This window comes from Schistocerca americana, chromosome 10 (assembly GCF_021461395.2).
Source record: "Schistocerca americana isolate TAMUIC-IGC-003095 chromosome 10, iqSchAmer2.1, whole genome shotgun sequence".
NCBI classification, from domain to species: Eukaryota; Metazoa; Arthropoda; class Insecta; order Orthoptera; family Acrididae; genus Schistocerca; species Schistocerca americana.
In genome coordinates, this window is record NC_060128.1 from 162,450,914 (window position 1) to 162,701,970 (window position 251,057).

Here is a 251,057-nt window from a genome sequence, read left to right on the forward strand (position 1 = left end):
CATACCTCTTACGATCATGGACCATTCTGTAATTAAATACAGTGTCCAATCACCATTCCTGACATTTATTAAAATTAGTAGTCAGAAAGACTGCCATACTTTTTTTAAGAAAAAATTAATGTGTCCATTAGCCCCCACGGACTAGCGTCCGTCCGCCCCCCAACCCCTCCACCACCACCACCACCATCCAAGAAAATCCACCTCATCCTAGAAACTGGCGCCAAGTTTGAATTTTGGTGGTAAAGAAAGGTCAACTCGCATATCTCTATTAAGCTAAGAAAATGGTGTGAAAGGACACTTGGACTACCTCCACTAACCTAAGTCATACAACTACCACATCATATTAGGAACTGGCGCCAAGTTTGAATTTTGGCATGAAGATATGACAATTTGGCTACCTCTGCTACCCTGAAAAATGGCGTGAAAGAAGGGACACTTGAATTACCTCCACTAACTTAAGTCACCCAACCGCCATCTCCTCCTAGGGATTCGTGAGAGAAGGACTCAGCATGCACTGGGCTGGTGGAGAGAGGAACGAGTGTCCTTCATTTATTTTGGAACAATTTATTTAGGGATGGAGTATATTTATTGCACTGATACAAAACACATGCTCTGACTTACTTGGGGTCACGTCACACAGCCTACACACATGCGAACCACTAAAAGACTCTGTAAACATGCTTCCTAATCGTCAACTGTCGAAATCATGCTGCTGTCTTTTATTTAAACAATTTGAGCCACTCCCACAATCCAGTGGGTTCGCCACGAGGTCCAGAGCCCAGCTGACCTAGAGCACAGCACCACTACCAGAGCGCGCTATCATCCCTCTCATCTGTTTGACCGCTTTCTCTCTATCGTCATTCTAATGGGACACCACTGATGCATGGATACCAACATCACAGATTGTGCTGTTCCACCGCTCTTGACGTGTGTGTGATGCCCATACTGATGTTACAGATTGTGCTGTTCCACTGCTCGTGACATGTGTGTGCGTGACGTGCATATGGCGATTATCGATGGGCTGAGTCTATACGTCCCTCATGACAGGACACACAGTCATTCTCATCATGCCACAACATAAAGTATAGTAACTTTACAATGCAATATATATATATATATATATATATATATATATATATATATATATATACATTTTACACAATGTAAGCCATTGTTAATTTTACAATACACTATGCACACATTTTACACAAACAGTGCAGTGCAGTATCTTTTATATCTGTACAGCACCTGAAAAAATTATGGTATGCCTACACTCACACCAGCTATACATCTCGATGATCCTCAGTCCTAAGGAAGCACGGTCAGCCTGTTCTTTCTTTCTACAGACGTGACATTCAACGGCAATAAACTATTTTACACTGTTCACCGTATTGAACCAACAACCAAACCTCGTGAAGTGCCATACATATCGCCAGATATGGAAAGATTCTTACTCAATTACAGTGCTCTAACACTGAGGACAGGAGCTTGAACATTAGAGCATGAAACCGATATCCAACCCAGCAACATATTACTGCGTACTGTGTCGATGTAGTAAACATACAATTCATATTCTCCCCCATACAGAATCATCCCTTTTACATCAGAGCACCCTAAGCGCACTGAAGTCGCTCTCAGAACTGCTCTACAAATTCGGGATCGTTTCCCCTCGGCACAAATGAGTTACTGTTCCTGCTCTGAACCTGATTCCTTGCTTTTCACTTTTCTACGCACATGTCCAGACTCGGGGATTACAAGAACACACGTATTTTCACATAGTTCGCCACAATAAGAGACCATTTTCGTGGTACTTCTCGATATCAAGCACTAGGCAGATATCCTACCGACCGCTGGCGCAACATAATTCCCAACATATAGACTGGAAATTAATTCTCTACAAACCCCAAACTTTAGCGATGTTCAGCGTGCTATAGACCACTGAGTAACTTGAAACAAATAGAGGAATCTGACATTTCCACTCTCGAATACCGATGCTGGTGATGTGACACATTCCAAATCATCCCTATAATTTACAAGCCAACTAAGGTCTTTCCCATGTCTACATAACAAACGTGTCTTCCACATGCTAGATGCATACTCCACAATCGATCTTCTCTCAACTAGATAAAGGTGCGAAATGTGCAGAACCAGTCAACTGAACAATTTACATGGGAGCGAATAATGGTCCAGCACAAACGCACCTCCATACACAATCTCCTCAAATTTCCACTTGATCACAAAACCGCCCAACACATATTAAGTATTAGTTCGCTATTTGGTCGTCTAGACGATGGCAAAGTTAATTCAGATACATTCTTACACTCCAACAGGCATCTGGATTCGGACAGCTGCTGCCGTTAATGAGAAACGTGAATCATTGCCTCCATAGTCCATGCCTACACTTAATCATTCTCGAAAACCGATCATATATATGTTTTATAATTATACTTAGAATTAAATGTTATGATTGTGGTCTCAATTGAATGGTATTCGACAATGACTGAAGTGTTGGAAATATACCCCGTTGAAGGCTGTGGCTCTGGAAGTGGAAATATCTGTACATTCCTTACGACTGACCGTAGTCGTCTCCTTTACATATAACAGAACACAAACATATACATTATAAACCTGATGCTCAATTGCGAACATATCACGTACTGTACACTACCACTAAGTGTAATAATACTTGCCCAATAAATGATTCCACACAATGCAAACTAATACTGATGGAAAATCAATGATGGGTGGACATGTCTCTAAGGTTTTTCTTGCGAGTGCTATGAAAGAGAGACGTAATCGGCCAGATGCTTAAAAAAAACTATCTCAACAACCACAGTACGTTATTGTCATAAGCAGTCTTGGTTCTACATCTGCAGGCAAGTATCCATGTTAAAGGCTATACCCCCTTTACAAATCGAGGTACTACATTACCTCTGAAAGAGATGTTTTTCCAGACAAATACCATGACAGTGGATGGTAGGAATGCGTATTATCAGACCAACATGTAGCCCACGATGCAACCTCGTGATAAAATTAAGGCTTTTTGAAAGCAATTCGGCTAAGGAACGTGGAAGTCATTAGTCCCCTAGAACTTAGAACTAGTTAAACCTTACTAACCTAAGGACATCACAAACATCCATGCCCGAGGCAGGATTCGAACCTGCGACCGTAGCGGTCTTGCGGTTCCAGACTGCAGCGCCTTTAACCGCACGGCCACGTCGGCCGGCATATTTGGGACTCCGTCACACCGTACAGCTAGATAATTCTATAGTATTTGTAGTGCATTCTTTCTCGATACTATATCAGAGCTTCTGCGATATATCGACCGAGTTATATGCGCCGACTGATTGAGAACGAACACAACAGTAGTAGTAGATGATGTGCTGATTGAGATTGTAAGAAAATGTACACTATGTTCTCAGATCTCTAGTGTTACACTATCCACTAGAAATGATGTCCATGATTTTGAATCAGGTATATCCATTCAAGCACTTACCTGCATCAGATCACATCCACTAGTGAATAATATTTCTGGCACTCTCATATCTTGCAAAAAGTCACCTTCCTCGAACCTGTCTGCTACAGTAAAATTACAATCTTGTTTTAGCCAGTCCCTACACATCCTGCAGCTGCACTCATTTCTACAGCTCCGTGCATGTTATCATTCCATTTTAAGTCGGAACTGAGCAGATGTCAGAGAAAACCATACCCACCACCTTCTGCAACATGTGTAGAAACAGAGCGACCTGAGTTAGTGCGACAGGAGTATGTTTTGACCCTTCCATGGAAATGTGCACATTGTGCAAACTACATACAAGTACTATAGATCCACCACGTCCATTCAAATCTATCACCCCAACATGCTATCAGCGTTATTCTCTACCATCAAACAGAGAAAAATTAAGAACTATAGAAGTTCCACTAACTTCTATCAATATAGAACTCACCTAGGCACCATTGCTCGCATGATGATGCATAGCTGTGCTGCGGCTCCAATGCGGAGAAAGAGTTTTCGCAATTGTTCCCCAGAATAGCGCAGCATGCAGCCCTCCAAGCATTCCTAACGGTATACACAGTCACTCACTGAATTTACACCTCAAACTGCTGGTGCTACTACCGCTTGTGTGGCACAATCCTATTAAGTATACAGGCACTGCAGAGGCCACTTTAAAGTTTGATCACCTATGCTCTAGACGAATGATCGTATCCCACAGACTATACTAAATCACATGAGACTCTCCCTCTGGTCCTGTTCAGTCCTTTGAAACGATGTTTTCTAACACGCTTTTGTACAATGCCAAACATTTCGTTTTTCTGCCACGACTCCTCCCTGGATTCTTCCGCAAGGCATGCATATACACAGACATACAGAAAACAGAGCAAACGCTCTCTGAATGTGAGGGTGACTGGATACAGTAGAGTACAGTGCTATATTACACCTCCCGATCAGTACATCTCCCGATCAGTGCATTTGGGCTAGGTGTTGGCAGCTGTGCTACATTTACAAGCAATTTTAAAACACAGAACAAGAGGTTATGTCATGATTGCATGGATAGATCTGCCATAAAATCGATAGAATTGTGAAAAATGATGAGGGAATATGTATAAACTGACCAAATATACACAAAAATGTGGGGAAATTGAGAATGTACTTGCATATATTCTGGTTCGTGCTGAACAATTTATACATGGGAACAAGAATGCGGCAACAAGAGGAATCCGAGAAAACGTCGACATCAAAACGAAGGATATCAGGGAGGAAGTAAATTTTTTCCCGTTGAGGCAGCATTATACTGTATGTCTATTGTGGTGCCAGTGATACACGTGAGTTGACTACTGTATTTGATGCTTTTCATGAGGACAGAGAACCATCCACCTGTAAACTTACTTGCAGCTGCGTTAAAGGATAACAGAGAGTGGACAGGGTGATCAATTGAGAGGAAGTTGTAATGAGGTACAATTTAATGGTTGACTGATGCATTCTAGAGAAGGAAACGTTGCTGCGGATCAATTTTTCCATTGTTCTGTCCAGATGCATCAGTCATATGATATAGATCTAGTCATATAAAACCACGTGTTCTGTATGTGGTTTAAAGCACTATCTACTTTTAATGGTGAACGGTAAACCTGTCGGTCATCAAAGGACTTCCATACTTCCATCTCATGTGTGATGAAACTTGACACATTCCTCTAAACGAACTTTGATTTATGCGATGTACTCCATCCCCCCTGTCGCCTCTTGGGTGTAAAATCGTGACTTCAGCGTCATAACTAACATAGCGATAGGTGCTTAGGAGGTGCTGTAATCCCCGTGTACACATTTGACGGACAGATGTGCTGTTTACCAAGTTAGTGACGGAACGACTTGTAATTTTCACATGTCTGATGCTGCTGTTAGGTTTTTATCTGTTTCCTTGTAGGAGATATCCCCCACTACTAACGATCATTTTATATAGGACTGATGAAGGCATCGTATAATTTCTAAAACGTGATCGGATGTGAACAGAGGACAATTTACATCTCCAGAAAGCTATATTCCCCTCGTATCACACAGAGCAAGTGTTTTAGAGAAGTAGCTTTTTTTCATTTTACGGTTCGATAACATAGTTTATCGTAGAGAAACCGGGCAGAAGAATGTATGTCATGCACTTGAAATATATTTCTCACAGTGAAAACAATGCTACATTCCATACCACTGATAGGAGGTCAGAAACACATGTGATCTAACATTATAGCCCGTTTTCAGTGCAGAACATTGTAGCCAATAACTTCCAGGTACCGATCCTAGACTCTAAAACAATACTATAGAGTTGACAGCTTGGTTGATTTACATAACAATATGTCTAACTCCATCCATCCGGAGGTCCATCATGCATAAAAATCATCCTCATCTTGTTCTTCTTCACTAACTATCTGCTATTACATCACGACACTTTGAAATCTGTTACTATACATCGATATGGAGTGCTAAACTCCTCGACATGGGCGCCGCTCCAGATGGGTGACGACTCGGAAAGGACGTACTGCACAGTCATCTATCCATATTCGCAATGATACTCGCAGAGTGGAGAAGGGATGGTTTAGCTGTGATACTGAAATTGGAGAAACATGCTGTCACATCATTGGCCTGTGCTGAAGTTACTGTGAAACTTCTTAAATTGTTCACGCTATCAACTGTGATGCTTATTATTAGAATACATCGATAGTGTCTTTTCCATCCCATCTGTTCACTGGTACGCTGTTGGTTACCACATAATGATTGACTGATATCGCTTGGTTGAGATGAGGAAAGAGTCTTGCTGGATGGAAAGCACCTTCTGGGGTGGATAACGCCAAAACACTGATCGCGTACATGAGTCGCAAAGGAAACGCAGAGCCATCAGCTATTCCTTCACTGTGAGAGACAAGTAGAGCTTGTGAATCACCTTCGGACTGTAGTTTGGAAACCTACGCCAACGCTGTAAGACTCTTCCGATTTCCTTATGTTGTAAGTATCTTTTATTTAATATCAGCCGATGTGTGGCGTGTTATGCTATCCGCCGTAAGAACATGATTTACACCGTGCAACATCTACGTTCCAGCAAAATCCTTGGCTCAGAACTTCTTAATGTCAGGTTAGAACCAGGCACAGGCCTCGAAGTCGTGGCAGAAAAACGAAATGTTTAAGCATTGCCCAAAAGCGTATTAGAAAACAGTGTTTCAAACAACTAAACAGAACCAGACGGAGAGTCTCATACAATAGTCTGTCCGATATGATCGTTCGCCTAGTTCGGTGATCAAACTTTAAAGTGGCCTCTGCAGTGCCTGTATTTTAATTGGATCGTGCCACACAGGCGATAGTAGCAGCAGCAGTTTGAGGTGTAAATTCGGTGTGGGACTGCGTATACCATTAGGAATGCTTGGAGGGCTGCATGCTGCGCTATTCTGGGGAACAATTGCGAAAACTCCCTGACCGCGCTGGAGCCACAGCACAGGTATGCGTCATAGTGCGAGCAATGGTGCCTAGGTGAGTTCTATGTTGAACGAAGTTAGTGTAACTTCTATAGTCCTTAATTTTTCTCTGTTTGGGTGTAGAGAATAATGTTGATAGGATGTTGGGGTGACAGATTTGAATGGACGTGGCTCTGTAGTACTTGTATGAAGTTTACACAATGCGCGCATTTCCATCGAATGGTCAAAACATGCTCTTGCCGCACTAACTCAGGTCGCTCTGTTTCTACACGGCTTGCAGAAGGTGATGGGTATGGTTTTCTCTGGCTTCTGCTCAGTTCCGACTTAAAATGGAACAGTAACATGCACGGAGCTGTAGAAATGGGCTCAGCTGCAAGACACATAGGGACTGGCTACAAGCAGATTGTAATTTTACTGTAGCAGACAGGTTCAAGGAAGGTGACTCATTGCGAGATATAAGTGTGCCAGAAATATTATTCATATGTGGGTGTAATCCGATGCAGGTAAATGCTTCAATGGAAATACCTGATTCGAAATCATGGAGATCATTTCTAGCGGATAGTGTGACACTAATCTGACAACATAGTGTACATTTTCTTACAACCGCAATCAGCACATCATCTACTACTACTGTTGTGTTCCTTCTCAATCAGTCATCGCCTATAACTCAGTGGATAAATCGTAGAACCTCTGATAGAGTATCGGGACAGAATGCGCTACAAATATTAAAGAATTATCTAGCTGTATGGTGTGAGGGAGTCGCAAATCCTGCTTACATACCACGTTCCTTAGCCGAATCACTTTCAAAATGCGTTAATTTTATCACGAGGTTGCATTGTGGGCTACATGTTGGTCTGAATATACACATTCCTACCATCACTGTCATGGTATTTGTCTGAAAAAAACACCTCTTTCAGAGGAAATGTCGTACCTTGATTTGTAAAGGGGGTATAGCCTTTAACATGGATAATTGCTGCAGATGTAGAACCAAGACTGCTTATGACAATAACATACAGTGGTTTTTTAAGCATCTGGCCGATTACGTCTCTCTTTCATAGCACTCGCAAGAAAAACCTAAGAGACATGCCCACCCATCACTGATTTTCCATCAGTATTAGTTTGCATTGTGTGGAATCATTTATTGGGCAAGTATTATTACACTTAGTGGTAGTGTACAGTACGTGATATGTTCGCAATTGAGCATCAGGTTTATAATGTATATGTTTGTGTTCCAATGTATGTAAAGGAGATGACTATGGTCAGTCGTAAGGAATGTACAGATATTTCCATTTCCAGAGCCACAGCCTTCAACAGGGTGTATTTCCAATACTTCACTCATTGTCGAATACCATTCAATTGAGACCACAATCATAACATTTAATTCTAAGTATAATTATAAAACATATATATGATCGGTTTTCGAGAATGATTAAGTGTATGCATAGACTATGGAGGCAATGATTCACGTTTCTCGTTAACAGCAGCAGCTGTCCGAATGCAGATGCCTGTTGGAGTGTAAGAATGTATCTTAGTTAACTTTGCCATTGTCTAGACGACCAAATAGCGAACTAATACTTAATATGTGTTGGGCGGTTTTGTGATCAAGTGGAAATTTGAGAAGATTGTGTATGGAGATGCGTTTGTTCTGGACCATTATTCCCTCCCATGTAAATTGTTCAGTTGACTGGTTCTGCACATTTCGCGCCTTTATCTAGTTGAGAGAAGATCGATTGTAGAGTATGCATCTAGCATCTAGGCATGGGAAAGACTTTAGTCGGCTTGTAAATTATAGGGATGATTTGGAATGTGTCACATCACCGAGCGGTATTCGAGAGTGGAAATATCAGATTCCTCTATTTGTTTCAAGTTACTCAGTGGTCTATAGCACACTGAACATCGCTAAAGTTTGGGGTTTGTAGAGAAATAATTTCCAGTCTATATGTTGGGAATTATGCTGCACCAGCAATCGGTAGGATGCTGCCTAGTGCTTGATATCAAGAAGTACCGCGAAAATGGTCTCTTATTATGGCGAACTATGTGAAAATACGTGTGTTCTTGTAATCCCCAAGTCCTGATATGTGCGTGGAAAAGCGAAAAGCAAGGAATCAGGTTCAGATCAGGAACAGTAACGCGTTTATGCCGAGGGGAAACGATCGCGAATTTGTAGAGCAGTTCTGAGAGCGACTTCGGTTCGCTTAGGGTGCTCTGATGTAAAAGGAATGATATTGTATGGCAGAGGATATGAATTGTACGTTTACTACAACGACACAGTACACAGTAATATATTGCTGGGTTGGATATCGGTTTCATGCTCTAATATTCAAGCTCCTGTCCTCAGTGTTAGAGCACCGTAATTGAGTAAGAATCTTTCCGTATTTGACAACATGTAAGGCACTTTGCGAGATTGAGTTGTCGGTGCAATATGGTGATCAGCGTAAAATAGTTTATTGCCGTTGAGTGTCATGTCTGTAGAAAGAAAGAAAAGGCTGACAGTGCTTCCCTAGAACTGAGGAGCGTCGTGACATATAACTGGTGTGAGTGTCGGCATACCATAATTTTTTCAGGTGCTGTACAGGTATAAAAGATACTGCACTGTTTGTGTAAAATGTGTATATATTTTTTTGTAAAGTTAGTGTGGCTTACATTGTGTAAAATGTGTATATATTGCATTGATGTATAGATTCAGCACATCGATAACTGCCAGGGTATGAGAGAGATGTTTTACGTGGAAAATTATGTGCACTACAGATACTGAGATTCGATCCAAAAGCACAACCGTCAAGAGCAGAAATTATGTGTACATCGATCGGTGTCGGACTACTGCGGCAATTGTAATAATATTTAATTGTAGTTAGACTGGTAAATATGTTCCTGGCTTCCAATATTCTTGTGAGTCTCGTATGTATTTGACGATCTGTAGAACACTTTGCGGGTTTAACTGTGAATGCAATTTAGCGATCTGTGCAAAATAATTTTACTGATGAAAGTACCATCTGCAAAATAAAAGAAAAGGTGGATCGTGCTTTGATACCGGCGACATCAGTAATTTGGCGGGTAAATTCGGTGAGAGCCAATTATAATGCTCAGGTCATTCACATCCTTTGTGCTGTGATATACATATCCCAGAGACCATTTGTGTGTGTTGAAAGCAGGAAGGGTAACATGTGATGGAGTGGGTACCACGTTAGGTCTGCGACGAAGACTGCATTCGACGTTTATTATGCGTTATTTTCGTAAACAGGTCCTGTTAGGGCAAAAGTTTTCCTGCATACAAGCTGAGACATCAGGAAAGCGAGCGTTAACTATTTCTGGGACACCATACAATTTCCGCGGTTCTTATTTTTTACATAGTCACGTGACATGAGTATAAGATTGAGGACCTTGTTAGATGCGTTTGTGAAGGTTTGTAGCTACTCTGTCATCAATGGTACGAACACGTGCTGCCCGGAAGTGTCTCGCATTTGGAGGCTGTCTGAGTGCGCCTTGTAGTTCTGTGACGTCAGTATAACAGTGACTGTATACTTGAAATAGAGGCAACTTTCACCTGAGTTCAACAGCGGCACACGGCTGTGACGATGCATGTGTCCGGTGTCTAGGTGGTGAAGTATTTCGCAAGGAATTTCTAAAGTGTCTAGTATGAAAGGGGCGCCACCACCTCATGCGTGTGGGACATTAATGGGTACATGTGTGTGATTTGACTGCTCATGGCCGCGACACTTTGCAGGGGCAAACGTTAACCTCTTGAGCTGTCTAGTGGACACGGGGTGGCGAAGGGAGCTTGCACATGTCTGTTGGATTATTCTGCAAGCAGTCTGTAGGCTGTGCTATGCGTTATTTAGACATTTTACAATTTCGTGTCTGCACATCAGTGTACTGAATTATTTAGAAGTGGTGGAACAGTTTTTGTTTAGCAAGATCTGTGACATCCGTATCTCCTTACACATACAAGCACATCATGAGTGTTGGGACAGCATGATCTGTAGCATCAGTATGGGCGTCACACACGTCACGAGCGGTGGAACAGCACAAACTGTGACATTGGCATCAGAGGTGTCCCGTTAGACTGACGATAGAGAGAAAGCGGTCAAACATATGAGGGGGATGATAGCAAGCTCTGGTGGTGGTGCTGTGCTTTAGGTCAGTTGGGTTCTGGACCTTGTGGCAAACACACTGGATGGCGGTAGTGGCTCAAATTGTTTAAATAAAAGACAGCAGCATGATTTTGACAGTTGACGATTAGCAAGCATGTTTGCAGAGTCTTTTAGTGGTCTGCATGTCTGTAGGCTGTGTGACGTGACCCCAAGCATGTCAGAGCGTGTGTTTTGTATCAGTGTAATAAATATACTACATACGTAAATAAATTGTTCCAAAATAAATGAAGTACACTCGTTCCTCTCTCCACCAGCCCACTGCAGACTCAGTCCTTCTCCCACGAATCCCTAGGAGGAGGTGGCGGTCTGGTGACTTAGGTTAGTGGAGATAGTCCAAGTGTCCTTTCTTTTGCGACAATTTCTTATGGTAGCAGAGGTAGCCCAATTGACATATCTTCCTGTGAAAATTCAAACTTGGCGCCAGTTCCTAGGATGAGGTGGCGGTTGGATGACTTAGGTTAGTGGAGGTAGTCAAAGTGTCCTTTCTTTCACTCCATGTTCTTAGCTTAGTAGAGATATGCGAATTGACTTTTCGTTACCACCAAAATTCAAACTCGGCGCCAGTTCCAAGGAAGAGGTGGTGGTCTGGTGAGTTAGGATAGTGGTGGTAGCCCAAATGACATATTTTCCCTCGATTTTTTTAGGTTAGTAGACATAACAGTGGTGTGATGCATTATCCCATTGGAATTTGAACTTCCTGCTAATTTTCTGTGGGAGGGAAGGGGGGTTAGGTTAGTTGAAGTAGCCCAGTTGACCTATCTTCCCACAAAAATTCAAACTTCTCACCAGGGGGGTGTCACACTTGCATCATCAACTGACGTCATGGCCGCCATCTTGGATGACGTCATTCACTGTTAGTACACGTTAGCCCACCAACATGGGTTGGTAAGGGGACAAGGTGGTCAGTTGAGGATTGTGGTGGAGACTTTAACTATTTCCTTCTAAGTCCAGGTGGATGTGACACTCGTGAAAATCTGTGAAAATTGGAATTTCCCACCTGGGTGGGGGATGTGGCAATTTTTTAATTTCCCACCGCCGCCATCTTGGATTTGGGGTGGGAACCTTATCAGTGTGTCTGGTACATCACAGGTCTAATGGTACTTGTATCTTTTCCTGACATCATGGTCGCCATCTTGGACCATAGCGCCCTCTGGTGGTGGCGCTGTGTACTAGGTCAGTTTGAGTCAGGACCTCATGGCCAACACACTGTTTCCCACCATCTTGGATTACATCACAGATGAGAGCGCCCTCTGGCTGCAGTACTGTTTACTAAGTCAGTTGGAGTCTGGAACTCGTGGTGAACACACTGGATGGCTGTACTGCATGAAATTGTTGAAATAAAGACTTATATCCAGCACTGGTTGAGTTCTTTTCCCACAAATCGTTAGGAGGAGGTGGTGCTCAGGTGACTTAGGTTAGTGGAGGTAACCTTTCTTTCACGCCATTTTCTCAGCTTAGTCGAGATACGAGAATTGACCTTTCTTTACCACCAAAATTCAAACTTGGCGCCAGTTACTAGGAAGAGGTGGCAGTCAGGTGACTTAGTGGATGTAGCCCAAGTCACCTATCTTCCTTCGATTTTCTTAGGTTAGAAGAGATAACTGTGGCGTGATGCATTATCCTCTTGAAATTTGAATTTCCCGCCATTTTCTGGGGGAGGTGGTTAGGTTAATGGGGGTAGCCCAATTGACCTATCTCCCGCCAAAATTCAAATTTCCCACCAAATTCAGCCATCTTATATGACGTCACAGCCGCCATCTTGGTTGACGTCATGTGCTGCTGCCAAGTCTACATGCCGCCATCTTGGATGACGTCATCGCCGCCATCTTGCACACATCTGGCAACAATGCAGAGAGGGGTGGTGCCCCTTTTGCTCCAATACTATTGCCAACGTCAACAAGATGATACCAGGCATTTTCTTACATTTTGTCTGTTTGCCTCAACTTTACCATGTGGGATCATCTCGGACGTCATCTTCGTTCCAGTGCCACTATCCGAGGTTATCAGGGACAGATACGACAGTTGTGGGCTAGCCTGACGCAGGAGAGGATACAATGGCTTTATCAAACCCTTCTCAACTGAATAAGTGCATGCATCCAGCTGAGATGGGGTGCAACGGTATACTGATTAGCGGGTTCGTACTGTCAACTTCTTTGTAAATTTGACTCGATTTTGTAATCACTGTCACTTACCTCCCAACGTTTGGTGTGCTATTTCATTTCCTCTTCCCCTTCTGGATGCTTCACTTCCTTTGTCCGGCTGTTGTGGTTTTTCAACCTGCAAATCACATCAAAAAGACGGTATGCTAAACTGTATTGTGACTCAGAATACTAATTGTTCTGAGGCGGAATAAATCACAATGGCTGCAGTAGGATTGAAAATGATCTTGTCTAGTTTGCAGTTAAGATAGGATCCAAACAAAACCCCTCGCTGAAACTGATTCACCGCATTGTTACCATTATTTTTTCTGTTATAATGAAGTGAGGTGCAGAGATCGCTGTAGGAGAGCAGTAAGTTGTGTGATGGTTGACCATGTTCACATGCAACACAATGCGACAAAACATATCGCAGTGCACAGTGAGAACAATTAGACTTCGTATGACGAACAATTTAGGCTGCAGGTTTTATGAGAAAGGATGTAAACATGCATATGATGGCACGCAGACAGTGTATAATCGTCACATCATCAAACTCTCGCTTCCCGGCGGAATTAAACTGGTAAAGCACGTATTAAACTTATACACAGAATTAGTGACATTTACGGTACCGTAGTTAGTAAACAGTAAGTCATACCTAGGTTACTATTCATAATTAACTTAAAGCTACAAACATTACATGCATCTAGACAGATTAAATGCTGTGAAGTAAGTAGGACAAAATTAATCCACTAGCACATCAAGTTCAAGGATACACGTATCTCTGCATAGTACATAAACGACAAACGTTAACTTCTTATAAATCGTAGTTCTAAGGTTGGGAAAAGGAATTAGGATACTACTTGCACTATGACGATCCCTCGTAAAGCGCAGTGGTGTTCAAACAAATCTTCAGATTGAAGATGCGAAAATCCAACCGTCTAGAAAGGCAACATACCTTCAGACCTCAAGGAGAATGTAATCATTACTTCTGCAAAGAAGGCACTGCTAACACGCGTGAATATTACTGAACTATAAGTTTAAGAAGTCACGGTTGCAAAACACTGACAAGAATAACTGGTAGAAGACGACCTCATGGAACATCAGATTTGATTCCAGAAAAGGAACAAGGCAATACTGACATTACGACGTACCTAACATGATAGACTGAAAAAAAGTAGATCTAAATTTACAGCATTTATATGGAAGCTTTCGACAGTTGTGACTGTAGTACATTCTTTGAAATTCTGTGGCGCGGGTAAAATACAAGCAACGAAAAACTGTTTAGAACTTTGTGTAAACACAGAAAGTCGAAGGCCATGAAAGGGAAGCAATAATTGAGAAAGGGAAGAGACAGGGTTGTAGCCAATCCCTGATATTATTCAATCTGACACTGAGCAATGGACTGCGGCTGACTGGAAACGAGTGATTTGGAGTAGTGAATCATGCTATACCCTGCGGCAATCGGATGGAAAGATTTGGGTTCGGCGAATCCCTGGAGAATGTTATCTGCCGTGACGTGCAGAGCCAACAGGAAAGTTGAGAGGAGGCGGTGTTACGGTATGGCGGTATTTTTCGTGGTTAGGGTCAGGCCCACTAACTGCGCGTAAGAAACCGCTAAATGTGAAAGTATATCAACACGTTTTGCACCACTGTCTACTGCGTACAGCACAGGAACAATTCGGAGACGATAGCTGTTTGTATCTGCATGGTGATGCACCTTGGTGTGCTGGGGACTGCAAAAGAAAAGACCTTTAACTTAAAATATAGGACATATTTGTAACTCACGTATATTTTGAATGGTGGTCCATTTTCTATATTCTAAGTACGTTGTGAATATTGGAGGGCAACTGAAGTTTAAAAGTGCGAGCGCATGGTCACTCCGGGTCATTATGAGTCAAGCGGTCGTTCAGGGATTCTGCGTCAGGTGATCAGTATGTATGGACTGAGGTTGTGTTGGGAAGCTGGTACTGAGGTTTCAGACTGGTAGTAAAAAGATGCATTTTGCCCGGCCTCCGCGAATACTTTAATGTTCATTTACACTTACGAAAATTCCGATCCAAGTGGAACTCGTACTCTGAGAGCTGGCTGGAAGTGGAACGTATTGCAAGCATTACTTGTTAACCATCAACATGGTTTTGTTGGGAAAAACCCTTTCCGGTAAAGCCAGTGCTAAATAAATTTAGGTTTCAACTGTTGCAGCATAATTGTTTAAATTTCAAAAAATGGTTCAAATGGCTCTGAGCACTATCGGACTTAACTTCTGTGGTCATCAGTCCCCTAGAACTTAGAACTACTTAAACCTAACTAACCTAAGGACATCACACACATCCATGCCCGAGGCAGGATTCGAACCTGCGACCGTAGCGGTCGCGCGGTTCCGGACTGAGCGCCTTAACCGCGAGACCACCGCGGCCGGCGTTTAAATTTCATTTGATATCACAGCTGTAGGTTGGCCATTCTTAGTGAGGTTGATTATTGTGCTGAACTTGGCCATTGTTGCTGTGGGTGTGAATAACTCCTGTTACTTCCCATAAAATACACTGATGGAAGAAAAAATCGCAAGACCAAGAAGGAGTTGTGCGGCATAAACGAAAGTTCAAATGGTTCAAATGGCTCTGAAAACTATGGGACTTAACATCTGAGGTCATCAGTCCCCTAGACTTAGAACTACTTAAACCTAACTAACCTAAGGACAGCACACACATCCATGCCCCAGGCAGGATTCGAACCTGCGACTGCAGCAGCAGCGCGATTCCGGACTGAAGTGCCTAGAACCGTTCGGCCACAACGGCCCGCCAAACGAAAGTTGGTAGGTGTGTTTCTACAAGTGAAAGGTGATGTCTATACAAATTTCGTGCCAGTCGTGTAAGAGTGGTGCAAGTAGCCCCACTATGGGGATGCAAATCAGGTTTGTTCTAAATACACACTGGAGCGGTCGTGACAGTTAGTTACCTCTGAGATTGGACGTGCTGAGCTGATGTTATTCAAGAATGAATTTAAGGCAACAAAGGCGTCATTATCAACACCTCACTGAGTTTGAACAAAATTGTGTAAATAGAGCTACGAGAAGCTGGATGTTCCTTCTGCGATACTGCAGAACCACTTGGGAGGAATGTAGCCACTGTACGCAACTGGTAGTAGCCGTGCTCTCGAGAATGTACGGTCGCAAGAAGAGCGGACTCCGGACGGCCACGAGGTACTATCAAGAGGGAAGACCATTGTGCTCAGATCATGGCTCTGGCGCATCGTACTACATCTATAGCAGAAATCTGAGCATCAGTTGTCACCACAGTGACACAACGAACTGTCAAAAATCGGTTACTTCAAGGACAACAAAAACAAATGGCTCTGAGCACTATGGGACTTAACATCTATGCTCATCAGTCCCCTAGAACTTAGAACTACTTAAACCTAACTAACCTAAGGACATCACACAACACCCAGCCATCACGAGGCAGAGAAAATCCCTGACCCCGCCGGGAATCGAACCCGGGAACCCGGGCATGGGAAGCGAGAACGCTACCGCACGACCACGAGATGCGGGCTACTTCGAGGATAGGTCTGAGCCAGTAGCCCTGTAGCGTGCACTCCACTGCACCCAAATCACAGCTATTTTCGACTTCGGTGATGTCAAGCAAGAGATCACTGGAGGGCATGGTGGAGGTTTGTTGTGTTTCTGATGAAATCAGGCTCTGTCTCGGTGCCAGTGATGCCCATGTGTTGATTCGAAGGAGACCAGGTAAGCGCCGAGACGCACTGGACCTACACCTGGAGTTATGGTCCGGGGTGTAATTTCGTATGACAGCAGGAGCACTCTCGTGGTTGTCGCACGCATTCTGACTGCACATCTGTACGTCAATCTGGTGATTCGACCTATTGTGCTGCCATTCATGAACAGCATTCGAGGGGGTGTTTTCCAACAGGATAACACTCGCCCATATACCACTGTTCTAACCCAACATGTTTCACAGGGTTCGGACATGTTGACTTCGCCTACTCGACGACCAGATCTGTCTCCAATCTAGCACATGTGGGACGTTATCGGACAACAACTCCAGCGTCATCCACAAACAGCATTAACCGTCCCATGCATTGACCGACAAAGTGCAACAGGCATGGAACTCCGGTCCACAAACTGACATCCGACATCTGTACAACACAATGCATGCACCGGTTATTAATGTACCAGCAGGTAGGTAACATTTGCATTGCATTCTCTCGCGTTTACATAAACCTCTGACCTTGTAATGTTAATCACTGAACAATGTTACCTAGACAAATGTATTCCCGAAATTTCATTATTCTACATTAATTATTTTTTGGAGTTGCGAGTTTTTTCCGTCAGTGTATATTTTAATATTTATTGACCATTGTTGACTTCTGATTAAACAGAATCTTACAATCCTTTTCAAGAAGAGAAAAAAGTCTAATGTATTAAAAACACAGATAAAAATGGGAGGACAGGTGCTTAAACATGGAATGGAAGGGAAAACGTGCAAAATGTAGTAATCTCACAAAAAATGCAACCATTCTTCATTCCATGCCTCCAAATAACTATACTGATCTGTCGATTTGAAAATGACTATATTATTGGAAATGTGCTGCACCTAAAAATCCCTTCTGTAATGATAATGTGCACGTCCCCCCTGAGTAGCAAGGTCGTTTCTGTGCGTGGACCAACACGACGTAAGCCACGTCTGGCGTGCTTAACGATGAGAAACATGGTCGTGTGAGGACAGCTTTAGGTCTGGTGGTCTCCAGTTCCGCAAGAGCGCGGAGTGAAGGTGGTGACCCACGAGGCGGGCTATTTTGAACGGCGGTGGCGTCTTGTCAGGAGCTTCGCGTCGCAACGCCTGCACTGTAGCGTGGCTGGGGTACGGAGGGGGGGAGAGGTGTTTACCGCCTCCGCAGCCTGCGCTGTTTCCTCAGCCTAGTGGCCTGATCTGCTCCCTTCATATCTCCGTCGGCCTCCGTGCACGTCGGAGCCAGCCAGCCATGAAGCTCGGGTGAGTACCACCGCAACGCCAGCGCCTTTACACGCGACACGTTTTGCGGAAAACGAAAACCGAATTTTCTTTGCCGTATTTCCGTGTTACACTTGAATCGATTTTGCTTGTGTTATCAAAAAACAGTTCTACAAACATTAATCGTTTTTCACGAATGGTGTTCGTAAATTTTTGTCAGAACGGTGAAGTGAGGTTACAGTACCTTGGTAATTCATAAACAGAGAGAACTATTTCCTTACAAATTGTAGCAAACTCTTAAGGGCGAAGAGGATATAAAAAATCAACCTTTAACAGCTTACATTTTACGGCGCGAGGTAAAAAAACATGATTTATTTATTTATTTTGACAGAATTTTACTTAACCGGCATTCGTCTTCGTCAGTGATCTATACTGTGGCCCGTACCAGGTATTCGTGCGGCCGTTGTTCGCAGCCGTATTTGAGGATAATAGACTCTTACAAGGGAAACTTCCCATTCCGTCAAAAACTGAACACAAATAAACATGAAAACAGGAAGAAGGCGTGCTGAACTGTGAAGAAACAGGCAAAATAGAAACAGAAAAAGGGCCATGAAAAGCCACGGTGACGGTGTTGGATCGCTTTCAAATCTCCCTCGCGCCTCATATAAAATTACGAACTTTGCGACCGGGCACTGGCGTGTCTCTCCGCTGTATTCAAATCTGTCGTGTCGTCGTGTAAAGTCGGTTTGTAACAGTACGGTGTAAGGATGGGCCCCCAGACGTACGTGCCTCCTTTCTGTTCTACGAATGTACCAAGTTCATGACTCTTGCGTTCAGTTTTGGAAGTTTTGACTCTTGAATTTCCTTGTTGTAACCTAGTTCACACCCGTCTATTTGTTGTTTTCGTTTCTGTGAGAGGTCTATGCGGCATCTCGCATGCTCTCACTAATCATCACATTTACTTGCGACGGTAATATATTTTTACCACTTGACCCATATTCTATAACCAATGTATAGTATGACAGTTGCCGAGAATACAGAAGAAAAACAGACACGTCAATGATCGAATGGAAAGTTCATAATATTGTGAAAAAAAAATTTAGGGCAGGAGAGTGATTTAACACGGATCTTCTACTTTGCGGTCCAACATAGTGACCACACAACCACGACGCCGTGGTTCTGACCGTTCACTGTTTCTATTGTGCTTCTTTTTTCGCAGTTCAGTACACCTTCCTCCTGTGTTCAGTTTTCGACGGGCTGTCCACTGGGCCATTTTACCAACAAATCTGCGGGGACTACGATGGGGAGTTTCCATTATTAGCAAGTAACAATCGAATTCAGAAACGCGAACTAACGATAAAAGTTTCAAAGCGAACAGCTGAGAGGAGGAATGCTTTATTGTTTGTCTTGCAGAACTGACAACTCACGCACAGGTCCTACCGATCAGCTGTTACGGCATAAATTTTGATACAGAAGTAACATGGATTCACGTCTATGAATTGCAAAGACGGCCATCTTAAAATGGGATACTTATTTGAAGCACGGAATATGAAATTAAGTTAATACTATTGTAGTGCAACACAATGAGCATAGAAAAAGAAAAAATACGTGTAAAACATTTGTGAACGTGTCTCTTATTGTATAATGTATTTAAAAATTAGTCCAGTTACTGTTAAAAATGAATTAATCATCAACTCACAGAGACAGCACAACAGAAATTCCTCAGGTAATTACAGAGTCATGTCTTTGGCGTCGCTGAGGGTGGCAGCAAACTGAAATAGAGAATAGTCGACACGAAGTGCTCTGAATGGTGCCAAGACTTATCCATTAGTACGTAGTTTGGGATAGGCGGACAACAGGTCCTACGACTGCTCGTCTACACCAGAGTTATATCCCTTCAAACCAGTCGCCACAAGATATTACACACTAATGCCAGCGTTTTTTTCAAAATTTGGCCACAAATTGACGAACAAGCACCGAGTGAGAGCAGGTGCATTATCGTGGGATGAACTGTTTCGATACGAATCCAGGCGCTTGTTTCGAACCGTTTCACGCAAACAGCGTTGAACTTTAAGTAATTCTCCTCATTTATCATTCGACTTGTGCTAAAGCCTCATGGTGGACTACGCCGCTAATCTGACCGCAACTTTCTTCGGTCTTGGCGACCCAGAATGCTTCCAGTGGGACGACTGAGCTTTAATATCGACACCATGTCCGTAAACCCCATATGACACCTCCTGTTATGACCTGCTTCAGAAGTTCTGCATCGTTGTTAACTTTACCTGTCGAGTACTGAGTGACTTACATTCGCCGCTTTTTTTGCTCGAAATTGAACAATCTTTTAACAGATTTCGTTTTAGGAAACTTCAAGCCCAAAATATCCGAAAATATTTCAAGGCACGAGACAATATGCCAACATCATTGGCACCTTCTCTGACTGCGATTGGGTGATCGCTTATAACAATTTCTTTCACTTTTTCCAAGTGTTTCATCGGCTGTTGATGTGTTGGTGCGTCGTATTCAGAACGCTTATAGCACTCGTAAACCCTTGATTTTCTCACAGAAGACTCATCGAAACCTTTCTTTAACATTTTTAAAACATATGCGCTTCTTTACTCCGTTTTTATACCTATATTTAATATAAATTTGTTGATGCATTTTTATGCTATTGTTGTGGTCTTCAGTCCGAAAACTAGTTTGCGGCAGCTCTCCATGCTACTCTACCCTGTGCAAGCATCTTCATCTCCAAATAATTATTGCAACCTATATCCTTCCGAATCTGCTTACTGTATTCATGTCATGGGTTCTCTCTACAATTTGTACGCCCATCACTTCCCTCTAATACTAAATTAGTGATCCGTTGATGGCTCAGAATGTATCCTACGAAACGATCACTTCTTCTAGTCAGGTTGTGCCACAAATTTCCTTTCTCCCCAATTCTGCTCAATGTATCATCATTAGTTACGTGATCTATCCATCTAATCTTCAGCAGTCTTCCATATAACCATACTTCAAAAGCTTCTATTTTCTTCTTGTCTGAACTGTTTATCGTCCATCTTTCACTTCCATACATGGCTACACCCCATACGAATACTTACAGCAAAGACTTCTTAACAGATAAATCTATGTTCGATGTTAACAAATTTCTCTTCTTCAGAAACACTTTTCTTCCCGTTGCCACTCCACTCTTCATATCCCCTCTACTTCGGCTATCATCAGTTATTTTGCTATCCAATTAACAAAACTCATCTACTGTTTTAAGTGTCTCATTTCCTAATCTGATTACCTCAACGTCACCTGATTTAATTCTACTACGTTCCATTATCCTTGTTTTACTTTTGCTGAGTTTCATCTTATGTCATCGTTTCGATACACTGTCCATTCAGTTCAGTTGCTCTTCCAAGTCATTTGCTAACTCTGACGGAATTAAAATGTCATCGGCAAACCTCAAAGTTTTTATTTCCTCTCCCTGAACTTTAATTCCTACGCCAAATTTTTCTATGGTTTCCATTACTGCTTACTCAATGTAAAGATTGTATAACATCGGCATAGGCTACAATCCTGTCTCACTCCCTTCTCAACCACTGCTTCCTCTTTTTATACAAAACAAATAATCGCCGTCACTATAAAAAAAAAAACATGTAAACTTTCTGACAGCTGACAATAGGCTAAATATCCGATATGGCTAACGATGTAAGATACTTTTCATTAATGCCTATCAACACTGCAACGAAAAACTCGTACGATCCAGACTAATACAAAATGCGAAATTACATAATCTGCATTAATTTTTCAATACATGTCGTACACATACATCGTGAACTTGTGCGCTCTCTGTGCTAACGATGCATGCCATCATTCTGGTATCAGACTGTTTTGAACACCACAGTACTTTACTAGGCATTGACATGATCCTGCTGGAGGTGGTATGCTGTTGCCTTCCTCCGACCTTAGAACTGACTCTCCCAGCAGGTTATAGGAGGACTGCTTAACGTGGATTCCGAACCAATGAGCAGTTCGTAACTTTTTACGCCAAAAAACATTGCCAGAGGTGAAGGAATTGCTAACTGAAAGTACAGGGAGTTGAAAAAGTATTCTATTTTTTAGAGGTGGCAGTGTGGACAAAACAAGAAAAAATGTCGAATAAACATGGGCACCAAAACGTATATCTTACGATCTATGAGCACTTGTTCATCTTCAGTACTGTACTCTTCTACTACAGTACTGTACAGTACAGTACTGTACTCTTCTACTGAAAGCTCTTTGCTGATACGGACAATCAAGAAAATGTAGTTTTAAACAACTGAATTATGCGATTACTGTAAATCAGCAGAGCTTCTAATGTAACCTGTTCGCTGTTACATACGACCTGCACTTGTGAGCCATCGCTAAAGGAAGTGCTCAATGTGATATTCTCTCACTGTAAGACATGCTTCCTCTGTCCAACGTCTTAGGGAATCACGCACTTTCAGAAAACTCCAGGATGTCCGAGGATGCGCTGGCAGGGATAGATGACGTGCTCCTGAAGTGTTTGTACATCATTAATGGGGCTTGCATACACCAAACAATCCAAGTATCCCCATAACCAAAATTATAAGGGATGATCAGGGGAACGTGCTGGCCAATGTATTGGGAGTACCCGACCACTACATTGTCTACTAAACGTCTACATCTATATCTATATTCTGCAAGCCACCTTGCGGTGTTTTGCGGAGGGTACTTTCTGTATGAGTGTCACTTCCCCCCTTCCGTGTTCCAATAGCGAATGGTTCGCTGGAAGAACGACAGCCTACAAGCCTACGTTTGAGCTCGATACGGATGCCCACATGGATGTTTCCCAAAGCATAATGGAGCCGCCGCCAGTTTGTCTCTGCCCTGTGGTACAGATGTCAAGGAGCTGTTTCCCTGGAAGGCGATGAATTCGCGCTCTCCCATCGGCATGATGAAGAAGGTATCGGGATTCATCAGACCATGCAACGCTCTGGCACTGCTGGAGCACATTCAGACCTCTAGAAATATGAAGTCCCTTTAGAAGTTATAATATGGTAGCGGTCGTTCACCGCCCAGAATCAATCACCTACATGACTCAATCATGCATTGCCATAGGCAGGTCTGCTTCTTCCAGTACTCCACATAAAGTGCCCGGAATCACTCCCTTCAGTTCGTCACTCGACAAGCCCCTATCTCCACTTGACTCCTGTAGTCTTCTGCTATTGTCTGTTTTTCCATTTGCTGAAGGCAGTTGCCACCAAAAATACATCGTCTTTAAGCTCTACTCAAGTTGACCACTTCCAGGACTAAACTAATGTATTACAAGAATATTTAAAAAAGTAATCTCATAAACATTTGTTTACACTCGTATCATTTACAATAAATATCAATAATAGTTAGTTCATAAATAAATGAGCCAGAATTCTTGTGCAAGTGTGCTAATGATAAATGACAGCAGATTGTCCTTAAATATACTTTAAACAATTAATTCTGCGTATATGACAGAAGCTTCTTTTGGTTCTCTTTTCAACTGTGGTGTCCGCTAACAACTTTCACTATGTGCTAAGTTCAAAGATAAAACTACAATGTAAAAGCATACCACAAACTTATCAAAACACATATTGGTTCCATTAGAACTAAAGTACGTGCTGCAGTTACCCAGAACTGTGAATGCGGTTTAAAGTGAAAACACTAACAGGTGTTTACTGCATTCTGTACGTGTGCACAAAAACAGCGGAATGTGCCCTCATTTGTTTACTGTAGTCTGTAGGTCTTTTGTAATAGCAAAGAGCTTGCAGTAGACGAATACACTGATCACCCAGAACATTATGACCACCTACCTAATATCTGGTATGTCCACCTGCGACACGGATAACAGCGGCGACTCATCATGGCTTGGAAGTAATGATGCCTTGGTAGGTCGCAAGAGGGAGTTGGCACATCTGTACACACAAGTCACCTAATTCCCGTAAACTCCAGGGAGGGGGGCGATGAGCTCTGACGCCATGTTCAATCACATCCCAGATGTGCTTGTTCAGGTTCAGACCTGGTGAGTTGGAAGCCACCACATCAATTGGAACACGCCACTATGTTCCTCCAACCACTCTACCACACTTCGGACCTTGTGGCATGGCGCATTATCTTGTTGAAAAATGCTATTACCGTCAAGAACATGATCGTCATGAAGGGGTGTACGTGGTCTGCAAACAGTGTACAACACTTCTTGGCCACCATGGTGCCTTGCACCAGCTCCACTGGACCCACAGATGCCCACATGAATGTTCCCCAAAGCATAATGGAGCCGCCGCCAGTTTGTCTCTGTCCTGTGGTACAGGTGTCAAGGAGCTGTTTCCCTGGAAGGCGACGGATTCACGCTCTCCCATCGGCATGATCGAAGAAGGTATCGGAATTCATCAGACCATGCAACGCTCTGGCACTGCGCAAACGTCCAGTGTCAATGGTCATGTGCCCATATCAGTTGTAGCTATTGATATCGTGGTGTTAACATTGGCTGTGGAAGCCCATCGCCAGGAGTGTTCTGTGCACTGTGTGTTCAGACTCACTTGTACTCAGCCCAGCATTAAAGCCGGCCCTGTTTTAACAGCCTACGACGTCCGATATCTGTAATGAGGGGTTGCCGCCCAACCGAATGACGTCTGGTCGTGGTTTCACTTTAGTTTCGCCATGTATTGGACACACTCAGTACAGGACTCCTCGAACACCCGGTAAGGCGTACAGTTTCCGAAACGCTTGTGTCGAGCCTCCGGGCCATCACAATCTGCCCTAGGTCAAACTCAGATGATCGTGTGCCTTCGTCATTCTGCACACGGACAGCACGCTCACTGATACTATATGTACCTTGCGTGAGTCTTGAGTAGCAGCCATTCCTCGCCAGGTGACGGTGCTATCCCCTGGATGGGTTTAGTCGATAGTAGGTCGATGGTCATACAGTTCTGGCTAATCAGTGTATGTTTTACAACATCGAAGATGAATACGTGCTCATAGCTCTTAAGCCCATGTTTACTGGACATTTTTTGGTCGAGAATACCACTTCTCAAAGTATGGAACAGTTCTTTTCTGACATCCCGTATACATGGCAGAAGCCAAATAGTGCCATCACGGCAAATGTCTGATTTATCAGTTTCGAAGTTTTAACGCAAGATGATCACACGACTGGTGCCTAAAGCGATTCTTGATGTCGTTACTTACTGAAATAATTACAGAACCTATGGTTATACAGATATGGCTTTTATACTAGTTCTCTTTCACTTTGGCGGAATTGTCGCGCAGGGGCGAGTTATAAAGCAGTCTGAAGATGTTCATGCGCAGTTTATCAAACGTGGCAATTAAAAGGTTGCTTATGAATTGTGATAGTGACTTACTTAGACTTAGTTCCTCCAGTGGTAGACAACATATCGAGCTGCAAGTTTCCCCCAGCGCAATCGATCAGCTGCCAAGCTTCCTCCCAGTTGACGTAAATACAAAATGGTTCAAATGGCTCTGAGCACTATGGGACTTAACATCTGAGGTCATCAGTCCCCTAGAACTTAGAACTACTTAAACCTAACTAACCTAAGGACATCACACACATCCGTGCCCGAGGCAGGATTCGAACCTGCGACCGTAGCGGTCGCGCGGTTCCAGACTGAAGCGCCTTTAACCGCGTGGCCACACTGGCCGGCGACGTAAATACACTGAAGAGCTTTTGCAACCTATATTAAAGAGAAAGGGGAAAATATAAAAATGCTGCAAATGTAGCAGGCGAAAGGTAACACCAACATCTAAAAACTGAGATTGACAGAGTGAAAAATGACTAAGCAGGAATGGCGAAGGGAGAAATGCAAGGCTGTAGAAACAAAACTAAGGAAACACAGACGCCGACTGTGGGAAAATTAAAGAGATGTTTAGACAAAAGGGAAGCACTTGTTTGGATACCAAGAGTTCGAATGAGAAGAAACTACTAAGCAAAGAAAGCTGAAAGCTAGAAGGGATATATACTATTCGGCACGACAAAATTAAAGGATCACTTTCTCGAAATCCCCTGATTGTCTCCCATTGCGACGCATAAGTTTGAAAACTAGCTCAAAAGAGCCTTCAACCTTCCTCTGTAATGACGCAAAAGCGTGGTGCCCTCCGACATCATCCTCGGGCTCGGCAACGCTTCCAACAGCAAGGTGTCGACATATGCGAAGAAAAGACCATCGGTCAGAAGTTCATATGAGTTGTAAGGTGTTAATAACGTCATACCGTAACCAAATTTCTACACAATTCTGCCAAACGCCGCCGTGAACGTGTCGCGTGATGGGGAGATCACCACGCCCCATCTTACTCACATTCCACCCCTTCTTTTGACGCCTCTGCGACTGAGGTCAGAACAGCGACACCAAGCGTTGAAATCACGCGTTTTTTTTTTGTTTTTTTTTTTTTTTTATCGCCGAGGAGAACATTTCACACACATCGTCGCTGAGAAGCGACACGAAAGCACCTCAGGGGCTGGCATGAAAGGCATCAATGAAACCACCTCTTCACTTGGGGCGTTGTATCCCACACATTCCGCAGTTGAAAACGACAGTTCACAGTGCAAGACCAACAGCACGACATTCTCGACACTGCTGCCACTCCCTAACTCTAAGGACATCGTGGGGTTGCAACCCTACTAAACGTGACCTGGTCCTTTGGAGTGTAATGCGACCTCAATTTTTGCTCTGGTATATAGAGTGGAAGCACTAGGGACCGTTCTGAACCATTCGACCAAATATGAACATGATCCGTAGCAGCAAAGAGTATTATGCTTTTTCAGCCCTCATTTTCCGACGCCCTGAAGTGGAGTAATCACGCGGCAGTGCAACATTAACGTGTGGCTAAAAGCAAACGGCAAAGCGTCCCTTTAAAAGACCCTAGTTCGGGAACACTCGCAGCGCACCCAGGCTTCTTTGTTGACAACGTTACAAAAGTACCTGTCAGAAACTCGCGGCTGCTCTAGGTCTGTAGTGAGGCGAACTCCACCTAATGGGTGTCGAAGGGCTACCTAATTAATGTCAAAATTTCAGTTATATACATTTGTAACGTGCTCAACAAAGGTGCATGGGTGACTCCGAGGATGTTGCCTGACTTGGAGGTCTCAGAGGGACTCTTTGCCGTTTCATTCAAGCACAAATCAATGTTGCACTCACCTGATATTAGGGCACAGGAGCGTCCAAGACAGATGAGCTGAAAAAGTGTAAGTACCCTTTGCTGCCTTGCATCACGTTTAAATTTCGTCGTACGGTTCAGAATGGGCCCTAGTCTTCCAATCTTTATACGAGAGCAACAGCTGTAGTCACGCTGCGCTACAAAGGGGTGCCATCACTTACAATGGGATGCAGCCCCACAATGTGATATGAGAAGGGTTGAAACGCCCGAGGGTGTCAGCAGAGTCATACCTTCCCTGTCTGAAGCGGCGTCGAGTCCTAAGGTGATGTCGCAGTATGCCACGTTTTTGCAACATTACAGAGGAATGTTGTACGCTGATTTCAGGCGAATTTCACACTAACGCGTCGCAATGAGAGGCAATTTCGGTGTTTCGAGAAAGTAATACTTTAATTCTGTTGTGCAGTGTGGAACGGTTAAACAAAGGAGACAAGTTTGAAGATAATACGTAGTACAAAAAGGGAAGAAGTAGTAAATGAAGACAAGATAGGTCATATGATACTGCGAGAAGAATTACACAGAGCACTGAAAGACGTAAATGGAAACAATATGAGGGCGTCGGAGTATGGTGTTACCCACGTGACAATACAATATGTGCGTAACTTTTTTTGTAGTTCAGTTTCAGTAAGTTCATAAGTTTTAACTGAATCACTGCTGGTTAACAAATTTATAACCGCAGTAACTATCTTTTGCTTCAAGTCATTATGTTTCTTGTTACTGCCTCTGCATGTATTTTATGTTTCTTTACGATTGTTTTTGTGCTACTGCACACCCTTTTTTTTTACTTTTAAGTAATTAACTTATCTGAGGATGTCCTAAAAAGGGTCTACACTAGTTGTCCAATGAAATAAGTGATCTTGAAAGTGTGTGCATTTCTACATTTGGAACAGAGATCAACATAAACATCATATCCGCCCTATTTACTGCGCATGAAAACCACACATTGCATGTTGTACCACCTTCAGAAGTGGTGGTCCAGACTGCTGTACACACCGATACCTCTAATACACAGTAGCACGTCCTCTTGCATTGATGCATGCCTGTATTCGTCGTGACATACTATTCACAAGTTCATCAAGAGACTGTTGGTCCAGATGCTCCCAATCCTCAGACTGGTTGGTGGCTCACGTCGTCCATAAACAGCACTTTTCAATCTATACCAAGCATCTTTGATAAGGTTCATATTTGGAGAACATGCTGGCCACTCTAGTCGAGCGACGTCGTAATCCTGAAGGAAGTCATTCACAAGATGTGCACGATTGGAGCACGACTTGTCGTCCATGAAGACGAATGTCTCGCCAATAATCTGCCCATATGGTAGTACTATCGGCATATCGTACAGCCTTCACGGCGCCTTCCATGACCACCAGTGACATACGTCAGCCCCACATAATGCCACCCCAAAACAGCAGGGAACCTCCACCTTGCTGCACTCGCTGGACGGTGTGTCTATGACGTTCAGCCTTACCGGGTTGCCTCCAAACAAATGTCCGACGATTGTCTGGCTGAAGACATACGAGGTGCGGCTGGAAAAAAACCGGACTGATGCTGGAAAAAACATTTATTTACAATTATTTACAATTTCATGTTATCTCCTTCAATGTACTCTCCTCCTCGGTCTCTACACCGCTCCATACGAATTTTCCACTGTTCATAGCAATGCTGCAGATCATTTTCGGTAAGTCCATACATTACTTCCGTCGCTTTTTCTTTTACTGCTTCAACAGTCGCAAATCTAGTTCCTTTCAAAGCTGACTTGACTTTAGGGAAAAGAAAAAAGTCACAGGGGGCCAAATCAGGTGAGTAGGGTGGATGATCTAAGATGGGAATGTTGTGTTTTGCCAAAAACGTCTTCACTGACAACGCACTGTGAGCTGGGGCATTGTCTTGGTGAAGGATCCATGACTTTTTTCTCCACAAATCGTTCCGTTTTCTCCGTACTCGCTTACGTAGGGTAGCCAGGACGCTAATGTAGTAATGCTGATTCACTGTTTGTCCCTATCGTACCCAATCAATGTGCAAAATCCCTTTGATGTCAAAAAAAAAAAACAATCATCATTGCCTTGAATTTCGATTTTGACATTCGTGCTTTTTTTTGTCGTGGAGAACCAGGAGTTTTCCAATGCATCGATTGGCGTTTAGTTTCGGGATCGTAAGTAAAAAACCACGATTCATCGCAAGTAATAACATTTTGTAAGAAGGTGGGATCACTTTCAATGTTTTCCAGGATGTCAGAACAAATCATTCTTCGGCGTTCCTTCTGTTCAATTGTGAGACACTTTGGAACCATTTTTGAACACACTTTGTTCATGTTGAAACTTTCATGAAGAATCTGCCTAACACTTTCCTTGTCAACTCCTGTTAACTCAGACACTGCTCTGATTGTTAAACGGCGATCTTGTCAAACAAGTTTACCGATTTTTTCAATGTTTGCATCAGTTTTTGCTGACAATGGTCTGCCAGTGCGAGTGTCATCACTGGTGTCTTCGCGGCCATCTTTAAATAGTTTAAACCACTCAAACACTTGTGTTCGAGATAAACAATCATCGCCGTACACTTGTTGTAACATTACAAACGTTTCACTTGCAGATTTTCCTAGTTTGAAACAAAATTTGATGTTAACACGCTGTTCTTTCTGTACACTCAACATTTTCCGACGCACAGACAAAACGTCAACTAATTAAAACAGACGCCACGGGCAGACTGAGTGCAGGAGGCAGATGAAACTCGAGCAGTAGGCGGAGCGAGAGTCACGTGACAGGCCACGCGACTTTCAGCCTTATTGCATTCGTTTTATTGTTTCACCAGTACTAGTCCGGTTTTTTTCTAGCCACACCTCGTATGCGACACTCATCGGTGAAGCAACCACGATGCAATCCTGAACGGTCCATTCGGCATGTTGTTGAGCCCATCTGTATCGCGCTGTATGATGTCGTGGTTGCAAATATGGACCTCGCCATGGACGTCGGGAGTGAAGTTGTGCATCATGCAGCCTATTGCACACAGTTTGAGTCGTAACACGACGTCCTGTGGCTGCACGAAAAGCATTATTCAACATGGTGGCGTTGCTGTCAGGGTTCCTCCGAGCCATGATCTGTAGGTAGCAGTCATCCACTGCAGTAGTAGCCATTTTGCGGCCTGAGTGAGGCATGTCATCGACAGTTACTATCTCTCTGTGTTTCCTCCATGTACGAACAACATCGCTTTGGTTCACGCCGAGACGCTTGGACACTTCCCTTGTTGAGAGCCCTTCCTGACACAAAGTAACAATGCGGACGCGATCGAACAGCGGTATTGACCGTCTAGGCATGATTGAACTACAGACAATTCCTGGTGGAATGACTGGAACTGACCGGCTGTCGAAACCCCTCCGTCTAATAGGCACTGCTCATGCATGGTTGTTCAAATCTTTGGGAGGGGTTTAGTGACATGTCTGAACAGTCAAAGGGACTATGTCTGTGATACAACATTCACAGTCAACGTCTATCTTCAGGAGTTCTGGGAACCGGGATGACGCAAAACTTTTTTGGTGTGTGTATAAAACGTCTCTACTTCTGAACTGGAGAAATAATAACCTGTGCAGCACTATCTGCAACGAAGTGGGAGCCGATAACGTCAGTACAGCTTCATTTGGTGTATTGCCTGCACGAGAAGTCCAGACCGCTAGCTGTCAAATGCCAGCTAACTCCGACTATAAACTAGAGACCGAGCTCAGCAGCCACATTGTCTTCACAGTCCCTACATGAGTGATATATAGGGAGCTGGAGACAATTTCTCCATATTTCACTTGATACTGGTTCTTGAAACTTCACAAGTAGGCTTTTGCGGGCATATATGGCCCCTTTTTTCTAAAGTCTGCTGATTTAGGTTTTACAGCATTTCTTACGTAGTTCTTCCGTGCATCAAACAAACCTGCGACCATTCATGGCACCCTTCTTTTGATACATTCAACATTCTCTGTAAGTTCTGCCCGGTTTAAATCCCACTCACTTGTGCAATATTTTAAAACGGGACGCACGAGTGGTTTGCAGGCAGTCTCATATGTAGACTGACCATCGCATCCTGCCATTGAACTGAATAATAATAATAATCATCATCATCATTTAAGACTGATTATGCCTTTCAGCGTTCAGTCTGGAGCATAGTCCCCCTTATCAAATTCCTCCATGATCCCCAATTCAGTGCTAACATTGGTGCCTCTTCTGATGTTAAGCCTATTACTTCAAAATCATTCTTAACCGAATCCAGGTACCTTCTCCTTGGTCTACCCCGACTCCTCCTACCCTCTACTGCTGAACCCATTAGTCTCTTGGGTAACCTTGCTTCTCCCATGCGTGTAAGCCTGTTCGCCCTGACTGCTACATCTATAGAGTTCATTCCCAGTTTTTCTTTGATTTCCTCATTGTGGACACCCTCCTGCCATTGTTCCCATCTACTAGCACCTGCAATCATCCTAGCTATTTTCATATCCGTAACCTCAACCTTATTAATAAGGTAACCTGAATCCACCCAGCTTTCGCTTCCATACAACAAAGTTGGTCGAAAGATTGAACGGTGCACAGATAACTTAGTCTTGGTACTGACTTCCTTCTTGCAGAAGAGAGTAGATCGTAGCTGAGCGCTCACTGCATTAGCTTTGCTACACCTCGCTTCCAGTTCTTTCACTATGTTGCCATCCTGTGAGAATATGCATCCTAAGTCCTTGAAACCGTCCACCTGTTCTAACTTCGTTCCTTCTATTTGACAGTCAATCCGTTTATATCTCTTTCCCACTGACATTACTTTCATTCTGGAGATGCTAATCTTCATACCATAGTCCTTACATTTCTGATCTAGCTCTGAAATATTACTTTGCAAACTTTCAATCGAATCTGCCATCACAACTAAGTCACCCGCATATGCGAGACTGCTTATTTTTTGCTCACTTATCTTAATCTCACCCAGCCAGTCTATTGTTTTCAACATATGATCCATAAATAATATGAACAACAGTGGAGACAGATTGCGGCCTTGTCTTACCCCTGAAACTACTCTGACCCATGATATCAATTTACCGTCAACTCTAACTGCTGCCTGACTATCTATGTAAAGACCTTTAATTGCTTGCAAAAGTTTTCCTCCCATTCCATCATCTCGTAGAACAGACAATAACTTCCTCCTAGGAACCCGGTCATATGCCTTTTCTAGATCTATAAAGCATAGATACAATTCCCTGTTCCACTCGTAACACTTCTCCATTATTTGCCGTAAGCTAAAGATCTGGTCCTAAACCCACATTAATTTTCATACAATTTGTCCTCAACTAATACTCGCACTTTTCTTTCAACAATACCTGAGAAGATTTTACCCACAACGCTGATTAAAGAGATACCTCTGTAGTTGTTACAATCTTTTCTGTTTCTATGTTTAAAGATTGGTGTGATTACTGCTTTCGTCCAGTCTGATGGAACCTGTCCCGACTCCCACGCCATTTCAACTATCCTGTGTAGCCATTTAAGACCTGACATTCCACTGTCTTTGATGAGTCCCGACTTAATTTCATCCACCCCAGCCGCTTTATTGCACTGCACTCTATTGACCATTTTCTCCACTTCCTCAAATGTGATCCTATTTCCATCATCATTCCTATCCCATTGTACATCGAAATCTGAAACATTACTGATCGTATTTTCACCTACATTGAGCAACTCTTTAAAATATTCCCTCCACCTGCCCAAGGCATCAACAGGATTCACCAGCAGTTTTCCTGACCTGTCCAAAATACTTGTCATTTCCTTCTTACCTCCAGAATGGTTTTCCAGCAGCTTGACCCAAAGTCTCCAACCTGTTTCCAAAGTCTTTCCAAGATTTCTTCTTGGATGCTGCAATTATCTGTTTGGCTTTGTTTCTTTCTTCAACATAACTTTCTCTGTCTACCTGAGTTCTAGTATGTAGCCATTATTGCTACGCCTTCTCTTTCCTTTTACAGGCTGCCTTGACTGTGTCATTCCACCAAGCTGTTTGCTTCATCCTACCTTTACACACTACTGTTCCAAGACATTCTTTAGCCACTTCTAGTACTGTGTCCCTGTACCTTGTTCATTCCTTTTCCAATGACTGTAATTGACTACATTCAACTAACTGGTGCCTTTCTGAGATCGCTGTTATGTACTTGTGCCTGATTTCCTTATCCTGAAGTTTCTCCACTCTTATCCTCCTACATATGGACCTGACCTCCTGCACTTTCGGCCTCGCAATCCCAATTTCACTGCAGATTAAATAATGATCAGTGACATCAAAGAATCCCCTGAATACACATGTGTCCCTCAGAGCCTTCCTGAATTCCTGATCTGTTATGATACAGTCAATGACAGATGTGGTTCCCCTGCCTTCCCAAGTATACCGGTGAATGTTCTTATGTTTAAAAATGTTTAAAAAAGAAGTTTGTGATTACTAAGCCCATACTGGCACAGAAATCCAAGAGTTGTTTCCCATTCCTGTTGGGCTCCATATCCTCTCCAATTTTACCCACACCCTTTTCATACCCTTCTGTTCGATTTCCATTCCTGGCATTAAAATCACCCATGAGCAGAACACTATCCTTGTCCTTTACTCTAACAACTACATCACTGAGTGCGTCATAAAAACTATCCATCTTATCTTGATCTGTCCCTTCACAATGCGAACTGAATAATTAAAATTATAATTTGAATGTGTAGCTTTCTTAGCCCTCCCTAAAATGATTTGATAATGCGTGAAAACAAAGCAGTTGAGTGTCACCACGACCCACTCCAGCACTTGCTGACCATACGGAAAATCTGAGAGGTGTTGCAAAGGTTGCCTAACCCACGGTAGGAATGGCAGCTATCCCTGAAACAACCAGTTTTCGGCTGTATCTTTTTCTTCAACATCAAACCCGACTGCTAAAACCACTCACAATAACCGGTTCCTGAAATAACCGATTTTCAGTTTTTATTCCTATTAAGTCGAACAAAGACTTAAAAACTGTGTTCCCCTCAGTTTCAAGAAACATAGAACCAAAATATTAAATTAAATAGGCAATTAAAATAAAACTTAGTCCGTTTGCTGCATTTCTCGAAAAATGATAAGTAGACTTCTACAAAAAAACATCAGTGTTCTTTTATTCACTCTAATTTTTTGAAACTCTGCTCAAAAATCATGTTTTAATCGACTAATATACCACCACATTTAGGCATTACGATAACTCTGTGTTAAAGAGTGAAAACTGAGGCTGAAGAACTCTAGTTTTTGTTTTAATTTATCAATTTTCAAGAGCTACAAGCATATAAAGGCATATTACGTAGACACAGGCAACGGATCAGCTACTTTCTGTTTTTATTGTAAACTATAAAAGAACTGATAATGTTTTCACCTTATAGGATGTCGGAAGCCTGTTGTGGCTCCTCCCGTTTTGTATCTTTTAATGCAAATGGAGCATTGTACTTCGCTGATTCCACACGTCGTGAAATACTTCCTGACTATGGATGTTCAAATTCTGTAATGCACCTGATATCTGACGACAACAGCGAGAAAGTACCATACATACCAGATGTGGCAAGTCTTCTATACCACCAAGCGAGGTGGTGTACTGGTTATCACACTGGATACGAACTAGGGAGGACGACGGTTCAAACACGAGTTTGGCCACGCTGAATTTAGGTTTTTCGCAAATTTCCTAAATCGCCTCAAGCAAATGACGGAATGGTTTGCTTCGAAAGGGCACGACCGACTTCCTTCCCCGTCCTTCCCCACCGTTCCCTAAGCCGATGAGACCGATGACCTCGCTGTTTGGGGCTGACCCAAATCAGCCAACCAACCAATCTTACACACTGCATGTACATGCGTACCATTTCGTAAGTCATGCCACATAGTAAGAGATACATTATTGTCTCAGCAATGCTGTACCAATTTTTATGTCGTGAGTTTATTGCTCGTTTCTGCCGGCATTGTTATTAAAATACCTCTGATCGCTTGTACTATTTTCTATAATAACACAATGTTTCAAATCAACGGAAAACATATGAATAAAAATTACTTGTTTTAAAAAAGGTTTATTAGAAACCAAAAATTTTAGCACTGCTGCTAATGCTAATGTTAAAATTTCGTCGAACAGGTTGAACGGTCTTTAGTGGTTCCACCTCGTGTAACAGACCGAAAAAGAGGCAACAACCGAAAAAGAGGCAACACTATATTCCAAATGGATGAAATTACAATCAGTTGGGTTCCAGCTCCGCGATGTCCTTAGAGAAGGGTTGAATCATCTGAGAGGGTTTGAGCAGTGTCAAAGATCGTCCCATTTATGACACACGCTGAGGCCTTTCCGTGTCGATCCTAAGTAACGGTGTGTCCGAAATGTTTTCGTGACCCAACCATTAGAGAACCGTGTGATTTCAACACTGGATGTTGCTATTCTGGCCTCTGTCTCACACAAGTCAAGAGTGATGGCGGAGGGGGAGGGGGGGGGGGGGAGAAGAAGGGGAGGGTGACGTGGAGAATGGCGGTGCCAATGTGACATCATTAAGCCACCTTACACATCACATGACTGCCGAGCTCTGGATCCCTGCCTCCCCCCCCTTCCCCCTCCCCCCTCCACACACAGGTCGACATCCTGCAATTTGAGACATAGCAAAGCTATAGGGTGATGTCGCAGGGCGTCAGGCTTTTGAACCATTACAAAGGAAGATTTTCGACACCTCTGAGCGACATTTCTAGCTTCTGCGTCGCACTAAGGGAAACTGACGGCGTTTCAAAAACTGTCCCTTAAAATTTATTATACAGTCTATTTAAAATTATGCCTGTAAAGGAGAAAAAGTTTAGAAAAGCTTGGCAGTCGCTAAATGCACTCATTATGAAACAGTGGATGTGAATAATCTGGGTAATTTGTGTTCCGTTTTAAGCAAAAACTAGTTTGTCAAGTATTTCAATTTTATGACGTTATATCTCGTGAACTGTGTGTCGCACAGTGATATAATTTTGCAGGTTCATTCAGTGGTATACATGTATCCCGTCTGCAAAATATGTTGCAAATACAGTTACTCGTACAGAAATAAAAAATTAAAAGGTCGCTGAAGTTTTACTGCACGAACAGCGTAAATGCAGTGAGTGACAAAACTTTTTTTCTTTCATTATTGTTTCAGGGGAGAGTGGGGAGGGGGGGGCGGTGACAGCGAGAATAAGTTTCGCAAAGGTTTGCAATTATGAGTAAAGTCTGCTCTGAAAGCCGCTAAGTGCTCTTTTTCTCAATTACATGAATGTAGATTCAGTAATTTGCGTACTGTGAGTTATGCTACCTTAAAACATACACAGTTTCTAAATCTCTAATATACGATTACCAGAATGAAACAATGCTCCTATCGTAGCACAAAAAGACGAATATGTCCTGGACATAATTATGCAAGTAAAAGAAGGAACTAGCTTTTCGACTTATCTGACAGCAGCTTCAAAGACATTTAAATCAAAACATCTCGACATATTCGCGCTGTTTTAGTTGTTAGTATTAGTACTCATGTCATGTAATATAATGCATCATGTCACGTAAACTAACATGATACATGATGTCATGCCATACAACATGACACACGCCATCGTGTCTTCGAACATGGCATATGTCATTTCGTGCAATGTGACACAACGTGTCACTAAGAATTATCATGCATGCATCCACGCTCTGGGATACATCCTATTATACATGCACCCGCACTCTCGCGCAATTCCTATTGTAGATGCATCCCACTTCCTAGAGGCAAATAAATTTGGGTCTACTTGTTCTTACGCCCCTTACCATACATGTAACAGGTGGTGGGCCTAGGAGCGCTCACTCCGTTGGGGAAATAGGGTAAACTCGGAAAAAGGGCGAATATGTCAAGATGTTTTGATTTAAATGTCTTTCAAGCTAACAGAGAAGTGGAAGAGCTAATTCCCTTCTTTAACAGACTTAACTCTGCCCAGGACATATTCACCTTCATTGTGCAACGATAGGAGAATTTTTCATTCTGGTTCCCAACTTTTTCTCTATCACAGTTTTGATATTAGGCAGCCATAGCTTGGAAACCCATTCGATTTTTGTTGACTCGGGTAACGACTGTTCAGGTATAGGTATTTTCGAACCACGTTGCTCATATTGCAGCAATGGATAAAGCTTCCACAAAACAGCAGGATACCATTTATTACATCTATCTGTCTCCCTTGTTACAAAGTCTGAACCGGGTGGCAAAGGTTTGAAACATAGAAGTGGTACGCATCAAAAACCTCCCACAAAAACGTGTTGTTTGAACGTAAAACCCAAAAGAATCAATAATTTTTTGAAACACTTACAATCCATCTTAGAGTAAGGTGCGATACCCCGATGTACCATCAGTCTCACTCCAATCCGGAGTTATTTAAGGGTTATTGTTCTTGCACTAAAATCCGAACGGTACACTTACAAATGAGGCCATCAGCTGAGCGTCAATTTCAGCCCAATCAAAATCTTTTGCAAAAGGAATTAATCGATTCGCACAATTTGCCTGTGCGTCGCTTGTTTAACATACTGTAACACACTACAGAACGACGGATGTTCGAATGGCTTTACAAATGGACCCTGGTCCGGGTTAAACCAGAAACTTCTTGCTCCATGATCCTAGCTCAGATAGGAACCAAGCACAAGAGCTCCCCATCCCTCAAATCGCGAGTCTGCCGCCCGCGGCCTTTTCAGACAAACATGTCAGAGCGCTTCCGCACCGTAACGATACCTCCTATGGGTACATTATGATGAAATTTTAAATTTTGTCAATGATTATAGAAAACTAGCGAACGCGGCAGTGCTTCGTAATTGCTAAATAGGTGCGGGAATTGCATATACATCCTAAATTTCTTGCCCCACCCCCATCCCATCTCTCTGTCCGTCTTGTCATCCCTCCCCTCTCTCCAACCATTACCTCCTCCTCCCCCGTCTCTCCGTACATAACCGCGTCCCCTCCCCCTCTCTCTGTCCATCTCCTCCTTCCCCCCTCTCTATGTCCATCTGAATGTTCAGTAGACTATCTTGTAAAAATTTGAAGCAAATCCATCAGATCGAGATTGACAGTAACAACGGTTCCCTTTTTATATATTACAGAAATATATAGCCTATGTCCGTCCGGATGACCTTTAGAGTGTCTCGTAAAAATTGTAGTAAATCGGCCAAGAACTTATCGAGATTTTCGGTAACGTTTCCTCTTTATACACACATCAAAAAAAGTTTTTCATCACACCCGCTTCCCAGAACTCCTGAAGATAGACGTTGACTGTGGTTATTGAATCACAGACACAGTCCCTTTGACTGTTAACAGATGTCACTAAACTCGCATGTGCAGCGCCTATTAGACGGAGGGGTTCCGACAGCCGATCAGTTCCAGTCATTCCACCAGGAAGGAGGTACACGGCTCTTGTTGTCTGTAGTTCAACCATGTCTAGACGGTCAATACCGCGGTTCGATCGCGTCCGCATTGTTACTTTGTGCCAGGAAGGGCTCTCAAAAAGGGAAGTGTCCAGGCGCCTCGGAGTGAACCAAAGCGATGTTGTTCGGACATGGAGGAGACACAGAGAGATAGGAACTAGCGATGACATGCTTCGCTCAGGCCACCCAACCGCTACTACTGCAGTGGATGACCGCTACCTACAGATCATGGCTCGGAGGAACCCTGGCAGCAACGCTACCATGTTGAACAATGCTTTTCGTGCAGCCACAGGACGTCGTGTTACGACTCAAACTGTGCAGAATAGACTGCACGACGTCCATGGCGAGGTGCATCTTGCAACCACGACAAATGCACCGAGCTACAGATGGGCCCAAAAACATGCCGAATGGATCGTTCAGGATTGGCATTACATTCTCTTCACCGATGAGTGTCGCATATGCCTTCAAACATACAATCCTCAGAGACGTGTTTGAAGGCAACCCAGTTAGGCTGAACGCCTTAGACACACTCTCCAGCGAGTGCAGCAAGGTGGAGGTTCCCTGCTGTTTGGGAGTGGCATTGTGTTGGACCGACTTACGCCGCTGTTGGTCATGGAAGGCGCCGTAACGGCTGTACGATGCGTGAATGCCAGCCTCCGACCGATAGTGCAACCACATCGGCAGCATATTGGCGAGTCATTCGTCCTCATGGACGGCAATTCGCGCCCCCATTGTGTACATCTTGTGAATGACTTCCTTCAGGATTACGACGTCGCTCGACTAGAGTGGCCAGCATGTTCCCCAGACATGAACCCTATCGAACATGCCTGGGATAGCTTGAAAAGGCCTGTTTATGGACGATGTGAGCCACCAACCACTCTGAGGGATCTATGCCGAATTGCCGTTGAGGAGTGGGACAGTCTGGACCAACAGTGTCTTGATGAACTTGTGGATAGTATGCCACGACGAATACAGGCATGCATCAGTGAAAGAGGGCGTGCTACTGGGTATTAGAGGTACCGGTGTGTACAGCAATATGAACCATCACCTCTGAAGGTCTTGCTGTATGGTGGTACAACATGCAATGTGTAACTTCCTGGCAGATTAAAACTGTGTGCCCGACCGAGACTCGAACTCATGATCTTTGCCTTTCGCGGGCAAGTGCTCTACCAACTGAGCTATCGAAGCACGACTCACGCCCGGTACTCACAGCTTTACTTCTGCCAGTACCTCGTCTCCTACCTTCCAAACTTTACAGAAGCTCAGTTGGTAGAGCACTTGCCCGCGAAAGGCAAAGATCATGAGTTCGAGTCTCGGTAGGGCACACAGTTTTAATCTGCCAGGAAGTTTCATATCAGCGCACACTCCGCTGCAGAGTGAAAATCTCATTCTGGAAACATCCCCCAGGCTGTGGCTAAGCCATGTCTCCGCAATATCCTTTCTTTCAGGAGTGCTAGTTCTGCATGGTTCGCAGGAGAGCTTCTGTAAAGTTTGGAAGGTAGGAGACGAGGTACTGGCAGAAGTAAAGCTGTGAGTACCGGGCGTGAGTCGTGCTTCGATAGCTCAGTTGGTAGAGCACTTGCCCGCGAAAGGCAAAGATCATGAGTTCGAGTCTCGGTCGCGCACACAGTTTTAATCTGCCAGGAAGTTTCATATCAGCGCACACTCCGCTGCAGAGTGAAAATCTCATTATGCGATGTGTAGTTTTCACGCGCAATAAAAAGGGCGGAAATGATGTTTATGTTGATCTCTATTCCAATTTTCTGTACAGGTTACAGAACTCTCGGAACGGAGGTGAGGCAAAACTTTTTTTGATGTGTGTATATAACATATGTACTTATATGTTACGTCCAATCGATTTTTTTGTTATTAAAACATGTGACAGCAAAAGTGTCAAACTTACTGCAAATCCTTTATTTTCTTTTTCATATCAAAAATACCATTATCATCCACAATTAAGAACACGCAAAAAAGTAATAAAAATAAAATAAATCAATCAAATCTGTCGAGCCGTTCTTAATTGATGATATTTCACACATGAGGCAACTGTTGTTAAGTTCCAACTTTTCCATTAGATTTTCCGAAAATTTTATTTCTTACAAACCTTCTCCTGACAATAACGAACATACAATCAAAAACAAAAGTCAACCACATCGGTTAAGCAGTTCTCAGGTGATGGTCTTTCATACATGTGGCAACTGATTTTTATTTATACAGATATGGAAAATAAAAATTTTATTGCCTCCCGAGGTTACTTGACAGGCACTTTGAAATTGGTGTAATGCACCTTGAACCTCTTAGGTGGTTAGTAATATAGATGTGTGGAACGAAAACTAAACGCAAAGTTGTTAACATGTTTACCGTAATGTTTTACTGCCATATCTCACATCCAGGGGGCCTCCCCCCCTATGGACCTATAGAACGAAGTATGTGTCTAAACTAATCTGTGGCTGTTGGCGTTGTCCCTATGGTGCTATTAAATATTTTCCAGTCACGAAGAATCCAATAAGAAATTTCTTTATTCTATCGCCCACTACTTCAGCTGATTGGCTTTCAAATGGTTCAAATGGCTCTGAGCACTATGCGACTTAACTTGAGGTCATCAGTCGCCTAGAACTTAGAACTAATTAAACCTGACTAACCTAAGGACATGACACACATCCATGCCCGAGGCAGGATTCGAACCTGCGATCGTAGCGGTCGCTCGGTTCCAGACTGTAGCGCCTAGAAACGCACGGCCACACCGGCCAGCACTTCAGCTGATCTCCAGGTTCATGACGACATCTCTCATCTGTTCGAGTATCAATTGTTGTGCCTCCTCGTCGTACTCAGTCGTTTATTCCCGAATCCTACGGGCCGATATCAGTTTATGGATGGGCTGTGCATTTAATGTCCATATCTCTTTGCCGTACATACGGACAAGAGGATGATTTGTTCCTGCTTGTTAAAAAAAATGCTTACACGTGTACAGTAGTGTGCAAATAAATTGGGACAAGAGGAACAAAGAGTAACTGTGCACATCTATAACTATGAATAATACGGTTAGTAGCTTACTCAAAGCAATAAGCAAAGCGCCCTCCTTTTGTTTTAATATGCTTCCGAACACGTTGTGGCATACATTCGAGCAGGTTAGAGCAAATGTTTCGAGTTCGTAGGCAAGAAACCACACTTTTTACCTTATTTACTAACTGCTTCAGTCCGTTTTACCAGGACGACTTTTCACAATACTCCACAAATTCTCAAAGGGATTTAAGTCCGGCGAATTACCAGATCTCTGAAGTACAATAATATTGTTTTCTTCCACGTACTTCTTGACTGCTTTAGAAGTGTAATTGGACCAGATCACGTTCGGATTTCCCCTACCATCTTCAGAGGTCTATAGGAATGGAAAAATCCAATGGCTAAGGTTTCCATGTATTTGGTTGAGTTCATCCTGCACCAAGGCCACTTGCAGTGAAAAAAACCCAAAACAATTTTTGGGAGGGTTTTTACAGTGTGTTTAAGATGACCAGCTCTCACTGCCTCCTGGGTGCTTCGCCTGACTACTGTTGTTCTGTAATCTTGAACAATAAAATGTGACTCATCAGTGAAAATTACACGTTTCCAGTCACTGAAGGTCCAATGTTTATATATTTTGGTCCATGCAAACCGCTTTTTCTTCATGACAGGTGCTTCTTTATTGGCTTTCGTGCCTTCCGCCCAAATCAAGAAGTCTACGCCGTACCCTTAAGGAGTCAGTCTCAAACCTAGTAGCCAATAAATCTCTTCGGACATCCTCATTTGTGAGGATTAATTCTACAGTTTCTAAGTAGTGATTTGTCAGTTCTACAAGTGGTTTTTCGTTTTCGTCCACATCTGCCTTTTCTCTTCCGAGACGATGTGGCAGTGTTAGTAAGAGCACTAATAAGCCTTGAAAGACTACATTTTCCGCACACCAACAACAGAGGCATTATCTCTTATACTCATGGACGTGTGTTTATGAAGAAACAACTATTTATGTCCGCTTCTTACGTGAAATTCGCATTTTAAGACAAAGACAAAGTTTTCCTACGAGAACATAGACGTAACACACTCTGTTGGTACACATACAAGCACCCAGCTGAAATGAAGAGAATCTGTAATTGTTGTTCATAATCACGCCAACAACAGTCCATAAAGAGTCCTACAATTGGGCTGATAAAATTGGTTACAGATACCCGACCTCAATTCCTTGCAAAATATGAGCTTGACCCAATTAATTTGCACACTACTATATGCTTGTCAAGCTTGTAGTCATGGGCGTAGAACTATTATTGTGACAGATGCGTAAATGATCCGGCGGATAACATCGTAAGGTGCATGAGGCTCTCTGTGGATGCTCCAGTGCCTGCGGAATGGACATTGAAGAGAATATGGCAGGTAAAAACGTCATTACTATTCACAGTGTATTTCAGTTGTAGTATACAGTAACGATTGATAGACTAGAAGCTGGTTGTAATGGAACAGTTGTGGTAGATAGTAAGATGTGGTAGTGCGTGTAGTCTTCATTAGTAGAAGAAATAGTTACTTTAATGGAATGCAGCATTACATTAGCTGTAATAGCACATGTAGTATCATTAGTTGCCGAAGGAAAGAAGAAAATAGCAGGATCTGATCTTGAGGTTGAAGCTCTTTTGTCCGTGTTTGCTTTAACAATACATACGTCTTTGGATGGGGTCCGACTTTAGCAAAACACAATTTTGTTTTTTTATCCCAAACATGTTTCACTGCGGTTGCAGCATCATCAGTGGCCTTTTATTTTAGGGCTGTTAATGTTCATTACTGTTTGTACACATGTAAATATGTACAGACAAAGAATAAACAATAAAGAATTAATATTTACATGTGTACAAACAATAAAAGCCCACTGATGAAGCTGCAACTGCAGCGAAACACGTTTGGGATAAAAAACAAAACTGCTTTTTGCTAAAGGCGGATTCCATCCATAAACATATGAATAGTAGTAATCTGATTAATAGTTACACTCTAAGAAGGAAACAAGACACACCACGAAGGAATTATCAGACTGGGACGGAAATCGGTAGATATTACATTCATGTGTAGATAAATGATTACAATTTCTGAAAAATTGGATGATTTATTTAAGAGAAAGAGCTACACAAACTGAGCAAGTCAATAAAACATTGGTCCGCCTTTACTCCATATGCAAGCAGTTATTCGGCATGGCACTGATTGACGCAGTTGCTGGATGTCCTGTTAAGGGAATCGTGTCAATTTTGTCCGATTGGCGGGTTAGATCGTCGAAATCGCAACCTGATAAGAGGGTCATGCCCATAATACTCCAGACGTTCTCAATTGGAGAGAGATCTGGTGACGTTGCTGGCCAAGGTAGGGTTTGGCAAACACGAAGACAAGCAGTAGGAACTCTAGCCTTGGGTAGATGGGATTCTCTTGCTGAAATATAAGCTCACGATGGCTAGCCATGAAGGGCACCAAACCGTGGTGCAGAATATTGTCGACGTACCGCTGTGGTTTAAGGGTACCGCGGATGACAACCAAAGGGATCCCACTATGCAAAGAAATGGCAGCCGAGACCGTCACCCCTCGGTGTCGAGTCGTACAGCAGGTAACAGTCAGTGATGAGCTCTTGATGAGAGACAGTGATGAATTCCCCTTCGAACTGAGCCGCAATGACCAGTCTGGAGATGCCTCGGACAGCAGTGTGATCCCAACCTGACTGACATCCGCTATACGACCCAACACTCAGGGGTGGTGGTCTCCAGTGCCATTCCTTTTCATAGCAGGCTCCCGCTGGTTGTCATCCGCGGTATCGTTACAGCACATCGGTACCTTCACGATTTTCTACGTCACGGTTTGGTGCCCTTCATGGCAAACTATCCTGGGCTTAAATTTCAGCAAGATAACGTCCGCTGCACACGGCGAGAGTTTCTACTGTTTGTCTTCGCGGTTGCCAGATCCCGCCTTGGCCAGCAAGGTCACCAAGATCTATCTTCAATTGAGAATGTTCGGAGCATTACAGGCAGTGCCCTCCAGCACGCTCGAGATTTGGACAGAATCTAGCACGATATCCCCCAAGATTGCGTTTGGCCCAGAGATGGACCGCGTTCCAATGCGTTTCTCAAATTGTTACCATTCGTTTGTACATGCACGTAATATCTACCATTGACTTCCGTCCCATTCGCACAATTCCTTCGTGGTGCATTCTTCTTCTTCTCTTTTTAGAAAGCAATGGGAAAGTCGAAATTGTACGAAAATTAAAGCAAACTGCCGAGGATCAATACTTCATACAGAAACAGGCAGTTGACCATCAGTGTAAATTAATGTCTCTTACTGCGCAAAAAAAAGTCGGAAAGTCATGTCATTCTCTGATTACGCAACTGACAATTAACGTAAATAGTTACATGCACGAAATTTCTCAGAGTATGCGTCTGGAGTGATTTAAAATGGGAAGACAGCAATAAATTAGTTATAAAAAAACCCTAAATTACGGCTGCGATTCACCGGAAAAATCAGATAGAAATTACATTCGTCCACAAATGTGGCTACTTACAAAATAGTTACATGCACGAAATTTCTCAGAGTATGCGTCTGGAGTGATTTAAAATGGGAAGACAGCAATAAATTAGTTATAAAAAACCCTAAATTACGGCTGCGATTCACCGGAAAAATCAGATAGAAATTACATTCGTCCACAAATGTGGCTACTTACAATAAAATTCGCTCCATGAATCTTTGAATGAGAGCTTGGGATGGCGAGCCATCTGTTGCCAGACAGCTTATGGAAGAACTTGCGCACCAGTGTTTGGTCGGAACAGGATGCGGTCTGACAGTACAACCAAATTACAGTCGCGTTCGTCAATTCGCGTCTGAGACCAAAACAAACGCAGCCGGTGAAACCAACTGTCCATTACAGAATCCACCTGTTCCACATCCATAGTGCGTCTGCCGAAACATCCTGACTGCACCTCTAAAGCAAGCACCGTTTGCACTCGGATAATCTTTGCTCACTTCTGAAAAGCATTTGACTCAGTAACACACCTACGTTTATAAACGAAAGTACGGTCATATGGGGTGTCAAACGAAGTATGTGACCGAACTGAGGAGTTCTTGTTAGGGAGGACGCAGCGTGTTATCTTGGATGGAAAGTCATCGACAGATATAGAAGTAACTTCAGATGTGTTCCAGGGAAGTGTGATGGGACCACTGCTGTTCGTGTTGTATGCCAAAGACCTAGTAGATAATATTAAAAGAAATCGCAAATTTTTCGTAAACTATACAGTTACCCATAACGAAGAACTACTTCAAAAATGTTGGACAATTAGCTAGTCAGAACTTTATAAGACTTCAAAGTTGTGCAAAGATCGGCAACTTATTTTAAATGTTCGGAAATGCAGAATGATTCCTTTCGCAAAATGCGAAAACGTAGTACTCATGACAAAAATATCAATGAGTCAAAATTGGAACCGGTCAACTCATGCGAATACCTGGTTGTAACAATTTGTACTGAAATGAAATGGATCTATCACACAACTCAGTTGTATTTTAGGCAGGTGGCAGACTTCGGTTTATTGGTAGTGTACTAGGCAAATGTAGTCAGCCTAAAAGGAGAGTGCTTACAAAACATAAGTGTGACCCATCCTAAAACACTGTCAAAGTGTATGGGACCCACAGCAAATAGGACTAACAGGATGTACTGAATCTGTATTAGAAGAACAGCACGAATGGTCACTCGGGAGTTCGAGTCTCGGTCCGGCACACAGTTTTAATCTGCCAGGAAGTTTCACTAAATTCGGTCTTCACAAACTGTTCACTGCAGAAGATCTTAATACGCTTTATCTTTGCACTCGTATTCGATAGAGTGTGAGATAAGTGATCGCGGAGGAATAGAAAATCAACTAAAATTTCTCAATAGAGGAAAGCCATCTGAACCCGGTGAAATGCCTGTACGATTCTTTACAGATTAAGCGAGAAAAATTTGCTCTTTTTCTAGCAACGCTTCATCATCTTTTCTGGATATACGCAGGGTTCCAAGCTATTAGTAAAAGGCACAGGTCTAATCAAAAGCGAGAGCTCCAGTGCGCCATGCGAGGTGAGATCGTATTTCCTAGGAAGTGGAAACATTTCATGATCTACCATTTGCGTGATCGGAGGACGAGAAATATAATAAAAGAGATGTGGATAAACGTAAGTTAATGAGGGTGGTTAGCAGATCTCTAATACTAATCGACAAACCCGGAACCTCGGTCGCGGTATCCAGGTTCGTTTGCAGGGTGCCTATCTATCAGCTACAAAGTGCAACAAAAATTTGATTTTCAGTATTTTCATTCAATTACTGACCGAATTTAAAATGTTGTCGTTATGTATTCATTAAGAAATATAATCTTACGTTGAAAGTTCAACACGATAAGACAAGTATTACAGTTAGAAACTGTGTGTTTGCCTCGAGGCAACGTCACTGAGGGCGCGGAGGTGCTGAGATTTTATTCATCCACTATATGCAAATGAAAGCACGTCGCAGCGCTAATTACCCTGTTTATATTGAAGCAGCGTCGCACTTAGCGACTTCCAACGAATTTACACACAATTTCAAACCTTTTAGAATTTTTTTCCGGCTGACATCCATCACAAAATGAAAGGAAAAAAAAAACCGCTTAGCTCATTTACGGTGTTCATCCAGTAAAACTGCAGAATCGGGCGTGATGTTTTTATGCATTGTTTCTCTAGTGTTAACTCTATTTGCAACACACTTTGTAGTGAATATTTACTTACATCACTGACTGTACGTCGCGGTACATCGCATAGTTCAGGGAATACGACGTCATAAAAACTCAGACGCCCGAAAAGTCAGCTTTTGCTTGAAATGGAATACAAATTACCCTGTTTATATTCAAGCAGCGTCGCACTTCGGGACTCCCAACGAATTTTTTAGCATAATTTCAAATCTTTTTCAAAATTTTTCTCGCTTATATGCTTAAAGCCAAACATTTAATACATTTTGTAAAGTGATCAGACATTCGAAGCGTTTGTTTCCCCCGCGACTCGCAGCTTCTGTGACGCCACGCCTAGTCAGCAACCGCGGCCAGATTCCACGCGCTCTTGGCGTCGCGCTGTGCGAGAGGCAAATTACGCGAAGAACTGCTATAGAGATATGATTTTGAACAAGGAGAACGGGTATCACAAGAGCTCTGGGATCCCACTGACTGGAGTAGAATTGTCTTCAGTGATCAGTCCCGCTTCGAAATGAGCTCCGATTACCAGGAAAGACGCCTATGGAGACGTCCGGGACGGTGGTGGGATATCAACCTGACTGTCATCCGCCATATGGCCCGATAGCAAGGAGCATATGTCTGTGTTGTAACCCGCGGCACCGTTACAGCAAAGCAGTAAGTCGACGATATTTTACGCCGAGTTTGGTTGCCCTTCATGGCAAGCCGTCCTGGGCTTACGTTTCAGAAGGGCAATGCCCATCTGCACACGGCAAGAGTTCCTACCGCTTGTCTTTGTGCTCGCCCAACCCTACCTTGCCCAGCAAAGTCGCCGGATCTCTCCCAAATTGAGAACATTTGGAGAATTATGGGCAGGGCCTGCCAACCAGCTCGTGATTTTCACGATCCAACGCACCAATTGGACAGAATTTGGCAGGAGGACATCCAACAAGTCTATCCGTCAATACCAAGCGAATGATTGCTTGCATAAGTGCTCGAAGTGAACCAGGCCTTATCGAATTGCTCAATTTGAATGAATATTTCGGTCCTAAAAGAGACGCCATTTATGAGGCTGCCATTGTAGATAAATACATATAAATCAGTTTCTGCATCAGTCACTTGTTTATTTCGCCACTACACGTTTCGATGCTTCAGACAATCACTTTCAGACGGAGAACTGTCTCTTTACATAGCTGGCGTTATGAAGAGTAAAGACGTCTTTTCACAGTAGCAGACCAGAGGCAATGTAGGTTATTTTGCGTCTTTTGCTAATGATAAAAATTGTTTTCTTAGAAAAGTCTTTTTCTAAATAACTGTCCCTAGTCTGCTGCCGTCAAAAGACGTCTGCGCTAATCACCAACACAAGCCATGCAAATACACCATTCTATATCTGAAGATGATGATGTGAACCATCTAAAAACTGTCTGACGCAGAAACTGTTTTATTTGTATCAATTTGCGAAGCTTTTTCTCTTGCATATTTATTTTTCTGAAATTGTAATCATTTATTTGTCTGTAAATGTATATCATATATACCGGTTTCCGTCCCATTCGGACAGTTCCTTCGTGGTGTGCCTTTTTTTTCTTTTTTTCATGTGTTTCTTACAAGTGTATTTGAAGTAGAGCATGTGAGCAAGAGAAAGTTTAGAATTTGTTTGAAGTTATGTTTAAAGTTTATTGGAAGTTTCTTAGTGCTGTCATCATCAAACAGTGGATGGGTGTAGTCTACGCAGTTTGCACTCTTTTTTAAGCCAAAGCTAGTTTTTCAAGCGTTACCATGTTTATGGCGTCATATCTCCTAGTCCATGTGTCGTACAATGGTATAATTTTGCCAGTACGTTGACTAGCATATATGGATACTGTCTGCAAAATGTTTTGCGAACAGAGTAAGCAGTGAAAAAGTAATAAAAAGAGCTGCCTGCTAATGAAGTTTGATTGCATGAACAACGAAAACGTATTAAGCGAGAAACCTTTTCCCTTTCATTATTTTGTAGGGAGCGTCAGCGAAAAAACTTTCTAAAAGGTTTGAAATTATGTGCAAAGTTTATTGGATGTCGCAAACTGCTGTCATTTTCAAATACTGGATGAATATAGATTAGGTAATTTCTGTGCTGAGTATTACGGTGTCTCAATGAGATTACTCGTACATTTCGTAAACAGTTGATTATGAAACTATTTTAAATTTTTTAATTCGACCAACAACTATATGAAATATTGAAAATCAAACTTTTCCTTCCCTTGAAAGGCGTTAGACAGGCAATCTGCAACTAAGGATGTGTGACCGTTTCAGCTGTTCAGTAATATAGATCCTTGGAGGGAAGACAGCGATTTGTCTGCGAAACTCAATGAGGGAGCTCGAAGAACCAGCATTGGCAATGGCCTTCAAAATGGTTCTTTCGCGTCTAACGTTTACCTCGCGCAAGAACTGCAAAGACAAATTAGCCCTTTCAGACCTGAATTTGTTCTAGAGAAAGAAAAATTTTTCTTTATGTGGTAATGCTCCTAGGCGATTTTTTAAAAAATTTTCAGATGCAAGCTTGATACAAAAATATGTACCCTCTTTCAAAACATACTTCGTGTACTTGTTTTCATTTTATTGACTAAAATAACTAATCATGAAAAATTATCTATTTAAATAAATAGTAACATGATCATTCAATAATTATAATTCAAAATAACAATAAAAATATTGAATTATACGGCAGAATATAGCGAACCAATCTGGTGGTCATCAGCTGCTGCACACTGCTACATTGACTTGCTGATATTCTCATGATGTCCAACAGTTGGCAGCACTTGCACATGATGACAAGATTGAACATTCACGAATGTGTACCTCTGGTTTCTATTGGGAAAAATACTTCTGCTGCAGTAAAGACACAGTAAAAGTTAATGTACACAATTGTAGCCAGAAGGTCTGAAAGCGTTAAGGCACAATTATGGCTCGTACATTGGCCTTTGCGAGTGGAATACGAAGAGGAATGACAAGCAGTAGTAAAAAGTACTCTCCGCCCAACATTGCACAGTGGGCTACAGAGCACGTAGACGTGGATGTGGATGTAGATGTAGATACGATCCTCCCTGAAGGCAAGTGCCTTACCAGTTGGCGAAGAGAGGAGGCCGGGTGTCTGCGATGTGTCTGAGTGTCGGCGTTTTCTGCAGACTGCTCGACGTTTGTTTGCGGCATTTCGCACAGTTTACCGCCCGCCCACGTCTCTGGCTGAGCGGGCGGCAGCCTATTTATATCCCCTCCTGTCGCGAGACCTCCGTCCAGCGAAGTCCAGTCGAGCTGCATGAACCGGTACTCTGAGCTGCAGATCTGCTCCCGGCACTGCATATCACAAGCAGAGACAAAGGGAATGCGACAATGAGGTGACAAAAGTAATGGGGCAGCGATATGCACTTATGCAGACGGCGGTAGTATCGCGTACACAAGGTATAAAAAGGTATTCAATATTTTCAAGAGTGTGACGAGGATACCAAATTTCCGGCATTACTTCTCACTAGGGACAATACAGTGACCGACGGTCTTCATTTAACGACCGAGAACAGCTGCGTTTACGTGGGCTATGGCGGCAGATGACCGACGCTAGTGACACGACATCGACTGCAGCGCCTCTCTCTCTTTGGTTCGTGACCATATTTGTTGGACCCTACACGTCTGGAAACACGTGACGTTGTCAGACTAGTCCGTATTGCAGTTGAAAAGAGCTGATGGTAGGATTTAAGTGTGGCGCAGACTCCACGAAGCCATGGACCCAAGTTGCCAAAATGCACTGTGCAAGCTGGCGGCTGCTCCATAATGGTGTGGGCTGTGTTCACATGGAATGGACTGGATCATCTGGTCCAACTGAACCAATCATTGACTGGATTAGACCATTTGCAGCCGTTCATGGTCTTCATATTCCAAACAACGACGGAATTTTTATGGATAACACTGCGCCATGTCATCGGGCCACAATTGTTGGTGATTGAAGAACATTCTGGACAATTCGAGCGAATGATTTGGCCATCAAATCGCCCGACATGAATCCCATCGAACTATTATGGGACATAATCGAGAAGTCACTTCATGCACAAAATCGAGCACCAGCAACAGCTTCGCAGTTGTGGGCAGTTACAGAAGCAGCATAGATCAGTATTTCAGCAGGGGACTTTTTATGCCACGTCGACCTGCTGCATTACGCTGGCCATAACGAGGTTCGACACGATATTGAATTGTATCCCATGACTTCTGTCACCTCAGTGGGTTTGGGGTGTTCCTCAATAGAAGCTAGCAGTCAGAGGACTCTAAATAATGGTCTACCCCAGGGATCAGTTCTGGCCCCAATGTGTTTAACCAGTACATTCTGATGTACCAGACACGGGCTCCATGAAAGTCCAGTATGCAGAAGACCTAGCATTATTCTTCCAGAGTAAAGTTCTTATTCACTGTGAGAAATCTCATAATTACAATCTAATATGTCTAGGAATCAGTATTGGTACGGTCTTTCACACGACAGTGCATCAAGTCATCTAACAAACTTGGTTCAAGAGTAAATCTGCTTCGCAAGATTGTCTGAAACAGTTGGGGTGGAAACTCTCTGCTGCACTCACTCTTGTGAATTCTGCTGTCGAATATTTCGCTCCTGTGTGGAAAAACAGCGCTCACACAACAAATATTGACGTGCAGCTTAATGAAACCACGATAGTTATCACTGGTATTAGATCTACTTCCATGCAGTGGCTATTTGTCCTAGCTAATACTGCTCCTCAATATCTGAGGAGGAAGGCGTCTGCGGTAAACTTGTTCAAGAAGACCATTTCTCATAAGAACTCTCCCTTGTGTGATGCCCTAAGGATCTACATCTACGTCTGCGTGATTACTTTGATACTCACAAGAAAGTGCCTGGCAGAGGGTTCGATGAACCACCTTCAACCTGTCTCTTTACTGTTCCACTCTCGAACGGCGCGTGGGAAAAACGAGCACTTAAATTTTTCTGTGCGATGCCTGATTTCTCTTATTTTATAGTGATGATCATTCTCCCTATATATGTGAGTGCCAACAGAATATCTCTGCAATCGGAGGAGAAAAATGGTGATTGAAATTTCATGAGAAGATCCCGTCGCAATGAAAAATGCCTTTGTTTTAATGATTGCTGTGGTGTCACCGCCAGACACCACACTTGCTAGGTGGTAGCTTTAAATCGGCCGCGGTCCATTAGTACATGTCGGACCCGCGTGTCGCCACTGTGTGATCGCAGACCGAGCGCCACCACAAGGCAGGTCTCGAGATACGGACTAGCACTCGCCCGAGTTGTACGGACGACGTAGCTAGCGATGCACACTGACGAAGCCTCGCTCATTTGCAGAGCAGATAGTTAGAATAGCCTTCAGCTAAGTCAATGGCTACGACCTAGCAAGGCGCCATTAGTAACATTGCATGTATCTAAAGAGTCTCACTTGTATCACCACAATCTCCAGATGTACCAAAAGGATGGATTAAAGTTAAATATTCCAGAAGCTACGTACTTTTCTTTATAGCATTCATTACGTATCCTGTTTCAGACCTCACGCCATCCAGCTTTAACTTAGCGCGTGCCTTTCGGCTTCCTCTCATTGTGTCTAGGCTGTCTTGTCTAGACACAACAATTGCCACTCCAATTCACGTATCATATCTGTGGCACGACCTCCCCTATTTCACGATAATACAAAACGAGCTGCCCTTCTTTGAACTTTTTCGATGTCATCCGTCAGTCCCACCTAATGCGGATCCCACACCGCACAGCAGCACTCCAGAATAGGGCGGAGAAGCGTGGTGTAAGCAGTGTCTTTAGTAGACCTGCTGCACCTTCTAAGTGTTCTGCCAATGAATCGCAGTCTTTGGTTTGCTCTACCCACAACATTATCTAAGTCATCATTCCAATTTAGGTTATTTGTAATTGTAATCCCTAAGTATTTAGTTGAATTTACAGCCTTCAGATTTGTGTGACTTGTCGCGTAATCGAAATTTAGCGAATTTCTTTGAGTTCTCGTGTGAATAACTTCACACTTTTCTTTATTCAGGGTCAATTGCCACTATTCGCCCCAAACAGATATCTTTATTTACATCTACATCTACATCTATACTCCGCGAGCCACCTTACGGTGTGTGGCGGAGGGTACTTATTGTACCACTATCTGATCCCCCCTTCCCTGTTCCATTCACGAATTGTGCGTGGGAAGAACGACTGCTTGTAAGTCTCCGTATTTGCTCTAATTTCTCGGATCTTTTCGTTGTGATCATTACGCGAGATATATGTGGGCGGTAGTAATATGTTGCCCATCTCTTCCCGGAATGTGCTCTCTCGTAATTTCGATAATAAACCTCTCCGTATTGCGTAACGCCTTTCTTGAAGTGTCCGCCACTGGAGCTTGTTCAGCATCTCCGTAACGCTCTCGCGCTGACTAAATGTCCCCATGACGAATCGCGCTGCTTTTCGCTGGATCATGTCTATCTCTTCTATTAATCCAACCTGGTAAGGGTCCCATACTGATGAGCAATACTCAAGAATCGGACGAACAAGCGTTTTGTAAGCTACTTCTTTCGTCGATGAGTCACATTTTCTTAGAATTCTTCCTATGAATCTCAACCTGGCGCCTGCTTTTCCCACTATTTGTTTTATGTGATCATTCCACTTCAGATCGCTCCGGATAGTAACTCCTAAGTATTTTACGGTCGTTACCGCTTCCAATGATTTACCACCTATGGCATAATCGTACTGGAATGGATTTCTGCCCCTATGTATGCGCATTATATTACATTTATCTACGTTTAGGGAAAGCTGCCAGCTGTCGCACCATGCATTAATCCTCTGCAGGTCCTCCTGGAGTACGTACGAGTCTTCTGATGTTGCTACTTTCTTGTAGACAACCGTGTCATCTGCAAATAGCCTTACGGAGCTACCGATGTTGTCAACTAAGTCATTTATGTATATTGTAAACAATAAAGGTCCTATCACGCTTCCCTGCGGTACTCCCGAAATTACCTCTACATCTGCAGATTTTGAACCGTTAAGAATGACATGTCGTGTTCTTTCTTCTAGGAAATCCTGAATCCAATCACAAACCTGGTCCGATATTCCGTAAGCTCGTATTTTTTTCACTAAACGTAAGTGCGGAACCGTATCAAATGCCTTCCTGAAGTCCAGGAATACGGCATCAATCTGCTCGCCAGTGTCTACGGCACTGTGAATTTCTTGGGCAAATAGGGCGAGCTGAGTTTCACATGATCTCTGTTTGCGGAATCCATGTTGGTTATGATGAAGGAGATTTGTATTATCTAAGAACGTCATAATACGAGAACACAAAACATGTTCCATTATTCTACAACAGATTGACGTAAGCGAAATAGGCCTATAATTATTCGCATCTGATTTATGACCCTTCTTGAAAATGGGAACGACCTGCGCTTTCTTCCAGTCGCTAGGTACTTTACGTTCTTCCAGCGATCTACGATAAATTGCTGATAGAAAGGGGGCAAGTTCTTTAGCATAATCACTGTAGAATCTTAAGGGTATCTCGTCTGGTCCGGATGCTTTTCCGCTACTAAGTGATAGCAGTTGTTTTTCAATTCCGATATCGTTTATTTCAATATTTTCCATTTTGGCGTCCGTGCGACGGCTGAAGTCAGGGACCGTGTTACGATTTTCCGCAGTGAAACAGTTTCGGAACACTGAATTCAGTATTTCTGCCTTTCTTCGGTCGTCCTCTGTTTCGGTGCCATCGTGGTCAACGAGTGACTGAATAGGGGATTTAGATCCGCTTACCGATTTTACATATGACCAAAACTTTTTAGGGTTCTTGTTTAGATTGTTTGCCAATGTTTTATGTTCGAATTCGTTGAATGCTTCTCTCATTGCTCTCTTTACGCTCTTTTTCGCTTCGTTCAGCTTTTCCTTATCAGCTATGATTCGACTACTCTTAAACCTATGATGAAGCTTTCTTTGTTTCCGTAGTACCTTTCGTACATTGAAACGTCCCCTTTGAACAATTCTACAGGACTGTGCTTAACCTGACACACAATATTTTTAGCGCAACGCAATCTGACTTTCAAAATTTCCTACTAAAGAATGGCCCTGACAAACATTAAACTATACCTTTCACAAATCACTTACCTCACAAAAATCTTCGCTGCTCAAGCTACTGCAATACAGCAAGCGCCACTACTGCCAGCTAAATAAAAGATTTAAACTACTAAAGGCACTAACTACTGATAGGGATAGTTAGCAAATGAAAGATATTAATAGAGAACAAACAATGTATTTACCTTGATATCATCATATATAAATGTATCAGTTCATGAAAAATTACAAAACTCCGCCATCTCTCTCCCCACATCCACCACTGCTGGCGGCTCACCTCCAACTGCGCAACGCTACGCGCTGTTCACAGCCAGCTGCCTAACACTACAATGGCGAGTATTACAACAATGCAAACTAGCCACAGACTGCACACAGCACAGCCAGTGATTTTCATATTGAGCGCTACGTAACGTTGCCAATAAGAAAACATAAACAGCCTACTTACATAGATCAGAGTCCCTAATCACAGCCGAGGATACCTCACTGGAATCTTCTGATTTTTTGTTGTAGTTTGTGTAATTAGTGTAGATTTTGTTTATTGCTAGCGCGTAATTGTAGAGAAAATCTCCTTTGTAGTTGCAGTCTTTCATTGTTGTACAGTAAAACAGTTGTGGCATGCATGTAGATTTGCACCAAGTATTTCGCAGCTGCGCTTGCAGTTAACTAGATATTATTTTCAGTGCTATGTTAATGTGTTCTCTTATTTTTGATCTTCAAATTGTGTTTTTCTGTGTTGTCGTGTGAAATACTGTGACAATAATGGCGTGTGAAAAACGTAACACTAGGCTCCAAAGTAAACTGAGAAATGACAGTGAAAATGAAAGCAGTGTGTTAGCGCCACCGAGTAATGAATTAACTGATGTTCAAAGTAGTAATTTGGTAATTGCGCATAGGGAAATGGAGCGGGCGGCAAACAATGGCGTAGACAGTGAAACAGGTAGTGAACAGGGAAGCATTTTCGATCGATCGGTCGGCAACAGCTCGCCTCAGGAATCCGAAATGACAGGACACAATTTCGCAAATACTGTAGATTCAGGTTTTGGGTCATCACCGTTTTCTCAAATAAGTCAAGACACATTTTCTGCTTGTCAAAATGTGAATGTTGCCGGTGCAAATGCACTGCCGAAAAGCGTAGAGAAACAGATTCCAGACACTAATACATTATTATTGCAATTAATGCAACAAATGGAACAAAATCAGAGACAAACACAGCAAAAGCTTGAAAAGTTAGACACAATGGAACAACACCAGAGACAAACACAGCAACAGTTAGACACAGTGGAACAAAATCTCAAAAAGTTAGACACAGTGGAACAAAATCTTAAAAAGTTAGACTCATTGGAACAAACACTTGAACAAACACGTGAAGATTTAACTACTGAGTTGCATAAAATCGAATCGAAATGTCAAAAAGTCTGTAACGACGTAAAAACACAAATTTGTGAGCATTTTCAACCTATTTTTTCGCGGCATGAAAATGCATTACAGAATCACGAAGCAGCCATAAAAGAGCTGCAAACCATTGTTCATGAAAATCATGAGACCTTGTGGGCTAAATTTGACTCAGTTGCATCTACCGATTCGGTTACGCAACTTGCAAAAACTCAGGAAAACTTTAAGGACACAGTAGATACTCTGAAACTTGGTTCAGAAAAACACACTGAAGAAATAAGTACACTATCGGAGAAAGTAGCCGAACTTTCGGATCAGGTCGCTAACTTATCTACAAAGGTAGATGATGATCTGAATGACACAAGACCCGTAGCCTTCACTGACACAGAAGAGTATGAACAAATAAGAAAATTCAAACAAAATCAGAATCAAATTAATACACAACACCAAAGAGAAATCCGGGAAGTACAAGATCAGCTGACACAGGTAATACAAGAATTACGTATTTCGGAGGACACTCGCGCCCCAATAAGGGAAGAGGGACATAGAAATACGGAACAGCCGCAAAATAATAACACAGGGCATTTCGGTAATTATGAAAGAAATTGGCAAGGTACACCGAATTTTGAGATGGAACCGCCGACACGACGTAACAATGACCGATATGCTACTCGCCGACATGATGATTTTGACTATAAGCTGTTCATTACTACACGTAAATTCAAAACATTTAAGAATTCTGGCAACGACATTCATCCACAAGCATGGCTCCATCAATTCTCTCATTGTTTTCCTCCCAACTGGTCGTTGGAACACAGATTAGAATTTATGTGTGGCTACTTGGAGAATGAACCAGCTGTAAGAATGCGATCGGTAATTCACGATTGCCACAGTGAAGGAGAGTTTTACCATGCCTTCCTCTCAGCATATTGGTCTCAAGCCACACAAGACCGTGTAAAACATAGCATCATAATGATGAAACGTTTCGAACAATCTGAATTTTCCAGTCTTATGAAATATTTTGAAGACATGTTGCATAAGAATCAGTATCTTTCAAACCCATACAGCCCCTCAGAACTCATCCGCATTTGCTTAATCAAACTGCCTGAACATTTACGACATATTATTTTAGCAGGACGTTGCAAAGACGACATTGAAGCATTTCAGGGACTGTTACAAGAACTAGAAATTGACACTGACAATCGCGGAACGCGAAACCAGGAACACAACAATTACAGGTCACATCCGTCACAATTCCGTGACGACAGAAACAATAACCGGACACGACTGGTCTATTCTTACAACGCAAATCGTGACCAAAACAGACACCACCCATATGACAACCGTTGGCAGAGTAGTAATAACTACAAAGAAAGATCACATTTCCGTAGTAATGAATATGACAGAGACAATCATAGAAACAGACAATATGGTAATCAGAACTATTATTATCAAGGGAGACAGAATAGCTTTAGACGCAACGGTCCAGCGCACAGTTACGATTCAGGGAGAAATTCTCCACCACTTAACCGACAAGAAAGAAACTACACGAACTACCGACATGACGACAGACGATGTGATCGTAACGACAGACCTGAATTGCATCAGAACTGGCGGGATTCTAACAGAGCTGGGCCCTCTCGGCAAGGCGAATTTGTAGAAGTTAGGTCTCCGAACCCGAATAACGGCGCGCGCCAACAAAGAGACAGACAATGACTCGCACAGCAGGCAGCCACGTGCGCCGGCTGGCTCCGAGAAAAATAACATTATACTGGTACTGCTAATGAGATTTTAATGCAACATTTTGGTTTACTTGAAAATACATTCGGAATTAAAGCACTTTCTGTGAGATACCAGATGACACAGTGGTTAGTTTATGTGGCAGCTACACGATTTTTATCACGACGCTACTAATGAGTGACAATTTACAATGTTGCTTTTGCGGTGTATCTGTTTTATATCTGCACAGTTTTTCTGAATTCTTCTGGAAAGTAAAACAGGTTTTAGTAGTAACTTTTGTGGTATAGCAACAATGAGACAGCCTTTTTTGTGGCACAACAATACGTTACTGTACAGTACTTTCTTCATCACGCCAATAACCATAATAACTATGATATCTATACGCAAAGCATTTCACTTTTGTTTATCATGAGGTAAGTACATTGACTTCTGCAGAACTTAGCTTTCGGAGGACGATAACTACGACACTTCCACAGAGATTATGTTACAAGACGCACAGTTTCGCGCTACAGTACACGCATTTGAGTGATTAACCTTATACTTAAAACACTTATTTTTAAATATTTTTTGCATTACAAAGAAAGTTTTGCGTGATACATTTCATTCCATTGCTGTAATCTGTAACACCTGAGGGTATAATTACATTAATCCTCAGGGGGGTACACGCTTACTTTGTGTACCATGTGTGTGGCAACCACAAGGAACCCTAGCTAATATGGTATTTGCTTATACAACTTTACACATCGGTACCATATTTCTCTAACACAGAATTACACAGCTATCTGATTATTTGACAGAGAAACAAACATTCTTTTTACTACATCAGTGACACATGTTTACGCAATACACAGTTGGGTAACTTCACACTTATGAAACTGTATTTTGTCTGTACTTTGAGAAACGCTCATATTTTTCGGAATCATTGTGATACTATGAGAGCTTTGAATGACGTATTTCGTAAGGGAGCATGATTTTAAAGTACGTTTGAGGTAGATGACACTATTGAAATGAGCAGAGAATTTTTTTAGGCTCAGAAATTATTGGAGGAAGTTACGACGATTTTGAGATTTGACTGAGGTGTAATGATGTTATTTTTACGACGACGATGTGCACTATGCTGTTGAGGTATGTTTATGGTCACTAAGCTGATGTTATATGAGGAATCTGATTATGCTATGTAGTTATTATGTGTTGATGATTACGAATATGTATATGTGTAATAAGGTAAGGAATAAGGAGTAGGGGTTAGGGACTCTGATTTATGAAAAGGTTGTTGGAAACCAAGAATCGTACTTTAAGAGTTATGACAGGTGTGAATCATATGTGAATGTATCACAATGCCACTGAACATTTTTTTGGACATTTATATTTATAGGATTTTGTTTCTACAGATTTGCAACGCTAATTCTTGACCTGTGACATATTTTTAAATGAGACTGCAACGGTAGCAGAATCTCCTGTCGTAAATATTTCCGTACGAAAGTTAAGTGACCACCTGCACGTAATGCGTCGCGGGCACCCAGCTGTGTCAGACGCCTGGAGAAAAAGCCATTATTGCGAGCCCTTTTCAGCGGCACAGGTAGAAAAAAAAAAGGGGACGTGGGACGTGTCAAACACCTGGAGAACAAGCCATTAGGGTGTGCCTTTCATCGCTAATGCGACACCCTCGTTACTTGAAAACATATGATTACTCGCACTTTGTGCTAATTACTGAAATGCTTATGAATTGATGGGAAATATTCGTACATCTGCACACCTGATTATGACAAGCGTCTTTCTATGAGAGTTGAGAGAATTTCTACTAACTTATGAAATGTCACATGACTACTGAATGATATTTTTATGCTTTGCTTTTCATAGTTGCTTATTTCATTTGATATCTGGTTTCCAGCTGTGTTGCAGCATTGCTTTTATAAAATGAAATGCATTTGCTAATGTGAACACTTTCTGTCAACAGATCTATTAAATAATTATTTTATGATCCACATTCTTTAAAAAAGGAGCACTTGGAATGGAGAGAACAATAAGAAGGAACTAGTAACTGCATTCATAATTTTCTTTTCAAGTAATAGGTAACTTTTTGGTAGAATAACTTCTTGTGGTGCACCACTTTAATTACATAGACATTAAGATGTGAATATACATTTCCCTTATCTGCATTGTTGTTTACTGTAATATTTTTTCTGCTTGCGCTATGTCATGTTTAGGTATAAGTTGCTGCTGTTTGCCAGGCATAGTGTTATTGAATTTGACTTTTGCTCATTTATGCTGCTAGCTTTGCCAATTTGCATTTTTTTTGCATTGCTGTTTGTGTTGATTTGTTATGTGATGCTGCATTGCCTCGTCCCTTAGTTTAGCATCTGAGCTCAGTAGATTTAAGTTAGCTTAAGAGGGGGTAGCCTCTAAGAGAATGAGTTGCGATGAATTGGAAGAAATGCATTGAGAAAACAGGTTTAGGTAGGATTTTCTTGGAAATAAATGTTGAGGTAAGAAATGTGTGAACATATAAATACAGAAAGCATGCTTAGATAGAATTTTTTTTGGTGGAAACAGAGGATGAAATAAGAGGAAAGATATATGAAGTTTTGGGTTGGACTGCAGTACCAAATGTTACACTGAAAACGAACCCTGTCCTTTCCTATTGGTGTTATCCCACTATGTGTTTGTGTACCCTTGAGTATTTGTTTTCTTCCTGTCTCTGTGTACTGTTTCATAGAATTTTTTTCTTTTAATATTAAGCTACATTCACTATGAGGAGGAATACTGTTATCCTCAAATATAAGTTGCATTAATAATATGTTATTTTCTTTGTAAAGTTGTTTACAATTCTGTTCTGTTTCAATGTTCATGTGTGAAATTAATGTTTCGAAAACTATTCTCATTATTTTATGTATGTACTTATGTCACTATTTTTGTAACACTGACGTACATGTCTATTTCTATTCTTTTGTAAAGCCTGTGTTACTGCAATTGTTATCTATATTGCTATGTTTTTAATGATGTATTTTGTACCTTTGTTATTGTATTCTTCTGTTATAAAATTGTAATTGTCACCAGTTCATGATATTATTAACTTGTTAGTTACATTTCACTGCACACGTTTCTGTTGGTCATAGTATATGGACAATATGTGAGAAGTAGGGACTGATAGTGTTTGCATGTGTGTTAATGATTCAGCAAGGGACTGGATAACAACATTGCTCGTTCTAAGGACAATTCCAAAAACTTTGTGAGTGCACAAGTGGTGGTTTATGGACTTGCTATATTCTCCGCAAGACTCTTCAATGGTGAATGTGCACCTGCACAATCGCAACAGATGGCTGCTGGCCATCTCTACAAGGACTACAGTGGGTCTGCACCTCTGGTGGCCCACCAATACCATTATCTCTACAAGGACTACAGTGGGTCTACATCTTTGATGATCCATCAATACCATTATTTCTACAGGGACTGCAGTGGGTCTGCACCTCTGGTGGCCCACCAATACCGTAATCTCTACCAGGACTACAGTGGGTCTGCTCTGTGATGACCTACCAATGTTCTTCAAAACGTCGAATGACTCTGCTGTGGGTTTGCTATGTTGTGGCCCATTATCAGTCAGCATATCAAGAGTCAGCACTGTCTTTCCATTGGAAGGACAACACTACTTCTTCAAGACTGCATGGAAATCCACTACTTCTATGTGCATTTTCTTTTACTGCTTGGACTTTGAGAAAAACTCTGCATTTTTACTGTGATGAACAATGTGGACTGTCTTTATGGACTGTGAGAAATTTTGATCTTTTGACCAACATAATATTAATAAGTGTGTGCATTTTATATCTTTGTTACTGTAATTGTGAAAAATTTTTGTCAAATCTGTATTGGCCAGTGCCCAACACCATTTGTAAAAATTTTTGTGGGGAGCATGGGGGCTATGTAAGTAGGCTGTTTATGTTTTCTTATTGGCAACGTTACGTAGCGCTCAATATGAAAATCACTGGCTGTGCTGTGTGCAGTCTGTGGCTAGTTTGCATTGTTGTAATACTCGCCATTGTAGTGTTAGGCAGCTGGCTGTGAACAGCGCGTAGCGTTGCGCAGTTGGAGGTGAGCCGCCAGCAGTGGTGGATGTGGGGAGAGAGATGGCGGAGTTTTGTAATTTTTCATGAACTGATACATTTATATATGATGATATCAAGGTAAATACATTGTTTGTTCTCTATTAATATCTTTCATTTGCTAACTATCCCTATCAGTAGTTAGTGCCTTTAGTAGTTTAAATCTTTTATTTAGCTGGCAGTAGTGGCGCTTGCTGTATTGCAGTAGCTTGAGCAGCGAAGATTTTTGTGAGGTAAGTGATTTGTGAAAGGTATAGTTTAATGCCTTTGAACAATTTATACAAGACTGTGCTTAACCTGACACACAATATTTTTAGCGCAACGCAATCTGACTTTCAAAATTTCCTACTAAAGAATGGCCCTGACAAACATTAAACTATACCTTTCACAAATCACTTACCTCACAAAAATCTTCGCTGCTCAAGCTACTGCAATACAGCAAGCGCCACTACTGCCAGCTAAATAAAAGATTTAAACTACTAAAGGCACTAACTACTGATAGGGATAGTTAGCAAATGAAAGATATTAATAGAGAACAAACAATGTATTTACCTTGATATCATCATATATAAATGTATCAGTTCATGAAAAATTACAAAACTCCGCCATCTCTCTCCCCACATCCACCACTGCTGGCGGCTCACCTCCAACTGCGCAACGCTACGCGCTGTTCACAGCCAGCTGCCTAACACTACAATGGCGAGTATTACAACAATGCAAACTAGCCACAGACTGCACACAGCACAGCCAGTGATTTTCATATTGAGCGCTACGTAACGTTGCCAATAAGAAAACATAAACAGCCTACTTACAACATGATTGTTATACCACGGTGGATCTTTCCCCTCGCTTTGGACCTTAGTCGGTACGAACTTATCTAAGGCGTACTGGACGATGTTTCTGAATTTTTTCCATTTTTGTTCCACATCCTCTTCCTCAGAAATGAACGTTTGATGGTGGTCACTCAGATATTCTGCGATTTGTGCCCTATCACTCTTGTTAAGCAAATATATTTTCCTTCCTTTCTTGGCATTTCTTATTACACTTGTAGTCATTGATGCAACCACTGACTTATGATCACTGATACCCTCTTCTACATTCACGGAGTCGAAAAGTTCCGGTCTATTTGTTGCTATGAGGTCTAAAACGTTAGCTTCACGAGTTGGTTCTCTAACTATCTGCTCGAAGTAATTCTCGGACAAGGCAGTCAGGATAATGTCACAAGAGTCTCTGTCCCTGGCTCCAGTTCTGATTGTGTGACTATCCCATTCTATACCTGGTAGATTGAAGTCTCCCCCTATTACAATAGTATGATCACGAAACTTCTTCACGACGTTCTGCAGGTTCTCTCTGAGGCGCTCAACTACTACGGTTGCTGATGCAGGTGGTCTATAGAAGCATCCGACTATCATATCTGACCCACCTTTGATACTTAACTTAACCCAGATTATTTCACATTCGCATTCGCTAATAACTTCACTGGATATTATTGAATTCTTTACTGCTATAAATACTCCTCCACCATTGGCGTTTATCCTATCCTTGCGGTATATATTCCATTCTGTGTCTAGGATTTCGTTACTGTTCACTTCCGGTTTTAACCAACTTTCCGTTCCTAATACTATATGCGCACTATTTCCTTCAATAAGAGATACTAATTCAGGAACCTTGCCCTGGATACTCCTGCAGTTTACCAATATTACGTTAACTTTTCCTGTTTTTGGTCTCTGAGGACGGACGTTCTTTATCAACGATGATAATGTCCTCTCTGGTAAGCCGTCAGGTATTTTATCGTTTCGCCCAAGGGGGGGTCCCTCTAACCTAAAAAAACCCCGTGTGCACGCCACACGTACTCTGCTACCCTAGTAGCTGCTTCCGGTGTGTAGTGCACGCCTGACCTGTCTAGGGGGGCCCTACAGTTCTCCACCCAATAACGGAGGTCGATGAATTTGCAACCATTATAGTCGCAGAGTCGTCTGAGCCTCTGGTTTAGACCCTCCACACGGCTCCAAACCAGAGGACCGCGATCGACTCTGGGCACTATGCTGCAGATATTAAGCTCAGCTTGCACTCCGCGTGCGATGCTGGTTGTCTTCACCAAATCAGCCAGCCGCCGGAAGGAACCAAGGATGGCCTCAGAACCCAAGCGGCAGGCGTCATTCGTTCCGACATGTGCTACTATCTGCAACCGGTCACACCCAGTGCGTTCAATAGCTGCCGGAAGGGCCTCCTCCACATTACGGACGAGACCCCCCGGCAAGCACACCGAGTGCACACTGGCATTCTTCCCCGACCTACCCGCTATTTTCCTGAGGGGCTCCATAACCCGCCTAACGTTGGAGCTCCCTATAACTAATAGGCCCGCCCTCTGTGACTGTCGGGACCTTGCCCGAGAATCGGCCACTGGCCCAACAGGCGAGGCATCCTGTGGTGGCTCGGAAACGATGTCATCACCACTAGGAAGCACCCCGTACCTGTTGGAAAGGGGTAAGGCAGCTGCCACGCGGCCAGATCCCACCTTCGCCTTTCGGCCAGGCACGCGCGAGCCCACCACTGTCCGCCATTCACCCTGGAGTGATGGCTGACCGGTAAGATGCTCACTGCCGGAAGACGCAGCGACATCAGGGGTTCCATGTGATTCCAAGGCCACCGAAGTAGGCATAGGTCTCACCACAGTTGCCCCAACGCCACTACAAGCCGACGCCTGCGCCTCGAGCTCGATGAGCCTAACAGACAAAGCCTCCACCTGCCCCCGAAGAGTGGCCAATTCTCCTTGCGTCCGCTCACAACAACCACAGTCCCTACACATGACTATGTTTACCCTACTCTATACGGTGACAAATTCCCAAGATAATCTTCTGATGAGCTACTCTGATAATCAAGAAACACTCACTGAAATACGAGGCGCGAAAACTACGCTAGGTTTTCCCAGAAAAACTATTTAAAAGCTAAGCGCAGCAAATAAGTACAAAAACGCTTTATACAAACAGTACTCGCTGCTGCTGGTGCTCTCGCTCTGGCTGTCACAAGACAATCATATCGCAAATCGTTTAGGTCATCTGATGACTTTCCAAGACGGTAAATGACAGCATCATCAGCAAACAATCTAAGACGGCTACTCAGATTGTCTCCCATGTCGTTAATATATATGAGGAACAACAAAGGGCCTATAATACTTTCTTGGGGAACGCCGGAAATCACGCAAAGCACCATATGTGTATTCAGAAAGTATTAGTTCTTTTGATGTGACCTCTAAGTGGCAACAACGCTGGAACGAACATCCATCCAACACTGTTCACCTGGTTCAAAATCCAAGGTTGAGAGATTCTGTCTACAAAGTCAGAACTGGTCGCAACTGAACTGTACTAGGACGGTTCAAGGGAGGCGTGATTACACCTTGAGGAAGTTGGGTTTCCGCTCATCCGGTGACTGTGATCGTGCAGCCTAGGAACAGAGGGCCCATTTCGAGTATTTGACAATGATCTCAGGACTCTACACCACGTGGTTCTGAATGCTCCAGACTGATTGTCGCCGGCCGGTGTGGCCGTGCGGTTCTAGGCGCTTCAGTCTGGAACCGCGTGACCGCTACGGTCGCAGGTTCGAATCCTGACTCGGGCATGGATGTGTGTGATGTCCTTAGGGTAGTTAGGTTTAAGTAGTTCTAAGTTCTAGGGGACTGATGACCACATATGTTAAGTCCCATAGTGCTCAGAGCCACTGATTGTCAAATTTCGGATTTCCATTTGTCTGTAGATACCTTCGAGTACTTGCAAACCCATAATAGTTATATATCTACGTCTGTTCACTGCAAAATCACTGAAAAATGCCTGGCAGGAAGCACTTCTCACTGTACCAACTATAAGAGCTTCTTCCCATTCCATTCAGGTATGGTGTGCGGGAAGAAGATTGTTTAAACGCCTCTGTGCGCGGTGTAATTAGTCTAAACTTGTCTTCCCGAATCCCTACGGGTGCGATGCGTAGGAGACGACGTATTCCCAGATTCAACATTTATTACTGGTACTTCAAACTTTTGCGGAGTAGTTGGGGTTTATCTTCAAGCGTTTTCCATTTCAGTTTTCATTTGTGACCACTAGTACCTTTGTTCTTTGTATGCGTTCAACATCTACAGTTAGTCCTCTATGGTACGGGACCCACACACTTGAGAAACATCGCACGGATATTTTGTAGGCTGTATTTCCCAGTATACTACCGATCAACTGAAGTCTGACATCTGCTTTACCAACGTCTTAGTTATGGGATTGTCCTATATCATATTCCTACAAATTGTTACACCTACGTATTTCTATGTATTGACTCACTGGTGTTGTAGTTTAAATATATGCAGGGACTTCAGAAAGTAAGCCACACAGTCGACCATTGCGCAACGTGAATGGCGCGTTGTGACGTGAGAACTCGTCTCCCGGCTTTCCTGCAGAGACAGTTCTACTACTGTACGAATAATAGGTGAACCAGTGTCAAGAGTGAAATGGTGTGGCGGTAGGAAACGTACTTCAAAGCTGAAGTGCGCGAGACAGTGCGATTCTTGAGGAGAATACATCTAAATTGCACACAGATTCATGGTGAAATTCTGGTGGTATATGGATCAAATGCAATGTCTCGTCCAGCCATTGTGAAATGGTGCCCACAGTTTGACCAAGGCAGCATAGACGTGGGTGATGCTAATCGGGAAATTCAGATCGTGCACCGTGCGATTTCCGTCTTCTCGGGAAGCTGAAAGTATATCTGAAGCTAAAGTGATATTCAAAAGATGAGGACGTTCACACAGTCGTCCTCGAATGGCTCCGTGACTAAGGAGCAGATTTCTATCGTCTACGAATTTAAATATCACAAAATTGTTAAGGGTTCGTGGCCACTTGTTGACAAATTTGCCTGTTGTCTTCTGTCTGTTTCTTTGGCTGACTTTTGTTTGACGATTTTTCTGAAATTTCGCCAGCCATTCGTGCTGACGAAATGATAGAAAAATCGTCAAACAAACGGTAGCCGAAGAACCTGTGGCTGAAGGCAACAAGCTAATTCGTCAGTTTAGCGATTGGTGGAACGTTGTTTACAGACTTGATGACTATATTCAAAAATAGTGTCATATATCTGAGTCCCTTTGAAGTGTAGTGCAGCATGCGAGTAAAAATTTCTTGGCCTGCCACAATAATGTGTAACTTACTGTTTGAAGACTGCCCGTACTATGTGCAAAGTTTTACATTTAAATATTTTAAGGAAAGTTACTAATCTCTGAAATCTTATCAGCATCTGATAGAATAAATGCAGCTTTTTTCAGGTAAAACTCTATTATAGGTAACTGCCAACATGAATAACTAGGAATCGAAGTTACTTCCCTAGGATACTCCCAAAGTTACCTTGACTTCTCGATGAAGCTTCACGCACCATGTTAGGCTACGTACTACCTACCAAGTAATCCTAAACCCAGTCACAAAATTCGTTTGCTGTCCCGAGTGTTCGTACTGCTTAATTACATGTTGGTGTGATACTGAATCAAATGTTCTTCGGAAATAACAAAATACTGCATCCTTGATCCATGTCAATAGAAGTGTATACCATTATCCGTCACGGATAATGGTATATACGAGTACTTGGATGTAACTGCAGATCCTAATACGCTATTCAATACCATTGTTAATTCTCATTCATCAGATGATTCTAAATCTCAAACCGGCCAAACAGTACTACGTTTTCCATGGTTCTATCAACCGGGGGAAGTCCAATGTCGGGCTAATTCCTTTCCAAAGGGCACGATCGATTTTCTTCTTCATCCACGTCCGATCTCAGGATATTTTTTGTTTACAGTGTCCTCCTCATCGACGGGACACTAAACAATTACGTGTACGACTTCTTTCCGTGCTGTCTCTTGAGAGACCTCACGACTGCCTATCTCCCATAAGGGGATGAAATCGGAAAACTGTTTATATATGAAGGGTGGAAATGTCAAACGAGGAGACAATTTGCATTTACAAAATTGTAAAAAAAAGATCGGAGAAGTTAACAGACAAAACAATGTTCTGGAAAGTGTAGTGAAAATAGAAAGACAAACAGGCACCGTACAATGAAGTTAGTAAGTCGTATTAGTGATTCAGTAACATAAGCCTGTCGTGAATGCAGACATTTAAGATCTCCAAACGCAGAATGATAAAAGTGTCTCATACTTATCCATTTCAAATAGCTATTAAAAATTCCTAGTCTGAAACAGTAGAATAAGAAAATGTAAATGTATTGAAAAGAGGAAAGACCATGGCTGCTGTATGCCATGCTCTACTTCACCTGAAAGACCAGCCATATTTATCAGCTGCAAAACAGAAACACCTATTGACCAACACTGCTATTTCTTCCTCAACAACGCAGAGAGTTCTACAATAATCTTAGCGACATCTAATTCCAAGAATGGAGTTGTGTACGTAACAGAAGTCAATCCTAACTTCTTTACTCGAATTTAGTTTTGTTATTCTCCTGTAAAATAATTAAAAGAAATGCTAAACGGTTTTTCTTGACTACAGTTGTAGTAGTTAACACATTACTCCTATATTTCTGCCCTTTTAATATCACAAATGAAACGTAATACCTCAGTATTAATGACACGTGAAACAAAAACCTTCTTACAGACACACAGAACCAGTCAGTTACTTTGTAGGGCACCAACAACGTTTTACTAAATTATTTATTTTCTAATTCTTTTTTGCAGTGATGATGTGAGCAGTATAATTCTGTGGTATCAGAATACGTTCTCAGTTTTTTAGCTACAAGTAAGTTATGTACAAAAGAATTTTTTTAAAATTCTCCTAACAATTGTGAGATTTGTTATTTGGCACATTTGGCATTTCCATTCTTTATACGATTCAATTTATAATCTGACCAGACAACATATTATTCACTCAGGTAGAAGGACAGACTGGTCCCTTTCCAAGGCCCTAGATGGTGCAGAACCGATATCACGCAGTCATGTGACCCTCAACAAGTGATGTAGGTAATGACAGTGAAGTGGTGTGTACGGAATCAGTGGAATAAAAAGGGTCCGATATGGACTTGTGACAGAATGGTAGAAAGTAGCTGTCCTGTTTAGACATGTCTATGACAACACCATGATTGAAGTTTCCCGATCTATTGTTCAACTACCTTTTTGCCCACAGACTCACGTATACTGAACACACTTCCTCTTCCCCCGCTCTGTGTCCCCCTCTTCCTCGCTCTGTCCACCACATCCTCCAACCTCTCTGTTTATCTCCTCCTCCACACTCTCTCTCTCTCTGTCTCTTCATTTCCTCCTCCTCCTCTTTATCCATTCCCCTCACACCCCTCTCTCTGACTGTATATTCCTCTATTCTTCCCCCTCCCTCTGACCGTATGCTCCTACCACTCTCTCTTTCCACCTCCACCTGCCTCTCTTCCTTATCAACCTGCCCACTGTCCCTCTAGATCTTCCACCTCCCTCATACATCTCCCCCTCCTCCTCTATTTCCTCCACCCCCTTCATCTCCTCCTCTGGAGTAGCATCACTTCATGCAGTCTCCTGGTCGTTGTTCTCGGATTGTGTCCACAAGACGTCGCAGTCGTTAATAAATGTCAGCAGTAATAATTACACCTCGGGGTAGAAATTAATAGTACACCACAAAGTCACTGTTCCACCGGATGCATAACATTATTCTTTGTGGATGCGCGCAGGCCTTAGTATGGGGAGGAGCTGCCGCTTTGTTTGGGCTCAACCATTGCTTTTCCTTGTGTTAGCGTTAACACACTGATTTTTGTGATTGTGGCTCAGAGCTTTCGGTATCCGTTCGCCCGATTTTTTAACCTTTCTCACTGCATGCAAATGTCGCACGATGGTGGAATGACCACAATTCATTACATATGCCAGTTCTTGAGTGTATTGACGTGTATCATTGTCGATTAATGCGTTTAAACGATCTTCGTCAAAATGCGAAAGTCTTCCTGGAGAGTCACCAATGTCAAAACGATCTTCCTGAAAACGATAAAACCATTTTCTTGCGGTGCTCTTCTGTCAAACAGTATTACCTCCAAATATGGCGCAAATATGTCTGGCTGCCTCCGCTGCTGTCACCCCTCTACTGAAACCAGGCAGAAGACTATGTCGGAAATGCTCTGATTTCTCCACTTAGCACTCCATTTTCTAGCGTCCGCAGCTCAACTCACGATTTCCAAACGACAAAATGACAATATCTAAACTCAAATAACAACAGTGAACTACAAATAACAAATGACAATCGATAAATAAACCCGTAGCAACCTGAATACCAACATGCAAAACACAAAGGCAACAAACTTATGCACCATCCTAATATTTGTGTACATTCTTAGAAAGAAAATGAGGCATTGCAACACGTGCCGGGCACAGCTAGCTGAGTTTACAAAATTCTACCAAACTAATTGAGCTCACAGTTCTCAGACTAATTCCAGCTGTTACAGCACAAAGTACGCTCCACAATGCACTGCGTAGTGGCTTGCGAAGTGAGCGAGCATAAATGTCTACTAACATGGCGTTGCGCCCAGCCATGCTGCATTTCAAGATGGAATCTGGACAGTGAGGAGAAGAGATAGATGAAAGAGTCGCCAATTGTCGTAGCCAGAAGCTGACGTTCTGCTAGTACTGCCGGGTCTGAGACAAATGGTGAGCAGGTGCCTTGTAGCCCGACGACGTACATGCGTAGCGTCTGGCGTCCCATGTAGGCAGGGGTGCTGGTTTACGTCCGCGACTTGCGTCACGTCCGGTAGTAAGCAGAGTTTACGTGTGCGCTGGACTAACCACCGTAGTCAAACCGCGGCGGGAACCACTACATCCCAACTCACTGAATCAATTCCCCATCTTCGCCAAATCTGGTTACTGTCTAGGTTTCCACAGTGTTTGCGCTGTCTGCCGATGTGGAAGCCAGGATGTGCTTTTTTTTCACATGTCGTCCTGAAAGCCACGGGTCGAGGAAATCAGGCAGATGCAGTATTCCTTGAAGTTCAAAAAGCGCCAGATTCAGTATCACACATACGTTTATTTAACAAAAGTACAATTATTATGATATCAAACAATATTTTTCACTGGGTTGAGGATTTCATGGTAGACAGAAGCAACACGGATGACGAGTCATCGATAGATGTGAAAGCAGCTTCAAGTGTGTCCCAGTGAAGTGTGTTAGGGCCCTTGTAGCTCCTGTTGTACATTAATCACCCGGTAGATTTCAAAGTGGTGTATAGATTTACAACCTGCTTTAAATGTTAAAAAATGTAAAATTTTACGAAAAAAAGTAATATCGTATGACTACGACATTAACAAGTCACAAGAGGAATCGGTCAATTCTTACAGATACTTGGGTGTAACAGTTGAACGGATATGAAGTGAAACGATCACATGAAAGTAGGTTCAGTGATAATTAAGGCAAGTGGCAGACTTCGGTTCGTTTGCAGGATAGAGACAAATGCAATGAGTATTGCTCTAGTGTGCATGACTCATACTAGACAGGACTAGCGTGGGATATTGAATGTATGCAGGGAATGGCGGTACGAATAGTCACTTTGTTTGACTCACTGGATACAGTTGCCGTAATGAAAAACCTGAACTGGCCGACTATAGATGCAGACCATCACGCAAAAACCTGCTTACAAAATTTCAAGAATCAGTAATGCGTGAATAATCTACTGTTATTCTTCAGTCCCCTGCGTATAGCTCCAGTAGGGACGGTGAAGACAAGATTAGACTCATTACGACACGCATGCATGCATTTCAACACGCTTCATACGCGAACATATACACCACCGTGCATGACACCGAACAGTGGTATGGCAAAGGCTACACAGCCTACTAATATCATTTCTCCCTGAAAGTTGCAGGTGCTGTTCTTTGTCGGGTAGTGTGCCCTTGACCTGCATTATGATATGATGTTGCTTATTATGTCTGAATACTGAAGGGTCGTTAGCCAAGTTATGATCACACAACAAACTTATAATCCCAGGGGAAATCGACACAACTCGCCCTAATCAGTAAACCAGTCTATAATCATGCTGATTAACTCCAATGAATAACACGTAGCTGATCGTTGAGTTTGACCACTGTGCACAACGATAACAGTGTCATCAAGAGAACAACAAACTTAGTTGTAGAGCAGATTATATATGTTAATAATAGGTCGCCTAAACATGGAGAACTTGTAGGACAATAAAGGCATCCTGAAATTTAAGTCAGGTCTGCTTGCAACAGCATTTTTATTTGCTCTAATTGATTAACAACAGCTCACGAAAAGTTGGCAAAGAGCAAATTTCTCTAAAATCTCAGTAGAATTTGCACAAAATGACGCTAACACTGCGAGGAGGTACCCTATTCATATTCAGAAGTACCTGTTGTATACTGATATTCCATGTTTTTCATTGTCAGGAGAATAATGTATTTGGTACTGATTTATTATATTTTTTCCATAACTACCATCCGGATAAAACCATTTTGCTTCAAAATGTTTTGGTGGTGAAAGTGTATTAGTCATCACCTTTTTTTTCAAATATACGCAAAATAAATTTTAACCATGAATGTGTTTAACCCACAAAACAATTTTTTTGGAATTATTATTTAATTTCATAGAATTGTAGTATAGAATTTATAATTTAATGACGAAACTTTAGAAAAATTCAAAGAAATTTCATCTGACATTTCCGATTTGAAATTCTTCTTCTTTTTATAGCGATTAGTTCGTATTTTATGGCGATCATTAATTACAGATTAGATGGAAAAATGTGAAAGGCGTCTATTACAGTGACAACTTTACTATGTTGTTATTCGCCTATGGTGATGGGGCTAGTGAACACGCCGCAGCAGTTCTGCGTATTGCGATGCAATATCGAGTATACTCTTCCTGGAAACGCAAGAGCAAGCTGGCCAGTCCCTAATACATCTGCTCAGTGATACCGCAAGGAGGAACAACGAGCTCTTACACAAAGTTATATCAACCCTTTCACGGTATGTTTTAAATCAGTTTCAATGCACTGTTTTTATTGTTTGCTAAATGCTTTAATACAGGATGTGGCAGTCAAACCTTCATTTTTTAAAAGTATGTAAAATAAACACGGATGCAGAAAGCAAAATTTTATTCATTTTATTCCCCCACCATGAACCAAGGACTTTGCCGTCGGTGGAAAGGCTTGCGTACCTCAACGATACAGATAGCCGTACCGTAGGTTTGTTGAGAGGCCAGACAAACGTGTGGCTCCTGAAGAGGGGCAACGTGTGGTTCCTGAAGAGGGGCAGCAGCCTTTTCAGTAGTTGCAGGGGCTACAGTCTGGATGATTGACTGATCTGGCCTTGTAACACTAACCAAAACGGCCTTGCTGTTCTGGTACTGCGAACGGCTTAAAGCAAGGGAAAACTACAGAAGTAATTTTTCCCGAGGGCATTCAACTTTACTGTATGATTAAATGATGATGGCGACCTCTTGGGTAAAATATTCCGGAGGTAAAATAGTCCTCCATTCGGATCTCCTGGCGGGAACTACACAGGAGGACGTTGTTATAAGGAGAAAGAAAACTGGCGTACTACAGGTCGGAGCGTGGAATGTCAGATCCCTTAATCGGGCAGGTAGGTTAGAAAATTTAAAAATGGAAATGGATAGGTTAAAGTTAAATATAGTGGGAATTAGTGAAGTTCGGTGGCAGGAGGAACAAGACTTGTGGTCAGGTGAATACAGGGTTTTAAATACAAAATCAAATAGGGGTAATGCAGGAGTAGGTTTAATAATGAATAAAAAAATAGGAGAGCGGGTAAGGTACTATAAACAGAATAGTGAACGCATTATTGTGGATAAGATAGACACGAAGCCCACGCCTACTACAGTAGTACAAGTTTATATGCCAACTAGCTCCGCAGATGACAAAGAGATTGATGAAATGTATGATGATATAAAAGAAATTATTCAGATAGTGAAGGGAGACGAAACTTTAATAGTCATGGGTGACTGGAATTCGATAGATGGAAAAGGAAGAGAAGGAAACGTAGCACGTGAATATGGAATGGGGGTAAGGAATGAAAGAGGAGGCCGCGTGGTAAAATTTTGCACAGACCATAACTTAATCATTGCTAACACTTGGTTCAAGAATCATGAAAGAAGGCTGCATACATGGAAGAACCCTGGTGATACTAGAAGGTATCAGATAGATTATATAATGGTAAAACAGAGATTTAGGAACCAGGATCTAAATTGTAAGACATTTCCAGGGGCAGATGAGGACTCTGGCCACAATCTATTGGTTATGAACTGTAGATTAAAACTGAAGAAATTGCAAAAAGGTGGAAATTTAAGGAGATGGGACATGGATAAACTGACAGAACCAGAGATTTTAGAGAGTTTCAGGGAGAGCATAAGGAAACAATTGACAGGAATGGGGGAAAGACATACAGTAGAATAAGAATGGGTAGCTTTGAGGGATGAAATAGTGAAAGCAGCAGGGAATCAAGTAGGTAAAAAGACGAGGGCTAGTAGAAATCCTTGGGTAACAGAAGAAGCATTTAATTTAATGGACGAAAGGAGAAAATATAAAAATGCAGTAAATGAAGCAGGCAAAAAAGAATACAAACGTCTCAAAAATGAGATCTACAGGAAGTGCAAAATGGCTAAGAAGGGATGACTAGAGCACAAATGTAAGGATGTAAAGGCGTATATCACTAGGGGTAAGATAGATACTGCGTAGAGGAAAATTAAAGAGACTTTTGGAGAAAAGAGAACCACTTGTATGAATATCAAGAGCTCAGATGGAAACCCAGTTCTAAGCAAAGAAGGGAAAGCAGAAAGGTGGAAGGAGCATATAGAGGGTCTATACAAGGGCGATATACTTGAGGACAATATTATGGAAATGGAAGAGGATGTAGATGAAGATGAAATGGGAGATACGATACTGTGTGAAGAGTTTGACAGAGCACTGAAGGACCTGAGTCGAAACAAGGCCCCCGGAGTAGACAACATTCCATTAGAATTACTGACAGCCTTGGGAGAGCCAGTCCTGACAAAACTCTTCCATCTGGTGAGCAAGATGTACGAGACAGGCGAAATACTCTCAGACTTCAAGAAGAATATAATAATTCCAATCCCAAAGTAAGCAGGTGTTGACAGATGAGAAAGTTACCGAACTATCAGTTTAATAAGTCACAGCTGCAAAATACTAACGCGAATTCTTTACACATGAATGGAAAAACTGGTAGAAGCTGACCTCGGGGAAGATCAGTTTGGATTCTGTAGAAATATTGGAACACGCGAGGCAATACTGACCCTACGACTTATCTTAGAAGAAAGATTAAGGAAAGGCAAACCTACGTTTCTAGCATTAGTAGATTTCGAAAAAGCTTTTGACAATGTTGTCTGGAATACTTCCTTTCAAATTCTGAAGGTGGCAGGGGTAAAATACAGGGAGCGAAAGGCTATTTACAATTTCTACAGAAACCAGATGGCAGTTATAAGAGTCGAGGGGCATGAAACGGAAACTGAGGTTGGGAAGGGTGTGAGACAGGGTTGTAGCCTCTCCCCGGTGTTATTCAATCTGTATACAGAGCAAGCAGTAAAGGATACAAAAAAAGTTCGGAGAAGGTATTAAAATCCATGGAGAAGAAATAAAAACTTTACGGTTCGCCGATGACATTGTAATACTGTCAGTGACAGCAAAGGACTTGGAAGAACAGTTTACGGAATGGACAGTGTCTTGAAAGGAGGGTATAAGATGAACATCAACAAAAGCAAACCAAGGATAATGGAATGTAGTCGAATTAAGTCGGGTGATGCTGAGGGATTTAGATTAGGAAATGAGACACTTAAAGTAGTAAAGGAGTTTTGCTATTTGGGGAGAAAAATAACTGATGATTGTCGAAGTAGAGAGGATATAAAATGTAGACTGGCAATGGCAAGGAAAGCGTTTCTGAACAAGAAAAATTTGTTAAATCGAATATAGATTTAAATGTCAGGAAGTCGTTTCTGAAAGTATTTGTATGGAGTGTAGCCGTGTATGTAAGTGAAACGTGGACGATAAATAGTTTAGAAAAGAAGAGAATAGAAGCTTTCGAAATGTGGTGCAACAGAAGAATGCTGAAGATTAGATGGGTAGATCACATGACTAATGAGGAGGTATTGAATAGAAATGGGGAGAAGAGGAGTTTGTGGCACAACTTGACTAGAAGAAGGGATCGGTTGGTAGGACATATTCTGAGGCATCAAGGGATCACCAATTTAGTATTGGAGGGCAGCGTGGAGGGTAAAAATCGTAGAGGGAGACCAAGAGATGAATACACTAAGCAGATTCAGAAGGATGTAGGCTGCAGTAGTTACTGGGAGATGAAGAAGGTTGCACAGGATAGAGTAGCATATCTCATTCTGCGTTAAAAAACATTTAAGAAACATCAACACTTTTTTTCATTTTTTGAAAATAACATCAGCCAGATGACGTCCTTCTCGATCACGGCATTCTCGCAGGCGATTGACACAGCTGTTCATCACATGATGGAGCAAACCCTGAGGAATTCTCTCGATTTCCAGCGGGATTCTTGCCAATGTTATGACGTCTTTCTTCGTACACTTTGCTTTCAGGGTAACTCCAGAAGAAATAAATCAGTAGCTGTGCGGTGGAGCGAACGGCGGGAGGGGGGAGGGAGGGGGGGTGGGAATCAACCATTTAGGAAAAACCAATGAGAACATTCATGCTCATGCGGGGTGTGTGATTTGTTGCTCCATCTTGTTCAAATAAGTTTCACCATTCACTGCATACTGACGAAGTCGAGGTATGAAGAATGCCCTTAACATTGTTGAATAGCGCTCACCCTTCACGGTCACAGGTTGCCCTCTTTCATTCTCAAAAAATGAGGGTCTATTATTCCCGATGACGGCATTGCACACCAAACTGTTATCTTGGTTGAGTGCGAGGGTTTTTCAAGGAGTAGTCGCTGAGGGTTCCGATCACTCCAATATCTAAAGTTCAATTTTTTCAAATATCAATTGTGAAAATATTCCTCGTCACTCGTCCAGAGGTTGTCAACAAGCACCTCGTTTCCTTCAACCATTTGCAAAACACTTTCTCAGAAATGCTGTCGGACATCAAAGTCGTTATTATTCAAAGCGTTAACCACTTGGATTTTGTATAGGTGGTGATGTAAGTGTAACCTCAGAATCATTCGGACAGTCCTGTTAGGAATTCCAAGCTCAACACTCTGTCTACGCGCCGATCTCCGGGGGCTTCTTCCCACAGCAATTCTTACACGTTCCACATTCTCGGGAGTGCGCACTGTCTTCGTTCTGCCACCTCTTTTCCTTGTTGTTTCACCGACGTTTTCAAAGTTTTCGACCCAAGTTTTTATTGAGTTAACCGAAGGCATCAGCCTATTACGACTAATTTGAAAATGCGCCTAGAAACGACGCTGAGCGGCTACATAGCTACCGCTTTGGTAGAATGCTTTCACTGCAAACGACCGTTGTTGCTTAGCCACTGGTCCATGGTTACTGAAATGCTTTGTGTTGGAGAACACAGTGGTGACCTTGGTTACTCGCCCCCTACTACTTCCAACGTTTCTGCGCACTGTGAAATACACCGCCTGGCAGAAAAAGTGAAGCCCCAGAAAGGATGTTGGAAATGAAATGAATCTTCACTGGTTGAGAGGGTCTGTGATGCTACTTCAATGATTAAAAACTCGAGTGAGGTTTACAAGAAACTTGACAGCATGAGCCCACTTATCAGACTGAGCACCACATCTGGCCTGGATGCATGTACTGATTCGGTTGGGGTGGTTGTCACAAAGCCGTTCTATCCTCTCCTGAGGCAAGAAGGCCCACAACTGTTGCGTCTGGTCTTTCATGTTATGAAGATCGGCACAAGAATGGAGTAAACGTCCAAACTGTTCCCATACACGTTCTATCGAGGACAGATTTGGGGATCTTACTGGCTGCGGATGTACCTCAACATCACGCAGGCAGTTCATACAGGAGTGTGCCATGAGTGGACGAGCCTTTTCTTGTTGACAACCACAATACTGTCGCATGAGCGGTAACACATTAGGACGCAGGATGTTAGTGACGTACCATTGTGCTGTCGGAGTTCCCTCAGTCACTAACAGTCGCGAATTGAAGTCGTACCCGATGGCTCCCCACACCATGACGCCATGACTCTGCTGTACCTTTTCAAATCGCTGGAAAAATAGGATCTCTCCCTAAGCTAAGGTAGGATAGCTAAGGTAGAATATTCAAAATTTCTAGGTGTATGCATTGATGAGGGGTTGAACTGGAAAAAACACACTGAGGATCTGCTGAAACGTTTGAGTTCAGCTACTTATGCTATTAGGGTCATTGCAAATTTTGGCGATATACATCTGAGTAAATTAGCTTACTACGCCTATTTTCATTCTCTGCTTTCGTATGGCATCATATTCTGGGGTAACTCATCATTGAGTAAAAGTGTGTTCATTGCGCAAGAGCGTGTAATCAGAATAACTGCTGGAGCTCATCCAAGATCATCCTGCAGACACTTATTTAAAGAGCTAGAGATCTTCACTGTAGCCTCACAATATCTATATTCACTTATGAAATTTGTCATTAACAATCCGAACGAGTTCAAAAGTAATAGCAGTGTACATGGCTACAACACTAGGAGAAAGGATGATCTTCACTACTCAAGGTTAAATCTAACTTTGGCTCAGGAGGGGGTAAATTATGATGCCACTAAACTCTTTGGTCACTTACCTAATAGCATCAAAAGTCTGACAGATAGCCAAATAGCATTTGTAAGGAAATTAAAAGAATTTCTTAATGGCAACTCCTTCTACTCATTAGATGAATTTTTGGATATAGTAAGTGGGTAATATCCCCAACCCCCACAAAAAAATTAAAAATATTACGGGTCGTGTAATATTTCGTGTAATGTAATATCTTGTATAGACACCTTTTATTAACCTGACACGTTCCACGTCATTATGAAGTGTCGTATTCATGATCTATGGAACAAGTACTAATCTAATCTAATCTAATTTGTGGCCGCAATACTCGCCGACGGTGGTCGACCGGGATAATGCAAACTCATGATACATCTACATCTACATCTACATTCATACTCCGCAAGCCACCCAACGGTGTGTGGCGGAGGGCACTTTACGTGCCACTGTCATTACCTCCATTTTCTGTTCCAGTCGCGTATGGTTCGCGGGAAGAACGACTGTCATCAGTATTTCAGCAGCACTCCAAAAGCAAACTGGTTACCGGTGTGCTGTCAATGGCACCTTACGCTTAGGACGGTAATTCTCTACTTCGGCTCCTTCTAGTCTCCAACCAGTAGGATGAAACAGGTCACAAGTAGACCATTACCTGTTACTGGATGGCTGGCGCTGGTGTGAAGGGGTTACAATGTGCTTGGTGCACAATTCGGCGATCCTCCCTTGTGGTGGTCATACTTGGTCGTCTGGAACCATGACAACGAGTATGCTTTCCGCCACGTTCCCACGCAGTCTAACATTGGGCCACTGACATCCAAATGCCCCACAAATCTGTATATCGTACAACTCGACAACAGACCAAATGAGACCCACAGTGCCATTTCAAACTCCATCAGGTGCTGATAGTGCTGTCTCACACGACTACGTGGCATCTCGGTGTCCTTCATAGTGATCACTTGGCATCCGACGCTGTTCACGTCCCTTATATACCCTACAGAAACTTGTAACAACACTAAACACTAATAACACTAATGCACTCTGGTAGCCGTTTACATGTCACAGAAAATTGCCGCTCTACTCATTTACTTACTCGACGATGGTGTTTACATGTACGAAATACGTTGACCTCTGACCATGTCTTCTGGATGCTTCAATTATTTTGTTTCAGGCAGAGTACAATATTAGTAACTAATATAAGAAACAGACGAAACACACACGAACAGGGTCAGCATAAATGACCACAGGGTGTACTGCTCTGGTACAAGGAGAACTATTCTTAGTCATCCAGTTCGGGAGTTGTAGCGCTCTTACAGGAAAGGAAACTTTCTCCACAACAAGCGCTCCCCGCTCCATAGTTTACAGAGATACTATACAGCCTTGCAGCAAATACAGCAATAAGTGACGCCATTGCAACTTGCGTCTTTACGTCCCTTTATATCGATATTTTGTTCCTTCCCGTTTCTTGGACATTGAATAGGTGATTATTGAAATATCCCTCATAGTAAGAAGCGCAGTTTTACAAGCGAATGTCTCATACCACTGTTTTTGAGATGAACGATTTATATTCTAAGCACATTTTCGTGCGTTTCTGAGCGTTCGAGACCACCCTTTATCACTTAAAAACGTAACTACTTCGTTACTAGCAACATAACATTTAATTTTCGTCTCCCAAAGAAGCCATAACATACTGGAACTTACAGCACCATAGATAAACATTTTATACAAATATACAACAGCAACACAGCTGCTCCCATGTCTTCCTACGATGGATATATGTGTTAATACTAGGCAGATAACAATGACGAATGAGCAGATGCCTTTTTGCTGCTTCTATAATACTTTTATTTTCATGGACTCTCCTAATGCACAATAATCTTGGTTGAACTGGCAAAATGTAATCAAATTAGAGTTCTGCACTAACTGATACATTTCTCTTTCGGCGCAGATTTCGGTTACTGCTGTTGGCAGCCTTGGTCGTCCTGGTGATGGCCGGAAGCGTAGCAGCACGCGAGGAGACGAAACGACAGGACAGCGATGACAGCACAGACTTGCAAGCAGATGGTGAAAAGAGGTTGGAAATCCTTGTTATAATTCTTGCTTCACTGACAAAATATTTTTCTGAAGATGACTGAAGAGTGGAAATTGAAAAGATTCTAAGCACCAAATCTCACATTTGTCGCCGCGAGGTCTATCGCACCTTGCCACGATTCGCGCGGCTCCCCCCGTCGGAGGTTCGAGTCCTCCCTCGGGCATGGGTGTGTGTTGTCCTCAGCATAAGTTAGTTTAATCTGATAAGTAGTGTGTAAGCCTAGGGACCGATGACCTCAGTAGTTTGGTCCCATAGGAACTTACCACAAATTAAAAAAAAAAAATTCACATTTTTCAGGAGACTCAAAAAACAAGGTACCTCTCTATGTACACAACTCATTTGCATCTAAAAAATTGAGAAGTAATTCTGATATTGCAAATTATGCTGCCCACCTCAGCTATGAAAAAAAAGAGAGGCAGACAAATTAGAAAATAAGTCCTTTATTACGAAAGTTGTAAGTGCCAACCAAGAAACTGACTGGTTCTAAGAGTAATAAGAAAGTTTTTACTGGTTGATTCTTGCAAAGAAGAAAACGCAATTTATTCATACGGAAATCACCGTTACCGGCCCTGAAGCGACAGGTTCATATTCAGACAGCTGTTCACGTTTTCAGACATTTGTTGTTGTTTACACTAGTTGTTGGCTGTTTTGTCAACAACTAAACAATAACACATGTAATATAAACATGAATAGCCGTCTGATGATGAACTTGTCGGTGCGAAACCAGAAACAGCGCTATATATGTAAACAAATAACATTTTTCCCAGTGGCTGGTTGTACTCGTCTTTGCATGAACCAGTTTGTATTTGGCGTCTTTGACATTTTTGATAGTTTGGCTATATACAAAATACATGATGATTCGTACAGTTTTTAACAGAACAGCAGGAAGACAGTTTTGTTCCGAGTGCCATTAATAATGAGGCATTACATTTTATTTGCGATAATACAAGTATAGAAATACAGCATTAAGTTTTTAACTGATAGAACTGTACTCTCATATCTTCTGAATTTTGAAACTCTAGAGAAGCAGAGCTTGGCACAAAGACCACGCGCCATCAGCTGAGGCATGCTTGAAATGGTTTCTTCGTGGTCTGGCATCCGGATGAAGCGTAGGAACAAGCAAGATTACCGAGAATACAGCAACACTGAAATGCGTTTTGTCAAAAAAATGTCGCGTAGAACCTATTCAATTTCCACACTTCAAATATTTAATGATTTAGCCTAATTATGGTATAATGTTAATTTCTCCACCCATTAACAGTTCTCTGATTTACTTATTCTCGTATCTTTGCTTATAACACCAGAGGATGCACATGGGTGACATTAAACGAACGTGATGCACATTTTAAAACATCTTGAGTTGTGTCATTTCTGTAAGCTTTTTCGTGTTGCGATTTTAATTTTTTTGCAGAAATACAAGCCAGATGCTTTAGTGATCATGCAGCCACAGCCAGATATAGGAGTTGTAGCATTCAAGTTGTTTCCATATTTTTTACAGTAAGCTACATAATAGTCTCATATCACCATTGCAGCGTTAATTTGCGAGAGTTGAATAACACTGTACTTACCTTAACAAATGTATTTATTTTCAAGGATTTCTAGCCAGAAGCATCAACGACCTAGATCACGTCATCCTTTACAAACGTCTGTAATGATAAACAACTCCAACATGATACCTCCCCTCTGAAGAAGTTGAACGAAACTTGTGTGTATGAGGGATGTCAATAAAACAAATTCCTCAATTAAACATGATCACACCAGAAGGTATTAAAGAAATAGATCGATATTCAGTCGACTGCAGTGCAATTATGGAGCATCAAGCATTTCGTTCACACGTAGGAGTGCGAAAGAAAAGATGAAAAACATTTCTGCACAGAACCAAGCCAATGAGACAGTACAACAGACTATTCTTACAATTAGACACTTACTGAATCACAATATTCTCTAGAATCACGGGTAAAGATATGTTAATGCTGACACTAAAATACACAACGGAAATAGATTTGCTGAAGAAAACCAAATACCAGCGCATAAAATAAAAGACAGTGTAATACCAATTTAAAGGCAGGTAGTCAAAGGATCTGGAGAGGCTAATTATTAAGTTTCGTAATATGTGACTGAATGACTTATGCGCATCTCCACACTACGAGGTAGTGACGTTTTCTTCCACATTGGCTACTGTGACTCATTGTGGCACAAACTTCACGAGATAACAGAATTTCTGGTACATTTGGCTAAACACAAACGCATTCAACCTATCACCCACGCGTCACGAAAATTAGAAACTTGTGTCCATGAGACTATTCTGCACTGGGGAAAGTCAAGACGAGTATAACAGAAATGAGAAGAGTTAACTTTGGTGGACAGCAAAAAGCCTTAGGATGGTGAAATGTTCTTTGGCACGGTATGGCGCTGACCTGGAGTATAGGATTGTGCACCGTCTTGCTAAGTGCGCAGATTTCTGGTAGAGACCTGTACGCAAGTCAAAATGTGTCATCAGAGCTCTTAATCAGATCATACTGAGCGACGACGGTAGGTTACCAGGAGTAAACATAGCGGCTAAGCATTCCGCCATACGGGGCCATTACCTCTCGTTTGAGACAAGGTCTTCCAAAATCAGTATGTGCTCTTGTTGCAATTGCTGCACTATCTGATGAGAAGAATCCGGAAGTCCCTATGTAACGCAGAATTGAGCACTAGATGCCACGAGAGTCGGACCCGCCAGTACAAAAGGAGGCAGGGTGTATTGTGCTGTCAGTAGGGATACAGAAGCAGTAACAGTGTAATTGAGCAGCAGAGCTCAGTTACTTCGTACATGGAAGTCACCAGAGTAATAAATCTATCGACATTTCAATCCACCTAATGCTGCAAATGTCGAGTGTTGGTGATGTGATTGTAAAGCGGAAACACGAAGGAACAACTAAAGTTAGCCCATGTCCAGGGAGACCTCATGTACTAACGAATGGGGATCTTCGAGCATTGCGGAGGATAATTGTGAAAAATCGCATGATATCAGCAGAAGGAATCACTGCCCAGCTAGAACAATGAGTGTGTGTCAGGAGTTAAAAATAATGGGTTACAATGATCGAGCAATTCCGCATAAACCATAAGTTTATACACGGTATAACGGGTATAGCTGCAGATATTTTTATATGCGGTACCTTAATATATGCTCACTCAGTGTGTTGGTTGTTTTTTCTCTGCGTCGAAAAGTCTTTCCACAAACACATCACATAATTTACTACCGAATGTTTTTTGCACGGTCGTAACTGCAACACTAAGTGGACTACACCTGTCAGCATAGACTGACCGATTTTCGTCCACACTTAAATACCTGACCTGCTGCCCAGGGGAAAATAAGCGTTAATGGCTTGCTCTCGCCCCGTGTACTTGGATCTACTAACCAACCTACCTGTGTAATTATTAGTCTCAAAATGACGTGAATAATGACGTAATGTTGATCAGTAGATCATTCTCAGTCATCAGCCATCGATAGAAATATCTGCACTTATAACCACTACAGTTTGTATTTTAAACGCTAATCGACACTTGAGTTTCTGTAAGTAGCGAGGTACTGGACAGTGGATGATAGGAAACAACTGATTTAGAGTGATGAATCACACTCTACTCTGTGGTTGTCGGGTGGAAGGGTTAGGATTAGGCGAATGCTTGGAGAACATTTCCCGCAATCATGTGTAGTGCCAACAGTTAAGTATAGAGAAGGTGGTGTTACGGTATGGGGGTATTCTTCATGGTTAGGGTGTGCTTCCCTTAAGAAAAAAATAAACGCATAAGGATATGAACACATTTTAGACCATTGTGTACTGCGTACAGCAGAAAAACAGTTGGGAAATGGTGGTTGATTGTATTAGCATAACAATTCAGTCTGTCATAAGCAATATCTGTGAGGCACTGGTTTCTGAACAATAAAGTTCCTGAAATTAACTAGCCTCCCCAGAGTCCCGACTTGAACCCAATGGAACACATTTGGGATGATTTACACCGTCGACTTCGCTCCAGAGCTGTGACAGTTTTTGAGAAAATATGGGGTGCTATACCCCCAGAGACATTATTCGGAATGTGTTCCCAGCAGACTACAAGCCCTCAGAAAGGAGGAGGGTAGACACAATAAGACAAGTATTACAATTATAAACTGTATGTTTGTCATGAGGTAACTTAACTACCGGCACACAAATACCTGGACTTCATTTCATCCGGTATTTGAAAATGAGAGCACTTTGCGATTTCCAATAAATTTTACACACAATTTCAAATCCTTACGAAACTTTTGTTCGCCTGCAATTCCCACAAATTGTGAAAAGAAAAAAAAACTTTTGTCGCTTACTACATTTTCGCTCTTCATGCAGGGAAATTTAGCATCAAATGTGACGTTCTAATTTATTACGTCCTTACTACCGACTCATTTCGCAACACTTTGCAGACAGTATCCACATACGCACATCAAAAAAAGTTTTGCCTCACCTCGGTGCCGGCCGAAGTGGCCGTGCGGTTAAAGGCGCTGCAGTCTGGAACCGCAAGACCGCTACAGTCGCAGGTTCGAATCCTGCCTCGGGCATGGATGTTTGTGATGTCCTTAGGTTAGTTAGGTTTAACTAGTTCTAAGTTCTAGGGGACTAATGACCTCAGTAGTTGAGTCCCATAGTGCTCAGAGCCATTTGAACCTCACCTCGGTTCCGAGAGTTCCGGAACTTGTACAGAAAATTGGAATAGAGATCAACATAAACATCATTTCCGCCCTTTTTATTGCTCATGAAGACCACACATTGCATGTTGTACCACCTTCAGAGGTGGTGGTCCAGACTGCTGTACACACCGATACCTCTAATACACAGTAGCACGTCCTCTTGCATTGATGCATGCCTGTATTCGTCGTGACATACTATTCACAAGTTCATCAAGAGACTGTTAGTCCAGAAGTTCCCAATCCTGAAATTCGGCGTAGATCCTCAGAGTGGTTGGTGGCTCACGTCGTCCATAAACAGCCCTTTTCAATCTATCCCAGGCATGTTCGATAGGGTTCATGTCCGGAGAATAAGCTGGACACTGTAGTCGAGCGATATTGTCATCCTGAAGAAAGTCATTCACAAGATGTGCACGATGGGCGCGCAAACTGTTGTCCATGAAGACGAATGCCTCGCCAATATTCTGCCGATGTGGTTGCACTAACGGTCGAAGGATGGCATTCACGTATCGTACAGCCGTTACGGCGCCTTCCATGACCACCACCGGCGTACGTCGGTCCCACATAATGCCACTCCGAACAGCAGGGAACCTCCACCTTGCTGCACTCGCTGGACGGTGTGTCTAAGGCGTTCAGCCTGATCGGGTTGCCTCCAAACACGTCTCCGACGATTGTCTGGTTGAAGGCATATGCGACACTCATCGGTGAATAAAACGTGATGCCAATCCTGAGCGGTCCATTTGGCATGTTGGACTACAGACAACACGAGCCGTGTACCTCCTACCTGGTGGAATGACTGGAACTGATCGGCTGTCGGAACCCCTCCGTCTAATAGACGCTGCTCATACATGGTTGTTTACATCTTTCGGCGGGTTTAGTGACATCTCTGAACAGTCAAAGGTACTATGTCTGTGATACAAAATCCACAGTCAACGTCTATCTTCAGGAGTTCTGGGAACTGGGGTAATGCAAAACTTTTTTTGGTGTATGTATATGACTAAATGTACCTGTCAAATTATATCACTGTACGATCCATACAAGGTGTACAGCTTTGCTTACGCCGTTTTTTCCCCAACATTTGAGGCTTTAATGAAACAAATTGGTTACACATGTCACATTCAAAGTATTTTCCATCGCTGGCAACTACTTTCTCCCATCTCGTCCTTTGAAGCGATCCACGAATCGATCCACTTTATGACTTCCTCATGTGATCGGAAGTGTTGGTCAGACAGGCCATGCGCCATTGATCTAAACACGTGATAGTCAGAGGGAGCTACGTCTGGAAAATACGCCGAGTGGGATAGCACTTCCCATTTTAACGTTTCCAAGTACGTTTTGAACTCTTTTGCAACGTGGGGTCGAGCGTTGTCGTGCTGCAAAATCACTTTATCTTGCCTCTCGCTGGATTGCGTCCGTTTATCTTTTAATGCTCTGTTCAAATGCATTAATTGCGTTCGATAACGAACACCTGTGATAGTTTCACTTGGTTTTAACACCTCATAGTACACGTCGCCGAGCTGGTCCCACCAAATCCAGAGCATGATCTTGGAGCCGTGAATATTCGATTTGGCCGTCGACTTAGAAGCATGGCCGGGGTATCCCCATGAGTTTTTGCGTTTAGGGTTATTGTAATAAACCCATTTTTCGTCCCCGGTCACAATGCGATGCAGAAATTCCTTCCGTTTTTGCCTCTAAAGCAACTTTTCACAAACACACAAACGCAGTTCAACGTCTCATGGTTTCAGCTCACACGGGACCGAAGTTGCCTTCTTTCTGAATCATGCCCATAGCCTTGAGGCGTTTTGAAATGGTTTGCTGTGTCACTCCCACTAATCGTGCCAATTCTTCTTGAGTTTGACGCGAGTCTTCACTCAGCAATGTCTCCAGTTCTGCATCTTCGAAAACATTCACTCTTCCACCACTATGCCGGTCTACGACGTTAAAATCACCGTTCTTGAAGCGTTGAAAGCACTCAGGACACGTTCTTTCACTAATAGCGTTCTTACCATATGTACTTGAGAGCATTCGATGAGACTCAGCCGCTGTTTTCTTCATATTGAAACAAAACTGTAACACCTCCCGCAAATGACGAGAATTAGGCTCGTAAACTGACATTTTCAATCAAGAGCAACTTTATGACGCAGACACAAATCGACTAATGTTTGAATGAGGTTATGCTGACCGAGGTCCTCCAAGCTAACTGCCTGATGTCTGCGGTCTGTTTCTTTCGACCGCTACTTACCATTGCCACCACCTATCGGCAGACAGCGGAAGCAAAGTTGTACACCTTGTAGTTCGGAAGGTATGACATCATCGATATTTATATTGGTGAAAAACTAGCTTCTCATTCAAATGGTGCACAGTAGAACTTCAACAACAAGCAAGATGTTTTAATTTATTATTTCTTCACTACCAACCCTATTCGTAAAACACTTTTGACAAAGTATTTACATATATCACTGAATGTAGCGCAAAATTACATATTGTACCACACATGGTTTAGGAGATATGACCTCATAAACATTGAGGTGCGTGAAAACATAGCTTTTGCTTAAAACGAAGCGAGAATTACGCAAACTGTATTCATTCAGTGTTTCGTAATACGGACACTTAGCGACTTCCAACAAGCATAATTTCAAACCTTTCCTAAACTTTTCTCTCTTGCATGTTTAAGTAAAATATGTAACAACTAAATCATGTATAAAGTAATCAGACATTTGAAGCTGTTTTACGCATGGTAATTCGTTTCCTTCAGGTCTCGGGGATTAGATTAGGTTAGCTTTTCGTTCCATAGATCCGTGCTAAGGAGATCCTCGTGGATGTGGAACATGTCAAATTTAGTTGGTTCAAATGGCTCTGAGCACTATGGGACTTAACATCTGAGGTCATCAGTCCCCTAGACTTAGAACTACTTAAACCTAACTAACCTAAGGACATCACACACATCCATGTCCGAGGCAGAATTCGAATCTGCGACCGTAGCGGTAGCGCGGTTCCAAACTGAAGCGCCTAGAACCGCTCGGCCACACCGGCCTGCTCAAATTTAGAGGTATTCACTAGTAAGTGCCCGGATACAGTTGATGAGATACTGTACTTTCAGCAAAACAGTACCCACTAACACAAAAAATTCAAAGTGAGAACCTCCAATTACCTGCTCTTTAGAAAAACCACCAATTTCTTGTTACTTCAATTCTAACTGCTTTTAAGTTTCTATGCTGTGGAAAGTATCTATGACGACGACATCCACACACTGGAGTATAGGTAACACTGTACGTTACGTCGTCCGAATGAAATCTGCAGTGAGAAGAACTGCTGTAGCAATATAAAATCATTGCTAGAACGTTCTGAAATTTCTGACACGATAGGTGTTTATCAATAACTTTCTTGTCGAGTTGTGTCGCATACTAACGACTAACCCCATACTAGGACAAAGAAGAAAACTGCAACAATTAGAAATACATATCACTGCCGTTACAGTTGGAAATGATCCTTGCAAAGTAATTTTGTCAGGAGATGTAACTGTAGAAATGCAACTGTTCGACTGTGGTCTTGGTGTACTATAGCCATGACACCAATCTGTTTGGTGTTGGGCCAAAGCAACAAAAGAGAAGACAAAGTGCTAGCCAGCAGCAGTCCTGTCATATACACAATGCGGCCGCAGCTCAGTGTCTGAGATTCGATGGAACACATATTCTGACTCCACCAGCATCTCTCACCACTGCCACAGTGCTGGCGATAGTTCTTATTGAAAAATAGCGAAAATATCTGCAACAGATTTCCCAGGGTATTAAAACTACTAGTCGACCTAGTAAGCGTACTTGCAGCTTTGCTGTAGAAGGCGATGGTCTTACTGACAGTTAAAATTTTGTCAAGATGTCCCATTCCGGCGCACACTTCGCTGCAGAGTTCTACCCTTGAGAAATGCATGGGAATTTCATCGAATACATGCCGCAACGGTGTCAAACCCATCCACAGCCATCATACGCCGTTTTGGAAGGCAGTGGATATGGCTGCCCTGGCTGTTTCCGCATGGATTGGCCTCGCTTTTCCTGAGTGGTACTAACAAGAATGTCAGAGAATTTCCTCCTCCTCCTCCTCCTCACCACCACCACCACCACCATCACCACCACCAAAACCACCACCACCACCCATGTGACATCCACTGCTGGAGAACGGCCGCCTCCAGATTTTTCCCTTCATTACAGTCTTCCGCTGTCTTTATTTCTACGTAATTTATAATGCCATCCACCCGTCTTTCATTCAGTCGTTGCATCGGCCTTTTCATACCTGTTGAAATCCTTTTCACATCTGTTCCTTGGTCCATCCAACAACCAATCATCCTATTACATGTCCCGCGTACCACCATTTTACTCTCACAATTAGTACAAAAAAAAAAAAAAAAATGGCTCTGAGCACTATGGGACTCAACTTCTGAGGTCATCAGTCCCCTAGAACTTCGAACTACTTAAACCTAACTAACCTAAGGACATCACACACATCCATGCCCGAGGCAGGATTCGAACCTGCGACCGTAGCGGTCTCGCGGTTCCAGACTGTAGCGTCTAGAACCGCACGGCGACTCCGGCCGGCTTACTCTCAGTACACAGTGTATTCATAAATTGGTTATACAAAGTAACCTTTAAAGGTTAAATAACTTACAGAAATGTTTGACACAGCACTGAATGCAGTCTATCTGCTTACCACTGTTAGTTCCCAACGTCCTCGCTACGTGGCATGTGCGAATAAATTATTCTGACAGTCAAAATGAAGTCGTATCAGAGAGCAGGGTATGCGCAGTGTTGTTTCTGTTAATCCGCTACTACGGTTCGGAGACGATATTGGACTAAATATCGCTAGCCACAAATACAAACTTTTATTAATTGTTACAATCATTTAACCGAATCTGACGCCGGGTCAGGGTCAATCAGCAGTCACTGACGCAGCAATTGAACAATTTTGGCAGAGTAAATTGGTAGTTCGGGTAATTCAAAAAGCCATGCCAGCTTAGAATTGAATATGCCTGGTGTTACCGTGTTACACTGTGAACGCCTGTCATTCAAACGATACAAATTAGAACTGCTGCAATCTTTAAGAGAAAGTGACAAAGAGAAACGAGCTAAGTTTTGTGTAGAGTTAATAAAATTGTGTTCATTGACGAAGCCACATTCCATACCTGCGATATAGCGAATCAGCATAATGTTCGGATATGGAGTGAGGAAAAACCACGTCACGTAATCGAACATGTACGAGACTGCCTAAGGTAAATGTTTGTTTTGCGCTGTAAGCTGTAACAAGATTTACGATCCTTCCTTTGTTGCCAAGTCAGCTGTAACTGGCATATCGTAACCGGACATGCCTGAACAGCACCTAATGCCCTCAAATAAAAAAGGATATTTGCACAGAAAAAATGTTCAAATGTGTGTGAATTCCTAAGGAACCACACTGTTGAGGTGGTCCGTCCGAACCTCCGGTGGGACGGACCGCGTAATCAGTGACATGGCGCCTCTGAACGCGCGGCCACTCCGCGCGGCCTATGGGCACAGTATTTATTTTCCAGCAAGATAGCATGCCACCACAGTCACTTCATTTAAGCCCAATGAACTTTTCTGTATGGGGTTACATTAAGAACAGTGTGTTCTTTCCTCGGCTTCTGGGAAACATCGACTAGGTGTGACAATAGATAACGTAAGAAGTTACCACCATACGTCAAGCCTTGCTTCATAGGGTTACACATGGGGCATTTGTCGTGTTACAAAAGATAGCCACATTGAACATTTGTAAATAAAATATTTTAAGATATACTACACTCCTGGAAATTGAAATAAGAACACCGTGAATTCATTGTCCCAGGAAGGGGAAACTTTATTGACACATTCCTGGGGTCAGATACATCACATGATCGCACTGACAGAACCACAGGCACATAGACACAGGCAACAGAGCATGCACAATGTCGGCACTAGTACAGTGTATATCCACCTTTCGCAGCAATGCAGGCTGCTATTCTCCCATGGAGACGATCGTAGAGATGCTGGATGTAGTCCTGTGGAACGGCTTGCCATGCCATTTCCACCTGGCGCCTCAGTTGGACCAGCGTTCGTGCTGGACGTGCAGACCGCGTGAGACGACGCTTCATCCAGTCCCAAACATGCTCAATGGGGGACAGATCCGGAGATCTTGCTGGCCAGGGTAGTTGACTTACACCTTCTAGAGCACGTTGGGTGGCACGGGATACATGCGGACGTGCATTGTCCTGTTGGAGCAGCAAGTTCCCTTGCCGGTCTAGGAATGGTAGAACGATGGGTTCGATGACGGTTTGGATGTACCGTGCACTATTCAGTGTCCCCTCGACGATCACCAGTGGTGTACGGCCAGTGTAGGAGATCGCTCCCCACACCATGATGCCGGGTGTTGGCCCTGTGTGCCTCGGTCGTATGCAGTCCTGATTGTGGCGCTCACCTGCACGGCGCCAAACACGCATACGACCATCATTGGCACCAAGGCAGAAGCGACTCTCATCGCTGAAGACGACACGTCTCCATTCGTCCCTCCATTCACGCCTGTCGCGACACCACTGGAGGCGGGCTGCACGATGTTGGGGCGTGAGCGGAAGACGGCCTAACGGTGTGCGGGACCGTAGCCCAGCTTCATGGAGACGGTTGCGAATGGTCCTCGCCGATACCCCAGGAGCAACAGTGTCCCTAATTTGCTGGGAAGTGGCGGTGCGGTCACCTACGGCACTGCGTATGATCCTACGGTCTTGGCGTGCATCCGTGCGTCGCTGCGGTCCGGTCCCAGGCCGACGGGCACGTGCACCTTCCGCCGACCACTGGCGACAACATCGATGTACTGTGGAGACCTCACGCCCCACGTGTTGAGCAATTCGGCGGTACGTCCACCCGGCCTCCCGCATGCCCACTATACGCCCTCGCTCAAAGTCCGTCAACTGCACATACGGTTCACGTCCACGCTGTCGCGGCATGCTACCAGTGATAAAGACTGCGATGGAGCTCCGTATGCCACGGCAAACTGGCTGACACTGACGGCGGCGGTGCACAAATGCTGCGCAGCTAGCGCCATTCGACGGCCAACACCGCGGTTCCTGGTGTGTCCGCTGTGCCGTGCGTGTGATCATTGCTTGTACAGCCCTCTCGCAGTGTCCGGAGCAAGTATGGTGGGTCTGACACACCGGTGTCAATGTGTTCTTTTTCCCATTTCCAGGAGTGTATATTCAGTGCTGTATTAAACATTTCTGTAAGTTATTTCCTTTTTCACAATAAAAGTTACTTTTATATATTTATAAACAAACGGGGACAAACAGTAAGCCCGCATGCCGCCGCCCCCGCCCCTCCGATTCCTTCAAGAATCGAACTTCCATGTAGAAAACAGCTTCCAACGACTGATTTATTTTCATATTAGTTAGTTTGCTAAGTATTAGACGTTAAGCATGTAAGCGAGAAGTAGCTCAGATAGAAACTTTCTGCAGGATTAAAACTACGTGCCGGACAGACTCGAGCTTGGGACCTTTCACACTCGCGGACCAGTGCACTACCGACTGAGCTACCCACGGACGACTCACTATCCGTTCTCACAGCTTTACTTCCGCCAGTACCTCGTCACCCACTTTCCAAGACTGGTTGGTTGATTTTTTTGGGGGGGAGGAGGGGGGGGGGAAGGGGCAAACAGCGAGGTCATTGGTCGCATCGGGTTAGGGAAAGATAGAGAAAAAAATCGGCCGTGCCCTTTCCAAGAAATCATCCCGCCATTCGCCAGAAGCGACTTAGGGAAATCGCGGAAAACCTACATCAGAATGGTCGAACGCAGGTCTGAACCGTCGCCCTCCAGAATGCGACTCCAGTGTGGTAACCACTAACCCACCCTTCGCGGTACTTTCCAAGTTTCATATCAGCGCACACTACGCTGCGAAGTTTAGAAAGGGTTGAAATTATACTTAAAGCTTGTTGGAAGTCACTAAGTGCTCTCACTAGACGGATTACCAACAACAATGTCACATGCCCTCACTTCATGAGACGCTGCAGAGAGGTTTTGTATTAAAACCAAGTCACTGCGGCAAATCCTCGTGATCAGAAACTTGACGACGCCACCTCTTCTCCCCTTGTAGGTCGAATACCTCTCTTTTGTGAGGGGTTTACAAAGAGTGGCCTTAGTAATTAGTAGGCACCCAAATCACAAAGCAAACTCAATGAATTCATTTCCCATAGCAAAGAATATAAATAAGATCTATTGACAGAAGCAAATCAATGTCGTTAAGTTCTTAATATAATTTCAGCGTTAGTTTGTATTCGCAAAGCGGCGCTTATTCTGCCAGTGATGTAAACATCCGAACAGCTTCAGTCACTGAGATAAAAAAAACTATCAGTGCCATCTATTGGTTCTTTGGTGTATTACGAAACTAACAGCGCCAACTACTGGTTGTTTCGTGTTCGACGCCATCACCAACGTAAACATCAGAACTACTAAGCTCATTAGACTCCCAGAACTTCAAATTACGATATTTTTTCCGTGGTCCGGTTTTGATGAAGTAAAGCCTATAAGCTGCCTCAAGCTACGCTCAAGTTACCTGTGTAATCCCCATGAAAATTCGTGTAGTAGTTTTGGAGATTAGTGTGTTAAAACAGACAATCAGATATATACGACGGTTTTAGATCTTTTAAATTACGATACCTTTTTTGCGGTGATCCCATTTTGATTACATAAACCTATACATTGCGCAGGCTACGCTAAAATTACCTCTGAAATTCCCATAAAAACTGACTAGTAGTTTTGGATATTAGCGCGTTCAAATAGGCATAGAGACCAAGTTTTTAAACTAGTCTTGTTGTATTCTGCCACAATCCCTACATCACTCGCAATCAATTTTTGGTAAGTATTTTCAATGTACAGACACGATGGTTGATACAGTTTTATTATCAGTACAGGTAGACACAGGTTGTGTCTGAAATTTTAGCGATATGTTTTCCGTTGAATTTTCTCTTACCCGGTACTAATGTTTTGGTAAAATTTCTGTATTGGTCAAAGTATACCTCAGTCTTCAGTAGAAAATTTGAACTAGCAAATGACAACACAATCATCATAGGGGAACTAACTGCAATCGTGGAAGCTGTTCTTCCTATTCAATATACTACAGAAAGAAATAATATAATCTTTCACATCCTGTATCAGCTCTTGCCTTGCTAAAGAACAACAACGCCGGAAAAATGAGTCAGCCCATGGCACACTGAATAGAAGACGTGCTGGGAGAAATATAAATCAATAAACGGCAATTCAAAATGTGTTGGATAGAAGGTCACTGTGGGATGAAAGGAAACCAAATTCCAGACAGGCATGGCAAAGAGGCAGTATATGACTGCGAAGAATAACGACATTCTACAAATACATAAGCGACTAACAAGAAATGAATGAAATAAGGAATGGGCACAATCCTCGAAATCAAGAGGCTGTCTTTATGCCAGTACCGTATATCACCAGAAATACCAAGCAAACCTTGGTACGCAAAGGGCTATTATGGCAGAAAGTTTGTAGCCGCTATTGTACAACTGATCTTCACTCATGCATGATTCCGAATTCACGCCGTTGAGTCACCGCTTTGTGAATGCTGATTCACCGATGATGTGAACCACTAGTTTGGATGCGACAATCGAAGAGAACAATCCGTGCCACTGATTCGGCGTCGATGGCGCTAAAATCTTCTTTTCCAGCTTCTGAACTGACGCTCCTGGCGACAAGCGAATACGGGGTGTACAAGGAGCTCTTTCCCTTTCTGTCCGCACAGATACGTAATATAAATACATGCATTCAGATGAAGTAGCGTTAAACTAAGAGAGAAGGAAATTGTGAACTTCAATTTGCCTCTTAATTTACACGAGCTGATACAGTTAACTATAACTCACTTTTCTAGGAACTACACCGAGCAGCCAAAGAAACTGGTACACCTGCCCAGTATCGTGAAGGTCCCCAGTGAGTACGCAGAAGTGCCGCAACATGACGTGGCATGGACTCGACTAACGTCTGAAGTAATGCTGGAGGAAATTGTCACTGTGAAGAGTACGACGGGGTGGAGATCTCTTCTGAACAGCACGTTGCAAGGCATGCCAGATATGCTCAATAATGTCTGGGGAGTTTGTTGGCCATCGGAAGTGTTTAAACTCAGAAGAGTGTTCCTGGAGCCACTTTTTAGCAATTCTGGACGTGATGGGTGTCGCATTGTCCTGTTGGATTGCCCAAGTCCGTCGGAATGCACAATGGACACGAATGGATGCTGGTGATCATACAGGATGCTTACGAACGGGTCACCTGCCAAGAGTCCACGTATCACGGGTCATGTACCACTCCAACTGCACACACCCCACACTATTACAGAGCATCAACCAGCTTGAACAGTCCCCTGCTGACATGTAGGGTCCATGGATTCATGAGGCTGTCTCCATACTCGTACACGTCCATCCACTCGAAACAATTTGAAACGAGACTCGTCCGACCAGGCAACATGTTTCCAGTCATCCAAAGTCCGATGTTGGTGTTGACGGGCCCAGGCGAGGCGTAAAGCTTTGTGACGTGCAGTCATCAAGGGTACAACGACAGGGCCTTCGGCTCCGGAAGACCAATCGATGATGTTTCGCTGAACGGTTCGCACGCTGACACTCGTCGATGGTCCAGCACTGAAATCTACAGTAATTTGCGGAAGGGTTGCACTTCTGTGACGTTGAACGATTCTCTTCAGTCGTCGTTGGTCCCGTTCTTGCAGGATCTTTCCCCAGCCGCGATGTAGGAGATTTGATGGTTTACCGGATTCCTGATATTCACGGTACACTCGTGAAATGGTCGTAGGAGAAAATCTCCACTTCATCGCTACCTCGGAGATGCTGTGTCCCATCGCTCGCGCGCCGACTATAACACCACGTTCAAACTCACTGAAATCTTGATAACCTGCCATCGCAGTAGCAGTAACCGATCTAACAACTGCGCCAGACACTTCATGTCTTATAGAGGCGTTGTCGACCGCAGCGCCGTATTCTGCCTGTTTAAATATCTCTGTATTTGAATACGCATGCCTATACCAGCTTCTTAGGCGCTTTGGTGTATAAAACAAGTACATTGGTATTACTTTTATCAGTAATGTAAATCTATTAATTATCTAATTATCTAGTTATGTAGAATGTACCGAAATACCATTTTTATCTCTATTTTACTCTCCATTTTGTTTTAACTGACCTAACACATACCACATCGCCTTTAATTCTGTATATCTCCCCGCCTCCCCCCCCCCCCCTCTTCCCCCTTGCGGACGCCTATGGCTAAGGCCAGAAACAAACAATAACGGCCTGATAGAACAATATATAATTTACTAAACTGAATGAAATCCCACATGTGTGTATACTTTATGGAATAAAAGGACGTAAAAATTGTCCATGTTTGATAAATATATCTCCCACAACGGGATTCTTTCGCAAAGAGAAGAGTCAAAGACATTGTCATGATGGTTACGATAATTGACAACCAGTGCAACCACTGCTCTTTCCCCTGACTTAAATCCCATCCAGCACATGTGCAATGTGTTGCGGAGTCGTATAGCAACACGTCCACTTGCATCAACCACCATCTAGCAGTCGTCAATGGACTAGCGTTCAGGAGGACGTCGGTTCAGATGCAGATTTTCTGTGGCTTCCCTAAATCGCTTGTAGCAAATACCGGGATGGCTCATTTGCAAGAACACAGTGACTTCCTTCTGCAACCCAAGATTACGCTCTGTCACTAATGACCTCATCGTCGACATGATGTTAAGCATAATTTCCTTCCTTCCACTGCTCCCTAAATTTCAATTTCATAGTTTTATTACTGGAAAGAGTACATAAAATTCACTGATGTGCAAAACTTAAGGACGAAAGTAGCTTTTACATGATATGTCACTGCTACGTTACATAGCTCGATGAAACTTGGACCATACATAGAAAGAACTGTTGCGCCGTAATAAAAAAGATAAAAGAAAGAAATACGCAATGAGACGAACAAAAATGACATTGTTACTCAAAGACAAAAATTACAATGAAGTAATCGCGATTTATTGTGGTCCCCTGGACGCAACGCGCTCAGACGCTGGTCACGATGTTGGTTAGTTCTTGTGGTAGGGCGTTCCATTCCTAAACCAACGTGGTTGACAACTGCTGGAGGGTTGTTGATCAGCATAGACGCGCTGCAATACGTCTCACCAACGCAGCCCATACATGCTTAATGAGATTTAAGTCGGGGGGAACAGGGAGGCCAGTCCATTACCTGGACATCCTCTCGTCTCCAGGACCTCATCCTCCTCCTGCGCTGTTCGATAAGATGGGGCATCTTCATCCACGAAAACGGAAGTCAGGGCAGAATGCAACCGTGAAAAGACGCACATGGGAAGGACTACAGTGTCACAATAACGTTGACCGGTGAGTGTACCGTGTACAAGGATGTGAAGGTCAGTACGCCCATGCAACATTATGCCTACTTACCGTAACAGGTGGACCAGCAAAATGATCAAGTTCGACAACGTTGGGCGTACCGTCATATGGCGAGATGTGGGAACTCGTGATGCACCCAGTAACATTGTCACACGTGATCTATTTGGTGGGGCAGGTGTTGTGGTGTGGAGATACATAATGTTGCATTGGCCTACTGACATACAAATCTTTGAAAAAGGTGCATTCGTCGGTCAATGTCATTCTGTACTTCTTTCCCACGTGCGTCTTTTCAGGGGTACATTCGACCTTCATTTTAATGGATGACACTACGCGACCATATTGAACAGCCAGGTGGAGAAGTTCTTGGGACAAGAGGATATTCGAATGGAATGGCCTCCCATTTCGCTTGACTTAAATGCCATCGAGTATGTGTGGAATGTGATGGGGAGTCGTATAGCAACAAACACGTCCTCATGCACCAATGACCATACAGCAGTTGTCATCTGCGCTGATGGAGGAACGAAACGACCTGCCACAACTACTCCTTCCTACATGGAAGCACGTTGCACATACATCCATTAAGAACCATACCCTTCCTTTTTTAATGTGTGAGGAACCAACATAAATGGCGCTGCGTGATTAGTGTATTTGAATAAAAGTGCCATTTCTGTTCATCTCTTTGGATATTTCTTTCGGTTATCTTCTGTTATACTGTAGCGGTTCTTTCTATGTAGGGTCCAAGCAACTTGGCAGTGACACATCATGCAAAAGTTACTTTCGCCCTTAAGTTTTGCACACCAATGCACATAAAGTATTCAGAGTCTGCCAATTATCTTGACCACCCCAAATAACTTTTTACACAAAAACAAATTAAAAATGTTTCAAGCAAATAGCAATGGTGTCCTTCCCGGCTCTGAGCCGAGCTGTTCCATTTCATGTGCAATATTTCGACAATCGACCCAGTCTTCTTCCTTGGGTCGGTCGTCAAAATATTGTGCGCGAAATGGAACAGCTCGGCTCAGCATCTGTAAGCACACAATTAGTCAATCACACAGAGAAAACCTGAAAGATTAACAAGCAAGTGCTGTATAGCCACCAGGGGGAGTTAACCAGCACAACTGCCTTTCCTGTAACTTTCCTCAGTGTGTCTTTTTTCAACAGAAGCCTATATTTCTCATTCGGTAATCCACTTATTCTCTTCAAGACCTGTTGGGATAATACCAAGTCAATTCAAAGCAGCACTCAACCCGGCCCACCCAGAGTTCTTTCAGATTTGGAGCATTCATTCAGTGATCCAAATGAGAGATGAAAAACTATCAATTTGCAGAGGCATTTGACAACTGTGAATAAAGTTAGAGGTCTGCAAAGTTTGAAAATTATGTAAAATTCACTTCCATCTGACTCAACATAAATGAATATAGCACTGGTCCTAATCCATATACGGCCATGAAACCTGTACAACTGAAAAGCTAATGAGTAGAGCTTTATACTGATAAGCAATATGCCAGGTTTCTAAGATTTGTTATACCCAGTTCCATTGACCTTAACCTTTAACGTTGAATAGCTCAAAATACACACTTTTAACTCTTTTGAAAAAAAAAAACAATATATTGTGTAGCCCCAATATGCTACTATGAACATGGTAAAAGTCAAGACTGTACACCAAAGGCACCATGACCAAAACATTAATACAGTAAGCAATTACGTAACGGGGTTTTCTTCCAGAAGAGCAAACAACACCAGTCACTATTTTTCTGACAAATTGATGATAGTTTCTTACTATGAACAGCCAATGGAAGAGATTTTTATGTCAGCCAGTTGTAATTAGCTTATTTCATGGTGTGGCTGCAGTGTACATGCGCTGTGAAGTAGTATTTAGTAGTAGTTTGTAAAAAATCGATTTCAAGTCAAAATGTACTGGTGCACTCAATTTCAAGAAGAAGAGTACAGAAGAATTTGAGGAAAGGATGGTAAACAAGTGTCCTAATGTATTGCCAGATGGAAAAATATGCAGTATATGTAGTAAGCAAATATCACAAAACCCATAAACCCGTGCAAGTCCGGCGTTATCTGTGCTAGGTACTTCCAGAGATGATATTAAGTGAAAATGAAAGAACATCAGATGTGGCATTGGATTCTTTAACTACTAGCCTCCAGTTTTTAGGTGAGTCTCCTGTGAAGAAAAAGAGGTTTCAGCATGAGAAAAATAACCCAAAGCAAAAATTGAAAAAGGTTGCCTCTGTGTAAAAATTGAAAAAGGTTGCTCTGTGTTGGAATGTGCTTGCGTGGCGCAACTGGAAAAAGAAGAGGGTGAAAAAAATGAAGAAAGAGAAATCGTAGCCCAGCTGAAGGATAAGTTTCACAATACATTGTGTATGTGTGACAAAACACAAATTTTGATAGTACTTCCAAAGAACTGGAGTATAATGAAAACAATGAAAGTATTTTCTACTTCAGATTACATGGTATGAAGAGCAAAACAGTTAGAAGCAGAACATGAAAGATCAGCAACACCAAATCCAAAGGTAGGTAAGGTATGGTGTAAAAACTGTTCAACGTGTACTTAGTTTCCACTGTGAACATAATGTAAGCCGTCGGATGCCAGGAAGAAAAGACTACGGTATGTGTCCGTGAAAGAAATTGGAATTAGAGTACGTTAGCAGAAGCAGCCATGGTTAGACGTTCTTAAGGAATTGTATGCATTTTTCAAAGATACACAATCAGATGTAAATATCGATTCTCAATTTTTTTCCTCTCCCGAATCTGAGGGAGACGGGCGGACTGCTCAGAGAACTGCTCTGATGGGCCCAACGTTCAATCAAAATTTTGTGTGTTACTGCTAAAGCACTGTGTTCTTGCCTATGCCAGTGGAATCCATGCTGTTTGTTTATGAGTCTCACGCCAGAATTTTAAGTTAATGGTTGAAGGGTGTAAATTAAATGAACTAACGAAGTGTGAAGAACACACATTACCATCATAAAAGCACTGTGTAGCATTTGATTCATGCAATGCACTTTCAATATGTTTCGTAGGCACACACTCCTATTCTTCAAGTCTGACAAGGTTGACTGAGTACTGTTTGAACTGTTTGGTGCGAACTGCACTGATGAAATTCCAAATAGGTGTTGATTCGCCGCAGGCGTTGCAGTTCTAGAGACTATAACAAAATCAACAGACGATTTTTTTTTTTTGCACCGAGTTTCCAACAGCTCCTACCACTATCACGTATCACACAGCAGCAGTCACAGATTTTTAAAATCACTAAAGAAGAACACAAAGCAAATAAATGTCATGTTGTTTGTGATTTTGTAGAGAATTACTCCTTCGCCAATCAGGATGAAGTACAGGGATTTCACTGGAATAATTCACAGCTTACAACTCATCCGTTGGTTGCTTACAACAGAGACGCAAATACTAATTAAGTATGCCATGTGTCATATGTGGAAATATCTGATTGCCTTCAGCATGATCAGTGTGAGTGTGAGTGTGTGTGTTTGTGTGTGTGTGGGTGTGTGTGTGTTTGTCTGTGTTCTTTCCAGCACAATTTCATCAATTTCTTAAAATGTCACTTTCCAATTACAAAGCACATTTGCTATTTTTCGGATGGATGGGCTACCCAATGATAAAACAGAAAGTATTTCGTGAATCTGTCCTACCATCAGGAAGATTATGATTGGTATTTTTTTGCTACAGCACATGTTAAGGACCTAGAGATGAGGTTACTGGGGCTGTAAAGAGATTAGCCACACTTGCCAGCCTCAAGCGACCTTATGAAAACCATATTTTGACACAATGACAGTTGTTTCAGTAGGCAAAGAAAACATTCGTCTTCGAATATAAACAGTTTTCCATCATGACTAAGATACTGCCAAGCTGAAGCAATATTTCACGAATAAAAGTACGATTCCAGATACCCATAAGCTTCGTTCTGTAATGCCGACTACTGAAGGTAAGGTAAAAACAAAGGCATGATCTGCTTCTTTACTGAGCAGTGTGATACCTCCTCTGGGAGCCACCTTCACTGACTCCAGCGGCCCAGGAGAAAGCCTGCCAGACACCATGCGGCGAGCGCCCCAGACGTGGATACTGGAGCCATTCTACAACCGCACAGGTAGGCGGCAGGATGCCCATGCGTCGCTTGAGAATGGACACGTTGCAAAGATCCTGGCGGACAAAGAGAAGCACGCCGAAAACCGAGGGATTCCTGCAGTCATTGGGACGAAACGTCCAGAATGCAGATGTAAACGCAAATGAATTTTTCTGGCCTGGCAGCAGCCGCTTTATCTGCCTTAGAAAGCGAGAACGTTATCAACAAGTCCAGCACCCCATAGGCACTGCGAGGAGCGTACACAAAGCGCGAAGAATTCACACACGGAAGCGTATGAAGAAGTCAGCCTGTTGTTTTCTATATAGCAAGGAGATTCCTTGTAAATCACGGACGCCAGCAGACTCTAATATGAAGCCCAAAAATGAGCCTGCCCAGACCTCACACAGAGATAGCGGTTACAAAGAAGTGTTTCGTGGCTGCTTTTACAACAGCTGCGGTATGCAGAAAAACGTCGGAAGACTGCCACCAACGCTGGTGAAACCGTAAAAAAGACGTCAATTCCCGAGTCACACACCAGCCAACGCAAGATAGGAAATTTCCACCCTGTACAGAGAAGAGTGGTCATGAAACGGCGATCAGTCATTGGGCGGAACTGCAAACTGAGTCCGCCAATGACAAGGAGAAAATTTCGAGAAATCGTTCGCTGAAAGATGATGAGGAGTGAAGGGGGACATTCGGTCAGATAGTGCGAAAGCAACCAACATCCGCTTTCAGACACCGCGATATTGCTGCTTTGGCCACGCAACCCAAAACAGGCAGACAACGTGGAGACGTACCTGACGCAAACTGGAAAGACACACTCTCTCCCTACACAACATCTGGTGAACATTAACAATTTAATTGGAGACTTGTGAAACCTGATGTTACCACTTTTTGTTGCCTTTTCATTGGAAGCTACACTGAAAATGGCTCATAGTACCACTACAGTAATATAAATCGTACTCTTATACAACATGACTGATGAATTGTTTTTTTTTTTAATAATTTGTGTTTCATAGTTAGCATCTTTCGCATTTTGATAGTGTACTGATACTGACAAATTTTTGAGTTAGATGTCTTTGATGTGCCATGTTGATATTTACTATGTTTACAGTAGCATAATGGAGCAATGCAATATTTTTTTAAAATTAAAGATGGTGTATTTTGAGATATTGAAAATCAAGGAAGGTTAAGGTCAATGATCTTGGATGTAAAAGTTCTTAGAAACCCTCCATGCTGCATATCTGCGTAAAGCTCTGATCATTAGCTTTTCAATTAGACAAGTTTCGTTGCTGTATCTGGATTAAAATACACTCCTGGAAATGGAAAAAAGAACACATTGACACCGGTGTGTCAGACCCACCATACTTGCTCCGGACACTGCGAGAGGGCTGTACAAGCAATGATCACACGCACGGCACAGCGGACACACCAGGAACCGCGGTGTTGGCCGTCGAATGGCGCTAGCTGCGCAGCATTTGTGCACCGCCGCCGTCAGTGTCAGCCAGTTTGCCGTGGCATACGGAGCTCCATCGCAGTCTTTAACACTGGTAGCATGCCGCGACAGCGTGGACGTGAACCGTATGTGCAGTTGACGGACTTTGAGCGAGGGCGTATAGTGGGCATGCGGGAGGCCGGGTGGACGTACCGCCGAATTGCTCAACACGTGGGGCGTGAGATCTCCACAGTACATCGATGTTGTCCCCAATGGTCGGCGGAAGGTGCACGTGCCCGTCGACCTGGGACTGGACCGCAGCGACGCACGGATGCACGCCAAGACCGTAGGATCCTACGCAGTGCCGTAGGGGACCGCACCGCCACTTCCCAGCAAATTAGGGACACTGTTGCTCCTGGGGTATCGGCGAGGACCAATCGCAACCGTCTCCATGAAGCTGGGCTACGGTCCCGCACACCGTTAGGCTGTCTTCCGCTCACGCCCCAACATCGTGCAGCCCGCCTCCAGTGGTGTCGCGACAGGCGTGAATGGAGAGACGAATGGAGACGTGTCGTCTTCAGCGATGAGAGTCGCTTCTGCCTTGGTGCCAATGATGGTCGTATGCGTGTTTGCCGCCGTGCAGGTGAGCGCCACAATCAGGACTGCATACGACCGAGGCACACAGGGCCAACACTCGGCATCATGGTGTGGGGAGCGATCTCCTACACTGGCCGTACACCACTGGTGATCGTCGAGGGGACACTGAATAGTGCACGGTACATCCAAACCGTCATCGAACCCATCGTTCTACCATTCCTAGACCGGCAAGGGAACTTGCTGTCCCAACAGGACAATGCACGTCCGCTTGTATCCCGTGCCACCCAACGTGCTCTAGAAGGTGTAAGTCAACTACCCTGGCCAGCAAGATCTCCGGATCTGTCCCCCATTGAGCATGTTTGGGACTGGATGAAGCGTCATCTCACGCAGCCTGCACGTCCAGCACGAACGCTGGTCCAACTGAGGCGCCAGGTGGAAATGGCATGGCAAGCCGTTCCACAGGACTACATCCAGCATCTCTACGATCGTCTCCATGGGAGAATAGCAGCCTGCATTGCTGCGAAAGGTGGATATACACTGTACTAGTGCCGACATTGTGCATGCTCTGTTGCCTGTGTCTATGTGCCTGTGGTTCTGTCAGTGTGATCATGTGATGTATCTGACCCCAGGAATGTGTCAATAAAGTTTCCCCTTCCTGGGACAATGAATTCACGGTGTTCTTATTTCAATGTCCAGGAGTGTATTTTTTGTTGAGACAGACGAACTTAAATTTCGCACAACTTCCAAACCTGTAATTCTCTTCACAATTGACATGTACCTGTTCAAACTGGTAGTATTCTGTCTCTTATCTGGATCACTGAATGCACCAAATTTGAAATAAATCAGAGATGGTCAGGTTGAAAATGTTACTTTTCGGCGTTGAATTGACATGGAATTACCTGTCCAGAAACGAATCACAGTGTACCGTTTATGTAAACACAACGTTATTAAAACACAACACAAAACTGACTGTCTCTCTTGCACTAGCACACATTGCAAGTACCTGGTGTAGTTCCACTTTTTGCCGGCCGGGGTGGCCGAGCGGTTCTAGGCGCTTCAGTCTGGAACCGCGCGACCGCTACGGTCGTAGGTTCGAATCCTGCCTTGGGCATGGATGTGTGTGATGTCCTCAGGTTAGTAGGGGTTTAAGTAGTTCTAAGTTCTAGGGGACTGATGACCTTAGCAGTTTAAGTCCCGTAGTGCTCAGAGCCAGTTCCACTTTTTGGAGTAAACAGTAAACAAATGGGAACAAGGAAAATACACACTAGTCATTCAGTCACCCATCTTCAGTTAAAGGTTTGTGGGAGTACGATGTACGCCGAAAAAGAGCAGGTAAAAGTACTGGCCATGTATAGAGAATGTAAATTAGTAGAACAGTAACTGCAATAACATTTTCTTGTTTACAATATGGGTAAATGTAGTACTACAGATGAGAAACATTTTTACCTTCTCTTCCTCTGTGTACACTGCATTCACATAAACTAAAAACTGTTGACTGCATCAACAATGTCAATTTTCCTTGTGTTTCCATTTGTTTACCGTTAACTCCAGCAAGCGGACGAGTTGTGTTTCCCTGGGCACCTGTTCTGTGAGCTAGTGGTAGAGTCGGCGCAGAATAACGTGGCCAATAGATCCACAGTTAGCTCGGCACGCCTGTGGAGAGTGGTTATGGTGGGGGGTTGTGGGCGTGGACAGGCGCTCTAGAGAAAATGCCGAGTGCGGAAAGGGAAGTGCCGTTCTAAACTGAAGCCTATGCTCACATTTTTTGTAAATAGGAAGTGGAGCTCTTCCACCCCCACACATGAGTGATGACCATTCATAGAGATCCGTCTCGTCTGCTTTGATTAGTATCTAAAACGAATTTCGCTGAAAATGGAGCGATTTATTCTCGCCTGGCTTGTTAAACATTTGTAACTTTCGGAGAAGCGTCATGGGCCGCGAAATTTGAATAAAACCTTCATTTCTCTTCTTTCCATGTCAGAATTTGCTTCTTTTGCCAAAACACGGTGGTGTTTGCACAGTGTCACCTCACTAACATGTTGTGCAGACCCAATTGCGAGAGAATTCTGAAAAAGTGGTTTATTAAGTGAGAAACTAAGGGAAATGAAGATCAGTAGCTTATGAAAAAGCACATACTCACCACAAAACAAACGTGTATAGTTTTCACTTATGTTGTTCCAAAACTATTTCACCAGCTACCGATGGCACTTGAAAATTATATTCTTTCATCGACAAAGTCTGTAGGTTAGTGCAATAATATGGTAGATAATTACGTTTCGCGTAATAACCATACGGCAAAATAATCTCCTCTTTGCGTGCTGTCATTTGCCAAAATCTCATTTCGCTATCTCAAACCGCTTATGAAATATGAGAAATGTTGTGGGTATTTCACTCTGGCTTTATCGCTGGCGCGGTGCGATTGCAGATGAGTTCGCTACATCAGATCAATTTTCTCGACATTGGTGACAGATAGAGACCTGCAGCCAAGTCTAAAGAAAAATTCAATATGTTAGATATATTTCATACGCAGCAATATATTATGTAATATGCACCAAACGCAAAATCATAGCGCCCCCTATTTTTCACTGCAAACTTTTTTTGAATTTCGTGCACTGTCTTACTTCCACGTATATATCGCAATAACTATGACCATTAACGAAATGATGCCGGCCGGAGTGGCCGAGCGGTTAAAGGCGCTACAGTCTGGAACCGCACGACCGCTACGGTCGCAGGTTCGAATCCTGCCTCGGGCATGGCTGTGTGTGATGTCCTTAGGTTACTTAGGTTTAAGTAGTTCTAAGTTCTAGGGGACTTATGACCACAGCAGTTGAGTCCCATAGTGCTCAGAGCCATTTGAACCATTTTTTGAACGAAATGATGGGCACATCATCATGAACCTGACATATAAAGCTATAAGTCAGGAGTGAGCAATTGTTTTGGTTCGGGGGCCACATTATAGACACAGAGGTTAGCGGAGGACCGCACCTTATAAACCTCTCATTTCTAATGCCGTGTGTGTGTGTGTGTGTGTGTGCGCGTGTGTGTGTGTGTGTGTGCAGTATTCCCAAATTTTTTATGAAAATGCAAGTTTTCTTTATTTCTAATCACATATCACAAACAGAGTTGCAATTTCGGGTGTAGCAGTAAGAGCGTTAAAATGCATTGACTAGTTAGCTTTACATTTCATAAAAGGTATCATAAAAATCATTAGATATAAATGGAAGAGTCGGAAGCAAAGGGGTATAAGTATACTTCTTATAATTTTGATAAGACTAAAGTCACTTGTACCCCTTTCCTTCTGACATCCTCAAATAAGATAGTTGTGTTCAATTTCATTTATTTTGCTAATTTAGTACCATCTCCAAGTACATTAAATTTTAAAACAAGTTTAATCGGACAAATGCATCCTATCACAATTTTGCACGATTTTTTTGAAATCAGGAGTCAGACTGCTAGTTGATATTCTCATCACAGCCTGCAAATTACTGTCTGTTAAACAGCTTCGGTATTTGCTCTTCTTGATTTTCAAGCAAGAAAAACTTTGTTCACAAATATACACTCCTGGAAATGGAAAAAAGAACACATTGACACCGGTGTGTCAGACCCACCATACTTGCTCCGGACACTGCGAGAGGGCTGTACAAGCAATGATCACACGCACGGCACAGCGGACACACCGGGAACCGCGGTGTTGGCCGTCGAATGGCGCTAGCTGCGCAGCATTTGTGCACCGCCGCCGTCAGTGTCAGCCAGTTTGCCGTCACATACGGAGCTCCATCGCAGTCTTTAACACTGGTAGCATGCCGCGACAGCGTGGACGTGAACCGTATGTGCAGTTGACGGACTTTGAGCGAGGGCGTATAGTGGGCATGCGGGAGGCCGGGTGGACGTACCGCCGAATTGCTCAACACGTGGGGCGTGAGGTCTCCACAGTACATCGATGTTGTCGCCAGTGGTCGGCGGAAGGTGCACGTGCCCGTCGACCTGGGACCGAACCGCAGCGACGCACGGATGCACGCCAAGACCGTAGGATCCTACGCAGTGCCGTAGGGGACCGCACCGCCACTTCCCAGCAAATTAGGGACACTGTTGCTCCTGGGGTATCGGCGAGGACCATTCGCAACCGTCTCCATGAAGCTGGGCTACGGTCCCGCACACCGTTAGGCCGTCTTCCGCTCACGCCCCAACATCGTGCAGCCCGCCTCCAGTGGTGTCGCGACAGGAGTGAATGGAGGGACGAATGGAGACGTGTCGTCTTCAGCGATGAGAGTCGCTTCTGCCTTGGTGCCAATGATGGTCGTATGCGTGTTTGGCGCCGTGCAGGTGAGCGCCACAATCAGGACTGCATACGACCGAGGCACACAGGGCCAACACCCGGCATCATGGTGTGGGGAGCGATCTCCTACACTGGCCGTACACCACTGGTGATCGTCGAGGGGACACTGAATAGTGCACGGTGCATCCAAACCGTCATCGAACCCATCGTTCTACCATTTCTAGACCGGCAAGGGAACTTGCTGTTCCAACAGGACAATGCACGTCCGCATGTATCCCGTGCCACCCAACGTGCTCTAGAAGGTGTAAGTCAACTACCCTGGCCAGCAAGATCTCCGGATCTATCCCCCATTGAGCATGTTTGGGACTGGATGAAGCGTCGTCTCACGCGGTCTGCACGTCCAGCATGAACGCTGGTCCAACTGAGGCGCCAGGTGGAAATGGCATGGCAAGCCGTTCCACAGGACTACATCCAGCATCTCTACGATCGTCTCCATGGGAGAATAGCAGCCTGCATTGCTGCGAAAGGTGGATTTACACTGTACTAGTGCCGACATTGTGCATGCTCCGTTGCCTGTGTCTATGTGCCTGTGGTTCTGTCAGTGTGATCATGTGATGTATCTGACCCCAGGAATGTGTCAATAAAGTTTCCCCTTCCTGGGACAATGAATTCACGGTGTTCTTATTTCAATTTCCAGGAGTGTACATCGATCCAAATATGGAGAACATTTTGCCCGCAAATTTCTTGATAGATGGAAATTTTTCAGCTGACAATGATTTATAAAAGTCAACTAAAGTTACAGCATTAAATATTTCTTTCACTGCGTGATCTGCCAGCGTGTTAATCAGTTCAAGTTGCAGCTCCTGTGGTGCAGTGTCAATATCAGCCGTGTTGGGATACGAAAAAACATTAAATTGAGGCTCAATTTTCTTAAAATCCTGAAATCTTGTAGTAAACTCAGCCTCTAAACTCTGCAGATAATCCTTAATCTTAGGTGAAACACTTCCAGGTACTTTCTGTTTCCCTAGTAAAGGGAAATGACAAAATTTGCCATCATATGCTTGCCTTGCAAACAGACCTAGTTTTGTTTTAAATGCTTTGACATGTGTCCACATTTCATGAGCAAACAACCCCTTTCCCTGCAATGTCACATTCAGCTCATTCAGTTTTTCAAAAATATCAGCTGCAAACATCATCTCATATCTCCACTCTTCACATTCTATTTTTGCAACAAAATCATGAGATATCTCCTTAGTGTCCAGAAATAAAATAATTTCATCCTGTAATGCCCAGACTCTTTTTAATACTTTGCTCGACCTCAACCACCTCACACGGTTATGGTAAATTACATTTTCATGTTCTGCCCCCACCTCCTCAAGAAGAGATTTGAACTGTCTGTGATGGAGTGCCCTTGCTCTGATTGTGTTCACAACAGGATCTACCACATGCTTTAAGTCTAGTGCAGTTTTGCAGAGGCTTTCCTGATGTAAAACAAAATGAAAATCCAAAATATCACTGGCTGTGTCTTCGGCTTGTAACTTGATTTTTAAAAGTTTCACCATACCTAAAATGCTTACCATTTTGTTTCAGGATAAGCCACTTGTTTCCACACAATTAACAATACATTCTAACAAGTCCTGACTAGTGGTTCTATCTTTCATGGATACTATACCAAGTATTTCCTCGGTGATGACGAAATGTTCATTAATTCCACGGATAATGATGAGTACTTGTGTAGTGTCTTTAATATCTGTGCTTTCGTCCATTGCCAGTGAAAACCAAACAAAATCTTCGCTCACAGTCTTTAGCTGGTCTACCAGTTCGTCACTAATTGAATCAATGCGCCGCGCTATAGTCCTCCTTGCCAACGAAATGCTCTCAAATTTGGTTTTAACCTCAGGACACAATACACTTGCACACTCTACCATGCACTGTTTAATAAACTCGCCATCCGAAAAAGGTTTGTTTCGTTTAGCAAGGTTATGGGCGACCATGAAACTTGCTTCTGTAGCACTATTTTGAAGCGGTGTTTGCTTCGTAAATAACGCTTGTTGCTTCTTCAAGCGTTTCACGACCTCCGCTGCTTTTTCTTTCGTTCTTCATCTGAAATTTTGCAGCCAAAGTCACTGTGTTTTGTTTCGTGATGTCGTTTCAGATTGTACTCCTTGAATACGGCAACTGTTTCATGGCATAGTAAGCATGCGGCTTTATTTCCTGCATCAATAAAGAAATATTTAGTCGTCCAGTCTTCATTAAACAGACGGCACTTATCACCGACTTTACGCTTCTTCTTAGGAGTCATGATTACACCAACTATATATATATATATATATATATATATATATATATATATATATATATATATATATATACGTTGCACTGCTGCACAGCCAAAACACAAGTAAACCACCCGAAAAAGAAGAAAATTCCTCTGTATGTCGTACTATTCACTCGGCGCGGGAGAAATACAGCGCTACCATCAGCCTCCGCGTGGAGCATAAATTTGCGCCAATACCAGGATGCACAGTGCTTTTTTCCGTGCCCTTGGTGGCTGATGGTAGTGCTCCCATAATCCACCGCGCCAACATGCAGCTAGGTTGGTTGCGTGACTGTAGAGACATCTGTCGGTAGTACGCACTACCAAGTAGCGCAGACGCTAGCGGATTTTTTTAGTCGCGCGGGGAAGGGAAATTTTGTTTTTCCTATGATTTTTATAAATGTCTTGGCGGACCACACAAAATCCCTCCGCGGGCCACATGTGGCCCGCAGGCCGCTATTTGCCCACCCCTGCTATAAGTGATGCAAAAATGACCTTTTTTACCGAATAGTTTCCACAAAATCGTTCGAGAAAGATTGAAGGATATGCGCCTCAACTTCGTCATCGCTGACCGGCTGAAAGGTGGCAAACGCTGTCATTCTCCCCTACCGAACAAACGAACTCATGCAGCGCTTTGGACGAAAATTGGTCACTACGCCTCGGCCAACGTATCCTGCGCGGACTGTAGCAGTTGATTGCATATTTCTGCGTTTCCGGAAAGCTTTTTACATCGTTCCTCACATTCGACTTCTAATCAAATTGCGTGCCTATGGAATGGAGTATCGTCTCACTTGTGCGACTGAATTTATGATACACTCGAGGTATGAATTAAAAAACGCCTTCAGTCACAATTTTTCGTGTTTTATTTAGTACAGGATGCATTTAGGAGCCTGTGGGTCCATCTTCAGGTGTAATTCGTATTAATACATGATACATTTGTTCTCTTGAATGAGATGAAATGCATTTCATCTCATTCAAGAGAACAAATAAATAATGATGAAATGCATTTCATCTCATTCAAGAGAACAAATATATCATGTATTAAAACGAATTACACCTGAAGATGGACCCACAGGGTCTGAAATGCACCGTGTACTAAGTAAAACAGGAAAAATTGTGACTGAAGGCGTTTTTTAACTCATACCTCGAGTGTATTCAGTATAGTCACGTTTGAAGCTGAAAAATATAGGTAAAATTAAATTGAATTTATGATTACCTGTCAGAGGAGCCATAGTTCGCAATCACGGACGGAAAGTCATCGAGTAAAATAGGAGTAATATCTTGTATTTCTTAAGAAAGTGTTATAGGCCCTCTGCTGTTCCTAATCTGTATAAACGATTTAGCAGACAACCTATGCAGCCCTCTTAAATTGCTTGCAGATGATGCTGTCATTTACCGTCTAGTAGGGTCATGAAAGACTGCAAAATGATTTAGGTAAGATAACCGTATGGTGAGAAAAGAGGCAATTGACCCTAAATAATGGAAAGTGTGAGGTCATCCAAATGTGTAATAAAAGGAATCTGTTAAACTTTGGTTACACGATAAATCAGACAAATCTAAAGGCTGTCAGTTCTGCTATACACCCAGGTAATAAAAATAGAAAACGTTGTGGGAAGACGAACCAAACGCTGCGTTTTTTGGCGTAACACATAGAAGATGCAACAGGTCTACGAAAGAGACTGCCTACACTCCACTATCCGTGCTCTTCTGGAATACTGCTGCGCGGGTTGGGACCCGTAGCAGATAGTATAGCGAAACAGAGGAGCAAGTGCCATGGATATGATACGCGAATTGGATGGGCGAAAATCAGAACAAAGGCGTTTTTCAAATTCGTCAAGATCTTTTCAAGAAATTTCAATTACTAATTTAATCCTCTGAATGCGAAAATATCGTCAGAATAAAATAAGAGAGATTAGAATTCGTACGGAAAGATTTAAGTGTTCATTACTCCTGAGCGCTATTTGAGAATGGAACGATAGAGAAATAGTCTGAAAGCGGTTTGATGAACCCTCTGCTAGGTACTTACGTGTAAACTGCAAAGTAGACTAGTAGATGTAGTAGCAGTAGTAGTAGTAGTAGTAGTATTCATCTGTAGATCACTTTTACAAGAATATGCGCATAGGCGGATAGGCACTTGGTGCAGGGAGTGGCAACTGACCCTTAACATAGACAAATGTAATGTATTGCGAATACATAGAAAGAAGGATCCTTTATTGTATGATTATATGATAGCGGAACAAACACTGGTAGCAGTTACTTCTGTAAAATATCTGGGAGTATGCGTGCGGAACGATTTGAAGTGGAATGATCATATAAAATTAATTGTTGGTAAGGCGGGTACCAGGTTGAGATTCCTTGGGAGAGTGCTTAGAAAATGTAGTCCATCAACAAAGGAGGTGGTTTACAAAACACTCGTTCGACCTATACTTGAGTATTGCTCATCAGTGTGGGATCCGTACCAGATCGGTCTGACGGAGGAGATAGAGAAGATCCAAAGAAGAGCGGCGCGTTTCGTCACAGGGTTATTTGGTAACCGTGATAGCGTTACGGAGATGTTTAATAAACTCAAGTGGCAGACTCTGCAAGAGAGGCGCTCTGCATCGCGGTGTAGCTTGCTCACCAGGTTTCGAGAGGGTGCGTTTCTGGATGAGGTATCGAATATATTGCTCCCCCAAACTTATACCTCCCGAGGAGATCACGAATGTAAAATTAGAGAGATTAGAGCGCGCACGGAGGCTTTCAGACAGTCGTTCTTCCCGCGAACCATACGCGACTGGAACAGGAAAGGGAGGTAATGACAGTGGCACGTAAAGTGCCCTCCGCCACACACCGTTGGGTGGCTTGCGGAGTATAAATGTAGATGTAGATGTAGATGTAGAATATTGGACATACAGTGGTATTCCAATTTAAGAAAAAAATTCATTTACAAGGTGGTCAGAAACAGCCTGACAAGCTTGTAACAGTGCTGCACGGGAGGCTGCGCTGAGAAATAATTGTTAACAAAAAAATTCGATACGTTGTGCCGTTTACAAGTTATTTAGAAGTTAAATTAGCCAATCAAGTCTTCGCGTGCACAAACTCAAGCGAACTGCTAGAGGTGGTGTCGCCAAATGTGTTTTTCGTTTGGTTTCCTCACATAGAACAACCGTAGCATTTGCTCATCTAGTTTAAATTTTTTCGCTTCCAAGAAAGGCACATTTTGACTGGTAATGAGCATAGACCCACAGATGTCTACACATTGCCGCATTATAGCGCGTGCAAGTGCTTGAACTGACTAACCAGAATGGTAAATACCTCAGAAACGAAACGACGCAACGTATGATTTTTTTCCCTTAATCATTATTTCTCAGCAAAGACTCCCCTGCAACACCATTACATGATTTTCAGACTGTTTCTGACCACCCTGTATTTACATACTTACAGATCTAGTTTGACAAGGGCCTGCCTAATTAGAAGAGCGCTTTAGTGGCCAATTTCCTGTGATTCAGGAAGGTGAGCCAGTCCCAGACAGAGTCCACGTAGCGGGCGGATTAACGACGAGGGCTGGTAAGCCGACCAGCCTGAATGTGATCTTTAGGCGGTTTTCCACGCCTACCTCGGTAAATACAGGACTGATACCCACGCCTCACCTCAGTTACCCGCTACACAAACATTTAGAAACCGTTCCCACATTTGATAGGAGATTTACACTAGACACAGACAAGTGGTGTACACAAATTCCGTACTAAGGGGAGTGGTGGCTTTTGGAATAGCATCTGATCATCAACTGTCAAGTAACGTTGCTTCAACCCTTATAACAATACCGCCCCATATGAAAATGGGTCAAGGCAAAGAAGAAGGAGAGATCCAGTTTGAAAAAGATAGACACACGCGCTGCTGTTTCATATCCTCCTAACGAACAAAGTTACAAGAAAGGCAATCGTGCTGGTAAATGTCCTCCTGCTACTTTACAAAATTTGCTTGATAATTTTTTTTTAGTTTGCTTCTGGAAATGAAGTTATTTGGAATGGTCAAGATAAAGCATACAAAACGCTAAGAAATGCATTTTTTAAATACTAACTATTAACTGTAAAAGTACGGTGAGTGATCTCGTATTAATCACACAGAAGGAATTTCAAGAATAAGCCACTTTCACTTTAAAAACAGTGTTTTCATTGCTGTCCTGTGTTATTGTAACATTGGAATGTTGGTATGTTGCCAGCAAGAAGCAGAAGGATGACACTCAACTCGACTCTGAGAAGGCGCGCGTGAAGCAGAAGTGGCAGAGGTACAAGCCTCCGAGTTCCAAAAAAGCAAAGAAAGCGGCTCTCCGCAAGGAGAAAGCTATGGCGAAGAGCGGTAAGGAGAAATGGAAGGCAGCAGCCGAGGAAGCGAGGGAGAGGAAGGCTAAGAGGTCTGCGCAGTACCTGGAACGGGACGCTGCGAGTAGACGAAAGCTGACAAAGGACAAGTCGTGGAAGGAGAGCAAAGAGAAAAGTCTGCAGGCCGAGAGGCGGACATCGAGTGGAGAGGGCAAGAAGTTGGACGTGGATAAACTGAAACAGGGTTCGAAAGTGACGGAGAAACAAGCTCAGAAAGAGAAGTGGAAGTCAAGTGAGGACAACAGTGTGTGTGCCAAAGACGAGTTGTGTTCCAGTGGCAGCGACGAGAATGTACCCGGTGAGAAGAAAAAGTGGAAGAAGAAAAACAATGGCGAAGAAGGTACGAGAGAGAAATCTGCACAGATAAATAGGGCAGGAGATGAAAGTCCAAGTGGTGGGTCCGAGACTGCTGGTACAAATGGAAGAACGGAAGTAAAGAGTGATAAGAACAGTGACGATAGGGAACAAGGAGAGGTACTGAAACAAAGGACTACTGATGGCAGCAAACAGGCAATCAAGCCAAAGGGGAGAAAATCGAGAGAAGCGCAAGTGGACAGTCCAGAGGTGTCGGCCTCCAAGGTAATTTCATTCACATTGCTTTTTGCCATCATTTCAGTCAACAGTTCTAAATATTTCTATTGTGGACAGTCTCATTCTTGTGATATTTCCTATTTGTTTTTTCTTGTTTTAAGAAATACAGCAACTAGCCACTTTTCTTATGTATTTTTATTTATACCATTACGCGGATCGGGCTCTCACCCATCTTCCGTTGGCCTAATACATATCTGAATCCTCAGTACGTACATCGTTAAAACTTCGAAAGCAGCTGAAGCTGGCCTGTGTAAAATTAACAATTTTGTTTAGCTACTATACTTTGCGAGTTGTATACTCACGATATATACAAGCTGTTCCGAAACAGTTCGTTCGAATTAACACCAGAGGTAGAGAACATCAAAACAAATATACTTGAATATGGTATCTATGGTCCCTGACGGCAATTTCTGAAACGAGAGATGATTTACACAGAAGGTAGTTTAGCATGCTAATTACAGCAGTGGCATTCATAGCTCCCGCTCGAATGCGCGACCACTGGCCTGTATGTATGCAGTACATTGTCATACCACTGACTGTCGTGTCCCTTCGAAGATGTCCGCAATGGTACCAGCAGCAACCAATTACAGCGACGAGGTCTTCGTCTGTTTGCACAACGGTTCCATACACCAGCACGTGAGGTCAGGTGAGTTGAGTGGCCAGGCCAAAGGGCCACCTAGGCCAATCCGTCGATTCCCAAAGGCGGATCTCAGACGATTCCTTATAGCAATGCTGAAATGGGCTGGCGCCCCACGGTTCTGGAAGTACATACTTTGTCTAACATTTAGAGGTGCATCCAACCAGTACACCCAGCCATCCGTACAGAGAGCAGTTCTGAATGTCAGTACACATTCCCAGTCGGCGACACCGACACAACAGCTTACGTCAGCACCACTTTTCAAAGATGACTTCAGAGACCATGTTTTGATGTTTTCTACCTCCCATATTAATGTGTACAAATAGTTTCGGAACACGCTGTATTACTGTTTAGATGTACTTCCTTTCTACTCTGCTTGCTGTTACTCAGATTTTCACATTTATAGATGTGGCACAAGATCTTGCAAGATACAAATAAAAAAATGTTTGTACCACATTTACAAAAGCGAAAATCGGAGTAAAAACAAGCAGAGTAGAAAATAAGTACAGTACACCTCACCAGTAATATATCGTAAAAATACAACTCGCTAAGTGTAACAACTAAAAAAATATGTTAGTTTTGCACAGGTCAGCTGAGGCATCCATACTGCTGTCGGTGTTTCAACGACATACTTACTGAAGATTCGAATATGTATCACGTCAACTGCAAATGGGTGAAAGCCCAATACGCATACTGCGACTGGTTCCTGTGTTTCTTAAAATAATCGACCACGGAGCTCAACAACATGGAAAATGGATAAATTATTGTTTCTCCCTGAGTTTGTACAGTTCATAGGAAAAAAATCTACAGGGTGTTACAGTAGGAAACAGGTGCATGCTGGAGGGCAACAGTGTGGACTTTTCTGAAGCAGTTAGCCTACCGTGTAGCTATAGCTGAATTTCTACGCAGGCAGGGGTGCCCGCAGGGCAGGGGTGAGGGGGCGGAGAGGGGGGGGGAGGAGAGGGGAAAGTAAGGTTATTGTCTCTAGTGAGAATTCACTCAGTTTACGAATATAAAAAAAGTCTGAAACTTTATGGCTCAGGTTTATATGATTTAAAATACCTGCAAAATTACCACTAAAATAGGAAAACATCGATAAAATGACGTAAAAATTATGTAAGACATACGTAAATTGAGTTACAAAATGAACTAGAGCAACGAAAAACTTTATAATAGGATGCAATTAAAATTAAAAACTGATAATGAATTTAAAAATGGTGTGCTTTTATTTAAGGAATCTCGTTCGTTAAAGTAGTGCAAAATTGTTGTATACACTTAAAGTAGTAAAGGAGTTTTGCTATTTGGGGGGCAAAATAACTGATGAAAGTAGAGAGGATATAAAGTGTAGACTGGCAATGGCAAGGAAAGCGTTTCTGAAGAAGAGAAATTTGTTAACATCAAGTATAGATTTAAGTGTCAGGAAGTCGTTTCTGAAAGTATTTGTATGGAGTGTAGCCATGTACGGAAGTGAAACATGGACGATAAATAGTTTTGGCAAGAAGAGAATAGAAGCTTTCGAAATGTGGTGCTACAGAAGAATGCTGAAGATTAGATGGATAGATCACATAACTAGTGAGGAGGTATTGAATAGAATTGGGGAGAAGAGGAGTTTGTGGGACAACTTGACTAGAAGAAGGGATCGGTTGGTAGGACATGTTCTGAGGCATCAAGGGATCACCAATTTAGTATTGGAGGGCAGAGTGGAGGGTAAAAATCGTAGAAGGAGACCAAGAGATGAATACACTAAGCAGATTCAGAAGGATGTAGGTTGCAGTACGTACTGGGAGATGAAGCAGCTTGCACAGGATAGAGTAGCATGGAGAGCTGCATCAAACCAGTCTCGGGACTGAAGACCACAACAACAACCCATCTCATACCTATTGGCAACGAAGTATCGTCATTTTTGTTTCTATAGTCAACAGCGGTAAAGTTAAAACAGCAAGTGAGGTAACAATAGTAATAAGCAGATGAACCAGTAGTTTATTGTCAACATATACAAATACATTCTTGAGCAACATTTAAGCGTTTTTCCTGAAGGCACGTGCCTTGTTCGTTCTTTACAGATTAAAATAGTCATTTGTTGTGTCATAAATGGATTTTAAACACAAACACATAAAAAATGAAGTAGAACTTTAAAGATGATAGCTTCCTTGAAAAACGAACTACAATACTGTATCTATATGATAGAAATACAAAATTAAAGATACATTTCTATAGCCAGAATATTCGAGATGTCAGCAGTTGCAAACGATGCACATCTCACAAGAAAAGAACGATTACATGTTACCAAACTGCATCACCAATAAGCTAAAATAAAATACAGCGAAACTGCCGATCGACTGAGTGACGAAACTACTACATGTGTACTTCGCTCCATTAAGAATAGTATCCATGGTGAGAGATCCGCCTCGGAGATGGCTTCTAGGGTACAAAAACGGTCCCATCTCAGTAGATATGCAAATCTTCATAAACCTCGACTGGCAACACGATGCAGTTTGCAAGACGAAACATATTCGATAAAATCTTACTCTTTCTGATCAATATACTGGGTGATCAAAAAGTCAGTATAAATTTGAAAACGTAATAAACCACGGAATAATGTAGATAGAGAGGTAAAAATTGACACATATGCTTGGAATGACATGGGATTTTATCAGAACAAAAAAAAAATGTCACAAAATGTCCGACAGATGGCGCTGGACAGCAAAACTGATACCGTGACGGGCGAGAGGCACGCCGATACGTTACAGAATCGCATCATCCCCAGCCTAGCTGATAAACACCTGCTGGATGCGGGATGGCGCTCCACCCCATATTGCTAAACGCGTGAAAGATCTCTTGCGCGCGTGGTTTGGTGATGATCGTGTGCTCAGCCGCCACTTTCGTCATGCTTCGCCTCCCAGGTCCCCAGACCTTAGTCCGTGCGATTATTGACTTTGGGGTTACCTTAAGTCGCAAGTGTATCGTAATCGACCGATATCTCTAGGGATGCTGAAAGACAATATCCGACGCCAATGACTCACCATAACTCTGGACATGCTTTACAGTGCTGTTCACATCATTCCTCGACTACAGCTATTGTTGAGAAATGATGGTGGACATGTTGAGAATTTCCTATAAAGAACACCATCTTTGCTTTGTCTTACTTTGTTATGCTAATTATTGCTATTCTGATAAGATGAAGCGCCATCTGTCGGACATTTTTTGAACTTTTGTATTTTTTTGGTTCTAATAAAACTCCATGTCATTCCAAGCATGAGTGCCAATTTGTACCTCTCGATTTACATTATTCCGTGATTTATTCAGTTTTCAAATTTATACTGACTTTTTTATCACCCAGTATATTATAAAAGTAACTGTACAATGTGCGTGCAGCTAAAACTCGGAAACGGGTTCCTGTGCCGTGGAGACATATCTTTCAAAACCGGCAGTACTTCGTGCGTACAACATCTAGTTTGAAATTTTGGTAAGCTACCTTGATTTCCGGAACGTTCAAGACGAGTCTTGTTATGTTCTAAGCGCAACACATTGCATAACTATTTCCACATCCACCACTGCAAACGATCGCACGAAACACAAGGTCGCTGGCTTGCGATTACATAGGCCTCAACGCTCGGCATTGCTTGTCCCACCCTGCTGTTCAACGCATACCTCGCTGTATCAGTGTTGAACCGAAACTCCTCCCTCCATCCTACCACTGTGACTCGATTTCAGCTTCTGTTCTCTTGTCGTCGTTCTGGTCGGTTCGGCAAGGCATAGCGTCAGGGATAGCGTAAATTCAGTGTGAGTTGTAAATGGGCAGTGGTCCGTGCAGTGATGTAGCTACGTATGTAACTAAGGGTCCCGGGGCAAAAATGAAACTGGGGCCCTATTTTGACTAAACTAAATACTTTACAGATGTAAAACTACTTCATCAGCTACTTGCCACCCACTGCATGGAATAAGAAGGCAAACCAATTTACTACTAAGTAAATTATTATGTATAACGCAGCAGATAATATTTAATCGTATTTATTAATAACATTAAAAATGTCAAAATTTGTTTGTTTATCACGCTTTCGTGCAAGAACTGGATTTGGATGAAATTTTGCACACGCACAGATAGTGGATAGAACATAGGATACTTTCATACCGACAAAATAATCTCGTGAGATAATTTTCAATGTCGGTCCATACTAGGCGAACGAGGTCGCGGGCAGAAGCCAGTAAAAAATAAGTGACGGAGGCAGGGCCATGTTTTAATGATGGCTGTAATAGATTACAGTTAATAATATAGGTAGACAATAAAACGAAGTTGACAATTTTATTTTAACTATTTATTTTACAACCTTCTTCTGGTTTTAGTTCTTGAAAATTATCAGTAAGTATCATTAAATCTAGACTTGATGCAGTCCTGTTTCCGATTGCCAAATGTCGGAGTCGAGCTTCATACACACTATTCCTTAAATAAGTTTTTGTTATTTTTAATTTGCTGGGTGATCGTTCGGCTGTTCCAGAAGTGACAGGTATTGTATAAAATAATAAAATTGTGGTAAACATTTCTGTAATGTTGCATTCTAGCATTGCATATTTAATTATAATATCCTTGCACAATTGGTGAACAGTCCACGTCAGTATCAATTTAGGTAGAACAAATATTAATAAACTGAAGTGAAAAATTAGTGCCTATTATATCAAAATAGTTACCTTGGAATTGAACACATTTTTGTAATCAAGTTGCTTCATTAGAGTGAGCAAAAATGATGGTTTTAGAAAATTAAGTGTTTGACAGACTCCATTCATGCCAGTAACATGTATGTTTCACTGAGCCCTTATTGTGTTTAGTGCACTTCTGAAAATAGTAACTTTAAATATTTCTTTACTGTTTCGGAATCGGTGGTCAGAAGCTAGTTCATCAAAATGGATTTTAACTTTCTTTCGGCGTTTCTCAGGAAAATTGGAATCGGTGTCATATTCTGGAGGACGACGGTTCAATCCCGCGTCCGGCCATCCTGATTTAGGTTTCCGGTGATTTCCCTAGATCACTTCAGGCAAATGCCGGGATGGTTCCTTTGAAAGGGCACAGCCGATTTCCTTCCCCATCCCTCCCTAATCCGAGCTTGTGCTCCGTCTCTAATGACCTCGTTGACGGAACGTTCCTATGTCATATTTCTTTGGAGTTTCATTGGCTCTGCACATGAATAATTCGAAATCATTTCTATAAAATATCAGTTTTGTTTTAACATCTGCAAAAGCTCTGGTTTGCCTGGTCCAAGTCGGTATCGCGTTTCTGCAAAATTTTGGATGCATAACTGATGTTATTCAATGTCTTGTGCATGAATTCACAAAGGAATAACAACTCTACATTTAGCATTTTTGTTTTAATATTTTCTGCTTCGCTACACTCATCTTTACTGCAACTCTTCAGTACTATTTCTGATAATGCCAAGATTGTATCATAAAAACGAAGTTTTACTGAAGTTTTCGTATTAACTCTACTCGACCATCTGGCCGGATTTAATTATTTTAGCAGGTTTCCAATCCGCGAGTGAATTTCGACAATAGATCTCAACGCTTAATACTGTTCCCGAAAAAAAATGTTACATTGTTGCGAAAAAAATCTTTTCTTCCACACAACTGCTAACGGCATCATCTATCACTTAATTCAAATTATGTCTGACGGAGTGTACATACTCCGCATTTGGCTAAATATTCTTAATCTGTTTTTGTACACCATCATAACACAAGTCATCAAGACTGGCCCGTCATAACTTTGACTCACACACTTTTTTAAATCAGTATTTGGGTCAATAAAAAATAATGTAGTCACCTGCTTGATTAAACCTGCTGCGCCATGTTTGATGACTGCAAAAAAGCCTACAAATAATTCTTTTACTTCTAGATCGATGAATTGTCGATTTTACGATATTGTTATTACTGCATATACCAGAACAATGCTTGGCTGATCTACCTTCTATATACCTGTGCAGTGCCCACCCATTATTATGGCGAAAAACGGTGATGCTGTAATTTGTTTTAGCAGCTTATTTTCAAGTTTGTTCGCTAAACTCTCCAACAGGTAATTTTGAATTGTTGGACTCAGATACCTTGTAGATCCCACAAACAATAAGACGTGACTTAAAAAAGGTTTTCGAATGAAAGCAATTGAAAAATAAACAAAAAGTAAAATGCTAAAAAATTTATGAGAAGTCAGAATGATTACCTTTGGGCATATCCAAAATTTGACGCAAAATGCGATTATATTGGGTGATAAGCTCTGCAACAGACAGGAAACTGGCGTGGTATCCTACCTCCTGACTTAAGTTCTCTCGATGTCCTCTGAAAGGCAATGAACTTTCCGTTGCAGTAAGTATGAAATCAAATAACCTTATAAGAACGATTTTCCGAAATGACGCTCCATACGAATATTATTCTCAACTTCTTGTCGGCAGTATCATTGTTTTTCCAAAATTTGTACACAGCACATGCTTCCGTATGGGCACTCGAAAAACTGCGCTCTTTAATTCTGACAAGTGCTTCCAGAGTAATGAAGCCAAAAATGATTACCTGGTCCATACTTAGAAACTAAAACGTAGTACGGTATTGAAAAACACTTGTTCTAGTGGGAATCTTTAGGAAATGGGACCTTTGACACTCAGTGTCTTGCTCGTGAAATTTCCGAAGTCTCTTTTCGAAGAGTGTATAGGTCGACCGTTATTTCCGTGTTTCGTACGTCATGCAGGTGTCGTCCACACGATCGGTGACGTCGTCGTGGCTGATGGTATTGTTAACTGCAATTATTTTCGGATCGTCTTCAATGTGCTTCTCAACAGATACAATACTATCTGAGTCACAATCATCACAAATGTTTGGGCCGGAAGTATTTGTAGAAGGTTGACTAAGAAATCTGTCAGTTTTGGTCAATTTTTGTTTACTCTCTTCTTTTTCCTGATGTTTTTGCTTAAACGCAGCACTGGGTTCCATTTTTTTATCCATGATTCTGGTTCACCTCAACAAAAATTTTGCAAACGAGAAAATGGTCCTACTGCTTGGTTGCTCGTACGTGACCGTGTCGAGTACATACTGCTCTGCGCTAACTATACGTTGTTATGCATAAACCTGATGTAAACATTATGCTATGTATATTTCCGCGTTTGCTGTTACCTCTCTGGCCTGTCGTTTACGTGGAGCTCAAAGCACTCTCTCTCAAGTACATTAAAGTACGATGATAATAAGGCAAGTTGTGCAGTAATGTCACCGACAAGAACGAAGAAACACACAACCGCACAGATATTACCGGTTCATTTACGCTGACTGGCCAGCAGCGCCAGCTAGTTATGTGACGACCTGCATATAATTTGTAGATACGATGGCCGACCGAAAAACAACAAATTAGCAGATGCAAATTGATTTTAAGGCAATGAATTAAAATACGGCAAAACTTCGGAAATATGCATGATAACAGCCAGATGGTAAGCATTTGTTAGTTAAAAAAAAAAAAAGAGCAGGTAAAGAAAGTGAAGGCACTGAAGGCAGTACTTACCGTCATTAACACATTTGGTAGTCTTTTAATTCCCTCGATATCTGAATCCGATGGATACAGCAATACAGGTCACCACTGGAGCTGTTATTTGCTACATTGATGACGAGCAGACCACTAACACTATTTAAAAAACCATCCAAGACCAAGATCCACATTCTCTTTTTTCTCATTTTACGAAATTTGGACTGGAGTTGGTTACAACAATTTTTCGGGATCTTTGATTACGGATAGTTAGCTTAAGGAATTCACTACACAAATAGTTGAGTTACCATGCTTAATGCCGTATACTGCTACGACACGGCCCCTGGCTGCCGCAGAGAATTCTGGGATTCTACGGGTCAAGCCCTCTACGGGCGAAGAGAGAAAAGGTCGGTGCTTGCCAGTGCCTGCAATTTCGCGCGCAATACCTATTGCTTTCGACGCTAGAGATGAAGCAATAAACTGTAGATACTTCATATTCACAAGTGGTCACACAATGTATTGTCAAACACGCTCCTAGTAATTCAGCGCCACTCAGTGTTCGTTCGCAAAGATTGACAGCCATGGCAACTCCGACTTCAACCGGCAACACCCGAACAGTGGCTGGGTCCACGTCTTAGCGGACAAGCTATAAACCCTGTTTTGTTTATGTTCTGGAGATGGGAAAATTTTTGTGATTTCAGTTCGTGCCGTTCGAGGTTTGTTGGTCAGGGTTCAAAAAAGTTAAAAGTACAAAATTATTGATTCAACTATGCTATTATACAACTTTTCGAATGTCGTTCATAGAGGCCGAGGGTTCCTTTGAGTTTGGTGGCCTGGGGCATTGCCCCGCTTAGCTCTGTGGTAGCTACGCCACTGGGTGCATGCCTGCAGTTTCCATAAACTTTTGTGCATCGCGAAGAGTAAAAGCGCAGTGAATACAATGGCACAATGACCGATATACGTTAACGAATTATTTAGGAATAAAGGGGAAGACTCACCCAAAGGCAGAAGCGCTGTGTCGTCGACAGATACACACACAAAAGGTGCAAAGCTTTACTTTGCTTGATTTCGGAATGGAATTCCTTTCTTAAGCTGTAGGAGAAACACACACGCCTCTTTCCCTACATTGTGCTCATTCGACTGCCAGCTCTTTTTTGGCTCCCAGTGAGTGTACTCGGGTGAGGTGGGGGTTTGTCGAGTGTCAGTTGCTTGTGGGGGGGGGGGGGGGGGGGGCGGGGAGTCTAGCGGCTCGTGGGAGAGAGGGGAGGCGTAGGCGTCCTTGGGCTAGCCAGGGATGCAGGTAGAGGGGGCATGTGACAGACGTCTGAGCAGACTAGGGCGTGAGATGGCCGCAGACAACTAGCTGACACGTTTCGGGTGGGGGTAATGAGAAACACACAGAGCCACACACACACTGTTTGGTGGAGGGTGGGGGGACAGCGAGTTACCTTAGGTTTAGGGCAGGGAGTTTATGATATACGTTTTTGTACCTCGTAAGCGAATAAAAACTACTAATGAAAGTTAAGGAGTCGAAAAAGAAACGGTCTATGATGAGGTATCACAGGAAAAGAGCGAGTCAAACGCAACCATTGCTATTAAAAATCTCAGTAATTATACTGATTGCGAAAATAGATACAGGGCCAGCACCTCTGCTGACTTCAAGTGCTTTGATGAAAAGTGTAGTGGTATCAGTATTCCCTGTGTCGGAAATTACACCGAAAAAAAGGGGGATATTGACTATTACCTAAAAAATAACATTTTATTGAATCCATGGCAACCCGAAAAAATCATAATTTTAAGAATGACGTAAACGGTACAAAAAGAACATTTAGACCAGACCGGCTGTCGTTATACCCGTGGTTGGTCCATTCTGCAGCAGTTGAAGGAGCCCTCTGAAAGTTTGGTGTGCTTCTACGCCCACGCATAACGCATTGGAGTCACCATGGGGCATTCTTAAGCCGCCCGTTCACAAATTTAATAAAGTTTCATGAATATACAGAAATGCATATGAATTCCGAATGGCACAAAGATTCAGTAGAAAAATCGAATAATTTTATTAGTGTTGTGCCGCACGGGGTAGCCGTGAGGTCCGGGGCGCCTTGTCACGGTTCGCGCAACTACCATCGTCGGAGGTTCGTGTACTCCCTCGGGCATGGGTGTGAGTGTGTGTTGTCTTTAGCGTAAAGTTTAAGTTAGATTAAGTAGTGTGTAAGCTTAGGGACCGATGACCTCAGCAGTTTGGTCCCATAGGACATACCACAAATTTCCAATTAGTGTTGTGACAAACAAACCTGAAAGTTTGGAAGAACTCGGTCAACGAGAATCTTGCAAAATTACCAAAGGCAAATCGTGCCAAGTCAAAACCAATTGTTTCTTGAGTATTGTTTTGTGCGTTACATGACTTGCCTTTAAGACGAAAAACAAATTCAAATGCTGTATTCGATGATTTATTACAATTTAAAGTACAGCCAAGTGACGAAACATTGCAGAAATATTTTGAGAGTGCGCCTAAAAATGCTACCTATGTTTCTCATAGAATCCGATATGATTTTATTGATGTATGCATCGAAGTACTAAGAAATGATTTGATTAACACATTAATAACAGCAAATCACTTTCAGTTTTGGCAGACGAAACAATGGATATTGCAGGCACAGAGCAAGTATTGTCAGAGAAGACTTCCTTGGATTTACACCATTAGCAAGGCTAGATGTAAAACTTATTTGCCCGCCGGGGTGGCCAAGCGGTTAAAGGCGCTACAGTCTGGAACCGCGCGACCGCTACGGTCGCAGGTTCGAATCCTGCCTCGGGCATGGATGTGTGTGACGTCCTTAGGTTAGTTAGGTTTAAGTAGTTCTAAGTTCTAGGGACTGATGACCTTAGAATTTAAGTCCCATAGTGCTCAGAGCCATTTGAACCAAAACTTATTTCTGACACAATAATATCTACTTTATCTGCTTAAGGTTTAAAACTACGTAAAATAGTAGGGCAAGATTATGACTGGTGCAGTACGATGGCCGCTAAAATCGGCGGAGTACAGAAAATATTTGTTGAGAAATATCCTAAGGCTCGCCCCTATATTGAGCTAGGGATAGGCTTAATTTAGTTGTGAACGAATACCTTACCAGAGGTTAGAAATGCCGTTGGTACCACCAAAGAAGCAATTTCTTTCTTCTGGAGAGCTTGCAAAGGAAAGTCTAGTTGCAAACATGCAAAATTTATGTGATCCTTGCAAGTTGGTTAGTTAACTTGGGGGAGGGAACCAAACAGAGAGGTCATCGGTCCCATCAGATTAGGCTATGTTCACAGTGGCACCTACAACGGTCGTCAGACACGTCGGCAGAGGTCGCCAAATAACGTCGGCCGATAGCGTGGACATAGTGCGTCAGCCGTGCGGAGTGGCCGCGCGGTGTGAGGCGTCATGTCACGGATTGCACGGCCCCTCCCGCCGGAGGTTCGAGTCCTCCCTCGGGCATGGGTGTGGGTGTTGTTCGTAGCATAAGTTAGTTTAAGTAGTGTGTAAGTCTACGGACCGATGACCTCAGCAGTTTGGTCCCTTAGGAATTCACACACATTTGAACATAGTGCGTCCTATCTTCTTCGTCACTTTTTGTCAGAGTCAAAGGAGGCTACTCTATGTATGAAGTAGGTTAGATTTTCACCTCTTAGGATGGGGTGAATACCACAAGGCCTCTGTGCTTGGATACGAGTGCTGCATAGCGGCTTCTGCTATTAAAGAGATGCCGAATGAGCTTTCTTGTCTCGTGAAAAACGTAGCGAGTACTATATACTGTCCTCAGTTATGGGAAAAACCAGACAAGTTTTACCAGTATATGAGATGACGGGAGAAAAGTTCCGTTGCATACCCGAGATGACCCGTGGTGACATCGAAAAGTAAGTTATAAACACTCTGTTTCACTGTATTTATTTAAAGTTGTGCAGACACGCGTCAGTTAACCTTCAATGACTGTCATTTAACACACGATCAAAAGACAAGTATAAAGTGTAGCATAAGATACTCTGAAATCTCACAGTATTTAAAAGTGGAAATACATACCGTACACTACATTTGCAAACCACTTCATATTAACATAAAATGCCAACAAGCAGTAATAATGAAGCTTCCTGGCAGATTAAAACTGTGTGCCCGACCGAGACTCGAACTCGGAACCTTTGCCTTTCGCGTACACTCCGCTGCAGAGTGAAAATCTCATTCTGGAAACATCCCCCAGGCTGTGGCTAAGCCATGTCTCCGCAGTATCCTTTCTTTCAGGAGTGCTAGTTCTGCAAGTTTCGCAGGAGAGCTTCTGTAAAGTTTGGGAGGTAGGAGACGAGATACTGGCAGAAGTAAAGCTGTGAGAGCGGGCGTGAGTCGTGCTTCGGTAGCTGAGATGGTTGAGCACTTGCCCGCGAAAGGCAAAGGTCCCGAGTTCGGGTCTCGGTCGGGCACACAGTTTTAATCTGGCAGGAAGTTTCATATCAGCGTACACTCCGCTGCAGAGTGAAAATCTCATTCTGGAAGCAGTAATAATAATTTGTAGATAACTAATGATAACCTACCACAAAAAAGATCGAGTACAGTAGCTATACGTATATAAGATACGCCATCCTTTTCAATTGAACAAATTATTTTTTGAGGTTATAATCCAAGCCTAAAACTTCCAAAAAAGATTTTGTCGAGTTGAGGTTTAGAATAAACTTGCGATTTCAGTCCATTGATTCCGAACTATATCCGGATTATTTTTCAACCTCTGGATATCACAAACTCACTCTTTCTTGGCTAAACGTATCAGTTTCTCACGCTCCAAACTTCGTCTGCGGGAACGTCGGTCTATTTGACCGAAGCAAACAGACTGATCCGAATTTCACCTATTGTCGTCCGAAGTCCGTACGGTCGGGAGATATCGCGCACTTACTGGGGTACTAATTTGAAAAGATCGGGCGTCTCCAGCCGATGTCGGTCGTCGGCGGATTGCACCGATCCTTAGGGAAGGATTGGGAAGGAAGTCGGCCGTGCCCTTTCAAAGGAACCATCCAGGCATTTTCTAGAAGTGTTTTAGGAAAAACACGACACGCTGGTCTGAGAAGCATAAATCTATGACGAAATTTAATGAAAAGTTTTTATAAACTGTTGAAGCTGTAACAATTGTACTTAAAGAAGGAGACGTGAAACTAGGCAGAAAGCGTGGCAACTTTACTACACACTTACTCCTCCAAAATTTATTGTTACGCTAAAAGTCGTTGCTAAATATTCAGCCAAACTAGAACCTGTCACCAATATCCCTCAATGAGTAAACATTAACTTAGATGTTTCAGGACATATTCAAGAAATTGTAAAAATTTTAATGGATGACTGGGAAAAAGCAGAAACCGAACTTGAAATGATCATGAAAAGTGCTGAACTTGGAATAAATGTCCCTGGCATTCGACAGTCACGAGTCGTTGCACGACAAATCCATCGTTTGAATTATCCATCAGCTACTGTCACAGAGAAATGCAGAAAACCTCTCTTTATTCCGTATCTGGATTCCCTAGTCCAGCCCCTGCAAGAACAGTTTTCAGAAGAAAACACGGCACATTTGAACTTTTCTGCTTGCGCTCAATGGTAATTACAGGGTGTCCAGAAAAGGACTCCTTGACTTCAACATTAAATATCTCGAAAACAAAGATCGATAGAGGAATGCAGTAAACGGTATGTTTATTGTGAAAGCTGTAAGAAGTTTATACAGAAGTTTGAAATAATAGTTACAAAAGCTGCTAGCAGATGGCGCTGTAATCGCCATACGTAATGCCTAGTATAAATAGTGATCCGAAGCGCAGAGCGAGCAGTTCCACTATTGAAACGTGAAAGGAGGTTAGCGTACCGGAAGAAGAGATTAAAACCATGTACTCCATTGAACAACGCGTTTTTCCGGTGCTAGAGTACCACAGGTTAGAAGAGAGTCCTACGGCAACAAGGCGAAGTTTTCAAGCACGATTTAACGTTCCAAAAGGACCCGACGCGAAAACCATTCGTACGCTCTTCGCAAAATTTCAACGAACAGGCAGCGTAACTGATGATCTAGTGGGGCATGTTGGCCGCAAGCAAACAGCAGTTACGCCTGAAAATATCGCCACAGTTTCTGGAATTATTCAGCGAAATCCAATGCCATCCGTCCGTAGAATTGCATCTGAGACTGGTTTGAAGCGTTCCAGCACGCAGAAAATGCTGAAAAAGAGCCTACACTTGTTGCCATTCAAAATTCAAACGCACCAGTCCATACCCATACGAACTGTGCAACAAAGGGGTTCCTTTGCTAATCAGATGCTCACAATGATTGATAGTGAAGGATTTGATGTTGGCTGCATCTGGTTTACAGATGAAGCACACTTCCACCTGAATGGATACGTGAATAAGCAGAACTGGCGATTTTGGGGTTCCGAAAAGCCATATTGGTGTGAAGCGAAACCCCTGTATTCTCCTAAAGTTACTGTGTGGGCTGCAGTATGAAGCAGAGGCATTATTGGCCCTTTTTTCATTCGAGAAACGGTCACTGGTGCGCGTTACGTTGCAATTTTGGAACAATTTGTCGTCACACAGCAAGCGTAAGAGGATCGACCAGGTACTGAGTGGTTTATGCAAGATGGAGCCCGACCACATCGGACCGAACAAGTGTTTCGCTTTCTTGAGGAATACTTCGGTAATCGAGTCATTGCTTTGGAATATCCCAAATTTACTGGTGCAGGCATGGATTGGCCTCCATATTCGCCGGATTTGACTCCCTGTGACTTGTTTTTGTGGGGCACAGTGAAAGACATGGTCTACCCGAAGCATCCCGCCACGCTGGACGAGCTTGAATCGGCGATCTCTGTGGCATGTGAATCCATTTCGGTTGAGACACTACGAAATGTGATGGCGAATTTCATTCTTCGTTTGCCCCACCTCTGTAGTGCCATGGTGAACATTTTGAAAACATTGTGATGTGATTGTTTGCAAAGATTGTTTTCATACGATTATTTCACTTGTGTATGCTGATATGAGCTGTACAGCGTACAGCGCCATCTGTTAGCAGCTTTTGTAACTATTATTTCATACTGCTGTATAAACTTCTTACAGCTTTCACAATAAACATACCGTTTACTGCATTCCTCTATCGATCTTTGTTTTCGAGATATTTAATTTTGAAATCAGGGAGCCCTTTTCTGGACACCCTGTACATCCAAAAGCGACCTAGATATGAAAAGAATAATTGAAAATACCAAAAGATTTTCTGGCGATATTTTAGATAAGTTTTTGAAGAATCACGCACTTGGATCTGTATGTGGAAACGCGATACAGTAACTGAAAGGAGATATTGCTGAATTAAGCCTGACTGATCTAATGGATAAAGCCATATTCTTGCCCGCAGTAGCTACACCCCTGAAGATAGCCTTTAGCTTACCGGCAACCACTTGCTCTGCGGAAAGATCGTTCAGGTACTCATTTACCACAGTTACATATTTCTAATTGTAATTACTTAAGGAGAAACACTTTCAAACAACTTCTTAAGTCAGATTAAACAAAGATTTCTTTATTCACACAAATGTGTCCGTATTTCTTCTAATTATCTTTAAATCTTGCTTGAAATATTATCACGACAGAGTAATTGAAGAACGTTACATCATATGAATTTATATATGTCACGTTTGTTTGTAGCACTCAAGCGCGTAAAAACGTCGCCAAAAACTACCATGCCAGATAGACGACTCAGTGGTTTGCGTACGTCGTCAGTTCATCATGATAGGATAAAATCAGAGTAGGATTCTTTTATCGAAAAACTGTAGATAGATATGTGAAGGACCCGATATGAATTCAGTTTCTGCTTAAGTAATGCCGGTATGTATGGTAGTTAAGTTTTGCGCATTATTAGTATAAGAATCATGTGCCTTCTTTTGTTCTTGATATTAAATTTGCAACAATATTTCCAACTACATTAATATGTTTGTACGAAGCTAAACTTCGCAGAACAGTATAATTTTATTCGGAAATGCGTTTCCAGTCTGTTTTATTTGTCTCATATATATGACTTTGCGGAGTCACTACACTGGGACCAAATACGAAACATTTGCCACTTGCTACTTACTTCAGTATTGCAAGCCAAGGTATGGCACTAACCATCCAGCATTTGATCGATATGGAATACTGTAGAGAGATAGTAACTAATTAGTGACTTATGATTAATGAGACAATGATGGCAAGTTTGCGACAGGTTGATAATGACTTAGTAATGAGTCGTCTCAATCTCTTAGGAGTCACAAACTGCGTTTCTAGGCTTTGTTCCTATAATACGTACAGGATGTGCTGGTTTTCAAATGTAGGACAGGAAAGATAAAAACTGATTAGCAGCGTCTTGCAGGCCTGGCCTGGAACGCGGCCTGCCTGTGCAATTCAATACACGGCAGATGGCCGGGACAAGGGACGCCACAAAGGCAGTCACACTGTGGAAGCGGACTAAAGCTCATTACGTAGCAGCAAGGGCTACAGCTCCTAAAAACACAGGCTGGCGCACCCGCCATTTTGTTTCATGCTAAACACAGCACGTAGCTTATCGGAACAGTATTGTTTTGCTCAACTTTCCTGAAATATTTTAAGTGTCCTGCATAGAACCTTAGGTCGTGCTATTTTGAGCTGTCATTCCGCTCATGTTTACATCGATATGTGGATTAGACACAAAAATCTCGCATTTCATTTGCTTATTGCTGCCGTTCTTTGTTGTCGGAATGAAGAATAATGGTGCAAGAAACAAGTCTATTTATGTAATTTTTATAAGTCAGCATTTACAAGAAATATAAATCAACTATATACTCATAAATAAAGATTTTTACCTGCTGAAACTCAAAGTTCAGTATTTTCTGAGCTCATGTTTTCCTCATATGTTGATGTAATATTGTATATGTTTTTTATATATAAGCTTTTCTTGAATGATATATGAGGTACCTATCTCGGACAATACCAAATGCCCAGCTCAAGATAGAGTCCTACATACCACAGGGCTACTAATCCTACAGTCACAGCAACAAACATTACTGTAGAGGCACTGTTAGTATCAAAGTTCGTCATTGTGATTTCTGGGGAGGGGGGGGGGGGGGATCTGATACCGATGACATTATTGAAATACAAGCCAAGATCGCTTAAAACCTCTACTTAGATGACCGATTCCGGCAGGATAAAACTGAGTATAGCTTTTGACCCTCCCCCCATGAACCATGGACCTTGCAGTTGGTGGGGAGGCTAACGTGCCTCAACGCTACAGATAGCCGAACCGTAGGTGCAACCACAACGGAGGGGTATATGTTGAGAAGCCAGACAAACGTGTGGTACCTGAAGAGGGGCAGCAGCCTTTTCAGTAATTGCAGGGGTAACAGTCTGGATGATTGACTGATCTGGCCTTGTAACACTAACCAAAACGGCCTTGCAGTTGTGGTACTGCGAACAGCTGAAAGCAAGGAGAAACTACAGCCGTAATTTCTCCCGAGGGCATGCAGCTTTACTGTATGGTTAAATGATGATGGCGTCCTCTTGTGTAAAATATTCCAGAGGTAAAATAGTCCCCCATTCGGCTCTCCCGGCTGGGACTGCTCAAGAGGACATCATTATCAGGAGAAAGAAAACTGGCATTCTACGGATCAGAGCGTGGAATGTCAGACCCCTTAATCGAGCAGGTACAGTCTTAGACAATAAAACTGACCACCGGCCGGCCGCCACAGAGACTAAGTCCGAGTCATTCACTTAAGGTGGCCAATAAAACTGACTGCCCCTGACAACTCTTGAAGTCCGGCAATCTGCACAATCTGGCAACACTGTAAGATGCGGAAATGTCAGGAGGACGTGTTATCTACTTCCGAGAGGTTGTCGGACTACGTGAATGGTTCGAATGGCTCTGAGCACTATGGGACGTAACATCTATGGTCATCAGTCCCCTAGAACTTAGAACTACTTAAACCTAACTAACCTAAGGACAGCACACAACACCCAGTCATCACGAGGCAGAGAAAATCTCTGATCCCGCCGGGAATCGAACCCGGGAACCCGGGCGTGGGAAGCGAGAACGCTACCGCACGACCACGAGCTGCGGACATGTGGACTACGTGAGCCCGTGGTCTAGTGGCAAGTGTCGTGCGTTCTAAACTTATAGTCGCCTGTTCGCGCCCAACTGCATACTTTTTTTTTTTTTTTCACCAGAGTCGGTCTAAAGTTATGAGTCTGACTGAACATCGAAGATAATTCGCTTAACATTCTACCCACCAGCAATAACAAGTATTCCAGAAACAATTCCGCAGGGTAGCTCGTGGCTGCGCCGCGATCATAACAGCTTTCGTTCGAGCGTTTCCTCGCGCTGCAGCGGCTACCGGCCACCGGCCAGACACCACCCGCCGCCCGAAATCCGGCGCCGCCCAGGTGGACGCATCGCGACGCTGTCAGTGTGTCTCAACTGTCATTTTCGAATTTGAACTTCTAGTTATCATCTGGCAGCTAAGCAATGGATTTCGCAAACTTGAAAATCATGAACTACAGTTAAGCATTGTAAATTGAGTCGTAAGTGGAAAAAGGTGTAACATCTGCAACACAACGTTTACTTTTGGTATAACAGAGGGGTGAATGCAGAGGAGGCAGCTAGAAAGATCTGAATTGTGTGTGGAACGAGTGCTTTTGGGAAAAATACGCCAGAAAAAGATATTCTTGTTTCAACAAAGATCGTTCTGGCATGAATGATTTTCCACATTAAGGAAGTCTCGACTACGGATATATATGATAGATTACCATTTTACCATCATGCGACATTTGCATTCAACAGAAATCTGGTGTAGGAGTACTGCATGCTCTAATTCCAAACAACAAAAATCAACGGAGTGACTATTACTGAACGTCATCAGGTCGCTCATTGAGAATTCGTATGCAGTTCTGTTACTGGTCACGTGTTATGATGCCTTTATCAGTCTGCAAGATCCGGGCAGTCGCAGAGGGTGGGCTTACTGGTAGTTGGGAGCTCCTACGTCAGGCGCGTAATGGGGCCCCTTAGGGAAATGGCAGCAAGAGAGGGGAAGAAAACCAATGTGCACTCCGTGTGCATACCGGGGGGAGTCATTCCAGATGTGGAAAGGGTCCTTCCGGATGCCATGAAGGGTACAGGGTGCACCCATCTGCAGGTGGTCGCTCATGTCGGCACCAATGATGTGTGTCGCTATGGATCGGAGGAAATCCTCTCTGGCTTCCGGCGGCTATCTGATTTGGTGAAGACTGCCAGTCTCGCTAGCGGGATGAAAGCAGAGCTCACCATCTGCAGCATCGTCGACAGGACTGACTGCGGACCTTTGGTACAGAGCCGAGTGGAGGGTCTGAATCAGAGGCTGAGACGGTTCTGCGACCGTGTGGGCTGCAGATTCCTTGACTTGCGCCATAGGGTGGTGGGGTTTCGGGTTCCGCTGGATAGGTCAGGAGTCCACTACACGCAACAAGCGGCTACACGGGTAGCAGGGGTTGTGTGGCGTGGGCTGGACGGTTTTTTAGGTTAGATGGCCTTGGGCAAGTACAGAAAGGGCAACAGCCTCAACGGGTGCGGGGCAAAGTCAGGACATGCGGGGACCAAGCAGCAATCGGTATTGTAATTGTCAACTGTCGAAGCTGCGTTGGTAAAGTACCGGAACTTCAAGCGCTGATAGAAAGCACCGGAGCTGAAATCGTTATAGGTACAGAAAGCTGGCTTAAGCCAGAGATAAATTCTGCCGAAATTTTTACAAAGGTACACACGGTGTTTAGAAAGGATAGATTGCATGCAACCGGTGGTGGAGTGTTCATCGCTGTTAGTAGTAGTTTATCCTGTAGTGAAGTAGAAGTGGATAGTTCCTGTGAATTATTATGGGTGGAGGTTACACTAAACAACCGAACTAGGTTAATAATTGGCTCCTTTTACCGACCTCCCGACTCAGCAGCATTAGTGGCAGATCAACTGACAGAAAATTTGGAATACATTTCACATAAATTTTCTCAGTATGTTATAGTCTTAGGTGGAGATTTCAATTTACCAGATATAGACTGGGACACTCAGATGTTTAGGACGGGTGGTAGGGACAGAGCATCGAGTGACATTATACTGAGTGCACTATCCGAAAATTACCTCGAGCAATTAAACAGAGAACCGACTCGTGGAGATAACATCTTGGACCTACTGATAACAAACAGACCCGAACTTTTCGAATCTGTATGTACAGAACAGGGAATCAGTGATCATAAGGCCGTTGCAGCATCCCTGAATATGGAAGTTAATAGGAATATAAAAAAAGGGAGGAAGGTTTATCTGTTTAGCAAGAGTAATAGAAGGCAGATTTCAGACTACCTAACAGATCAAAACGAAAATTTCTGTTCCGACACTGACAATGTTGAGTGTTTATGGAAAAAGTTCAAGACAATCGTAAAATGCGTTTTAGACAGGTACGTGCCGAGTAAAACTGTGAGGGACGGGAAAAACCCACCGTGGTACAACAACAAAGTTAGGAAACTACTGCGAAAGCAAAGAGAGCTCCACTCCAAGTTTAAACGCAGCCAAAACCTCTCAGACAAACTGAAGCTAAACGATGTCAAAGTTAGCGTAAGGAGGGCTATGCGTGAAGCGTTCATTGAATTCGAAAGTAAAATTCTATGTACCGACTTGACAGAAAATCCTAGGAAGTTCTGGTCTTACGTTAAATCAGTAAGTGGCTCGAAACAGCATATCCAGACACTACGGGATGATGATGGCATTGAAACAGAGGATGACACGCGTAAAGCTGAAATACTAAACACCTTTTCCCAAAGCTGTTTCACAGAGGAAGACCGCACTGCAGTTCCTTCTCTAAATCCTCGCACAAACGAAAAAATGGCTGACATCGAAATAAGTGTCCAAGGAATAGAAAAGCAACTGGAATCACTCAATAGAGGAAAGTCCACTGGACCTGACGGGATACCAATTCGATTCTACACAGAGTACGCGAAAGAACTTGCCCCCCTTCTAACAGCCGTGTACCGCAAGTCTCTAGAGGAACGGAGGGTTCCAAATGATTGGAAGAGAGCACAGATAGTCCCAGTCTTCAAGAAGGGTCGTCGAGCAGATGCGCAAAACTATAGACCTATATCTCTTACGTCGATCTCTTGTAGAATTTTAGAACATGTTTTTTGCTCGCGTATCATGTCATTTCTGGAAACCCAGAATCTACTATGTAGGAATCAACATGGATTCCGGAAACAGCGATCGTGTGAGACCCAACTCGCCTTATTTGTTCATGAGACCCAGAAAATATTAGATACAGGCTCCCAGGTAGATGCTATTTTTCTTGACTTCCGGAAGGCGTTCGATACAGTTCCGCACTGTCGCCTGATAAACAAAGTAAGAGCCTACGGAATATCAGACCAGCTGTGTGGCTGGATTGAAGAGTTTTTAGCAAACAGAACACAGCATGTTGTTATCAATGGAGAGACGTCTACAGACGTTAAAGTAACCTCTGGCGTCCCACAGGGGAGTGTTATGGGACCATTGCTTTTCACAATATATATAAATGACTTAGTAGATAGTGTCGGAAGTTCCATGCGGCTTTTCGCGGATGATGCTGTAGTATACAGAGAAGTTGCTGCATTAGAAAATTGTAGCGAAATACAGGAAGATCTGCAGCGGATAGGCACTTGGTGCAGGGAGTGGCAACTGACCCTTAACATAGACAAATGTAATGTATTGCGAATACATAGAAAGAAGGATCCTTTATTGTATGATTATATGATAGCGGAACAAACACTGGTAGCAGTTACTTCTGTAAAATATCTGGGAGTATGCGTACGGAACGATTTGAAGTGGAATGATCATGTTGTTGTTGTTGTTGTTGTGGTCTTCAGTCCTGAGACTGGTTTGATGCAGCTCTCCATGCTACTCTATCCTGTGCAAGCTTTTTCATCTCCCAGTACCTACTGCAACCTACATCCTTCTGAATCTGCTTAGTGTATTCATCTCTTGGTCTCCCCCTACGATTTTTACCCTCCACGCTGCCCTCCAATACTAAATTGGTGATCCCTTGGTGCCTCAGAACATGTCCTACCAACCGATCCCTTCTTCTGGTCAAGTTGTGCCACAAACTTCTCTTCTCCCCAATCCTATTCAATACTTCCTCATTAGTTATGTGATCTACCCATCTAATCTTCAGCATTCTTCTGTAGCACCACATTTCGAAAGCTTCTATTCTCTTCTTGTCCAAACTGTTTATCGTCCATGTTTCACTTCCATACATGGCTACACTCCATACGAATACTTTCAGAAATGACTTCCTGACACTTAAATCAATACTGGATGTTAGCAAATTTCTCTTCTTCAGAAACGCTTTCCTTGCCATTGCCAGCCTACATTTTATATCCTCTCTACTTCGACCATCATCAGTTATTTTGCTCCCCAAATAGCAAAACTCCTTTACTACTTTAAGTGCCTCATTTCCTAATCTAATTCCCTCAGCATCACCCGACTTAATTAGACTACATTCCATTATCCTTGTTTTGCTTTTGTTGATGTTCATCTTATATCCTCCTTTCAAGACACTGTCCATTCCATTCAACTGCTCTTCCAAGTCCTTTGCTGTCTCTGACAGAATTACAATGTCATCGGCGAACCTCAAAGTTTTTATTTCTTCTCCATGAATTTTAATACCTACTCCGAATTTTTCTTTTGTTTCCTTTACTGCTTGCTCAATATACAGATTGAACAACATCGGGGACAGGCTACAACCCTGTCTTACTCCCTTCCCAACCACTGCTTCCCTTTCATGTCCCTCAACTCTTATAACTGCCATCTGGTTTCTGTACAAATTGTAAATAGCCTTTCGCTCCCTGTATTTTACCCCTGCCACCTTTAGAATTTGAAAGAGAGTATTCCAGTCAACATTGTCAAAAGCTTTCTCTAAGTCTACAAATGCTAGAAACGTAGGTTTGCCTTTCCTTAATCTTTCTTCTAAGATGATCATATAAAACTAATTGTTGGTAAGACGGGTACCAGGTTGAGATTCATTGGGAGAGTGCTTAGAAAATGTAGTCCATCAACAAAGGAGGTGGCTTACAAAACACTCGTTCGACCTATACTTGAGTATTGCTCATCAGTGTGGGATCCGTACCAGGTCGGGTTGACGGAGGAGATAGAGAAGATCCAAAGAAGAGCGGCGCGTTTCGTCACTGGGTTATTTGGTAACCGTGATAGCGTTACGGAGATGTTTAATAAACTCAAGTGGCAGACTCTGCAAGAGAGGCGCTCTGCATCGCGGTGTAGCTTGCTCGCCAGGTTTCGAGAGGGTGCGTTTCTGGATGAGGTATCGAATATATTGCTTCCCCCAACTTATACTTCCCGAGGAGATCACGAATGTAAAATTAGAGAGATTAGAGCGCGCACGGAGGCTTTCAGACAGTCGTTCTTCCCGCGAACCATACGCGACTGGAACAGGAAAGGGAGGTAATGACAGTGGCACGTAAAGTGCCCTCCGCCACACACCGTTGGGTGGCTTGCGGAGTATCAATGTAGATGTAGATGTAGAACTTCCTAAGAAGAAATGAAAGGCTGAGCTCCTCCAAAAGACATAAACTCGAGCAAAGAGTAGTATGAACATAATATTTTACATCTGATAGCTCCAAAAATGTGTTTTGGGGTACGAATTCTGCCCCAAGGGCTGTGTGCAACACAGCTGGAATTTGTTGCCAACAACTGAGACACCTTTCGGTCTTAGCGTAAGAAAATCGAGCAACACAACTACATCACATGTGCTACTGTATGATAACACACTTCTTGATTTGAGAAACAAAACTATCCAGGAGATTGAAATTAAAGTCGTCTCTCAAGCACTTGTCCCTCTCGTCATATATTCGTAAAGATTTACCTTTCCCGCTCTTGATCGATCAACCGTCAACGCAATTCATTTCTAGACGAAAATACTCTTAAAAGTAATCTGGTATAATGATACCGTTGGAACCAGTAGGTTTCTACTGGCGTAGAATTTGTAAACAACTTTAGCATTGTCAGATCGTTTTAGATATCGTGAAAGAAAATTCTTTTGCTGATTAATTTCTCTTTGATGATTACTGTTGCGTTTAGTAAACTAATGGAAAATCCAATTAAAATATTCACTGTACTAATGCAAAATAAATTAAGCTTATTACAGAAACATCACGACGGCAGACCATCTTAATAAAGCATTAAGTATCTGTAAGACGATTGAGCCTATTTTAACACGAATTAGTAGGACATTACCGTCTTTTGACTTCGAAAAGATCTGTATTTACTTCATTTCCTGTATCGTTCGCAATTATTATGAAAATGTGGCATTTCATAGATAAAATTATGTATTCACAACAACAAAAAATATGACGTCATTATGAATTTGGCAGTACCGAAAGGTTTTCGCTCTAACACTAAGGGTTACTGAAAGTAGCAAGGCGCATTTTGCTCGAGCGTTGTCTTACGATTCCTTTATTGCGTTTGTATCTGCCTGCTTATAGCTCTACTACAAAAGAATTAAAAATCTGGCTCTCAGCGAGTCTCGAAAGGCGAACGAAAGCAGCTTGCACCTGGTAGCCAAACATGTTTCTTGGGAACAGGCTACTTCCTAAAGTGGGAAGACATTATTTTGTGGTTGAATTGTTGGCAAATGTCAGTCAGACGTGTGCCGTTGGTCTAAGCGTTTCGGTGTGTTGAATTTGTACCAATTATTTTTCTACATGTTTTTTCTGTCCCAAATGGAGAGTTGAAGTCTCAGATTAGTGCTTTCACGTCATCTTGATGAATTTTGCTCATAGTATTTTCGAGTGTATATCTTTTATAGGGGCTCTGAATGAGCATAGTCATAAGTCGACTGTTGATGGATGCGATTTCTTTGATAGAGTTGATGATAGATCTGTGTTCGAGAAATTCAGTGCCGAAGATTGGTACGCCTTTCGCTACCTTTCGTTGTATTTTTTGGCGGACGATTTCTTTTGTGAGATTATTGAGGTTTCTTGTTTGGGTCAATGTATCGATGTTTAGTTTTCAAATGAATGTTTTCTGCTTGTAGGGAAATTTACCAGAGATCTTCGATATTCTCTGCCGTGCTAACCTGGATTCCTTAGAGTGCGAAAATCCAACTGCCGCCTATCGGTGGCCAGGTTGTGTACCACCTGGGGTAAAGTGACCTTTGCTTGCATAGTTCATGTTTTCTTGTGTTTCATTGGTTTGTCCTGGGTGATACCGGGACCAGACAGGACCAGAGGGTGTTGAACCCTTTGGAAGCAAATATTTTCAGCCAAGCTCATTGAGATAACAGACGGTGACCAGAGTAGCGGTGATTTTCACTCAGATGTGTCTGGATTTTGGGTTCAACGGATTGAGTAGCCGTTCAGGATTGTGTTAGTATTTGCTTCGCCCCAAGTATTTGATTTCCTCGGTACCACCCATATGGGGGACGTTTTCCCCTATCGGCCACACGGGATTTTTATTATTATTATGTCATCAGCAAATCTGATATGGAGTATCTTCCCTCCACTGAAATAGATGTGTATTGTTCGATTCAATATTTCCATCAGATAAATATGGGTTATCATTACGTTACATTGCTGCTAGTCGACATAATTCTCATTTTTTCTTAGACAGTTGCTAGCTGTTACTCCATCATAGGAATTTATGTGCGCAGCATTGTTGCAATACAGACGTTCAAATTATCCGATTTCTATCATTTCATTTCGATACAAGATCGTCCTAATCGGATTCAGCCAGTCAGACTTAATTTGGATATCCGATTACGACTCTCATCATATGATAGACTGGGTGAACCACATTCTTAATCGGACTGTTGAATCCAGATCACTTATCTATGACAGGGCCTGAATTCTTAAACACTGTGGAAAATAATAATCCAATGTGATTATTACAAATACGTTATTTAAATATAAATATATGAACTAACGAGATAACAGTTTATTTACAGGAGCAGAGACCCATCCATCATAGCAGGGCAGTGTGAGATTCGTTTCGGGGCCAGACAGACAGCTGAGGAACTGACTGGTGCACGTGTTGTTCAACACACAGTAGTTGTCATCCTCACTGGAATCAATGACTATTTGCGTGTGTGTGTGTGTGTGTGTGTGTGTGTGTGCGCGTGTGTGTGTGCGTGTGTGTGTGTCTGTGTGTGTGTTTTCGTGTTAACGCAGAGGTAACAAGGTCATTGCCATGTGTCCCTACAAATGCAAGCGACCTTTGGACGAATATAGAAAACGTATGGTAGGAAGTAAACCATCACGCTACACTGTCGACGACTTAATGAAATCAATTCCCCTACGCCCTCGAGAAATCTCACGTAATGATCGTGGGTGGGTTGGTTACTAAAAGTATACTAGCCCACAAAGCCCATGTGGACAGTTATCTGAAAATCGGTCAAGATTAGCTTTGTCACAGCTCTTTAGCATACAACAAGTCCATTTACGTTCACTCCCCTCCTTACAATTCTTGCAATGCAAGGTAATTGAAAAATCTCATCCACTCTACGCCTACTGAGGAACTGACTGGTGCATGTGTTGTTCAACCCACAGTAGTTGTCACCCTCACTGGAATCAATGACTGTTTGTTTGTGTTTGTGTGTGTGTATTAGCGCACATGTGTGTATTCAGCAATGACTGCCAGCTGCCACAACCCTTCACAGAATCCTTGCGGCAGGCAACACAACTGTGCGTGCACTTCAGACTTCATTCAGTGAGACGTCAGGAGATGGATGAAAACGTCAAATTAACGTCGCTTTCCGTGTCGTATTCAATCCAGAATGAGGTGTTATTAAGGTAGTTGAGCGTTCTAGCAATTACACTTTTATGATTCCCATATGAGTATTTCGAAAGCCAAAAGAACCCGTTAGTGTGAAACTATCGGGAACTGCGTTATATCAAACTGCAAGAACTTGAGACAATACGTAGACTCTTCTCTTAGCTGGGTGACCTATTACTGTTATTTAGCATTCTCTCCGTCCTAGTCGTAATGCAAATGGAACTTCAGAGGCGCTTTCCGCTATTCTTGGCAAACATCAGCAACCTGTAATCACTGAGAGTCACAACTGCGTGATGATAATGGTTCAGGTTGTCAGTAGTTGTGGTGGTGTTATGCTGTCAAACTGCTTACAGTAACGTTAATGGTGGCGCACATAATTGAGCGCTGACTACCTACTTAAGTAAAGATAGTGATGTGGCGTCGTCGTTTGTCTTTATTTGGCCTCAGTTTGAGTAATCCGATTTAACGAGCATAGTACTCCAATCGCGGGCTCCTAATACAGTATGACTGCAGAGATTATCGTGCGGATATTACACTAATTCTGCAATGAAATGCTTAACAAATCTTACCCTCAGCTATGCAGATGGAATGACTCATTACACAGGTACTCAATGTTGCACTTGGTTAAGTGATCCGTTCGCTGCAATCCTGCTTGTACTGTTCGTAAATACTCGTATACTTCAGAAATGGTTCAAATGGCTCTGAGCACTATGGGACTTAACTTCTGAGGTTATCAGTCCGCTAGAACTTAGAACTACTTAAACCTAACTAGCCTAAGGACCTCAGACACATCCATGTCCGAGACAGGATTCGAACCTGCGACTGTAGCGCCTGGAACCGCTCGGCCACCCCGGCCTGCATACTTGTGTACTGACCATTCGTTATTTTACTAAATATGATCTACAATCTGATTCGCATGTATATGACATGGGTTAGCGCCGGCACAAAGGTATGACTAAGGGTTGGATGCCGTTGAAGTCCTGTTACATTGATGGCAAGACAAATGTTCGCAAATCACCTCTATTGCCTAAAACAAAACAATTGCATCTTAAATATCGAAGGACCGACGTCCACACTGTCACAGCGCGTTGAAATACAGCAACGACGGCAGATGAAAATTTGTGATCGACTGGGCTTCGAACCCAGACCTCCTGCTTCCTAGACAGACGTTCTGATGACTGGACTAATATTTTTTGTTTAAGGGGATACGGAATCACCTATCCCCGCAATGTTAATATATGCCTACTATAGGGAACATTTTCTCACAAACTACTGGAGACAGAGAGGTAAAAATTTTACTGTATGTGCATTCATATGTTACAACAATACTGAAACAACAGTTTATTGTCAAAGTATTTTCTTACAGAGATATTGTACATTTATTTTTAAGTAAATTTTTTCCATCGCTTTTTACTAGACTATCACCCCTAAGTCTTTTGTAAATCAAGTAATTAAAAAATCGTGGTTTCAGTATGTAATAGGGACCTATGTCACTACGTCATAAAAATTTCAGACTTCTAGGTTGACCAGTACCTGAGATAATGTTCCTAGATGAAGTAAAAAGTAAACTTACGGGAAACGGAGAAAGAAGATTAAAACATTCCTGATCCGTAGCTAATACCCCCTTCACAGTCTTCATAATCATCTTCAAGTCTTCTTTTGGCACCCCTCTGCACCTGTCTTGCTTTTTTCACTAATGTCTTGATTATATTATCAGCATGCCTTAGTCTGTGCTGATCTAAAAAGAACATAGCACGTACCGTACGGGAACCAACACACATACCCAACTTTTGAAGGACCTGGCATTTAGTTATATTTCCAAGATTGAAGGTTGCCACAGCATCATACACACCAAAATGTAGTGTATTAATTCCGACAAACACTGTTTTTGGGAGACGATGCCATATCACACTATTCAAGCACTCGTTGGGGTTCTGCGTTTTTCCGTGAAGACATTTCATCAGAAGACTTCTGTCAGCCAGATCTCTGAAAATGGGCTTTATTTCTGCCATGATGGCTGATGGTAGACTGTGGTGGTGAATGTATTTCTCTCCTGTTGTTAGTCCCCTATTGTATTTACACCAGCTGTTTTCACCTTTGGGGCACAAACCATGTTGTGGATGCTCATCCGTGGATGCGGTGTGGAAATATAAAGCCCATATAGCTCTCCTCATTTCTTCAAGATTGCCTGTATTTTGCCTGATTGCAAGGCCATAGCAGTTCTGAATGTGGTCTATTATGGAATCAGTCAATCTTCCTCTGCCATCCAAGGTTTTCCCATCATCTAGTTTTTTCCCTTTCATAACTGATTTTAACCTTCTCAGCCTGGCACCCATTCTCTTCTGCACATGTCCTATACATTCAAGTTTGCTTATATTTACACTGTTCCCATATGGTTTGCTTTCCAAAACTTCTTTGAATGCTTTAGAGTCACCATTTCCCAGATATTTGACATAGCGAACATTATACCACTGTGAAGAGCGATGAAAAATTTTCTTCACCCCAGCAACCTCCATGCCACCACTACTACCATAATAATTAGCAATACAGTCATCACTGTGTTCATTTTTCAGCCTGCCTGTGCACCTACAGTATTTAGACATTATTGCAACATCAATAACCTTGCCAGTATCAACACTAGTTGCTGTTACAACACCATTGTTGGAGGTGTGGCCCCTTTTCTGCCACGTGCCATCAAACGCCACTGTGAGGTCACGACTGCCGTCATTTTCTTCCACTGCTTCTTCCACAGCAACCTGCATTGACTTCTGTGCTACATCTTCAACTGCAGATCCTAGTACATAATTGTAAGCTTCAAACTTTGAAGGTGCACTTGGAAGATTTAGAACACCACATAGCATATCACCAGCTGCTTTGCCCTTACCAATTGCTCGCAATCCATAAACTAACCTAATATTTACACTATAAAGTTCAGTTTTCTTGTATCCATTATTTACAGTTACTGAAACCGAACTTGGAAACTTACAGCTGTATTTACAAACACTGCATATTAAATTAAACTGGGCAGCCAGGCCAACATGGGATTCTACTTTCAGAGAAACTTTTCCATGACATTTTTTGCAGCACAAACTGTTTTCAAGAGCTACACACAATATATTCGTATCAATGAGTTCAAAAACTTCATTCCCTCTATCAAGTAAATTATATTTCTCTTACAAATCTCTTAGTTTTTTATGAGAAGCACTGTTTTCATTTGGTGTAAGTTCGTTCGGCAAATCAGTAATAAGTGGATTCACATTTTCCAACAGTGATGATGATGAACTGCTTTGCTTTGCTAATGAATCATTATTTCATTTCTTTTGCCAGTTCACACGCTTTTTAAATACTTTTGCTTTAGCTCTAGGCATTTTCACTGCGAAAAATGAAGCACTAAATACGAAATAGCTCAACAACAACTACTTTCTTATATCACACTGTTTACAAAACAGTCCCGCCACAAAGTCAAAGAGTAACTTGAGGAAACCAGAGAGAAACATTTTCGGGCAACTAGTGTATAAATAGTCGCTGGAAACCGGGATATTTGATTTCATGTCACTTTAAAGGTACTGCCAAAAAGTTCATGGTCAGCCACGAGAGACGTGTATAACTAAGCGCAATACCCGATCTCACAAATATATAAAAATAAAATAGTTATAATTGTAGTAGAGCTATGTATGATACGTCATTTTAAAGAGGAAACATGGCAGAATATAATACGCCAATAAAAAAAAATTCGATTTTTTAACCCAAAATCCGATTCCGTATCCCCTTAATGTTTGAGAAGACTTTCAGCACCAGGTAGGCGGAGGCAAAGAGGGCAGGGATCGAAGATCCGAGGCCTGGCCACAATGCCTCTCCCATACCTGCACTGAGCAGCTGCTATTATTCCCATGTATTCCATGTTTGCACCCGTATATTCTTTTAAATTGTAGAACAAAACTGAAGTAGTAATTTAGGTAAAATAAATTACAGATTGCCACCTCCAGTGGAGTGCGTTCCTTGTAGAACATAACTTATAACAATGGAAAGGGTGACGGAAAAATCCATAACAAACATTCATTCAGAAACGTATTCACATTTTAATTTATTATGCACTGGATGCATATGAGGTCTGTAAGGAAGCCATATATTTTTCAACAAAAAAAAGAAATTTCGGAGCCGGAGGGGTTTTGCCAAATTAGAACAGTTGTGATTTTAGATCCAACGTAAAAGAGTATTCCAGGAATAAAAAAAGTGAAAGAATAGATTCCTCTTTTAATGAATAAAAGTGCCCACCTCTTTGTAGATAAAAAATTTAAAACCATTCCTTATATTTGTTATTCTTCTTCAGCTTGAAATGTTCTACTGCAATGTAGAACATGTATTCTACTAAGTTTTGTTTGTTATGACGTAAAACACAAACTGTCCCAGATGCCACGAATAACTGTTATTCTTTGCGGACGGGTAACATTTCCAGTCGGATTGTAAAGCTTCAGTTATCGGTATTTGACTTTCTGCGGTTCTATGGACAGTGCTAACTTCTTCGTAGTCCAGTTCCAAATTCTGATTCTATTTTCACATGAGAAGATGTGCGCTACAGTTTCTACAAGCCGTCATTTGTCGCCGTATGGAGATGGTCTCAATTTGATTTTACATAATCGTTCCGCTGTGGATATGGTTTCGTTTACAAAGTCGCACCATACGGCACTTACTCTAGTTGGTATAATTTTATTGTTGATATTTTTCCAGACGTTCCTCCGGTTTTTTGTTGGTTAAGTTACCGGAATTGGTTTGTGAAGACGATGTCTGGTAATATAATCATAAACGGTTCTAATGTTGGTTTGTGCTCGTGGAAGTCTTATACAGCTCCAAATGCCATAGTACTTTCGGACGTAATCTAGGCTGGCGTGCTACATTAACAGGAGCGTTCCTATCCCCAGGATCTAACGAGAGGAACAGAAGTTTCGTGATGACTGTCTTAGTGGCGTGTATTAGTTTAAAAGCACGTCTTTAATTCCAAGTCCTCCGTTTTGCCTCTGCAAAGTCGCCGTGTCGAAGGATACTTTGATGATATTTTGTTTCCACAGATACCAAGAGGCTACAGCTTACATTTTTATGTGCAGTGATCTGCAGTATCGGTAAGACTGCTCCGACGTAATATATTTTTCTAAGTATGTATGTATTTATAATCTGAACTTTGTGCAGTCGGTCTAACGATCGCATGTCATGGTCCTTCAACAAGGTTCTGATGACATTAAGTTTCCGCTCCCAATTGTTCGTGGCCATGCGCTTGGGATTCGCCCTTAACTACAATCCGAGTTGGAGTCTCTCTTCAGTTACATTCAACCAGTGCGCACCTATTGCACTATTGTAAGAACCGAGATGCAGTATTTTGGTATAAAAAATTTTGTAAATCCGGGTTCGAATCTGGTCAGGCACAAATTTTCATCTGACGCTGTTGTTCTATTTTAATGCCTATGACAGCCTGGACATCTGTCCTTCAATCTTTAATTGATTAAGAAGTCTGTCTATTTCGATTCGCAGTGTCTGTTCTTTCGGAAATGTCCTAAGAACAGACATACACGCACACACACACACACACACATACATTTATATCATAAGTGCTATTCGGAAAACGTTTGGCAACTCAGTGATAGTGCCGGACTGGAGCTGCATCAACCTACTCATTTCACTAGATATTGTTGTAATTTTCTGAACAATTCCTGTTTAATAAGTGACAGCCACAGTGTCTCTCATCGTTTACTTTGTCGGAAACCTGCTTCCTTCTGCCCTAGGCTATACTATAGCAATGAGTGATTGCTCACATTCTTGATACCTCACTGGACATGCTACTGCAACTGTAGCCAAAGATTCAAATCCCACTGGAAAAGTATGTTTCAAGTCAGATGGTTTTGCTCCTCCCCTACTGTCATTGAAAACGATCACAACGAAATTAAGTATAGGTATTCTATGAAACCCTTGAGTTCATACTGCGGTGCTGTGAAGATGAAAAAGTAGTTTTCACAATTATCAGATGACAGATGGAACTTGTCAGATTCCACTAATTATGATTGCATAATTAACTGTTGGTTCACAGGCGCTTTTCTGCCGCTTATTGTAACTGTTATTTGTATGTTAGAGCTGGAAGAATAGAAACATCAAATTTTCGCCATATGGAATGTTCGAATTCACCTTAAGTCTTCACGTTTCGAGCAAAGGCAGAATATCCATCAGGAAAGCTGACAACAATAAGCCAAGCCATGCCTGTCTTCTAGTGGATGTGCCAATGACAGTGATTGTACAGCAAAGAGACATTGCCAACTCAACCACTGGAGAAGCTCCAAAATTGTGAATCACGTCTGGTGAATACGCTTTCAAGGTTTCGATCCGATTAAGACAGTAAAACACAAATAATTGTCGCAGTTATTAATATATGACATTTACTTTGCATTCAGTGCATCGATGTATTACAAGTAATTGCACTCTAGCCTCTAAACCTAGTTACGGAAATGCGAATAAGACTCATGGGCATATAATGAGGATCTTGCGGCCCTTGCCACCCGCAACTTTGAGATGAAGCTGTAGCCACTTCCGAGGTCACTCACAGAACACATCAGCTGGTATCCTTTGTGGCACTATAGCTGAAACTTGGCAACAGCGCAGAATATGTTTGGCAACTCTGTGACCGACGAGTTACTTCCTTGATGGCACAGAACTATCCTGCTAAATTCACTTGATATTATCGTGTCATTTCAATTGAATACTGTAAGTGATTTCCTCTTGAGACGTGACATAAGTATATCAGTTAATGCTTTTGAGTCAACGAAAGTGGTTTCACACGGGAAATACAACTACTCTCGTCTCTTATGTTGCGATTTATTTGCCATAGCGGCTACTGAGCCAGTAAGTACGTCAAATACCCGCACCTGTTCGCTAGCTCCTAGGTAACGTGCTTGCCTGTCAGATGCACACTGCCCTTGTTCGCCTTTCGACGCTCGCTGAATGCAAGATTTTTAATTCTTTTGTAGCAGAACTACAAGCAGGCAGATACAAATTCAATGAGGGAATGGTAAGACAACGTTCTAGCAAAATTCGTCTTGCTACTTTTAGTAATCCTTAGTGTCAAAGCGAAAAACCTTACGGTACTGCCAAATTCATAATGCCACTTTTATTTTCTGCCGACATATTTTGTTGTTGTTGTGAATACGTAATTTTATCTATGAACTGCCACATTTTTATAATACTTACGAAGCAAATCATGTGAGGTAACACTTCACCAACTTGTCGGGAAGATGGAAAAAGCACTACCCTTTTTGGATGCTCTCTGTATCTTCCTGGATGTCGAGGGGGTTCTAGTAATACGACCTTCGAGTAAATGGTTAGAGATGAAGAACCTAGTGGTGAATGAACTCATAGATGAGCTGAATGCGAGAGACTAATCTTAAAAAGAATAAGTAGACGATTTATTCACAGCAAGACTTAGAAAATTTGATAGTATTGTTAAACCTATGTGCACTGAACATTGTGAATAAGTATTTAAAGACAAGCCGCACGAAAATTGGTGTAGTATTATTTATGGGGAAGCATGTCCAGCACATATACTGAAAAATTATGTTTCTCGATGAAACTTTAGAGAGGGTTGAAGTGTATGTAGAGGTAGCCCTGGATGGAAAACTATTATGAACACCTCACATAATGAATATATTCCACTGCGAAAGATACTCTTATAAGCACTAGAAGCTGCTGTATGGTAAACTGGGGTCTAAACCCAGTACGTACTGGATATACAACTCTGCAAAAATACCAATGATAATTTATTGTCATATAATGTGAACAAAGTCGAACAGAAGGTGGCTGCTAGGGAGTCTCGCAAAGTGCAGAGACTGGCCTGCTTTCACAAACAGACGGAATTAGCAGGACATCCACTCTTGGGATGGATATTAGGCTAGACATGCCCGCCTTACACCTGTGGCTTAAAATGGAGGCCGCAGCAGGGACATAAAGGCTAAAAATTGTAAATAACTGGATATAGTTAGAATATACGGAATCCCAAATCAGTATGGCGATGGCTGGGGAAATGCCGACTAACTATACAGTAACTTCTAGCTGTTTCAATAAACCTTGCCATGTAACAGTTGGAAGCAGGGAGCAGTGGAAGAACGAACCACTACACCGTTCAGGAGACATAATATAGTTGTATACTGACAGGTCAAAAACAGATGAAACCACCGGGTCTGGTGTACTGCCTAGAATCTCTTTAGGGAAGATGGCCACAGAATTACATAGTATCTTCTATCAACATGTGCGCGGAGGAGAATTAGAGTAGACCCTACAAAAATCGTAGCATCTACTTTTATTCAGACAGCCAAGCAGCTCTGAAATCTCTATCAGCCCCTGCGACCGAAGGTAGTTGCAGAATGCCATGAAGCATTTTCTTTCGGACATGTCCGAAAGAACAGACACCACACATATATCCATACACAGAGTGTTTCAGGAGGAATATTAGATATTTTAGTAGGTGGTAGTACAGATGAATTGCATAAAAAAATTCCATATAAATGCGTCCACTTTTTATTTTGTACAGAGATACAGCTGTTAGTACGTAACCCTAACAAACTGAAAGCAAAGGCAACGAGGACATTCAAAGTTGATTTTCAAAAATTCCCCTACCAACTTCAATGCACATTTGACTTCTCTTGATAACACCACGCGTAGGTCGTCTTTGCGTTCTTTTATGAGGGCTGCACTATTCATAATCCGAACGATCAAATCGGCTCTTGGGTTTACTTTTTCTTTGTAGACTTCGCCTTTAACCATCCCCGCAGGCAAAAATCGAAAGAGAAAAGGTCTGGGGACCTTGAAGGCCAAGAAAAGTGCCCATATCCAATGATCCATCTTCCAGGAAATGTTAGGTTTGGATAATGTGTCACCCGACGACTAGAATGTGCAGGAGCCCCGTCATGCTGGAGGAACATACGCATTCTTGTAGCCAAATGAACCTCTTCCAATGACGCTGGAAGCTCATTTTCAAGGAAGCTGTAAGGACCAACATACGAAACGAAAATGCATTGAACCCAGCTATCTGTATGTTCAATAAAAATTGGACGCATGTTATATGTCATTATTTCAACAATTTGTCTATACTACCATCTCCTAGAATATTTACTATTCCTCCTGAAACATCCTGTATAATTATTTGGGTCTCCACGGGTCATCGAAAGTTTTCAGTGCTAGACGCACGACATCATCCGACCCTCGCGGGAATACAGTGTGGACGCAAGCTAGTGGAACAATGGCCGGGGGGGTACCGCGCATGTGGTATGCGGCAAAAATGGGAATTCGCGTCTGACGAGGAGCGTGTGTAGATAGGTGCTGCAGAGAGGTTGACTGCTGCGTCATCATAGTATCCACCGTCGGAGGTTCGAATCCTCCCTACGGCATGGGTGTGTGTGTTGTCGATAGCGTAAGATAGTTTAAGTTAGATTAAGTAATGTGTAAGCTTAGGGACTGATGACCTAAGCAGCTTGGTCTCATAAGTTCTAACCACAAATTTACAAAATATTAATACCAAAATACTGCACCTCGATTCTTACAATAGTGCAATAGATGCGCTCTGGTTAGATGTAACTGAACTCCGACTGTGGTTAAGGGGGAATCCCAAGCGCATGGCCACTAACAACTGGAAGCGGAACCTTGTTGAAGGACCATGACAGAACCGGATCTTCGACCCCTTCCCTCTTTGCCTCCGCCTACCTGGTGCTGAAAGTCTTCTCAAACATTAAAAAAAAAATAATAATATTTCAGTCATCAGAACGTCTGTCTAGTAAGCAGCAGGTCTGCGTTCGAATCCCAGTCGGTCACAAATTTTCATCTGCCTTCGTTGCTGTATTTCAACGTGCTGTGACAGTGTGGACGTCGGTCCTTCGATATTTAAGATGCAATTCTTTTTGAGGCAATAGGGGTGATTTGCGAACATTTGTCTTGCCATCAATGTAACAGGACTTCGACGGCATCCAACCCTTAGTGATTACTTTGTGCCAACGCTAGCCGATGTCATATATATGCGAATCAGATTGTAGTTCATATTTAGTCAAATAACGAATGGTCACTATACAAGTATGCAGGCCGGGGTGGCCGAGCGGTTCCAGGCGCTACAGTCGCAGGTTCGAATCCTGTCTCGGACATGGATGTGTCTGAGGTCCTTAGGCTAGTTAGGTTTAAGTAGTTCTAAGTTCTAGCGGACTGATAACCTCAGAAGTTAAGTCCCATAGTGCTCAGAGCCATTTGAACCATTTCTGAAGTATACGAGTATTTACGAACAGTACAAGCAGGATTGCAGCGAACGGATCACTTAACCAAGTGCAACATTGAGTACCTGTGTAATGAGTCATTCCATCTGCATAGCTGAGGGTAAGATTTGTTAAGCATTTCATTGCAGAATTAGTGTAATATCCGCACGATAATCTCTGCAGTCATACTGTATTAGGAGCCCGCGATTGGAGTACTATGCTCGTTAAATCGGATTACTCAAACTGAGGCCAAATAAAGACAAACGACGACGCCACATCACTATCTTTACTTAAGTAGGTAGTCAGCGCTCAATTATGTGCGCCACCATTAACGTTACTGTAAGCAGTTTGACAGCATAACACCACCACAACTACTGACAACCTGAACCATTATCATCACGCAGTTGTGACTCTCAGTGATTACAGGTTGCTGATGTTTGCCAAGAATAGCGGAAAGCGCCTCTGAAGTTCCATTTGCATTACGACTAGGACGGAGAGAATGCTAAATAACAGTAATAGGTCACCCAGCTAAGAGAAGAGTCTACGTATTGTCTCAAGTTCTTGCAGTTTGATATAATGCAGTTCCCGATAGTTTCACACTAACGGGTTCTTTTGGCTTTCGAAATACTCATATGGGAATCATAAAAGTGTAATTGCTAGAACGCTCAACTACCTTAATAACACCTCATTCTGGATTGAAAACGACACGGAAAGCGACGTTAATTTGACGTTTTCATCCATCTCCTGACGTCTCACTGAATGAAGTCTGAAGTGCACGCACAGTTGTGTTGCCTGCCGCAAGGATTCTGTGAAGTGTTGTGGCAGCTGGCAGTCATTGCTGAATACACACATGTGCAAATATCCTCACTACTCTAGCGGAATTCGTCTTTGTTGCATTTTTTCCATACCGTAATTTGCACTATAACATAGGCTTGTTCTGCTGAAGAACTTGATGCCCACAAGTCCTTAAATAAGAATCTCCTAGCGGGAGTAATACATGAAAGGAAACAGACTGTTGGACAAAAGAATGGACAGCTCCCTGCTTTTGGCGTTTCCGATAGCGCCTACGATAAGAATCTGGTGTCATATTATGCTTCAGAACTCTAAACTGTTTACTTTTTTACTTCATACTAAAACAAAAGTTGTGATATGAGAAGAGGAAATGACTTATATGCTTCTCATGAACTTTAGTTTTTCGTGTTTATTTTCTCACTTCATATTAAAACAAGGGCGTTAATATGAGAAGAGGAAATGAAATATACGCTTCCAAGATATAATATTTCCTTGTGTGCTATTACTGCATACATGAAAGCCCTCCAATTAATTTTTGTATGTTGGATATATTTTGATATCATCTCACATTCCTTTGTGAGAAGGTTTCTATTTTCTTTGGATTCAAATAGAGTGGACATTTCATCACTGGTTAATATTCTGATGACTAATGACATGATACCCGTTGCAATTGCTCCATGGCACCTGTAAGTAGAGTCTCACGTTGGTTACTACAAGAACACGCAGGCAGTGATATCCGCTCACTGCAGTCAGAGCAAAGGTGATTTCTTTCTGTTTAGGGCGAAGCGTCTGCTGCAGTGTCCACGCTCAGCCAACAAAAACAAATCGCGGCGGCATTGGGCACTGCTAATCGCTGCACTTGTCGCGAGCCTCGACAACAAGAGCGCACTGTCTCTGCTAACGATACTATGGAGTTAATACATCTTACTTAAAGTAATACGCAGGACGTGGGATGGGTAAAAATTCAGTTTGTAACTTCCCATCGCATTAAAATACTTTACAGTCATTTTTGATGCAATATTTATTGTTGGTTGTCTCTCTAATGATAATAGTATTGATTCAGATCGTGCGTTAACACGAAAACACACGCACGCACGCACACACACACACACACACACACACACACACACACACACACACACGATCGTGCGTTAACACGAAAACACACGCACGCACGCACACACACACACACACACACACACACACACACACACACACACACACACACGCGCGCGCGCGCGCGCGTGCTCTCGCTCGCGCGGAAAGCGACGTTAATTTGACGTTTTCATCCATCTCCTGACGTCTCACTGAATGAAGTCTGAAGTGCACGCACAGTAGTGTTGCCTGCCGCAAGGATTCTGTGAAGTGTTGTGGCAGCTGGCAGTCATTGCTGAATACACACATGTGCGCTAACACACAAACACAAACAGTCATTGATTCCAGTGAGGGTGACAACTACTGTGGGTTGAACAACACATGCACCAGTCAGTTCCTCAGTTGGCGTGGAGTGGATGAGATTTTTCAATTACCTTGCATTGCAAGAGTTGTAAGGAGGGGAGTGAACGTAAATGGACTTGTTGTATGCTAAAGAGCTGCGACAAAGCAAATCTTGACCGATTTTCAGTTAATTGTCCACATGGGCTTTGTGGGCTAGTATACTTTTAGTAACCAACCCACCCACGATCATTACGTAAGATTTCTCGAGGGCGTAGGGGAATTGATTTCATTAAGTCGTCGACAGTGTAGCGTGATGGTTTACTTCCTACCATACGTTTTCTATATTCGTCCAAAGGTCGCTTGCATTTGTTAGGGACACATGGCAATGACCTTGTTACCTCTGCGTTAACACAAAAACACACCCACACACACACACACACACACACACACACACACACACACACACACACACACACACACAAGCGCGCACGCGCGCGCTCGCGCGCACACACACACGCGCACACACACACACACGCAAATAGTCATTGATTCCAGTGAGGATGACAACTACTGTGTGTTGAACAACACATGCACCAGTCAGTTCCTCAGCTGTCTGTCTGGCCCTGAAACGAACCTCACACTGCCCTGCTATGATGGATGGGTCTCTGCTCCTGTAAATAAACTGTTATCTCGTTAGTTCATATATTTATATTTAAATAACGTATTTGTAATAATCACATTGGATTATTATTTTCCACAGTGTTTAAGAATTCAGGCCCTTTCATAGATAAGTGATCTGGATTCAACAGTCCGATTAAGAATGTGGTTCACCCAGTCTATCATATGATGAGAGTCGTAATCGGATATCCAAATTAAGTCTGACTGGCTGAATCCGATTAGGACGATCTTGTATCGAAATGAAATGATAGAAATCGGATAATTTGAACGTCTGTATTGCAACAATGCTGCGCACATAAATTCCTATGATGGAGTAACAGCTAGCAACTGTCTAAGAAAAAATGAGAATTATGTCGACTAGCAGCAATGTAACGTAATGATAACCCATATTTATCTGATGGAAATATTGAATCGAACAATACACATCTATTTCAGTGGAGGGAAGATACTCCATATCAGTTTTGCTGATGACATAATAATAATAATAATAATAAAAATCCCGTGTGGCCGATAGGGGAAACCGTCCCCCATATGGTTGGTACCGAGGAAATCAAATACTTGGGGTGAACCAAATACTAACACAATTCTGAACGGCTACTCAATCCGTTAAACCCAAAATCCAGACACATCTGAGTGAAAATCACCGCTACTCTGGTCACCGTCTGTTATCTCAATGAGCTTGGCTGAAAATTTTTGCTTCCAAAGGGTTCAACACCCTCTGGTCCTGTCTGGTCCCGGTATCACCCAGGACAAACCAATGAAACACAAGAAAACATGAACTATGCAAGCAAAGGTCACTTTACCCCAGGTGGTACACAACCTGGCCACCGATAGGCGGTAGTTGGATTTTCGCACTCTGGGGATTCCAGGTTAGCGCGGCAGAGAATATCGAAAATCTCTGGTAAATTTCCCTACAAACAGAAAACATTCATTTGAAAACTAAACATCGATACATTGACCCAAACAAGAAACCTCAATAATCTCACAAAAGAAATCGTCCGCCAAAAAATACAACGAAAGGTAGCGAAAGGCGTACCAATCTTCGGCACTGAATTTCTCGAACACAGATCTATCATCAACTCTATCAAAGAAATCGCATCCATCAACAGTCGACTTATTACTATGCTCATTCAGAGCCCCTATAAAAGATATACACTCGAAAATACTATGAGCAAAATTCACCAAGACGACGTGAAAGTACTAATCTGAGACTTCAACTCTCCATTTGCGACAGAAAAAACACGTAGAAAAATAATTGGTACAAATTCAACACACCGAAACGCTTAGACCAACGGCACACGTCTGACTGACATTTGCCAACAATTCAACCACAAAATAATGTCTTTCCACTTTAGGAAGTAGCCTGTTCCCAAGAAACATGTTTGGCTACCAGGTGCAAGCTGCTTTCGTTCGCCTTTCGAGACTCGCTGAGAGCCAGATTTTTAATTCTTTTGTAGTAGAGCTATAAGCAGGCAGATACAAACGCAATAAAGGAATCGTAAGACAACACTCGAGCAAAATGCGCCTTGCAACTTTCAGTAACCCTTAGTGTCAGAGCGAAAACCTTACGGTACTGCCAAATTCATAATGACGACATATTTTTTGTTGTTGTGAATACATAATTTTATCTATGAAATGCCACATTTTCATAATAATTGCGAACGATACAGGAAATGAAGTAAATACAGATCTTTTCGAAGTCAAAAGACGGTAATGTCCTACTAATTCGTGTTAAAATAGGCTCAATCGTCTTACAGATACTTAATGCTTTATTAAGATGGTCTGCCGTCGTGATGTTTCTGTAATAAGCTTAATTTATTTTGCATTAGTACAGTGAATATTTTAATTGGATTTTCCATTAGTTTACTAAACGCAACAGTAATCATCAAAGAGAAATTAATCAGCAAAAGAATTTTCTTTCACGATATCTAAAACGATCTGACAATGCTAAAGTTGTTTACAAATTCTACGCCAGTAGAAACCTACTGGTTCCAACGGTATCATTATACCAGATTACTTTTAAAAGTATTTTCGTCTAGAAATGAATTGCGTTGACGGTTGATCGATCAAGAGCGGGAAAGGTAAATCTTTACCAATACATGACAAGAGGGACAAGTGCTTGAGAGAGGACTTCTCTATCAATACAAGTGCTTGGGAGACTACTTTAATTTCAATCTCCTGGATAGTTTTGTTTCTCAAATCAAGAAGTGTGTTATCATACAGTAGCACATGTGATGTAGTTGTGTTGCTCGATTTTCTTACGCGAAGACCGAAAGGTGTCTCAGTTGTTGGCAACAAATTCCAGCTGTGATGCACACAGCCCTTGGGGCAGAATTCGTAGCCCAAAACACACTTTTGGAGCTATCAGATGTAAAATATTATGTTCATACTACTCTTTGCTCGAGTTTATGTCTTTTGGAGGGGCTCAGCCTTTCATTTCTTCTTAGGAAGTTAACGATAAAGGCATCATAACTCGTGACCAGTAACAGAACTGCATACGAATTCTCAATGAGCGACCTGATGACGTTCAGTAATAGTCACTCCGTTGATTTTTGTTGTTTGGGATTAGAGCATGCAGTACTTCTACACCAGACTCCTGTTGAATGCAAATGTCGCATGATGGTAAAATGGTAATCTATCACATATATCAGTAGTCGAGACTTCCATAATGTGGAAAATCATTCATGCCAGAACGATCTTCGTTGAAACAAGAATATCTTTTTCTGGCGTATTTTTCCCAAAAGCAGTCGCTCCACACACAGTTCAAATCCTTCTAGCTGCCTCCTCTGCATTCACCCCTCTGTTATACCAAAAGTAAACGTTGTGTTGCTGATGTTACACGTATTTGCACTTGCGACCCAACTTTACAATGCTTAACTGTAGTTCATGATTTTCAAGTTTGCGAAATCCATTGCTTAGCTGCCAGATGATAACTAGAACTTTAAATTCGAAAATGACAGTTGAGACACACACTGGCAGCGTCGCGACGCGTTCACCTGAGTGGCGCCGGATTTCAGGCGGCGGGTGGCGTCTGGCCGGTGGCCGGTAGCCGCTGCAGCGCGAGGAAACGCTCGAGCGAAAGCTGTTATGATCGCGCGCAGCCACGAGCTGTCCCGCGGAATTGTTTCTGGAATACTTGTTATTGCTGGTGGGTAGAATGTTAAGAGAATTATCTTCGATGTTCAGTCAGACTCATAACTTTAGACCGACTGTGGTGAAAAAAAAAAAACAGTTGGACACGAACAGGCGACTATAAGTTTAGAACGCACGACGCTTGCCACTAGACCACGGGCTCACGTAGTCCGACAACCTCTCGGAAGTAGATAACACTTTCTCCTGACACTTCCGCATCTTACAGTGTTGCCAGATTATGCAGATTGCCGGACTTAAGAGTTGTCAGGGGCGGTCAGTTTTATTGGCCACCTTAAGTGAATGACTCGGACTTAGTCTCTGTGGCGGCCGGCCGGCGGTCAGTTTTATTGTCTAAGACTGTCCGTTAGAAAATTTAAAAAGGGAAATGGATAGGTTAAAGTTGGATGTAGTCGGAATTAGTGAAGTTCAGTGGCAGGAGGAACAAGACTTTTGGTCAGGTGAATACAGGGTTCTAAATACAAAATCAAATAGGGGTAATGCAGGAGTAGGTTTAATAATGAATAAAAAAATAGGAGTGCAGGTAAGCTACTACAAACAGCATAGTGAACTTATTATAGTGGACAAGTTAGGCACGAAGCCCATGCCTACTACAGTAGTACAAGTTAGTATGCCAACTAGCTCTGCAGATGACGAAGAAATTGAAGAAACGTATGATGACATAAAAGAAATTATTCAGGTAGTGAATGGAGACCAAAATTTAATAGTCATGGGTGACTGGAATTCGACAGTAGGAAAAGGGAGAGAAGGAAACATAGTAGGTGAATATGGATTGGGGCTAAGAAATGAAAGAGGAAGCCGTCTGGTAGAATTTTGCACAGAGCATAACTTAATCATAGGTTACACTTGGTTCAAGAATCATAAAACAAGGTTGTATACATGGAAGAAGCCTAGAGATACTGACAGGTTTCAGATAGATTATATAATGGTAAGACAGAGATTTAGGAACCAGATTTTAAAATTGTAAGACTTTTCCAGGAGCAGATGTGGACTCTGACCACAATCTATTGGTTATGAACTGTAGATTAAAACTGAAGAAACTGCAAAAAAGTGGGAATTTAAGGAGATGGGACATGGATAAACTGAAAGAACCAGAGGTGGTACAGAGTGTTTCAGGGAGAGCATAAGGGAACAATTGACAGGAATGGGGGAAAGAAATACAGTAGAAGAAGACTGGGTAGCTTTGAGGGATGAAGTAGTGAAGGCAGCATAGGATCAAGTAGGTAAAAAGACGAGGGCTAGTAGAAATCCTTGGGTAACAGAAGGTATATTGAATTTAATTGATGGAAGGAGAAAATATAAAAATGCAGCAAATGAAGCAGGCAAAAAGGAATACAAACGTCTCAAAAATGAGATCGACAGGAAGTGCAAAATGGATAAGCAGGCATGGCTAGAGGACAAATGTAAGGATGCAGAGGCTTATCTCACTAGGGGTAAGATAGATACAGCTTACAGGAAAATTAAAGAGACCTTTGGAGAAAAGAGAGCCACTTGTATGAATATCAAGAGCTCAGATGGAAACCCAGTGCTAAGCAAAGAGGGGAAAGCAGAAAGGTGGAAGGAGTATATAGAGGGTCTATACAAGGGCGATGTACTCGAGGACAATATTATGGAAATGGAAGAAGATGTAGATGAAGATGAAATGGGAGATACGATACTGCGTGAATAGTTTGACAGAGCACTGAAAGACCTGAGTCGAAACACGGCCCCGGGAGTAGACAACATTCCATTAGAACTACTGACGGCCTTGGAAAAGCCAGTCCTGACAAAACTCTACCATCTGGTGAGCAAGATGTACGAGACAGGCGAAATACCCTCAGACTTCAACAAGAAATTAATAATTCCAATCCCAAAGAAAGCAGAGATGAAAACTACCGAACTATCAGTTTAATAAGTCACAGCTGCAAAATACTAACGTGAATTCTTTACACAGGAATGGAAAAACTGGTAGAAGCCGACCTCGGGGAAGATCAGTTTGGATTCCATAGAAATGTTGGAACACGCGAGGCAATACTGACCTTACGACTTATCTTGGGAGAAAGATTAAGGAAAGGCAAACCTAAGTTTCTAGCATTTGTAGACTTAGAGAAAGCTTTTGACAATGTTGACTAGAATATTCTCTTTCAAATTCGAAAGGTGGCAGGGGTAAAATACAGGGAGCGAAAGGCTATTTACAATTTGTACAGAAACCAGACTGCAGTTATAAGAGTTGAGGGCCATGAAAGGAAAGCAGCGGTTGAGGAGGGAGTGAGACAGGGTTGTAGCCTCTCCCCGATGTTATTAAATCTGTATATTGAGTAAGCAATAAAGGAAACAAAAGAAAAATTTGGAGTAGGTATTAAAATCCAGGGAGAAGAAATAAAAACTTTGAGGATCGCCGATCATATTGTAATTCTGTCAGACACACAAAAATGATTCAAATGGCTCTGAGCACTATGGGACTTAACATCTGTGGTCATCAGTCCCCTAGAACTTAGAACTACTTAAACCTAACTAACCTAAGGACATCACACACATCCATGCCCGAGGCAGGATTCGAACTTGCGACCGTAGCAGTCGCGCGGTTACGGACTGAGCGCCTGAATGTCAGAGACAGCAAAGGACTTGGAAGAGCAGTTGAATGGAATGGACAGTGTCTTGAAAGGAGGATATAAGATGAACATCAACAAAAGCAAAACGACGATAATGGAATGTAGTCGAATTAAGTCGGGAGATGCTGAGGGAATTAGATTAGGAAATGAGACACTTAAAGTAGTAAAGGAATTTTGCTATTTGGGGAGCAAAATAACTGATGATGGTCGAAGTAGAGAGGATATAAAATGTAGACTGGCAATGGCAAGGAATGCGTTTCTGAAGAAGAGAAATTTGTTAACATCGAGTATAGATTTAAGTGTCAGGAAGTCATTTCTGAAAGTATTTGCATGGAGTGTAGCCATGTATGGAAGTGAAACATGGACAAGAAATAGTTTGGACAAGAAGAGAATAGAAGCTTTCGAAATGTGGTGCTACAGAAGAATGTTGAAGATTATGTGGGTAGATCACGTAACTAATGAGGAGGTATTGAATAGGATTGGGGGAAGAGAAGTTTGTGGCACAACTTGACTAGAAGAAGGGATCGGTTGGCAGGACATGTCCTGAGATATCAAGGGATCACAAATTTAGCATTGGAGGGCAGCGTGGACGGTAAAAATCGTAGAGGGAGGCCAAGAGATGAATACACCAAGCAGATTCAGAAGGATGTAGGTTGCAGTAGGTACTGGGAGATGAAGGAGCTTGCACAGGATAGATTAGCATGTAGAGCTGCATCAAACCAGTCTCAGGAATGGAGACCATAACAACAACAACATAGCTTTTTACGTGAGCTAGGCCCTATCAACCCAGGAGCTTCATGTTTTACATGATGTGTTCATTGTGAAATGCCGACAGTGGAACTGACGAGTTTTCTCAACTTTAAAAATAGCAGATAGCTCTTAAGTGTTATGACTGCTTTTGTGATACAGATCCGATGACGGCAGTTAGGCCTAATTCTACCGAAAACGGTCATCTAAACAAAGGTTTTAAGCGATTGTGGCCTGTATTTGATCAATGACTGTCAATATACTATAATACTCACGTACTGTACTCTAAATGATGTTATGGAATGTTTCGCAGTGTTATGATATTTTGGGGGTGTTCACTCCCTAAAGGCAGAATCTCTGTTAAGAGGTAGTACTTTCAAAACAGCTAAACAATAACTTACGTTCGAGTATCACATTCAATTTTTACTATTACATATTGCTTCATGTCATAATAAACATTATTTACTTTCAATACAATACGTAACTGTGCGCTCCGTCCGGGTACCCATTTTTCGCGACAACAGTTAACAGTCCATTTTTTTCTTCTCTCCGAATCTTCTGGGCAACGAACCATTCTAAATACACTTCTAAAACGGTCAGAACAGTTTATGGCAGCACAACCACCCATAGTTTCGCTTAATTTCGTGCTAAGTGCTGTGACGCAAATCCTTTAGCACCGCAGATCGTTTATTCAGAGCTCTGGGAAACAAAATGGCGGATGTGCCAGCTCGTACTTCCAGGAAGAAGCCTTAGCCTGGGCGGTAAGAAAGGTCTGTCTCGCGCTGTTGCTGTCAAATGAGCCAGTACGTGCAGACAACAGCTCGGAGCTGCTGCGAATCCCGACCTCAGCCGGAGCGCCGGGCAGGATGCCGCTGCTTCAGAGTCGCGTTCTGCGTGGCAGACACCTCTATACACCAACGAGCATTTCAACGGTGTGGCCTAGCCTTTGCTGTTAAAGGCTGCAGGCCAGGGCCGGTTGCACTCACAGTGGATATTTTCCGCCGGGTCAGTTGACCGTCGCCGTTGTCAGAAATCCAGTGTTTACACACACGGCGATGAAATCGCCGCCGCCGCCGCCGCCGCCGCTGGAGTCAGCCGATTAATGACAATGTACTTTCATCATTGAATTTTGTCTTGACTGTAGCAGAGGGCACATGGCAGCCCCTAGTGGCTTGCACCTCTGTTGCATTTTATTTTAATTCTATCTGACGCTGTCAGGTATGACCGCAGCTTTCGTATTTTTTGGTACGTTATGCTGTAACATTTAGTTTAATTTTTCCCTTGTGATACCGAAACCTAGGTTACAAATTTAATTGTATTCGCGACTAAGGGCTGAGTTTTTCAAAATTTTAACTTATTATTTATGTGGTATAATAACTCTCCCCCCCTCCCCCCCCCCCCACCCCCCATGAACCATGGACCTTGCCGTTGGTGGGGAGGCTTGCGTGCCTCAGCGATACAGATAGCCGTACCGTAGGTGCAACCACAACGGAGGGGTATCTGTTGAGAGGCCAGACAAACGTGTGGTTCCTGAAGAGGGGCAGCAGCCTTTTCAGTAGTTGCACGGGCAACAGTCTGGATGATTGACTGATCTGGCCTTGTAACACCAACCAAAAGAGCCTTGCTGTGCTGGTACTGCGAACGGTTGAAAGCAAGGGGAAACTACAGCCGTAATTTTTTCCGAGGGCATGCAGCTCTACTGTGTGGTTAATGATGATAGCGTCCTCTTGGGTAAAATATTCCGGAGGTAAAATAGTCCCCCATTCGGATCGCCGGGCGAGGACTACTCACAAGGGAACCTCCCCATCGCACCCCCCTCAGATTTAGTTATAAGTTGGCACAGTGGATAGGCCTTGATAAACTGAACACAGATCAGTTGAGAAAACAGGAAGAAGTTGTGTGGAACTGTGAAAAAATAAGCAAAATATACAAACTGAGTAGTCCATGGGTGACATAAGCAACATCATGCACAACGTGAGCGCAAGAGCGCCGTGGTCCCGTGGTAGCGTGAGCAGCTGCTGAACGAGAGGTCCTTGATTCAAGTCTTCCCTGGAGTGAAAATTTTACTTTATTTATTTTTGCATAGTTATTATCTGTCCGTTCGTTCATTGACGTCTCTGTTCACTGTAATAAGTTTAGTGTCTGTGTTTTGCGACCGCATCGCAAAACCGTGCGATTAGTAGGCGAAAGGACGTGCCTCTCCAATGGGAACCGAAAACATTTGATCGCAAGGTCATAGGTCAACCTATTCCTCCACAGGAAAACACATCTGATATATTCTATACGACACTGGTGACGGCATGTGCACCACATGACAGGAATATGTTGTCGACCCACCTAACTTGTACACTTGGCGATTCTTCTACCTTGCCCGATTTTGGTTTTCTTGTGGATTTGATAATCACTTCCAAAAAAGTGATGAAACCATAAGAGTTTGTCACATAAACTGAAAATAAAACATAAAAATTTTCACTCCATGGAAGATTTAAACCAAGGACCTTTCGTTCCGCAGCTGCCCACGTTACCACGAGACCATGGCGCTCCTGCGATCCTACTGTCCTTAATGTTCTATATGTTACCATGGACTACTCAGTTTGTAAATTTTGCTTATTTTTTCACAGTTCCACACAACTTCTTCCTGTTTTCTCAATTGATCTGTGTTCAGTTTTTCAAGGCCTATCCACTGTGCCAACTTATAACTAAATCTGAGGGGGGTGCGATGGGGAGGTTCCCTTGTGAGGAGGACGTCGTTATCAGGAGAAAGAAAAATGGCGTTCTACGGATCGCAGCGTGGAATGTCAGATCCCCTAATTGGGCAGGTAGGTTAGAAAATTTAAAAAGGAAAATGGATAGGTTAAAGTTAGATATAGTGGGAATTAGTGAAGTACGGTGGCAGGTGGAACAAGATTTTTGGTCAGGCGAATACAGGGTTATAAATACAAATAGGGGTAATGCAGGAGTAGGTTTAACAATGAATAAAAAATAGGAATACGGGTAACCTACTACAATCAGCATAGTGAACGCATTATTGTGGCCAAGATAGACACGAAGCCCACGCCTACTACAGTAGTACAAGTTTATATGCCAACTAGCTCTGCAGATGACGAAGAAATTGAAGAAATGTATGATGAAATAAAAGAAATTATTCAGGTAGTGAAGGGAGACGAAAATTTAATAGTCATGGGTGACTGGAATTCGACAGTAGGAAAAGGGAGAGAAGGAAACATAGTAGGTGAATATGGATTGGGGCTAAGAAATGAAAGAGGAAGCCGTCTGGTAGAATTTTGCACAGAGCATAACTTAATCATAGGTTACACTTGGTTCAAGAATCATAAAACAAGGTTGTATACATGGAAGAAGCCTAGAGATACTGACAGGTTTCAGATAGATTATATAATGGTAAGACAGAGATTTAGGAACCAGATTTTAAAATTGTAAGACTTTTCCAGGAGCAGATGTGGACTCTGACCACAATCTATTGGTTATGAACTGTAGATTAAAACTGAAGAAACTGCAAAAAAGTGGGAATTTAAGGAGATGGGACATGGATAAACTGAAAGAACCAGAGGTGGTACAGAGTGTTTCAGGGAGAGCATAAGGGAACAATTGACAGGAATGGGGGAAAGAAATACAGTAGAAGAAGACTGGGTAGCTTTGAGGGATGAAGTAGTGAAGGCAGCATAGGATCAAGTAGGTAAAAAGACGAGGGCTAGTAGAAATCCTTGGGTAACAGAAGGTATATTGAATTTAATTGATGAAAGGAGAAAATATAAAAATGCAGTAAATGAAGCAGGCAAAAAGGAATACAAACGTCTAAAAAATGAGATCGACTGGAAGTGCAAAATGGCTAAGCAGGGATGGCTAGAGGACAAATGTAAGGATGTAAGGGCGTATATCACAAAGGGTAAGATAGATACTGCCTACAGGAAAATTAAAGAGACCTTTGGAGAAAACCACTTGTATGAATATCAAGATCTCAGATGGAAACCAAGCGCTAAGCAAAGAAGGGAAAGCAGAAAGGTGGAAGCAGTATATAGAGGGTCTATACAAGGGCGATGTTTTTGAGGACAATATTATGGAAATGAAATAGGATGTAGATGAAGATGAAATGGGAGATATGATACTGCGTAAAGAGTTTGACAGCGCACTGAAAGACCTAAGTCGAAACAAGGTCCCGGGAGTAGATAACTTTCCATTAGAACTACTGATGGCCTCGGGAGAGCCAGCCGTGACAAAACTCTACCATCTGGTGAGCAAGATGTATGAGACAGGCGAAATACCCTCAGACTTCAAGAAGAAAGTAATAATTCCAATCCCAAAGAAAGCAGGTGTTGACAGATGTGAAAATTACCGAACTATCAGTTTAATAAACGGCTACAAATTACTAACATGAATTCTTTACAGACGAATGGAAAAACTAGTAGAAGCCGACCTCGGGGAAGATCAGTTTGGATTCCGTAGAAATACTGGAACACGTGAGGCAATACTGACCCTACGACTTTCTTGGAAGCTAGATTAAGGAATGGCAAACCTACGTTTCTAGCATTTGTAGACTTAGAAAAAGCCTTTGACAATGTTGACTGGAATACTCTCTTTCAACTTTTGAAGGTGGCAGGGGTAAAATATAGTGAGCGAAAGGCTATTTACAATTTGTATAGAAACCAAATGGCAGTTATAAGAGTTGAGGGCATGAAAGGGAAGCAGTGGTTGGGAAGGAAGTGAGACATGGTTGTAGCCTCTCCCCGATGTTATTCAATCTGTATATTGAGCAAGCAGTGAAGGAAACAAAAGAAAAATTCGGAGTAGGTATTAAAATCCATGGAGAAGAAATAAAAACTTTGAGGTTCGCCGATGACATTGTAATTCTGTCAGAGACAGCAATGACTTGGAAGAGCAGTTGAACGGAATGGATAGCGTCTTGAAATGAGGATATGAGATGAACATCAACAATAGCAAAACGAGGATAATGGAATGTAGTCGAATTAAGTCGGGAGATGCTGAGGGAATTAGATTAGGAAATGAGACACTTAAAGTAGTAAAGGAATTTTGCTATTTGGGGAGCAAAATAACTGATGATGGTCGAAGTAGAGAGGATATAAAATGTAGACTGGCAATGGCAAGGAATGCGTTTCTGAAGAAGAGAAATTTGTTAACATCGAGTATAGATTTAAGTGTCAGGAAGTCATTTCTGAAAGTATTTGTATGGAGTGTAGCCATGTATGGAAGTGAAACATGGACGATAAATAGTTTGGACAAGAAGAGAATAGAAGCTTTCGAAATGTGGTGCTACAGAAGAATGTTGAAGATTAGATGGGTAGATCACATAACTAATGAGGAGGTATTGAATAGGATTGGGGAGAAGAGAAGTTTGTGGCACAACTTGACTAGAAGAAGGTGTGGTGTCACCGCCAGACACCACACTTGCTAGGTGGTAGATTAAATCGGCCGCGGTCCATTTAGTACATGTCGGACCCGCGTGTCGCCACTGTGTGATCGCAGACCTAGCGCCACCACAAGGCAGGTCTCGTGATACGAACAAGCACTCGCTCCAGTTGGACGGACGACCTAGCTAGCGACTAGATGTACGAAGCCTTTCTCTCTCATTAGCCGAGAGACAGAATAGCCTTCAGCTAAGTTAATGGCTACGAACTAGCAAGGCGCCATTAGCCTTACAGTGATTGTAATTAAAGTCTCCTGTGTATAGTCAAGAGCGATGTACCACAATGATTGATTAAAGATAAGTATTAATCCAGCTTCGTACTTTTCTTCATAGCATTAATTACGTAGCCTGTTCCAGTACTTCGCGCCCGTCGGCGTGTGTGCACGCGTGCCTTTCCTTCGGCTACCTCCAGTGGCGTAACAGTCTTGTTACGTCACAACAGAAGGGATCGATTGGTAGGACATGTTCTGAGGCATCAATGGATCACCAATTTAGCATTGGAGGGCAGCGTGGAGGGTAAAAATCGTAGAGGGAGACCAAGAGATGAATACACCAAGCAGATTCAGAAGAATGTAGGTTGCAGTAGGTACTGGGAGATGAAGAAGCTTGCACAGGATAGAGTAGCATGGAGAGCTACATCAAACCAGTCTCAGGACTGAAGACCACAACAACAACAACAACATATAACTCTCAATTGCCGTCGATACTATCTAATGGCTCAAATGGCTCTGAGCACTATGGGACTCAACAGCTGAGGTCATTAGTCCCCTAGAACTTAGAACTAGTTAAACCTAACTAACCTAAGGACATCATAAACATCCATGCCCGAGGCAGGATTGGAACCTGCGACCGTAGCGGTCTTGCGGTTCCAGACTGCAGCGCCTTTAACCGCACGGCCACTTCGGCCGGCGATACTATCTCTTTGAAATCATTCCACATCTTTTCCACGCTTATGTGATCCTATTGGAAGGAGTGGAGACTGTCTGTTAGAAAGGCGTTAAGATCATTTTTATCATTTTTTTTTAAATAGATGTACTTTGCGTTTCTTTTTTATGGTTGTAGGTGTTGCCGCATTCAGCCCAGCAGCAACTGTGGTCGCTAATCACTGTATTCGTCATGATACTCCCTGTTTGTCCAGGATTATTTGTTGCCAAGACGTCAAGTATGCTTTCGCAACCATTTCGAGTGGGCTCGTGAACTAATTGTTCAAAATAATTTTCTGATGAAGCATTCAGTACAATTTCGGATGACGTTTTATGCCTGTCGCCGGCTTTAAACATATAATTTTTCCAGCATATCGAGGGTAGATTGAAGTCAGCAACGACTATAATTGTATGAGTGGGGTACCTATTTGAACTGAGACTCAAATTTTCTTCGAACTGTTCAGCAACTACATCTTCTGAGTCGGGGGTCGGTAAAACGACACAATAAATAGTTTAGTCCGATTGTCAAGCATAACCTCTACTCATGTATGTAGTGAACCGGGGACCTAGAAACGACGGAGAGGCCCTCAGTGGTACACAACCCCACAACAGGCTACAGCAGTCGATTCACCCCACCGCCGCCCCAGGGTTATTGTGCGGTTTGGCCCCCATTTTTCCAAAGTGACACCTGAAGAGTAGGGGTGTACAACGTAACGTTAGTCCTACAAATGATCGCGGCACAAGTCAGTTCAGAAAAAAGGTCTCTAGTCATGACTACACAGCAAAGTCTTGACAGCGCATATGTGTACCTCAGGACTGAAGGTTAGTACTAACGCCTCCACAACGCGCATTCGCTAATACTTGTAACTTCCGTGTGTAATTTATACCAAAGCTGTTATCCGTACGAAACGTGTTCTAGCCTAAGGCAAACAAGAAAATATTCCACCTCAAACTCCTCGTCTTCCTCTGCTCCTCGCGCTCCAACGGGTAGTTAATCTGAAACGAATTGTACAACTTCTTGTTTTGCGTGAACGGGAACTCAATGTAATTTCCATATAACTCAGTATGAAAATAGATGTTGAATCTTGTGATAGTCGTTGAAAAGCGCAAAATGTGAGAAACGTTATCCATCTCAAATTTTTAAAATCAGGAAAACAACTGGTGCTGAAAGAAAAAGCTTACGTCAGGACCAAACAAACAAACGAAAATGGCGGGACAATTTACATTCTGCGAATGTAAAAAGAGGTTTTACTATAGTTACACTGTCAGTACTCTGGCGTGGTACTAAAAGCGTATTGCAGAAATAAACAGGAGAAAACGATGAGCAGATATTCATTCATCAGTGTTTCTAAATTGCATATAAGGACTTACCATGAAACCACAAATGCTCTTCAGTGAACAATAGTAATTCAGTAAGCATATAACAGTGCGTAGCCCTACTTTAAAATAAAGCTGTATCACATGAAACACTCGTTCTTAGTTACTACACTACACAGCTGCAGATCACTATTGTTAAGCGCATAAAAGAAGCTTTCACTGCAATGTAAGTGAACTAGACCAACTTTACGTAGTTGAGTGTAATGAACTAATTTTTTTTTTCGAACTGTTAATTTAAACCCCTACTGCGTTCACTGCATGAGCAGTAAACATAATGAAAAATAATCACTAAAATTTGTTTTTAAGCGCTTAAACAATTATTAATTGTAAGAGAACAACTGACAGAATACAATTCAGAAACATGTAATTTGGGAATATATACGTATATGGTGAAAATGTTTTGCCCCTACTGAGACAAAAACCTGCGGGCGCCGCTGGGCACAGGTGTGGCGCGGAAAACATGTAAAGTATAGCAGTGTGAGTAGAGCCTTTAGGAAAGATTATACAAGCCGGAAAAAATTACATATTCCTATATTCCTGCAAAATGCAGTAGCGGTCAAAACTAGAAAAGCTCCTACAATGATGTGTCTGGAAGCCAGTACCAGTTGAGACACGGACCAATCTGCCCTCTCATTGCCATCTCTTTGTTACATTAAAATAGACACCAAGGTAGTCCTGAATGTGGCTATCACACATCTTCCAGGCCTCCTTTCGCAGTGAATCACAAATTCTTTGAAAATACACCTGGCGCCATTCGGACTCCTTTACACGCATTGGTCTCAAGATCCTGTAGCCCGAAATGATTCAGATACCGGGCCTCCTCGACCAATTTATTGCCAATGAAACGTTGCGATGAGGTACTGTCGCACGATGCGTAGAAAACTGGAGCTGCCCCGTCGTGCAATGCATCGCAGCCGTTGGTTTTCTGCAAGTGTAATGCCACCGCCAGTGTCCTGCAAATTATAACTATTCAGATGCGTACAATGGTTGGTTGGTTGGCTGGCTTAGTGGTCGTGACAAAACAGCGAGGTCCTCGGTCCCATCGGATTAGGGAAGGATAGGGAAGGAATTCGGCCTTGCGCTTTCAAAGGAACCAATCGAGAAATTGCCTGAAGCGATTTAGCGAAGTCACAGGAAACCTAAATCAGGATGGCCGGACGCGAGTTAGAACCGTCGTCCTCCCTAATAGAGTCCAATGAGCTAACCACTGCGCCACCTCACTGGCAGCATTGGTTTCTGGACATATAAGTATAGGAACCTTTTTCCACTTTTGACCAATTCTAGTTCCTGTACGAAAATGTGACACTTTTTTAAAAAATGTCCTGTGAAGCAGCAGGAAATCTGTGAATTATTGTTGCTGATCTGGTAGTTACAAATTATTTCTAAAATTTCTGTACACTGACGAAGTAATTTCTACCTATAATCGATAGAGAACACAGACAACTCTCACATGTGGGTGGTCGTGAAAACCAGGCGTTGCTCTGTACTCTAATTTTTACTCTCAAAACTTAGATAGCATGTTGTTTAGCATCGTGATAATGAAAATTCTTGGGTGGAAATAATGTACAGAAATTAGGACAGGCAGATATCATTTAGATATAAACATCAGATAATTGAAACCTTTCCAACTTTCACTATATGTCGACAGACATGGGTAAGATGACTTATCAGTCTGTAGTACATACATAAATAAGTATCCTGCACCATTTCTTCCAATAATCTCAACAGAGCTGGTTTTACTGCTGACTCACTGCCAAGCATTACTTCCTCAGTCACCCATTGCCTCCTAGACCTTGGAAAACCCCACTACACACATCGCCGTCGGTTATAAAAACTCTCACTATGTACCGAGGTAAGAGATTTCGCACCTCTTTATTAGCTTTCCATGCAAAAGTGCTGTTTCATTCCCCAAACAACCCGTGCAATATTCAGGGTGTACACGCGGACAAGGAAAAAAAAATTCCCGGATATCCCGGTTAAAAATACAAATCCTGCCGGTTGAAAACACACTTTTCCCGTGTTAAGTGACAGTACATTTTCCCTCGACACTGTAAACTTATCAGCCCTTTGAATGGTTATGGTTTTATACACGAGCATAGAATTTCCTGTCACTTTAGAACTCAGGGAAAAAAACACCTTTTGGAAAGATCTTTGATGTGAAACAACATTTATGCTGCATATGCAAGAACCATGGACCTTGCCGTTGGTGGGGAGGCCTGCGCGCCCCAGCGATACAGATAGCCGTACCATAGGTGCAACCACAACAGAGGGGTATTTGTTGAGAGGGGCAGCAGCCTTTTCATTAGTTGCAGGGGAAACAGTCTGGATGATTGACTGATCTGGCCTTGTAACACTAACCAAAACGGGCTTGCTGTGCTGGTACTGCGAACGGCTGAAAGCAAGGGGAAACTACAGCCGTAATTTTTCCCGAGGGCATGCAGCTTTACTGTATGGTTAAATGATGATGGCGTCCTCTTGGGTAAAATATTCCGGAGGTAAAATAGTCCCCCATTCGGATATCCGGGCGGGGACTACTCAGAAGGACGTTGTTATCAGGAGAATGAAAAATGGCGTTCTACAGGTCGGAGCGTGGAATGTCAGATCTCTTAATCGGGCAGGTAGGTTAGAAAATGGAATGGGGGAAATAAATACAGTAGAAGAAGAATGGGTAGCTTTGAGGGATGAAGTAGTGAAGGCAGCAGAGGATCAAGTAGGTAAAAAGACGAGGGCTAGTAGAAATCCTTGGGTAACAGAAGAAATATTGAATTTAATTGATGAAAGGAGAAAATATAAAAATGCAGTAAGTGAAACAGGCAAAAAGGAATACAAACGTCTCAAAAATGAGATCGACAGGAAGTGCAAAATGGCTAAGCAGGGATGGCTAGAGGACAAATGTAAGGATGTAGAGGCCTATCTCACTGGGGGTAAGATAGATACCGCCTACAGGAAAATTAAAGAGACCTTTGGAGATAAGAGAACCACTTGTATGAATATCAAGAGCTCAGATGGAAACCCAGTTCTAAGCAAAGAAGGGAAAGCAGAAAGGTGGAAGGAGTATATAGAGGGTCTATACAAGGGCGATGTACTTGAGGACAATATTATGGAAATGGAAGAGGATGTAGATGAAGATGAAATGGGAGATATGATACTGCGTGAAGAGTTCGACAGAGCACTGAAAGACCTGAGTCGAAACAAGGCCCCCGGAGTAGACAATATTCCATTGGAACTACTGACGGCCTTGGGAGAGCCAGTCCTGACAAAACTCTACCATCTGGTGAGCAAGATGTATGAAACAGGCGAAATACCCTCAGACTTCAAGAAGAATATAATAATTCCAATCCCAAAGAAAGCAGGTGTTGACAGATGTGAAAATTACCGAACTATCAGCTTAATAAGTCACAGCTGCAAAATACTAACACGAATTCTTTACAGACGAATGGAAAAACTAGTAGAAGCCAACCTCGGGGAAGATCAGTTTGGATTCTGTAGAAACACTGGAACACGTGAGGCAATACTGACCTTACGACTTATCTTAGAAGAAAGATTAAGGAAAGGCAAACCTACGTTTCTAGCATTTGTAGACTTAGAGAAAGCTTTTGATAATGTTGACTGGAATACTCTCTTTCAAATTCTAAAGGTGGCAGGGGTAAAATACAGGGAGCGAAAGGCTATTTACAATTTGTACAGAAACCAGATGGCAGTTATAAGAGTCGAGGGACATGAAAGGGAAGCAGTGGTTGGGAAGGGAGTAAGACAGGGTTGTAGCCTCTCCCCGATGTTGTTCAATCTGTATATTGAGCAAGCAGTAAAGGACACAAAAGAAAAATTCGGAGTAGGTATTAAAATTCATGGAGAAGAAATAAAAACTTTGAGGTTCGCCGATGACATTGTAATTCTGTCAGAGACAGCAAAGGACTTGGAAGAGCAGTTGAATGGAATGGACAGTGTCTTGAAAGGAGGATATAAGATGAACATCAACAAAAGCAAAACAAGGATAATGGAATGTAGTCTAATTAAGTCGGGTGATGCTGAGGGAATTAGATTAGGAAATGAGGCACTTAAAGTAGTAAAGGAGTTTTGCTATTTGGGGAGCAAAATAACTGATGATGGTCGAAGTAGAGAGGATATAAAATGTAGGCTGGCAATGGCAAGGAAAGCGTTTCTGAAGAAGAGAAATTTGTTAACATCCAGTATTGATTTAAGTGTCAGGAAGTCATTTCTGAAAGTATTCGTATGGAGTGTAGCCATGTATGGAAGTGAAACATGGACGATAAATAGTTTGGACAAGAAGAGAATAGAAGCTTTCGAAATGTGGTGCTACAGAAGAATGCTGAAGGTTAGATGGGTAGATCACATAACTAATGAGGAAGTATTGAATAGGATTGGGGAGAAGAGAAGTTTGTGGCACAACTTGACCAGAAGAAGGGATCGGTTGGTAGGACATGTTCTGAGGCATCAAGGGATCACCAATTTAGTATTGGAGGGCAGCGTGGAGGGTAAAAATCGTAGAGGGAGACCAAGAGATGAATACACTAAGCAGATTCAGAAGGATGTAGGTTGCAGTAGGTACTGGGAGATGAAAAAGCTTGCACAGGATAGAGTAGCATGGAGAGCTGCATCAAACCAGTCTCAGGACTGAAGACCACAACAACAACAGGTTAGAAAATTTAAAAATGGAAATGGATAGGTTAAAGTTAAATATAGTGGGAATTAGTGAAGTTCGGTGGCATGAGGAACAAGACTTCTGGTCATGTGAATACAGGGTTATAAATACAAAATCAAATAGGGGTAATGCAGGAGTAGGTTTAATAATGAATAAAAAAATAGGAATGCGGGTAACCTACTACAAACAGCATAGTGAACACATTATCGTGGCCAAGATAGAAACGAAGCCCACGCTTACCACAGCAGTACAAGTTTAAATGCCAACTAGCTCCGCAGATGACTAAGAGATTAATGAAATGTGTGATGAGATAAAAGAAATTATTCAGATAGTGAAGGGAGACGAAAATTTAATAGTCATGGGTGACTGGAATTGGAGAGTAGGAAAAGGGAGAGAAGGAAAAGTAGTAGGAGAATATGGAATGGGGGTAAGGAATGAAAGAGGAAGCCGCCTGGTAAAATTTTGCTCAGAGCATAACTTAATCATTGCTAACACTTGTTTCAAGAATAATGAAAGAAGACTGTATACATGGAAGAACCCTGGAGGTACTAGAAGGTAGTAGATGGACTATATAATGGTAAGACAGAGATTTGGGAACCAGGGTTTAAATTGTAAGACATTTCCAGGGGCAGATGTGGACTCTGACCACAATCTATTGGTTATGACCCGTAGATTAAAACTGAAGAAACTGCAAAAATATGGGAATTTAAGGAAATGGGACCTGGATAAACTGACAGAACCAGAGGTTGTAGAGAGTTTCACGGAGAGCGTTAGGGAACGACTGACAAGAATGGGGGAAAGAAACACAGTAGAAGAAGTATGGGTAGCTTTGAGATATGAAATAGTGAAGTGAATAGGAACAAGTAGGTAAAAAGACGAGGGCTAGTAGAAATCCTTGGGTAACAGAAGAAATATTGAATTTAATCGATGAAAGGAGAAAATATAAAAATGCAGTAAATGAAGCCTCAAAAAGGAATAAAAAGTCTCAAAAATGAGATCGACAGGATGTGCAAAATGGCTAAGCAGGGATGACTAGAGAACAAATGTAAGGATGTAAAGGCGTATCTCACAAGGGGTAAGATAGATACTGCCTACAGGAAAATTAAAGAGACCTTTGGAGAAAACCACTTGTATGAATATCAAGAGCTCAGATGGAAACCCAGTGCTTAGCAAAGAAGGGAAAGCAGAAAGGTGGAAGCAGTATATAGAGGGTCTATACAAGGGCGATGTTCTTGAGGACAATATTATGGAAATGGAAGAGGATGTAGATGAAGATGAAATGGGAGATATGATACTGCGTAAAGAGTTTGACAGCGCACTGAAAGACCTAAGTCGAAACAAGGTCCCGGGAGTAGACAACTTTCCATTAGAACTACTGATGGCCTCGGGAGAGCCAGCCCTGACAAAACTCTACCATCTGGTGAGCAAGATGTATGAGACAGGCGAAATACCCTCAGACTTCAAGAAGAAAGTAATAATTCCAATCCCAAAGAAAGCAGGTGTTGACAGACGTGAAAATTACCGAACTATCAGTTTAATAAACGGCTACAAATTACTAACACGAATTCTTTACAGACGAATGGGAGAACTGGTAGAAGCCGACCTTGGGGATGATCAGTTTGGATTCCGTAGAAATGTTGGAACACGTGAGGCAATACTGACCCTATGACTTATCTTAGAAAATAGATTAAGCAAAGGCAAACCTACGTTTCTAGCATTTGAAGACTTAGAGAAAGCTTTTGACAACGTTGACTGGAATACTCTCTTTCAAATTCTAAAGGTGGCAGGGGTAAAATACACGGAGCGAAAGGCTATTTACAATTTGTACGGAAACCAGATGGCAGTTATAAGAGTCAAGGGGCATGAAAGGGAAGCCTGGTTGGGAAGGGAATGAGACAGGGTTGTAGCCTATCCCCGATGTTATTCAATCTGTACATTGAGGCTAGCAGTGAAGTAAACAAAAGAAAAATTCGGAGTAGGAATTAAAATCTATGGAGAAGAAATAAAAACTTTGAGGTTTTCATTATGCTTATCCATTAAGGATATTTTAGAACCGTGACTGTACATTGAATGTCGATAAGTTATAAGAACTGCTACCAGTCACTTTTTTGAATAATAATGCTTCATTCCATGAACCGGTTTTCGAACCTTTTCAGGTTCATCTTCAGATGGTTTCGGGAGGATCCGGGAAGTTACATAATTACTGGTAGTAGCATAATGCTGGGTGCTGGTTCTATGGCAGAAAGATGGGTCACACTTTCCTGTATCGCCATGACTATAGCTTATCTGTCGATATAGATGTAAATTTAGTTTTTACCTACTGGGACAGTATTTAAATTAATATCTGAAGATCTGATATTAATTTAAATATACTGGTCCTAGTCATACAGACAGCTGCATCTCACTGCAGATACAATAACTCTGTATTATTGATTCCTTGTGATTCATGTTAATGCCAAACATGATAATCGCTATTAAAAAAAAAACTATAAACTGCCTGTAATATACAAGTAGAAATAAGATATCAGATCGCCTGAAATTTGTTCTTGTAGTAATTTATTTATTTATTTTATCTTGTGCTCTCATGCTATCGCCATTCTGATTTAAATACTTGCCCTTATATCGACTTTAATACATGTAAATAACAACAAATTACATCTCTGTACAAAATTGGCCTATGCCATATCTTTCTGTCAAGATCTTTGTTACAAGCAACAGTTGCAAAGCGCATGCTGCATGCTGGAAAAGGGTCACTGTCAAAGTGAGAATTAATATAGCTTGTGTGAAAGGGTTCTGGACATCAAAATGGAGGCAGACAGATGGACACTAACCGAAAAAAGCCGCCTATACTGTCGCAGTAAGTAAAAACTAAATTTACATCCATATCGACAGATAAGCTATAGTCACGGCGATACATTAAAGTGTGACCCATCTTTCTGCCATAGAACCAGTACCCAGCATTATGCTAATACCAGTAATGATGTAACTTCCCGGATCTTCCCGAAACCATCTGAAGATGAACCTGAAAAGGTTCGAAAACCGGTTCATGGAATAAAGCATTATTATTCAAAAAAGTGACTGGTTGCAGTTCTTATAACTTATTTACTTTGAGGTTTGCTGATGACATTGTAATTCTGTCAGAGACAGCAAAGAACCTGGAAGAGCAGTTGAATGGAATGGACAGTGTCTTGTAAGGAGGATATAAGATGAACATCAACAAAAGCAAAACGAGGTTAATGGAATGTGGTCAAATTACATCAGGTGATGCTAAGGGAATTAGATTTGGAATAGAGAACCTTAAAGAAGTAAATGAGTTCTGCTGTTTGGGGAGCAAAATAACTGATGGTGGTCGAAGTAGAGAGGATATCAAATGTAGACTAGCAATGGCAGGAAACGCGTTTCTGAAGAAGAGAAATTTGTTAACATCGAGTATATGTTTAAGTGTCAGGAAGTCTTTTCTAAAAGTATTTGTATGGAGTGTAGCTATGTATGGATGTGAAACACGGACGATAAATAGTTTAGACAAGAGGAGAATAGAAGCTTTCGAAATGTGGTGCTACAAAAGTATGCTGAAGATTAGATGGGTAGCTCACGTAACTAACGAGGAGGTATTGAATAGAATCGGGGAGAAGAGGAATTTGTGGCACAACTTGACTAGAAGAAGGGATCGCTTGGTAGGACATATTCTGAGGCATCAAGGGATCACCAATTTTGTATTGGAAGGCAGCGTGGAGGATAAAAAGCGTAGAGGGGACCAAGAGATGAATACACTAAACATATTCAGAAGGATGTAGGTTGTAGTAGTTACTGGGAGATGAAGAAGCGTGCACACTGCACAGTATAGAGTAGCATGGAGAGCTGCATCAAACCAGTCTCTGGACTGAAGGCCACAACAACAACAGCTCCCGACCACAAAAATCCGTTTTATTTTCATTTGAGGTGAGAGCATTAAACGAACAGGAAACAAAATAACAAAAAGGAAACACGGGTCACGTGGAGACTACCCATTTCCTCACTATAACTCAGACTGCTCTGCGCATCACCCCCTGATCTACGATATTTCCGAACTGGGGCAATACTAGATAGTGTGTCCCCCCCCCCCCCCTCCTCCTCCTTCGAGGGTTTGAGACAGGATGTCAAAAATTTAAAAAAATTTCAAAAGTATGTTTACTTTGTAGCGCACTTCTTTCTGAAGATATAAAACATATGTGCTAGAGGAAATGTAAGACATGTTTTTTGGTCTTAAGTGTGCCAAAGTGCAGTGCCATCCTCTTCACACAGCATTCTGCACCCCCCCCCCCCACCCCATTAAAAAAAGAAGGTGCTCGCGCTTAATACTGGATGGGATCATTTGTAATCGGGAGAGCAAGAACTCTTCAGAAAATTTGCACTCTTTATTGCCTATTAGCCAATAACTTGCTGTTTCGTGTGGCATAAAATTAAATATAGGATACCGTAAATCAGTAAAGACAAGAGACAAGCAAGACAGTACACATTAATTCAATCCTTAGTTCCCAGCATTTTCTTCTCTCTAATCTTGCTACATCTTTACACGGTGTGCTTTCGTTTCTGCAAAATAATCTATTACCGCATGAAAGTTCGTCAAACGTTTTGCTACATGAAAAATGGAAATGTCATAGTCTAATACTGAAAAAGCTGTTATTAAGAAGAAAAAAAAAGGCCGGCACGAAAGTAATGTTCTCAAGGTCACGGCCGCTGCATGCCGCCAGGAGGGGCTGCGGGCTGTGATTCGCCCGCCCGTCGGCATTGTTGCCATGTAGGTACCATTAGCAGTGCGGTAGGTCAGATCAGATGAAAGCTCAGTGTTACCGTGCTATATCGAGTGTACACGTCTGATCTCAGTGTCTTACTGTCTTTAGAAAGGTGCTTTGACGTGTGATGGGTGGTGAACAACAATGCAGGAGCAACGGCCTACTTGTAATACTCCTCCGGTCAGCGTGCGTAAAGGGCGGAAAGACATTCATAAACAATCAAAAATTATCATATCGAATGCACTCAACTTTTTTACTGATCTGGCCGACAATGAAGAGGCGAGGAATAAGTTAAAATTTGCGCAAGTTCATAAACTTACTGCTAAAGCGTGTGGTGTCACCAAGTCAACTGGAGGCCGTATTAGCAAATCTGTGTCATTGGCAGAATCTCCAGACATCAAAAAGTGCTTCGATTCCCCAAGAAAGGGATACGAACGTGAACAGAAAAGACCGACTTCTACGATTTTAACAAAGAGCATGTGCGTAGAACTGTACTTGGATATTACGACAGAGTATCCAACGGCTAAAAAATACGGGCTGACCTCCGTGAAAAAATTAATTACTCGGGCCCTGAGACCTCCGGTCTTCGTCTTCTCCGCTCCCTTGGTTTCCGATTCAAGTGTAATGACGTATGGAAATTTTTAATGGCACGCAGAGACACTGCAGCAGCAAGAGCGAAGTTTTTGCGTAGAATGCACTTGTTGCGTGCTGAAGACACCATGCCTGTAGTGTACTTGCATGAAACTTGTGTATCACAGAACCACACCAATAGGTATATATGGCACAGCTCCAAAGGAAACGGCGGTTTGAAAGTGACTATCGGTAGAGGTAGCCGATTAATCATCGCCCACGCTGGTTCATCAACCACAGGCTTCATACCAGAGGCCAGACTTGTTTTTCGTGGTGGCAAAAGTTCTTTGCAATCCGATTACCATTCAGAAATGAATGGAAAAGTTTTTAAGAAATGGTTATTTGAGTGTTGTCTGCGCTGGAAGCTACCACTCCATTCAGATAGAAAAGCTGTCCCGTTCAAATTGGCGCAAGACAGATATTATGGAGTGGTTACAGAGAAAGAATGTTTCATTTTCAGTTGATGAAACGTAGGCTGAACTTCTGTCTGAGGAAGAAGTCGTAGGTGCCAAAAAGACTTACGAATTATATCAACTGGCAAGCGAAATGGGGCACCAAGTTGTATGTCGATCACAGTATCACTGCCAGTGTAATCCCATTAAATTGATATGGGCCCAAGTAAAGCGAGAAGTAGCGAAAACAAATACTACTTTCAAACTTTCTGATGTCGAGCAGCTAACACACGAAGCTCTTAACAATGCGTAAAACACGCAGAAGCATTGCAAGAAACTGATTTCTTGAACCATGCTTTAAGAGACGCGATAGTGGAATCTGTGATGATACACTTGGCTGAAACAAGCGACAGTGAATCTGAAGACACGGAGCCAGAAGATCCTTAAGTTCAGGTAAGTGCCATCTATGTAAAAAGATGACTTGATTTAAATGTTTGTCTATTCAATTCAGTTATAGAGGACATACTGCGAATGTTTTTCACTTACGGTAGACCCCTGATGAATGTATCACAATTGGTGGCGATTAGTTTACTCGACAATAGTTATCAATTAAAATAACATTGTCAATTCTGCATTACTTAACAAGTTTTTCCTAAAAACCTGTATCAAATGTCTTTACATTCTGATATAATCTTACTGCATTTGGCTTACTTGTATATTCGAATTTTAACTCTTTTTTTCATGCAAGGATTTACTGGCTGTTTCGTAGTAAGGGTTAGGTTAGGTTAGGTTAGGTTAGGTTAGTGCAGTTCATAAAATGACAAAACGTTGTGGTGCTTCTGTATCGACTGTATATATAAACAGTGCAGTAACATCAGAACAGTCCCAGCACCTATTCTGATTCTCCGAGAAGAACATAGAAATCTATGATATTTGACGACTTTTACAAAAAGCTAGAACGTAGAATTGTATTACTTTAGTATGACAGAGGAAAGTATCCGATGGCTAGAGAAATGCGGTTAAAGGCGCTGCAGTCTGGAACCGCAAGACCGCTACGGTCGCAGGTTCGAATCCTGCCTCGGGCATGGATGTTTGTGATGTCCTTAGGTTAGTTAGGTTTAACTAGTTCTAAGTTCTAGGGGACTAATGACCTCAGCAGTTGAGTCCCATAGTGCTCAGAGCCATTGGCTAGAGAAATAAAATTGACTATTCTGGCCAGTCACTTCAATGCACTGTCTTCACTGCCCACTTTGTTTTTAATTCAGAAACTGTAATGACTGACGAAATTTGTAACACAAGACAGGGACATTGCAGTAGTAAGAACGAGGATTTTGTGTACCAAGCACGTATTGCGTGCTGATAATAATAGTCTTACAGCAAATTTAGATAAAACTTGGGTTTTACAAAACCTTTCGAACAAATATTTTGCTCGACCTCAGTGCAAATATTGGCTTCAAAATTAACTACAATTACTTTTGTGTAGCGTATATTGGCGTTTTGAGTGATGGATGAAATGACGAAGGATATGTATTAGCAGCCAGTAAAATGTTTTCGGGAAGTAGGGAAAATTCTCGGTCATATTAACGCGAACCGTCCGAACAAAACTCTTCACGACGGCCTATGACTCGCGCGCTGCTGCGCGCGGAATATCAAAAATGGTTCAAATGGCTCTTAGCTCTATGGGACTTAACATCTGACTGAAGCGCCTAGAACCGCTCGGCCACAACGGCTGGCGCACGGAATATCGCGGAAGTAATTTGCCTCTGTACGTGATACGATACAATAATGATGTCTGAAATGTTACCAAAAATAATTTTGTGGTTTTCTTAAGAACTTTCTCGCGGGAAGTTTCTTCGCAGTCCTACAGAACGAAAATTCATCAGGGACTACATTTTTCCCTACGCAGTCGGTACAGTTTCACACCTCTTACAATACTTTATTTTTTATCGCAGAATACTTTTATGTTTCCGAAATAAAAGACGTAGCATATGCATCTGTAAACTTTGAGGATGTTCATTTTTTTTCAGTCCAATTACATTAATGATTCGGTTACTACCACAGGTTGAAGTGAAAACTTACATTCCTAAAAAATTTCTTGTAAAGGTTTTCATTTTTTTCCTAGCAGCTAGTGAGAATTTTCTTTTGGAGTACTCCGTATATTCTTGACTAAAAATAGAGCTGCCCAATATTTTTCATTGAATTTTTACGAACATTTGAAATTATCAGTATAAAAAAAATGGCAATGCTGTAAGACGGCGAGATGACCTTCAAGCCCTATTTTCGTGTTGGCTACTATAATACAAATAGTACCCAAGACTGGTGTGATTTCTCAATCTGATTGCGTCTATTTTGTCACTGTTTGGTCGGTAAAATGGGCGTTCTAATATTGCAGCACATCAAATAAACGAGACTGTTTTGGCCCAAATGATCATTTTTATAACACGACAGAATAATTCATGAATTACCAATATCAAATGTCTATTAGCCCTACTACGAGCAAAAAATGTTACGTTAGGAAATAGTATCACATTTCATTATACGCTCCAGTTTCTCATGCATGAGATCGATAAGTTATAGTACAAAACTTTTATTACAATTTGGAACAGTCATATTCTTCCATAATTTGTGTGATGTCCCTGTTTCATCGTCTTCCTCGTTCTAACAATCTTGTCATCACCAATTCTGTGACTATTTCTGCCATTGTCAAAACTTACTCGCCGATTAACTTCACTAACCCTGCCAGAACACCGGTTTAGTTACCCCGCGATTGTTCTCCGGTTAAGCTTTGTTACATGTTCATAGAACGCGTTTTTCGCGCTGCTTCCACCTGCTAGCCGGGGACTGTACAACTGGCACGTACTAGGGTAGCGATCTGGCCAAAAATTTTGTCAAAATTTCATTTTCTTGGATACACCGAGAAGAAAATACGTAATCTTTATTACTTGTTATTCCTGTTAGTCGTTTATTTCCACTCTTGTAGTCTGAATCTGTGATTTCGCTAGTAATCACAACAACGATGATCATCCGCAAACCCAATCAACCACGTAATCAGACAGCGACTGGCATTCATCCATTCGGCATTACTCCGCTCAGCTCGCATAGCTCCGTGCCCTTTTGTCTGCAGGAAAGTTTATTTCTAGATGCGACTAGGATTCCCCTGACAGAGACATCACGTACACTATGCACGCATTCAAAAATCAACTTATGTTTAATTCAGAAATGACTTTAGAATGTATCCAAAAATGTTCAAAAACCAACAGGGATGTGTTTCAAAATCATATGAATAATCGATAGACCGACGTGCGCAGGATGCTTGGCGCTTTGTGAAACAAGGTTTTTCCCTCAAGAATATGAGCTTGCGGTGCCCCCCCCCCCCCCCTTCCCTCCACGAAATTGCCGCCCACGTCACATACCACGGTTTGCCCCCCCCCCCCCCCCCCCCCCGATCCTCACTTACTGCGCATACACTTCTGTCAGCTTGGGCGCGCCAGTTGGAAGTTTTCCATGTAGCATCCAATTGCTTGCTGCGACTACTTACATAGCCAACAGCCATGTAGCCAGAATCGGGAGAAGGTACTACCCATACGCGACTCAACTGCGCATGCGCATGAGTCCGCCTGTAACGGCTTAAACGAATGTAGTGTTCCTAAAGCCTTTGACACATTTTGCAGTTGGCAGACGCTTGTATCAGCACTGTGTTTTGTTATATGTGGCGCATTTCCTTTGCGATTTAAGTTTTATTTTCGATTTTTTTCTCTCGTTCATGTTTTATTGCTGCAGTATTATTCTGTAGTTAGTGGGATACAGTAATACCCTTCGTTAGAGTATTGGTTCTTACCAGTCAAAATTACGAAAATTTAACTGAAAACTAAAACAATGAAAAATTCCCGGGTTTTCCCCGGATCTCCCGGGTCGTATATTACAGTTTGGCCCGTCACTCCCCTGGCGATATTACATAGCAGTCACATACGTTTCCTATCCATTCGGAAAGAGGACCACATCGGAGAACAACCACGTCACCTACGTAGTCGATAATTTTATAGCTATTAATCGTAGGGCCGGACAAACGATACTCGCGTTGCAACAGGCTCCAGATTTCCTTATACGCCGCAGTGTACGATACAGTATCAAGCTTGTTCGAACGATCACGTGACATTAGACTCACGCGGCGTGAGTGTAAGAGATATGCAAGAACTACGAAGTAGCCACAATAAGCCATGGCTCTGCTTAAAATTTAACAATTCAGTGAAATAATGGAGGAAATAGCATTAAATCCGTCCACTGCACAAACTGTTATTGTATTTGAACAAATTTACAATAAGAGTTCTCATAAAGGACCGGTATGTATAATGAATTTATAAACGCTTTTGCTGATTTGTAAGAAAACAAAGGCGAAAATATTGTCCGTCTGAAAAAATTACTTGACTGAACCCAGTATATAACATTATATTTGTTTATGAGAGACGGTAATGCTAGGTTGCAAATGAGTATTTCAATACCTGTTCATATTTTAGAATGACAAAAACTTTACCAGATTTTAATCAGTTTGAACACAAGACGACAACGTTCAGATGAAACAATAAAGGGATTTCATTATTAATTAAATGCCGAATAAACGAAATGTATAGTAATAAAGTGTAATCTCTATCGCGAGAATGAATTACAGCGACAACATTAGTCTTGGAGATAGACCTCACTACATTGCGGGACGAGCGGAAGCTCGAGAATTGGACAGAATCATGATTGCAGTCTTTCATTGAGCAATTATTTACCGTTGTTACGAATGACCTACGCCCTAGAAGATATTGCAGTACTTGTGTCACAGTTATACATATTATTAAAATCCACAGCGCATTAAAAACGATAACAGTAACAGAACCAACAAAAGTCACTAGATTGCAGGCCGTTCAAAACTCGATCAGAACCCAACACAGCCCTAATAAATCATTGGCAGTGGCTAAACTTACCCATTTAACTGAGCGATGTTGACAGCCCAAGCCGCGAGTTGTGGCTTTAACACATGGTGATATGGGCCGCAGGGTGTCCATAATGCTAGCAGCAGTTTCAAAATAACTAATGAGAGACTAGCGGGCAGACGAGTCTCGTAGGAACAAATGCAACCAGTTGTTTCATATCCTGGAATCAATATAAAGAGGAAATACGCTTTGTATTCAAATAATGATAGTAATAATAAACGTTATAATCACATGCTAACAAGGTAGTCGACGTAACAATAAAACTAAATTTGTGGCAAGTTATATACACTGTGGCTAAAATGAAAATGGCAAGTAATGTGAGACGTACATTATAAATAAATTTGTGGCACGATATTTAGCCTAAATGACAATGTAGGTAAATTGAGACGTACGTTACCTGTGATCACTGACCGTCTTCCAAATGACTACTTCAACTATCCGGAAAATAAAGCCGAGCACCTTTGCCGTACTTCATCAGCCGTTGCTTCCGTTAATTTGCAAAAAATAAACTTTTAAACTAACACACACACCACATTACCCTACATATCAGTCTGTCACCAAAACCTCCGTTTCAAGAAATTCCTTCTTTTCAAATCACGTTTGTTAGCTCTGATAACTCACAACCAGAGTGTCACCTCTCAACCTAACGTAGACGTCGAAGCACGCTACAAAGCTATCTGTCTCCACAAACTACATTTCAGTTAAGAAAATGAAAAGTGTCTAACTTTTGTCGACCAAAATTTATGAAAACCACTAACCTAACAGACATGAGGAACTTGGAATAGTTTCAATTTAGCCGCTCGAACTACATCGTCTCTTTTATCGATTCTGATTGGATACCTAAAACTATCTTCCCATTGGCTACTTGACGCATTGCCAACCTATGTACCGCAGAGGAAACAAAAAAATACTCTGTCACAGACTCCTTTGTACACTTCAGCGTCAGTGCATTATTTATTTGTATAATTTATTTTATTACGCTCTGCGGCAGTAGTATATAAAAGTTTAAGAGGTAAAAAGGACTGTCGGGGAAATCTAAGATGGCGGAATAGCTGAATTGTAAATGAATATTTCATATGTTTTTTTTTTTTTTTGCTTTTTTTAAAATTAAAGCATGGGGCTAAGAAAGTGTCTGGGTGAAGATCAGTGATCAGGTTTTATTTGCAAAAGTAACGACACATTTGCTCTTAATCATACACGGCTACACGCACAGGCGTTGCCAACACCTGCGCGAGGGCGGTCCATTGCAAACTTTAGCCGTATAAGCTGTTGTCTAGATACTTCACAAAATAATGTATGTTTACGATAACGTTATAATTTTAAAGCGTTCATCGTCTTAAGGCCAATTCACACTGGCAGTCACGTCACGCCCCGTCAAAACATTCCGCAATGCATTTCAAAGGACAGCATCCACACTGACCTTCACATAACGCCGCAGTACCATCAAGATTTGTCTGGAAGAAAGTTTTGATTGCTGGTATCACCATCCGTTGTTGGTCGAATAACCCCGAAGTTCATTTCCTCCCGTTATACAGCGATGCGCATATCTCCGTTCTTCGTTTCGTCGCGCTTTTCGCGGTTGAAAATATTTGTTATTCATTATTTTTGTTATTTTTTTGTAAATTGTTTCGTTTCGCAACTTTTTGTTTAAATTTATGATTTGATAATGAATGAAGAAAGAGTAATTGAAACGGTGAGGCACCAGTCCGAAATGTTCGACATAAGCATACTAAATTAGTTGCCCTCTACTACATTTATAAAGTGAATTTTTATACGTACCAGTATCGTATTTGATATTTTACAATGAATGGATTGCAGTACAGCCGTAACTTGAAATGAAAAAAGTAGACTACTGTGGATAGAATCAGACTGATTAGTATGTATTTGTAGGTTGTCTGGCATTTGTAATATTTCGTACAGAAATTGATTGAAACCTCCAGACACCGGAACAGTAGCAAAATTCCATTTTTGTGAAGTACATCACGTAACATATTAGAGTTATTTATTGAAATATGTATTTGTGGCCGGCTTGTATATTGTTAAGTAGCGATGTAGAGTGCGCGTGAAACAATTTTGCAAGCACTAGTGGTCGTGTATGTGTGGTTTCACTTGCTAATCCCAGTACAAACAAGGCACTTGGAACTATAAAAAGCTAAGTACAGAGTGTCAAGAAAACATATATAAATCTTTAAGGGAAAGGTACTGAGAGAGAGAAATGCGTATTGCACAAAAATTTGGACACGACTGGCACCTAAGCTTAACCTTAAACAAACCAATTTTCCATGGGGTTCATGGCAGCTTGTAACACTGTGTTCCATTTAGTAATTTATGGTGCAATTTGAGCAGCAAGTGAAAAAATTGGTGCTTTGATATTCTAAAATATTTATAAAATGCAACTTCCTCTTTCTGAAGCTCCCTATAGTGTATGTGAATTACCACTTCTGTACCATATGCTACATAATTTTTAGGATTCACACTCATTTAAGCAAAAAACCTGGTTGTGGTAACTGACTGATCTGTAACATATCAAGAGGTCTAGGTTAGGCTGGAGTACAATAATTTGTTTGTGAGTTTGCGAAGCCAAAGCATGGAAAGCAAAAGGAGTTATTGTGGTAACACGTGTAGCATAGCCAGAGGTCTAGGTTATGCCAGCACATGCCCTGATCTGTAATACAGCCACAGGTCTAAGTTAGATTGACGGCAATGGCCTTGCCGCAGTGGCTACACCGGTTCCCGTGAGATCACCGAAGTTAAGCGCTGTTGGGCGTGGTCGGCACTCTGATGGGTGACCATCCAGGCCGCCATGTGCTGTTGCCATTTTTCGGGGTCCACTCAGCCTCATGATGCCAATTGAGGAGCTACTCGACCGAATAGTAGAGGCTTTGGCCAAGAAAACCGTCATAACGACCAGGAGAGCGGTGTGCTGACCCCACACCCCTCCTATCCGCATCTGCCACTGAGGATGACACGGCAGTCGGATGGTCTCGGTAGGCCATTCGTGGCCTGACAATGGAGTGCTTTTAAGTTAGATTGGAACGCAGCAGTTGGGTTGAGAGTTGGCGAAGTCAACGAATGTGAAAGTAAAAACCATGGTACTGGTGACAGGCTGATCTGTAACCTTGCCAGAGGTCCAGATTAGGTTGAAATGCAACAGTTTGGTTGTGAGTTGGTGAAGCCAACAAATGTGAAAGCAAAAAATTCTGCTTATGGTGACAAACTGCAGTGAAATCATAGGAAATTGGGTGTTCAGTGGAATTCAACAGGGGTAGAAAAATTCCCACTTTTAGCCTGTTAAATTTTGGATTATGGAAGTGTTGTTCAGAATAATCAAAGAAAAGATCCTTCCTAGAACAATGATCATTAGTGACTGGTTCAGTTCATACAACACTGAAAGTTTTCAGCATCTTAGAGTGAACCATAGACTGAACTTTGTAGATCCAAATGATCATTCCGTTCACACACAGAATGTGGAGAGAATGTGACGAGACATAGAGAGATGCCTTCCTGCGGTATGGCAGAAAGACCAGACATTTCGCAGGTCACCTAGGTGGTATATCTTCCTTTGAGCCCATTGCCAGAAAAAAATATTACGTCACTTTTTTGTTGAAGTGGGTAAACCTTATCTGCCCGACAGAACAGTGATGCAACAATTCTTTCAAAGAATGTTGCAAACAATGACTAGTGACTACAGTTACGTGCCTCTTGGGAAAACTGGTGCCTTCAATTTCCAGCATTGCTTTGTTTGGCACTGTACGTTTTGTTGTTTGTGTGCTCGAGCATAGGGAATGTGATGATATGATTGGCTAATTACATTATGTGTAACGTGCTCTCATTTTTTGTTCTGATTGACTGAGTAGGTCACATGTCCTGTGCCAATATCGTGTAACAAAAGCCCATTGTACAGCGCAATCTCAATTCCACAGTTTCCCAAGCTGTATGTTGCATTTGGTGGGTATCATATGTATACTTGCTTATTGCGCAAATATGCAGTTTCAGTGCTACAGCGCATTATAGATCTATCCTATAGATATTGTTTTTTTCTTGGTGTGTTGTGTTTTAATGCCTGAAATTGTGATACTGATATATCAAAATTCTACCAGGAGAAGCAATTTTTTTTTTTTTTTTTTTTTTTTTGTATCTTGCAGTTCATTGGCATCTTAATCATAGGATTCTGTGTTCATATGCTGTGTGGAGTGAATAGTTTTATATTTCTGCATGTTTAAAGTAACTAGCCAGCATTTGCATTACTTTGAAATGTTATCAAGGCCTGACTGGATATTTGCACAGCTTTTTTATTTCATTATAGATAGCTACACCATCTTCAAAAGGCCTGAGGTCAGTATTAATATTAATACATGAGGAGCACAAAAAAGTATGTGGGAAACTACAACTAGCCATCTGTCTCAGATCGGATTTGGGTAAAGAGGAGCCTTCCTCTCTTCCTGGCACACATTATTATACTTCTGCCCTTCTTGTAATGGAAACAAGCTGTGTACATGAAATATATTCGCAGTTGCACAACTATCAGCTATATAATGGAATGACGACAGTGAAAATTTGTGCCGAACCAGGACTCGAACTTAGATTTCCTGCCTATCATGAGCAGTTGCCTTAGCATTAAGCTATGTGAGCTCAACGAGGGCCAGACCCAAACTTCCATATGTCATCAACCATGTATTTACATTCTGTACTCATACATCCGTTACGTATAATCCCAGGGGAGAAATTTTACTTGAAATTTGCTTGCCCGGTGTCTGCAGATAAATACAATATTGCAGTGCCTGTATTGTTTCAAATTACAATGAAATGTTCCTTCAGACGTTGCATCATAATTCAAAGTGACACAGGTACTGCAATATCGTTCAAGCTGCATATGTCAGGCACAAAGCCACCTGCACGCATATCTGCCCGTCAGTGGGGAATCCATAGTCCCCCACCCACCAAGTATAAATTTCCGTCACCCTCACAATGAATGTACCACAGTTGCCTAGGAATTAATGATAATAATAACAGTGAAATATGTAAAATGCTTATGCTTTTAGTATTGCTCAATACATCACGTTAGGTAATTTACAAGAATAATGGTTAACATTATATAAAATTGAAATGTGCAGTTTCCATTACTGGCATTTCACTTAGCACCATAATGCGAACACAGGTCTGCTGACTGCAGCTATGAGAATGTGTAAATGAGAGAAATGCTGTTTCCTTCAGTCATTTCTATCCCCTTCTGTCCTGCCTTACTCAGCTTCCTGAGGTTTGCTGGGTGTATCTGTGGACTCACTAACCTTGTCGAATTTATTGTTGGCAACAGGTACGATCAGCCTGTGACTGGTTGCCTTCTGCTGGCTGGAATATTTTCTGTAGCTGGGCAGACCACAAGCCCATCCATGTGAGCAGCCCCTCGAATGGACAGCTGAAAAGTGTCCTGTGTTAAACACAGCTTGTAGTTTTGTAAAATTCCCTGTCATGTTTAGACTGTTCTCATGCTACTTTATTTTTCAGAAATTATCTAAGAAACTTGGAAATTCATATACACTGCCAGACAAAAGAAGTGGAGCACCGAGAAGATATAGTCGCATATCAGTCTGAATCTGCAAACGTACGCACCATTGGTGCATATGTAAATGATTAGAGTTGCAGTTCTCTGTGACATAGGCTCAGTTGTGGGTAAAGCAGATGGTAGACTTCAGTTTATTCATAGAAAACTGGGGAAATGCAATCGGTCTAGAAAGGAGATTGCTTACAAATCACTCGTGCAACCGGTTCTGGAATATTGCTCAAGTGTGTGGAACCTGTACCAAATAGGACTAGCAAGGGATTTTGAATATGTACAGATAAGGGCAACATAAATGGTCACAGGTTTGTTTGATTCGGTGGAATGTGTCATAAGTTATTGAAGGAATTGAAATTCAACTGGAAGATTCTTGAAAATAGATGTACTATTCTGAGAAAGTCTATTAACAAAGTTTCAAGAACTGGCTTTAAAGGATGACTCTAGGAATGTACTACAAACCACTATGTATCGATCACATAGGGATCGTGAGGATAAGATTAGAATAATGACTGCTCACATCGAGGCAATCAATCGATTATTCATCCTGCACTCCATAAATGAATGGAATGGGAAACAAACCTAATAAGTAGTACATTGGGATGTACCCTCTTCTGTGGACTTCACAGTGGTTTACAGAGTATAGATGTAGACAGATATGACGTCCACCAGAGTGCATTAGTGTCGTTTGTGTCTAGGATTGTCACTAGGCCTGGAAGGGTATTCAAGGGGATGGACAACATCAGACTTTGAGTGATCACATTAGAGAACACAGATATCCATGTACTCGTGTGAGACAGTCTTATGAGCACCTGACAGAATTTGAAAGAGGTGTGTTTGTGGATGTCTGTTTGGCCAGCTGGTCAAATTGTGCAATATTCATATGTGTGGGGCATTTGTACGTGACAGTGGTCAGATGTTGGACTGTGCAGGAACACGAGGGAGGCATGTTCATTGTATCGATGTTGGACTGTGCAGGAACACGAGGGAGGCATGTTCATTGTATCAGTCAACCTTGTCTGACCACCACAACGGAAGATCACCTTATTATGCACTAAGAACGTGGTAACTGCTTCACATCTGCGCCTGCTACCTGAGAACAAGTAATGGCCTCCCTGCAATGTTCTGTGTCATCCTGCACCATTGGTCAGAGGCTAGCAGCAGCTGAAACAGGGAACTACCATCCAATATGTAGGCTGCCATTAACACCATAACATGAATTGGTGCATTTGGAATGGTGCCATGACCAGAAAGCGTGGACTGCTGATGAATCGCTTTGCATCATATTCAGTGATGATTCACGATTTTGCTCTACCCTGGATGACCGTAGATGGCAAGTAGGGCAGCGACCTGAAGAGGAGTCCCCTTCTTCCAATGTTTTGGAATGGCACAACAGTGTTAACCCTGATGCATGGTCTAGAGAGCCATTGGGCGTGACTTCAGCTCAGGTTGCTAGTGATAGAGGGAATTCTGATGGCGCAAAGATATGCCACAGACATCCTGTCCTCGTGTGTTAGCTGTCGTGTGACAGTATCATGGTGCTGTATTTTGTCAGGATATTTCTCATCCACACGTGCCATGTCTCTATGAACTGCCTGTGTGGCATTAAGGTATTCCCGTAGCCAGCAGTATCCCCTGCTCTGTCTCCAATAGAACATGTGTGGGACAAGCTCGGACATCTAATCCGTCCCAGTGCCATTACCCAGGATATTAAGGCCCAGATACAATGGTTGTGGGCCAGCTTGCCTCAGGAGAGAATACAATGGCTTTATGACACCATTCCCATCTGAATCAGTGTATGCATCCAGGCCAGAGAGGGTGCAAAGTTGTCCTGGCAAGTGGGCTCATACTGTGAAATTCTTTGCAATCACTGAAATAAGACAGACACCCTCTTGACCTGTGAAGTTGAACTTTGTTTTCTCCTGTGTTTCTAGGGGCTTCACTTTTTTTGTCAGGCAGTGTGTGTACAAATACAGACATCGAAAAAAGTTTTGCAACACCCTGGTTCCCCGAACTCCTGAAGATGTTGACTGTGGATATTGTATCACTGACACAGTCCCTTAGGCTGTTCAGAGATGTCACTAAACCCGCCCAAAGATGTAAACAACCATGCATGAGCAGTGCCTATTAGATGGAAGGGGTCTGACAGCCAATCAGTTCCAATCATTCCATGGAAGGAGGTACATAGCTTGTGTTGGCTGTAGTTCAACTGTGCCTAGATGGTCAATACTGTGGTTTGATCATATCCACATTGTTTCTTTGTGCCAGGAAGGGCTCTCAACAAGGAAAATGTCCAGGCGTCTCGAAGTGAACCAAAGTGATGTTGTTTGGACATGGAGGAGATACAGAGAGACAGGAACTGTCGATGACATGTCTTGCTCAGGCACCCAAGGGCTACTGCTGCAATGGATGACCACTGCCTACAGATTATGGTGTGGAGGAACCCTGACAGCAGCACCATCATGTTGAATAATGCTTTTCGTGCAGCCACAGGATGTCATGTTACGACTCAAAATCTGTGCAATAGGCTGCTTGATGGGCAACTTCAAAAGTCCATGGCGAGGTCCACCTTTGCAACCACAACACCATGCAGGGCGGTACAGATGAGCCCAACAACATGCCGAATGGACTGCTCAGGATTGGCGTCACGTTCTCTTCACCGATGAGTGTTGCATATGGCTTCAACCAGACAATCATCAGAGACGTGTTTGTAGGCAACCCGGTCAGGCTGAACACCTTAGACACACTGTCCAGCGAATGCAGCAAGGTGGAGGTTCCTTGCTGTTTTGGGGTGGCATCATGTGGGAACAACGTACGCTGGTGGTCTACATCTACATCTACATTGATACTCCGCAAGCCACCCAACGGTGTGTGGCGGAGGGCACTTTACGTGCCACTGTCATTACCTCCCTTTCCTGTTCCAGTCGCGTATGGTTCGCGGGAAGAACGACTGTCTGAAAGCCTCCGTGCGCGCTCTAATCTCTCTAATTTTACATTCGTGATCTCCTCGGGAGGTATAAGTAGGGGGAAGCAATATATTCGATACCTCATCCAGAAACGCACCCTCTCGAAACCTGGCGAGCAAGCTACACCGCGATGCAGAGCGCCTCTCTTGCAGAGTCTGCCACTTGAGTTTGTTAAACATCTCCGTAACGCTATCACGGTTACCAAATAACCCTGTGACGAAACGCGCCGCTCTTCTTTGGATCTTTTCTATCTCCTCCGTCAACCCGATCTGGTACGGATCCCACACTGATGAGCAATACTCAAGTATAGGCCGAACGAGTGCTTTGTAAGCCACCTCCTTTGTTGATGGACTACATTTTCTAAGGACTCTCCCAATGAATCTCAATCTGGTACCCGCCTTACCAACAATTAATTTTATATGATCATTCCACTTCAAATCGTTCCGCACGCATACTCCCAGATATTTTACAGAAGTAACTGCTACCAGTGTTTGTTCCGCTATCATATAATCATACAATAAAGGATCCTTCTTTCTATGTATTCGCAATACATTACATTTGTCTATGTTAAGGGTCAGTTGCCACTCCCTGCACCAAGTGCCTATCCGCTGCAGATCTTCCTGCATTTCGCTACAATTTTCTAATGCTGCAACTTCTCTGTATACTACAGCATCATCCGCGAAAAGCCGCATGGAACTTCCGACACTATCTACTTAGTCATTTATATATATTGTGAAAAGCAATGGTCCCATAACACTCCCCTGTGGCACGCCAGAGGTTACTTTAACGTCTGTAGATGTCTCTCCATTGATAACAACATGCTGTGTTCTGTTTGCTAAAAACTCTTCAATCCAGCCACACAGCTGGTCTGATATTCCGTAGGCTCTTACTTTGTTTATCAGGCGACAGTGCGGAACTGTATCGAACGCCTTCCGGAAGTCAAGAAAGATAGCATCTACCTGGGAGCCTGTATCTAATATTTTCTGGGTCTCATGAACAAATAAGGCGAGCTGGGTCTCACACGATCGCTGTTTCCGGAACCCATGTTGATTCCTACATAGTAGATTCTGGGTTTCCAGAAATGACATGATACGCGAGCAAAAAACATGTTCTAAAATTCTACAAGAGATCGACGTAAGAGATATAGGTCTATAGTTTTGCTCATCTGCTCGACGACCCTTCTTGAAGACTGGGACTATCTGTGCTCTTTTCCAATCATTTGGAACCCTCCGTTCCTCTAGAGACTTGCGGTACACGGCTGTTAGAAGGGGGGCAAGTTCTTTCGCGTACTCTGTGTAGAATCGAATTGGTATCCCGTCAGGTCCAGTGGACTTTCCTCTATTGAGTGATTCCAGTTGCTTTTCTATTCCTTGGACACTTATTTCGATGTCAGCCATTTTTTCGTTTGTGGGAGGATTTAGAGAAGGAACTGCAGTGCGGTCTTCCTCTGTGAAACAGCTTTGGAAAAAGGTGTTTAGTATTTCAGCTTTACGCGTGTCATCCTCTGTTTCAATGCCATCATCATCCTGTAGTGTCTGGATATGCTGTTTCGAGCCACTTACTGATTTAACGTAAGACCAGAACTTCCTAGGATTTTCTGTCAAGTCGGTACATAGAATTTCACTTTCGAATTCAATGAACGCTTCACGCATAGCCCTCCTTACGCTAAGTTTGACATCGTTTAGCTTCTGTTTGTCTGAGAGGTTTTGGCTGCGTTTAAACTTGGAGTGGAGCTCTCTTTGCTTTCGCAGTAGTTTCCTAACTTTGTTGTTGTACCACGATGGGTTTTTCCCGTCCCTCACAGTTTTACTCGGCACGTACCTGTCTAAAACGCATTTTACGATTGCCTTGAACTTTTTCCATAAACACTCAACATTGTCAGTGTCGGAACAGAAATTTTCGTTTTGATCTGTTAGGTAGTCTGAAATCTGCCTTCTATTACTCTTGCTAAACAGATAAACCTTCCTCCCTTTTTTTATATTCCTATTAACTTCCATATTCAGGGATGCTGCAACGGCCTTATGATCACTGATTCCCTGTTCTGTACATACAGAGTCGAAAAGTTCGGGTCTGTTTGTTATCAGTATGTCCAAGATGTTATCTCCACGAGTCGGTTCTCTGTTTAATTGCTCGAGGTAATTTTCGGATAGTGCACTCAGTATAATGTCACTCGATGCTCTGTCCCTACCAGCCGTCCTAAACATCTGAGTGTCCCAGTCTATATCTGGTAAATTGAAATCTCCACCTAAGACTATAACATGCTGAGAAAATTTATGTGAAATGTATTCCAAATTTTCTCTCAGTTGTTCTGCCACTAATGCTGCTGAGTCGGGAGGTCGGTAAAAGGAGCCAATTATTAACCTAGTTCGGTTGTTTAGTGTAACCTCCACCCATAATAATTCACAGGAACTATCCACTTCTACTTCACTACAGGATAAACTACTACTAACAGCGACGAACACTCCACCATCGGTTGCATGCAGTCTATCCTTTCTAAACACCGTCTGTACCTTTGTAAAAATTTCGGCAGAATTTATCTCTGGCTTAAGCCAGCTTTCTGTACCTATAACGATTTCAGCTTCGGTGCTTTCTATCAGCGCTTGAAGTTCCGGTACTTTACCAACGCAGCTTCGACAGTTGACAATTACAATACCGATTGCTGCTTGGTCCCCGCATGTCCTGACTTTGCCCCGCACCCGTTGAGGCTGTTGCCCTTTCTGTACTTGCCCAAGGCCATCTAACCTAAAAAACCGCCCAGCCCACGCCACACAACCCCTGCTACCCGTGTAGCCGCATGTTGCGTGTAGTGGACTCCTGACCTATCCAGCGGAACCCGAAACCCCACCACCCTATGGCGCAAGTCGAGGAATCTGCAGCCCACACGGTCGCAGAACCGTCTCAGCCTCTGATTCAGACCCTCCACTCGGCTCTGTACCAAAGGTCCGCAGTCAGTCCTGTCGACGATGCTGCAGATGGTGAGCTCTGCTTTCATCCCACTAGCGAGACTGGCAGTCTTCACCAAATCAGATAGCCGCCGGAAGCCAGAGAGGATTTCCTCCGATCCATAGCGACACACATCATTGGTGCCAACATGAGCGACCACCTGCAGATGGGTGCACCCTGTACCCTTCATGGCATCCGGAAGGACCCTTTCCACATCTGGAATGACTCCCCCCGGTATGCACACGGAGTGCAAATTTGTTTTCTTCCCCTCTCTTGCTGCCATTTCCCTAAGGGGCCCCATTACGCGCCTGACGTTGGAGCTCCCAACTACCAGTAAGCCCACCCTCTGCAACTGCCCGGATCTTGCAGACTGAGGGGCAACCTCTGGAACAGGACAAGCAGCCATGTCAGGCCGAAGATCAGTATCAGCCTGAGACAGAGCCTGAAACCGGTTCGTCAGACAAACTGGAGAGGCTTTCCGTTCAGCCCTCCGGAATGTCTTTCGCCCCCTGCCACACCTTGAAACGACCTCCCACTCTACCACAGGTGAGGGATCAGCCTCAATGCGGGCAGTATCCCGGGCAACCACAGTCGTAGTCCGATCAGGGGATGCGTGGGACGAGCTGGCCGTCCCCGACAAACCCCCATCCGGACCCCCACAGTGATGCCCATTGGCAACAGCCTCAAGCTGTGTGACCGAAGCCAACACTGCCTGAAGCTGGGAGCGAAGGGATGCCAACTCAGCCTGCATCCGAACACAGCAGTTGCAGTCCCTATCCATGCTAAAAACTGTTTTGCAAAGAACGTCTGAACTAATCTACAGAGAGCGCAAACAAATCGACAAAATTTAAACGGTTATTAAAATACAAGATTGCCTAGTAAACGCAGTAATGCTGCTACTTGCGCACTGCTGACACTGCTCGGCGGTGGAAGGAGACTAAGCGGAATTACACTATTCAGGTACTAAAACGCGATGCTACACTCTCAAATACTATAATACGCCCGAAATTTATGAATTAAACAATGCAAGTACCAAAAACACGCAAAGAAATTAAGAATTAAACTATGTAACAAACGAGTGAGCTAGGAGTATACGACTTGCTGCTCAGCTGCTTATCCAACGGCGGCAGGGAGCACACTGACTGTGACCAACCGACACTGGCCGTTCAAAACAAAAACAGTAGACAAACGACTACGCGAATTTACACTATTCAGGTACTAAAACGCGATGCTACAACTCTCAAATACTATAATACGCCCGAAATTTATGAATTAAACAATGCAAGTACCAAAAACACGCAAAGAAATTAAGAATTAAACTATGTAACAAACGAGTGAGCTAGGAGTATACGACTTGCTGCTGCAGCTGCTTATCCAACGGCGGCAGGAAGGCACTGTAACGACTGTACGATACGTGAATGCCATCCTCCGACCGATAGTATAACTGTATCGGCAGCGTATTGGCGAGGCATTCATTTTCATGGACGACAATTTGCACCCCCATCGTGTACATTTTGTGAATGACTTCCTTCAGGATAATGACATCGCTCGACTAGAGTGGCCAGCATATTCTCCAGACATGGACCCTATCGAACATGCCTGGCATAGACTGAAAAGGGCTGTTTATGGATGATGTGAACCACCAACCGCTCTGAGCGATCTACGTCAAATCGCCACTGAGGAGTGGGACAATCTGGACCAACAGTGCCTTGGTGAACTTGTGGATAGTATGCCATGACAAATATGGGCATGCATCAATGCAAGAGGACATGCTACTGAGTATAAGAGGTACAGGTGTGCACAGCAATCCGGACCACCACCTCTGAAGGTCTCGCTGTATGGTGGTACAACATGCAATGCATGGTTTTTGTGAGCAATAAAAAGGGTGGAAATGATGTTTGTGTTGATCTCTATTCCAGTTTTCTGTACAGGTTCTGAAACTCTTGGAACTGAGGTGATGCAAAACTTTTTTTGTTGTGTGTATAAATGCTTTTAGTAAAGTATCCTTTGCAAGGGGAGGGGGTCATGAAAAACCCCTCCCCCCTTGGATTCACTCATAATGTCTGCCATCTTCACGGCATTTCAGCCTATTTTGAGTTTTTTATGGTTTCACTATCCCATGAAACAACAGTATTGATCTTTTCGTGTTTATGAATGGAGGTCCAGGAGCTAATTTGCGAACACTACGTGTGATGGTGGTCTGAAAGGAACATGTTCTACCTTAGCTAACATGGTTCTGCCTACTGGTACCACATTGTCCCTACTAGTTCTTCAGCATTCTTTTAATTCACTGACATTCTCATGGTTGCCAAATGCTTCATCTTGCTGCTTTCGCCACAAGCGAATCCGCACTTCTGCTAGTAAGTGTACTTTTTTACAACTGTTGCAGTTCCTTCCTCACTGTCTAATGTCTCTCCATTGATAACCCATTTTCTCTCAATTTCTTCTACGAATCTGGCACTGGGGCAGTATAACGGTGCACACTGACTGTTTTCATCTTGAAGTTTCTCTGGTTGCAGACGATTGGCAGTCACAGGAAAAGACAGTGAACAATCGGCTTCAAGTCCAGCTCGTAGCGTCAGCCACGATTGGCAGGTAATCTTGTACATCCATTGTTGTCTTAACACATTGCTGTGCATGCTGACTACACACTCATGTCTGCCCTTGCAGTTCTTTAACTCAAAGAGTGAATTCTGCTAACACTACTCACTAGCAGTGTAAGAATATAGAACAGATAAAGGGTGAACTGGAAATGGAGAAAGACCTAGTGTGTATAGAAGTGGAGCAGGCACTAAAGAACACAAAAGGAGCAAAGGCACCAAGTTGGACTAAGTGTGTACAGATTTGACTCTTGGTCTTTTACAGAATCATGCAGTTTCATAATGTGGTACTTCAACGAAAGAGAACAGTTGCCTGCTGGGAAGATTTTGCAGCATGGTTTGAAAACAGCTGAATTCTTCACACTTAAGTACTTATACCGTGCACATGACCTTTTAGTGCTCTCCCAATTATTTGGTATCACACACTACTTTTTATGCAGTCTAAACACAAAACCTCACTAATTATTTGGTATTACACACTACTTTTAATGCAGTTATACTATTACTTGTCTAAACACAAAACCTCACTAATTATTTGGTATTAAACACTACTTTTTATGCAGTTATACTATTACTTGTCTAAACACAAAACCTCACTGATGATTATATTCATGGCCATTTGCAAAGATACTTCACAACAAACTACCTTTCATATTGTTGCATTATCTTTCTCAGCCTGGATTTTTGTCTGACTTAGTGTTGACTCTAGGTGAGAGTTTGAACCATTGTGTCAGACTGGGGCCTCAAATGTGGACCCCCCCATTTTGCAGGCCAGGCAACTTGAAGCAGATGATGAATTGTATATGCGCTGTCCACTTTGGCACACAGTTTTATTCTGTCACATATGGTTGTTGTAAATTACACTCTTGTAGAGTTAGTGCACTTTCTGTCAGGTGTTCTTCCTTTTCTGTTGTCAGGCTGGTTTAATGCAATTTGTAAAGGTGTTAGAGGTGTAAAGATATACAGTTGGTAGAGATTGAAAAGAATTAAGGCAATAAAGACTAACCACTCATGTACAGTGGTAGACTATTTGGATTCACCACTGTTGAGTAATGCAAAGACTCAGCTAACATTGATTAAGGTACTCTTTTTGGACTGGCATGTTGTGGTAATATCAGATGATGCTCATTAATGTGCAAATTGCTGCAGGAGATTACTCAAGTAGTCTCCCAAGCACACGATCATTTTCATGAATCAACAGATTTCTTCCGACAACAACCAAATTAATTTTGATTATATCTATTTCTTTGCTGCATGGGCAATTCTGAATATTCACCATGTCCATTTGGCATGGATGTTTCCTAGACACTAGTTTGATCCAGCATCCATTATGAATTATGTCACAAAGGAATTATGGACATTGGCTGCGAGCATGCATTGATTGAAATCAATGAGGGAAGTTGAAATTTTTGCTGGACCAGGATTCAAACTGGGTCTCCTGCTAACTAGGCAGATACTCTGAGCACTATGCCATATGGACACAGTAGTCAATGACTACCCTACCTCGCATCAGACAAAAATTGTTAACTTATCCACACACAAGGAATGCAGTCCCCTTGCCCATTATCTTCCTTACTCACAGCGTTTCACCATTTCGCATAAGAGTTCAAGCCTGGTTTGCATCTGTATGGAAGAAATCATTTGCCATCACATGTCCGAAAGAACAGACATCATTTTGACCCAGCAGTCATTATGAATTAAGATGCAGAGGAATTACAGACAGTGGCTGCGAACAGGTGTTGACTGAAATCAATGGGGAAAGTTGAAAATTTGAGTTGGATGGGATTTGAACCTGAGTCTCCTACTAACTAGACAGTATCTAATTGGAAATTTGGTCTGATAGGAGGCATCTTAGGGTAGTCCGTGCAGCTACAATGACCATGCATCTGTGTGGTGTACTAGTGAGAACATCTGCCTAATAAGCAGGAGACCTGGATTTGAATCTCGGTCCGGCACACATTTTCATCTTTCCTCATTAACTTCAATGCCCTCTCACAGCCAGTGTCTGTAATTCATTTGTGTCTTTCCTAGATAATTCATAAAAACAGCCGTGAACATTTATGACTGGTGTTGTTTGCAATGCTCGCTTCAAGCTATTGCATTCTGCCACATCCCCCAATCAGTTGTGGATAAGAGGTATCTTAACAATCATTTTTTAACTGTGTCTTGCATTTTAATTGAAGCACAGCCACACAATTACAAGTGGTAATAGCTGTGTGAAAGTCCAGAGACAAGCAAACTGTTGTAATTAGGAGCGCAGGTAATCAGTCTAAAAAGAAGCAAAGGCGACAACTCATTACCGTAACACAGCAGAGTCCAAAGTAAAAATCCAAAAATAAGGTCCAATTCACAACAGTGTTAACTACTGCCTCCAATTTTTGAATCACTTGAAGTGCACTGAGAATCAGACAGAAAGCATCTGCATTTGTTCTAATCCAGACCTGTATGTGGGCATAGATGAGCAGTACTGCATACATTTTGTTGCATTAGCTCTCTTATCCTGATCTCTGACTGACTTACTGTTGACTCTATGTGGGACTCAAATGTAGCTCCCCATGTTTTGCAGACCAGGCTAGCTGAAGTAGATGGTGAATTGTGTGTGCAGTGTCTACATAGGCACATAGTTTTGATCTGTCACACATGGCTGTCGTGAATTACACTGGACCTATTTGCTGCATTTACTGTCATGTGTTTTTCTGTTCTTGTTTTCTGTCATCAATACTAGGGTCAATCTAATGCAGTTCTCCAGTCATGTCACTTGCCAGATATTATCTCCATTTAAGCACAACTGTTCTATCCCATACCATCAATGATCTGCCTAAGACAGGGTGGGAAGTATTGTATCTGTTGTTGTTGTGATGATATTCAGTCTGAAGACTGGTTTGATGCAGCTCTCCATGCTACTCTATCCTGTACAAGCCTGCTCATCTCTGAATAACTACTGCAGCCTTCACCCATTTAAACCTACTTACTGTAGTCAAACATTGTCTCCCTCTGTAATTCAACCTCCCTCCAGTACCAAATTTATGTGTCCTTCATGCCTCAGGATTTGTCCTAGCAACCAATTCCTTCATTCCTCAGGCTCTACCATAAATATCTGTCCTTATTTCAACTCATTACCTCCTTAGTGGTTATTCAATCTACCCAGGTAAACTTCAGCATTCTTCTGAAGCATCACATTTCAAAAGCTTCCATTCTCTTCTTGTCTGAACTGTTTATCATCCATGTTTCACTTCCATACAGGGCTACACTCCAGACAAAAACTCCCAGGAAAGACTACCCAACTTTTAAATTTATCATTTTTGTTGACATTGTCAGCATTGGAGACAAGCGATCTATCATAATTTTGATTAGTGTAACTGCCATATAGACTCAAAACATCATTAAGATCTTTTTAAAGTGACAACATACATATAGAACATATTGGTAAAATATGGTTACATCATTCATTGTCAATCAGGTAGAAGGAAGGTTATAAAACTAAGGCATTATATTATTAAAACTTATTAACTCACACAATTTAATCAGTATTTATATGATCTCATAGCATAGGTCATCATGATGAAATGAGCTGACAGAAATACTTATTAAATTGTATCAGTTACTAAGTTTCAATGACAAAATGAATCAGTTTTATGACCTTTGAACTATGTAAGGTTATTTTACGTATACATTCTGTATGGATGCTGTCATTTTAATGATATGTTGAGCCAATATGGCAATTACACTAACCAATAATGTTTTTATGAGCTGAAGATGTCTCTTGGATAGCTGAAACTGGATATCAAAATAATAAAAAATAATTTGCAATTTTGACCTTGGGGATTTTCAATTCTTATTATGAAAATTTTGAATTTTTATTAGATGTTAAAAAATTTGTAAGTTTCAGAAATTCTTTCCTTACTACAGTGAGTTTGCATTTTACATCCTCTCTACTTTGAGCAATTATCAACTATTTTACAGCCCAAACAGCAAATCTTTTTTATTACATTTAGTGCCTCATTGCCTAATCATATCTTCTGAGCACTGTCTGATTTAATTCATCTACATTCCATTACCCTTGTTTTACTTTCTGTGATTATCATCTTATAACCTCTTGTTAGGGCACTGTTCGATTCCATTTGACTGCCCTTCCCAGTGCTATGCTGTTCTTGACAATTACATTGTCATGAGCAAATCTCAAAGTTTTATTTCTTCTCTCTGAACTTTAATTCCCTTTTCAGATTTCTCTTTACTGCTTCCTTCAGCAGTACAGACTGAATAACATTGAGATAGGCTACAACCCTGTCTTACTCCCTTCTCAACTACTGCATTGCTTCCCTTTCATGTCCTTCAGTTCTTGTAAGTGCAGTTTTATTTTTATGAAATTGTAAATAACCCTTCAGAATTTCAGGGAATGTGTTCCAGGCAACATTATATGCACCAACTTCAGATCACAGTAGAAAAATGTTGAAAGCAAGTAACAACTTTATACAATAATGAAATACAAGTATGTAAACTGGGAAGCACTACAGTATGTAAAATGTATTGACAGACCTCACCACACTCTCAAAACAGCTTCCCATAAGTTTCTGCCATTTGCTTGGATGTACTGCTGAAGGCATCATGGAAAGGATACCATAACACAATGTGATATGTCCTATTACATCTGGGTAGCAGGATGGCCATGTTACATCACCAAAGTGCGAAATCACATGGTTTGGAAACATTTTAAGAGTATAGCTATACTTTGGCATGTTTTGTGACATTGCACCATCCAACTGAAATCAAGTGTTATTAAGCAACCCTCTTGCCTGCAATTCTGTAATATTGCGCAGTAGTGGTTGGCATTCAGTTTTTACTGCAAGTCTGATGTCATCCTCAAAATAATGATGCAGGTAATGATAATACTAGGTGTCAATAATCTCATACACAGCAACTTTACACCATACCACAGCATTTGGACTCCTTTGTCTTTTTATGTAAATTTCATATATTTTCCCAAGAACTATACCAAAAGATTTGCTTGTTAACATATCCAGTCATGAAATGGTTTGCTTAAGCATATCCAGTCATGAAATAGTTTGCTTCATTGGACATCAGCTGTTGTTGTAGAAACCATGGTTCTCGGTTATCATTGCAAGAGTGTCAGTGCAACTTGCAAGTATGTTTTACCTGTCAGTGTGTTTTTAACTCTTGAACCATCTGCAGCTTGTATGGATGAAAATTAAAATCAATCAGTCAAGCCCAACAAAATTCATCACAGTTGTAATATTTGTGCATATCGCGGTGGTGAATGTTTCGGACTGCGTTCAAGCTTCACATGATATGTACCCCGATTACAGGTTCTTACATGTGCCCCTATTACAGATTCTTACATGTTCAAACACTGTGCCTCTCAGGTACAGCCAAATGGCAATCATTACTTTCCGGTTGCAATTCTTACTGAGCCTACATGCCAGAGCCCATTCAGTTAAAGACTTCAAATGGTTCAAATGGCTCTGAGCACTATGGGACTTAACGTCTGAGGTCATCAGTCCCCTAGAACTTAGAACTACTTAAACCTAACCAACCTAAGGACATCACACACATCCATGCCCGAGGCAGGATTCGAACATGCGACCGTAGTGGTTGCGAGGTTCCAGATAAGCGCCTAGACCCGCTCGGCCACACCGGCCAGCTAATAAAGACTTCCACAACTGCAATTCACCTCTGGATAGACCACCACCCCACGGCATACTAATTGCTCGATTGTCATCTGTTCAACCATGTATGCATGTTTCAGGGTTGCCAACTGCAGTTGGTAATACAATACACACTACCCTGGATATTATTCACTCTCAGAAGACTCTTGGTGCGGTGGCCAATGGGAGTAGCTGTTTTGACAGAAGTTAGTTGACAGGGTGTAACTTTGGATTGATATCCACTTGTAGTTGATTGTTACCAATGTTACCTGTCAATATGGTGTGCTAAAATACTGGCATTGTTGTAGCGATGTTGTGTACATGTTAATGTGCACATGTTATTATGATCATGTACAAAGGACATCCTCTCCCCTGTATTTAAAACTAATAATAAAGTTTAACTCAGACAGTGGAAACTCCAGGTTTGAATATCAACAATATAAGGAAAAGGGTAGATTGATACTCACTGTAAAGATAACACATTGAACTGAAAAGACTGGTAGACATTTAGGCTTCACCTAAAGCCTTCTTCAGAAAAGAAAACACACTCACATTTATTCACACAAGCAAGCACACCTCGTGCACACGTGTCCACCATCTGTGGGAACTCGTATAGGAAAGTAGCTATTAGATTGAACAGAAGCAGCAATCTGGTGGGGGCAGGGAAGGGACAGCAGGGTACAGGTGGGGGAATGTGCAAAGGCTAGATAGGGACTGGAAAAAACTGTCAGGCGTAGTGTCTGGAGGCCGTGGAGCAGGGAGGTGGGTGGGGGTGGGGCTAAGGAGGAAAGGAGAGAAACATGGTAAGGGGTTGACATCCGGATGTGTTGGCAGCACACAATAAGAGTGAGAGGATGTGAATAGGGAGGAGATGATAGGACAGAGAGGGCGGAAACTGTTGGAAGGTAAGGGGTTGACGGCCATATGTGTTGGCAAAGGGCAGCACACAATGAGAGCGAGAGGATGTGAATAGGGAGGAGATGATAGAACAGAGAGGGCGGAAACTGTTGGATGGGAAGTATGGGGTCAATAGTTTACCATAGGTTGAGACTGTGATGATTTCAGGAGTGAAGAATGCATTGTAAGGATAACTCCCATATGTGCAGTTCAGAAAACCAGATGGTGGAGGGGAGGATCCAGATGGCTTGGATTGCAAAACAGCCATTGAAATCAAGCTTTTTATGTTCAGCTGCCTGTCTGTCACAGGGTGTTCCACTTTTCTGTTGGCAACAGTTTGGTGATGGCAATTCATTCTGTTGGACACCTGGTTGGTAGTCATACCAATATAAAAAGCTGTGTTGTGATTGCATCAGAGCTGGTATGTGACATGGCTGCTTGACAGGTGCCTGACCTCTGATGGGGTGGATAAGCCTAAGACAGAATTGGAATTGGAAGTGCTGGGTGAATGGATTGGCCGTGTCTTGCAGGTCTTCAACAGTGACATGATATCTGTGGCAAGTGGCTGGGAATTGGTAGTGGCACAGGGATCAACTGGGATGTTGTGGAGGTTGGGTACGTGACGGAACACCACTTTAGGAAGGATTTTGTGTAGGATGTCCCTCATTGCAGGGCATGATGGTATGTAATCAAAGCCCCGACAAAGGATGTGGTTGCATTGTCACCCAGTACCACACCAGCATGGGACAACTGAACTACATCCTTCATCAGGACTTTGATTATCTATTGCCATGGCCTGAAATGAGGGTCATCCTAGACAAGATCCTTCCTAACCCTCCTAAAATGGTCTTCTGTCACCCACTCATCCTCCACAACATCCTGGTTCGTTCCTATGCCACTCCCAATCCCAACTACATGCCACAGGGATTGCATCCCTACACAAGACCAAGGTGCAAGACATGCCCAATCCAACTACCCAGCACTTCCTATTGCAGCCCTGTCATAGGCAATGATTGCAGCAGTGGTGGTATGTGACATGGCTGCTTCACATACACATGGTCCCGTCTCTGCTGGTGCCACATATGAAAGCAGCCATTTGATATACCAGCTCTGCTGAAATCATTCCAAAACTTTTTATATTGGTATGACTACCAACCAGCTGTCCAGCGGGATGAACAGTCACTGCCAAATTGTGGCCAAGGGCAGAGTACACTATTCTGTGGCACACCCTCTAGCTGACAGTTTCCTTCTTCTGTGTCCTATCACCTCTTCCCTATTCATGTCCCCTCACTCTCATTGTGTGCTGCCCTCTGCAAATGCATCTGCCCATATTTCCCGTGTCCCTCTCCTCTCCTCCCCTCCTATGTCCCGGCTCCCTGCCCCACAGCCTCCCCCTTCATGTGACAGGCTCATCCAGACAGTGCTCTTCTCTGTCTCCATTTGTACCCTGTTATCCTTCCCCTGTCCACTCCAGATTGCTGCTTTCATTCAATATGACAGATGCAGTCTGGTCTGAGCTGCTGGAGAAGGCAGTCGTGTGGGTGTGGGGTGTGTTAGCTTGTGTGAATGAATGTGTGTGTTTTCAGTTCTGAAGAAGACTTCAGCTAAAAGCTAGATGTGTAACAGTATTTTCATTATGCCTTTCTGCTTCTCAGTATGTCATCTTTATGTGAGTAGCAAAGTATCCTTTTCCATACATTGTTAATAACAAAGTTTCATTTACGAATATATAGGTGGACTGAATGTTGTGTTGCATGGTGATATGGGGTTAGGATGAAAGGAAGTGCAAAGGCATGTAGGTATATGGGACCAGGAGACAGCATAATTTGGGAGAAGAGTACAGATGTGTTCAAATTATTAGACTAAACAATTATTTTTGATACTCTTAAGTTTTCTAGTGCAAAATAGGAGAGAAAAGTATTATAATTGATTTGTTTTAATGGTTTGATTGATCCCCTGAAATTTCCCTCCCAAGTGTCTGCCTCCGTAGCGCAGCGGTAGCATTACTGCCTACCACGCAAGGGGGCCCGGGTTTGATTCTGGACAGGAGACTGGGTGTTGTGTGTCCTTCATCATCTTTCTCATTATCATTGACACGCATGTCGCTGAAGTGGCGTCAACTAAAAAGACTTGCAATACGGTGGCCGAACCCCAAAGGGGATATCCCAGCCAATAAATGTCATACGATCATTTCATTTTCCCTTCCAAGCAACTCACAGATCACTGAATTTTTCACAGTTGGTAACATTTGTCATTTTCCCTCCAAATTGTGTTGGTATTAGTTGTTTGTGTACATGCTTTGAAACTGTGTTTACAGTAATGTTTTATGTTTCTGTGGTGTACTTCAGCTTGTTATTTATTCTATCAACTCCTTGCTACATTAACAAGACAGTAATAGCTTGTTAACTTACATGTTTTAGCTATAGGAGTAAATCCTGGAGTTTCCAAAGAAAGTGAGGTTACGGGGAAGGCAAAAGACATTTCACCTCGGAAAGTTTCAGCTGTGGTAGCACTTCTTGCTGAAAATCATTATACACAGCAAGAAATTGCTGACAGAATGAGAATATCACAGAAAACTGTCAGCAGGATTAAACTTCCAGTGCTGAAAGGTCGTGGATACTAGCCAAACAGGGAATGAAAATGTGGACATAAAAGAAAAATCAGTGCTAGAACAATGAGAAGACTTACAAACATGGCAACAATGGACTGTAAACTTACTTCTACAGACATGAGCCATCAGCTGAAAGGTTTGGGTGTTGAAGTTTCTCCTGTGACAGTGAGGAGAAGGCTGTTTCATTGTAGTTTAAAGGCATACTGGCTAAGGAAAAATCAGAAAATTGCACTTGTCATGAAAACCAAAAGATTACAGTGGGCTAAACAACTTCAGGAGTGGACAAGTGAGGACTGGGTTAAGGTATGTGCAATGATATGGTAAATTAAGTGGGTCTAATCTCTTAAGTTAGGAGTTTTGGCTTGAAATTGTGATGTTTTATTGATACTGAAGGAATGCACATTTGAATTTTGGGACTGTTGAGGTCTCCTATGCTACTATTCTACTTTTCTAACTTTCAATTTTGTACACATGCTTCAGGTATGCTTCAGTGATGAATCTGTATTCACTGTGATGGATGAAAGCAGCCATTATGTTCATCGCAGACCTGGAGAACAGTTCAAAGCTGAGTGTGTGCAGCAATGTGTGAAGCATCCAACTTCTGTTGTGGTCTGGAGTGTGATGTTCGTGAAAGGTCCTGGCAGATTACACACTGTTGAAGGGACGATGAGGCAAGAACGATGTAAAGAAATCCTTGAAAAGGAACTTTTTCCCCAAATAAATGATTGGTTTCCTAATAAAGATGCCATTTTTATGCATGATGGGGCATCTTGCCACAAAGCCAAAAGTGTTTCCAAGTACTTGGAAGAAAAGAAAGTGAAAGTGTTGTCATGGCCAGGGAATAACCCTGATGTGAACCCAGTTGAAAATTTATGGGCTCTTGTGAAACAGAGGATAAGGAAATTTACAACAACCATCAGACAAGATCTCATGGAGAAACAAGGAAATCTGGTACAATGACAATGATATTAAGATATCATGTGAAACATTAATAAAAACTATGCCAAACAGGATAAAAATGTTCATTAAGAACAAAGGTATGCATACAAAGTATTGACTGTACAAATATAATCTGTATGTGGATGTAAATGTGTAAGATATGTAAAGTTTTGGAAAAAATGTCTTTAATAATTTGAACTTGTCTGTAAGCACACAGATGAGCAAAACAGTAGTGATGACAATAGCAAGGAAGGGAGGAAGAAAGTAGAAAGATACAACTGACTGGAAAAAATTTAGAAGTAGTCAAAAATTCCAGGAATTAGTTATGAAGTGTGATTAAAAAAGATGCATGAGAGCCAAGGAAATTGAAAAAAGAACACAAGCAAACAGTGCCTACCAAATCGTAACGGGTAAACTATGGGGCGGAAGTCCCAAAGGAATGTAACAATTTTCTTTATTCAGTTTATTATGAACCTGTTGTAGCATATGTAGGTGATACATAGAGGTATCAAAGGGAAGAAAAGAATTGAGGAGATAGGAAAAGGATGGGAATGTCTAACCTTCAGGACAACACATAAACAATAAAGATGATGTAGTAAGGACTAATGCCAAGGGAGGAGGTTGTGGCAAATAAGGATTTTCTGAAAGGTTAGTTGGAAAGAGAGCATAAAGAAGACAAAGAAAGTAGATGAACTTAAACAACAAGAGGAGTCCCGAGAGATTGACACCAGTGCAGATCTTTGATTCACAACCTGGCTCAGGAAGCTGGAACTGGGCAGTGAAGAAGGAGAAGAAGAAGAAGAAGAAGCAGAAGCAGATACATTGAGTACCATGCCATGTGCTAGCCAAGCTAGATTATGTTGACTGTGCTAAAAACTTTCAGTTCTAACAGAGGCCATTCAGCTTCAATTGAAACAGCTACTCCCATCAGCCACCATGCCAAGAGCCTTAACGGGGTGAATGAATAGCACGTGTAACTGGGCCTGCCCCAGCATTGCTATCATTCCACCAACCTTTCAGCAACAATTTTTAGTAACGACTTTTGTCTTGATGTGTGCCCACCCATTCTATCTCTTTATAATTTAATAGGGATTTTTTTTTTCATTTTGAAGCTTTCTCATGTCATCATAACTTAATTCTGTATTTACGTCTGTACTCTGCGAACCACTGTGAAGTGCATAGCAGAGAGTACGTCCCACTGTGCCCGTTATTAGGACTTTCACCCATTCTATTCACCTATGGAGCACAGGAAAAATAATTGTTTAAAAGCCTTTGTGTGTGCTGTCACTAATCTTATCCTCATAATCTCTATGGGAGCGATATGTAGAGGGCTGTAGTATATTCCTGCAGTCAACATTTAAAGCTGATTCTTGAAACATTGTCAGTAGACTTTCTGGGGATAGTTTTTGTCTGTCTACAAGAATCTGCCAGTTCAGTGCTTTCAAAATAACAGTGGTCCTCTCCCATGGGCCAAATAGACTTATGACTATTTGTACTGCTCTTCTCTGTATACGTTCAGTATTCCCTGCAAGGTCCAGCAGTGTTCTGGGATGGATTGTATGAGTAATATGTAAGCAATCTCCTTTGTAGACTGAATGCATTTTCCTAGTATTCCACCAATAAACTGAAGCCTGCTACATGCTTTACCAAGGACTGAGCCTATGTGATCATTCCACTTTGTCCCTACTATGTGATGAGTATTTGTATGTGTTTACAGATTCCAACTGTGACTCACTAATATTATATTAATAGGATACTACTTTTTTTTTGTGTTGTGAAGTGCACAGGTTTACATTTTTGAACATTTAAAGCAAGCTGCCAATCATTGCACCACTTTGAAGTTTTATGAAGGTCTAACTGAATATTTGTACAACTTTGTTCACATTATATGTCATTATAGATAACACATCTGTGAAAAGTCTGAGTTGTGCCCCCCTACCAAGAAATCATCAATCCAGTCACAAATTTCTTCTTACATATTTACTTGCCAATCCTCCTGATTTCCAACAGTCTACTGAAGCACCATATTTCAATGATTTCCCTCCTCTCTCTCCGTACTCCCTCTTTCACACTCATACAGAGTTGTGCTTTTCACAGTTCTCTCTTGTTTTGAGATATATATTTTATTCATAAACTGCTGATTTTTTATGTAATATAGAAAGCCCCTGTGCTTGACAACAAACATTACTACAGTGTCTTCCTTGCATTCTCCCTCTTCATCTGTTCTACTTCCAAGCTAGCAAAATCCATCCACCTCATCAATAATCTCTTGTCCAAGTTTAACATTTAGTCATGCAGCATTTCCACGTCTTGCATACACCATATCTTAGTTTCGTTTTTGCTTATGTTCATATCACAGCCATCAGCTAGCACAAGTTCCATTTCATTAAGAACCCAGCTCATCTCCTTTTCTTTGGTGACTACAGTTATGTCATCAGCAGACTGTATTATGTCGATTATCTTCTACGGCAAATGACTCTCGCAACAAAATAATCTTCCCACATTCTCTCTTCAGTGTGCAAATTAAAGAAGAACAGTGACAATAATAGACCCTGCCTTACTCCTTTCCTGTTTATGGCATTTTGTAATGCTCTGTTAGTGCTAATGAAACTAGTTTACTGAGGGTAAAGGTAATGGAATACAGTGTTACCTAAGAATAAATGGTACTCCTTTCCATATGATTAAAAGTCTTCTCTAATTTAGAAAATGCAAATTACGTTTATGTCGTTCTAATCTGTATATTTTCCTTCCTTCTGCAATGACAACGACTCTGACAGAAGAAAAAGAAGAAATAAATTTCTAAAGCATCCTGAGTCTTTGAGCATGGCTATCTATCTGTTGTTATTCTAACATATATCAACTTATCATATTACTGCTCTTTATGTTCCATTTATGATTCTGGTAAATGGATGGCAGTAATAAGAAAATAGTAGTTTTGGCGTGTGCATTGCTGTATGTATGATTTGAATTGATGTAGCTCTAAAACTGAAAAAAAACATTAAATACTTGTAAGGAGAGTATTCTGAGTTGGAACTTATTAGTGTCTTTACTAATTATGTTAAATTTGTTGGATGTGTTGTTCCTCAGTTTTCCATTTTAAAAAAACTATCGCTATTTTACTGTGTCTACTATCATGTGTGATAATGATTTGCAGCCATTTTAAATGTAAATTAAATGCAAATGATATCACTGGTAAAATACTTAATGCACTTAAACTTAATTGTAGTTCATTATTAATGTATTCTGCAAACACAGCTCTTTAGAGCAGCATGTCTGTCTTAAAGCATACATCAAAAGTATGAGACAGAAGGGTTGGCCAGTACCTAAGCTTAGGTGCAAAATTTTTAGCACTGATGATAGATACACATACAAATATACTAAATTGTACTAGCTTTTGGACCTATTAGTTCATTCCTCAAAGAGGAGACAGGGATAAGTAGAAGGAAAATACGTCAAGTAGAATGCCACAGCAAGGGGGCAGGGGAGGGGGGCAGGGGAGGAGGGGTGAGGCAAAGGCAAATGTTGCTGAAGGTCCTCAGAGCCTGTCCAAGATAGGATAAAACCCCAAGTAACATCCACTGATATCTGGTGAAATGGCAAAACTTGAAGGCTGAAGACTCAAGTCAGATCTGCCAAAAAATTCTATTTGCATGTCCAAGAAGACATGAGACACATGCCCCTTGGATAGTGAATGGCCTGCAATGGACTTGCATTATGCAACTAACAGAGTAGGGTGAGAGGTGAGTCTGTTGCATCTTAAGATATCAAGGGCAAATCAGCATACAGGAACCAGCAGCCTCAAAGGCAGAGCAGGATCAACAACATTCTACTGGTGTAGAGGGCAGAAGATTTCAGGAGGTAGGGGCAGACCTGAGCATTGTTCCCTAGAAAGACAGTCACTTTCATGGGAAAAAAAGTGAGTAAAAATGATCCAGTCCTCCAGGGGGGGTGTTGGGACATCGAGCCAGCAGTTCATCATCTACGAAAAAATGCCAAAGCAAAATTTCGTGTTGAATACGGAAAGCTAGAAGCAGTGTCAACTGTAGACTACTTGCAGTGTGAAAATAATGATGATTTCACCACTCTGATACTAATAAAAAGACGACAGATTTAGGAGATAGAAGAAAACATAAATTGCACTTGTAGTTTTGGAGAAGGCTTTAAATAATGTTGACTGGAATGAAAGTTTTATTCTCGTTAACAAAGTGATTGACAGCTAGACAGGGAAAGGGGTGATGCTAGTGTTTCACCATTACCTGCAGGCCAGTACAGCTGCAGTAGCAACAGCTGTGCTGTTCATTACTGAATTCCTTCATATGTTTTCTATTAACCTGCTGTAACGAGTTCACCTTCCAGTATTGCAACAGCCTTAAGACGCGCACACACATGGCCCATTGAACGACGACCAATGGATTCAGCTGAACACTGGTCGACAACAAATTGACATTTGGCCTTTCATCCTCACCAAACGATGGGTTTGGGGCCAAGGGATTCGACCATGTGGAATCGCAATTGACTCTTATAAATTATTGAGGTTGCTCCTATTTTGTTATTGTTATAAAGTAGAGTTTTAACTATAGTTTCATCAGCCGATACTATGAGGGAAGGATTTAGCAGCCGTTGCAAGTGCAGTGTTTATTTTACTCGAGAAGCTTATTATCTGAATAAGAAGAAGAAGAAGAAATGTTGCTGTTGGATGACCTTTCTTTTAAGAAGTTGGGAGCAGTGTGGTGTGATAAAATTAATGTTTAACTATAAAGCAGAATTGGAATGTAGGCTCTTTGATAATTTTTTTCTGAACGAAAGCTACAGATTTTGAATTGTTATTGAATTGTGTAGGCCCTAAAATTTTCAAAGATTTTGTCTCTTTTTTTTTACTGCTAGTTTATCCTGCAGGGAGCCCAACTGCTAAAAGCAAACCATGTTGGTTTGTAGACTTCATCAGCACCAATTCCAGTTTTCTTTTCTGTTTTTTGTTCACTGTGAAAAGATGTCAAAAAAGATTATATTGTCTTTTTCACATTGTGAACATTGCTTTCTAACAGCTTACTTATTTCCCTCACATCCCTCAAAGCATCTAATCTTTTCAATTTGTATTTACAATCACAGATCATAGGGTCCCACTCATGATAAAATGCTGTCTCCGTATTCCATGCCACATGCCAGTGTTTTGAAACACAATAAATACACACCAGTTCAACAGATAAGGGATATCATTACTGAACCAATAAACATCTGACCTGGAGTTCACATTAGAAGAGCGGTCCTAAGGCAAATCCACCACCAACACTTTCATGTTACTGCCGGCAGTCTGAACCGGACTCGAGGCCAACCACTTTGTCAGATAATTTTCTGCCCATTGACTCTAAGCAAAGCTTGGGCAACGAAGTGGTTGTTTGTCATTCTTTATCAGTTTTCTGCTGCCTTTCACTATTAGCTGTACACATCCTTTATAGGTAAAATCTGTGGCACAAGTCCCTGACTGGTCTATTGACCTCACTGCAAGTAGAGTGCAGCCCTTCTATCCGCAGCAGCACTAGGAGAGGGAGGGGTTGTGTGACCCCTGCCCCAGCTGCCATTTACTCCCAGTAAAGGTCCCAGGTATTTGTTTGTACAGCAGGCTGAGTGAAGCTGGGACCATCCTGGAGGAACTGGAACCAGGAAAAATCCCGGCCCCCATCTGGGATTGAACCTGGCAACTCCAGGGCCTAGACTAGAGCTCTACCTCCTAGGCCACCATGGCTACACACTTCCTTTAGAATGATATATAAAAAAATCAAGACAAACAAACAAACTATGTGATGAAAATGAAGCGCATCAGCTATGTTAATGATCATAATTGTCGACTGCAGAGCGAACAAAACAGAAGGCACAGCTAAGCTTGTTATTTGACTTTGGTTGTGGTTATAGTGGACCCTTGGTAAACTACCTGTCAGTCACATTGTTTTTCTGACTTGGGTACAGGCAGAGTAGTCTCTACTCTGTCGTCACTAAAGGTGGGCCTCTCTCATCTGGTATCTCAGTGATCTATCCTTTCTTTTTAACTTTGCCCAACCCATCTCTCTCTGCTACCCAAGCGTGGCTACTTTTGCAGTAAGAGTAAGTGCCAACTTTGGTGATGATGTTGTTGTTGTTGTGATCTTCAGCCTGAGGACTGGTTCGATGCCGCTATCCATGCCACTCTATCCTGTGCAAGCCTCTTCATCTCTGAGTAACTACTGCAACTTACATCCTTCTGAATCTGCTTACTGTATTCATGTTTCAGTCCTCCTGTACAATTTTTACCCACTACACTTTCCTCCAGTACTAAATTGGTGATCTCTTGATGCCTCAGAATGTGTCCTACCAACCAATCCCTTTTTCTAGACAGGTTGTGCCACAAATTTCTCCAGTTCTATTCAGTAACTCCTCATTAGTTACATGTCTACTCAGCCAATCTTCAGCATTCTTCTGTAGCACCATATTTTAAAAGCCTCTATTCTCTTCATTTCGTTTTTTGTCCATGTTTCACTTCTATACATGGCTACACTCCATAAAAATACTTTCAGAAAAGACTTCGTGACACTTAAGTCTATACTTAATGTTAACAAATTTCTCTTCTTCAGAAATGCTTTTCTTGCCATTACCAGTCTACAGTTTATATCTTCTCTACTTTGGCCATCATCAGTTATTTTTCAGCCCAAATAGCAAAACACATCTACTACTTTTAAGTGCCTCATTTCCTAATCTGATTCCCATAGCATCACCTGATTTAAATTGACAACATTCCATTGTCCTCATTTTGCCTTTGTTGGTGTCCATCTCATATCCTCCTTTCCATTTAACTGCACTTCCGAGTCCTTTGCTGTCTCACAAAGAATTACGATGTCATTGGCAAAACTTGAAGTTTTTATTTTTTCTCCCTGGACTTTAATTCCTACTCCAATTTTTCTTTTGTTTCCTTTACTGCTTGGTCAGTGTAAAGACTGAATAACATAGAGGATAGGCTACAACCCTGTCTCACTCCCTTCTCAACCACTGCTTCCCTTTCATGCCCCTTGACTCTTATAAATGCCATCTGGTTTCCATACAAGTTGTAAATAGTATTTTACCACTGCAACTCTCAGAATTTCAAAGAGAGTATTCCAGTCAACATTGTCAAAAGCTTTCTCTAAGTCTACAAGTGCTGTAAACATAGGTTTTTTCTTTCCTTGACCTATCTTCTATGAGAAGTTGTAGGGTCAGTATTGCCTCACGTGTTCCTACATTTCTCCAGAATCCAAACTGATCTTCTATGAAGTCAGGTTCTACCAGTTTTTCCATTCTTCTGCAAAGAATTTGTTAGTATTTTGCAATCCTGAGTTATTAAACTGATAGTTTGATAATTTCCACACCTGTGATGTGATTTCTATTAGCCTCAACTTTTTAACTTATTGATCCTCTGCTGTCTTCGTTATTTCATCTCTCAAAGCTACCAGTTCTTCTTCTACTGTATTCTTTTTAAATATCTTCAACATTTCGCGGCCCTTTCAGCAGCCGTATAAATATAAATTTTAATTTTAATAATCAACAGCCTCAGTTGCACCGTTTACCCAGAATTTATGTAGGTTTCAGTCAGGATAAGCCAACCTTCTTCAGAATAACAGTAACTACTGTTTGTCCACTATGGACAAATGGTAGTTACTGTTATTCTGAGCCTCAGTTGCACTGTTTACCTAGAATTTACCTAGGTTTCAGTCGGGATAACCCAACCTTCTTCAGAATAACAGTAACTACCGTTTGTCCATCTGTTCTTGTCAATGGTGGGGATATAGAAGTCAATAAGTTAAGATATAGAAGTCAGCAAGTTAATGAATTTAGCATATTTTCATTAATTTTTGTCTTGTGCGATAATATTCTGGGGTGACACCTCGCTTAGGCAAAAAGGATTCATTGCACAGGAGAACTGAAATATGTGTGGAGTTCACACATGTACATCTAGCAGACATCTCTTTAAGCAGTTGGTAATATTAACCACAGCCTCACAATACATTTATTCATGTATGAAATTTGTTATCAACAATCTGTTTGTCTGAGGGTAACAGGCAAATTCATAAGTCCAACACTAGAAGGAAAAATGATCTACAATATTGTTTAATGAATCTAACATTAGCACAAGAAGGGCTGAAATATGTGGGTATGAAACTCTTTAACAATCTAGCAATTGAAATAAAATGTCTTGACATATAGCAATAGTGTTTTCAAATGTAAGTTAAAGATGTTTCACCTTGAGAACTCCTCCTGTACTGTAGGGAAAAAAGCAGACAGCCATATAAATATTATTTTCTATTTTTGTTTTAGTTATTAAGTTGTATACAAGAGTTATATGTTTGTTCTGTTGACACATTCCACATCATAACATCTTTCATGAATATTATCTGTGGAACAAGTAACTAACAAGAAAAGTACTGATAGGTCCAAAAGCTATGACAGATTCATGTACTTTAATACTGGCTGTACTAAAAGTTTTGTCTCCTACGAAGTTAAGTACTAGGCAACAGTTCTGTCTCATAATTTTATAGATTTCTCAAGAGAAATTTCTTTTTATGTAACTAATGTACATTTGACTTGTTCCATGTCTCTCAGGGTTCTGCCTTATGTTAAGATGGACGAAACATGAGATGTGGACAGATAAAGGCATGAATTAACTATGATCACTAGACCCATGAATTTCATCCCACTGTGGCTACTAGATATACAATTTGTGTTTCTTCTTATGAGAAAGATACGATAGGTTGATTGCTTAACTGCTGGAGCTAACTGTAATGCCAAATGACAGAAAACTCTGCACTGTATTAACTCCACAGGTGGATAAACAGGATGGTGCACCTGAGGAAGTTGTCAAGGAGGATACAGAAGACATCGGAAAAAATGGCAGTGGCAATCACAAAGTCAAACGGTTGTACATAGTGGAGGAGGAATATGATCCAGAATGCATAAGCTGCTCTGACGGGCTGATGACAAACAACATTGGTGAAACCGAAAGCAACAAATGGAATACTGTGAGGAGGCGTGATGGGCAGTCCAGGGTCTGTAATTTAACTGTCTAATTTGTGTAACATCATCTCAGTTTATTGACAACGTAGCACTCACAAGAAATTTAGTGCAGCAAGGTACAAATTAGGCTTTTGAGTAAATATCAGCTGTATGACAGATGGCAGAAACTAGCATCCCTGTGCACAGCACAGAAAACAGAGTGAACACATTGTATTGAACACATTATATGTACTATGAACTAGGCTTATCTGGGTAGTTGAATGATTCCTTTGCAGTTAGTTGTCATAAAATAAATTGCACTGTATGTTTCAGCATAAGTATGTTGTCATGAAAAGTCATAAACACAAATGACACAAAACAATAAAAAATTCATACTTTTAAATAGTTTACTTTTTTTCCATCATACAGTGCAGTTCCATTCTTTGGAAAAAAAGAAGAAATAAAAAAATATTAATAGGGGTTCAGCAAGAGTATAACTAGGAAAATGGCAAACCACACACATAAAGTAATTTATGAAGTTTACCGTGCAAGTTACCCATTCAAAAAAATATGCATGTTCTCACCAGCCTTCAGTATCAGAATTGTGTAAATGGCACAAAAATTCTAATCGTGAATTTTTCAATGTGAGGAATGAATCATTGGAAATTAGTATTTCTGGTAGTGTGAGATGTCAAATGATCCTTACATTTTATAACACACAACCACATCCTGCATTGACATTGGTGACAGACATTTAATGTACAGTGCACCAGAATGTAATGCTCAGAAAGTCAAATGCATGGATAGAGAAAGTTTCTGAACAGGGGTATGCTACTCATAAGAAAATTTATTGCCATTGATGGAAACTTAAAATGAACTGGGTCATCCAAGCCACAGATTCTTGACAAAGAACTGTTTATGCAGTAAAATGTGAAGAGATGGTGTTGAGTTGTGTGGGAGGACATCCGTCATTAGCCACATGCCAATGTGCTTCCAAATGCACGCTTTGATAGATGCACTGTGGAAATTACTGATGCAGTACAGGTTATGTTCTTATCTTACAAATGTGTACACAGAATGGGACCAAATGATTCTGAACCCAAATTTCATTTCTGTCAGTGACTTCTCCCGTTCAATTCTGCGGTGCTGAACTGACTGCTATTTGTATTGCTCACAGAAGACATGACTTTTAACCATGATGGTGTGTCCACATTTGTCTGAGATTACTAGAAATTATCATTAGTTTGTTGGCTAGAATTGTACAAGATCTATTAACAAGATCTTGTTGGTATTGATTTGAGATGTGCTGCCAAAATTGTTGGAGTTCATACCAGTATTGTCTGCACAAGGATGTGGTTTAATTCTAGTAGTGCACCAGCTCACTTCCATAGTGCTACATCTACATTTACAGCTACATCTGCATGGATGTTCTGTAAATTGCACTTAAGTGGCTGGCAGAGGGTTCATTTAACCACCTTCGCAGTAGTTCTCTATTATTCCAATCTCGAAAACTGCGCGGAAAAAATGAATACCTATATCTTTCTGTGCGAGCTCTTATTTCCCCTATTTTATTATGATGATCATTTTTCCCTCTGTAGCTCAGCGTCAACAAAATATTTTTGCATTTGGAGGAGAAAGTTGGTGACTGAAATTTTGTGAGAAGATTCCGCTGCAATAAAAAAATCTTTGTTTTAGTGAAGCCCACCTGTATCACGTCTCTCCCCTATTTTGCAATAATACGAAACATGCTGCCCTTGTTTGAACTTTCTCGATGCACTCCATTAATCCTATCTGGTAAGGATCACGCAATGTGCAGCAGTACTCCGAAAGAGGCCTCACAAGCATAGTGTAGGCAGTCTCTTTAGTAGAGCTGTTACGTTTTGTAAGTGTTCTGCGTATAAAAATCAGTCTTTGGTTTCCCTTCCTTACAACGTTTTCTGTGTGTTCTTTCCAATTGAAGTTGTTTGTGATTGTAATTCCTAGGTATTTAGTTGAAATTACAGCCTTTATATTTGACTGATTTATTGTGTAACTGAAGTTTAACAGATTCCTTTCAGCACCTCATACTTTTCATAATTTAGGGTCAATTGCCAATTTTCACACCATACAGATATCTTTTCTAAATCATTTTGCTTTGTTTTGATCTTCTGGTGACTTTACTAGATGGTAAATGACAGCATCATCTGCAAAAAACCTAAGATGTCTGCTCAGGTTGTCTCCTAAATCATTTATATAGATAAGGAACAGCAGCAGGCATGTAACACTACCTTTGGGAATGCCACAAATCACATCTGTTTTACTCGATGACTTTCGATCAGTTACTATGAACTGTGACCTCTCTGACAGGAAATCACGAATCCAGTCACATAACTGAGATTATATTCCATAAGCACGCAATTTAACTACAAGTGGCTTGGGTGGAACAGTGGCAAAAGCCTTCTGTAAATCTATAAATTTAGAGACAATTTGAAATCCCTTGTCAGTAACACTCGACACTTTGTTTGAGTAAACAGCTAGCTGTGTTTTAAAAGAATGATGTATTTTAAATCTGTCTTGACTGAGTGTCAAAAGACAGTTCTCTTTGAGGTAATTCATAATGGTCCATCACAATATATGTTCCAGAATCCTACTGTATATCAACGTTAATGATACGTGTCTGTACTTTAGTGGGTTACTCCTACCACTCTACAACTTTCCAGTCTTTGGGTATGAATTTTTTGTGGAGTGTGCAGTTGAATGTGATTGTTAAACGTAGAGCTTTGCATGAACATACTCTGAAAGGAACCTAACTGGTATTCAGTCTGGACCAGAAGACTTGCTTTTATTAAGTGATTTAAGTTGCTTCACTACTCCGAAGATATCTATTTCTAAGTTACTCATGTTGGCAGCTGTTCTTGATTCAAATTCTAGTGTATTTACTTTGTCTTCTTTGATGGAGGAATTTTGGAAGGCTGTGTTTAGTAACTCTGCTTTGGCAGCACTATCATCAACAGCACTTAACGCAGAAAAGGCATTGATTGTGTCTTGCCATTAGGTTTCTTTACATATGACCAAAATCTCTTTGGATTTTTTGCCAGGTTTCGAGACAAAGTTTTGTTGTGAAAACTGTTATAAGTATCTCACATTGAAGTCTGCACTTAATTTCAAGCTTTTGTAAAAGATTCCCAATTTTGGAGATTTTGCGTTCATTTCAATTTGGCGTGCCTTTTTTCTTTGTTTCTGCAACAGTGTTCTGACTTTTTTTGTGTACTAAGGAAGGTCAGCTCCATTGTTTATTAATTTATTTGGTATAAATCTCTCAGTTGCTGTTGGTAATATTTCTGTGAATTCAAGTCACATATTATCTGAACTTGCATTGTTAATTTGGAAGGAGTGGAGATTGTCTCTCAGGAAGGTGTCAAGTGAATTTTTATCTGTTTTTTTTTTTGAATAGGTATATTTTTCATTTATTTTTGGAGGATTTGGGGGTTACAGTATTCATTCTCGCTACAACAACCCTGGGTTTACTAAACTCTATGTCCATTTTGATGGTTATTAGCTCAGGATTATTTGCTGCTAAGTCAGGTGTGTTTTCATAACAATTTACTATTCAAGTGGGATCATGAACTAACTGCTCAAAATAATTTACAGAATATGCTTTTAGCACAATTTTGGAGGATATTTTATGCATACTTTCAGATTTAAATGTGAATTTTTGCCAAAATATCGAGGGTAAATTGAAGTCACCTCCAACTATAATTGTATGAGGTTGGTAAAAGGAGCCAGTTATTATTTTATTCTAGTTGCCAAAAATTACATCTACCCATACTAACTCAAGGGAGCTGTCTACTTCAATTTTGACACAAGATAACTACTTCTAACATCAACAAACATGCCACTGCCAACTATGTTTAGCCTATCCTTCCAGAACACTGTTAGGTCCTTTGCAAAAATTTTGAGTAAACTTATTTCCCGCTTTATCCAGCTTTCAGTGCCTATAACGATTCGAGAAACAGTGCTTTCTATTAATACTTGGAGCTCTGGTACTTTTCCAACACAGATACTACAATTTACAACTGGTATGTATACTGTTGGTTCCTGACTCTATATTCTTCCTGTGTTCAACCTGCAGTCTTTAACACTGAAACCCTTTTTGTATTTCCCCAAGACCCTTTAACCTAAAAAAAAAGCCCAAACCACACCACACAGCCACTGCTACCCATGTAGCCACTCCCTGCATCTAATGGACTCCTGAGCTATTTAGTGGCACTCAAAACTCCACCACCCTATGGCACGAGTCGAGGAATCTGTAGCCTACACGGTCACAGTACTGTCAGCCTCTTGATTCAGACCCTTCACTTGGCTCTGCACCAGAGGTCTCCAATTGGTCCTGTTGACTGTGCTGCAAATGGTAAGCTCTGATTTCCTCTCGCAAGCAAGACTGGCAGCCTTTACCACTTCTGTTAGCCGTTCAAAACCAATGTGAGCCACCACCTGCAGTTGATTGCATCCTGTGCTCTTCATAGTATATGGAATGACTCCACCTGGTATGCACACAGAGTGCACATTGGATTTCTTCACCTCGTTGGCAGTCATGTCCCTAAGAGCCCCCAAAGTGCGCCGAACATTGGAGAGCTCCAACTACCAATAATCCAACCCTTTGTGATTTCCCAGATCTTGCAGGCTGAGAGGTTTCCTCTGAAACAGGACAAGTGATTGCATCTGGGTGAGGGACAGTGTCAACCACAGACAGCATCGGAAACCTGTTTGTCAAACTAATGGGGAATTCTTTCACCACCTCTGCTGTGCCCCGACATGATCCACCACTCGACCATGGGTGAGGGGTAGACCTCAGTGTGAGCAGTAACTGGGCTGGGCTGGTCACTGGTGCGGAACAATCAGTGGACTTAGACATACCGGACGTCCATTAGATCCCCATGGCTGGCCCACATCAGTGATGCCCATCCACTGCAGCTTCAAACTGTGTAACTGAAGCATCTGAATAACAGGTTGGATTGGAAAGGGAGGGGGAAGGGAGAAGGTTCTGTCCATGACCATAGCAACCACTGGATCACAATTCTCTGGATATTTTCTTATCAGATCACATGAAGAAGTTGAGGTATGAAAAACAGTAAGAAACAGGAGAGGAGCTGGTTGGTAGTGTCCTAGCTGCCTGTCTAATAGTTAGCAGTACAGCAAATAGCATGTACATTTGAGAGAATGTGCAAAAATGTAAGTAATTGCAATATTCCAGGCTGGTGGTAAACATTTTGAACAATGACTCTAACTTTTAAGTTGTTGTCGCAATGTGCAAGTTTGTTGTAACAGAGTTAATACTGATAATGCACGAAACATAAACATTTTTTGAGAGGGACTGACTTGTTTAATTATAACCAGATAATGATTTGTCAGTGATAGCTGTATTACATGGTAGTGTTTAACTGCTGGAGTGTAAGAAAACTCAAACACTGTATAGTCAAAATTTTTACATTCTAGGGCTTGTCACTGATACAAAAATAGCTTTACATTTGAATTCACAAGCAGGTGAAACACTGTTTGGATGCTGTGTAAGGGAACAGAAGGTGAACATTCAATTTTCATGCACTACAATTTCATAGTGTGTGATGTGCTTCTGCCAAGCAGCATCAAGCGTAATGTGTAATATAATTTAGATCTTCTTTATCTTTACTAATGGCGATTGTGCTTTTGTATGCTTCTTGGACTTCTGCTGTACCTTTTACTACATTTCAGCTTAGAATTGTTGTACCACATTTCCATCAAATAACTTGTGAAATTCCAGTTGAATTAACAAGTTATGTAATGTCTTTACGAAACAACAGTAATCAGATTACATTAGCCTGCTTGGTTCAATATACTGAATAAGAATTAATAACAGACATTATTTTCACATATTTTGTTAACTAACTTCCATTGTTCATGGATCTGTGCTTTGAGACCGTGCATCTTCGAGGCCACTTGGCGGTACACAGAACGTTTATTCCTCTCGCGAAGTTGCTGTGGTCGCTGTCCCTTGCTGAAGACATACAAAACAAAAATATCAACACCACACAATATCTGTATATTTACAGTCGATCTCTCTCTCTTCTTTTAATAACTTTTATTTCTGAGAATTATTCATCACTAAGAAAATGCAGGGATACACTTAACTCCTCTAGAGCGGTATGTGTCACTAAATGTCACGGTGGCAGCAGATGTTTCCGGTATTGTAAGAAGCTTAAACCTATTATACCAAATATCAGTGGAAAGGATGCACTCGGCAAGACTGTTTCCATGTGTGGGGTGGTACACAAGACTGAATCAAACATAAATGAGATATTTTTTATTTGAAAATAAAAAGTATAAGTGGATGTATGTTTCTATATAGCTCCATGCCTTCTGAACACATTTCCCCAGCAAATGGGTAACTCTGACATCCCACCCTTGTAGAATGAAGTCTGTGGTATCTGCAGTCAGTTGCACACATAGGCTTCAACTCCCTGTTCTGTGCTGGTAGGTAGCATGCCAAGCCTAGTACACGTCCAACGTGGCACTCAGGGGCCACAGCACCAAGTTACGACAACTGAAGATAGGCTTATAAGAGCCTGAAACTGGCTGTGTGTGAATAAAAAGAACTTTACAACTGAAGTGGTATTTTCAACCTCTGGTATAATGCTCAGTTGCAGTTGTGGATGTTCCCCCAACAGTATTGTTTGTAGGTTCAACCTGTGTCATTGTTGAACTTTTGGCCTCCCAGAGTGTCTCTGAGTGAACCAGAGCCATGAAAGTCTTAGGGAGATAGGTCTGGGCTGTAGGGAGGGTGTTCAAGTGTTTTTGCCACACAACTGTCTAAACTTGCTTGAAACCTCGCTGTAATGCGCAGATTTACTGTGCAAAAGTCAAGATGCAGCAATTGAGACTGATCTGAGAAACAGTTGCTGTGACCTAGTGAGCAGAAAACTCTTACTTGGATTTCACCGGTCCAGGGTCCCCTTTTTTCTCCATTCCCTGTCCACTTCTTTTGATACAGGAGTACAGCAATGAACCAAATTTCATCACAGACAATGATGTGAGTCAGTAACAAGTCTAATCCTCCTGAAATTTAGCAAAGAGATGCTCACATACCTGCAGACTGTTCAGTTTTTGATCAGTTTTCAAAAGTAGAAGAACCCATTTGGCATATACTTTCCTAGACACTAGCTTGTCTATGATAATGGCAAAAATGCTGCCACAACTTATCCAAACCTCACTGACAGTCTCAGTGACCATCAAGTGCTTGTCACCCTCCAGAAGCTGTTGAACACAGCCAATGATGATGTCTGTGCAGCAGCCCCTTATCACTCTGGAAGTGTAACATCAATTTGCTGCAGAGCTCACAACAACTTTGTACGTAAGTGTTTGCACTGTACAGCTGCTTGGTGAAAATACACACCTTATTAACTTACACTGTGAAATATCAAATTGACACACACATTTTCTACATTGTGAGTCAAAGAGATTGTTTGCCTTCGAGACAATGTTTCCCTTTGCTCCAGCAATTAAAAATTGAGAGGCTGATAACTATTCCAGCTGACCACACATCATCCATGTAAGTGATGGGATGGAGTAATATGCTAATGACATTTATAGCAGAACAACTGCACTTAGAATCATAAGGAGGGATATGGCAATGATTGAGGGGCAGTACTAACTCGCTGTGTCTTTTATTTCACGGTGGTATTTCAAGCATGCCGTATCGTTATGCATAGATGCCGACGTTGTGCCGTCCGGGACGGGTAAGTGCTAGGAAGTAAGGGACCGCCATAGGGGTCGTTCCCTTGGGATGTAGATGGCAGTGTCCTTTCACAAGCTAGACAGAGAACCCACGGCAGAGGGAAAGCATGAAAACGGGATTTGTGTGGGCACTAGGATGTCACCATGTCACAGACCGCCACGTCCTAGGACAGTACAGCAGGATTCAGTTATGGTGCTAAAAATTTAACAGTTATCCTTGCTCCCTCTCCCCAGTCCAACCTCTGGATCACATAGCGCAAGCGCACCTTCAGTTGGATGAGAAAAACTTGCTGGTGGTATGAAGGATGTCAGAGAAATGCTATTGTGGGCATGCAAAAGCATAGATTCCAGCCACAGATAACACATTTGCAAAGTGTACCAAAAATAACCACAGACTGACTTTATTGTGTGGCTGGTGGCCTGCCAAGACAACCAAGAGAGCAGAATTTCCCCCTGCCCCGCAAATAGCGAAATTGTGCCAGTGGTTAAAGCATAGTCTGTCACAACTAAACAGTCTGTGATGTAGGTCCTGAGCTCCACTCCTTAGAAAATGAGCATGGTAAAGTACCTCATTAAGAGAAGAGTTTTTCTGGAGCTGCTGGAGGAAGGATTAAAGACATTTCAAAATTATGCCATTGATCAGTATTGGTGGTAAATCGAGTGATTCACTAGCGACTTTTAGACATGTGACACAAAAAAAAAAAAGCTGTCGTCAGGTGTGGAGCTGCGCGCTTTATGACATAAAGGTTTTGGTGTTGGAGCAGAAATATTTGGGTCATAGGATTCACAGAAGGAGTTTCATACTTTAGTTTGTTGTTGTTGCTGTTGTTGTTGTGGTGGTGGTTTTCAGTCCAGAGACTGTTTTGATGCAGCTCTCCATACTACTCATTCCTGTGCAAGCTTCTTCATCTCCTAGTACCTACTGCAACCTACATCCTTCTGAATCTGCTTAGTGTATTCATCTCTAGGTCTACCTCTACGATTTTTACCCTCCACGCTGCCCTCCAATACTAAATTTGGTGATTCCATGATGCCTCAGAAAATGTCCTACCAACCGATCCCTTCTTCTAGTCAAGTTGTGCCACAAATTTCTCTTCTCCCCAATTGTATTCAATACCTCCTCATTAGTTATCTGAACTACCCATCTAATCTAAAGCATTTTTCTGTAGCACCACATTTCACTTTCATACCTGGCTACACTCCATACAAATACTTTCAGAAACGCCTTCCTGACACTTAAATCTACAATCAATGTTAACAAATTTCTCTTCTTCAGAAACGCTTTCCTTGCCATTGCCAGTCTCGCATTTTATATCCTCTCTACTTCGAACATCATCAGTTATTTTGCTCCCCAAATAGCAAAACTGATCTACTGCTTTAAGTATCTCATTTCCTAATCTAATTCCCTCAGCGTCACCTGACTTAATTAGACTACATTCCATGATCCTTGTTTTGCTTTTGTTGATGTTCATCTTATATCCTCCTTTCAAGACACTGTCCAGTCCATTCAACTGCTCTTCCAGGTCTTGTGCCGTCTCTGACAGAATTACAATATCATCAGCGAACCTCAAAGTTTTTATTTCTTCTCAGTGGATTTTAATTCCTACTCCGAATTTTTCCTTTGTTTCCTTTACCGTATTGCCTAACGTGTTCCAATATTTCTACGGAATCCAAACTGATCTTCCCCGAGGTCGGCTTCTACCAGTTTTTCCATTCGTGTGTAAAGAATTCGCGTTAGTATTTTGCAGCTGTGACTTTTTAAACTGATAGTTCAGTAACTTTCACATCTGTCAACATCTGCTTTCTTTGGGATTGGAATTATTATATTCGTCTTGAATTCTGAGGGTAATTTCGCTTGTCTCATACGTCTTGCTCACCAGATGGTAGAGTTTTGTCAGATCTGGCTCTCCCAAAGCTATCAGTAGTTCTAATGGAATGTTGTCTACTCCTGGGGCCTTGTTTCGATTTAGGTCTTTCAGTCCTCTGTCAAACTCTTCATGCAGTATCATATCTCCCATTTCATCGTCATCTACACTCTCTTCCATTTCCATAATATTGTCCTTCGCCCTTGTATAGACCCTCTATATACTCCTTCCACCTTTCTGCTTCCCCTTCCTTGCTTCGAACCAGGTTTCCACCTGAGCTCTTGATATTCATACAGGTGGTTCTCTTTTCTCCAAAGGTCTCTTTAATTTTCCTGTAGGCAGTATCTATCTTACCGCTAGTTAGATATGCCTCTACATTTGTCTTCCAGTCATCCTTGCAAAGCCATTTTGAACTTACTGTCTATCTCATTTGTGAGACGTTTGTATTCCTTTTTGCCTGCTTCATTTACTGCATTTTTATATTTTCTCCTTTCATCAATTAAATTCAATATATCTTCTGTTACCCTAGGATTTCTTCTATCCCTCGTCTTTTCACCTACTTGATCCTCTGCTGCCTTCACTACTTCATCCCTCAAACCTACCCATTCTTCTCCTACTGTTTTTCTTTCCCCCATTCCTGTCAATCATTCCGTAATGCTCTCCCTGAAACTCTCTACAACCTCTGGTTCTGTCAGTTTATCCAGGTCCCATCTCCTTAAATTCCCACATATTTGCAGTTTCTTCAGTTTTAATCTACAGCTCGTAACCAGTAGATTGTGGTGAACACATGATGTGTCGTGGGGCGATCACTCTGTTTTTAAAATAATTGAAAAGTCACGATCGCTTCAGTTGCTTAATAGATGACTGGTTTCAGCACGCTGAAGGTGCCATCATCAGATCTGTGAAGGTATAACATAACAGGGTTGAGGGAGGGCTTACATGAGTTATTACAGTTATTACAGAACCACATACCTGAAACATGGATTAACATTACAAAACCATATGGACATCATGGCATATGAGGCAGACCGTCTGATAAAAGCATCGTCACAACCAATAAAAAATAATATAAATCTGCTCTCACGGTCATTCCTTCCATAAAATATAAAACTGAAGTCACCAGATGAAACTACCACTGCTCGCCTAACACCGGTCGGCATCGTCACTGCCCTATTCCGCGCAGGCTCACCTGCTGTGATTCTAGCGGTTCACAACCGGCCACCAGATAGCGAGCGCTGTCCAAGCAGCGCATACACAGTCCCACGGTATAACCACTCATGACTACTAAAACACAACTTTACTGTAACTGCTTGTCACATACCCATGCAAAGCCCACAGTTGCCCATACATTTCCTGTACGTACTAAAATCACTATAAAGTATGCCAATTACAAAGTAAAAGCATCTGAGGCACAGACATATCCATTAGCGCCTTACAAAACTACATATTATAATTTACCTTTATTCATATAAGGACGTGAGGAATATGCACACAGAAAGTTGTTCATAACACGACTTAGGTACAATGTGATGAGTGATAAAAACCTGTATGCTGGGCTTTACCTGTCTAGGCAGTATGGTCTTAGGTATTGTAAGCACTAAAAAAGAACTTATTCACTTGCTATAAAGTCTCTCACCATCTACACATTCGTTATGAGCAAGGAACAAATCAACTACGAAAAACTGCATAGGTACATGCAATTAAGGAATGCCAGGTCAGAAGCAAACCGAAGGGCACAAGAACAGGAGGTAGGCCCTCCTAAAAAACATATAAATAACATTAGCAGTATTCTAAAGGTGGCTTTCTGAGCATAATAGATACACAGCACGCATCACAATGTGTGAATAGGTCACACAGGGTCTCTAGAGCACCACATCAAATATGTCAAAGAAATTATGATCCACCGATTCTAACTGGTCGTTCAACAATTTACTCGAAAACCTCTTTCTGTTTTTGTAAGTTTTGATGTTTTCCAAAATGTTGAGTTTGCTTCCTTTCGGTGGTGTATGCAAGATTTTCATACCTTGCTGCATATCACTAATTTTATGGTTTGAATCCCGCAGATGATCACCCAAAGCGGATTTATTGTGGGCACTCGTGTGCTCACGAAAACGCGTAAAAAACGATCTCCCTGTCTGCCCCACATAAATGCCTTCACACCCGCCACATTGTAATCTGTATACCCCTGTGTTTCTAAATTTATCAATACTTTCTTCAATCGTGTGCCTAAGTTTCAAGCGCAAACTATTTTTCGTGCTGAATGCCAGGAACATGCCAGACTTACAAAATTGTCGATCTATTTTGTCAGACAGTGGCCCTTGATATGTCATTGGAACATACTTTTTATCCCTACTATTGTTAGATGGCCTTTCCTTCTTATCCTTGCTGTTTTTAATTTTTGTGTACAACTTGTCCACCATGGCCTCATCATACTCATTGCTACAGGCTATATGTTTGAGGACATCTATCACTTGCCTAACGCTACTCCGTTGCAGCGGCAACTTTAAGAGCCTATGTATCATTGAGCAAAAATAGGACCTTTTATACTTAGATGGATGTTTGGTTGGGCATGAATAACCAGACGGGATCTGGCTGCATACCCGGAAATTATTAGAACAAGAAATACGCCGGGAAAATTTCAGAAGTCACATGAATAACCAGGTCTGTAGCTACTGGTTTCCTGTAAATACTAAATGTATGATGGCCGGCCACTCTATTAATAGTGAGTCTAAATAGTTGATACTATTATTACTTTCAACTTCTACTGTAAATATGATCTGCTTATGCATAGCATTCAGCGCATTTAAATACTCATTGATATCTTCCCTATCACAAGGGCTATAATGTCATCTACATATCTCTTATAATAAACCGTTTTCTCGCTTAGCGTTATATTGTCCCTGAATAACTTATTTTCCAAACTGTTTATAAATATATCGGCCAGCATACTAGCTCAGTAATTGCCCATTGCTAAGCCGTCATGCTGACTGTAATACTTGTTATTAAACTGAAAGCAGTTAAATGATAGCGACGTTTCTAATAGATCGACAAATTCCGTTAAGTTCTGCCTGGCTCAGCTTACAATGCTTTATCAAATCATTCTTGGCCACCTCTAGACATTCTTTACCTGGAATATTAGTATATAAATTTTTTATATCAAAAGATACCACTCTTGCACCCTCCTTAAGAAAACGTGCCAACTCGTAACTATCCTTTACACTGTAAGAGGTTTCAAACACATATAGTTCTTTCAACCTCCTATTAAGATATTTATTCAACTTAGCATTTGGAGCTTGCCTTCCATCCACAATCGGCCTAATCCTTTTTTCTACTTTGTGGTTCATGGTGTGGGTTCCTGTTGTCACAGGCAACGTATGAGTGGCCAAGTAAGTGGTCCCAGCAGTCGGGATACCAGTTACTTTGGAATAAGGCTGGGCATCTCGGACATATTCTGAGTCGTGGTCACCTTTGTGCTCATACGGCAAAGACTACCAAATCCACCGGTTAGTCCCTCAACAGTTAGGGGTAAAACTCAATGGGACTCGGGGCAAGTAAGGCTAGCAACCTGCTTCCCTGGTACTTTAAAGATGATGCTGGCAACAATCAGAGCAAAATGCCTCGGACCTTTGGAGGTGACGGAGTCCCACCGACAAACCAGGGACTCCTAAGATACTACTTGGCAAACAAATGGTAATGAGATGGGGAGCTGTTAATGTCAATGGGGGCTACTCTGGGAAGAAGGTAGAGCTGGCAGAGGCTGCAAGTAAGATGGGGCTGGACGTTTTAGCTGTTAGTGACATTCGGGTAAGGGGTGAGAAAGAAGAGGAAGTGGGAGAATATAAGGTCTACCTGTCAGGAGTCAAAGCAGGAATAGCACAATGGGGTGTAGGGCTTTACATCAGGAAAGAAATGGAACCCAGCGTAGTTGCAATAAGATATGTAAACAAACGACTGATGTGGATAGATTTGACAGTGTCTAGCAAGAAAATTATGATTGTGTCAGTATACTCGCATTGTGAAGGGACAGATCAAGATAAGATGGATAGTTTTTATGATGCACTCAGTGATGTAGTTGTTAGAGTAAAGGACAAGGACAGTGTTCTGCTCATGGGTGATTTTAATGCCAGGATTGGAAATCGAACAGAAGGGTATGAAAAGGGTGTGGGTAAATTTGTAGAGGATATGGAGGCCAACAGGAACGGGAAACAACTCTTGGATTTCTGTGCCAGTATGGGCTTAGTAATCACAAACTCCTTTTTTAAACATTTTTAAACGTAAGAACATTCACCGGTATACTTGGGAAGGCAGGGGAACCACATCTGTCATTGACTGTATCATAACAGATCAGGAATTCAGGAAGGCTGTGAGGGACACATGTGTATTCAGGAGATTCTTTGATGACACTGATCATTATTTAATCTGCAGTGAAATTGGTATTGTGAGGCCAAAAGTGCAGGAGGTCAGGTCCATATGTAGGAGGATAAGAGTGGAGAAACTTCAGGAGAAGGAAATCAGGCACAAGTACATAACAGTGATCTCAGAAAGGTACCAATTAGTTGAATGTAGTCAATTACAGTCATTGGAAAAGGAATGGACAAGGTACAGGGACACAGTACTAGAAGTGGCTAAAGAATGTCTTGGAACAGTAGTGTGTAAAGGTAGGATGAAGCAAACAGCTTGGTGGAATGACACAGTCAAGGCAGCCTGTAAAAGGAAAAAGAAGGCATATCAAAAATGGCTACATACTAGAACTCAGGTAGACAGAGAAAGTTATGTTGAAGAAAGAAACAAAGCCAAACAGATTATTGCAGCATCCAAGAAGAAATCTTGGGAAGACTTTGGAAACAGGTTGGAGACTTTGGGTCAAGCTGCTGGAAAACCATTCTGGAGTGTAATTAGCAGTCTTCAAAAGGGAGGTAAGAAGGAAATGACAAGTATTTTGGACAGGTCAGGAAAACTGCTGGTGAATCCTGTGGATTCCTTGGGCAGATGGAGGGAATATTTTGAAGAGTTGCTCAATGTAGGTGAAAATACCATCAGTAATGTTTCAGATTTCGATGTACAGTGGGATAGGGATGATGATGGAAATAGGATCACATTTGAGGAAGTGGAGAAAATGGTCAATAGATTGCAGTGCAATAAAGCAGCTGTGGTGGATGAAATTAAGTCGGAACTCATCAAATACGGTGGAATGTCAGGTCTTAAATGGCTACACAGGATAATTGAAATGGCCTGGCAGTCGGGACAGGTTCCATCAGACTGGACAAAATCAGTAATCACACCAATCTTTAAACATGGAAACAGAAAAGATTGTAACAACTACAGAGGTATCTCTTTAATCAGCGTTGTGGATAAAATCTTCTCAGGTATTGTTGAAAGGAAAGTGCGAGTATTAGTTGAGGACCAATTGGATGTAAATCAGTGTGGGTTTAGGCCTCTTAGAGGTTGTCAGGACCAGATCTTTAGCTTATGGCAAGTAATGAAGAAGTGTTATGAGTGGGACAGGGAATTGTATCTATGCTTTATAGATCTAGAAAAGGCATATGACCGGGTTCCTAGGAGGAAGTTATTGTCTGTTCTACAAGATTATGGAATAGGAGGCAAACTTTTGCAAGCAATTAAAGGTCTTTACATGGATAGTCAGGCAGCAGTTAGAGTTGACGGTAAATTGAGTTCATGGTTTAGAGTAGTTTCAGGGGTGAGACAAGGCTGCAACCTGTCTCCACTGTTGTTCATATTATTTATGGATCATACGTTGAAAACAATAGACTGGCTGGGTGAGATTAAGATATGTGAACACAAAATAAGCAGTCTTGCACATGCGGATGACTTAGTTGTGATGGCAGATTCGATTGAAAGTTTCCAAAGTAATATTTCAGAGCTAGATCAGAAATGTAAGGACTATGGTATGAAGATTAGCATCTCCAAAACGAAAGTAATGTCAGTGGAAAAGATATATAAACGGATTGAGTGCCAAATAGGAGGAACAAAGTTAGAACAGGTGGACAGTTTCAAGTACTTAGGATGCATATTCTCACAGGATGGCAACATAGTGAAAGAACTGGAAGCGAGGTGTAGCAAAGCTAATGCAGTGAGTGCTCAGCTACGATCTACTCTCTTCTGCAAGAAGGAAGGCAGTACCAAGACTAAGTTATCTGTGCACCGTTCAATCTTTTGACCAACGTTGCTGTATGGGAGCGAAAGCTGGGTGGATTCAGGTCACCTTATCAATAAGGTTGAGGTTACGGATATGAAAGTAGCTAGGATGATTGCAGGTACTAGTAGATGGGAACAATGGCAGGAGGGTGTCCACAATGAGGAAATCAAAGAAAAACTGGGAATGAACTCTATAGATGTAGCAGTCAGGGCGAACAGGCTTAGACGGTGGGGTCATGTTACACGCATGGGAGAAGCAAGGTTACCCAAGAGACTCATGGGTTCAGCAGTAGAGGGTAGGAGGAGTTGGGGCAGACCAAGGAGAAGGTACCTGAATTCGGTTAAGAATGATTTTGAAGTAATAGGCTTAACATCAGAAGAGGCACCAATGTTAGCACTGAATAGGGGATCATGGAGGAATTTGATAAGGGGGACTATGCTCCAGACTGAACGCTGAAAGGCATAATCAGTCTTAAATGATGATGATGATGTGGGTCTTAACCTGTGCCCTCAGCTTAGGTAATTCGACCACCATCAATTTTAAATCACGCCTAGATTTATCAGCCAGCAAAAAATGTGACCGATCTATTGCTTTCCTAACTTCCGTATTAAAATTATTAATTGGATTCTTAGTCATCTGCATGATGTTGTTTTCACGAAAAAATTTCTCTGTTTTGGAAACAATCAGCTTCCCGAATGATGACCGTGGCCTTAGACTTATCTGCTGGGACAGCAATAGCCCGATTTTCTAGCAATTTTTGATTTATACAATTTAATGTATTACTGTCTTTACTTGTTTGAGTCCGGAACTTGGTACTATCTTCCAATATCTTAGCTACCTTAGTCGCTGTGGCCATTACTTGAGTCTTTCTTAAATGCGCTACTTGTAACGCTATTTTTGTTTCAGCAACGACTTCGCTAACCTGCTACACTTTAGCAGAATAATGTATTGCACACCTTTATTGAGCAACTCCTCTTCTTGTTGACTGAAGACGATATCTGTTAAATTCATTACTCGTTCTGCAAATTTTACATTAGGTGTAGGAACTGTTTCCGAATGATATGCAGGTTTTTCTTTGAGTTTCCTAAATTTCCTGTCGTGAATAGCTTGCACACGCAACTTCATATTATTTACCTTATCTTGAATAAAGGCCCTCATTACCTCGAGCTGTGCACTAGTTAGTGCCACAGCAAGGTCACACTTCAATCTCTCAACCTTACTGAACATTATGTGCCTTTGTTTGTAAAAATCTCGTATTTGCGTTTTAATCCACAATATTACAGATTTGTGCTTCACTACTCGTGCTACTTTAGACATATTCATAATTCTAATCTGGGCATACTTAGGAATTACATTACACGATAAACTTTTCTTATCAAACGCTATATGTAATGAATATTTAGCTATTCTTGTCTTTAAAGATAACAAGGTGTAAATATGTCCCACTGTCTGGTGCGTCATACTGTTTTGCAGTGAACACATGGTGTGTCATGGGGCGATCACTCTGTTTTTAAAATAATTGAAAAGCCACGATTGCTTCAATCGTTTATGAGATGACCGGTTTCAGCACTCTGAAGGTGCCATCATCAGATCTGTGAAGGTATAACATTACAGGTTTGATGGAGGGCTTACATGAGTTAACTATATACATTACAATTATTACAGAACCACATTCCTGAAATGTCATACATTTAGTATTTACAGGAAACCAGTAGCTACAGAGCTGGTTATTCATGCCCAATCCAATCATGCATCTAAGTATAAAAAGTCCTATTTTTTCTCAATGATACATAGGCTCTTAAAGTTGCCGCTGCAACGGAGTAGCGTTAGGCAAGTGATAGATGTCCTCAAACATATAGCCTGTAGCAATGGGTATGATGCGGCCATGGTGGACAAGTTGTACACAAAAATTAAAAACAGCAAGGATAAGAAGGAAAGGCCATCTAACAATAGTAGGGATAAAAAGTATGTTCCAAGGACATATCAAGGGTCGCTGTCTGACAAAATAGACTGACAGTTTCGTAAGTCCGGCATGGTCCTGGCATTTAGCATGAAAAATAGTTTGCGCTCGAAACTTAGGCACACAATTGAAGAAAGCATTGATAAATTTAGAAACACAGGGGTATACAGATCACAATGTGGTGGGTTTGAAGGCTAATATGTGGGGCAGACAGGGAGATCATTTTTTACGCGTTTTCATGAGCACACGAGTGCCCACAATAAATCCGCTTTGGGTGACCATCTGCGGGATTCAAACCATAAAATTAGTGATATGCAGCAAGGTATGAAAATCTTGCATACACCACCGAAAGGAAGCAAACTCAACATTTTGGAAAACATCAAAACTTACAAAAACAGAAAGAGGTTTTCGAGTAAATTGTTGAACGACCAGTTAGAATCGGTGGATCATAATTTCTTTGACATATTTGATGTGGTGCTCTAGAGACCCTGTGTGACCTATTCACACATTGTGATGCGTGCTGTGTATCTATTATGCTCAGAAAGCCACCTTTAGAATACTGCTAATGTTATTTATATGTTTTTTAGGAGGGCCTACCTTGGTAAAGTAAATACTTGTTGTAAGGCTTGAAGTGTAGTTGGCCAGTTTTGCCAGTAAAACTTTACTCAGTGATTACCATTGCCCGCCTAGCGTGTCTTCGTTACATTCTTATTTTATTTATTTATTTTTATATTTTACAGATATATTAGCGTATGAAGCTAGAACGCTTGTGGTTTTGGTATCATAGTAATGTAGTTTGTCATTATTCCTCATTCGGTGAGGCCCCTTGGACGATACGAGTGCCATGCCAATGGGTGCATACGTGGAGTCACGGTGCATCTTGGTCCACATGTAATTTCCCTCCTGTTCTTGTGCCCTTCGGTTTGCTTCTGACCTGGCATTCCTTAATTGCATGTACCTATGCAGTTTTTCGTAGTTGATTTGTTCCTTGCTCATAACGAATGTGTAGATGGTGAGAGACTTTATAGCAAGTGAATAAGTTCTTTTTTAGTGCTTACAATACCTAAGACCATACTGCCTAGACAGGTAAAGCCCAGCATACAGGTTTTTATCACTCATCACATTGTACCTAAGTCGTGTTATGAACAACTTTCTGTGTGCATATTCCTCACGTCCTTATATGAATAAAGGTAAATTATAATATGTAGTTTTGTAAGGCGCTAATGGATATGTCTGTGCCTCAGATGCTTTTACTTTGTAATTGGCGTACTTTATAGTAATTTTAGTACGTACAGGAAATGTATGGGCAACTGTGGGCTTTGCATGGGTATGTGACAAGCAGTTACAGTAAAGTTGTGTTTTAGTAGTCATGAGTGGTTATACCGTGGGACTGTGTATGCGCTGCTTGGACAGCGCTCGCTATCTGGTGGCCGGTTGTGAACCGCTAGAATCACAGCAGGTGAGCCTGCGCGGAATAGGGCAGTGACGATGCCGACCGGTGTTAGGCGAGCAGTGGTAGTTTCATCTGGTGACTTCAGTTTTATATTTTATGGAAAGAACGACCATGAGAGCATATTTTTTTATATTTTTTATTGGTTGTGACAATGATTTTATCAGACGGTCTGCCTCATATGCCATGAGGTCCATATGGTTTTATAAATTTTAATACACATTTCAGGTATGTGGTTCTGTAATGACTGTAATGTATATAGTTAACTCATGTAAGCCCTCCCTCAAACCTGTTATGTTATACCTTCACAGATCTGATGATGGCACCTTCAGAGTGCTGAAACCGGTCATCTAGTAAACGATTGAAGTGATCGTGGCTTTTCAATTATTTTAAGAACAATAGATTGTGGTCAGAATTCACATCTACCCCTGGAAATGTTTTACAATCTAAAACCTGGTTCCTACATCTCTGTCTTACCATTATGTAATCTATCTGAAACCTTCTAGTATCTTCAGGCCTCTTCCATGTATACAACTTTCTTTCATGATTCTTGAACCAAGTGTTAGCTATGATTAAGTTATACTCTGTGCAAAATTCTACCAGCCGGCTTCCTCTTTCATTTCTTACCCCCACCCCATATTCACCTACTATGTTTCCTTCCCTTCCTTTTCCTACTATTGAATTCCAGTCACCCATGACTATTAAATTTTTGTCCCCCTTCAATATCTGAATAATTTATTTTATCTCATCATACATTTCATCAGTCCCTTCGTCATTCGAGCTAGTTGGCATATGAACTTGTACTACTGTGGTACGAATGGACTTCGTATCTATCTTGGCCCCAATAATGCATTCACTATGCTGTTTGTAGTAGCTTACACGCACTCCTAGTTTTTTATTCATTATTAAACCTACTTCTGCACTACCTCTATTTGATTTTGTATTTATAACCCTGTATTTACCCGACCATAAGTCTTGTTCCTCCTGCCGCCGAACTTCACTAATTCTCACTATATCTAAATTTAACCTAGCCATTTCCCTTTTAAATTTTCTAACCTACCTGCCCGATTATGGGATCTGACATCCCACACTCCGATCCGTAGAACGCCAGTTTTCTTTCTCCTGATAACAGCATTCTCCTGAGTAGTCCCTGCCTGGAGATATGAGTGGGGGACTATTTTATCTCCGGAACATTTTACCGAAGAGGACGCTATCATCATTTAACCATACAGTAAAGCTGCATGCCCTTGGGAAAAATTACTGTTGTAGGTTCCCCTTGCTTTTAGCCGTTCGCAGAACCAGCACAGCAAGGCCGTCTTGGTTAGTGTTACAAGGCCAGATCAGTCAATCATCCAGACTGTGATCCCTGCAACTACTGAAAAGGCTGCAGCCCGCCTTCAAGAACCACAAATGTGTCTGGCCTCTCAACACATACCCTCCATTGTGGTTGCACCTACAGTAAGGCTATCTGTATCGCTGAAGCATGCAAGTCTCCCCACCAATGGCAAGGTCCATGGTTCAGGGGGGGGCGCTTCAGTTTACAGTTTATTTACATGGAATTATGTCCTTGGAAACATAATAAAAGTCTGATACATCCAAAGACTCCTTTTCAAGTTACTCAATGGAAAAAAAAAAGGCCATGATATGTCAGATATGGCCTAAGTCTTAATATCCATTTCTTCTTAAAATTACGCCTTCGTATCTGAATTATTATCTGAAATGTGTTCTACGTGTGTGGTGTTTTTTCTTTTAGTTGAGGAAGACAGTATATATTAATTGAAAATAAGAAGTCATTTTTTCAAATGTAACATTGGCGGATAAATTTGTACTTTCAAATTATTCTGTTAAAACAGGATGCTTGGTACCAGAATGAATTTGTGCTTTATAGCAGTGTTAACATCGAGTATAGATTTAAGTGTCAGGAAGTCATTTCTGAAAGTATTTGTATGGAGTGTAGCAATGTATGGAAGTGAAACATGGACGATAAATAGTTTGGACAAGAAGAGAATAGAAGCTTTCGAAATGTGGTGCTACAGAAGAATGATGAAGATTAGGTGGGTAGATCACATAACTAATGAGGAAGAATTGAATGGGATTGGGGAGAAGAGAAGTTTGTGGCACAACTTGACCAGAAGAAGGGATCGGTTGGTAGGACATGTTCTGAGGCATCAAGGGATCACCAATTTAGTATTGGAGGGCAGCGTGGAGGGTAAAAATCGTAGAGGGAGACCAAGAGATGAATACACTAAGCAGATTCAGAAGGATGTAGGTTGCAGTAGGTACTGGGAGATGAAAAAGCTTGCACAGGATAGAGTAGCATGGAGAGCTGCATCAAACCAGTCTCAGGACTGAAGACCACACCAACCAACCAGCAGTGTCTACATCTATTTGCATATTTCACAAGCCACTGTATGGTGCATGGTGGAGGGTATCTTGTACCACAGTCATTGTCTTTCCTGTTCCACTCACAAATCGAGCAAAGGGAAAAACAGCTGTATACTTCCACACAAGCCTTAATTTCTCTTATCTTAGTTGTCCTTACATGAAATGTATGTTGACAGCAGTAGAATTGTTATACAGTCAGCTCCAGTTGTTGGTTCTCCAAATTTTCTCAATAGTGTTTCAAGAAAAGAGCTCATCTTCCCTCCAGGGATTCCCATTTCAGTTCATGAAGCATCTCTGTAACACTCACGTAATGGTCTGATCTATTGTTAACATATCTAACAGCCCAATTCTGAATTGCTTAAATGTCCTCCTTTAATCACACCGGTAGGAATCCCAACCCTCAAGCAGTGCTCAAGAATGGGTCACACTATTGTTCTGTATGTGGTCTCCTTTAGCACAGAATGACACTTTTCTAAAATTCTCTCAAGAAACTGACACTGGCAGATTAAAACTCTGCCAGATAGGAAGTTGACCTGAAACCTCTCCCTTTTGCAGGCAAGCTGTACTGACTGAGCATGACTCACAGCTTTAATTCAACAAGTACCTCATCTTCTGCCTCCAAGCTCTTCTGCACCTGATAGAACTTTCACCCATGGAAGAAAGGATATTGCAGAGTAAAGACATAGCCACAGCCTAGGATTCTTTCCACAACTAATTTTCATTCTGGAGCAGAGTGGGTTTTGATTTCCAGGTTCATGTTGTGGTTCTTTGATTGAAACTCACCATCAAACTTAAAGTGCAACCTAATGATCATCAATCATAGTAAAAATGCTTATTATCACATGAAATCCAAACAGACAATAAACAAATCTGCCCAACTTTGTGATAATTGTTTCATTACTCTGTGATCTATTTCAGAGTTATCTTACACCATCGTGTACAAGATGTTGCATGTTTATATTCTTGAATGTTCCAGGTAAGAAGATACATTGTGGAAGAGGAAATTATTGAAGAGGGTGCATGTGAGGAGCAACAAGCAGATGATGGTGATGAGATAACCAGATTGATGCAGTGATCTGTGCAAAGTATTATCAAATGTTTTGTATGAATAATGTTGTCATTAGTATAATTTATGTTATGTAAGTGTGTCATATTATTCATGTTCATTCTTACGCAATTTGAGTTGTTAAATATCTATATAATCAAAAATCCATTTTTAATGCCTGTGCTAAGACATATGACATTAATCTGCTTCCAGAACCCAAATTCCACAACATGAAATACTGTCTGTAAAGTGACTTACTCTGCATCTGTGGAGGAATCTTCTGTTTGCTATGACTATGCAATGTGCCACTCATACTGAACAATGCAGTTCAATATTAACTGGGGAAAGTGCTCATAATTGTTTGATGTCAGATAATTCTGGAAATTATATTGCCCATAACAGTCAGTCATATTTAAAGTAACTGATCTGTGTGCACTGTTGGTAATCAGTGCTTCAAATTGTGATATTTTCCCATTTATATTATGCAAAAAGTTGGCATTTCCATTTGACATATACCATTTATTGACTGACAAACCCGGCGTTGCCCAGATATTGATTTATAGCTGTGCGTCCACACCCATACCACGCAGCATGTTCATGACATCATATCTCCTGAGCTACGTGGCACATACAATGTTATAATTTTGTAGGTACATTTGGCGGCATCTGTGGATACTATCTACAAAAAGTGTTGCGAACGGAGTTAGTAGAAACGAAGCAATAAATTTAAATAAGTTAGTAGTAAAGAAATAATAAATAATGTCATGTCTCTTATGGTACTTTTATTACATGAACAGTTGAAAAGGAGTAACAATATTATGAAAATGAAAGTTGCTACTCATTATATAGTGGAGATGCTGAGTTGCAGATAGGCACATCATAAAGACCATTACAAATAAAGCTTTTGGCCATTAAGGGCTTTGTCAACAATAGATCACACACACACACACACACACACACACAAATGCAACTCAGTCGTGGTGTAACACAGGAGATATTGAATTTAATTGGTGAAAGGATAAAATATAAAAATGCAGTAAATGAAGCAGGTGAGAGGGAATACAAATAATAATAATAATAATAATAATAATAGTAATAAAACCAGCAGATTGACAAGAAATGCAACATAGCTAAGCAGGAATGGCTAGAGGACAAATGTAAGAATATAGAAGCTTATTTCACTAGGGGAAGAATAGATACTGTCTACTGGAAAATTAAAGAGAAGCAGCTGTATGAATGTCAAGAACTCAATTGGAAGACAAGTCGAAAGCAAAGAAGGGAAAGGTGGAGGGAGTATATAGAGGGTCTGTACATGGAAGATGAACTTGTAGGCAATATTATAGAAATGGAAGAGGCCGTAGATGCAGATGAGATGGGTGATACGATACTGCAAGAATAATTTCGTAGAGAACAGAAAGACCTAAGTCAAAACATGGCCCCTGATGTAGAAGACATTCTGTCAGAACTACTGATATCCTTGGGAGAGGCAGCCATGACAAAGCTTTTCCCCTTCTGGTGTGCAAGAAGTCTGAGACAGGTGAAATACCCTCCATTCCAATTCCAAAGGAAGCAGTTGCTGACAGGTGTTAAAATTACCAAACTGTCAGGTCAGTATGTCATGGTTTCAAAAGACTAACATGAATTCTTTACAGAAGAATGGAAAAACTGATAGAAGCTAACCTCGCAGAAGATGTCTGGATTTTGGAGAAATAAAGGAACATGTGAGACAATACTGACCCTTTGACATATCTTAAAAGATAGGTCAAGGAAAGACAAACCTATGTTTTATAGCATTTGTAGACTTAGAGAAAGCCTTTGACAATGTTGAGTGGAATATTCACTTTGAAATTCCGAAGGCAGAAGGGGTAAAATACAGAGAGCAAAAGACTATTTATAACTTGTACAGAAACCAGACGGTAGTTATAAGAGTCAGGGGGCATGAAAGGGCAGCAGAAGGGAATGAGACTAGGTTGTAGCTTATCCCCAATGTTATTCAATCTGCACACTGAACAAGCAGTAAAGGAAAATGTGGAGTAGAAATTGAAGGAGAAGAAATAAAAACTTTAAGGTGTGCCGATGACATTGTAATTCCGTCAGGGACAGCAAGAGACTCTGAAGAGCAGCTGAATGGAATGTCTTGAAAGTAGGAAGTAAGATGAAAATCAACACAAGTAAGACAAGGCTAATGGAATGTAGTCAAATTAAATTGGGTGATACAAAGGGAATTAGATTAGAAAATGAGACTCGTAAACTAGTAGATGTGTTTTTCTATTTGGGCAGTGAAATAACTGATGATGGCTGAAGCAGAGAGTATATAAAATGTAGACTGACAGTGACAAGAAAAGCATTTCTGAAGAAGAGAAATTTGTAACATCGAAACAGGCTTAAGTGTTAGGAAATCTTTTCTGAAGGTATGTGTCTGGAGTCTAGCCATATAAGGATGTGAAACATGGACAATGAACAGTTTAGACAAGAAGAGAATAGAGGCTTTTTGAAATGTGGTGCTACACAAGAATGATGAAGAATAGAGGGATATGTGACTTAACTAATGATGAGGTACTGAATAGAAATGGGGATACAAGAAATTTGTGGTATAACCTGACCAAAAGAAGGGATTTGTGGACAGAACACATTCTGAGACATCAAGGGATCATGAATTTAGTACTGGAGGGACGGGTGAGACCAAGAGACAAATGCAGTAAGCAGATCCTGAAGGATGTAGATTGCAGTAGTCATTTAGAGATGATGAGAGGAGAAATTGGGATAGGGAATTGAAGTTCAGGGAAGAAAAATACAAAGTTTTAAGGTTTGCTGACAACACTGTAATTGTGTCAGAGATAGCAAAGGACTTGGAAGAACAAATGAACAGAACTGAGAATATCTTGGCAAGAAGTTATAAAGTGAACAGATGGAGGGCGGGGGGGGAGGGGGGAGGGGGGGGGGGGACTGGCTGGCTGGCTGGCTGTGGCAAGGAAAGCACTTCTCAAAATGGGAAATTAGTTGACAACACATACAGATGTGTTACGAAATCTTTTCTGTCGGTATTTGTCCACTTTGCAGCCTTGTACAGAACTGAAATGTGGATGGTAACTATTTTAGACAAGAAGAGAATAGAAGCTTTTGAAATGTGGTGCTTCAGAAGAATGTTGAAGAGTAGATGAGGAGACAGAATAAACAATGAGGAGGCATTGAATCAAACTGGGGAGAATGGCACAAATTGACTAAAAGATGAGAACAGCTCAAAAAACACATCCTGAGGCATCAAGGAATTGTTAATTTGGTAATGGAGGGAAATGTTGAGGGTAAAAATTGTGAGGGAGACCAACATTTGACTTACATACGTAGGTTCAAATGACTGTGGTTTGCAGTAGTTACGTGGAGATGAAGAGGGCACAGGATAGATTAACATGGAGAGCTTCATCAAACAGTATTCTGAGTGAAGATTTCAGTATCGCTAACACCAGAGCAACATCTGCTATGGTAATGGAAAGACTTCAGTGGAATATAAATGTGGAAGGAGTGAAGGTAATTCATGAACAGTTTAGGCAGTGGATTGCCAATAGGTACATAACAAGACAAAATGTTGAAAGCTTTCAGTCAAATCCTGCTTTAGAGCTATGCAAAACACAAACACATACACATGCACAAGAGGGTGCGTGTACGCGCACACCCACCCACCCACCCACACACACACACACCAGGGTGTATACGTGGACAAGGAAAAAAAATTCCTGGATTTCTCCCAGATTTCCCGGTTAAAAATACACTTTCTCCCGGGTGAAAACATACTTTTTCCCTGTTAACTGACAGTATATTTTCTCTCGGAACTGTGTAAGTCCTTTGAATGATTATGGTTTTATACGCGGGAGTAGAATTTCCCGGCGCATTATAAAACTAAACACAGGGGAAAAAACGTGTTTTGCAGAGATCTTTGATGTGCAGCAACATGTACGCTGCATATTTTTGTATTACAAAAGTATAAATTCGAATTCCACCAAACACCGCATGTTACTTTCAGAAGCATTGAAATCGAGATTGCGATGCGCTTTTGTAAGCCATAGCTCTTGTCATGTGATCTAGCCAGCCGATGACAGTGGTATTCAGAGCTTAGGACACGTGATGTAGTCAGCCAATAGCATCATTGTTAAGTAGCGCGAACGTACAAACAGAAAAAGTTAATGGTTTAAATTAATATACATATTGCTTCTACACGAAACGCAAAGCTTTCACGTATAATATTGGTCTGTAAGATTAATACACTGCAAGAGAAGTTAAGCTTTCACATACAATGTTGGTCTTTTATGCGTGTATTACAATTTAAGATATATCACACAAACGTGATAGTAAAATTTTTAATAATGACTTGAACGTCTGATCTTCTGGGCTCGAAATTCATCTAAATCACTCGTCATCAAAGAGTTGATTTTTAAATGAGAGCCAGCCGGCCAGGGTGGCCGAGCAGTTCTAGGCGCTACAGTCTGGAACCGCACGACCGCTACGGTTGCAGGTTCGAATCCTGCCTCGGGCATGGATGTGTGTGATGTCCTTAGGTTGGTTAGGTTTAAGTAGTTCTAAGTTCTAGGGGACTGATGACCCCAGAAGTTAAGTCCCATAGTGCTGAGAGCCATTTTAAATGAGAGTCAAACGCTCTGCGATTTAAGAAATTCATCGTACATTATCGTACATAGCTCCGTTGTAACTGCCAGAATGGTACTTTGATGGTAACGCTTTTCAAACCACCATTCGGAATATTTTTCCGTGACCTGTTAGAAATAGGTTCGTTTCCGCAGTTGCCAGAGAGCGCCAGATGACAGGCATCACAGCGCTTGCGCAGCTACGATGTCGTAGGGAGCCCGTATGTTCATACGTGTTCAACATTAAAAGATCATACATTATGTCATAGAAGAAACAAGACATCAGAGGATACTCCAAGAGCATTGGAATTTCGAGACCCATATTAAAATGTGCCCATTTGTATGTCCATATTCCTAGTTAAGTAGGCTGACGGTCTTATTTGTAACGACAGAATATAATTCACAAAGTACCAGTATCAAATGCCTATTAGGCCTACTACAAGCAAAAAGCCTTACGTTAGGAAATAGTTTCACACTTCATTCATATGCTCCAGTTTCTCAAATACAAGATCGAAAAGTAGTAGTACGAAATTTTTATACAAATTTGGAATCGTCATATTGTTCCATAATTTATGTGATGTCCCTGTTTCTTCTCCTTCCTCGTTCTAACAAACAGTCTTGTTATCACTAATTCTGTAACTATTCCTGCCAATGTCAAAGCTTATTCGCAGGTTAACTCCACTAACTCTGCCAGAATCACCAGTTTAGTTACCCGTGATTATTCTATGGTTAGGCGTTGCTACGTGTTCGTACAAACGTCTTTTCCGCACTTCTTCCAGAATAGAATTTAAAGCGGCTGCTAGCCGGGGACTGTACAACTTGCCCTTACTAGTATAGCAATCTGGCCAAAAATTTTCTGTCAAAATTTCATTTTCTTACATACACCGTCAAGGTAATATGTAATCTTTCTTACCTGTTATTTGTTTATTTCCACTCCTGTAGTCTGAATCTATGGATTTAGCTAGTAATTGTAACAACGCTCATCATTCTCAAACCCAATCAACCACACAATCAGACAGCGGTTGCCATTCATCCGTTCGGCCTTACTCCGTTCAGCTCGTATAGCCACTTTTGTCTGTAGGAAAGTTTGTTTCTACATGCTACGAGGATTCCCCTGACAGAGACATCATGTACACTATGCATGCATTCAATAATCAACTTACGATTCATTCAGAAATCAACTTAGAATGTGTTCAAAAATGTTCAAAATCCGACAGGAATGCCTTTCAAAGTCATATGAATAATCGATAGACTAACGTGCACTGGATGCCAGTCGCTTTGTGAAACAAGGTTTTTTCCCTCAGTAGCATGAATTTGCCCCCCACCCCCCCCCTCCTAGGACTTGAGCGCTCCAGTAAAATTTTTCCCGGTAGCATCTAGTTGCTTGCTGCGACTGCTTACACAGCCAACAGCCACATTTCTGTAGCCAGAAGCGGGAAAAGGTACTACTCAACTGCGCATGCGCATGATCCCGCTCGTAACTGCTAAAACAAATCTAATGTAAACAGTTGTGACGTCACGCTCATTGAAGGCAATTTGTTGTTACGGAACATTGCATAGACTTCCTAAAGACTTTGACACATTTTGCTGTTGGCAGACGCTGGTATGAGCAGAGTGTATGGTGCATTTCCTTTGTAATTTAAGTTTTATTTTCGTTTTTTCTCTCATTCATGTTTTTATTGTTGCAGTATTATTCTGAAATAGCAGTATACAGTAATATCCTTTGTTAGAGTATCGGTTCTTGCCAGTCAAACTTACAAAAATTTAACTGAGAACAAAAACAATGAAAACTTCCCAGAATTCTAAAAAATTCCCGGGTTTTTCCCGGATGAAAAAATTCCTGGGTTTTTCCCGGATCTCCTGGTTGTCCCGGGTCGTATACACCCTGCACACACACACACACACACACACACACACACACTTGCACAACTACATTGTCCTGGGTGACAGCATTGTGACAGCACTGCAGCTTGGCTGGCTAAGGAATTGTGTTAGATGGGGTTAGTGAAAGGGGAAAGGAAGCAGAGAGGGCATCTGAGGGTTTGGTAAGGGTGTCTGAAAGTTTAGAGGGAGAGGTAGCAAGTGCAGGGACATGAATGTGGCACCCATTAGATCATTCTGGCTGTAGGCAGAGGCGCTTGTGTGCAGTGCACAGTGTACAATGCCTAGACTTAGGAGGAGGAGATAGAAGTGTGGAAGAAATAGGGTGTGGGAACAGGATGAATGAAGTTGGGTTCACGGAGCAGAGGGGAGGGGGTGGGTGGAGTGTGGGACAGGGGCAGCAAAGAGCAAAGACCGAGGCCAGGACGAATGTGGAATCAAATGAAGTGTTGCAACAACAACTTCCATCTATGTAAAGTTGGTAGTATGGGGAAGGGCCCAGACTAAGGGTTGTGAAGAAGTTGTTGAAATTGAGCACATTGTTCTCAGCAGCGTGTTTCATTACTGTGTGGTCAACTCTGCCCATGGTCAGGTGAAGGCCATCCATTTGAATGGACAGCAGTTGGTGGTCGTTCCCAAGTAAAACGCTGTGCAGAAGTTACAGCAGAGGTGACATACAGTATGACTGCTTTCGCAGGTGGTATGATTGGTTTTGCAAGTAGCCCTGCACATGGTAGGCTGGGTTACGCCTGTAATGGGAGCAGAGCATGCTGTACCGGGTGGGTGAATTAGGCTGGTCATGCACCTGGGCCTCCAACAGGTGATGACCCAGTGGCAAGGGGTTGAGACTAGGTCATATTTGAATCGAGAAGTTATTCCTTTCATGCAGTTTTTACGAAGGGAATAAAAGCTATCCTACATGATGACACAACCAATGTTTGGAGTGGTGGGCTGGACTTCTCGATGCTGTCTCTGCCTGGTGTGTGGAAAACTGTGCTAGCGGAAATAAGCAAGTCTTTTTTATGCTTGGATTCACAGCCACATAAAATTTATTCAAAGAAGTTAATTTCAAATAAAAAATAACCTGATGCAGGATAATTTTTTCAGAGATATTTGATGAGGTTTGAAACGAAGCACAAAAAACACTACTGGTGCATTGTTGTACGAAGGTATTGGGCAGAGGGCTCTGAGAGCAAAGTTTGTTTCAAATTAAAGAAATGCATGATGCAGGGAAATGACTTATTTCAAGCAATGAGCAAGGTGGCCAGCTGTGTACCAAAAGCACATATAAAAGCCAGAGAAAATAATGTACCCATGCATAACTTCCAGTGAAGTAATAGTAATTCGGGTGATTTAATCAAATGGCATCTTGCGTAAATACAGTTCACTTACCTTTGTTATTATTTTTAAATGCTGAATGCTTGTAAACATCATCATTAACCCAGTAACAAAGTACAGCTGGAATCATGTTGATATAAACTTTTATTATCAACAAAACAAGTACGGTCACATAAACAAAATTTTATAAAGTGATGGCAGTGCCTATGCTGTTATATGGTTGTGAACTGGGCTTTGAAGAGAGAAGAGAAGAATAAATGAACAAGGGAACAAAAATGCAACTGGTACGAGCACAGATTATGAATTACAACAAAATGGTGTCAAAAAGGCTTCATTCTACAAAAATGTTGAATGCCCATGGAAGAGACAGAAAAATACCCTTGAGTTCTTATACGAATGGTATGGACTGCATTGTCCACTATGATTACAATTATGAGTATGATGATGACAACTGTTATGTATAATTCAACATTTTTGCTATACTCTGTATATGAATTATAACTGCATAAGCACTTACATACATGAAAGTTAGTGTTAAGAGAGCAGCAGTCATAAAAAAAAAACAGGTTTAAGAAGTCTTTGTCCATGGGATCTGTTGTTCAGAAGGGAATCCGTTACACAAGTGTAGAGCCCAGAAAGGTCCACAAGTGTTAAAATGACTAAAGTTTCCACCCATAATGATCATGGTTACAAAACAGTTGTGCTCCTTCACAGGCTGGGGCTCATCTCAATAAGAATGACATCACATAGATTAATAAATGTATTTTTGAATCAGAACTGTGATCATACTTTCTGCAATGCTAAACACTGATAAAATTCATTTTTTTCCCTTGATCTAGTCTCTTTTCACACAAAATGTGTAAAATTTCACAATAAGTTTCTTAGATACAACAAAATGCATTCAGCTCTGAGTTACAAACAATTCATCATGATTAGGAACTGCCTACAACTACAACAAGTTGTCAATAAAATTCATTAATTGCATATCTATCTTTATATACACATACACATAGACATTTATTCTACATTTATTACATTACAACCAAAGTTCTTATTATTATGGACAGTTTGATAGTATATAAAACAAACATTATAATATTTTCTTTGCACTTTTTTGACTTTCCTTTTCAGTAACAGTACAACACATTCCAAACTGAAGGGCACACAAAGAGACCTGCTAATTTCTTACACAGAACATTGTATATATTTGTCAATTGGGAACCAACAAACATGCCTCACTGGAT

At 41.9% G+C, this 251,057-nt stretch overlaps 1 protein-coding gene and 1 pseudogene across 2 annotated transcripts; both read left to right on the plus strand.

Moving 5' to 3' along the window:
• Positions 1-81,464: 81,464 nt before the first annotated feature.
• On the plus strand, positions 81,465-242,124 carry LOC124552597 (stress response protein NST1-like). Of its 2 annotated transcripts, XM_047126921.1 has the most exons (4): positions 81,465-81,590; positions 115,679-116,417; positions 219,181-219,402; positions 241,892-242,124. In XM_047126921.1, exons 1-4 carry the CDS (start codon positions 81,505-81,507, stop codon positions 241,988-241,990), a joined length of 1,146 nt encoding a protein of 381 aa, XP_046982877.1. In that variant the 5' UTR covers positions 81,465-81,504; the 3' UTR covers positions 241,991-242,124. The 2 variants fall into 2 exon arrangements, with proteins under 2 accessions (XP_046982877.1, XP_046982878.1); XM_047126922.1 differs by lacking the exon at positions 219,181-219,402.
• LOC124552762 lies at positions 188,882-188,999 on the plus strand (annotated as a pseudogene).
• Positions 242,125-251,057: the final 8,933 nt, after the last annotated feature.

What these genes read in the sequence shown, in the direction of transcription:
- LOC124552597 (XM_047126921.1), top strand. Translation starts at nt 81,505, where the DNA reads ATGGCCGGAAGCGTAGCAGCACGCGAGGAGACGAAACGACAGGACAGC. An exon ending in CAAGCAGATGGTGAAAAGAG is followed by an intron (nt 81,591 to 115,678) that starts GTTGGAAATCCT and finishes GTATGTTGCCAG; the next exon opens with CAAGAAGCAGAAGGATGACA. An exon ending in CAGAGGTGTCGGCCTCCAAG is followed by an intron (nt 116,418 to 219,180) that starts GTAATTTCATTC and finishes TTAACTCCACAG; the next exon opens with GTGGATAAACAGGATGGTGC.